The 286,569-nt window shown below is 41.3% G+C and overlaps 2 protein-coding genes and 3 long non-coding RNA genes across 6 annotated transcripts; 3 read left to right on the top strand and 2 right to left on the bottom strand.

Annotated features, from left to right (window-relative positions):
* Positions 1–41,931: 41,931 nt before the first annotated feature.
* Positions 41,932–52,845, bottom strand: LYRM9 (LYR motif containing 9). Its single transcript, XM_036408586.2, has 4 exons — positions 52,776–52,845; positions 46,555–46,698; positions 44,569–44,661; positions 41,932–43,468 (listed from the first exon to the last, which is right to left on the bottom strand). The coding sequence occupies exons 2-4, from the start codon at positions 46,678–46,680 to the stop codon at positions 43,451–43,453; spliced, it is 237 nt and encodes a 78-aa protein (XP_036264479.1). The 5' UTR covers positions 46,681–46,698; positions 52,776–52,845; the 3' UTR covers positions 41,932–43,450.
* Positions 41,932–56,239, bottom strand: LOC118702559. The gene is made up of 3 exons (XR_004982761.1): positions 56,229–56,239; positions 50,643–50,644; positions 41,932–42,072 (listed from the first exon to the last, which is right to left on the bottom strand). It is a non-coding gene; the product is annotated as an uncharacterized LOC118702559 (long non-coding RNA).
* A 101,158-nt stretch (positions 56,240–157,397) lies between these two features.
* On the top strand, positions 157,398–280,563 carry NLK (nemo like kinase). 2 transcript variants are annotated; one of them, XR_004982753.2, is made up of 12 exons: positions 157,398–159,167; positions 219,275–219,404; positions 228,681–228,736; positions 252,181–252,287; positions 253,705–253,790; positions 257,762–257,971; positions 261,433–261,534; positions 270,804–270,890; positions 274,494–274,692; positions 275,571–275,664; positions 278,733–278,859; positions 280,002–280,563. XR_004982753.2 is itself a non-coding variant. In XM_036408546.2 (11 exons), the coding sequence occupies exons 1-11, from the start codon at positions 158,710–158,712 to the stop codon at positions 278,785–278,787; spliced, it is 1,584 nt and encodes a 527-aa protein (XP_036264439.1). In that variant the 5' UTR covers positions 157,398–158,709; the 3' UTR covers positions 278,788–280,563. The 2 variants fall into 2 exon arrangements, 1 of the variants encoding a protein (XP_036264439.1); XM_036408546.2 differs by having other exon boundaries at positions 278,733–280,563.
* Positions 162,861–165,616, top strand: LOC123651142. Its single transcript, XR_006739641.1, has 2 exons — positions 162,861–163,666; positions 163,905–165,616. It is a non-coding gene; the product is annotated as an uncharacterized LOC123651142 (long non-coding RNA).
* On the top strand, positions 228,743–251,553 carry LOC123651141. The gene is made up of 3 exons (XR_006739640.1): positions 228,743–228,874; positions 250,314–250,593; positions 251,350–251,553. It is a non-coding gene; the product is annotated as an uncharacterized LOC123651141 (long non-coding RNA).
* Positions 280,564–286,569: the final 6,006 nt, after the last annotated feature.

Raw genomic sequence — 286,569 nt, 5'->3', positions numbered from 1 at the left:
TGCAAGAGGCAGCTGATCGATGACTCTCTCATCAATGTTTCTAACTCTCTATCTCCCTTCCTCTCTGAATAAAATCAATAAAATATATATATTTTTTTAATAGGTTCTGGTCTTATTTTTTTTTATACTTGAATGGATTTGGAAGTGACTTCTAAAAATCAAAAGATATTAATTGGTTCCCATTGCTTTCAGTATAAAATTCCCTTTGCAATGCTGCTTCCTCTTCCACTAATATCCTCCCCCACCTCCCTGCAACTGTAGGTTGCAGTCCAGCTGGGCCTACCTCAGTAGAGCTCCTAGAGCCTCCGCATTCTCCTGTCACCTCCTTCCTCTGTCCCACCCCAGCCCAACTTATGGAGCTCGCTAACCCCCCATTCTGCATGCACGCCTCCCCAAACCAGTGAGGAAGGCACCATTTTCCCCACCCCTTAATGACAACAGGAACTGGGTCACTTCTCTCTCCCATTCCCAACACAGCACATGGTAGGCCCTCAAGGAGAACCCATATACTGTAGAGCTTATGAGTTTGGATTTGTTCAAAGCTCAGTTCCACTATTTTCCAGATATTGACCTTGTGTAAATAATTCAACCTTGAAAGAAAGAAAGAAAGAAAGAAAGAAAGAAAGAAAGAAAGAAGGAAGGAAGGAAGGAAGGAAGGAAGGAAGGAAGGAAGGAAGGAAGGGAAGGGAAGGGAAGAAAGAGAGAGAGAGAGAGAAAGAAAGAAAGAAAGAAAGAAAGAAAGAAAGAAAGAAAGAAAGAAAGAAAGAAAGAAAGAAAGAAAGGAAAATAAGATGTTGGCCAGGATGCTGCCCCAGTTCTAACCATTCTCCAGTCAAGGATTCCACATTCCCTTTCCATATATTTCCCCTAGAGATTCCCATCTCCTTGCGGGCCAGGACCGTGCCACGTCCCCTCCTTTTTCACACAGCATCAGGCTCAACGATGCACACAATAAACAGTGGTTGCATCCAATTCCAACAGGTACATCCAAAAAGCAACTAGATCAGACCTGACATCCAAGATATGACCTCCAGTGAGAAACCAGGGTCGGAGAGAGGAACTGTGAGTTGGTGGCGAAGGGTGGGGCAAGGAAAGCAGAGAGGAGATGAGCAGAAGGTGGAGGAGGCAGGGGAAAGCTCACCTGTTGGGAGCGCAGATATTGTTGTTGATATCTGGTTCCTTCGTCAAAAGTGACTTAGCATTGAACAGAAACTTCCGGAGATGAGCCATCTCTATGGTCTTGCAAGGCAGGTCACTTCTCTGGATTTGAACTCAGAGGTTCTTCACTGTGGCACTGAGGAAAGGGGAGGAGATGGTGACAGAAGGTTGATGAAGCGTTTATAGAACCGGGCCTTCTCGATAGGGTCAGTTTACTAAAGAATCATACAAAAGCTAACATAGGTCTTGAACAGCCACTTCAGCAATGCTGGCTTTGGGGATCCTGTGGAGATAGCCTTTAATTCTACAAAGCTACCTAACAAGCTAAAGGAAAAATGCTGGGCCATAGCTCAAAGGTCAGGGTACAGCCCCTGAGGGGCTCCTTTACAGGACCTGCTAGTCCCCTGACTTGAGCAAGAGTTATCGCTGATTGGCCCTGAAACCTGGGCGCCTTTGCCTGAGGCTGCAAGATCTTCTCCAGCAACTGTCAACTGTAAACTGGGTACTTGAGGAAGGCACTCAAGTTGTAGCCTCCTTTCTTTTAAGATGTGGCAGTTGTTGTCGATGCTACCTTTTCAAAAAATCATTTGGGAGGGAAATAATTATTTGTAAAAAATGCACTCAACTCTTAATATTTGAGATCAAGCATATTCTTTTAAAAAGACTAAAAGGAGACCTAAGTACCTGGCTGGTGTAGCTTAGCGGTTGAGCGTTAACCTATGAGCCAGGAGATCACGGTTCAATTCCCAGTCAGGGCACATGCCAGAGTCACAGGCTCCATCCCCAGTAAGGGGCGTGCAGGAGGCAGCTGATCAGTGATTCTCATTGATCTCTCTCTCTCTCTCTCTCTCTCTCTCTCTCTCTCTCTCTCTCTCTCTCTGAAATCAGTAAAAGTATATTTTAAAAATAAATAAGTAAAAGGAAATCTAAGTGGAGGCCCAGGTCTGGGCTGGGCTGCAGCCAGCATACCTCCTCACTGGAAAACCCTTTACAGTGGGAGGCAATGTGGTTCAGGTAAGCATTCCAGAGCCCCTACTGGTTACATGGCCTGGACCAAGTTATTTAACGCAGATTTACTTCTTCATCCATAATATAGGCTTAACAAATATCCATCTGAAAAGAATTTATTCAGGAGGAGAGAGGTGCATGTTATAAGAATTGGATAAGATACTCTATGTGGTTTTTGCTTTTTGTTTTTAATCTTAGATTACTTTCCACTCTCCAGTCTGAAATTTCCAAAAAGTGTGTGTTTTTCTTGAAATGTAGCAATCTCAGCAAATTTTTTGCAGGAAAAAGAAAAATCTGAGTAAGATGCCCTGTTCCAATGGCCAGGCCTCTTGTTGACATTTCTCAGGCTTTCCACCAGTTTATCTGTGCAGGCAGAAAATTCCCAAAGTTTTCTGAGCCTTTCCAAACAGGAAGACGCAAGCCCTCTCCAAACAGTGGCTTCCCCAGAAATGAAGACAACTCACCTCTCGGCTGTGGGGCCTCGACAGACAAGCCAACTGGGGAGGAGACCTCAGCCTCAAGATCTTCAGAACCGTCTATAGCCGAGGCTGGTTGAGAGGTTGTAAACCAGTGATGCTGAGTCTCCTGGGGCCAGAGAGCCTTAGTCCTCACCTCGTGGCAAAGCTATGATCACACTGGCAGCCAAGAGGTATTTATATCCCCCTGTGCTGCTCAGGGAACCGTTTTTGCATAAAGGTCCCTTTTTTTTTGTTTCCAAAGGGAGTTTCCCAGGCTGGGTGTGCAGTTAGCTCATTTATGACAAGGACTCCTGGCCGTGGGTGACCAGACTCTGCTGTGACATCACCCCGGGTGGTGGATGGTCAGTAAGTTCACCTCTTCCTGGTCCCAGGTCCAAGGCCGTTACGTGGCTCCTCAGCAGGTAGCAAGGATGATGAAGGGGTCATCTTGGGGCCAGGCTCAGTTGTTTCACTTTCAACATCTGGGGATTTTTTTTTTAATCTCAGGGGGTGGCTCTCTGGTTGATTCCTGTCCAGCCTTTCGGTTTTCCATTTGTGGCAGGAGTCCAGGAAGCTGGAAAGCAGTGACAGTATGGAACATGCTGGAAAATGCCCGATTACAGCAGGCCGGTGATGCTGGGTGGTGCCAGTGTTCCAAGCAGGTCCCGGAAATATTCAGCTTGAGGTTGTGGGAAGGGAAGAGGAGCCACTGGCACAGAGAGACCTCTCAGGTGGTGGGGTCACTGACATCTCACCCTGCAGCGCTCCATAAGCTATGGTAGAATTATTTTCTACAGAGAAAAAATTCCTTCGTGATCATAGACATGATCATATAATGTCTAATATGGAAACAATTTTTTCATTTATGTTTAAAAATTATATATTTTTATAATTTCATTTATTATAGTACTTCAAAGAAAATATTCCTATGTGTTATAAATTGTCCCATTAGAAAGGTAAAATAGCCCTAGCTGGTTTGGCTCAGTGGATAGAGCATCAGCCTCCAGACTGAATGGTCCCAGGTTTGATTCCTGTCAAGGGCATGTACCCAAGTTGCAGGCTCAATGCCCAGTAGGGGGCAATCAGAAGGCAGTCCATCTGTAATTCTCATCATTGAGGTTTCTCTCTCTCGCTCCCTCTCCCTTCCTCTCTGAAATCAATACAAATATACTTCAAGAAAAGTAAAATAACAACTACATTAGGGAAAAGTACAAAAATGGAAGGAAAACACACACACACCCTGGTTCTCACCATCCTAATGCATCTCGGCCATCAACCATTCATTTCCTTCCCATCTTTCCCAAATTCAATGCAGCATTATGATTAATTGAATTTGTTGAAGATGAAGTTACAAAAAAGGAGGCCGAAACCAGTTTGGCTCAGTGGATAGAGCGTCGGCCGGCGGACTCAAGGATCCCAGGTTCGATTCCGGTCAAGGGTATGTACATTGGTTGTGGGCACATCCTCAGTGAGGAGTGTGCAGGAGGCGGCTAATCGATGTTTCTCTCTCATCGATATTTCTGACTTTCTGTCCCTCTCCCTTCCTTTCTGTAAAAAATCAATAAAATATATATTTTAAAAAAGACATGTATAGAATCTTTGTAAATTGGATGAATGAATGAAAATAGTAGTCAACTGCAATGAGTTTCAACCTACCAAAGCCATCCTCTTTGAGACTTCAGCCAGTTTGTTCAAGAAAACCAATACTACAAGATCAAGTCCCTGGGCCTAAGGAGTGTAAAGCCTAAAGAAAGGGATGAGCAAGTATTGTACGTGGAGTGATGGAGGGATGGAGGGGCACCAAAGTAGCTGAATCTGCTTGCTCAGGGATGGTTCACAGGGTAGAGGACTCTAGAGCAGGGTTTTATGGGATGATTAAGAGTTCCCCGTTTCACTCTAACTCCTGTACCTGCTTTCACATACTTTGGCTATACCTGCAGCAAATTACATGTATTAACTCCTTCAACAACCCTATGAGGTGGGTACTATTACTTGCCTTTCATGGAATCCTCTAGAATCCCAGCTACTTGGCATCAGAACAACTGGTTGGTTTCACTTCAGAAAGTACAGTTATTCCATTATTTGATCTGTTAAACATGTGATTGCATGGGCAGTGAAATCCCAGGACATGCGTGCCCTGCCCTTCCCTTGAGGCTGGTGCATGGCTCACTCTCTTGGATGCTTCCACCCTGGGTGGAGAGGGCCGCTCCCAGATGCAGTCCCCGGGGCATCTTTATGTCCTCATACCTTGGCGGCTTACCTCCTCAAGGGGCCTCCCTTGCATGACCCACCCCGAAGAGTGTGATGCTTATAACCACTCAGCTACCTGTGTGTCCATTGCCTTCTTTGATTCCTCATACCCTGGGCAGGTGTGGAAATCCAGGCACCTGGAGACTCAGGTGAGTCTGTGGCACAGAAAGGCAGGAACCCAAATCTCTTGACTGGTTCTCTTCTGTGTCTCCCCTACCCACAGGGGTAGGGACCATGCTGTCCTTACCACCAATATCCCCAACACCTACTGATTGGCACAGAGTGGGCACTCACAAAAGAAGTGGCTGAATGGGATGATGAATGAACGAGGAGTGGTGTCAATCAAAGGGCGGCTGGGTTGCCTGTGTTGGTGGTGGTGGGAATGGTGGTGTCAGAACAGACCTGGGTTCAGCGACCTCAGTACTTGGGTTCTGGCTGGGAAAGAATTCAGAGCCAAGACCCAAAGAATAAGGGAACATCACAGTGGTTCTCAACTTTCCTAATGCCATGACCCTTTAATACAGTTCCTCATGTTATAGTGACCCTAACCATAAAATTATCTTCATTGCTACTTCATAACTGTAATTTTGCTGCTGTTATGAATCATAATGTAAATATCTGTGTTTTCTAACGGTCTTAGGTGACCATCAGTTCTCAACCTGTGGGCTGCTATAGAACCTAAGACCATTGGAAAACACAGATATTTACATTATGATTCATAACAGTAGTAAAATTACAGTTATGAAGTAGCAATGAAAACAATTTTATGATTGAGGGTCACCACATGAGGAACTGTATTAAAGGGTCGCGGCATTAGGAAAGTTGAGAACCACTGATTTAGAGAGTCACAGAGGTAAGAAGTGAGTGGTAGAAGGAATGGGCTCAAGAAACAAATCATAGAGACAAAACAAAGGCCTCTGGAGCTTAGAAGAGAGGAGGGTAAAGGTAATTCACCTGAGGCAGGTGGGTATGGAGGAGAGAGGAAGGGAGGAAAAAGGCAAGGGCCTGCTTCCGGGAGGGAGTCCTCTGTCCTAAGGGCTCAAGGGTAGAGATTTTAGGGAAGGCCTCACAGAATGAATCTCAATAGAATATTCACCAGTTTTGCAAGCGTGTCCTTTCTGAGTCCCTATCGTCACTTAACAGTTGACACCAGAGCAAGGGGTCCTTAGTCAGTGCAGCTGGTCCTGAGGTCAGCCATGGCATCACCTGTCTGGTTTTGCTACTTTTCTAGACCTGGAGCTGAAACGAAACTGGGGCCTAGATGTTATCTCTATGGAGGAAAGGTCAGGGGTCCAAGCCACATTCCCAGAGCTATGGAAGGTCTGGGCGTCCAAACCGCACAACCAGCAATATGCCAGGGGAGAAAAGGTCACCCAAGGGGTGAGGTCCTCATTTTCCCAGTCTTGCCTGTGGCCCGAGGCTTTCCACCATGGTGACCTTCTGCATCTGGCCAGTCGTCCTTGCCCTGCTAATGTCCATCTAACTGCCTCCCACACCTGGTGCAAGGCGAAGGCTTAATCATCATGTCCCTGTGATTCTAGGAAAGTTATGACCCTGAGTTTCAAAGCTAGCACATCACCTCAGGCCTCAGTGCTCTAACCCGTCATCCGCCTAATGGGACATTCTTTGCCCGCGGCAGGGTTTAGGTCAGCAGTCACTGTCCAATCGGAGCGCCAGTCTTTGAGTACATGGCTGGAATTCACCTGAAAGGTCATGGGTTCTTGGAATAGACTACTGAGTTGCTGTGGGACCTCAAAGAAGCCCCACTTTTTATTTTTTAAAATATATTTTATTGATTTTTTTACAGAGAGGAAGGGAGAGGGATAGAGAGTTAGAAACATCCATGAGAGAGAAACATCGATCAGCTGCCTCCTGCACACCCCCTACCAGGGATGTGCTCGCAACCAAGATACATGCCCTTGACCGGAATCAAACCTGGGACCTTTCAGTCCGCAGACCGACGCTCTATCCACTGAGCCAAACCGGTTAGGGTGAGCTCCACTTTTACATGACAAATGGTGGCCAAGATAAAGTGGGTCATGAGATATAAGAAAATGCTTTGAGTGGTGGTGTAAAAAGGCAGCCAAGTAAGACTTGTTGGTCCCTGCTTTGTCAAAGAATAATAATTTACCTTTTGACAAAAAGCAAGCAGGTAATATGAGCAAGAATGGTAATGTAAGTGTAAGCCTTCTGCAAACAGGCAGGGCTCTACCACATTTGCTTTTAAACCCCTACTTTTTCTCTCTTTGTAACACTGCATTCAGTTATTTTTTATTTAATTGGGATAAAACTCACATAACATAAAATTCATACATTTCACTATTTTATTTTATTTTATTTTTTATTTATTTTTTATTTTTTTTAATATATTTTATTGATTTTTTTACAGAGGAAGGGAGAGAGATAGAGAGTTAGAAACATTGGTGAGAGAGAAACATCAATCAGCTGCCTCTTGCACACCCCCTACTGGGGATGTGCCCGCAACCAAGGTACATGCCCTTGACTGGAATCAAACCTGGGACCCTTCAGTCTGCAGGCCGATACTCTATCCACTGAGCCAAATCAGTTTCAGCCATTTCACTATTTTAAAGTGTACTCGTCAGCGGTTTTTGATGTGCTCACTGTATTGTGTATCCTGTGACCACTGTCCCAATATTCTCTTCATTGATGAGCAGTGAGGAGGGGAGGGAAAATAACAAGGAGGGTTGTGACACACAGATAGGGTAAGAGGGCCACCCTGGACACTCAGCAGGCAGGCTCAGAGCCAGGACAAACAGGGGTCCTGGTGCCCCGCCAGAGCTCCATCTATCCTGTGGGTCCAGGGCTGGGCCCTCCTGGAGGTTGGCATGGTTTCCCTCTCTGCATGTCCCATGGCTATCTGAGCTCCACACTGCCTCACCCTTGACCCAACTCACCCTACAGGCCGCACTCCTGGGCTCCTTCTGAGGATGGGCACTGCAGATGGGTGCTGCCGGGCACCTGAGGGCAGAGTGGGAGCCGGGAGGCCACTGTAGAGACAGGCTTTCCACTCTTCATACAGCACAGCATGGGCTCCACACCAATACCAACCAGCGCTGGAGTTTCTCTGCCATTCTGGGGCTGATTTTCCCATCAAGTAAAGTTGATCTGTCCCCACACCAGCTTGAGGAGATGGTTCAGCTATTGTTGGACCCTTGGGAGTTAGCAACTTCGAAGCTCTTCCTTCCAAAACAATGATCAGAGAGGACACTTACTAACGAAAGTATTTAACACCATCAAACATTTAATCCATGCAATAGCCTGAGGTGAGAGTTATTACTGGTTCCATTTTATAGGTGGGGAAACTGAGGCTCAGCAAAGTTAAGTGGCTTGTCCAAGATTACACAGCCAGCGGTGGCAAAGCTAAAACCCTGGAGTCCCCTACCTTCCCCCTCCCACCCAGCCCCTGAGAAGGGCAGAACCTGGACACAGCCCCAGGCTCCTGCACCACTGCCACGACCTGTCTGGAGCCTTTTCTCCCCCGCCCTCCTGTAATAATAATTGGAGACGAGAATAATCATAGCTTGTGATGGAGCATTTGCTCAAAAACTATAGGCAGGTCCTGAGCTTTTATCATCCCAGTCAGTCCTCCTGCGAAGGTACTGTCATTACGCCAATTTCACAGGTAAAGTAACTGAGACACAAAAGGGGTGAGCCACCGGCCCTGTGTCCCTCAACTCAAAAGGGAAGGAGCTGAGGCTTGGCCCTGGCCTGAGACCAAGTTCCTCGCTGGGTTGCAGGAGACCCCTCACACACACGTCATGCACTCTGTGGGCATGCCCACTTCTGTATGCGGGCACATCCCAGGGGCAAGGTGAAGAAGGGGAAGGATGGGGGTGGAAAACCAAGGCCAAGGTAAGTGCTGAGCATGACCTGGGGTTATATGTCCTCCCCACTCTCCCCCAGAACCAGCCTCTGATGCCAGCAATGTGTGTGTGTGTGGGGGGGGGGGGGTGTGCAGGAAGGAGGAGACCCTGCTGTGTGCCACTGCTTCACGGAAGCCCCTGCGGAATTCTCTCGCCGGCTCTTTGAGGAAGCTGCTGTCATCTCCAACTACAGAGTGGGAACCTGTAGTTCAGAGAAGGAAGGCGACTTGCCACAATCACCCAGGGAGTTGGGAGCAGAGCTGGGAGTTGAACCCAGAACTGTCAGAGTCCAAAGGCAGGCTCTTTCTAGGTCATGTGTTTGTGGGGCGCCTGTCACACTTACAGCTGTATGCCCGTGGTTCACAGTGAGTGGGCGCTCAAACATGGACGGCACGGAGGATCGTGTGCTTCCTATGTGCACGGCACTTTACCCGACTGGAGACAGCCTTGCAGTGAACGAGCCGCTGTTCCGGTGGGAGGCAGTTAGACAGACATGAGGAGAGCAAGGACAATGGCAAGAGGCAGAAGGTGACCTTGGCGGAAAACCCCGTGTCTAGCAAAGGACAGTGATAGGGTGGGGCCTAGTTCCCAGGTGACCTTTCCTCCCCGAGGATATCACTGGTCATGCTGTTTGGACCCCCTGACCTTCCCTCCCAGAGATAACTTCTAGGCCTCAGGTGTATTTCAGCTCCAGGCCCAGAAAAGCAGCAGAACCAGACAAGCGACACCAAGGCTGACCTCAGGACCAGCCACATGGAAGGATGACCCCCTGCCCTGGTGCCCATCAATCAGCGGAGACCGAGACCCCGAAAGGACACCCCTGGAAAACTGCTGAATGTTCTATTTGAGATCTTCCCCTGGGGCCTCCCCTAAAACCTCCACCCTCCAACCCTTAGGAAGGAGGACCCAGCTCGCCCGCCTCTTTTTCTTCCCCACCCCCCGCCCCTCCCACTCCTCCCAAGCACTTCACCGTTACCTTTTTCACTTCTAAGCTCTCAGGGCCCTTCCTTTACCTCTGTAACTTGCTCCCTAAACTCATTTCTTCTAGGAATTACTTCTCCTACCTCTGTGATTTACCCAATAAATGTTTTCTTACACTTTGAGTCTTGACTCTGAATTCTTTCCTAGACAGAACTCAAGTACACAGGTTGCTGAACCCAGGTCCGGTCTGACCCTCTGGATCTAACATCCGGTGCTGGTCCCACGGCCTACAACATTTGGTGAGGGGGCGGGAGGGTAGATGGAACACTGAGGCTGAGAGAGGTGGCCACTTGCTCAAGAACCCAGGGATCACAATTGGACAGCCAGAAATGCAGACCTGCGTCCTCCCAGCTCTGAAGACAGGGAGCTGTGCCCGAGGGACACTGCACTGGCTCTAGAACTCAAAAATGCTCAGGTGTGTTGCCCAGATGCCAAGGGCACCAGGCCTGCAGGGGACGGAGGGTGGGGCTGTTCGAGAGGGCTTAGATCCTTCAGGCAAAAGGGGTGCTTGAAGGAGGGAAAAATTTAGACAGGGTGAGGGGACAGAGGAGGGTGGCTTAGGCCTATGGCAAAGCCTCAATTTCTATCACTTCTAAATGAGAGTGTCAGTGTCCCTTCTCGGCAGTGGAGATGCCATGTCTCTGGACCCAGGGAATTCCCACTCTCATCCAGGAAGCTCCAGCTCAGCAGCCCTGGCCCCTGGTGTCCCAACAGGAGTCACAAGACATCAGAGTGTGGTTGTCATGGTGAGCCACAAGGGTCTTGGGGAGGTCAGAGGGTCATGCTACCTGCCCTGGGGGTCATTGTACCTGAGGCAATCCAGAGGGGACTTGGGGGGTAGCACCTGGAAAAATCTTTTCCCCCCTTTGTAATAGTTGAAGTATTTGTTGATGTGATTACTGTCTGTGACCGTTCACTGATTTTCCACTTGTGGAAAATAATACAAGTTTATTTTAGAAATACATTTAAGTTATTTAGAGGAAAAAAAAGGAATTCAAGGGGAAAAAAATGTTTCAGCATTAGCAGTGTAGATGGTCTGCAGGTGTGAAAGAAATTAAGAAAGTGGGACATAAATAACCGCAAGGAAAGTATACCAGGGGACAGGTGAGTTTGGCTCTGTGTGTGTGTGTGTGTGTATGTGTGTGTCATGGCAAGTCACATGTCCAGCGCTCCTGTCAAACGAAGGTGCTGGGAAGAGGCTTTCTAAGCCCTGCCAGTTCTGGTAACCATCAGTGGATAGGTCTCAAACAGGCCCTGAGCCGCACATCTTTTCTTGACTGACCACTGGAGGGCGTGAGTCACACAAATTCCAGGCAGCTCAGTAGCCAAGGTCTCTCCGGTGTGTACTAATTTGAATGACATGGAAATGACAGAAGCAGAGGGATTTTTGCTGGAAATGCCCAGGTGGTCACCTGCAGTGGACAGACCCCGGGTGGCTTTGCTCGCTGAAACCCTAGAACATGACTCACACTGGCTGGCGCAAGCCTGGCACTTCATGGGCAAGGCTGGCACAGTGGGCCAGGACCTGACAGCTGGGGCTCTGGAGGATGTCCAGCCAAGAATTTTCTTGTCGACACATCCCAGAACATCCTCCCTTCTCTGTCTTTTGTGCTGCTTCCATCCGTTGTCACTCCCCATTTTATTCTGCACCCCAGCCCTAAGCAACCACTAACGGGTCTTTTATTTCTATGGATGTGCCTTTTCTAGACATCCTATCTAATAAAAGGCTAATATGCAAATAGGCTAAACTGCAGAACAACCGATAGCTATGACGTGTGCTGACCACCAGGGGGCATGTGCAGAACATGGAGAGTGTTGTTGGCTGCTGTGGGATGGTGGGGATGGTGGAGCAGGTGAGCGGGGGGCGCCAGACCAAGGCGGGGCACTAGTCGCTGTCATCAGGGTGAGCCTCTGGTGTATACTAAAAATTCTTTGCTCTCATGCACTGCGGTTCTGCCTAGCGCTCACATCTGCTGCCATTGGCCAGCCCCACTCACACCAGCTGCTAGTGTCCAGCGCTGGTCCAATCACTCAGTGTCATCAGCTGGTACAAGCAGCAGCTACCAGTCCTGATTGCCCCTGAGGGCTTCTCCACCTTTCCCTGCTCCTGAGGGGTGATTGGGGCAGCAGCTGCTTCTTGCACCCACTGATGGTGCCACTTACTGAATCGGGGAAGCCAGGGGGAGGAGCTGATGCAGGGGTGGGATCTGGTTAGGGAGTTGACGTTGGATATGTTAAGGTCTGTGGGACATGAAAGTGAACATGGATGAACGACCCCAGAATGAAAACATAGATGCATGGATGGATGGAGGACCCTCCCCCAACAAGGACATTTACAGCCCGGCAGCAGACAGCTCTGGCCAGCCACATCAGGGAAACCATGAAGCTGGAGTGTAACATTGAAAAGGGTCACAGCTGCTTATAACAGGCCAGGCCAGAGAGACACACAGACACGCGAGAACTGGGGGCAGGTTGTTTTCAACCATATTTTTCCAGAACCCAGGATCCAGCAACTGCTCCACCATGAGAGGCTGCTGCTGTTCCTACCAGGAAGCCTTCTTCTGAGCCTAGAGGAGGGCACGGTGGGCACTGCCTCTAGAACTGGGTCCTGCCATCCCCACCCTGCTGGGGACAGGGTGCATTCCTCAGCAGCCAGGCGAGGGGGGGTGGGTGATGAGGGATGGGAAAGTTTCAGTCCTCCTTCTCAGGAGACAAAAGGCTCTTCATGGTTTAATTAAAATGCCCATCAAAGGCCTCAGAAGATAGAGGTTAGTTGGGATGAAATAGAAATAGTTGGAGTAAACACATTACAATTTAATATCATTCCAGGGCGTACCTATGAGGTTCTACGGTAGTATCAGAGAGACAATCCATCACTAAATTCTCATCTCTTCTGCCATAGTGGGGGCATTTCTGGAGAAGTCCAGGCCCTGTTTCATGAGGACTGGAGCGCTCTCCCATCTGCCCCTTGTTTCTCAGTGAGCGGAGAACTATAGGGGATGAGAAAGTGTAGGCTATATGGTAGACATTTAATTAACGTGTGTGAGAGGGAAGAAGGAAGGAAGGAAGGAAGGAAGGAAGGAAGGAAGGAAGGAAGGAAGGAAGGAAGGAAGGAAGGAAGGAAGGAAGGGAGGGAGGGAGGGAGGGAGGAAAGATGGAAGGGAGGAAAGAAGGGAATAGAAAGGAAGGAAAGAAAAGGGGAAAGGAGGTTTAAAACTAGAATTTGCCTTATCTAAGGGTGAGCCAAAGGCTTGCATGAACAACGTTCCCTCCAGATAGCCCACGCCTCACTTTCTCTCCTCCTTGGAGCCTTTGTTCCTGTGTCACCTCCTCACGGAGGCCAGCCCTGCCTTCCCGATTTAAAGTTACAGGCCTTGCCCTCCCCTGACCCACCTGGTTCCCCTTAGCCTGCTCTATGCATCACACCAGAACTTAACTTCATATCCTATATAATCTACTTATTTGTGTATTGTCTGCTCCTCCCACATACCAGCATGCAGGCCCCATGAGAGCAGGAATTTTCGTCTTTGTTCATGGACATACACCCAGTGCATACACCTAATAATACAAAGCCTGCCTCAGTCTTTGTTAGGTGAATGATTGACACTCTCTGCCAGGATAGGACAGAAAATGAAGTATTTGTCCACTGCAATCCTTGGCTGGTGGAGTCCACCCGCCCCACCCACGTCCTTTTCCCGGGTGGAGCCCCCCCTGCAGACTCCAGGTCCTCAGGATCACACCGGAGTCAGAGAACGAAATACTCGTCCAGCGTTCACTCAAGCGCCAAGGCCCTCACCCCACGTCTGCTCCCTGGCTCCATGCCCGCGCACACGCTCCAGAAATGGTGAGAAACAGCAAGCACTCTTCTGCCCCGTCCTCCGAGCGTCCGTGTGGTGTATACAAAAGCCGCCTTCTTGTCCCTTGCACACGGCAGAGTGCCCGCCGGGGCGCACGTAGCCAGAGAGAAGGCCCCGGGGGTGCGGTCCAGGAAAGCTCTGGGCAGGAGTCATCTGCCTGGAAAACATTAGTCCGCAGTCTGGTGTCTGCGGAACCTGAGCCTGGGACACTCTTTCTGCTGGAGAAGTAAACAGTGTTGAGTCTCAAAATACCCAGGACTTTCCCTGGTGACCGCTGCTGCCAGCACTGGCTTACTTAGTCCTTCTTGGTGGAAAGCCTGTTTTCTTCCGGAAGCAAAAGTTGGACGGCGGCAATATGAAGACTAATGAAAACATTTTAAAATGCAAAGCCGGGCCCCCTTTTTTTTTTTTGAGGGTAGTTTCTTGGAAATCTTGTTCTTCCAGCAACCGTGGAAACATCTGGGCCTGGTGAGACATCCTTCTAAGGGTGATGGAAACAGAGACTTTCACAGACGGAGGGGTGAAACCTCCTTTCCCTCTGTCTCATTCCCCTGAGAGCTGATGCCTCCATACGATTCCGGCCCAGAGCATCTAGACGCCGCCCCTTTATCTCTTCCCTCCGGGGCATGCTCTAGACAGCCTCAGCTTCAAACACACCGAAGTGTCCAGATCCCTTCTAGAGTTCAGCGTGAAATGCAGTCTTCACCACAGCGTTCTGTTACAAAGAACAAAGCAGGTCTTCATGCACGAATATGCAATGACCTCTCATGTAGATTTTTAAGTATAAAAAGCGAGATAGAAAGTATCAGATGACTCGTGAAAAACCAATGGGACATGATACATCTATATATGCCTCCATGCATTAAATGTCTCAGAGGGAAATACAGGAAACTGGCACAGAGGTTGCCCCTGGAAAAGGGTGTGAAGAGAATCAAGGTTGTGAGTGAGACTTCATTCTTATACCATCCTCTTTGGTCTCGTTTGATTTATTTTACCCTGCGTACATTTTCTCCATTAAACATTAAGAAAGAACATAAGGAAGGAAGGAAGAAAGGAAGGGAGGGAGGGAGGGAGAGGAAAGAGGGGGAGAGGATTAGCAGGTGGGCATTGGTTCTTGAAAAGCGAGTGCAGGGTTCAGAGCTGTCCCAGAGCAGGAAGCAAGCTCAGGCCCACAGGGCTCCCACTGGCCACACCATGAAGCCGTGTCTGCCCGCCCCCCGTGCCCGGGTGCCCTCCTGCAGCTCTTCATCCACAGGTTGTGGTAGGAATGGGCTGTCTTGCTCGGGCCCACAGCCCGGCTGGAAACGCTGTGTGGTGTGCCAAGCTGGAGTTTCCAGCAGCTCCGCCAGGGCAGGCGTTCCAAGATTGTTGTGGGGGGAAAGTGGCCAGAGCAGGAGCAGGACGGCTGATGTGTGGAAGGGGCAGAAGGGGGAAATACAGTAAAGGCTGTCGAAGGGCCTCTTGGTCACTAGCAACGTGTGAAGGCAGAGAGGCAGGGTGGGGCAGTGGTTTGGGTTCTAGGCCCATTCTGGGATCACCTCCTGGCTTTTCCACTAGAGACCGTGAGCCGTTCAGGGCCAGCCTTTCCCGCTGTACAGTGACAGAACCCACCGCACAGGGTGAAATGAGTTCATGTATATAGTGTTTAATGCCTGGCACAAACACACACACAACCGATGTGACCTATGATGGCTCATCTCTTATTTGAAGTCTAATGGTACCCTGTACAGCAGGACGAGATTGTTGGCCTATTTTCCTTTGCTACACCAAAGTTTAGATGCAAAAACTTCGTAAGAGTCTCTGATACCAAGGGTTTGAGCCATTACATCAGCCTTTCCCAAACTCTATTCCAATGAACACTGTCTCATCACCAACATTTTAATAAATATCTCTTCAAAACAGGGTTTTGTGACCTAAATAAGTCTGAGAAACATTAAATTAAGTGAAATTCAACGGGTTATACAGGGCATGGCGAAAGTAGGGTTACAGTTGTTCGTATGGAAAAGAATACAATAATTCATAAATAATAGTATAAGAATAAACTGTGTTTCACTTACGAACAACTGTAACCCTACTTTTTGCCCAGCCCTGTATATGGCGCGATTTAGCGGAGTGGGTTAAAGTGCTGATGCACCCGTGACTCTAAAGCGCAGTGGTGTTTCCCCAGCCAATGGACCGTTAGACACGTGTTTGTCCCACGGCATACCTGTTAACCGAGAGGAACATCAGGGCTCCGTGGAAAATGGCTCTTGGAGATGCTATTTGACACTGGAGGGCAGGTGTGATTAGAAGGTAACAGAACTAGTCACCATCCCTTTTCATGTCAGTTCCATCTAAGAAAATGTCTTCAAATCAGAAAGTGTAGAACACACTTAGGCATGGCAGTGAGGAGGGAGATGAGGAGTTGTGAACAGAACATGAGCACTGGGGGAAGACTGAGATCTGAATTCAGGTCCTGACTCCGCTGCAAGGGCAGGTCATTTGTTCTCTCAGAACCTCAGTTTCCTCATCTCTAAGTTAGAAAAGTAACATTCACTTCATTTGGCTGTGGATATTTTTTCCATTGATTTTTTTTTTTTTTGAGAGAGAGAGAGAGAGAGAGAGAGAGAGAGAGAGAGAGAGAGAGAGAAAGAGAGGGAATGGATGAGAGAGGGAGAGAGAAAAAAAGAAATACCAATGTGAGAGAGACACGTCAATTGGTTGCTTCCAAAACATACCCAGACCGGGGCCAGGGATTGAACCTACAACTCAGTACATACTCTTGACTGAGAATTGAACCTACAACTGCTTATGCATGGGCCAACACTCTGACCACTGAACCACATGGGCCATGGCATCATTTGGCTGTCTTAATATTTAAATTTTAAAGTGACTTTGAAGTGCTTCCCACAGGAAAATTTTTCAGAGTTAGTTTCCTTTCTTTGTCAATTAGAACGTTTTCAATTGCAAATACAATAGCAGATAGCCAAACTTAACTTGGCTCAAGCAAGAAAGAAAATGTGCCAAAGTAAGTAAAAGTCCTGGGTTTTTACCAGTTTGTGATATCGTTATAGCATTTTCACCATCAGAGAACTTAATGCCCACCCCTGGGAAAATTCTAGACTGATTATTAAATAAATGCTCTATGAGTGTCTTGATCTCAAGGAACCAACCCGAATTCACCAAGAACAAGTCATCTGCAGATTGTCTTTTTTTACTTTTTCAAAAGAATTATTGCATCCGAGGATCACTGATTCTCAGACTCTGTGGGCAGACAACCCTGGCAACTATCAGAATTCTCAGAGGGAGTTTCCACAGAATCTCCTTGACTGGTAGGGATATTTTAAAACCTAGGGTGAATCATCATTGCATAGGGCTTGGACAAAAAGGGGAAAATCGTTTGAGAAGCACTATCATAGATGTGATAGGACCAGATATGAGAAAGGATATTTGACAAAACCTCTCAGGAAAGCTTTGGAGATAAGCTGGAGGCATGGGGGCTAGCTGATGATAACAGCTGCTGCTGCTGCTGGAAACACGATATAGTTCCGTGTAAAAGGCAGAGAACCTCGAATTTTCTATCGAAGCAGAACTTCACATTTTTTATTAAAGCGCAGGAGTTGTATGTATACTGCTTGGTGAATTTTTACATATATATGTCTACATGCCCACCACTCAAATCAAAATATAACGCTTCCAACTCCCTGAAAGCTTCTCTGTGTCCCTCTCTTGTCAACCCCCTGCTTTAGAAAAAGCTATTCTAATTAGCTTTGCCTGTTCCTGAATTTTCTGAATGAGACCTGATAGAGAACTTCACACGCTCTTTTGTTTCTGTCATTCTTAGCTCCTTGTTATACCTATGAGAGTCCCTGTATTGTTGAATGTAGCAGTAATTCATTCTTTTTCATTGCTGTGTAAATTGATTTGATGGGCATTTGGGTTTTGTGGGTATTTTGTTGATACCCTTTATTATAATAACAAAAAAATATTGCTAACATCCAATATAGTAGTAAAATATTGAACACGTTTCTTATGAGTTTGTGAACAAGACAAAAATGTCCAATATCACCACTTACATTCAACACTTTACCAGAGGTCCTAGCCAATGCAATAAATCAAGAAAAGAAATAGAAGAAGATTGGAAAGAGAGCAGTAAAACTATCATTTATTTTACAAATGACATATGTTAAAAAGCCAAATAACCCATTACTGGAATTATCAAAGTCATTAGCTACAAAGTCAAGATAAAACATCAATTTTATTTCTCTATATTAGCAACATTGAAAAACAAGATTTTAAAAATACCACTTACCAATAAGGGGTGTGTGTGTGTGTGTGTGTGTGTGTGTGTGTATGAAAGAGGAGGGAGAATGATAAAACAGATGTTATAAAATATTAAGATTTGGGGAATCTGAAAAGAACGGTACAGAGAATTCTTTGTACTAATTTTGCAACATTTTTTAAGGTTTGATTTTTTTTAATTTTAAATATGTTTTTATTAATTTCTGAGAAGAAGTGAGAGGGAGAGAGAAATAGAAATACCAATGATGAGAGAGAATTATTGGTTAGATATCTTTTGCATGCCTCCTGCTGGGGATTGAGCCCTGACTGGGAATTGAACCATGACCTTCTGGTTCATAGGTCAATGCTCAATCACTGAGCCACCCTGGCTGGATGAAAATAAAGTTTTTGAATAATATTGATAATAGCATTAAAATATCATATACTTAGGGATAATTCTATTAAAACATGCACAAGAGCTACAATAAAAGTATAAAACATTGCTGTAAACCTCAGTTTGTTCTTTTTATGCAGTGGTAGTATTCTCTTGTAGGAATCCGCTGCAATTTATTTATTTATTCTGTAGATAGACATTTGGCTTGTTTCCAGTGTTTGACTACCATGAATAAAGCTCCTATAAACATTCACACGTGAATTCATTTCTTTAGATTAATATAATTGTGGGGTCATATGGTTAGCTTTATAGAGACTTCCAAGCAAGTTTCCTAAAGTTGTAGCAAGACATACACCTCAGAAGGACAGGAACCTTGTGGTGGCCTGGGAGGAGGAGGGAGGTTTGGAGATGAATACAAGACTGAAGTTTTTAAATGGATGTTACATTGTTCATGTTAAGACTTAATAATTGACAAACAAAACTTCATATGTTTAAAATGTACAAAAGAATGACTAATGTTATGAGGACAGACTGAGAAGTCCTTCGAGTTGTTCATTAACAGAAGCATAAAAGGGGTTGAGAGCACCACTGGGAGCAAATGTCAGAAAAATGATACAGTACTTGTTAAAGACGTGGTGAGCTGCAGTTCCTCACGTAAAGCATCTCTATGGGAATTCTGTCTGTCATGATGCAAATGGATACTGTTCTGGGGAGAAGGTGATGCTTTCAACATATTCTCAGAAGGCTCCTGGAGGCAAGAGCATCAGGACCCCATCAGGCTGGCTACCGACCGCCCCCCCCCCCCCCACACCATTACCTCAAACCACCCTCTCCCATGGCATGTCCTTAGTATGCTGTGTCCAGCAGACATCTCCCCACCCCTGTGTGACCTTGGGCAAGTTACTAAGCCTCTCTGTTGCCAAAGTTATTTATAAATGAGGATAACAACTCCACCCACCTCATATAGCTCTTATGCACACTCAGTGAGTAAATGTATGGGAAGTGCTGAGAACAGAAGTTGGCACATAGAAAGTGCTACAAAAGCGGTGGTTGTTGTTATTAGTGTTTTTATTAGTGTAACTTCCTGGACCCCTGGGGGAACCTAGAGAATTTCTGCATGGGTGTCTGGTTCCCCTGTTAAGTGACACAGCCAAGGGATACCCACTTCTGAGAAGTGCTTTTTCTTGGTCAAAGTCAAGCCTTAGAGCCAAGAACAGAGAAAGGGAATTAACCAAAGAGCTGAATCACTTTTCTCACCCAGACAGAGAAAACCCCACGGCTGCCATGCTCAGAACCAAACCTGCGTCTCTGAAGTCACCAGATTAATAAAGTGGGTGATTTGGAGGGCTATCTTCCTGTCCTTTGACAGGACATTGGCCTCATGTCCCTCCCTATGGGACAGCCCTGTACCCTGCTTCCCAATACCAACCCCTTCCCCCTATTGGTCATAACACAGAATTCTAGAGAGAAGACCATGACTCATCATTCCTGCCCTTCTCCTGGCAACCAAGAAGGGTCATCCCAAGGGCTCATGACTATGAGGAACCCACTCCTGGCCAGTCCCGAGGAGAGGGCTGGAATCAGGAGATGGAATGTCTGCCTTTTATTTTTTTTTAATTTTTTTATTGATTATGATATCACATAATTGTCCTCATCTCCCCATTCCCATCCCAAACCCCTCCCCACATATGCCTCCACCCCCCTGTTGCCCACGGCCACTGGCTAGGCCCATATGCATGCACACAAGTCCTTTGGTTGATCTCTTCCCCTTACCCCCACCTTCCCCTACTTTCCCTCTGAGGTTTGAAAGTCTGATCACTGCTTCTCTTTCTCTAGGTCTATTTTTGTTCATCAGTTTATGTTGTTCATTATTTCCTCTAGATGTGTGAGATCATGTAATCCAAGAAATACCCTTGTAAGAACAGAAACTGAAACAAGCCATAATGGTTATGCTGAGAGGCAAATGAATCAGTCTGTAGTGAGTTCCTTTCTGGGCCAACAGTTCTTTTGAATCTCACTTTTAATGTCAAAGAGTTCCTTATGTGTACATGTCAGCCATGATATTTCAGATCTGATTGGTGGACAAATGATGGTGATGCAGGTCCGACCATCTAAGGTTTGGTCCTGGGCAGAATGTCTGCCTTTTAAATTTTATTTTTAATTAAAGTTGACATATAACATTACATCAGTTTCAGGTGTACCGCATAGTGATTACACATTTGCATACCTTATGAAGTGCTCACCATGATAATTCCTAACCATCTGACACCACACGTGGTTATTACGGTATTATTGGCTGTATGCCCTGTGCTGGACGTTACATCCCTGCGACTTATTCTACAACTGACTGTTTGTACTTCTTAGTCCTCTTCACCCTTTTCACCCATTCCCCCAGCCCCCTGGAATGCCTGCACCTAATTCTGTATCTACTCCCTCTTGAAATGTGTTGGTTATCAATCCAGAGACGTGGGGAGTCTCCCTAGGAATGGCCTACAGTAATGATAGGGGTCACTCTGACGCTAAATACTTGAACTTGCAATGCAGATGTTTGTAGCTGGTTGTAAAAGAACCAGATGAGAGAGGGCAAAAAAAGGGGATGGGGGGGATTGAGTTTCTTGTAAGGTGTATCAGAAAAACAACCGTTGAATACAAAGTCAACTATTGGACGTGGGCCAGTTTGTCTTGCTGGTTGGAAGCCCAGGGCCAGGATAGTGGCTCTTGGGGAGGGACTACTCTCACTACAGATGCCAGGCTTGGCTTCCTCCCACCATCTCAGGTAGTCCACACTCAACGTGGACATGCCAAAATGTGCACACCAGGTATTGAAAGCTCCTGCTCTGTCTGCCGAGTCCGTGCTGTTTTTTGTGTCTCCTTTGGCCAAGACGTTCCTGGCTGTTTCATTTTCTCTATTGACAGCATCACATGGGGTAACTACAGTATTGAGCAACCCATGGAAGAGGAGGACATGGGGATTTCTGGTAGTTTGTTCCAGCTGGCTTGTTTGCATTACTATACTACCTATATTGGTTGTGTATCTAAAACACATCTTTCTGGAAGTCAACTCATGATGAGCCACCACCTCGCCCCCTTGAACCAAAGTTAAAAATAAAAGCAACATAGGATCTGGCCTTGAGGCAGAAGTGAATTGAGTTGACTTCTCGCCTCGGAGGAAGAACCAGCATTGATTTGCACTTCCATGATTTCGTGGGAAGACCTAACCATTTTTGCCGCTGCCAAACAACAGTCGAAGACACCCCTGAGCAAGTTAACTCAAGCCTTACAGGAAGATCAACAAAATCTAATTCTCCAATAATGTCATGCCAGATGAATGTTTGCTCCTACAGACATAAACATAGTGGCTGCGGCTTCCCTTCTCCCTCTCCTTCTCCTCCTCCTTGTCTTTCTTCTTCAGATGATGGTGATGAAACTCACATGGACCACCATTTCTATGTTCGCCTTGGACACTAGGAAGCTCAGTTTTAAAATTCACACTGAAACTTTTAAATCCACATTCCTGGTAGAGTATGTCCTACTTTGCCATAACCACCTTCCAATACCATTTTTAAAAAATACATTTTATTGATTTTAGAGAGGAAGGGAGAGGGAGAGAGAGATAGAAACATCAGTGATAAGAGAGAATCATTGATTGGCTGCCTCCCACACACCCCGCACTGGGAATCAAAACCTGCATCCCAGACATGTGCCCTTGGCCGGAATTGAACTTGGGACCCTTCAGTCTGCAGGCCAATGCTTTATCTATTGAGCTAAACCAGCTAGGACATCCAGTACCATTTTTTAAAAATCTTCATTTTCAAATTATAATATATATATATATATATATATATATATATATATATAGAGAGAGAGAGAGAGAGAGAGAGAGAGAGAGAGATGATGTATATCCTGTTTCCCCGAAAATAAGAGTGTCTTATATTAATTTTTGCTCCCAAAGATGTGCTAGGTCTTATTTTCAGGGGATGATTCTTTTTATTTTTCCATGAAGAAGAATACACTACACATCTATTGTTAAATGAAAATAAAGGAAATTTATTACCTGTATATGGTACGGTAGTATGGTAGTTGTCAACACAAACCAGACAAACTGTGAATCCTACAGTATCAAGAATTTACTCATTTATTCAATGACAATCATGTCATCATCTTCTGGAACATCACCATAACAATCCAATTCCTGAATTTCCTGGTGAATTTCTTGTGACTTCCTCTTTCAGAATCAGTGGACCAAATCTCTCATGTTTAGCCTGGGGGGGGGGGCTTATTTTTGGGGGGATGCCTTATATTTCACTGTAAGTAGGTCTTATTTTAGGAGGATGTTTTATTTTCGGGGAAATACGGTATATATATGATATAATTAAGTAATTAATTAAACTGGACTTTGGGGGTAAACTCCTGGGCTACTTAAAATAGAACTGAAGGTGCCCGGCTATCTCAGTCGGTAGAGCATGAGACTCTTAAAATAGAACTGAGCACCTTAGTGAGGTGCTTGTTACTGCCTTTTCTCCGATGGAATTGGCTCTGGGTGGAATCTGGCTTTCTGATTTGAATCTGTTTTCTTGGAGCTGATTTGAATTGATTGTATCTTGAAGGGACAGTCACTTTTGACACTCTTGTCTGCATCACAGCCCGGGGGTGGAGGGGTGGGGGGCAGGCTGGGGCAGTGACTCAAACCCTTTTTTCTGCTCCACACAAAGCACTTTTTGTGGCTACACAGACCCACCCATGGTCTTCTCTCTCAGCCAAGCCTTGCAGCAGCTCTGCACACACATCTATGGAACTGAGGACAGAGTGAAGATAGGGAACATATAAAATGGAGTCACTGTAACCAAGCTGCTAAAATTAACATTACGAAAGTGGAAATATGAGGAAAGACTCCATTCTTGTTCCAACAAGCCTGGGAACTTAAACTTTTGTACTTTCCAGTCCTACGTCAATGCGTGCGCATACATATCTGATGCCTAGATATACACCTGGACCTCCAGGAACCTCTCTAACTACCCCTGGAGGACTCGCTTAGACATTCACCTGACACCCTTATCTAAGGTGACCAGACGTCCTGCTTTTGGCGGGACAGTCCCGATTTTTAACGATTTTTCCCACGTCCTGCGGCGTTTTAAAAAAGTCCCGATTTTTGGGAACAAATTGTTAAAAAGTGGGACGTCAAGTCACCTTATCCTTATCCAATCCAGCGAGGTGTGACTAGACCTTCTTCTGGACCACCTAGCAACCATTATCTTGATCACCCGTCATTGGACTGATAACCATCCTGGACCAATCCTAAGGCAAGAATAATCATTCTCAAGAAGGTACTTTTTTGCCTGGCCAGTGTGACTCAGTTGGTTGGGCATCATCCCAAGGGGTTGTGCAGGAGGCAGCTGGTTGATGTTTCATGCTCACATCAATGTTTTGGGGTTTTTCTCTCTCTCTCCCCGCTCCTGACTTCTCTCTAGAAAAATCAATTTAAAAAATATATGTATTTTTAAATGTACTTTTTTTCCTATAAGAACTTTTAACTTTTTGTTCTTCTTTGGAACACTTCTGGTTTTTCATCTATCTGTGTTTCCAGTTTGCAGACTCTACGTCCCTTGAGTAAATATCTATCACTTATTTCTAGCAAAGTCTCCAGACTTGTTTGTTTGTTTGTTTGTTTGTTTTTTGTTTGCTTGACATGTCCGGTATTGGGGTTCAGTTCAGTTGGTAGTGGGATTGGAGGTGGCGTTCAGAGCCGTGCCTCTTGCACACCCCCTACCGGACTCATTGGGGGAGAGCATAGACAGTTTGGCAGCAGGCGAAAATCGAGGGCACCTTTCTCTCAGAGGTGCTCGCAACAAGTACTGAAGGACCCTGAGTCTCAGGAGTCGCATAGGGCGGGGCTGACGGAAGCCAAGGCTGTAGGCTCCACCCTGAAACCCCGCCCCATCAGGAAAGCTGCCTGCGACAATGACTAAACCAAATAGATCACAAATGAAAGAAATGGAGGACAAAAAGCGACTGGATATAGAGTTCAAAACCACACTTATAAGGTTGTTCAAGAATCTCCTAGAAAAGTCCGATAAAATAAACAAGACCTATGAGGATATGAAAAGGGATCAACTAGAAATAATAAGGGATCAACAAGAAATAAAGAATACATTGTCTGAAATAAAAAATATTTTATGGAGTCCTAAAAACAGAATGGAAGATCGCAAGAATCAAGTCAAAGATTTGGAACATAAAGAGCCAGAAGACACTCCTCCGCAGACTCAAGAAGGCCAGAGAATCCAGAAAGTTGAAGATAATGTAAGAAACCTCTGGGACAACTTCAAGCGAACCAACATCAGAATTATGGGGGTCCCAGAAGATGAGAGAGAGCAAGATATCGAAAACATACTGAAAGAAATAGTGACAGAAAACTTTCCCCACCTGGTGAAAGAATTAGACTTACAAGTCCAGGAAGCGCACAGAACTCCAAACAAAAGGAATCCAAAGAGGACCACACCAAGACAAATCATAATTAAGATTCCAAGAGCAAAAGACAAAGAGAGAATATTAAAAGAAGCAAGAGCAAAGAAGGTAGTTACCTATAAAGGAGCACCTATACGATTGTCAGCTGATTTCTCAACAGAAACCATGCAGGCCAGACGGGAATGGCAAGAAATATTCAAGGTGATGAATAGCAAGAACCTACAGCCAAAGATAATCTATCCAGCAAAGCTATCACTCAGATTCGAAGGTCAGATAAAGAGCTTCACTAATAAAAAAAAGCTAAAGGAGTTCATCACCACCAAACCAGAATTATATGAATTGCTGAAGGGGGTTCTTTCAGAAGAGAAAGTAAATAAAGATAAAAATTATGAACAACAAATACGTAACTATCAACAAGTGAATCTAAAAACCAAGGAAACTAAAAAAAAAAATCTGAGGAACAATATTAACTGTTGAATATAATAGAATCAGAGGTATGGAAGGGGAGTGAACTGTTTATTCTTGGGGAAAAGGGGAGAGGGGGATGTGGGAAGAGACTGAACATAAACTGTGCACCTATGGATGAGGACAATGGGGGGTGGGGAAAGGGCAGAGGATGGGGTGAGAAGGGGGGGAAAGGAACATTTGTAATATGAACAATAAAAATTTATTTAAAAAAAAAAAAAAAAAAAAAGACTGGGAAAAAGAATCCCGGCACTTTGCTAAAATGCTTCCCTTCCAAATGCTTCTTCTTGAGGCATTAAAAATAACAATAACAACAACAAAACTTCTGGTGTGGCCTAAAGGGTTCAAATCAATTCCTTAACAAAGGAATTGTGTCCTTCAGTCAACAAAAAGCTACTGCCTGCTCTGTGCTTGGAGGAAGGCAGACAGAATGTATGTGACCTCGCTCCCCTATGCAAGGCAGATGTTGCTGGTGGTCCTGGGGCTCTTGCAAAGCATAGAGCAGCCCCATCAATCCATGGAGTCTGAACCTCAACCTCCCACAGGCATGTTCCCTGGGCACCTACTATGTGCAAGGATGGGAAAATAAACATGAACAAGTCCCAGCAGAACTTACAGTCTAAAAGGAGAGGCAGACATACAAACTGACTCCTAAAATAGCAGGAGAGGGATATGACCAAGGTGGTGCCTAGTGTAGTGTGAGTGCAGCATCCAGCCCCGCCCAGTCAGAAAGGTCTCCTGGGGCAGAGACTGAAACTGAGGATTGTGTGCATTGCAGTGAAGAAGTTAGGCACATGAGCTCTAGGGGCAGACAAGGTGGATTCAAATCCTGCCTCACCACTATCTAACCACATGACTTTGGGCTCTATGCTTAGCAGAAGTTTTTATTTTCTAATTTATAAAATAACTAGAGGCCCGGTGCACAAAATTCATGTACTTGGGGGGGGGGGGGGGGATCCTCAGCCCAGCCTGCACCCTCTTGCAGTCTCAGATAGGCCCCACCCACCCACTGCAGCAATGCCTGCCAGGTAGCCTGGGCTTCCCTCTTTGGGGCGATCAATCGCTGAGGCCTCTTTCCCTCCCCCCATTGATTGCCCCACAGAGGTGGCCTGGGCCTTCTATGCAGGGGTAATCATGGGGTGATGGTTGGAGGGGGGGGCGTGGGCGGGGGGCCCTGACTGGGGAACCAGCCTGCAACCTGGGCATGTACCCTGACTAAGAATCAAACCATGACCACCTGATTCATAGGTCAACACTCAAACACTGAACCATGCCAGCCAGATCATTTAACTTTTTTGAGTTTTAATTTTTTCATCCATAAAATGAGGTCATAATAATGACTTTGAGAGTGTTCTGAATGTTGAATAAAATGAGATGGCTTGCATAATTGTCGCTATTCGATAAAGGTTATTTTCCTTCCCTTAACCTGTCAGTCATGGCAATAGAGGAGACAACGAATTATGCGATTGCTATTGTTTCTATGCTTTGTTTCAATGGTTCAGCAGCTGTCTCAGGACCAGTTTCGAAGGAGTGTACAGAGTTGTGGCCTAGGATTACATCCAATGCCAGCATCATTGCATAATTTTCTGGTATATTAATAGAAATAAAATTAAAAAAAAACATTAAAAATTATTCTTCACCTCTCCCCTCCCTCAAAAAAAAAAGACTTACATAAAACCTATTCCAACTATTTGTTAGTATGGAAAATAGAATTGTCACATGTCATCAAAAAGTTATGTGGAAAGCTTTACCACTTTGCTTATGTTCAGAGGGTTTCTCTCCAGTGAATTCTTTCTTGTGTTTGTAAGGAACTGGGTGGGATCTCTCCACCACATTGTGTGCATTCAAAGGGTCTCTATCCAGTGAGATGTCTTTCAAGCTTCTGAAGATCACTGGGACACTTAAATGCTTCACTACGTCCTTTTTGCATCCACAGGCTTCTTCCCGGTGTGATTTATTTCCATGATCTGAAGATTTCTGAGACAACTGAAAGCTTTACCACATTTTTTTTTTTTTTTTTAATCTTCACAGGCTTTCTCTTCTGGTGAGTCCTTTCACATGTTTGAAAAGAATGATGATAACGATGGGCTTTTCCACATTGTTCTCACTGATAGAGTTTCTCCCCCGGTGTCATGCTTTCATGTATTTGAAGTAAAGTGGAGAACTAAAGGTTTTGCCATATTCCTGACATGAATTGGTTTTCTCTCCATTGTGCTTTATTCGGTGTTTTATAAAACATTGGAAATAACGGAAGGCTCTCCCGTATGTATTACATTTACATGGCTTTTCTCCATGACGTTCAGTTTGACCTCTGGTGTATGTATTATGGGGTGGATGGTTCATGAAGACCTTCCCAGGCCCACTGCCTTTCCATGGCTTTCTCCGGGAGAATTTTCTTGTTCGGGTTGAGATTTAGAATAAAATTAAAATTTTCTTCACACCAACTGCCCTCTTTCCTGTCACAGATTCTCTCTACCATTTGACTTCCTAGTTTTCTCCCCTGATTTTTGCATTGATCTTCAATGTCATAATTTTCCCAGTTGTTTGTGTGTGTGAGAGTGTGTGTGTGTGTGTGTGTGTGTGTGTGTGTGTGTGTTTGCCATTGACACGAGGCACCTGAAGATTTCCTGCATCACATCTCTATGGAGTTCCTTCTGGGAAGGATCCTGTAAAGCCACTCTTCCAGGGTGAAGTTCACAGCTACCTCCACAGGCCCAAAGAGCCCATTTCTAGGTTTCCTGGGTCTCCCTGTGTCCTTCCAAAACAGATGACAGCAGGAGAGAGGCTGTGACCCAGCCAGCAGGGCCACAAAGGGCAGGCAACCATCTCTAAGGCAGTCTCTCTCTTTGTGTTTCTTTTCCCTACTCACCTCTATGCCTGATGGCATGTGCTTCACATAGCTTCTGTTCACTCATGGCAAAGACATATATGTGAGCATGTCTAAATAACCAGGCACAAAGCAAACGGGCACACATGTTATCAAAGAAATTCTCCTCATGGATGTGCAGGTTGTCATTCTAGGATCACAGGGAGTTTGGAATAACAGCTGTGGAAGAGGATGGATGGACGCATAGGCCTCTGTCACGTGGGCCTGCAGTAGGCTCAGTGTTGAGGCTGTAAAATAATAGCTCAGTTGGCACCCAGGCAAAGCGCAGGACGTGTTAGGAGCTGGAAGGAACTGCTTTTCAAAATATGGTAGTTCTAGGTAAAAAAAAATCACAGATACTGTCCTGACACTGGGTGCTGATAAACTGGCTCATTGGGTGCCTTGATGTGCAGTATCTGCTGGCTTCCATGGTGAAATACTCTCACTATGGGAGCTTTCAGGCTCCCGATGATTGAATGGGAAGCTTGCAAAGTTCCTGAACATATAACCATTGGCCCGGGGGAGCCAGGGAGAGCTGGCTCCAGCTCATCACCGTGACATCTGCTATTGATTTTTTTTGTTTTGTTTTTTTAATATATTTTATTGATTTTTTTTTTACAGAGAGGAAGGGAGAGGGATAGAGAGTTAGAAATATCGATGAGAGAGAAGTATCGGTCAGCTGCCTCCTGCACACCCCCTACTGTGGATGTGCCCACAACCAAGGTACATGCCCTTGACTGGTATCGAAACTGGGACCCTTCAGTCCCCAGGCCAATGCTCTATCCAGTTAGCCAAACTAGCTGTGGTTGATGGGCCCAAGTTTGACTTGGCAATTAGCATAGTATTTTATCTGTAGTGCTTGTAAGGACCTTCAGAATGCTTCATGATAACTCAGGAGGAGGTAATCACACTGAAGGTGATTTTATGAATCCTGCCCGATCCTCGGGAGACTAAATTTATACTTTGAATTATTTCAATAGAAATAATTATTTTAATTAGACTCTCATATCACTGCACTTTTTTTGACTGGCTCTTGTGAAAATAGAATCACCAAAAATATATTAAATTATTACTAGTATATTGAATTGAATAGAATGCTAAAAATAATACAAAATAGATTATAAAGCAATAACAAACTCCTTCACAGATAACCTCTTCAGAAAAATAAACTACATATAATATATACACTTATATTACATATAAATTTTATGTAAGTTTTAAATAAATAAACATTTTGCATTATTTTACATGGTCAACTATTCAGACAATTTGTTCTGATGTTTTTATTTATTACTGAAAAGAAGTTCCACTGTATTTCCTTGTTGACCTAAAGTAATTTAGATGAAATGAATTATAGTATTTCAAAATGAGGGTTTGGCCCTAATTCCAAAAAAAAAAAAAAAAAAAAAAAAAAAGGCAAGTTTTAGGAAGAAGATCATGGTTTTATTTTTTAGCCTGCGGTCTCAGGATAAAGCATTTTCACTGTCAAATTCTTTTTATTTTTAAATCTTAAATTATCTCAGGATCCTTATAACATTATTAATAAGACCATAAGATTGAATGTAAGTGTTTGAATGTTATATAAATTCTAGTCTTTCACCCTAGCTTGTTTGGCTCAGTGGATAGAGCATTGTCCTGTGGAATGAAGGGCCTGGGTTCGATTCCGGCCAAGGGCACATGCCTGGGTTGTGGGCTCAATCCCCAATAGGGGGCTTGCAGGAGGCAACCAATCAATGATTCTCTCTCATCATTGATGTTTCTATCTCTCTCTCCCTCTCCCTTCCTCTCTAAAATCAATAAAGAAATATATATTTTTAAAAATTCTAGTCTTTCAAATATCTACCTACATTCCTCCAGCATGGCTATTATGGACCTGCCTCAGGGTCTTTGTACTTGCCATTCCCTCAGGCTGAAATGCTCTTCTTCCAAATAGCCTCACAGCTGACTCCTTTGTTCCATTCAGGTCTCTGCTCAAAGGTCACCTTAGTTAAGAGCCCTTCCTTGAAGACTCTGTTTGAAACGGCTCTCCCAGCTCTCTCTTGTGCTGCTGCTTTCCTCTGCTTTATTTCTTTTCATAACAGGCATCACAGTCCGACATAGTTTATATTAGTCAGACATTAGTTTATATCTCTATTGACTGTGTGCTCCTTCCCCCAACCACTAACATGGTCTGTTAAGCACCATGAGAGCAGGAATTTGTCCTATTCGTAATGTTTCCCTGAAGCCTAGAACAATTCCCGCACATTGTTGATGCCGAATAAAGATTCGTTGATCTTACTGAATAAAATCAAACAAGAAATCTTTACTGAGTGCCTATGAGGTACCAGGCACGATGCTAGGCCCTGGAGAAACAATGGAGAGAGAAACAGACATGGTCCCTGCCTCTACGGAGCTCAAAGATCCACAGAAAAGAACAACACTAACTAATGACAGAAATGGGGGGGATAATACAATAGCTTCTGGGCCTTGAAGAAGTACATGGTACTCGGGAGCTTATGACCTAGTCACGGGAAATCAGTCATGGAGGTGGCTGCAGGGTTCCCTCGAGGAAGGTTAATTGAGCAGAGAGCTAGGGATTGAAAGGGGAGAAAGGGTTTTCTAGGCATCTGGCACTTCATGTACAAAGACCCTGTGAGAGGAGGGAGGTTGGGCTGTTTGGGGAACTAAGAAGAGATGGGTGCACCTGGGGGTAGTGAGTCAGGCAGGCAGTGAGGCTGGGAGGCTAGCAAGGAGCTCACAGGCTGGTCAGGCGAGGCCAGTAGGAGGCTGCTCTCTGCTTTAAGGGTGAAGGGAAGTCACTGAAGGCTGACTCCACCTTTGTAGCCACCCAGTGTACAGGGAGCATCATGAACACGGAGTAAAAGGTGCTCACATGTTGAAAACACTCTTACGTGTTGCTAGTGGAAGTGTAAATTGATTCAACTTCTCTATGCCTCCCACCCCGCAATTCCCTTCTAGGATCTTATTCTACAGGTAGACTAATGACATTTGTACTGCAGGGTTGTTTATTACAGCAGAAGAAGGGGAACAAACCAGCTGTCTCTCAGTGGGAGATTACTGAAAAAAAGCGTGATGCCTCCATGCACTGGACTAAAATGAACCATTAAAAAAAAAATTAGAAGAAGAATGAAGCCTTTTATGCATTTTTTTAAAAAATCCAAGATATTTTATTAAGTTAAAAAAAAAATATCAAGGTTCACAGCAGTCTTTATAAATGACTATTGTTTGTGTGGGTTAGGAAAACAACAAACCAGACACAGGACGATAATCTGCACAGCTTTTCTATGTGTTGCACATCTCCGGAAGGAGACCTGAGAAACAGGTCATGTGGCTTTACCTCTGGAGAGGGAGTGGGCTGGAGAGAGATTTTGACAGAGTACTTTCTGAATTTTGAACCATGCAAATATCTCATCTGTCCCATAATGAAATAAATTTACATAACAAATATTCATTGGTTCAGTGAACTAATAAATTAGAAAATCAATTTGTTACACAAATGGCTTCTAGCCAGTTCTCCACTCCGTTAGCAGAAAAAAATTGAGGGAGTCCTGGCCCTGCCCTCCTCCCTAATTCCTGGCACAGTCCCCACGGGGATCCACCAGCAGAGGCCTTTGGAAAGACGGGTGGGATGAAAATATTTATTCAATTGGCATCATTTCCAGGAAAGGGCCTCCCTCTTTCACCCCCAAACCAGGCTTGTCTCCTGGCCACACAGTCTGGGCACTTTCCCAAGCTTTTTAAATTATGCTTCTTGCTGAAAGGCTGTACTGTTGGTCTCTGAAGTGGCAACTGGCCCCTAAGATGCAATCACTTCTCCACATTCCTCCACATTCTTTTTTTTTTTTTTTAATATATTTTATTGATTTTGTACAGAGAGGAAGAGAGAGGGATAGAGAGTTAGAAACATCGATGAGAGAGTGAGTCATCAATCAGCTGCCTCTTGCACACCCCCTACTGGGGATATGCCCACAACCAAGGTACATGCCCTTGACCAGAATCGAACCCAGAGCCCTTCAGTCCCCAAGCTGATGCTTTATCCATTGAACCAAACCGGTATTGGCATCCTCCACATTCTTATTACAAAGCCTGGTGTGCAATGCTCCCCTGTATAAAAATAAGCATCCAAAGGGACTTGCACTATCCGGAAGAGCAGCACCAGGTGGGTAAGGCCAGAATGTCTTGAGTGGCCCAACTGCAACAACCGAAGCGTTTGGGCAGTGAGCTCTGATTAAATTCCAGGGGGAAGGACAGTTGATAAGGCAGGTACAGGTCTCGGGCCGCTCGATGTCATCACCCCGACTTGATTAGGAGGATGAAAGGGAGACCAGCAGGCTCAGCTCCAGAAGGAGTTCCCTGTTTCTCTGTGTGGGGCAGGCAGTGTGCTCCAGGTGCTAATGAAGCCGAGCAGCTGAGCGCTGTCCTGGAGGCCCCTCTGGCAGGCCTGGGGCTTGGACCAGGCAAGTGGGGCTGGGAGGGGACAGATAAATTAAAGGAGCAACAGAAAAGAATGAGAACAAGGTGAGGAGAGGGGATCTTCACCTTGCGGTCTCTGTTTGTACCCTGTTTCCCTGAAAATAAGACAGTATCTTATATTAATTTTTGCTCCCAAAGATGCGCTAGGTCTTATTTTCAGGTGGTGATTTTTTTATTTTTCCATGAAGAAGAATACAGTACACATTTATTGTTAAACGAAAATAAAGGAAATTTATTACCTGTATACGGTACGGTAGTACGGTAGTTGTAAACACAAACCAGACAAACTGTGAATCCTACAGTATCAAGAATTTACTCATTTATTCAATGACAATCATGTCATCATCTTCTGGAACATCATCATAACAATCCAATTCCTGAATTTCCTGGTGAATTTCTTGTGACTCCATTTCTTTCAGAATCAGTGGACCAAATCTCTCATGTTTAGCAATAGCATTCTGACACAGAGCCTAGAGGGGCCTTATTTTTTGGGGATGCCTTATATTTCACTCAGAAGGAAACCTATAAGTAGGTCTTATTTTCGGAGGATGTCTTATTTTCGGGAAAACACGGTACTATAACACCATCATTTCTAAACAACCCTAAGGAGAAAGGATTACTTACTACCTTCCCCACCCCTCTGATTGGTCAGCTCAGTGGGGGCTGAACTTTGCCCTGTGCAGAAAATTCTTGCTGGCACCATCACTGATGTCATTTGAGGACTGTTGAGAATGTCTTTGCCAATCCAAATAAATCTGAAATGACCAACAAGAAAAGTAAAGGGAACAACAGCTAACTGGTTTCTGTCTACCTGGATCCAATGCTCAATTCACTTCTAGTCAACAAGGACCTATCCAATCCCTTTGTTTGCCCTCAACTGGATAATGAACAGCTCATTCCATGACTTCTAATTTCAACAATGAGCACTAGAGGGCTTGCCCCACAAGGTCCATCCGTTTCTGACCATTCCCACTAGGTTTCATCCCTGAGACCCTTTCTTCCCCTGTAGACTAGTATGAGAAGCTCTCCTGGTGTCTCTCTTAATGGAATTGAAAAGTGAATGAGATAATGATATCTGATAGATAGCGCTTTGAAAAAGTTGAAAATTTTACATCCAAATGTCAGGATTTCATTGTTGTTACTAACAGGAGTTGTTTCTTCTGTTCCCCATTAATTTTCCCCCTGTTTTTAGAAAAAAAGAAAATAATAATTGAGTCTCCCTTCTCAAGAGCCTGGGAATGCTGTTTTAATAGTTGTTTATTGGTAACCCCCACAGAAAGTCTTCTCTCACATCCTTGGGGGCTGGAGCTTCCTCTAGGCCCGTGGTCAGCAAACCAAGGCTCACCAGCCACATGCGGCTCTTTGGCCCCTTGAGTGCGGCTCTTCCACAAAACACCACGGCCTGGGCGAGTCTATTTTGAAGAAGTGGTGTTCGAAGAAGTTTAAATTTAAAAAAATTTGGCTCTCAACAGAAATTTCTATCTTTGCTCTGTTGATATTTGGCTCTGTTGACTAATGAGTTTGCCCACCACTGCTCTAGGGGATGGACAGCCTGCTCTGCTCTATAAAATGCCTTCTGGGGTCTGACTCAGTGGAAATGACAAAGTCGGGTAATTGGTCATCCTGATAAGGACACAGGACATCCTACAGCTGCAACTCTGCCTTGGGCTTCCCTGGCTCAGCCCTCTACTCCCACCTTTTCCTGACTCCATCCACAGCGGTCTGTGGGGGGTTTCAGTGCCCCCTCATCTCCATCAAGCTACTCCAAAGCCACCTTCTATAAGCATGTGGCCCATGAACAGCAATATGACTCCCGTGCAATGCAGCTCCACACCATCTCTTAGCTGCTCCCTGACAACTGGACTGCTGCTCCAAGCCCCCACGATACGAGGACAGTTGAGAATGCACAGCCACCACCTCACTTCAATTCAGCAAAACCTGACTCAATGTTGGGATCACACAGGCCCAGCATCAGTCCTGGGTCTACCATGAACTGTCTGTGAAGGTCTGGGCCAGTCCTTCACGTCTCTGATCCCCAGTAAATGGAAACAACAAAACCCCCTCCCATGGTTGCCGCCGGAATCCGAGCTATGTCCCCAGCACCTAGCTCCATGTTGAGCGCCCACTGAACACGTGCAGAAAGGGTGGCTATTGCATAAGCGCAAGAAGCGTCCTGGGGATGGTAGGAGTCTTAGGAAGAGATCAGCGTTACCTGTGGATGGAGGCCAAGAGAGGCTTTGCAAAGGAGCCTTGAAAGAGACTTGAAAGGGGGGTGAGGAGTTTGGCAGATGGACTGAGGAGAGGGCACACGGGCAGGGGAACAGCACGAACAAAGGCTGGGACTGGAGCCCAAAGCCTTGGGCCAACTTGGGCAGGAGCATGATGCAGCTGGAGAGACGGGGAGGGGGAGGGAGCCCTGGCAGAGGAGGCAGGAGCCAGGAAGGAGGTGAATCAGAAGGGCCAAGCCAGGTCATTGTTAAGTTGTAGGGGACATGGTTTGGCCCACAGTTTGCCAGATTCTTGTCAGCAAGGGTCATGTCAGAATAAATGAATCATAATAGCAACAGGATAATGAAAAACTCAGTATTGTATATTCACTAAAGCAGGTTAAAGTCTTAGGAGTAAATGCTATTCATCTTAAATCTAAACAATTCCATGTAGAACTAACACAGCCATGGGCACCTTTGCAGTGAGAGCCCTGAGAACTGGTAGTGGTGAGGGAAGAAGAACTGGGGCTTTGGAGCTAGACTGGGTTGGAATACCACACCTGCCGCTGTGTGACTCTGGGCAGCTTATTTGACCTCTCTGAGCCTCATTCCTCTCATCAATGGGAATCATAAGCCAGGGCCTTGTGAAGACTCAAGCAAATGAACTAGCACCTGGAAAGTGCTTGACACTGAACACAATAGGTGCTGAATGAAACTTCCCCACCGCTCAGCCACCTCCCCTAGAACTTTTCTGGCTTCCTGGTGATGAGATGATGAACTTGGAAACAGGGCACAGGGATGCTCTTCCTCTGGACTGGCCACATACGACCCCATCTCGAGCCTCTTCGTGCCTCAGTTTCCCTCACTAGACATTGCAGAAAGCAGCTCTTGCTGTGTCCTTCACACAAGGGCTGGGCAGTCCACAGCCACAGAGAAGGAAAATGTGAATGGAGTGGGACCACCTGGATGGGAAGGCCGTCTGGACAGTTCTGCCCTCCCCCCCCGCCAGGCAGCCCAGTCAATGCTGGCAGATAAGAGGGCTCCGCCAAGCAGCTCCAAAGAGGGATACCCCAGACGTCATCTTTAGGGTCTCCATCCCAAGTCCACTTCCTGTGTTTTCAAGGATGGTGTTTTATAAAAAATAAATCTTGTTAAGGGTATTCCTGAGAGGACAGGGCACCTGGGCTCTGTATCAGCCAAAGAACAGAAACTGTTCCGGGCATTTCAAGAAAGGACTTGCCCAGGAACGTGTGTTGGAAATCCTTCCGAAGGCTGGAGAAGAATAGGTCAGGGAAGCTGTCATTAACCTTCAGGGTCAGGAAGCTGCTCCTGCTGTCCAGGCCAGGGGCTGCAGGAAAGCATGCCCTGTGGTCATGGCTACCTGCATCTCAGGCCAGGAAATCATCGCCTGTCTCCTGAAGCACACACCGCCGCCTGTTGCTGCCACTGCCTCCCATGTGCCTCTGAAATCTCATACAAGGGCCTGCTGAGAGGCCAGCCCAGGACGGGCTTCTTAGGAAGAGGGGAAGGTAGACGGAACATGGAGAGTACATCTAGGACCAAGTCCTTAATGGTCAAAAGAGCGGGAGATCAGCCGAAACTGGTTTGGCTCAGTGGATAGAGCGTCGGTTTACAAAGTGAAAGGTCCCAGGTTCAATTCCAGTCAAGGGCATGTACATTGGTTGCGGGCGCATCCCCAGTAGGGGGTGTGCAGGAGGCAGCTGATCGATGATTCTCATTGATGTTTCTAGCTCTCTATCCCTCTCTCTTCAATAAAATATATTATAGAGAGAGAGAGAGAGAGAGAGAGAGAGAGAGAGAGAGAGAGAGAGAGAGAGAGAGAGATCAAATATAAATCTCCATCCTGGAGAGAGGGATGAAATAACATGGACTGGGAGGGAGGGCAATGGCATTAAAGGCACTGGCTTTGAATTCAATCCCAGCCCTACCACTCACCAGCTGTGTAACTTGGGCAAACGCGTTACCTCTATGGGCCTTACTTCCCTCGTCTGCAAAGTGGGGCTAATTATAGCACCTGCCTCTCGGAGAAAAAGTAAAGCACACAGAGCTGTACTGCCTGGCAGGTGATAAGCACTAAAAACAGTAACTCAAAAGTTATTCCAGAACACTCTCCCACCTTCTTCCTTCTTCTCAACACTCCCTGCCCTCATCCCGCCCCATTCTCCCCTTGATCTTTTGTTTTCCTGGACAAACCTAAAAAGATGGCATTTTCAAAAATCCCTGTCTACTAGTGTAGCCACGTTTCATCCTTCTTTGTTTTGTTCCTGAAGACAGAGAGGACGTCAGGAGACTACCCTCCCTTGACCACAGAGGAAACGAAGATCCAAAATCCTATTAATGAGGGGGGGGGGGGAGGGCATTTAATGAAATTCACTTCCGGGACAGTGTACAGTTCCAGGAGTTTTAACACATGCAGATGTAACCACTCCCACAACAGGATACAGAACAGCATCTTCTCCCCAAAAAGCTCCCCCAGGCTACCCTTTATAGTCACACCCTCCCCCACAGAGCTGTGTCTTTTTGAGACTGCCATGTAAATTGAATCATAACATAGGCAACTTTCATTATGTAGTTACATATATGTACCATATGTGTCTTTCTTTCCACATCATGCCTTTGAGATTTGCCCAAGCTGTCCATGTATTGGTAGTTCTTTTGATTGCTGAGTAGTATTCCATGTTTGGGACTTTGGAAGAGAATTATCAAGCATCTTTGGTGTTCTTTGTGAAGGTTGTCTCAAAATTATTGGTTCAAAGCAACAATGGTTTGAACCAATTGTCCTCCCTCCCAGTCCTTATCTGTGGGGGACTTGTCCCAAGATCCACTGGATGCTGGAAACTGCAGCTAGCACAGAACCCTAGATATACTGGGGTTTTTCCTCTACATACACACCTGTAATAAAGTTTGGTATATAAATCTGCACACTGAGAGACTGACAATGATAATAAAAATAGAACAATTATAACGATACACTGTAATAAGTTATGTGAATGTGGTCTCTCTCTCAAAATATCTTATTGGCCCTAACTGGTTTGGCTCAGTGGATAGAACATCAGCCTGAAGACTGAAAGGTCCCAGGTTTGATTCTGGTCAAGGGCATATACCTTGGTTGCAGGCACATCCCCAGTAGGAGTGTGTAGGAGGCGGCTGATTGATGTTTCTCTCTCACCAATGTTTCTAACTCTCTATCCTCCTCTTTTTCTCTCTATAAAAAATAAATTATATATATTATTGTGCTACACTTGCCCTTCTTGTGATGATAGATGATACAATGCCTTGAGCTTCTGCTCTTTTGCTTGAACTACGATCACCTGTCCTACTGTTCACAAGGTTACTCCCTTACATAGAAGTGTCAGGTTTGTCCCTGTCGTTGAACAAAGGCTGTTGGTTTTGTTTGCTCTGGATGCTCAGTAAGCCCCGCCCTCTAGAGGAGCAGGATGAACAGAGGGGCCGGTTCATTTGGGGAAGTGGGAAAGAAGTTTGGGTTGCAGCTCTTGGTAACCTTTGCTTTTGGGGGGATTCCTGAAGGAAGTGTGTGGGAGGCACCTGTGCAGCCCATCATGCAGTGACAGCGCGAGTTCTCACCTCCAAATCAGCTCCTGCGTGTAGCGATAAGAAGAGGATCCCCCACACACAACCTGTATTTTGCCAAGAAATAATCACCACCTCCCAACCTCCTCCATTATTGGAAAGCAATAAAAACTCCAACAAAAGAGAGACATCAGTTTGCCTGCTGTTATCACTCTTTCTTCTTCTTTTTTGTTTTGTTAATCCTCATCCACATATATTTTTCCATTGATTTTTAGAGAGAGTGGGAGAGGGAGAGACAGACAAACATCAATGTGAGAGAGACACATCAATTGGTTGCCTCTCGCATGTGCCCCAACTAGGGCTTGCAATCAAGATATGTGCCCTTGACCTGAACCAACCCATGACCAACGCTCTATCTACGCAGCCAAACCGGCTTGGAATTATTACTCATTCAGCAGAAGCTTAGAGCTGGTATCCTGAGAAGCAGACACAGCTGGCCCAGAGGATTCAGTGCATGGTCCCTATCCTTAGGGGGTTCACTCTCTGGCGAGGAGGCAATTACATAAAGAGCTGATTCCAGCACTCTCTCTTTGGTCTGTGGTATCTCAACCACACTGAACAGATGGGCAATCCTGAGCAAATGGTGCTGCTTCCTGCCTTTGCTGAAACTGCCTGCTGCCTAGAATCCCCCTGCACCCCCAACCTCACCCCAAGCCAGCAAAGCCCCCACCTATGCCTCTGTCTCTGACAGTGGGTTCCCCATCTGTAGCAGATTCCACTAGAAGCCTGGAGAAGCCTCTAGTTCAGGTTCTGCAATTTTATTTTCACCTGGGTGAATTGGGGCCAATTTGACCAGTAAAATAAGTTGCCCCCTTATCATGCCCTAGTTGAAAGGGGACAGGTTCTAATTGTAAAAAGTCTTTGGTTGGTTAGATACCCCTACCATTTGTACAGAAACTTTACTCCAAGGAAGAGGGAAACTTAGATGGGCAGGGTTAAGAACCGATAAGGTAGCCCCAGTATCTACAAGGGCCTTAGTAACTTCCCCTTTTATGATAATCTCAATTTCTCCTAAAGTATTAGTAAAGAGGAGAAAATACCCTCATAGTCCTATGTTTGCTTCTGTTTTCTCTTTGTAAATCACACTTCAGTTTGGGGGTTTTTCCTACAGTCTTTCTTATGGTGACCTGGCTTTTTACAGCAAAAGATTCCTCTATGGTTTCACCGTAGACCTTATTTAGTAATTCTGTTGCCTTGTTCTTGGAAACGAGTAAGGGTATTAATTGGAATTGGTCAGAATAGGCAGGATTACAGATAAATTTTTGTTAATCCATCAGGGTCCCAGATAAAGTCAGGAACAGTTGCCAGTTCCTCTCTAGAAATCCTATTCTCATTTTCCTTCAAGTCAGTGGCAGTAGAGAAGACGGAAGGAAGAGAGAGGAAAGAGCAAGTTCAGACAAGGAAGCTCAGAAAGGAAGAGGGGGAAATGGGGTGTAGGCATTTATTAGCTTCAGGATCGTTCAGGATAGTCTCTAAAATTTCTTATTAATTTCCACTTTTTGAATAATTTTTCTATGCTTCTCCTTAGAAGCTTCTAATTGCCAAATCAAGATATGCTTCCCATATAGTCATTCGGTTTAATTTTAGAGCTGGCATTTTTCGAATTTTTTGCATGCAAAATATTAATTTAGGTACCCAAAGACAACTGCATTTTGGCCATTTTTATGATGATATTTTCTAATGAAATCTTCCCATTTCTGTAAAGCACTTGCATGTAAAGACTTCCTATCAGGACTAATAAATGAGGGCTGGGGTTTGGGAGTTTCTGGACTTGGAAGCAAATTCCCCATGTTACATTTTTTTAAATGTTTATTTTTGGGTCTCTGTAGAGCAAATTTTCTAGGGATGTTATGGGGAGGGTCGAAGGGTGCTGCTTATGGGTTGAACTCTATGAGGCTCTCACCCTCGAATTACAATTCAACCCTTTTACGTGCCTCGGTTTCTCTCCCAGCTGTCTAAAACACCAGGAAGGGGTTGGGGGCCCTGGCAGTTCAAGCCTCATTGGGCCTCCTGGATGAGCCAATTAATTAATTACAATTGAGTTAGGACTTCCCTAATGAGCTCCTGCACGTCATGAAGAATGACCTCTGACAGACACCTCCACAAAGATTCTTAGTCACCTAAGAACACCTGAGAACCGGGCTGAAGGGAGGATGTGCCCCTTTAACTTTGGAGCTGAATGAGTTCAGCTCTCATTTATATGGCAAAGGTTGTTTTTTTTCTCAGACTCAGAAAGCAAATCCAATTAAAAAGCCAAAATCAAAACCAGCCACCCATTGTTTTCCTCCACTCTCGCCTTAGCCTGAGTTCAGTCAACCCTTAACCTTAGTTCCACCTTAAGGATTTAAAAATACAGCACAAATAAAATCAGGCCCTCTACCAAAAGCAAGGGAAGATCACGGGTCCAGGAGACAATTCACCCAAGTTCACCCATTGGGGAAGGGGGAGGAAAATTGGCAGGCTCAATGGACCTTTGCTAGATCCTAGCACCGGGTACAGGTCTGCAGGATGGTCCTGGGTGAGATTCTTTGGAATCCTGCCAACTACGTCAAGTAATTTTAACATTAAAAAAAACTTTCAAACTTATAAGGAATTTTTGTAAGTTTATTTGAGCCTAACTGTCGACAATGGCCAGGAAGCCGAATCTCAACATATTGGGATAATGCTAGAGAATGGTGGTTTTGACCTTGTTTTATTTATTATACTCAAAGAAAAAGACTTAAATGGGTTACATGAAATCATTGGTGATAGATTAGGGAGGTGGTTACATGAAATCCATTGGTGATAGATTTAGGGAGGTGGCAGAAAGCAAAGCGGGCAAACCTAGGGATTAGATAAAAAGTTAAATGATAGACACATGCTTCTTTTACACAGGTGGGTACAGGATAGTTAACATTCAACAATTAACAAGGTAACAATGACAACAAAGGGATTTGTGGTCTCCAGTCCTGGCACTCTAACCCATTGGTTATGCCCTGAAGGGTCCAGAAAAAGGGAAGTTACAAATTACCCTGACATTCCACTGATATGTTATCATAAATGCAAGAGAACGGACTGTCTTAGTTAAGGTAAAGACTGACCTTTGTCAGGGAAGATACCAGCCTAGGACATGACTCCCCACTGTAACTGCTTTTAGTTAAAGGGTTTTTTCTTTCTTTTTCTTTTCTTTTTATTTTTTGTTGTTGTTGTTAATCCCTTCCTGAGAATATTTTTCCATTAGTTTTTTAGGAGAGTGGAAGAGAGAAAGACAGAGAAACATCAATGTGAGAGTAATACATTGAATGGTTGCCTCCTACACACACCCAACCATGTCTCAGGCTGGGGAGAAGCCTGGTATGTGTCCTTGACCAGAATCGAACCTGGAACCCTGTGGTCCACAGGCTGATGCTCTATCCGCTGAGCCAAACTGGCAAGGGCAGTTAAAGTTTTAATTTCAGACCATCCTTTGTGGTTACTTTATGTCTTTGAGTGTGTAAGACCACCATTCAGGCCTTCTCTGAGCTTGTCAGATTAGCATGTGACCCCTTTTTATCTACAACATCTAGTATGAAAGTTAGCACACAATAAGGAACAACAAGTGGCAAGAAGACACCAAGTTTTCACAGTTTGATGTATTTACTTCATTGTCTGCTGATCAGTTGAATGCACATAGATGTAGCTCAGTCACTTTAAGCCATATGATTGCCAGGACATAAACACATGCTAGCTCACCCCTCTGGCTGAGTCCTCGGGGGTACCTAGTGTGGCTTCTGGTTGTTACACTTGCTCTGGCCAGTTCCCCTGATCCTTCCCTGTTGCTCTCCTCCTTCCTTATCCCTCCTTCCTCACTCCCTCCCGTTCTCCTTCCTTCCCTCTTTCTCTGATGCTGTCCTTTCCCTCCCAAATCTGTGCTGTTTGGTAGATTCAGACAGACCTGGCTTAGCGGCTTTGTGACCCTGAAAAGAGGCTCAACCTCTCTGAGCTTCCATCTCCCACTTGCAAAGCAGGGCTCCCTAATAGTTGTAGCTCGTAACTACGGGCTGGCCATGCAGCCAGCTCCCCATGCCAGGCTCTGGGTAGGCACTTGACATGCATTAGACCTCATTATTCCTCACCACAGCTCTCAAGGTACGTACGGCCATTACCCCATTGGACAGATGGGGAAAGTGAGGCTGAAAGAGGAGAAGTAAGTTATCCAAACACAATTTGAGCAGAACTGGGATGATGATCTGGGTCTGTCTTTCTCCACCAATTTCAGGCTCATGAAAATCCACATGACTGCTTGTCGGCTTCCCTCCTCCCCTCCTTCTGAGATGGTGGCAAAGGAGGGAGGGGACAGTCAAGACAGATGACAGGTTCACAGAAGCCTAAACACGTGGGCACTACTGGAGGTGCTTGGCATTCCTTCTTGTTCCATGCAGGCTGTCTTTCACCACCAGGACCCCGGGACTCTGTAAACTCCAAAGACCAGGGCATCTGCTTCTCGGGGCGGGAAGCGCAGTGCTTGGCATACTGTTGGGCTCAGTGCAACTGTGAAGGCTCAGGGGTCTGGGGGAAGGGGACAGTGGCGACAAGCAGGGACAGGACAAGCAAACCGGCCAAGGTGCTGTGGGCTAGAGATCCGTGGAGCCCTGTGGGAGCAGAGGAGGGAGCGGGGAGGCAGCTTCCTCAGAGGGTCATCTACTGGCACCGCCATGTACCACGTCCTGTGTTAGGCTCTGTGATTTCATCTTATTCAGTTCTCACAAGAGAGGAAACCAAGCTCAAAGTCAACGCCCTTGAAAAGCCGCTGAGCTGGGATTCAAATCCAGATCTGTCAGGCGCTGACACCCATGCCCTGCCCTCCATACAGGCCGCCCTCTGAGGGGACGCCCACTCGGATCTCAAAGAATGACATCCAGGATAAATGAATCACTTTCAGAGCAAAGTGACAAAACACATTCTCCCCAAATCTCCCATCATAATCGCCTGGAAAAGCAAATGTAAAGGTCACTGGGGACACAAACGGCCTGAGAAGAGCCATTTGAGCAAATGCCAGCTGCTCCCACGCCTGCGGAGAGTCCAGAACTCCTGCTGCTGGTTCCTTCCAGGAGACCTCTCGTCTTCAGGGTCTTCAGGGCGGCTTCACTCTGAGTCTCAGTTCTGCTTTTTATACTGCAAGACAGAGAGGTCATCAGAAGGGGGTGAGGAAAGCCAATGCGAGAGGGAGGGCCGGGGAAATGCTGAGACTGTGGTCAGGAGGCCTCAGAGGCCGCCCGCAGGGACTTCTTGAAGTGCTGGGACCCAGGCGCTTGAATCTAGTTGGTGCCTGGATCCCCCTTTCTTCTTTAGTGGAAAGGGAGTTGATGGGATTGGGAGGAAGGAAAAGAAAGACACTGGGGAACCAGAGTGAAAGACAGAGGCATGTCCATCGTTCTCTTTAAGATGAGTCTTGTTTGGAGGGAGGAAAAATCTCAGGTAGAGGCGGATCCTCAAAAGCCACCTAATCCAATCACTGAGTGTAAGAAAATGAATCCTGGGCCCAGTAACTGGAGATTCTGATTTAGGCAGACAGAGAAGTAGGGCATGTTTTAGTTCTCTAGGTTTTCTAACACCGAAGTGTAAGGACCAGCAAGCCAGTCTATGTTACTGACTCTCTTTCTCCACCAAAACAGACACTTGGATGTTTCCTCAATAACCCTGCCCAGTGGGCATCCCTGCAGAGACAGAGAGCTCACTGCCCACCCCCAAGACAGCTCTCTTCTCTTCGCAACACTTTGTCAGCTTTGTCATATTGCTTCCAGTAAGACTGTTCTCTTCCTTCTTCCTGCTGCCCCATCTCTCTCTCTTTCTCTTTCTCTTTCTCTTTCTCTCTTTCTCTTTCTCTTTCTCTTTCTCTTTCTCTTTCTCTTTCTCTTTCCCTTTCTCTTTCCCTTTCTCTCTCTCTCTCCCTCTCTCTCTCTTTCTTTCCCTCCCTCCCTCCCTCCCTTCCTCCCTCCTTCCCCTTTCTCCCTCTCTCCCCCTCTGTAAAAATCAAGGGGGAAAATATCCTCAGGTGAGAATTAACAAAAAAAAGAAATTTGTCTTTAGCGATTGAGGGTGTCCCCCTGTCCCTCAAACACAACAAGCTCACAAATACAATCAGAAGGGCATCTGCCATCACCTTTTGGCTCCTAGAGGTAGGGAGCAGCGACTGTTCTCAATGTGGAGCAGCAGCGACCCCTGCTGGCCATCGAGATTACAGCTCACAGTATAGATAGGAGCCAAGCACTTACTTTGTTCATGATCCAGTCAGCATCCTCAATGGCTCTTTTAATAATCTGCTGAATTCTCTCAGGATTGTCTTCATCTGAATGAACCCGGAAACTCTGGAAGTTTAAGCATTAAAAAAAAAAAATGGCAAAAGTCACAGGACCAGCAGCTTCAGGGCACCAGTCACAGGCCAGGCACACTATGGGCCCTTTATTCTCAGCATCTCTCTTTCTCTCCATAAAAAGTTATGATTCCACAGAGAGATGAGGAAACCTGCTGCTAAGCAATTGTCTCAGCATGGGAATTCTGGTCTATTCAACTGCATAGTACATACTCTTGCCAGCAGGGCAGTTGTGAAATGGAAGACTGGTCCCTAAGTTACCACCCAAATCAAGCTGGACCCAAAGGTATCAGGTGGGGGGAAGGGTGATGGAGGGCCTATGGGGAATTCCCATCACTGTCCTCCCGGGAAGCTGCTTTCACTAGGGGTGACTCTGCATGGCTTCCCAACTGGGAAGAACAGGGCTTCTCCGGCCCATGCTGCAGAGCCAAGCAGAGAGGGAAGGGGCCGTGGGCAGGGTGGTGAGGGACACCCCACCAAGCCCAGTGCAGAGCCCAGGCTGCTGTTTGTTTCTGTCCAGATGGTCACCCTTGAGGAACACCGTGAGATTCAGGTTCATTCCGGACACTCGGGCACTGGCACCTCCTCTGCCCTGTTCCTCTCGACCCCACACCCTCCTTGTCTTTAGGAGCATCTCGAGTGCTCACCTCTGGGAAGTCCTCCTTGTCTCCCTCAGACAACAAACTGTCCCCTTCTCCATGTTTCCACAGCCCTCTGCTGCTTCCTCTATCGTTCCAGTTTCCACATCATATTTGTATTAATTTTAGTTTTTAACTTATTATTTGGAAATCATTTCTAACCTATAGAAAAGCTGCAAGAATACTACAGAAGAATTGCCTTCAGAATCACCAGGCATTACCATTTTGCCACAGTTGCTTTACTGTTCTCTCTTCGTGTGTTTGCATTAAACTTTTGGAAGCACTTAAAAGTTGCAGACAAGCCCTTAACCCCTACACACATGGGGGGGGGGGGTGTTTCCTAACAACAAGGGCATTCTCTTAATAACAACAGTAATCAAATTCAGAAAATCTTAATATTTTTTTAAAAATATATTTTATTGATTTTTTACAGAGAGGAAGGGAGAGAGATAGAGAGTCAGAAACGTCGATGAGAGAGAAACATCGACCAGCCGCCTCCTACACACCCCACACCGGGGATATGCCCGCAACCAATGTACATGCCCTTGACCGGAATCGAACCTGGGACCTTTCAGTCTGCAGACCGACGCTCTACCACTGAGCCAAACCGGTTTCGGCAGAAAATCTTAATATTGACACAGTGCTAGTTTGTCTATCTAATTCTCAGCCCAAATTCCAACTTCATGGATTTCCCCCAACAATGTCCTTTATAAGAACTGTTTCTCTGGCCCAGGATCCTGCCTGGAATCAAGCATTGCATTTAGCATTGACACCTGTTCATTCCCCTTTAAACCAGAGCAGCTCTGGTCCTTCCTCTGTGTTTCACGCCGTTGATGTGTTTGACAAGAACAGGCCAGTTGTGTGGTAGACGGCCCCTCGGTGTGGGCTTTCCTGGTGTTTTCTCATGGTTAAAGCCAGGCGTGCTTTGTCGACAGAGACATCTGTCACAGTGAGGATGTGTCCCACACTGTTTTAATTATCCATGTGGCTGTCTATTTCAAGGCCTGGCACAGAGCTGGGGGGCTGGATGGCACATCCATCCTCTGTTTCCTCAACAAAAACCAAAGAGAAGGTCTGGGCTGCCCAGCATAGATACCCAATGGCTCTTACTAAACTGCAACCTCCCGTCCCCCCATCGCCTGAGAGAGACCATCTCTGCCCCTGTTCCTGCCCCCGCCCCCTGCCCCTCGGATAGGCCCTCTATTAGAGGAACCTCCCCCACCCCCAGGCCCAGCATACCCTGCTCCCACCTGCCTGACAGCGTGTCTGTAATGCTCCTGCATGCCCTTGGTGGGCAGCTGTCGGCAACAGCGCAGCAGGTACCGGTAGAGCTGCAGGGGCGTGTGGACCAGTTCTGCCCCCGGGAGCGGGGCCATCGGCGAGGCCGTCTGTCCCTGGAAAACACAGAGCATCACGTCTAAGGCATCAGGCCAATAGCCAGCCCTGGCCCTCAGGTCCCAGCGCCCTGTGAAGGAGGCTGGATAACAGCACAGAGGCCAGGTCGCCCCAATACCGCTCCCCTCCGAACCCAGACCCTGAGCTCCGGCTGTGCATTCGGTCTTGCAGGAGTCTCAGCCCAGAGCAGGCCGCAAGGAACAAAAGTGAGATGTTCATCTACTTTCTGAACACCAGCCTCAGGTTGAAGGTAAGGAGGTGCCGCTGACAGGCAGAGTAGGAGAGACAAGGAGGAAAATTGCACATTACAATTGCTGAGAAATCGTCTAACCTCAAGCAACAGAGGGCAGGATGAAAGGTTTGAGTGTTGCTACTCAAAGGGTAGCCAGAAGCATCGACATCACCTGAGAGCTTGTTAGAAATGCAGTCTCGGGCCCCACCCCAGACCTACTAGGCAGAACCTGCATTGTAACAAGATGTCCAGGAGATTCACATGCAGTTCAAGTTTGAGAAACAAGAAGCAGCTACATAAAAAGTTGTCATGATACACGTGTTTTCACTTTACTGTGTGTTAGGAATAGGATAATAATGAGCTCCTGCCCTGGCAGGGTGGCTCACTTGGTTGGAGGGTTGTCCCATACACCAAAAGGTGGCAGGTTCAATTCCCGGTCAGGGCACATATGAAAAGCAACTGGTCAATGTTACTCTTTCTCTCTCTCTCTCTCTCTCTCTCTCTCTCTCTCTCTCTCTCTCTCTCTCTCTCTCTCTCATCAATAAACATATCCTCAGGTGAGGATTAATAAATAAATAAAATAATAATGAGCTCTTATTCTGTCCTATTTGCTTTACATGTGATTAATGCAAGAATTTTTTTAAAATCAAGCACCAAAGAAAGAAAGAAAGAAAAGAAAAGAAAAGAAAAGAAAAGAAAAGAAAAGAAAAGAAAAGAAAAGAAAAGAAAGGAAGAATCAGCACAGAGAGGTCTGATAGGATAGAGCTGGGATTTGAACCCAGACAGGCTCCAGAGCCCACCTCCTCTTTTTATTAAACCTTTAAAGCTTCATTGATATGTAATTAACATACAATCAACATACTTAAAGTGCACACTTTGATAAGTTGTGACATATGTGTGAGTATACACCTAAGACACCATCATCAAAAGCAAAAGCGTGAACATCTCCATCAGCCTCACAGGTTTCCTGGGGCCTCTCTGTAATCCCTCCCTCCTGCCCTCGCCACGCCCCCATCCCAAAGCGACCTCTGCTTTCTGTCACTACAGATTAGCTTGCATTTTCCTGAGTTTTACATAAAAGGAATCATCCGTCATGTACTCCTTTGTGTCTGCAGGACCCATATTTTTAAGCTCTGTATAATCATGTCTCTCTCCCAAGAACCTGTAACTCTAATCTGGCCTCTTACTTTCTGAAGCAGGAAACTCACAAAGAGCACAGATTCCACCACACACACCCTCACCCCCAATGACAGAGTCTAGAACACATGTGTCAAACCCAAGGCCCGCGGGCCAAATCCGTCCCGCCAGGCCTTGCAATGTGGCCCGAACCGCGCTGTCATCACTGCACTCCGCTGCGTTTCCATCACAATGACAGTTTATGACTGTTCAGTAAACCATTCGGCCCGCGATTTAGGCTGGATTTTAGATTTTGGCCCCTTCTCTGATTGAGTTCGACACCCCTAGTCTAGAACATAAGGATTTGTTAAGCTTCCATTAAGGACCTCCCAGCCCATAACAGCACCCTCCTCTATGCTCGCTGCCCTGTAGGCTCCTGCCTGGACCTCTGCCTCAGCATCTGGCCTGTGCTCCTGCCTCCGCCTGTCATGGCCCCGTCTCCTCCTCACTCAGCCACAGGACCTTCTCCCAGGCCCCCCAAACCCACAACGGGGTCACCTCGTGGCCTTTGCACATGCAGCTGCCTGAGCGTGGAGCTCCCTGCCCCTCTCCGTGTGAGGAACTCATGTTTATCCTGTCGGGCCCAGCTCAATGTCACTTCTTCTGGGAAGCCCTTCCTGACTGTCCCTCCGGCGGGGGTGGGGGACTGAGGGGCGGGCAGTACCCTGTTTATGGAGCTGGTACAGTGCTTCCCACATTGCCAGGATTCATGCGCTGCCAGGCCTGGGCAGCCTGGCCCAGGCCCCAGTGCTTCGTGCCCTGTTTACTGAACTGGACTGAATGGAATCTGTTATCTCCTCTGTCCAGATTTCCCCTCTGTGACAGAGGAGCTCACTATGCTCCAAATGAAGGAGCTAAAAGACCAAGATTAAGCGACTGGCCTTGGTTTTAAATCTATCAGAGGTCCTGAAACGGAGAAAAGAAGCTCATTAAGTGGCTGGTTTCAGAGGCTCCTTCATTCCACTTCCAGCATCTCTTCCTGGCGACAATGAAGGTCTATCTCCACAGCCCAGTTTCCCATTGGCTCTCAGTGCTCAGGGCTCTTGCTCTGACACTGGGGTCGGTAGGTGGTTGTCTGCCCCCACCACCCGTCTGGTAACAGCCCCAGATGTGCGGCTGGTGACCCCAGGAGGCCAGGTCTCGGCCCATAAGGCCTGGGTGGAGCTCCACTCCAAGTCTGACCAATCAGAGGCCTGCATCCACGTGGTAGCAGGGGTTGGGTCACAGCTGGGCACCTGAAGTAAGCTGAGTGAACCTCAACACGTCTACAGGAGTGACTAGACCTGATGATGAGAGGACGCACCCTCTCTCAGGGAAGCCATCTTGCCTCCTCTTGAAGCCAGAGGCTGAAGCCAGAGGGCAGAGCTGAGAACCTGAGTAAAACCAAGTCTGAAGAATTCATCTGAGCCCTAAAACCATTCACCGGAAGGCAGTCCCACCCCTAGACTCTGCGATCATCCAAGTCAATCAATCCCTTTTGCCAAAGCAGCTTGAGTTTGTTTTGTCACTTGCAGCCAAAAGCGTTGAAATGGATCGAAAAAATCTTCATCTGGCAGATTCTACTTCCATGATGAGCTGTGATGGTTCCAGCTCTGAGGAAGAGTGCAAACAGGGCGGGGTTCCCCAAGGTCCTCACGCCCCCAATATCAGCCTCCCAGTCTCACTAGCCACACTTCCGTCCAACACGCTGAGGGGAACCCCACACAATGGGGGCAAAGACCTTCAAGTACCACCGGAGAGGACATGCCACTGGAGCCCCCACACTGATGGGCAGAGTCCACTGGCAGGCTTCCCCGAACTATATAAAGTGCTAATCAAATATTGTAAAATGCTAGTGGTGCAACAGATGGTCACCAGCTGCAGTCCTCAAAATTAACATTTGGAAAGAGCACAACTTAGTTGCATTACTTAAAAACTCAAGCAATACTTAGAAACCAACCCAGCAAGTATGGGCGGGAGGCTATTTTCAGCTCAATTATAATTCTTAGTCCTTCTCAGTAATAACTGGCAGAGAAGGCATGTGTGGGTCCACTCAGAAGAGTGAAACTAAAAATGTCTCAATTTAATCTGAAGTGTGGGTTTGCTGTGCCTGAAGGGGCAATGGACCTCGCGACCTCGTTGCTAAAACTGCAGTCAAACCCCGTGGCCACGGGAATGCTCACTTGGCACATCCTACTCCCTGGACTTGACCCCTCCACCTGGGCTCCCTGCCTCTGTGAAAACATCACCATCTTCCTAGGCAACCAAACCAAAGCCATCCCAGAGCCAGACTCCTCCTTCTCCCTCCACTCCTATGTCACCAGTCTCTAAATCCTACCAAATTCTACACCTAAATGCCCCTCAGGTCTGTCCCCTCCTATTTCCATTGTAAGAACCTTGGTGAAGGCTCGTATCTTAGCTCACAGGGACAACTCCAAGAGTTTCCTGTCTTCCAAGCTCTTCTTCACTCAACAGTCAGTGAATCTTTCCACATGCAACCCTCAGCATTTTACGTTCCTGCCTAAAACCCCTACCAGCCTCCTTAACCCCCATCACTCCTGACAACGTTCCCCAAAGTGTGGACAAACATAAAATTATTTTAAGCAGTATATGGACCGATGTCTTTTTATTGTAATGGTTTTATGTTTACTTTCATATGTGATGAGAAAAATCCCACAATTTCATAAATATTATGGCAAAGTGAGCCTGGGAGAGCTTTGTGGAGTTCCTTGATTCAGTTAGCTCTGCATACATCCAGGGGAAGAAGATGTATCTTTTTTTCTTTTAAATCAAACAAAAGATCAGGTGAAGTTTATTTAGCTCTTTCCCAGCTCGGAACTGAGTTCTGGTTAGTCATCCCGTACGTAGCCTTTCATGGATTAGAAAGTTATAAAAACACCTCAGGGAGTGTGGCTTGCCTTCCAGTAGGCTCTCAGTAAAAGGTGTTAACTGAATGAACAGAAAAACAGTCCAAAGCAGGCAGTCTTTCAAAACCAGAATATCAAAGCTGGAAGCCACCTTCTCCCATCCAGTATGAGAGAAATCTCTCACACATCCTTGGCAGCCCGAGCTGTCAGAAAGTCCTTTTGGTGCTGGGCTAAAATCTGCTCCGAAAAGTTCCACATATTAGTCTGACCTCTGCCCTTTGGGGCTAAAGTCTCTGGTGACCGACCCCCCAAGTCCAGGCTTTCGTTATTCAAAGTCAATTGCCCCAGCCATTCAGTAGTTTCTTTTCCAAGATAACCATCCTGCTGTAATCTCCCAGTGCTTCTCCAACTGGGACACACACACACACCCTCATTATTGATTCCACCCTCAAAACCACAGATTGCTTGTGTTCTGACCGGCTCTGTGGACACCGGTACCTGCTACAACATGGGTGAACCTTGAAAACATTACTCAGATGGCAATGTCACCTTTCTATTTGGGAGTTCAAGGAATGCAGCTTAGCATTCTCTGTTTTAGCTTACGTGGCCCTGGCATTCAGCTAGAAGGTTACCTTCATTTCCATGAACTATTCTTTTTTGCTTTCCGTGAACTATTCTTAAGTCTCCTTCCCTATCTTTACTAGCTCAGTCCAGAGTCACTGGGGTGTGCCACAGTCTCTGGGGTGCCTGATCCTGTCTGTTATCCAATTCAACTCAATTCAGCACAACAATAGCACAATCACATACCCAATACAAAGAGAGAGAGGGATGAAAGCCAGCAAGCTGTGTCAGTCACCCAGACACGGCCATTCAGAGCAGCTAATACGTGTGTGTGGCTCTGGACTCAGCCCTGGGACCAAAGATGAAAGGCCTGACATTTGCCGATGGATAAACAAAATGTGGTTTCTTCATACAATGGATTATTTTATAATTAAAAAGAAAATGAACTAATACATGCTACAGCATGGGTGAACCTTGAAACCATTATTCTAAGTGAAAGAAGCTAACACCAAATACTGGATGATTACATTTGTGCAAAATGTGCAGAATAGGCAACGCTACAGAGACACACAGTAGCTCCGTGCTTGCTAGGGCTGGCGGGAAGGGGCGGTTGGGGTGATGAGAGCTAAAAGAGGAGTTGCTTTGGGAGTGATGAAAATGTCCTAAAATCGACTCTGGTGATGGCCGATGTTCCAATCTGTGAATGCACTAGAGGACGGTTCAATCGTGCAGTTTAAATGGGTGAGTTGTATGCAATGTCAAAGCAAACAAAAGATTTCGTCTTAAGGGCTAAGGGGTCTCAGCCACAGGGCGGTTAATCAAAATGCGAAGGTCACTTCAGGTGAGCTCGCTCCCCGGGGCGCTCCAGGCAGGGGGGGCTGCGGAGGGGCCACATCCACGGGCAAACGGAGGCGCGCCAGACAATGAACATTTCCCCAGTGGGCCCGCGGCCAGGCTTCAGGGAGGCCTCTGGAGGCCCCGGGGCTCCCTGCAGGGGGACCCCTCGCCCCTCTCCGAGTCCTGGGCCTTCCCCGCGGCTCCGAGTCCCGCCCGCGAGGCCTGCTGCGGGCGCCCGGCCCTCTGGAGGCACCACGATGGGCAGGGAGGGGATCGGGGAGGCGCGAGTCACTGCAAGGTCTTCCCAGGCCACACAAAGCCGAGGGCACCCGAGGCCTCACATCCCCAGCCCGCCCTCCACCCCAGCGGCTCCGGCCCGACGCGCCCGCCCGGCCCCCTCCCTCCGCCCTCGCCGCGCGCTCACCCGCCTCCACTGGGAAACGTCTACCCCGGCCCGGGCGGACGCGGGCCACGACTGCGCCTGCGCCTCCGGATCTGAGCGGCCCCGCCCCCGCCTGGCCACCGCGTGCCGAGCGCCCTCTGTCGGCCGCGCGCGGAACTTGGGGTCTGTTTGTAAGGGAAACCCAACCTGCCCTGTCTCCTGGGTGCCCCTTCCCCAATCCGCCCCACTCAGTTGAAAAAGAAAGCCGTTCCATTAGCATCTTTTTTTTTTCTTTTTAATAAATTTTATTGATTTTTCCACAGAGAGGAAGGGAGGGGGACAGATAGCTAGAAGCATCGATGAGAGGGAAGCATCGGTCAGCTGCCTCCTGCACACCTCCTACTGAGGATGTGCCCGCAACCAAGGTACATGCCCTTGACCGGAATCGAACCTGGGACCTTTCCGTCTGCAGGCCGACGCTCTATCCACTGAGCCAAACCGGTTTCAGCCACTAGCGTCCTTTTTACGTCAAACATCCACACCTCCTTCTGGCTGCTGCCACCTCGGCTAGAAGCCCTGAAGGCAGACTTTCCCCCATGTTCCTGAACATGGGTTGATGCTAAAACACACCAGGGGCGTTCAAGGTCTGTGAAAAGGCTTCCTTAGAGAACTTTCCCAAACCACGCGGGCTGATGACAGGAATTATATTTGGATAGGAAATTGCGTTTTGAGTCATTCCATCAAATTACAGTCCCCTAACACCTGTCAAAGGAATAAATATGACAGTAATAGGCATGCTTCCTTGCAGACCCATCTATAATTATAATTGAGGAAAAGAATACAGAATTTAAGCTCAGAGCTGCTGCCAGTATCATTCTTTGAAAATGAAGTAATGCTGTTTTATTAAATAGGCTCTCCCTGCTCTCTACGGTTTAAAGCTAAAGTGCTTCTCTGAATTGATTTAAATACAAGTTTTATATCCTGAAAGAAAGAAAAAAGAAAAAAAAAAGATGAGTCTTTATCTTCAGACAAACCCCCTGTTCAATGAATGCTGCTGCTGATCTTCTCTCGGCTGATGTCTAAAAGGGAGTTGGGTTGTTGGTGGATAATATTGCTTCTGTTCACGTCTCTCTTCTCTGGGGCTTTTTAAACCCATTTGTAATGAAAAGGCTGATTTCCTCACACCGACAGACTCCATGTGTAGCTGATTTCACAGGACAACTTTTTTTTTCTTCTCTTTCTTTTTTCTTTTTTTCAAGGAAACATTGCTCCCTGGTGGCACCTGGGAATCTATTTTTCTCCTTTCAGGATAAAGAGAAGCTGGAAGGGGGAGGGGAGAGATATTTCTCAACAGTGGTGGTTTTCAGGTTTCTCTCTCTTTTGTTGTCCCCTAACTCCCTGTAGGGTTTTCTCTCCCTTTTTTGTTTTACCTCTTCACCTGACACACTCACCTCCCTCCAAACCAGGTGGGGGTTCCAGCCCTGATAATTGCCTCAATCATCCCATTTATTTTGAATAGATAGACTTGAACCAAATATATCTGAAAGACATGATTGAACCTTCTTAAAGAAGCCCTCTTACTTATATATGCATATTCAGGGGCATATCATTAGCGCAGATTCAATCAATAAATCATTAAGCTTTTAAAGCCCTTACTAGGAGCAATCTGCAGTATCACCATCATTTCCTGTTTTCAGCATTAGGATCACTTAATATTTTGAAGGGAAAAAATTTCACAGTTTGTCTTTGGCTCCATCTCCCTTCTGCTCCTTGATGGCTATGTTCCTGCATCAGAAACATTGTTCCAAGACAGCCATCATCAACCTTTTTCATTTCCTGGCACACAAACTAGTTGCTAAAATTCTGCGGCACACCGACAATGCGTTATATTTTTTGCTAGCCTGACAAAAAATTAGTTATAATTTTTATTGAACGCATAGGGAGACATTGGTTTGCAAAAGCACACAAGCTTCAATTGTACAGCTCAACAAAACTTCTGCACACTGCATTGTGCACCCATTGCCCTAACAAAGTCTCTTTCCATGCCCACTGTCACCCCCTTTGCCCACCTCCACCTCCCACCTGGCTATCACCACACTGTTGTCTGTGACCAAAATCAGCTGAACAGAATAGCAACAGAGGCATGGATACATGGAACAGACAGAGCTGTCAAAGGGGAGGAACACTGGGGGACTGAATGGAAGAAGGGGAAGGGATTAATTAAAAAAATATATATATAGGATATATATATATAGGTATATGCCCTAACTAGTTTGGCTCAGTAGATAGAGCGTCAGCCTGCGGACTCAAGGGTCCCAGGTTCGATTCTGGTCAAGGGAATGTACCTTGGTTTCAGGCTCATCCCTGATAGGGGTGTACAGGAGGCAGCTGATTGATGTTTCTCTCTCACCAGTGTTTCTTCTAACTCTCTATCTCTCTCCCTTCCTCTCTGTAAAAAAATCAATAAAATATATATTTTTTTAAATAGGTATAACTTTGAATTAATCATACCTAATGGCAATTATTGTGCTGGGTGTTGTCAATTTTTAATTTGACAGTGTAAGGGAAAAGAGGTCAGTGCCCCTGACTAAATAGGTATTACATGTTTTAAAAAGTCCTGGGGCACACTGGTTGAAAATCCGCTGTCCTAATACCCAGATCTCATAAAATATTCAAGATGCAAGCTGTTCCCTTAACCTCAAAAAGATTCCACTTTCAGAATCTATTTGTGCCTCTCTGTCTAAACACACAAGGTTTTACCTTTCTCAGAAATTCCTCGTAAACATCTAAACACCAAGAAAAAAAATAATAACCCAAAGTAAGATTGGCTTGAACAAAAATTTCCAATTTTTTCCAAGTCATAAGGAAAACTAGAGGTTTTTATTTTTTAAAAATATATATATTTTATTGAATTTTTACAGAGAGGAAGGGAGAGAGATAGAGAGTTAGAAACATGGATTAATTATCTACTAGGGATGTGCCCGCAACCAAGGTACATGCCTTTGACCGGAATCGAACCTGGGACCTTTCAGTCCGCAGGCTGAGGCTCTATCCACTGAGCCAAACCAGTTTCGGCAAACCTAGAGATTTTGAATAATCTGATTATAATACTTTGAACTTGGTATCAACCTTCCATTCTCCTGCTTCAGTAAAACTAAAGAATTCTTACCAGCCCACACATTCACTAAAATGACACCAGGCCCATGATGGAATGAAAACCCAACCATTCTTACTAGTTATTTCCCTCTACACTGAAATTTTAGCAGAAAAACACCCTCATGTCAGACAATCCAGGATATTTTCCAAAAAATGGAATTGGAAGACGTTTTACCTGAGATATTTGTCACCAGGTTGGCTGACCAGAGGATATGTTCTCATGGGGGAGTTTATCAACTTTTATAAAAAAGCACATCACCACATTCTCCTGATTTCTGACATCATGCCATTTAACCCGACATATGCAGGTTTGTAACCAACATTTGTAGGAAACAATACAAGTCCCAGTGCTTCTTCCAGTTTAAACCTGTGTTTAGAGTTCAAAGAGGAGTGATACATTTGCATCCTCTGATTTAATCAGGTTATTGTCTCAAAGGTTGACCATGTAAATAATTCAAATTAATTCACCGCTGTACAATAGGTTTAATAAGCATAATAAACACTTTAAAGAAAACACACAGGACCCTCAGCCTGCCCTTGCTCTCACTCCCATTATCTCAGATTTCCCTGGGAATGGAATGAGTGGTACCACGTTGTTCTCTTCTATTCAAGATATGCAAAGTTGCTATTTACCAGTTTGCAATTTGCATGTCTCAAATCCTGCCAGAACACAGGGTGAGGGGCTCGGGGTGTTTGGTGAAAGTGCCAAAAGGGGACACCAGAGTGGAAATGGAAAACCCAATGGACAGATCTACACCCCATGGGGCCTGCAAAGCATAACCCTCTCCCACTACTGAAGACTCATTTTTAAGAAAATGAAAATACTGGGTTTACAAGGTTGTGTGAAATCCTAGGTATCTAGTTTCTTGTTTCTTGAGTTGCTGGTTAAAGGAGGGGATGAGCAAGGATTTCAAGATTTTTATACAAAGGAATACAAAAGGGAAGAGGGTACAATTGTGACTATTTACAACATATTCTTTTTCTTTTTAATACATTTTTGTTGATTTCAGAGAGGAAAGGAGGAGAGAGAGAGAGAAACATCAATGATGAGAGAGAATCATTGATTGGCTGCTTCCTGCACACCCCCAACTAGAGATGGAGCCAGCAACCCAATCTGGGCATGTGCCCTCGAACCGGGCCTTTTACCCCGCAGGCCAAGGATCTAACCACTGAGCTAAACCAAGTAGGGCTACAACATATTCTTGGAGAGTAATTTATGGCCTGGGTTTTAGACTCCCTAGACCTCTTTCTTATATTGCTTTCTGCAGCTCCATAAATCTAAACATGCTGACTGATAAATATCATATTATATTTCTTGGTGTGTTCTGTAGTACTGTATTTACACTGACCACACATGAGATCACATTGGTGATCAGCTGTGTGAATGTGAGTCTCCAGTTTTCATCTCTTGAAAATATGCTCAATGTCTCATGATTTCAGATTATGAATAACATGCACACATACACACACAATTTTTTGTATAAATCACCTTTGAAACTGAATTTTTCCCATGAAAAGTATAAATGAGTGCAGGATGGTGACATTAACAAAAGAGTGAATGTGCTTGGCAACATTTTTATTTGCTGCATTTCGATAGCATTATTTCACTAAAGATCCACTTTAAAAATCACCTTGTTCATAAAGTGTAATTGTTTCCTCTGATTACATCTGCAGTCTTAAAGCCAAAGATTAAGAATTAATGTCACAGTTAATAGAAATGGAGACTGAACGAAATAATGAACTTTATTAAATGAGACTATTTGGAGGAAGAGAGAGACAGAGAGGTACAGAGGGAAAGGAAGTGGGGAGGGGAGGAAAGACAGAAGGGGAGTGGAGAGTGAGAAAAAGTAGAAGGAAGTTAGCCTTTTGGTGCTCCCCAGAGAAAGGCCTGATAAAGTTAAAGGAAGCAGCCCAGAACAAAAGGGCATCATTTCTTAAGGAAAACCATTATTCATTTTGGCCAGAAAATGAAGTGTCTGGTCAATCAAGTATGTAGTTAGTAGTCATGCATTGCTAGTAGTACCTTTACATATAAGTAGTACCTTTACATATAAGTAGTGTGTGTGTGTGTGTGTGTGTGTGTATATGTATATATGTATATATATGTATATATATATATATATATACTTTTATGTAAATGTAATATATATATATTAGAGGCCTGATGCACAAAATTCGTGCAAGGGGCTCAGCCTTGCAGCCTGGCTTCCTCCAAAAGGTCAGATTGTCGGATGGTTGTCTGGAAGGTGGTCCAGACAGTTGTTATGCTGTTTGATCTAATTAGCATATTAGCTCTTTATTATATATATATAGTCTTCCACTAGAGCCTCATGAGACGGATCAGCCTTGTATTTCATCAAGCATTCGCCGAGACTCCTCCAAGTGCAAAGCTCCATGCAAAGCCCTGAGCTGTAGCAGAGGCCCCTGAGCTCCCTTTCTCCCACGCCCACTCTCCTGCCCTTCTCCACTGATGCTGTCGCTGTCCTTCTTGAGCCCCCTCCTGGCTTCTCAGTGTTCGCTGACTAGATACCCTCAGCCCCTTATCACATCCTACAAGGCCCTGCGGGGTCTGGTCTCAGGCTTCACTCCATGACCCGGTCTCCTGCTGCAGCCAGTGTCCTTTCAGACCCTCCGAGGCCCCACGTTCCTTCCACCTGCCTGTCCTCTTGATTCCACTCTCAGATCTCTTCCTCAACATCCCTGATGCCCCGATGCCCACTCAACCATGGGGCAGATAGCTCCTCCTCCCAAATGGTAGCCTGTCTCTTTCTCCATCATCTATTTGGTAGGTGATGCTAAAAATACCCAGGAAGGGAATAGAGACAGGGAAAGGAAGGCGGCCCATAAAGAGAAGCTTTCCTATTCTGTCACCACCACCATGGGCAACTGAGCCTCATCCCGAGGGAAACCAATGCAGAACACATGCCTGCTATCCCACCCTAGGGTCATGAGAGCTGGGGTATTTACTGGTTGAGAGATGCTCTCTGGATGTGAGCCCCCTGGCACTGCTCCTGGCCTTCCATACTCTCGGGTAGAGATGCAGATGCTGGCAGTTGTAAATCTGCCAGATTTACACAGCAGGAGGCGGATCTATTAGTTACATATACATGTACATTTACATATAATACATACGTGTGTGTGTGTGTGTGTGTGTGTTGTCTTCCACTAGAGCCCCCAGAGAGCAGGGACTGAGTAGCCGTGTCTCTCCCAGTGCCTGTGCCTCACTTCCTCTGGTCCACCATTAAAATCACTCTCCCCGTTCACCTTGTGAATTACATAATTATGTAGCCACTATGCTGAACGCCTGAAAAGAATATATAATAATATTGAATGTCAACTAGAATTGAAAATTTTTAAAATTAATAATTAATTTTAAAAGTCACTCCCCCCTTACCAATACCCTCAACTCTCTCACCCTGTCTCACACACTCTGAGTGAATCTGCCATCCTCCCGCTCCAACCTGCTCCCAAGCAGATTAATGTTGAGGCAGTGACACAACACAGCTGATGGGTTTTACCTTAAATGTATTATTCAAGCTCAAAGGCATTCCGGATGCTGCCTGGGAAGACAGTGACTGTTTCTTTTAGAACTCCCATGACTCACCTCCACCCTCACTCTGAGCTGTGACCTCATTAAATGAGACACCCCAGTCAAGACCTTTCTCCTCTTCTCACCCCTTCTCCTCCTTCCTTCCTGTTCCACTGAGGAAAGTCTCCTAACACCTTTGAAAAACCAAAGCCTCTGCAGGGTGTCTGGCTTCCACCCCCTCTGCCTTCCTAAATCTTCGCTGCTGTCATTAGCCCCTCACTTTGCTTCCTTCATCTCTTCTCCTGGTCATTCTAAGCAACATATCAAATAGGTGTTGAGGCTACTCAAAGTGTAACTCATAGACCAATAGCAGCGGCCTTGCTTGGGAGCATGTTAGAAATGCAGAATCTCCCACCCTCACCCCCACCCCAGACCTGCAGGCTCCAAATCTACATTAAACAAGATACCCACGTGATTTCCGGGCACAATCTAGTTTGAGAATGCACGTTGTCTCTGCTCTATTGCTCCACTCTCCCCTACAGCCGCACTTTTATTCATTCAGCAAATGTTTATAGAACACCTACCAGGTACCAAGCAGTCTTTTAGGTTCTGGGGATAGATGGGGGGAAAAACAACAACAAATATGATCATTGTTGTGTGTGTGTGTGTGTGTGTGTGTGTGTGTGTGGCAGAGAACCATGAAGAAAGATGGCATGATCAGGTCATAAATAAGTGCTTTGCAGAGAAATCAGATACAGTCATGTGATAGTCACCGGGTGGCTACTTTAGGTCACACCAAAAAGGTGACATTTACACTGAGACCTAAATGACAGGAAGTCATCATCGGAGTTGTCTACACAGGCTGCCTCACTTTCTCACTCATCCACCCATTCACCTTCCCAGGATGCAGTTGGTTCCCATCTTAACAGCACTGAACCTGCTCGAACAAGTTTTCCAATGGCTTCCCCATTGCCAAAAGCAACTGTTCTGTCTCTGTCCTTAGCTTCCTCTACTCAGCACCCTTGGGTCATCTGACCACACCCTTCTTCTTGAACGTTGTTAAATTAATTTAATCACCTAATGAACCTTTTCCTTGCCTTGTATTGTTCAATGTCAGCTCTTACTAGGAAAAAAAAAAAAAATTAAAGACATTTCTGGGTAAGGGAAGAAATGGCAGAAAGATGAAGGGGGAGGTGACCAGAGAGATTAGTTTTCTTCAAGCATACACATGTAATTCCAACTCAGAAAAAAAAAATTATTTTATGATCATTAAAAATCCTTTGTTAGGTCAGGTGTGGCTGGAAATGAGGTAGATAATGCTTTGATCACCAGCTCACAAAGGAAAAAGCTGACTCATCATTCCTTCCAGACCTGCCTCCCTGAGTCCCATCTTAGCTCTCAGGGATTCTGGGTGCGAAGGAGAGTGGGCAGGGACTGTGAGGCTTCCCACGGGACCATCAGTCCTAAAGGAAAGTTAACATAGTGAGGGAAATAGGGGTGGGAAGGAGGAAAATCATTTGCTGGAAACTACAGAACCTCACCTAGAAGATGGATGGAAGTTGTTACTAGCCTGCTGACATATAGAAGACTAAATTCAGCCTAGGGAAGGTGGTTTAGGAATGCCAGTGTATAGTCTACCAAAGCATGGGTTCATAGACATAGAGGTATTCCATCTGTATATCACATTTACCACACATGGATTGTCCAAACACTTAACCTTTTCTTTGTTTAAAATATATTTGTATTGATTTTAGAGAGGAAGAGAGAGATAGAAACATCAATAATAAGAGGAAATCATTGATCAACTGCCTCCTGCACGCCCCCTTTTGAGGATTGAGCCCACAACCCAGGCATGTCCCCTTGACGTGAATTGAATCTGGGACCCTTCAGTCCACAGCCTATGCTCTATCCACTGAGCCAAACCAGTTAGGGCACTATTTCTTTTTAATTACCAAATACTGTTAAGCCGGTCAGGAGCCCACTGCCCCCGTGTTGCCCAATCGCTGCGTTCTGAAACTTGGTCCTGGGCCACAGCAGTGATGGAGCCTCACGTGCACACGTGTACCGTCACAGTCACCTGATGCCTTGACTTGGAGGCTCTCTGTCCCCTGGATTCAAGCTCCTTCACACTTGGCTCATTGTAGCCATGGGGATATGACCAAAGGCAAAGAAAACTCAGAGGTTTGGAGATGGTTACAACGCCATGCCCCTGCCTACCCCAATAGCAGAGGACAGTAATGAAATTAAAGATAATCTTTTGTGATGTGAGAAAATTATACAAAATTCACATTTCAGCATCCATAAATAAAATTTCTTTGGAACATAGTGATGGTCGTTCATGTACTTACTGCTCTAGTGCTGCAATAGCAGAATCGAGTAGTTGTGACAGAGACCACGTGTCCTGCAAAGCCTAAAATACGGACTCTCTGGCCTACAGAAAGCGGGGTGGACGTTTCAGCCTGGATTCTGGGTTCTGTGAGATGGAGCCCAACCGACCTTCACAGCATCCCCTCAGTGTCTTCCTTCACGTCCCGCCCACGGCCACGGTAAACATCTTCTTGTTTCTCGTTTAAATTGCATGCTGTCCCACCTCTGTGTTTTCTTCCAGCTGTTTCCCTCCTCTGGAAACCACACCCAATACTTTCAATTTGCTTTTAGGCCAATTTACCCCCACCTTTGAGCAGGCCTTCCCAAATCTCTCAGCTATAATTTCTTTCTCCACCCTCTTTTTTTTTTTTTTTTTTTTTTTTTTGCCATGATTCTTTCTGTACCGTCTCTCATGATACACTAGTTTCCTACTTTGCATTATAATTATTTCCCCACCAGACAGACTATACACTCCTTGAAGAATGCACTGGCTCATTACAAAATTAGCATTCTGAGAACCCTTATTTGCATCACACATAAGATCTCTTGTCTTCAGCAAAAAGGAGTATACTTATGACACATATAATTGGCACTTATCACACAAATCAATGATAATGGGAACAAGGGCAAGACAGTTAATTAAAACCTACAGCAAATCCCTCTAACATTCACGTTTGCCTCCCCTCCCGCTTTACCAATGTCATATGCACGGGCTTGTATTAAATTCCCTTTCTGCACACATTGTAGACGTGTAACTGCATTGAACACTGAGCAGTTAGTGGAAGCAGAAAAAATCAGAAGTGAACAACCCACCAACTGAAATCATCAGGCCTGCCAAAACCGGTTTGGCTCAGTGGATAGAGCATCGGCCTGTGGACTGAACTGAAAGGTCCCGAGTTCGATTCGGGTCAAGGGCATGTACCTTGGTTGCTGGCACATCCCCAGTAGGGGGTGTGCAAGAGGTAGCTGATCGATGATTCTCTCTCATCGATGTTTCTAACTCTCTATCCCTCTCTGTAAAAAAAATCAATAAAATATACTTTTTTAAAAATGAAATCATCAGGCCTTTAGTAATAGAAAACTTCCCAGGATTCTTTGCAGTGAGGTTATGAGCCTTTGACTTTCCACCTGCAGGTCTCCATAAAGAGTTGAATTTGTGTCCATGCCATTTGGAACTTAGATATGAAACAATAGTATTGTTTGTTTGTTTGTTTGTTTGTTAATCCTCATCCAAGAATATTTTTTCCATTGATTTTGAGGGAGAGTGGAAAAGACAGAGAGAAACATTGATGTGAGAGAAACACATCGATTGGTTGCCTCTTGCATGAGCCCCGACCAGGGCCTCAGTCTGGGGAGGAGCCTGCAACCAAGATACATGCCCTTGACTGGAATCAAACCCACGATCCTTTGGTCTCGACACTCTCTTCACTGAGCCAAGCCGGCGATGGCAGAACAATAATCTTTTAATTAAAAGAATAAGTGGATTTAATGTAAAATTGAAATAAAACAATCGAGTTCCCTGCACATATGTTTGACGAGGCAGGCCAACTATTCTATCACAAACATTAATTCAACAAGAAATGATAAGGAAGTAAAATAAACATGAAAAGTAGCCCTGCTTGCCAAAGCAACATATGCGTCTGGGATGATTCTCTGCACCCATGACTAGTGTAAACAAATATTGTGATAAACCTCCTCCTAATAGCCTCATTCTCACATGCTCTACAGAGGAAAAAATGTGATGCTAATTTAAGACGACGTATCCTCCTAAGCACATAAATAAAAAAATAGTTCAGAATCCTAAACACGACAAGACTCCCCTTTCCTGTCTAAATAAGTACGTTTAATTGTCAGACTGTGTTTCGGGCTGGAGAGAAGAAGGTAGTAAGATGCCACAGAGGCGACGTGGGGCTTGTACAATTGCTTTATCGTTAAGTGATGCAGAAATGCGATGCTAGGCGTGGAAGAAAGGCAACTATCTATACATCTGGGAAGGAATTTGCAGGGAACAGGGCAAATGCTAGAGGGGTCGGATCATGATTATAAAATGTCATTTAGAAGGATATTTACATTGTTAATTAAGCAATGGAGCTGATAACTGCTACTCTGTAAATTGTGCTAATTACCCCAGTGCCTTGAAAGGTTTTCTAATCAGCCAGATCAATAGGCTCCTGCTTTATGCTAATAACGCAGTGTCATACTCCTCCTGAAGTGCTTTGCTTACAGAAGTCTGAACCCCATACAGCTCTGCCCACTGTCCTGTGCTGGAGGCAGCCAGCATCCATCTGTCTGCCCACATCACAGTGGTGAGGCTGATGCCCGCTCACCCCCTAGGACCATAGCGAGGAAACGACAATCCCACCATGCACTGCGTCTTAATCAATTGTTCCAGGAGAGAGGATTGAGCCTTTGTGCTCTTTGAGATTTTTATATAGCTGCAGCCCTGTTTTTCTCCCACAATTAGTAAGATCACATGGTCCTGAGGGATCAGGGTTACGAAGGAAGACCTAGATTTAAGTTTTCCCTCTGCCGCTGGCTTTGACCTTGAAGCCTTGCCATTGACCTGGAAGCAGGACATGCCAATTGTTTGGATGAGCACGTGAGTAGTCCAAGTAAGAGAGTCAGTTCAGTTCAACTACTGGGTGGACATTTGGGGATTTTTTGTTTGGTTTGTTTCTCACTGAATTAAGTGGTTGTTAGTATGAACAGACTGGTCTTTTGAGCCAGAACTAAACTGCTATGTCTCCCAGCACATCGTCAGCATTTCCAGAGCCCCAGCATGACAGTAAGGGATCTGAAGTCTATACTAATAAAAGGGTAATATGCTACAATAATTAAATCAGTCGATCGGCCATCTTCCTGTTGTCCGACTTCCTTCCAGATAAAGCCATGGCTGAGGCAGAGGCGGTTAGGGGCAATCAGGCCAGCAGATAGGGCAGTTGGAGGCGAGATCAGGCCTGCAGGGGAGTGTAGTTGGGGGCAAGATCAGGCTGGCAGGGGATGGCTGTTAGGGGTGATTAGGCAGGCAGAGACAATTAGGAGCGATCAGGCAGACAGACAGGTGAGCGGTTAGGAGCCAGTAGTCCCAGATTTCGAGAGGGATGTCCAATTGGAGAGGGTGAAGGCTGGGCTGAGGGACCCCTCATCCATGCACAAATTTCGTGCACTGGGCCACGAGTTTGTAGTAAAAGGCAAAGACAGTCTAATGTAGAGTGCTCTCATGTGTTTGTTCACCTGGCTCTTGGTCATCTGCAACGGATGGGGAGAGTGTGCATGGAGACCCAGAAATAATTTTTTTACCTTGTTGCAACCTGTAGTTTCTAACTCCTTCCCCATCAAACCTCAAAAAAGCAAAAGTGGCCTGGTTTAAAGATTAACTTATTTGCTTCCCTCTGATTCCTTGGTAGATGGTATCCTAATGAATAGTCAAAACCCCAGTTGGATGGTAATGAGTTAAAAAAAAAAAATTAGCGAAAGGCTTGGGTAACTCGTGGATTGATAAATCAGTCCCCAAAGAACTCAAAGTTGAATACACATGAACTATGCCCAGCGGTAAGGAAAGGCTTGGAGGAGGAGAGTCAAGGTGAGAGAGACGCAGGCGCACAATTAAGGTTGGAAACAGCTGGGATCCATTTCTTCACTTGAGAAACAGAACTCCTTCTGTGTACCTCTGCATGGGGCTCCCGAGCTTTCATCGCTAGCTCCCCAGTCCCTGTGGGCAAAGCCTCTGAGTTCAAGGCCATCTCCTGTGCTGGGCTTTGGGATGGGGCCAATTTGTTGAGTTGTTTCAGTGCTTTGATGTGTAAACTAATCATCTGTCATTGTGCTCTAATTAAGCCTAAATGGTGCCATGGATTTGCTGTCATAGAGGCCAGGGCCATTCCTGGGTTGGGGGTGGGAGGGAGGAGAAGCTTCTCTCTGCTGAAAACAGCACTGCCTTGGGAGAACAGACATGAATATGAAAGGAGCTGGAAATCCTGTAGGTCCAAAGACCAGAGAAAATGTGACAAACCAGGAACCAAGGCCAGTCCGTGAGTCTGATTTCCTAGGTGATGTCGCCCTCAGCATGAGTGTCTAGACATAACAAGCGCAGGTCAACTGGGTAACTACAAGGTGACCTTACTGTTTGTCATGGTAACAGATCTCTCGGGGCCAGATGACCTGGCATCATCAAAATGTAACCCAGTTTCATAAGGTGAATGAGCTATTTCCAACTCTATACCCAAACCAGATGATCAAAAAATACAGGCAAGTCCATTTTCAGGACTCTAGAAAATGTCGATCCTTCCGATTATTTTGCCCCCAGATATTTACATTCTGACTCAAATGAAATGTTTCTAAAATTAGGGAGGGGAGAGTGGTTCTTTCTTATGAAGAAGGGCCAGAGGAAAGGGGGAGAGGATGGTAGTGGTGCAGTTGACTTTGTGACATGTATTTTGGGACTAGAGTCAACCTGGTCCCAGATCTGACTCTTCTCTGGCGCCAGTGTATCACCAGGGGGCAGGGGAGGAGATATTTAGGTCTTTCACTGCTCCAGCATTTTGTGAGACCTCAACATGGGCAATGCTGATTTATTTGTGCTGTTGCTCAATGTAATTGACAAATCCAACTCCATAGAGACTAAGTAATGGAATAATGAAAAAGCTTTTCTCTTCTGCCGTGTATTCACTCAGCTCTATTGACTGAGCATCTAAGTATAATAAGGCATGCTACAGGATCAAGGCTGTGCAAGATACATCCTCTGCCATGAAAGACCTCATGCCCTCAGAGGTAAAAATGAACACACATGATTTGACAATTGCAAATAATTCAGTAGTAAATGTACCTTGGGAAGTGGGGGGCCGGGGTGAGTGGAAGGGTAAAGCATATCATATTTGCAATTGTCAAATCATGCTGAGCCTCCCTCACTCTGATTCTGAAGAAATATCTCCAATGACATTGGCATCTCACCAGCAGCAACACAAGACCACATGTCAACTATGTTCGTATGATTGACTTCTCTCCCCATTTAGGTTAAACTCTCCCAGGACTGGGATGATGTTTTCCAAAGTTCTGGGTATCCCACTCAGCACATGGCACAGAGCCCAAAACTGGGAGCCCAGAGCAATGTAAAAAGAACTTGCACTTTGGACTAAAGCTAACAGAGGTTCAACTCCCGATCGACTGTGTGGGACCTTAATAAGTTTCTTGTCCCCCTCAGCCTCACTTTTCCCATCTATGAAAATAGGAATGACAGAACCCATCTGGAAGAACTGTTGTAGCTGTTGAATATGATCATGTTTGTAAAAGCACCTAGCAGGGTGCCTGGCACAAAGATAATTTCTTTTCCTTTTTAAAATAAACATTTGTTCAAAATGTCCTTAAGCTGTGCATGGGATATTATGTATTAGAAAGCGCAGTGCAAGCACTCTGCCCATTCACATTGACTACATGCTGAGGCATTCAGAGGATTCCAATAGAGTCTAAATTTAACTGACGTTAAGTGTCATGATCTTTACCAATGCTAAGCAAGGTAGGTGTGTGTGGAGTGTGTGAGAAGCAAATAGGAGGGAGTTCACTGCTCGATTCTGGATCTCATTTACAAAGTTGGCCATTTATTAAACCTTTAACATTTGCCGGACTGAACCTTCGAAGCAAAGATGGTTATCAGCAACTCAAGGTAAGAAAATAGATCATCCATTGCTGGTTGCCTCCTAGAGGCATTTCTCTGACAGAGAAAGGAGATATGACATAGCATTTGCAATCCACTGCCCTTGGGTTTTTGAACCCTCCAACACATAGTCCCTTTCCCCCTTGCCAATAAAAAACAAATACCAAAAACAAAACAGGCCTGTTCCTCCCCTGATCTTTCCCCTGTCGGTAAATGGTACCACCATCATCCATTACCAAAGCCACAAGCCCAGGAGTTATCCTTGATTCTCCTTTCCCCTCACCTCACATAGGTTCTTCAGTAAGTCCTGTTGATTGTATCCCCAATCTGTCTCTTACATCTACCCTCTTCTCTCCATCCCATCGCCAATGGAGTCCAAGCCACCATGATCTGTTGGGTAGCTTGGAGTCTCGCCACTCAGAGAATGGTCTGGGAACCAGCAGAATTCACAACATTCAAAAGCTTGTTGTTAATGCAGAGTCCCAGGCCCCGCCCCCAACCTAGGGAATCAGAACCTGCATTTTAATAGGATCCCAGAGGATTCATTTACACATTAAATTCTAAGAAGCGCCAAGAATACTGCAGAAGCTACCCAACTGGTCAACTTCTCATCCTGCCTAACTCTAACCCACTGGTCTGGGACCAATCTGCCAATTCCCTCACCACCCAGTGTAATTTTTTTCTTTTTACTTTTCCCTTCACATGGCACAGTATTGAGGTTCTAATATCTTACAGATTCCCTTTCCTACCTGAGCTGGTGAGGGAAGGTAGTTTAGGCCATTTCCCGGGGGAGCCCTTTTAAGGTGCTACATTTATGAAAGCGTTTCAGTTCTAAGTCCTCTTTTTAAGTGGCCCCAAGCCTTGCCTCCGTCCCAGCACAGTCATGAAGACTCCAGCCCATATCCCTTAGCGTTTGTATTCTAGAACCTTCCCTGACCTCACATCCACCCCAAGCAGCCAGAGTTCACTTGGCATCTTATCTCCCTGCTATGTCTTTAACTTTTCTCTTACTCTCAAACCCAAGAGTATTTGCCTTTCTAGCAAACTCAGATATATAGTCAGTTTCATTTACTTTTGTTTTTAAATGAAGGCATTTCGGTGTGTTTGTAGGAAGGAAGGGGAAGGGAACAGTCTCTGTGGTCCCCACTTACCCTGTTTCCATCTAGAGCCATCTTTTTTATTTTTATTTTATTTATTGGTTTTAGAGAGAGGGGAAGGCAGAGAGAGAAGAGATACAGAGAGGAAAAGAGGGAGATATACATCGACTTGCTGTTCCACACATTGATGCATTCATTGGTTGATTCTTTTATATGCCCTGACCTGGAATTGAACCTGCAACGTTGGTGTATCAGGAAGGTGCTCTAACCAACTGAGCTACCCGGCCAGAGCCAGAGTCATCTTTTAAAAACTGAGATCAGGTCCCGCCATTCCCTGTTTAAAACAGGTCAGTGGTTTCTCCTCATTTTAGGACAAAACCCCAAACCCTGAGTAGACAATCTGGTCCCTGTCCTACTCAGCTTTCCAGCTATCTGTGCCCAGATATGCAGCCATCTTTTCTGCATCTCCCAGGCCAATGGATTTCCAGCCTCGGGGCCTTTGCTTTATCTCTGGCCTCTGCCTGGATGGCTCTGCCCCCTCTTCACAACAGTGACTCCTTCTTTTCTTTGTGTCCCAGCTCAGATGTCCCCTCCTCAGAGAAGGCTCCCTACCCCTCCACCCACCATACTCAACAGTCCCCCCAAGTTCCTTTGATGGAGCTGCTCATCACAAACCCATAATGACCTTGTTTATTTCCACACTTACTTGTTTAGCGTCCATTGTCCTCTCTAGAATGGAGGCAGCTGGCAGGTGCTCAGATTTGAGAAATGAAGTTACTGAAAGGGTCATCATCCAGAGCTGCACTGTCCGAGAGGGCAGCCACTAGCCACATAGGGCTTCTGAGCACTTGAAATGTGGCCAGTCCAAACGGGGTGGTATGCTCCATGCAAAATACACGCTGAATTTCAAGGACTTAGTATGGGGGGGAGGGAGGGAGATAACGTAAAATACCTCAATAACAAATTTTATATTGATTACATGTTAAAATAATACTTTGGATTGTTGTGTTAAATAAAATGTATTTCTTAAAAACAGAGAAGTAAATGAAGTGTATGGCTTGTATTCTATTCCTACTGAACATCGCTGGTCTAAGAGAGAAGTCCCCGGGACCAGAAGCGATGGCAGGCATCACTGGAACTCACATCTTGGTTCTGTATGCCCTGGGAATGCTGGGTGTCTTGGGAAGCCCAGTGACTTAGGAAACAATTCATTCAGCACTGAGTGACATCTGAGCTCATTTCTCACTGTGTTGAGGGACCCGGCCCTCACGCTGGGGAAAAACAAACAGCCCCATCAGGTTTTGTTCTTAATGCTATTCCTAAGTGCTGACTGTACCCCCGCCGAGTCCAGCCTCAGGGGAAACAGTGGGGAACTGATTGACAGCCATTAAGAAAATGGAATTGGACGTCTCTGATGAGACATCAAGGCAGAGTCTTTATCAGGCAAGCATCAGACCTTGTCAGCTCTCCAGCTAGGCGAAGGCACTTGGCTGCTGGTGATTAGATGACAGTCAACTATCCTATTTAATATTCTAGGATTAGAATTGTAAAAAGGATCATTGTGTACTGCTTGCCATTCTTTAGCCACGTGGGCAAGTTAGTGAACCTCCACATTCCTCGATTTTCTCACATGTAAAATGGTGATAATAATTGCACCCACCAAAGTTGTGAAGATGAGTGAGCTTCAAGCAATGCAGTGAGATCCATGCCCAACACAGTGTTTGACAGAAGATTAATTGCTGTTACTGCTATTTATGTTTTTTTTAAACTTTTATCTTTTTAAATATATGTATACACTGAGTGGCCAGATTATTATGATCTCTGAATGCATAATAATCTGGCCACTCAGTGTGTATCTGTGTGTGTGTGTGTGTGTGTGTGTGTGTGTGTGTGTATGTGTGTGTGTATATGTATATACATATAGGTGGAGTCCAGCCAGCCAGGCCAGTGGGAGGGGACATGGGCAGTTGGTCAGCCTGCCTTCTGGTTGAACTCCTGGTTGAGGCAACAATTTGCATATTAGCCTTTATTATATAGAATATACACTGAGTGGCCAGATTATTATGCATTCAGAGATCATAATATCTGGCCACTCAGTGTATATTATTATTATTATTATTATTATTATTATTATTATTATTATTTCAGAGAAGAAGGGATAGAGAGAGAAAGAGAAACATCAGTTCTGAGAATCATTGATCGTCTGCCTCCTGCACACCCCTTACTGGGAACCATGCCTACAACCTGGGCATGTGCCATTGACCGGAATCAAACCCGGGACCCTTCAGTCTGGAGTCCCATGCTATATCCACTGAGCCAAACCGGCTAGGGCACTATGTGTGTTTAATATGCTAACGTTTATACACAGAGCCTTTTTCTAAGACACAAAGCCATGAGCTAAAATCAAGAGATGTGCTCCTATCACCCCAAACACCCAAGAGCCATTTCTGGAGATGAGTGATGAACCCATCCTGAAATAGTTTGCAAACGGGGATTTCACCTCAGAATCTTTTGCTGCTACAATGGACATTTATCATTTTGGTGGTCAAATATGCAGTTCTCTTTTAGTCATAACTCGATTTTTCTTTTGAGAAGAAAAGTTTCCCTCATTTTCTGAGGCTGGTAATTCCTAGCACCTCTGCCTCACTGAATCTAGCTCCTCTCTCTGTGTCTTGGTACAGATGGGGGCAAGGACAGGACCTGAGCTGCCCAGCTGGACAGATGTCCCCTTGAGCATTTCACCCAAGCAAGAAGGAGCAGGTTCCAGGTCTGTCTCTGTGGCCAAAGTGGGCTCGCCAGGGGCTGTCATGGTCCAGGCGGCAGAGTACTTTTTCCTCAACCATGTTCTTCCAATCCTTTCCTTTTTGTGAAACTTAGCGAAAGTCTGTTTCTGTTGTTTGCAACCAAAACCCCATCCATAAAATCCTTACTCCTCCATTTTCTTTCTCCCCTGCTCTTCGCACCGGTCTTCCCTCCAAATGAAACCAGAATATAGAGCAAACCAGGTGGCCTGAGGAATCGCACTCCGATAGGTTCTCTCTGTAGAGTTCAAGGGTCAGAGAATATTCCCTGTTTCATAAGCAGCCTATATGGCAAGGCCCCTCACCGGCAACCAGAGAGACAGTAGCTCACAGTGGAAAGGAAGCTACCCTGTTTCCCCGAAAATAAGACAGTGTCTTATATTAATTTTTGCTCCCCAAGATGCGCTAGGTCTTATTTTCAGGGGATGTCTTATGTTTTCCATGAAGAAGAATACGCTACACATCTATTGTTAAATGAAAATAAAGGAAATTTATTACCTGTATACGGTACGGTAGTACGGTAGTTGTCAACACAAACCAGACAAACTGTGAATCCTACAGTATCAAGAATTTACTCATTCATTCAATGACAATCATGTCATCATCTTCTGGAACATCATCATAACAATCCAATTCCTGAATTTCCTGGTGAATTTCTTGTAACTCCATTTCTTTAGAATCAGTGGACCAAATCTCTCATGTTTAGCAATAGCATTTCTGAGACAGAGCCTAGGGGGGCCTTATTTTCGGGGGATGCCTTATATTTCACTCAGAAGGAAACCTGTAAGTAGGTCTTATTTTCGGAGGATGTCTTATTTTCTGGGAAACACGGTATGTCGTGAGAGAGACCTGGATTCGAATCCTACCACTTTCTTTGTGACCACACGCAATTCCTTTCGCTGACCATTGGTTTCCTCATACACACATACACTCTCATGATGGTGAGGGCTGGTGAGTCTGAAATCTGCAGGGCAGGCTAGGAACACAGGCAGGAGTTACTCATGGTGAGTCTTGAGGCAGAATTTCTTTTCAGGGAAACCTTGGGGCTTGCTCTTCAGGCCTCAACTCACTGGATGTGGCCCACCCATATTATAAAGGGGGGGGGGGGGGGCCTTACCCTGTACGTAAAGTCAAACACTTGTAGATGTTAACTACATCTTCAAAATACTTTCATAGCTGCCGAAGCCGGTTTGGCTCAGTGGATAGAGTGTCAGCCTGTGGACTGAAGGGTCCCAGGTTCGATTCCAGTCAAGGGCATGCACCTTGGTTGCGGGCACATCCTCAGTGGGGTGTGTGCAGGAGGCGGCTGATCAATGTTTCTCTCTCATCGATGTTTCTAACTCTCTATCCCTCTCTCTTCCTCTCTGTAAAAAATCAATAAAATATATTTAAAAAATAAATTAAAAAAAATACTTTCATGGCAACAAGATCAACTATTTTCAACCGGTGTGTTGCAAGAGACCCTGGGGAGCCACACCAATTTTTAAAACATGCAATTCCTGCCTATTTACAGGGGCACTGACTTCTTTTCCCGTAGATTGTCAAATTTTAAAAAATGACAACGGCCAACACAACATAGACAGCTGGTGTGAATGAATCAGAATTACACCTATGTTTTTGGTCAAATCGGCAAAAAATATATCTTTTGCTGTGCTGCAGAATTTTAACGATTAGTTTGTGTGATGAAAAGTGTTGAAAATCGTTGCCCTAGAGTAGTGTTTGGTTAAATAACTAGCCAAGTTAACACATCAGAACTGTCACAGGGCCCTGGCCAGTGTGGTTCAGTGGATAGAGTGTCGGCCCTCTCACCAAAGGATCATAGATTCGATTCCTGGTCAAGGGCACATACTTGGGTTGCAGGTTCAATCCCTAGCCTCAGTCGGGGCACGTGCAGGAGGCAACTAACCAATATGTCTCTCTTGCATTGATATTTCTCTCTCTCTCTCTTCCTCTCCCCCTCCCTCTCTCTTTCTCTCTCACTCTGTCTCTCTATCTCCCCCTTCCTCTCCCCCTGCCTCCCTTCTATTCTCTCTAAAAATTAATGGGAAAAATATTCTCAGGTGAAGATTTAAGAAAGAAAAAAAAAACGATCACAGGGTTCATAATAGTGTTTTGTATCCTTGAGAAGTAAACAAACTAAATACTTATAAAGCACTGAGCACAGTGCCTGACATTTAGTAGGTAGTCAATAGATAGGTTTTATTATTAGAAGCAGGAAAGGATATTATCATTCATGCCATGTTCTGTACACCAGGCTCTATTCTAAACACTTCATAAATATTAGCTCTTTTAATTTAATCCCCAACAACCCTAGGAGTTAGGTAGTATTATTTATCTCAGGAACTGAAGGACCAGAGAGGACAGGGAAGTTGCCCAAGGTCACACAATTAGCACGTGATAAGGCAGGATGCCTTCCTGAATCAGGTTGCCTTTAAGTGGTCTCCCCAGCTTAGGTAACTCAACTACAGTTAAAATCCCGAGATAAAGTGTGCCCTGCCTTGTCACTTTAAGACTGCACCCAATCCCACAAACAGCCAGATTTAGCTGCTGACATGTTTTAGAAAAATATTTTAGGGTAGAAAAATCACACCCCATCACACTCCTCCCTCCCCTCTCACCCCTCCCCTCCACAGTAAATAGCCAACACCTTTCGGTCTAAGAATGGCTCCGCTGCCCACTTCATCGGGAGCATCACACAGCCCGGGAACCTTCCAAACAGAGACATATTGAGTCAGAAATAAAACCACTCGTTATAATTGTGCTTTTTCTGGAATGGATGACTAGCTAGTATCCTGATCAAAAAGTTGAAATCACATTTGCATTTAAATAAAGGCTTGTTAGGAAAGAGACGAGAATCGAAGGAGGCTCTAAGACTGTGCATGCTTCTCCCAGTCATTACTGGCAATGGCGGGCCACCAGCAGGTCTGAAGCTGCCAAATATTGGTCAAGTTCAGAACTCTAGGATGCCCAATGTGTCTATAAGGTATGCCAGGGCCCCCAATCCTACTTTCACCATGGCCATAAAGGGCATTCAAGCAGCACCCGCTCCCCCGTCCCTCCGCCCCCAATTTGTAGTTAGCTAGAATTCTCTCATGGTAGGATTTGGTTTTGTTTTGTTGTTTTGTTTTGTTTTGCTTTTCAAGAATGTGCTGGAAATTTAATATCCAGTCAAATAAATGCTATGATAAAGACCTTTAAAATCAAGGGCCAACGAGTTCTTAGCTATGGAATTCTGTGCTTTTATTTGGGCAGCAGACAATTCCAGGTGGCAGGTGTAGGATAGTAAATACATAGGGAGACATTCCCTCTTAGAATAAGGAAGTTCCCACACAGACTGACCATGGGCCATACTTGGGCACAACTGTGCAATGCAGGCCTCTCATCTCCGTAGAGCTTCATCTCTTCTGTCTCTTCTTGTCCCTCCCTGACATTAGGTTTTTCTATCCTCTCCAGAAATTGGGCTCTGAGGACCCTAAGCCTAGAGATTGAGGTTGTCTGGTTGGGTTAGCTGCTCCTCTCCATGTCAATTCCAAAAGCTACTCTCCACTTCTATACCCAGCAGCAGAGATTTATAATCCAGGCCGCATGACCCTAGCCTGAGAATTAATTTGGTGGTGCTTGAATGATACTGGTTACGCCCTGGGGTTTGGCTTCTCCTCTGTCTTTATCTGTCAATGTCAGTGTCAAATTAGGGAGAGAAATAAAATAGGACAAGCCAAGGGCAGCCTTTCTGGGAGTTGTGCCAGGCTGGCAAGATGAGGCAATGGGCTGGCAGGAGATCACCACTGGGTCAGATGACAGAGGGAGAGGTGTGTGCGGGGACAGATGTGGTTCTTTGAGTCCAGAGGACTGAGCGATGGTCAAAGGTCGGAGAGGCAAATCGGAGTCAGCCTTTAGAAAACTAACCTGGGCAGGACAGTTGTGATCGGAGCATGAAATCCAGGTTTGTCATGAGGAAAAAACATTCAAAATGCCACCACATTTCCCAGGCATGGGGAGAGAAGAGGAACGGGGTGCCTGGACAGGAATAGAACGCATTTCTCCGATTCACATCCGTGTCAACTCCTTCAGAGTCACGTGGCACCTGCAGAGACACTCTGACCGCACCTTCCGGTCATTTCCAGAGGGATTCTCAAGTGATGGCCTCTCAGATAATTGCTATGGTGACCGGAGACCCTCATTTCCCCTCCCCAGGCTACTTTCTGCAAGATTCCCTGTTGGAGCCGAAACCAGTTTGGCTCAGTGGATAGAGTGTCGGTCTGCAGACTGAAAGGTCCCAGGTTCAAATCCGGTCAAGGGCATGTGCATTGGTGGCAGGCACATCCCCAGTGGGGGATGTGCAAGAGGCAGCTGGTCGATGTTTCTCTCTCATCGATGTTTCTAGCTCTCTATCCCTCTCCCATCCTCTCTGTGAAAAATCAATAAAATATATTTTGGGGGGGGAAAAAAATTCCCTGTTGGAGCCTCCACTGCCCTCACAGCAGCAAGCACACGCTTCCAAAGCAGCAAACCCCACACGCCAGGCCCGTGCCCTGGGGTGAACACTGCTGTCCCCAGCACCTGCCATGTGCCCGGTCTCTGTAGTACCCTCTGCAAGGCTCGCCACCCCGCTGGACCTTCCCGCTGCAGGCCACACCTGCATGTCTGCATCTTTTAGTGGGAGGGTTTTTTCTGTTGGTGGGATCATGCTCTCCACACAGCAGGGTGGGCTGAAGAGTTAACGCCAGCAACGGCCCTCAAACAAAGGCTGCAGAGGGTTGATGTCAACATGCCAACTTCTTCCTCCCTGGGACATGAGAACTTGAAGATGCATGCTCTACGCCAGTGTTTTTCAACCTTTTTTGGGCAAAGGCACACTTGTTTCATGAAAAAAATCACGAGGCACACCACCATTAGAAAATGTTAAAAAATTTAACTCTGTGCCTATATTGACTATATATAAAGTAATTCTCTTGAATAGGAATCAAATAAACACAAAGAAAGTATTTTATAATTACTTTATTATGAAATATTAAGTAAACAAAATAGTGAAAAATTATAAAATTCTTGTCTTGTCTGCACCTACGGCACACCAGGCAACATCTGTGCCGCGGAACAGCGGTTGAAAAACGCTGCTCTACGCTGGTCCCCGGAGTTCCTCAGGAGAATTAAGTTCCAGTTTTCCACAGGGGTAACTCATTTAATGCATCTCTTATTGATTGCTTGCCCCTCCCTGTCCTACTTCCCTAGATCTCTATGGGCATTTTTCCTGGGTCCCTTCCCTGCACTTAAATACTGGACACAGGTTGTGCCTTTGGGTGAAGCCAGTGTAAGACACCTTCTAGCCTATCTCTCTCTCCTCCCACTGTTGACTCCTCGCATAGCAACCTGAGTGGCTTTGATAACATCCATCAGAGCAAATCACGGCCTTGCTCAAAACTTTCCAATGGCTTCTCCTTACATCTAGAATTAAAAGGCACGCCCTCGCTGGTTTGGCTCAGTGAATAGAGCATCGGTCTGCGGACTGAAAGTTCCAGGTTCGTTCTCTCTCTCTCTCTCTCTCTCTCTCTCTCTCTCTCTCTCTCTCTCTCTCTCTCCCCTTCCTCTCTGAAATCAATAAAATATATATATATATTTTTAAAGGCAAGACCAGCCCGTGTGGCTCAGTGGTTGAGTGTCAACCTAGGAACCAGGAGATGACAGTCAGGACACATGCTCAGGTTGCAGGCTCAATCCCCAGTAGAGGTGTGCAGGAGGCAGCCAATCAATGATTCTCTTTCATCATTGTTGTTTCTGTCTCTATCCCTCTTCCCTCCTCTCTGAAATAAAAAAAATAATAATTTTTTAAAATATATTATATATATATATATATTTTTTTTTTATTTTTTATTTTATTTTTTTACAGAGAAGAAGGAAGAGGGAGAGTTAGAAACATGGATGAGAGAGAAACATCGATCAACTGCCTCCTGCACACCCCCCACTGGGAATGTGCCCGCAACCAAGGTACATGCCCTTGATCAGAATCAAACATGGGACCTTTGAGTCTGCAGGCCAACGCTCTATCCACTGAGCTAAACTGGTTAGGGCCACAATTATTTATTAATTACAAAGTGAAAATGGTAACTTTATAGTAAAACACTCAAATAACCAAAGCTAGTATCACCAACACTGGAACAAACCAAACCAACGTCATGTGCCCACTGATACGAGGCACTGGGAAGGACACAATATCACTTCAGTGACATTTCTGCCAAAAAGAGAGCCTGAATCTAATCATGAGAAAGCACCAGAGAAGCCCAGATTTAGGTACATTATACCACAAAGCAGGCCTTTAATCTTCAAAAATGTCAAGGTAAAACCACAAAAGAAGGCTGAGGAACCATTCCAGATGAAAGAGGCATAATAATTTCATGCAGTGAGAAATTCTAAAGGAGTTATAGATCTGGAAAATATATCCATAAAAGACATTATTGTAATAATTGGAGGAAAGTTTGAATATGAATGATCAATTAGATGATACTTTTGTATCAATGTAAAATTTCTTGATTTTGATGACTGCTGAGGTTTTTAGGAAACATACACTGAAAAATTTAGGATAAAAGAGACATGATGTCTCCAATTGCTTGGTTTAAAAAAAATTTTTATTGATTTTTTAAAAAATTTTTTTAAGAGAGAGGAATATTGCTTTGTTTTTTCACTTATTTATGCATTCTTTGGTTGCTTCTTATATGTGTCCTGACCAGGAATTGAACCTGCAACCATGGGGTATCTACTAGTTAAATGATGCTCTAATCAACTGAGTTATCTGGCCAGGGATATCCATCATACTTTTCAATAATTTAGAAAAAAATAAAGAGAGAAAAAACAAGGGGCCACATGTGAACTACTGGTGCATCTGATCGAAGGTTATGTGGGAATTCCTTGCACTATTCTTGCAACGAATCGGTAAGCTTAAAATCACATCTAAACAAGATGTTATTCAAAAACTACAGCAAAGCAAATTAATAAACAGGTTAACATCTGTCTATATACATTTTCTAAATAAGGGGAATGTGAAGTATCTGTCCCTTTCCTGGTGCCCTTGCCAGAAAAGCAAAGGGCCAAGGCCAAATTTGTGAGAGACAAAGGAACAGGCACACCCTTTCTGCCCAGCTTAACATGCCTTTCTTGGTTTGAACCAGGAGATGAAAGAGGCACTCTTGTTGCAGCATATCTGGGCGAACAAGCAGAACACACCAGTGAAAGGATCATGGAGAGTTCCTGGTTAACCTAATATGACATTACAGAATTTTCTTAAGTCTAAAAAAACAAAAAATCCTGCAGCAAGGAAATGGCTGTGTTCAACCTGAAGTGAAAACATATATCAGAGCAGTTAAGGTCACAAGCGTTGAAGTTTGTTTATCTTGGGTTCAAACCCTGACTCCACCACTTACCAAAAGGATGACCCTGGGGAAGTCCAATTGATCTCTATGGAACTCATTTTACTCAGCCTTAAACCAAGCCTTTCAAGAGTATCCACCTCGTACTATAAATAAGAAATAAATAAGATAACGAATGACAAGTACTTATGACTATGCCTGGCATGTAGAAAGTGTTTTTTAAAAATGAAACTAAGCCGGGACCGGTTTGGCTCAATGGATAGAGCATCGGCTTGGGGACTGAGGGGCTCCGGGTTCGATTCCGGTCAAGGGCATGTACCTTGGTTGCGGGCATATCCCCGGTGGGGGGTGTGCAAGAGGCAGCTGATCGATGACTCTCTCATTGATGTTTCGAACTCTCTATCTCTCTCCCTTCCACTCTGTACAAAAATCAATAAAATATATATTAAAAAAAAATAAAAATAAATAATAAATAAATAAATAAAAATGAAACTAAACATTTAGACAATAATAATAATATAACCCTATGAATCAGATATGTTCAGAAAACTGTTTAGATGCTGAAGCGTTTCCAAAGAATAACTATAGTGCCTATTACATATTTATTCCATACTTGGCACTGCAATACTTGATTTTATTTAATTTTTACAACCACCCAGTGGGACAAATATTATTCCCATTTTACAGATGATAAAATAAGACCTAGAATGGTTATGCTGCTTGCTGAAACTCACCCAGCTAATAAGAGTTGAATCAAGAGAGTGAAGGCAACCCCGCTTGATTCAAGGATAAAGAGGCAAAAGGGTGATCACAGGCTGTCTCTGAGGTTGTCCTTTAGCTGGTTACCTGGAAAGTCCCAACCCTTTGGGGTTTTTTTGTGGGGTTTTTTTTTTTAATTTTGTTTTTCTTCTTTTTTTTAAAATATATTTTATTAATATTTTACAGGGAGGAAGGGAGAGAGATAGAGAGCTAGAAACGTCGATGAGAGAGAAACATCGACCAGCTGCCTCTTGCACACCCCCTACAGGGGATGTGCCCACAACCAATGTAACATGCCCTTGACCGGAATCAAACCTGGGACCTTTCAGTCCGCAGACTGACGCTCTACCACTGAGCCAAACCGGTTTTGGCAAAGTCCCAACCCTTTGTATGGGGATCAAATGAATCCCAGGGTCAAGGAAGTTTCAATTAAAGAAAGCCAACAAAAGCTATTGCCTAAGATAACTCAACCTGAGTCCTAGAAGCTTACACCACAACAGTGATGACTCAGAAATGGGTCTGGCTGTCATAGGAAACAGTACCCCTGGCACAAATAGAGCAGCTTTCAGCCCTGTGCACTGGCAGCCTCAGCATAAATGTTGATGGGCACCAGCAGTCATGCATCTTCTGTGGGTATCAGCAGGAAACACCTAGTGACCAGCTGGAGTCAGAGCAGGAATGTGGCGTTGGGGTGGAGGATGGGGGACAAGAGGACCAGCCCCAGGGACACATGTTAGCACCACTGCCAGGGACTGTCATCACGGTGGCAGAGGAATTAGCCAGAGGGTGGACTTCCTAGGGGAAGTGGAAGCAGAGTGAGACTCCTTGATAAGAGGACTATTTTTATTCTCTGGACTAAAGAGCCTGGAGGATTGATTATAGTTTACATGTCAGAGGAGAATTCTGATGCTCACATTATGTGAGCTAGCCAGACAGTAGACAATACCTAGAAAATGTATTTTCTTGTTTCTTACTTTATTGAAAGATTGGGGGGGGGGTTGTTTGTCTAATAACAACTTTCATTTAGATCTTTGCAAACAGGCTTGAATGAGAAATATCTTTATCTGTCTAGGAATATGCCAGACCTGGAAGGGGCTTTCTTGGGATGAGACTCACCCTACTGAACTTCAAAGGTAGTGACTCCTGCCTCCACTGTGAAGGGGAGAAGGGGAATTCCAGACTAAATTTTAAAACAGGATTTCGCTGCATTATAGGAAAGAAGGAGGAAAATGCTTACTAGCTTGGGCCCGGGCATCCTCATACCAGCTTCTTAACACACTTATTTTACATGCAGCCTTTCTTATGTACCTGAGTATCCCTATGACCCCCTCTCTAAGACCCAACCTTCCAGAAATTGCTTTGTGGTCCACAGGAAAGAGAGGAGCAGAGCTGGGGGAGAGAAGAGAAAACTGATAACTTGCATTTGCAAACAAGTCAAATATACATTGGAAACAAGGGCAGTCGGCGTATTGTGAAGAAGCCAAGGCGAGTGTGTCATTGAAGATCTATGAAATGATCATGACGGTGGATCAGAAGAATAAGATAGTAAGGATTATTTCTGTGGGTTTAGTTTTAATTGAATGTGTGACATGAATTGCTGATTTTGGAGAGGTTGGTGCCCTCAACACCTTTTGTGATTCTGCACAACCAAGGATCCGTTTTCAGGCTGGATTCTAGCGGAGAGTGACTCCTGGAGGGAATAAGGGCCTGCCATGTGGCTCCAGCCCCCTTCCCTGCCAGCAGGCTGCCTGCAGATGAAGCAGTAGAGAGTCCTTTGCTTGGGAGCAGAGCACTGCAAACCTCTTCACCCCAGCTAGGAAGATGCAAAGAGGAAAACAGCCTTCCACAGGTGGACTTAGTTCTTAAAATCTGAGCATTGAGCAAGTAAAGAACCATATTTTTGGCTTTAATGATGAAAGTCAGGAGGGAGAGGCAGGCTCAGGTCCTAGACGTAGGGGTGTCGAACTCAATCAGAGAAGGGGCCAAAATCTAAAATCCAGCCTAAATCGCGGGCAGAATGGTTTACTGAACAGTCATAAACTGTCATTGTGATGGAAACGCAGCGGAGTGCAGTGATGACAGCGCGGTGCGGGCCACATTGCAAGGCCTGGCGGGACGGATTTGGCCCGCGAGCCTTGTGTTTGACACATGTGTTAGAGCTTAAGGCAAAGCAGCAGGAACGCAGGGAGAAGCCCTCGCTGACCAGCAACAGCTGCCAAAGTCATTCCAGGCCACAAGGGCCACCACTCCTTCTGGATTGAATCACTCCCATGGGCTATACATGACCTCACAGTGAGGTTATCTGTGAGGTCATTTATAGCTGCAGGAATCACTGTGAGGTCATTTATAGCCCATGGATATGTGTCACACTCTCCACCTAGGTCTCATTTCAGAATGTACATCAACTCCACATCCAGACCTCACTTATCCTTAACAAAGCCTTTCATCACTTTCAGAAAGTCCCAGCTTGGGCTCTGGCTAGAGTGTGGTCCTGATATGCCAAGGCTTCAGGTTTGATCCCAGGTCAGAGCATATGCAGGGGACAATGAATGCATAAATAAGTGGAACAACAAATCCATCTCTCTCTCTCTCTCTCTCTCTCTCTCTCTCTCTCTCTCTCTCTCTCTCCCTTTTCTCTCTCTCTCTTTCAAATCAATAAAAAAAATTTTTTTAAGAACCTGCTTTTGAAGAAAAAAGCAAACAAACAAAGTCCCAGCTTAGAGAAACCTACTGTTATAAATAGGCACCCAGACCGAGGGAACCATGCTCATTAGAGTCAAGATGCTGGTGGTGAAGAGAGCAAAACTTTTACTGTCTAGCTTATAGAATATTGTTGTATAAGAATCTATATATATAGAAGCCTAAGCGACCATTACAACTGGTCAACCAGTCACTGTGTTGTGCACTGACCACCAGGGGAAAGATGCTCAATGCAGGAGCTGCCCCTTGGTGATCAGTGCACTCCCACCGCCAACCTCCTACAGCCGGCCAACCTCCTGCCATCCCTCCCCCCAGCTGGCTGGCCCCGATCACCAGCCAGGCCAAGGGAACCCACCCATGCACAAATTTGTGCACTGGGCCTTCAGTATTGTTCTATAATTTTGGTCAGCATGTGCTATATACAAATATACCACATTTTTCTTATGTTTACTTTGTCACTGGTTAGTGTGTGTAGTTAAAATCTTTCAGTTGCCAATGATAGAAACCCCAGTTTAAACTGGCTTACCCAGCTGAAACCGGTTTGGCTCAATGAATAGAGTGTCGGCCTGTGGACTGAAGGGTCTTGGGTTTGATTCTGGTTAGGGGCATGTACCTTGGTTGCGGGCACATCCTCAGTGGGGGGTGTGCAGAGGGCAGCTGATCGATGTTTCTCTCTCATTGATGTTTCTGGCTCTCTATCTCTCTCCCTTCCTCTCTGTAAAAAATCAATAAAATGTAAAAAATAAATAATATAAACTGGCTTACCCAATAAAGAAACTTTATTACCTCACGTATTCAACAAATATTTATTGGTAGCCTACTATGTGTCAGGCAACTAAAAAGTTTGGAGGAAGTAGTAGCTTCAGGCAAAGCCTGAACAAGCAGCTTAAACAGTTTCACCAATGACTTGATTTATCTGTCTCTTTGCTCTGCCTTCTACATGTTCATTCTTAAACGTCACATGATAGCTGTTCCACTCTCACTTCCATTCACCACAGCTCATCTTCCTCACATTATACTGTCAAGTAGGAAAGTCTCCCCAAATATCTCCCTCAGAACCTTAAGGACTTGGGCTCTGTGGTCATGTGCTTGTCCTTGACCAGTCAGACATGCTGAATGGCCCTAAACTGATGAAGACCCACCCTTGAAGCCACACCCACCATAACCACTTGGAGGAGAAAATAAGGATGCTGCTGACAAAGGGAGAGTGAATGAATGCTAGAGAAGCAATCAATAGTCATTATTGCATCCTATCGTTGTTCCAGCTACATGGAAAGTCCACATAGTGGTTGAGAGCACAGACTGGAGCCAAACTCCCTGAGTTAGAATCCTGGCATCACGATTATGAGCCGTGTGGCCTTGAGCGAGTTGCTTAACCTCTCCGTGCCTCAGTTTCCTCGTCTGTAAAGTAAGGATGATGATAGTACCTCCCTCATTGGATTGTGATGAGGATTAAGTGAGGTGGTATTTGTAAAACAGAACAGTGGCTGCCACTTAAGAAGCATTTATAAGCATACGTTAAATAAATGTGTTCAAAACCAGTAGAAGGAAACTGTGCATACAGTAAGGGGTCCAATAAAAGCTTACAGAGTGAATGGAGTGAGACAAAGCTGAGAGCAGGCCTGTCTACTGTCTAGACTCACGCTCCCCCCCCCCCCCCCCACAAGCCACTTCATCTCTCTGGACTGGTCCCCCCTGGCCTTCATCCATTGTTTAAGGGCTGTTTCCCAGGAAGCTGGCAACTGGGTAGAGATGTGTGTTTCCCCCTCCGCCCATGATTAACATGGCACTGCCCTAGAAGGCATCATTCAAGCATCATCTTTTCCTACAAACTGACAAATCCTTAGGGTGGATCCTGGTGGGGCCGTTAAGGCGCTTCTGGAATAAATGATCTATGCGTCTCACAATCATCTGGTTGGCAATTTAGGACTGGTTTATCCCCAGCCTGTGACTTTTCACGCTTCTCAAGCTGTATAAAAATGAACTGCAATCAGGCTGATCTATAGATAGACGGTTCCTGTTTCTGAGCATCCTGAATGAGGGTGGGTGTGTTTGTACATTTGCATAAAGCTGATGGATGTGGAAGGCGATGTGTGTGTGTGTGTGTGTGTGTGTGTGTGTGTGTGTAAAGAGGGGGTAGGGCATTCTCTCAGAAATGGCGCCAGAAAAGGTGAAAAGAGGGGAGGTGAAAATAGGGAAGAGTCACAGCTTTTCTAAATGAAAAGGAAGGAAGGAATAAATATAAGACAAAGGTTATTAATTCTTTCTCTGTGAGGAACAAATGAGATAGTTAAAAAAAACAAAACACACACACACACACACACACACACACACGCAACTGGCTAACAGGTGAACGTGAGGAACAGAGGAAGGAGTGTGTGAACCGACTTTCCTGTCTGCCTCCTCCCTGCCCTTTTCCTGTATATACATAAGCGGAAGATGTTCTCGGCTCTGTTTTCTATGTTCAGGGATGTTTAGATATGCAAATGAGCACAGCTTGTTAATGAGCTGAGGGTGATTACACTGCGGGAGCTGCCAGCCCTGGCAGAACAATAGGTAAAGGGAAGCCAGGTGTCTGCAGGGGGGTTGGGGGGAGGGGATTATTCTGAGCAACCCCCCCCCCTTCCCCACCCCTGCCTCAGTGCCATGGATCTGTCTGCAAAAACACAAAAAGTTGGGTCAAGTTCTTCCTGATGTTCCTTCTAGCTCCCAGATTCTAAATCAAATGAGTTAAGATGAGAAGTGGGAGACCAGCTAAGACTTGGGTCTTGCCAGGGAACTGCCCTAGAGGCTACGGAAGGTAACCAAGGCAGGAAGGGTGATGAGCAGCATGTGGGACATGCAGCCTCCTCAGGTGGCACGCATCACCTGGCAAGTGCAGTGGAATCGGGACCCGTGCAGGAGAAGTGGGACCCTGTGGGGTGGGCAGGTCACTTTGTAAGCATTTGATGGAAAGATGCTAATTGGAACTCTGCATGCTTTTCAGAAATCAGGGCAATGCTTTCCTGTGGGAAACAGGAAATAGAAGAGTCTGGCCTGGCGTTTTTTTTATTATTTTTTTTAATTTTAATATATTTTATTTATTTATTTGTTTGTTTGTTTGTTTATTTTTTACAGAGAGGAAGGGAGAGAGAGAGTCAGAAACATTGATGAGAGAGAAACATCTATCAGCTGCCTCCTGCACACTCCCCGCTGGGGATATGCCCACAACCAAGGTACATGCCCCTGACCAGAATCAAACCCTGGACCCTTCAGTCCTTAGGCCGACGCTCCATCCTCTGAGCCAAACTGGTTAGGGCTGGCCTGGTATTTTTAAAAGGGTGTGGATCCATCGTTGTACAGACCTGGGTCTGTTGAGCCAGTCTCACCCGCCCTGTTTTACCTATAAACCCTGTCCATCTAATCCTTCCCTGCTGATGAGATAGAGGACTTGGCCCGTCACACATCACTGTCCTGACAAGCACTGGAGGGTTACCTGGCAGAGGAGGCAATGACGAAAGAATCTCCTGAATACTTTTGTTTTGCTCAGGCGGAGGCCCGGCCTGGACATCCTGGGTTTGGAGAAGTGGTACAAACCCAGCCAGCTCCAGCAGGATCTGCAGTGCGCTTTCTGAATGGCTGTTCTGGGAGCCACAAAATAGGACACTGTCATTTCCTGTCAGCCTCCGGCTGTCTGTGACACCCACATAAAGAAGCATGGGCTTTCCTCCCAAAATGAGATTTCTCTGGCCGAACTTTTACAGATTCCAATGAAAGGCTTGACGCCGTCTCAAACAGCTCAAGTCTTTGTTAAGTCCCCTCAAATCCCCTCCATCTGCTGTGTGACTGAATGGCTCCGGGATGCGGACGTGTCCCTAACCTTCTATTAAGGGCACTCAACTTTGCACCATGTCACCACAGCACCACTCAACCCTGTCCATAAATATGGATGTTATGCTAACAGGACATCGCTAATTTAATGGCTGCACACATACACAAGAATGCTATGGAAAATGTAATTAGAGAGTTTAATAAATGGTAATTTGCTCCTTCCTCACTGCTGCCTCTGCCGGGGTTAGGATGGGTGAAATAGACTGGGGCCCTTCTGGAAAATGAAACGTAGGTAGCGGGTCTGCCCCAGCAACTTAATTTTGATTGTACTATTGGCCAGGATTGAAGTTAATGCTCATTTACCTATAGATCCTCTTCCCTAAAAATACTCCATGGGGACTATGAGTGAAGGAAACAATTAGATCTGAAATATTTATCCCTGAGACCAAATTTTAACTAGGGCAACAGAAACGAAGAGGCCAGGGCTCCAGAGACAAAGTGAAGGTGAGAATTAAAACAATTATCTGGATCATTCGGGAAGGGGAAAAATCATCCTTTTTTTTTTTTTTTTTTTTTTTTTTGCTTAAATGAGTGTCTGAATAAATTGTTCCCACCCTCCTTTTTGGTCTGATGGTGAAGAGCTGGCCAATAGATTCAATAACAAAGAGTGGAAATTGTGCCCTAACTGGTTTGGCTCAGTGGATAGAGCATTGACCTGCGGACTGAAGGGTCCCAGGTTCCTTTCCGGTCAAGGGCATGTACCAGTTGGGGGTGTGCAGGAGGCAGCTGACTGAGGTTTCTCTCTCATCGATGTTTCAAACTCTCTATCCCTCTCTCTTCCTCTCTGTAAAAAAAATCAATAAAATAAAATAGAATGGAAATTGTGATATGTGGAGAGAGAGGACAGGAGCCTTGGTTAAGCCTGGCCCCCTCCAGGGGGTGGCAGACAGAGGCTAGTCCAGTCAGAAACTGGGGGTTCCTTGGAGCTAGTGGCAAGAAAGTAAGCAAAACTGAAAATCACATAGAAAAACAAGGTCCAGCCGAGACCGGTTTGGCTCAATGGATAGAGCGTCAGCTTAGGGACTGAAGGGACCCGGGTTCGATTCTGATCAAGGGCATGTACCTTGGTTGCGGGCATATCCCCAGTAGGGGGTGTGCAAGAGGCAGCTGATCGATGACTCTCTCTCATCGATGTTTCTAACTCTCTATCTCTCTCCCTTCCTCTCTGTACAAAATCAATAAAATATATTTTAAAAAATAAATAAATAAAATAAAATAAACGTTTCTACTAAAATAAACATTGCTGCCTCTCAGTATTTGTTTACTTGCATAATATAAGCACAAACTTGCCTGAGTATGCGGGTGGGCGCTTCACACCAGTGCACTGGTGTGCACATGTCTTGTGGGTACTTTCCTCTGAAGAGAAGTGATCTTTCAGCCTTGAAGCCTTCACCTTGCTTCTCAGTTTGAAGAAATGCCTCCACAGCCTGATGCCTCTCCATCCATGAATTTCACGTTACGCACAGAAAAGCACTTCTTAAGATGCTCTCCCCGGCCTTGCTGTGTGCTTCAGCTTCGAAGCTGGACCTGGATCTTCACCATTTCTCATGTCACAGAGATATCTGTAGGCCCTGGGCCGCCAAAGGTTTTGGAACAGGGGAGGGGTGTGACCAGATTTATTAATCACATCTTTGAACCATGAGCTTTTGGGGCTTTATCAAAGGAGGAATAAACCCAGGGCCTGAATTTAATTCATCTTCAACATCACAGCTCTTTGATCTGCTACATTTGTTCATTAGGTGAGTGAGAATATTTGAGAAGAAGTTGAGTAGGTTTGAGGTGATGCCCGGGGGTCCTAGGACTCCGTGAAAGAGTGATGGGAAAGAGTTTGCATGTGTCCGTCTTCACTATGACATCCTTCGTGTCTGTGCTGGGTGCCTGGCTCATGGAGCATGATGGAAATAAGTGCAGAAGGAAGGGAGACAGAGAGGAAAAAGGGGAGGGAAGTAAAGGAAGAGAAAGGGAATTCTAAGTAATCTAGGCCACTAGGGAACCCAGCTTCAAGTCCTGATTCCACTACCTACTAATAGTTCTGCGACTTTGGAAAACTTTCTTTAATTTCTCTAATCTCCCGTTCCTCATTTTGAACTGAGAATAATACTAACTTCATATTGAGTCTTACACAACACAGATCATATAAAAATACCTAGAACAATATCTGATTAGGTGCTTTGTTCCCTAGTATGTTTGTTGAATGAAAAAAGAAGGAAGGAAAATTACGATTCTCATCATTGATGTTTATAACCCTTTCTCCCTTTCCTTTCCTCTCTCTGAAATCAGATATATATATATATATATATATATATATATATATATATATATATAAGTTAAACATAGAATTACTATATGATAGTCAAAAAGTATTGAAAATAGATACTCAAACAATCATATGTACACACGTGTTCATAGTAGCACTATTCATAATAGCCAGATGTCCATCAACAGATGAATGGACAAAGAAATTGTGGTATATTCATACAATGGAATATTATTTGGCCATAACAAGGAAAGAAGTACTGATATGTGCCACAACATAGATTAACCTCAAAAACATTATGCCAAGTGAAAGAAGTCAGACACAAAATATATATTGTATGATTCCAGTGATATGAAATCATATAAAATGAAATTGAATATCCAGAAGAGATACATCTATAGAGACAGAACAAAGACTGGCAGGAGGAGGTGGTGGGGAGAAACTGCCTAATGGGTAAGGAGCTTTATTTTGGCATAATGAAAATGCTTTGGAACTATTATAGATAGAGTTGTTGGTTGCACAACATTGTGAATGTACTAAATGCCACTGAATTGTTCACTTTTAAATGGCTAATTTTATGGTGTGTAAATTTTACCTCAATGAACTGTCTTAAATTATATTAATGAATGTAACTGTTTTAATACATACACATGATAAGTAAAATTCCAATCCCAGAGGGATATAAATGAAAATAAGTCTCCTTCATGCACCTTACCTTCAGTTATCCCTATAAACAATTACCAGAAGTTTTTATAAATTTGTTCAGTGTTTCAAGCATATACATATACATATACATATATATACATATATATTTATATTTTTTTTTATTTATTTTTTTTTAAAGAGAGGAAGGGAGAGGGATAGAGAGTTAAAAATATCAATGAGAGAGTAACATTGATCAGCTGCCTCCTGCACACCTCCTACTGGGGATGAGCCGGCAACCAAGGTACATACATGCTCTTGACCGGAATCAAAACTGGGACCTTTCAGTCCAAAGGCTGACGCTCTATCCACTGAGCCAAACCAGCTAGTGGGTATATATAATACCTTACCTTACTACACATACTATTCTATAGTGAAGAATGTTTGAAAAACACAATTTCATAGGCCTCAACTCAGATTTACTCCATTAGAATTTTCAAGGATGGCCCCAGGAATTTGTTTACAAAGCTACCTAGGAGTTATGAATGTTCAGATGGTTGGTGAGGCTAGGACTGGGCCAGCCTGCAGCTTCCCTGTGATTCCTGAGTGCCTAGGCCTCTTGTTCTGGTTGTTTGGTCTCCTGGGGTCTTCTCTCAGGCCTTTAGTTCTCCTCATATACTCCTTTGCGCTCACCAACTGCCAAAGACCACCAACTGCCAAGCACCACCTCCTGCCCCTCCAGGCTTCTCTCAGGATATTTCCAAGGGCCAGCATCTTAGAATATGGGTCTCTAGAACTCAATGGAATTCTCACCTTGACTTTACTGCTACCCATGGTTTCAAGACCAACTCACAAAAGAATGCTTTACAAACTAGAATGTTAATGTGTTTCAAAAATGTCTGCCATTCATTGAACCCCTATAGTGAAGCAGGTACCAGGTTTGTCTGTTTTACAATAGCTCCCTCAGGGTAGATTTTTATTAAACCCCATTTTACAGATAAGGAAGGCAACGGAAGCTTAGAGAGGCTAAGGAACTTGCAGGCTAATGAGTGGAGCCAGATGGACTCTGAAATCTATATTCTTTCCTTTATCCCATGCTATCCAAAACCCGTCAGTCATGATAGGAAGTGGGCCTTGCCAGGAACAGGAACAAGTAAGTCTATATCTGGGCCACCTCTTCCTGCTAATAAGATCCCTGGGAACTAAATTTAATCTGAAGATGAACATAGAATGAGAGTCAAGGGAACAGAGCATCTGGAGGCATCGTCCACAAAACCACAGCACACAAACCTTGACCCACAACACAACTCTCCTCTCTGGGAACCTGAGTATTGTCGTCTCCCCAACACAATGAACCCTCCCTTAGCAGAATGCCAAGTAAACCTTAGAAGGTTTCTGTTTTGACTGTGTTCTCTCAAGGTACTGACCAGCTTTAAAAGTTGGTACCCACAAACCTAGGTTCAAAGCCCACCTTCTCCATTTATAAGCCATGTGACTCAAACACCATTTCTGCTCCATCCTCCCAAGGGTTTCCATGCATAGTGAATGTATGTAAAAGTCACAGCCCACAGCCCAGTTATGGCTGGTTCCCCTTTCCCTCCTGCAGACACAGCTTTTTTCCAAATACGTTTCTTATGTCACACTCTCGTCCTGAGGGCTGTTTCCGGTCATGTTTCTGGGACTTGGGTAATTCTTAATCCTCTGCCTCCTGGCCCTCTCACCTCTTTGCCCTCAATCCAAACAGGCATATGATCAGGTGCTGGCCCAGGCACTGAATAGATATAAAAAGGTCATTGTCTTTGAAACTGGGAGCCTGGGTCTACTTGGGGGAGGATTTCTTCCTCTTACGGCTCACTAAGCAGGCTCTGGGAGTCACATGAGGACCCGTGACATGCCTGGGCCAGATGGCTTGCCATCTCGTGGCAGACTGGACAAGCTCCTTGGGACAAAGCAGTTGCCCACTGCCCGACTCCCAGGCAACTCTAGCAGGCTTACCTTGCTCTGCTTGACAGCCATATTTCTGCCAAAAGTTAGGTAGACTATAGCCCTAACTGGTTTGGCTCAGTGGATAGAGCGTCAGACTGCAGACTGATAGGTCCCAAGTTCAATTCCAGTCAAGGGCATGTACCTTGGTTGTGGGCACATCCCCATTAGGGGGTGTACAGGAGGCAACTGATGGATGTTTCCCTCTCATCGATGTTTCTAACTCTCTATCCCTCTCCCTTCCTCTCTGTAAAAATCAATAAAATATATTTAAACATATATATGTATATATTTTTAAAGTTAGGTAGACTATTAATTCATAAATCAAGCCCTCTTTTATTCATGATTATCATTAATTCAGGGGATCCTTATCCTTGGCTTATATTCAACAGGCTGTGTCTCCTTAAGCTGTGGGCACAACTGATACCCATTGAGTGTTTACATCACACTAGGTGGATTCTACTTGAGTTATTTCATTATGTCCTCACAACAATCTCAGGAAGTGGGTACTGTTTCTATCCCCAGTCCAAAAACAATAACAGTAACTAACATATAAATACAGCACTGTGTTGTAGGTGTCGTTCTCCTGATTTACTTTTATTAACTCATTCTGTCATTACTACAGTCCTATGGGGCAGATACTCCGGAGGTTGAACAAGTGGCCCAGGTCATGTGGCCAGCAAATGACAGACTACGATTCAAGTCTAGGCAGTCTGGCTCCCGAGGCTCCTGACTACTCCGCTATACTGCTTCCCATTTTCTCAAAGAGGGTCCTACACATAATGTCACCAGCCCACAGATACCATTACAAATCAATGGGGTGTAAGCCAGACAAGGCCTGGCTCAGCCACGCAGGTTCCTGGGGCGCTGAAGGACAGACCACACTGATTGATTTCTCAGCTGGGTCTTTAAATGTCAGCATGCGCGTGACCACCTCAGACCTTGGGCACAGGAATAAAATGCAGAAGGAAAGGGCATACTAATGCCTGGATGAAAGGGAGGCAGGGCAGCAGAAGAACAACAGCCCAGAGTATGCCTGCTTCCTGGCCAGCAGGGAGGGGCTCCCTGTTGGTAGTGAGGGGTGGGAGTGGGGTTGCACCCTTGACCTTGGGCTGCTGGGAAGCCATTTATGGCATGACACCAACCGGGAGAGCTGGGTCTTAACCTGATTTAGCTCCTCTATCAGTATTGATTGGTCACTGCTAGAAACTGCTCATTTAGGCCAGCCTGGCCACTTGAGCACAGCTCATCACCACATAGGCAGTGTGGAAGAGCAAAGACAGCTCACCCTTCTTCCCACCCCCAGAATTCACCGGGACCCACTCTTGTCACCAGGCCCTGCTGCATGACCCTCAGGGCCTGCCCCGTTCAGTCATTCACTGATCTGGGCGCTGAGGGGACACACACACATGGCAGAGATGAACCTACCTGATCCCATGCAGCCTAGAAGAGGAGACTGGCAGGGTGGGCAGGAAAGAGAAATAGACCTAAGATGAATTTCAAATATGTCAGACTAGGCAATAAAGAAAATAAAGTGAGGGCCTGCGAGAGAGACTTGTGGGGAGAGAAATGAGGAGGAGGCTGGTAGGCCAGGAGGGCCTCTCCCAGGAAGTGGTGTTTGAGCTGAATTCTGAGCGATAGGGAAAAGGGAGCCATCTGAGATCTGAGAAAAGAGTTCTCAAGGCAGGGGGAACAGCAAAGACAAGGCCTTGGAGCAGACACAGACATGCCCTCTGGACCAAGAGAAGCTAATGCTGTGAGCAGCAGAGAGATGGGTGGTGATGAGGGAGGCCACCAACCCCTGGCACTTTGTCCTGGTGGGATGGCTCTCCTTCAGTAAGCTGCCCTGGTTCACTATCAGGACTTGACATCAATGGACCTCTTTCTGCCCTTTCCACCTGTATCCGGTGATATGACTTGGAGTTGGCCCCTTGCCCCAGTCTGGGTAAAAGATTACAAAGAGGAGAAGACCCTTGTCCAACCATGCCTCAAAAAGAGATCCAATGTGGGAGGCTAAGGAAAGACCGCGTGAGACAAGGAACTTCCTGATCTCCAGGGACTGTCTCAGCCTACCATCCACCGCCTCTAGCCCTAAGCTCACATCACATCCCCCTGTCCACTCACTCACCCAGATCTGCCCTCGGCTCTGTCTCTGGGCCTCTGATCTGGCTGGTCCAGCACTGGCAATGACCTTGCCCCACATTTCCAGGAGGGAAATCCCTCTTGCCTCGAATAACCGATTCCAACTCATGCAGCCGTTCCTGACTCCCCATGACATTTAGTCCTCGGGCTGGGTTGTTGGGCTTTTTTGTTTGTTTGTGTTTTTATTTATATTTATATATATATATATATATATATATATATATATATATATATATATATATATATATATATATTTTTTTTTTTTTTTTTTTTTTTTTTTTTTACAGAGAAAAGGGAAAGGGATAGAGTTAGAAGCATCGATGAGAGAGAAACATCTATCAGCTGCCTCCTGCACACCTCCTATTGGGGATGTGCCCACAACCAAGGTACATGCCCTTGACTGGAATCGAACCTGGGACCTTTCAGTATGCAGGCCGACACTCTATCCACTAAGCCAAACCTGTTAGGGCATGTTTCTTTGTGTTTTTAAATGTTCCTCTAGCATTTGTTTGAAGATCTATTTGACCTTTCATTTCTCTTTGTCTTGTGTTATAGTTTTCTGCATACCTGTTTCTTCCATTGTACCACAAAGTCTGTGGCCAGTAGGAGTTCACATGTTGGCTCTGTCGTGTCCTGGCTTTGAGGCTTTTGGGAAGATGCTTAACCTTTCCAGATCTTAGCTTCCTTTGATTCCCACAGAAGCAGACCCTAAAACCAGGATTCAATATCGAAATGTACTGGGAGGTGACCCCAGAAAGTTCTGGGAGGCAAATGGGGAAGTGAGCCTGGGAAAGGAAGGAACCCCAATAGGGTGCATTATCAAGCAAGTTACCACACCGGGTAACTAGAGTTCAGTCCTTCTGGGAGACTCTGGTCGTCGATGTAGACTGAAGGTTCACATGTTGGCTGAAAATTGCAATTACCTGAGAGCCTGAAGATTCAGATTTAATTGGTCTGGGATGTGACCTGGGCATACAAATTTTTTTTATATTTCCCAGGGGATCTTAGATGTAGCAAAGTTTGAATCATTGGTGTAGAATGCACCTCAGAGCTAATCCCAGCCGGGCGGTGTAAAAACGGGGGTGCCTATCCACCAACTCTCCACCCATCATCGGCTAAAGATGTTTCCAGCTTATTCTATGAGGGGTTGCCTCCTGCATCCGCCCTGGCCGGTGTGGTTCAGTTGGTTGGAGCATCGCCCCATACATGTGACAGGTTCCGTTCCCAGTCAGGGCACATACCGTATTTTCCGGCGTATAAGACTACTTTTGAAATGAAGTCAACCGGAAAAAAAAAAAAAAAAGGAAAAAAAAATATATATATATCCGGAGGTCGTCTTATACGCCGAGTATATCCCGAAAAAACGTCTAGATATGCCGCTAAACGAATTTTCCAACTCGATCCCGCACCAATCACTGCAAGGCTGCTCGGACCGCCTCTCTAACTCAGCCAATCCAAGCAGGCTTTTTATGCATGCAAATTATACATGTTCTGTACCCGAAACTACACTGTGTTCTAGTAACAAGCCTGCTCAGATTGGCCAGAGTCGGAGAGGCGGTCTATTAAAAAAAGAACTGGTGTTGCCTCGGAAGTGGGGAGCAGTCTTACACAGCAAATATAGGCCTAAACCTATGTTTTATTATAACTGTAAAATTAGGGGGTCGTCTTATACACCGGAAAATACAGTACACAGGGAACATGCAGGAGGCAACCAATTGATCTTTCTATCTCTCTCTCTCTCTCTCTCTCTCTCTCTCTCTCTCTCTCTCTCTCATTCATAAATAAATAAATAAATAAATAAAAAGCTCAGGTCCCTTGACCAGAAAAAAAAACCCAAACTCACAGATGTGTGTAATAAGCAGTCTTGGGCATATAAGGGTGAAATTGAGCAGGATGATGATAGCATCGCTAATCCTTCATCTCTAAAATGGGGGTAAACAATTTGTGAATTTTTGTGAGGATTAGCAAATGTCTATTAAGTGCTGGGCGCTCAATAGGCACATCATAAATGTTGTTATAATGATCTTTGCTGAGCGTTATTGGCATACCCTTCAACACCCAGCCAGGGGCTCTGTAGTAGAGGATACCCAGGAAACATCAGTAACTCCCTGCACCTCCCCTCTGAGACAGCAATGCTGGGAACCTGGATCGATGGGGCTACCGAGACACATCATTCAATCCTGCAGTTCTGAGACTCTAAAACAGTGTCTCTCCTTAGCCGATCTGATATTTTTAACCTTGGTGACACACTGGATTCACCTGAGGATTTGACAAGAAAATATGTATGCCTGGGCCCCATCCCCAGGGAGTTCTGATTTAATTGGTCTGGGCTGAGGCCCGGGCATTCCAGGTTTGTAACAGCTCCTCTGGAGACTTTAATGTTGCAGATTTGGTGATTAACTAAGAGTGGAGGATTGGGTGGAGGGTTGGAAGATGAGCAGGGACAGGGGGATTGCATAATTTCCCTCTCTGTTCCATCCCAATTCTTTCCTCTGCATGTCCTAAGGATTTGGGGAGAATTCAGCGTCTCAGAAATAGGCAGGCCTGGGCCCTCGGTGGGCATGATCCCTGCTGTTCCCAGCTCATAGGGCAGCCACTCACCAACACAGGCACCTTCTCGCTCATCTGGACATACGTCCTCTCCCATATCCAGATAACATGGCCCTCACACCATCCCCACCCCCCGACCCCTTGCAGACCCTCCCTGTGTGTTTCCCACAACCCAGGTGCTAGGAGAGGTGTGGAGACACAAGAATGCCTCAGTCCTCACAGTCCCCACTCCTGAGAAGAAAATAACCACCAATGCTCACAAGTTCAAGGGTCGTATGGAAGTCTACATCCTTGCAGTGGTGCTCAAGGGGCAGCTCATTTCCTTATGGGGTGGGAGGAGAGTGCTTAGGACAGGTTTTCTGGAAGACCCATGCAGAGACCCTATCAGATAGGTAAGGGTTAATATCTCTATTTATTTTTTTTATTTTTTATTTATTTTTTTTTTTTTTTAAGAGAAAGGGAGAGGGATAGAGAGCTAGAAACATCAATGAGAGAGGAACATTGATCAGCTGCACACTCCCCACTGGGAATGCGCCCACAACCAAGGCATACGCCCTTGACCGGGATCAAACCTGGGACCCTTCAGTCCGCAGGCCGATGCTCTATCCACTGATCCAAACCGGCTAAGGCTAATATCTCTATTTAAAAACAAGGAATTTAAGTCACTGGGGAGAGGGATAGGATAAACCATCAGAGTCTTCATGATGTTTCTTCCAATCAGGGTGCTGGGCATGCTACACACATCATTAATAAAAGTGATAATAGTTTACATGCCCTGTGCACCTCCTATGTGCCAGCATCCTCCTCCTCCTTCTCCACCTCCTTCTCCTCCCCCTTCTCCTTTTTTAGCTTATTGATTTTTTTTTAGAGAGGGAGAGGGGGAGAGAGAGAGAAACATTGATCTGCCTCCTAAATGCCCTCTACAGCCTGCAATCCCGACATGTGCCCTCACCAGAAATCGAACCAGCAACCTCCCAGTGCACTGGACAACACCCAACCAACTGAGCTGACTGGCCAGGGCTCTTCTACTAGTAAGTGCTCATTTAATCCTCTCAACACTCCTATGAGGCTGGTACTACTGTTATCCCCATTTCACACCTGAAGAAACTGAAGCATGAGCTGAGAGATGAAGTGACTCGCCCAAGCTGGCACAGGGGTGGAGCAAGGACTGTAACCCAGGCTGTCTGGCTGCTGCACCTCATCCCTTAACCATCATATTGGAGACCTCCTGGCGGCCCATTTTGTTCTCACGATCCAAAGAAGGAGGTACCATTATCTTGCTCTTCATCAAAGACAATAAAGCTCAAGGAGGCCACCGTCACAGCAGGGTTCAGGCATGGTTATGAGTCCAGTCCCAGCCTGCCTGGTTCTGAAATCCTTCCTGGTCCTTGGCCCCAGCCAGCTCCCATGGCCCAGCACTCCCTCATGAGCAAACCCTGTGTGGGCAGGTCCTGGCTCTCTTACACGTTTCCTCTCCACTGAAAACCAAGCTCTTTATAAAGTGGACCCCGCCACCTGCCCTGCTGGGTCTTGGCCACAGCTAGGGCCTTCCTTTCCCCAAGCCCTCTGCAGGAACTCCCACATCCATCAAGATGGGCCCACTTGCAGTGGCTGGTGGGGCTCAGTTGGTTGAGCATCATCCCACGCACCGAAAGTTACTGGTTCAATTCCCAGTCAGGGCACATGCCCGGATTGTGGGCTTGATCTCCAGTAGAAGGCATGCTGATTAAATATATCTCCCTCACATTGATGTTTCTCTCTTTCTCTCTCTCTCCCCTTCCTTCCACCCTTTCTAAAAATAAATGGGAAAAAAATATCCTTCAGTGAGGATTAACAACAACAACAACAACAAATCAATAAATAATAATAAAAGATGGGCCCACTGGGCACAGAACTGACATCTCTAGCCCCACAAGGATGGCGCCGGTTGGTAGGCCCCAAGGGTGGCCCAATGTTCCTGCTGGGGTGTCTTGCCACATCCCATTGCCATCATATTTTTAACTAGGACTGTGTGGGCACCAGGAAGGATGGGTTTTGCTGGAGTGAGCACAGCCCAGCCTGTCTCAAGCACCCACCAGCTCCTTGGTACCCAACTGGGCAGATAAGCAGGACTCTCTCCCCTCTTACACTCTGAGCCTTGTCCCTTTGAGGATATCCAGGAAGGCTGCTCTGCACCCAGAGAAAACGCTGTTCCAATCTAAGGGCTTATAATGAACCAAATTATCCCGAATTAATTGGATGTCGTTAGCAGCATCAGGGAGGGGGTTGGGGAGCAGCAGCATCCACCAAGCCTGGGAAAGGGAGAGCGGAGGCAGGACAGCCCACAATGCAAAATGCTCTGCACAGCTTGTGTGAGAGAAGCATTCCTCACTGTCAGCTCTCGCCGAAACAGCCAAGGCACCCACTCTCGCCCCTGAGAGCACCTCTACCCTGAAACTCGACTCTCAGCCTTCGGCTTTGAACATTGTGCCGCCAGGTGCATCTGCCCTGGTTCACAGGAGCGGCAACACAGCCTTGATGATAAGAATGAGCCTGTAGCAGCCCCCCACTGCCCCACGGAGCTTCAGGGTCAAATTACAAAGGAATCGGGAGGCCCCATCTCTTTGGCCGTACATCCCACTTCCTGCCTTGATTGGACAGGCGAGGGCGGAGTCTCCAAGCTGAGAATCACATCTGGCTAGGTAATTGCAGGAAACAGAAGAGTGAGGCTCAGAATAGCGCCTGTGGTCTTCAGCCAGCGCCGGACAGAGATGGTGCAGAGGCAGGAGCACCTGCTAGAGGGATCTGAGCCCAGAGTCTGATCCTGGCTGATACAGACCAGCTCTCTGACCCTGGACAAGACACTCCTCTCTCTGGGCTTCAGTGTCTTCAACTGAGGGTGGTGGCATGAAGAGTTAATCTCAATGGTGGGTCACAGACATTGGGAAGAGGCAGGGGTCTTGCAGGCATTGCTAAGGTTTAGGAATCTTTGCATGTACTGTAAGCAGTCTGTTTGGTGGGGAAAGAATAGCTCTCACGCTCACATGAACTATGTTTTCCAAATGAACATAAAATCTATTAACAAAGCAGTCACTGAGTTCACAGGAATTTTTGTTATTATTATTTTTTTTAATGACACTTTTTTCATTTTTTGGTGGTAAATATGCACAACATAAAATTTACCATGAAATTTATATTCACATTCACTTTTTCATCTCTCCAAACTGGAACCCTGTACTTATAAAACACTAATTAGCCATTATTTCCCCTCTACCCAGTCCTGGAAACCACTAGTCATTATTTCCTTAATCAAAAGACACTAAAAAGGACTTGTATCACATGATCTAACGCATCTAGGGGAAATAATGAACAACATAAATTGATGAACAGAAACAGACCTGGAGACAGAGAAGCAGCGATCAGACTGTCAAACCTCAGAGGGAAGGTAGGGGAGGGTGGGGGCAGGGGGGAGAGATCAACCAAAGGACTTGTGTGCAAGCATATAAGCCTAACCAATGGTCATGGACAACAGGGGGAGAAGGGAGGGTATACGTGGAGAGGGGTTTGGGATGGGAATGGGGGATGAGGACAATTAAGTGATACCATAATCAATAAAGAAATTTTTTTTAAGTTAGAAAGAAAAAAAAAGGAACAGCTCAGCTCTGTGGAATAAGTTGATGTTGAGAAGAAGTCTACCTCCTGAGAAGGAAGACCTAGATGGGCAAAAGCCCAGCCTGAGCTGACATTTAGTGATTTTGTGTTTTCTAACGTTGGAAGGAATAAAATTAATCTGCTAAAATTTTTTTATGCCCTAGCTGGTTTGGCTCAGTGGATAGAGTATCAGCCTGCAAACTGAAAGGTCTCGAGTTCAGTTCCGCTCAGGGGCACATGCCCAAGTTAAGGACTTGATCCCCAGTAGGGGGCGGAGAACACGGATCAATGATCCTCTCTCATCGTCGATCTCTCTCTCTCTCTCTCTCTCTCTCTCTCTCTCTCTCTCTCTCTCTCTCTCTCTCTCTCTCTCTCTCCCCCTCCTCTGAAATCAATAAAAATATTTTTAAACATTTTTTTTTTACTAAAATTAGGATGAATTTACCTTTGAAAACTTTTCACATAGGATGGGAAGGCCGAGGTAGACTCTAGAAAGAGTTAGCAGAGCCATCAGAGCAGTGGTTTCCCCTGCAGGGCTGCAAAGGGCACAGAGGAGCCTGACCTAGAGCAGGTAATGTTCTAGTCAGCAAACTGCAGCTCACGAGCCACATGAGGCTCTTTGGCCCCTTGAGTGTGGCTCTTCCACAAAATACCACAGCCTGGGCGAGTCTATTTTGAAGAAGTGGCATTAGAAGAAGTTTAAGTTTAAAAAATTTGGCTCTCAAAAGAATTTTCAATCATTGTACTGTTGATATTTGGCTCTGTTGACTAATGAGTTTGCCAACCACTATTCTAGATCTTGACCTGCTGATGGTTATACGAGAGTGGACATGTGGAAAAATTCACTGGGATATTTGATTAAGATTTATGTACTTTGCTGCATGTATATGACATCCTGAGTAGCATCTTTTTACAAAGGAAGTGAACCATCAGTTCAAAAGGATACAAGTAACAACCTCAGACCAGCAAGAGCCGTATCTTTCCTCCCTCCATGTTGTTAAGTAAGTGTGGTCTTGCCTGTACAAACAGGGCAGGGTCCATTAGATCCTGAAATAACACCAGGCAATGGACCATTTCTTTGTTTGTTAAAGAAAACTATGGAGAGCACCTTCTTTGGTCCAGGCCCCCTGCAAGGTCCTAGAGTATCAGGGGAAGCCTCTGACCTTAGGAGCTACATGGACCATCGCTGTCTCACTGGTCCACCTACACCAGGCATGGGCGGGTTCTGTTTTATCTCACCTAAGGAGCTCTGGCTGCAACCTAAGCTTCTTTCCTCTTCTACTCTTTCAGCAGAGGTCATCTTAAAGACTCTCAGAGGACACATTGGCCAGATGATCATTAGTAGGAGTAATCCTCTTTGTCAGGCAAAACAATCTCCATTCCTTTGTAAACCTGTCCCTCTACAAACCCTGTGATCAAAGCACCTTGGTTTAACACTAGCATGGTGGTATTTCAAGCTCTCTGTTTATGTATCTTTGATCTGGAATTTCTTGAAAACAGGGAATTGCTATATTCATCTTTGTACTGATTATATTTAGTGAACACCAGATATGTGTCTGGCACATAGTATCACAAAGTTAATTGAATGCATAGGTGAATTTATAAGTGGATAGATGAATGGAAGAATAGTAAGCCCATAGAGGTAAAATGAGAGTCACACAGGAATGACTAGACTGTAAGTAACATTGTCCCAGACTTAGACCCACCCTTTCCCCTTGGCAGATAGCGGCCCACATCATAAAACTTCCTGTCTAGCCCTTTGAAGAGATGGGTTTGATTTACATCTGGCATCAGACAGCAAAAATATGGGCCTTCAAACTTTTATTACCTTTTTATTATTCCTGGTGACGCACAGAAATGCCATCCAAAACATTAGCAATTACTTTGAAGGGGCAAGTTCCAAAGGTTTGGAAAGGGGGTGTTTTCTAATTTAATAAGTCAGGTTGTTTCTGCCAGGCAGGCCCAGGGGCATGAGCAGGACCGGAGCTGATTTAAAAGCAGAATTGATCTTTCAAGCCTCATTTTCATTTCCATCAGCACACTATCAGACACCTTATGCCCGGACCAGTTCCTGTCCATGTATAATTTATACATTTGATTTCAATAGATTAATCTCTGTCTCATTCACACAGGGCGGAACAGGGAGAACTTCCTCTTTTATTTTCCACAGAGAGTGATCGGGTAAGAGCTCCATATATTTTATTCTGTTTCTGCCCAGAGAATTCTTTTTTTAAAGACTAATTTCAGACTCACTCTCATATTTATTAAGTCTTTAGGAACAGGTTGAATGGTAGACATGGGTGGTGGTTTCTATTTATACCGGACATGGGCTTAACCCCGGGCATAGCAGAGAAGAGACCAGCCTATCACCTCTTGATGGAAATGCCCATCCACTTTGGGGTAGAATTGGGATTTTGGGGAAAAGGCTGATGCCAGTGTCGGTGCCACCAACCTCTGGACCCCAGTGTAGCTCCCCATCCTTTGAGTTCCCAGGATCCTCCTCAAGTAGCTTAAGTAGGTCTCCTGTAAGAAGTGGAGAACACCAGAGAAACCTAACGAATTCCCACAGCACCAGGCTATGGTGTTCTTCCCTTTCTCCCTTTTTCTGACCTATTGCCTTCTGGGAGAATCCGATCCAATTCTGGAATTCCAAAGTTTCAAGAACTATCTTGGCAGTGTCTGAATCCTTCCCCAACCTCATGCCCAAAGCCTTTTACCAAGGAACCTGGTCTTCTCCGTGCATTAGCCATCTCACCCCTGGGAGTCAAGCCACACGCCTTCCTTCAGGAAGTTATTCCTAGCTGGGCGGTGTGGCAGGTTGTACTTTCTAAGGTGGTTGCAACAAGATCCCTCATCCCACGTGTTCTGAATGTGACACTGGAGACTTGCCCATTAAGAGGTACAGTCTACCTTTCCTCCATATGAAACGAGGCAGACTTGTGACTATAACCCAAGTGATAATTTTGCTTCCACCTGGTTCTCTGGGAACTCTCATTCTTGGAACAGCTGCCATGCTGTGAGGAATCACAGAGCACATGGAGAGGCAACATGTAGGTGCCTGGGTGACAGCCCCTGCAGAGAGCCTAGACAAAGGCCAGCATCGATGCCAGTCATGCAAGCGAGGAAGCCTTTGAAATGACTCTGACTCCAGCTACCATCTGACTGCAACTGCCCAAGGGACCCATAGTGAGAAACACCTACCCACCCAATTAATCTGCAAAACCATCAGAGTTAACAATAAAATGATTGTTGTTAGTTTTTGGCCACTATTTTTGGGAACAATTCATTATGCAGCAACAGATAACCGAAACAGGTATGGTTAGCAGAGCAAGTGAAGACAAAATTGGGCCTCTGGCAGCTTTTCACCTCCCCAGGTTAAAAGACACCCCACATTTACATAAAATCACATGCAAATGAGTGCTGGCAGCCTCCAATCCTTCTCTCAGCAAACATTTGGAAAGGAGGACAAGGTAGGGAAGAAAGAGAAACAATATTCATTGAATGCCTGCTGTATGCCAGGTAGGTGACTTGTTACTTATTATACAAGAAACTGATGTCTGGAGAAGTTATGTGGCTTGAGTAGGGTCACACTGCTAGGAAGTGTGCTGTTTGTAAAGTGAGGCCTGGCCCTAGCCGGTTTGGCTCAGTGGATAGAGCATCAGCCTGTGGACCGAAGGGTCCTGGGTTTGATCCATGTCAAGGGCACATACCTTGGTTGCAGGCTCCTCCCTGGCTCGGGCCCTTGTCGGGACTCATGCAGAAGGCAACCAATCCATGTGTTTCTCTCACATCGATATTTCTGTCTTTCTCTCTCTCTTTTTTTCTTAAGTTGTTTTTTAATGTACTTGTATTGATTTTATTTTTTTTATTTATTATTATTTTAAATATTTTATTGATTTTTTACAGAGAGGAAGGAAGAGGGATAGAGAGTTAGAAACATTAATGAGAGAGAATCATCGATCAGCCGCCTCCTGCACACCCCCTACTGGGGATGTGCCCGCAACCAAGGTACATGCCCTTGACCGGAATCAAACCTGACACCCTTCAGTCCGCAGACCAACGCTCTACCACTGAGCCAAACCGGTTTCGGCTCTCTCTCTTTTTTACACTCTCTAAAAATCAATGGAAAAATATCCTCAGGTGAGGATTAAACAATAAATAAATATCTAAACAAATAAACTGAGGCCTGCATAAGTAGCCTAAAACCTGGGAAACATGGGGAGGAAATACATGCTCAATAAAGATTAATTGAATGAATGAATGAATGAATGAATGAATGCACTCCACTTGACTTCTCTCTCTAGCCATTTTCTTTCCCAGTGGCAAAGAGGGTAGATTGAGCAGCCAATGGGGCAACCCACTCGGTTTGCTTTTCCCAGGAAGAGCAAGAGAAGGAAGAGAGTGGCTGTGAGCTGAACCTAGGATCCCACTGTGGCTGTCTCCTGAGATAGACAGGCCTTCCTGCCAGTGGGGAGTCACCATCCTACCCTCCCTCTCAGGTCAGAGTCTTAGGGCTTCTCCGAGGTGCAGCTCCCGGCCCAGATACCCAGATGTCCCTTTGGGCCCACCACAGCCCCATCCTGCTTGTGTGTGCAGTCTCTGGTGTCAGTTCCCGGGTCAGAATCAGTGTCATGGTGATGATGACTGAGAAGCAGCCAGGCAGGGCCAGAGGGCTTCTCTTTGTACCCTTGTTCTCTCCAAGCACAACCAGAATCAGAAATAGCTTTCTCCTTTGCTATGGGCATTTGAGGAGGGCTGCAGGTCCTGCAGCTGTAGTGCCGTCCCCTTGCTCTTTTTTCATTCGCCCTAGGAAATCAGACATTTTTCCAGGAAAGAGGGAGAAGAAGGCAAGCCTGCCTATGAACCTACACTGATCAGCCAGGCACCTACCACACCCCAAGCACTGTATGATATGCAGTGACCATCTCATTGAATCCTCATAACAATGCTATGGAGGCACATATGATTATCCCCATTTGACAGATGATAAAACTGAGGCTCAGAGAGGTTAAATAACTTTCCCAAAGTCACACAGTTACTGTGATTTGAGACTGGATTTCAAGCCCTGTCAAGCTTACATAGCTCTAAAGCCTGTGCTTTTTTCCTTCTTCCCGGGAATCAGAATCCTCTTACCCTGAAGCACGTGGATGTCAAGGGATTCTAGACTCTAAATGGCACAGGTTAGAGCCTACTGTCGATGTCTCTGGTCCTCTCACCCCCACCCCCACAACCCGCCACTGGTACACTGACTGCGGGTAACAAAGCCAAGTTGAAGCCAGGTTGGTTCAAGTTGCAGAAAATTAATTCTACAATTATGCCTCTTTTCTTCTCTCAGCTCAGCCATCCTGAAGGCACCAAGGTAACTACCTGCCTTCTGTGCGCATTCATTCCCTGGTCCCTTCTGTCAGCTGACATATATCTGTTCCTGCATCAGAACTTTTTAGAAAGACATTCATTGAGCTCCTGGTTTTGGCAGGTCATGTGCTAAGTGATTAACAGGCATTGTCTCGTTTATTCCTCACAAATACCCTGTGAGGTAGGTACTATTATTGACCCCATTTTACACATGTGAAAACTAAGGCTCAGAATGACTAAGAAACTTGCCTGGATTACACATCCAATGAATAGATGAGCCAGGACTTGAATGAGGTCTATCAAATCTAGAACTCAATCTGTTACTACCGCACCCTGTTGCTCCCTCTTGCTAAGCCCTGCCATGTTGCCTCACACTCCTTGCAGATTCATCTTCACACTGGTCCTGCCCTCTCTGTTGTTCAAGTCTGAGGTCATTTACCACTGGCATTCCCCACTACTACAGGCAGCCATCTACCTCTTAGCCACTTCTTTTACTTCACTTCCTTAAGTCTCTTGCACAATTCTGAGCAAAGCACCTTAAAATCCTTAGCCTAGTTTTAATATCAAGAGTTCTGCGTTCATTGACCAGTATTGTAAGAAGTACCATTGAGTAGCCCCACCAATAGCTGGATTCAAAATCCACCATCCTAGAACCAGGATCCAAGGACCCAGCCTGGTCATGTAAACTCAATATGCAAGGGAAGCACAGGCAGTGTTTCCCAAAGTATGTTCTATGGGACCCTTCCCCCAAGAGATGCCACACCTCCAAATGGTCCCATAGTCAAACAGGTTAGGGAAGCATTATCTGTTCTAATCCCTGCCTACAGGTTTACTACACTCCTGGGCAAATTGTAAGTTTGAAAAGTTTTTCAGTGAAGATACTCATTTCTCTTTATGTAACTCAGTGTTTCTTTAATTTATATAATCCCAGAACCCTTTCATCCTTTTTAGGTTCCATAGAATCGAGGTTCAGTGGAATAAGACTGAGAAATGCTGTTCTGGCATCTCCACCCTTGACGGAATCAGGCCAGGCTCACCTGCAGCTCACCAGCCTGCCCACAATCACCACCCACACTCCAGAGACAGGGTCAACAAGGCCAGCAGCACATGGCCTGGGCCGGTGGAGTAGAGTTCACACTCTCACGATTAGTGGGGCCTCCTGACCCACTTCTGTGATGACCCCTGGAGCCAGTTGCCAGCCCAGCCCAACCCACAGCTGACCAACCTTGACTCAATTCCTCACCTTCAGGCACCTCCTGCCTCCCCAGCTACTGGTCAAAACAGCCCTTGCAATTTGCACATCTGCTCCCTGCCAGAGAGGGCATGCTGGAGAGAGTCTGGACAACAAATCTCTCTGCAGAGGAAGCATTCCCCACGGCAGCACTTGAACAGAGCCTTGTGCTGAGGAATTGGCCTCTGTTTGAGCAGAGGCATCCGACAGCTTGCAAGGTGCAGACACAAACAGCTCCCAAGCACAAAACGCCTTCACAAATGTATGGCGTGTGAAAGAACCACCTGTCTCTCCACCACCCCACCCACCAGGTGACACCCACAGCAGCCACCGCTGCCTCCACCCGCAGCTGCCAAAGTCATGTGAATGCTCCCAGCATAACTGGTACATTCTGTCCAGTCAATGCCCAGGACAAGATTTCAAGAAACAGTAACAACAGCTAGAGTCCCAGGGCAGGGTGGGGTGAGGATGTTGGGTGTGTGAAATCAATACACTCATCTATACTTTCTCATGAAATTTGTTCAAGCCAGGAATCCTCTTTTTTAAAGGGCCTGGATTGGTAATGCCCATGACTCTGAACCCTGTGTGGATACATGCATCTAAATCAAAGACCAGCCCAAAGCTTTGTTGAATGGGTCCATATGTGTGTCTGTTTTGATGACGGGTACACATAGGTTCGTGCGACTGGGAGAAGGGAGTAAAAAAACATAGGAAGAAACCAAAATGATAGGGTTCTGTTAGACAGCACTGCCTAAAAAGATATGTATTTCCCATGACTGATAATTAATCTCAGCATCAATAACTGGCTCACTTCGACCCACCCCATCAGAGGTCCCCCCGCCAAGAAATTTATAGCCCCTCTCCTGGAATACTACTATAAGCACAGAACCATCACAATAACTAGAGGTCAAAGCAATTAACCATTTCCCCAGGCGGAAGTCCCAGACTCTTATTACCTTGATAATTTACTCTGTAAAGTGTCAGGCACCTTGGCTCAGAGTCACTTTCCAAATCTATTTAAAAGTCCCCAAATTCTGCTGAGTAAAAAAAAAAAACAAAAAAACAAAAAAAACCCCAACACAATAAGATCTTCAACACCTCATTGTTTGGTGCAACACCTCATTGTTTGGTGCTAAATATCACCCTGATACTTATTTAAAAGCCTATAATTATAACACAAGTTGGTTTTCCTTTCAACCTTCCATTTCCTGGGGTAAGGAGACAGAATTAATGCTTTCATTGTTTTTAGTGAGTCTTTGGAGCAGTGGACCAAAAATCGTATCCCTTGGTGTCATCCTTCTCTACCACGTCTTCCTATTTCTGCAGAGATCTTGGAGCCCTCAGGCCTAGCCTCCCTGGTTCTCATTGAAAAGTTGTGGAGATTCTGAACTTTCAGGAAAAATAACAAGAGATGAGAATGCCAAGGCCAAAAGGAGCCAAAATTATATCACAGTCTATCCAGTTATGAATCTATGATCTCATCGTCTTCTCTGACCTCTCCTCCTCCCTCCCAACCACACTTCCTCCTGTTTTCTGTGCAGCGAATGGTTCCACCATCCTCCACCAGCTGAAGTCACAAGGAGGGGGTCACCCATTCTCTCACCACTATCCTCATGCCATACCCAACCAGCCCCCTAAGTTCTGTCAGGGCCACTCTTCTCCAGCCCCACCTCTGCCACCTTTCTTTCCTCTGGCTTAAAAACAGGCTCCTACAGATGCAGCGCAATGGCATTGTGTATATTTATGCTGTTTGTGAAGCACTGTAATATTAAGTGTACAAAAAAGTTCAGAAAAAAATTTACATGCTAAAAATTAAATATCAATAAAACCAGGGCCCTAAGTGGCCATGTCTTTCTTCCTTCTATTTATTCTCCAGACTACAGCCAGAATGATCTTTCAGAAAAAAAAAAAAACAAAAAAGGATCATGTCACTGACCTGCTTAAAACCCCTCAGAAACTGTGTTCTTTGGGATAGAATTCTAAGCCCAACCTTGGTATTTAATGCCCTTCATGTTGGCACCTCAGGCCAGTTTTTCAGCTTTTCTCACCACTCCCTCTCTTACCAAATATTAACCTACTTGTATCTGAACACACCCATGCCCTTTTATGTCTCTAGCTTCTGCATGTCCACATTCTGGGATAATTTTCCATCTTGCTCCTGGCTGAGACCTATTCAATCCCCAAGACTCTACTTATGTATACCTTCCTCTGGAAATTGTTCTGGAAAGGTAAGAAGCCCATCTTCCCTCCCTACACTCCCCAAGTGTTCAGATAAAATCATGCTGTTATCATTATCTTAGCCTTATCCTTCTGGTATGTGACAGAAAGTGATACAGACCCTTGAGCAACTCCGGACCCAGAAAACCTTCATTCTCCCTTTCCTCCTTCTTAACAGAGCCCCAATCTGTTCTGATATCCACTCTGCGACAAGCAGCTCCGCACCTCAGGGAAAGTTGACCACAGCCCCTGACAAGGAATGCACCTGATTGGTTCAAAGATAATTCTACTTCCCTCCACAATGCTTGGCTCAAGAATGTCATGTGATCCTGTTCTGGCCAATGAGATACGATGTTTCTTGAGAGAAATACCAGAGAGATAGACGGTAGGATGAGGTGGCCTCCCTTCTTCCACATCAGGAATTATAACTATTTATTTTTATTTATTTGTTTGTTTGTTTTTAATTGTGTGTGTGTGTGTGTGTGTGTGTGTGAGAGAGAGAGAGAGAGAGAGAGAGAGAGAGAGAGAGAGAGAGAGGATGCCTTTGGCAGTCAGGTGAATTCTATGGAAAACTTCTTAGAATGATATTTATACATACAAATAGTGATCATGTAACAATTATTAAAATATTAAAACATATTTATGCCCTACAGGTTTGGCTCAGTGGATAGAGGTTGGCCTGTGGACTGAAGGGTCCCAGATTTTATTTCAGTCAAGGGCACATGCCTGAGTTTCAGGCTTGGTCCCAGGTGGAGCGGGGTGGGGTGGGGGGTGGGGGGAGTGATGGTGTAGGTGGGGGAGTGGGGGGGACGCATGCAGGAGGCAGCCAATCAATGATTCTATCTCATCATTGATGTTTCTATCTCTCACTCCCTCTCTCTTTTTCTCTAAAAGCAATAAAAAAATTTTTTTAAAACAACATATTTATGCTATCGTATAATGTATGTAAAACTTTATTAATACATTCAATATCAAGATCTAGTGGCAGTCTAAAACTACTATAATTTAAAAGTGGGGTTTTACAATATAGTCACAATTATAATGTTATGTAAAAATACTTGTGATATCCATTGTTGGCAAAACAGCACACTACTGCTTTAGTTTGTTGCCTGCATTCATAATGGAGGAAATACTGAGTTTCAGTGAGAGATTAGTGATGTAATTCTTTTTCCCATTCAGGTTCATGACTCCCTGAGTTTGTCCATGGAACCAAAGAACCCCTATGCTGGCTATGCTGTTTGGAGCCACCGCAGCCATCTTTGCTAGCAATGTAAGGGTTGGTAAAGCAGAGAAATGGAAAAGAAACCTGGATCCTTGATGCTGGTTTGATACAATGTAGTAAAATAATTAGAAAACTGAGCCTCCATCTAAACCAACCAATCCCATTGCCCAGGGACTTTAGTTATGAAAAGTAATAAAATTATCGGGTATAGTAATAATTAATGTCGTTTTTTTAACATTCGTTTAAAATCTTGCTTGGAGTTGACTTGTATTGACATAACCTTCAAACACGTGGTATCTACAGAACGTGTGAAGTGCAATTAACAAGTTTTGCTTGAAAAAGTTTGTGTTTGGTTTGGTTTTTGTTGCAAAACTAGGGCTAAGAAGATGGCGGATGAAGAGCATATTCGGCACTGCATGCTTTACGAGTTCCAATTAGGAAGAAAAGCAAGTGAGGTTGCAAAAAACATCTGTAGTGCTCTTGGTCAAGATGCAGTTAGCGCCAGAAAATGCCAGCGTTGGTTTGAGAAATTTCGCGAGGGAAATTTTTCGTTAGATGACACGAGTGGTCGAGGCCGTGTGTCCAATTTTGATCAAGAAGCTCTTCAAGCTCTTTTGGTGCAAAATCCTCAAATTACCCAACAAGAGCTTGCAACAACTTTAAATTATTCACAGAAAACAATTTCCAATCAATTGCGTGCACTTGGCAAAGTCCAAAAGTTTGGAAAATGGGTTCCTCATGAGTTGACCGACAACAACCGTAATCAAAGAGTCACAATTTGCAGTTCGCTCCTCTCTCGTCAAAACCGTTTGCCGTTTTTAGAGCAAATTGTTACTGGAGATGTATAATGGGTGCTGTATGTTAATTTGAAAAGGCGGCCTCGATGGTTGGACAAAAATGAGGCTCCGCAGCCCACGCCAAAACCTGACTTGCATGCGAAAAAAGTGATGTTGTGTGTTTGGTGGAATTTTAAAGGAATTCTTCATTATGAACTTTTACCATCTAACCAAACCATTACAAGTGCAGTGTATAGTGCTCAATTGGAAAGGTTAGCCCAAACTTTCAGAGAAAAAGAACCCGCGATGATTAATCGGAAGGGCGTAATTCTTCACCACGATAACCACGACCGCATACTACAAGAATCACTGCTGAAAAACTGCGCCAGTTGGAATGGGAAGTTCTCCCTCAACCTGCATATTCTCCTGATATTGCCCCTTCCAATTACCATTTGTTTCGTTCTTTGCAAAACTTTCTTCTTGGAAAAAAATTTAATAATGAAGAATGCCTCAAAAATGCATTGACTGATTTTTTTTGCATCAAAATCACAAGAATTTTACAACAGAGGGATTAAAATGCTTCCTGAGCATTGGGCACAAGTAGTAGAAAACAACGGCAACTATATTGTTGATTAAATTTTGTTGTATTGTTTAAATAAATTCGATTTAAAAAAGTATTAGAAAACGACATTAATTATTACTAGACCTAATACTTGTTGTTTGAGACCATTGGACCCAGGATGTCTGTCACTTCAGCTAATTCACAGTGAAGGAAGGATGTTTAACTCTATGTCAGAGTCAGTGCTACAGGATAGCACAAATAGGGCATCTACACTGAGTCTCTCTCCCGACTAAAGGCAATTTGAACTGCCCCTGCTGTGCTCCCAGTGCAGGAGAATACCAATCTTAGAGAGCATGGATGCACTGAGCCCTGGTCCAGAGAGGCCAGAGGAGCACCTGGCCCATAACCCTGTTTTGCAAAGCAAATTGGATGGAGGGGAAGCCTTGCCCCGGGACCAATTGATGAAAACTCTTTTCTTAACCACTGTACTTGGAGTGCACCTAGAAGAAACGAAGACTTTGAATTTAAAAGCTGACACTCCCATTACCCACAGCATGGGGAAAGAACACTGGGGCACATCAAAGAGCAGTTCTACTCAAACTGTACACCTCAGAAAAGAAATCAAACTTGAGGATGCATCCGAAATACCTTGAACATGCATCTAAAACATTGGAAACAGACTGCAGAGCCCTATACCTGAAGTTCTGATTCATTAGGTTGCCAGTAGTCCCTGAAATTTGCATTTTTTAAATGTTTGGTGTTATGCTGAGGCTACTGGTCTTTGGGACACTTTGAGAAGCACTGGCCCAGAGAATCCACAACAGCCTGGAATTACGCCCTCAGCCACATGGTTATTGATATCACATAGGAAAACAGAATTGGCCTAAAAGTTTGTCAAGTATTAATTAGTATGCTGAGCAATTCATTTAGTTCTCTCTCTTTTTTTAATCTTTATTGTTGAAAGTATTACATATGTCCTCTTTTCTCCCAATTGACCTCTTCTAGCTTTCCCTCCCCGCCCTCCCCAGGCCTTCACCATCCTATTGTGTCCATGGGTTATTCTCTTTACCTAATGTGGTTTGAGCTGGGAGTGTGGTTTGTCACTATCTCTGTCAGTAGATATTAGAGCTGGCTGTATTGTACTGGCTCACAGAGCCGATTGTTAAAGTTTCAGGAATTTTGCAAGCTGGTTAGTAATACAGTCATTAATAAAAATTAAATTACATATATTTATCCTATATAATAAAAGGCTAATATGCAAATTGTCCCCTCAACAGGGAGTCTGACCGGGAATTCAACTGGGAGTTTGACGAGGAGGCAGGGCCAGCTGGCCAACTTCCTGCAGCCATTCTTGCCAGCTGGATCCCACCTGAACACAAATTTGTGCACTGGGCCTCTAGTAGTGAAATCAATTACAATAAAAACAAAGATAGTAAAGACACAAAACTCATCACTTTCTAATTATTTTACTACATTGTATCATCCTTTATGCTCTTGAGGTTATTTATGTCGATTGTGTCTGCATGGCAGAAGTTCCATTTGCCATGTTGTGTTATTAGTCATTTCCTTTGAGTTCCACATTCAGTGACTTAAAACTGGTAAACTAATCAGTCTTGGTGGAAGTATTTATAATACACCAATATTTCCATGGAAAATGTTAATTATGCAGATTCAATTTAAACCTATGTTGTGCCTACAACTATTACATTGTGGCTACCAGCAAAAATAAGGAAATATACTTTCAGCAGTTAAATACTACTGCCTGCTTCAGCAAAGAAGTCACTGTGTCACTGATGAACAAATAACATGCTAATATACATCTTTGTTGTTTCACTTTGTCTTACTCCTTAATGTATATAAAAATATCAACTGACACTCACATTGGAATTATACTCATTCATTTAGTGACAAGAGTGCCTTCTTTGATGAATGGGATAATAAGCATTTATTCATAGTCTGATCCTGTCAGATCATGGTTGAATTGCAACTGTAGTTTGGCTGTGGACATAAGAGTTCAACAAAGGTCAATGAGAGCCTTGTGAGAATCAATTGGCTATGTGGAATTTACAATGAAGCATTGTGTCTTTTATTATTTGTAAGTTGTGTACTACATATTCTTTCTACAAATAAAATTGTATAATAAATATATAAATTACATTCAATTTATAATAAACACTTTTTTTTTCTGGAGAGGTCATTTTTAAACATTTACCAACACATCTTTATACCCCAAGTGGGGTGATTATCAGTGTTATGATTCTATTACCCAAAGTGAGCAAAACAGGACGAGCAGCTCCCTTGCAGAATTCTGTCCTACCAGGCTTATGTTCTTTGAATGTACTGCCTATAACATTAGTATCTTTCACACTTGTTGAAATTGTCCTGGGTGGGGACACTGGGTCTTTCATCCTCCTATGTATAGCCTAGGCGGGGAGATGCTGTAGGGACTTGGTTGGAATGCACGGGACTTGGTCTGTAAGAAGGACTCTCTGAAAGGTCGGGGCCTCTGAGGGGACCTTGTGGAAGGCAGCAGCCCTTACCTTGACTTTTCCAAGCACATCCAGATCCCCGGGGTGTTTTGCTAGAATCTCTATGTTTAGTCATTAAAGACCTGATCTGGTAGAAGCATATACTTTCTCAAGGATACTTGCCCTGCTGATTGTATCTAGAAGTTAATTTAAATTCAAGCTGTTGTTACAATAAAAAGCCAATGAGGCAGGCAAACAGGACTGCTTTTACTACTGAAGTAAAAGAGCCCCTTAGCCCTCTCTTTCACAAAAAAAACTGTGTCAGAATAATCTGTTCATCAGTTGCTCAGGGTCTGCTGCTCAGCCCCAGCAAGATGCCCTGAAAGTGACAAAACTTGCAGAACCAGGGCCACACCCAGCCTCCCACTTTCTTTTCCTACAAGTTTACCAGGATACAAAAAGCAGAACGCTCCCTGGAGAGTTTCTCCATAAGAAGAGGATCAGAAAAGGACCTCCCTCCCTCATCGGAGGACCAGGGCAGTGGGCAGCATGCTAAGGGGCAGTCCAGAGGCAGGCTGTGACACAGACAGAGAGCATTATGGGTAGTGATGACTGTGTGAGCAACACAAAGCCTTGAGCTGGGGGGACAGGGGACAGAAGACCTTTTGAGCCGAAACCGGTTTGGCTCAGTGGTAGAGCGTCGGCCTGCGGACTGAAAGGTCCCGGGTTCGATTCCAGTCGAGGGCATGTACCTTGGTTGCGGGCACATCCCCGGTGGGGGTTGTGCAAGAGGCAGCTGGTCGATGTTTCTCTCTCATCGACGTTTCTAACTCTCTATCTCTCTCCCTTCCTCTCTGTAAAAAATCAATAAAATATATTTAAAAAAAAAAAAAAAAGATCTTTTGAGAGCAGTGAAGATGATGTCAGACTGGATTTATTCACAAACACCCTCGAGGACTCCCAAATAGGAGAGGCTCCGTCCTGCAGTTACTCAGGTGGGACTACCCTTTCGGTTTAACAACTTACAACATCCCATTTGTACCTCATTTGTCAAGCTTCATTCTGCAGATGAGAAAGCCCATCTCATTTGGGAGATGACTCAACCAAAGAGGTCACATGATGAGTTGAGTCCAGTGCTGTAAAAATGTCCCTGACTGTTCCCATCCAGTCTCTGCTCTAGCAAGATTGCTCCCTTAAATAGGCAAGGAAAGCATCAGCCCCTTGCATGGAAACCACAGAGGCAGCTGGCACGTCTGTGAATCAGCATTTGAGCATCTCCCAGGCCACTTACAGATCCCAGGGAGGAGAGAGCACAGGGTGAGGGTGTTCCAGAAGGACTACGCCCCCAGCTTTCCCACTATGGTCAGGCTGTCCCCACTTTGGCTCATTATCTACCAGCTTCACTTGTTTCCATCTGACACCCCAGTACAGTTCCTACAGGCAGGGAACTTGACATAATGGGCTGTAGGGCCAAAGTGGGTTCAAAAATTGATGCTGCCCCTTACTAGCCATGACAAAAATTTGTTCAATGCCTTATATAAATTAGGATCTTTTTAAGGGTAAGTGAATGAAACAAACTCAAACCGAATTAGCCATAAAGAGAATTTATTGGCTCAGCAACTGAACTATCACGGAACAGATCTTGTTCTCCTCCTCCTCCTCCTCCTCCTCCTCCTCCTCCTCCTATTATGTCTCTTCTTAATTATACCTACACAATCTTAGGATGCACTTTGTTTGGACAAATCAGATATCAGATCACATATTGTTCCCTTGAACCAATTCTTGTGGTTAGGCAAACACAGAGCCCTGATTGGCCATGCTTGAGTTACATGCTCCTCCTCTAGCGTGGGTAATGAGGCCTGGCCTGGAGCATATGAACTACACATTCTGTAGGAGTAGAGGTTCCCAAGGAGAAATAAAGGGACAGTTCCTGAAAGGGCATTGAAGTCGGTAGCCAAAAAGAAATCAAATGCCTGCTACACCTACTATCTGCTGGGCACTGGCTCATGATTTTCATCAAGTTCTCACAACTTACCCTTTCAGAACTGCAGTTTCTTCCTTTTAAAATGAGAATAATGATCCTTAAGAAGAAGAATAGCTACCACTTATTTAGTACTTACTGTGCCAGGCAATGGGGCTAAGTGCTTTGTGTGTTCCAACTCATTTAATATTTATGTCATAGGATTATTGTTGGGCATAAATTAAAATAAATGACATAAAAGGTCCCAGGCATAGTACCCTCTACATAATAGGTGATGAATGTTGAAGTGTATTTTTTAACAGTCATTCATCTACTATAGTATTAGGTATCTAACAGGTACTTATTTTAAAAGTTGAATTAATAAATGAAAGTGTGAAGTATTTTTGCATTTAGTTATTTATACTCTACCTAATTGCACAAATGACTTGATATAGCATACAAAGTATACATTCAGCAATATAGATAGAAAATATAATCATTCCTGGCCAGGTGGTTCAGTTGGTGGGAGTGTCATCCATTCCCAGTCAAGGCACAGACTCTAGTTTCAGGTTGTTCCCCAGTTGAGGCAGGTACAGGAGGCAACCAATCAATGTTTCTCTCTCTCATGGAAGTTACTCTCCCTCTCTCCCTTTCTCTTTCTCTTTTTAAAAAAGCAATAAACATATTCTCAGGTGAGGATAAAAATAATACTAAAATCAGAATATATAAATTAAAATAGAATAACAAGGTAGGTGAAAAAAAAATAAAATGCATTTATGGAGAGAATGGAATTTGTTTGTGAATTTAGCTCTGAACTTCCTGGCAATCAAAGAGAAAAGGAAAACCCCTTTAATTGCAATTCTACAGTTCAAGAGTGTGGGGAGGGGGTAAATATCATTCCTCAGGGAAAATAATTTAACACATTGGCTTTTCAGAGTTATTTGGAGGATATGGAGCTGGTAATGGAACAGCTACTGATAGATCCTGTTTGGGGACAGAACTGCAGCATCTGTAGCACAGAAAGTAATTCGCAAGACAGCACTTCATCTTGGTGGGAAAAACACCTAAGGTACTTTTTAAAAAATATATATTTTATTGATTTTTTTTTTTACAGAAAGGAAGGGAGAGGGATAGAGAGTTAGAAATATCAATGAGAGAGAAGCATCAATCAGCTGCCACCTGCATACCTCCTACTGGGGATGTGCCCGCAACTAAGGTACATGCCCTTAACAGGAATCAAACCTGGGACCTTTCATTCTGCAGGCTGATGCTCTATCCACTGAGCCACACCGGTTAGGGCCTGAGGTACTTTTGATAACAGAATGAGGTGCCACTTTTAGCCTCTGTTCAGAACTCAACCCCAGAAACACAAGGCCTCCCTTCGGAGGGACTTCCCTCTGACGGAGTCCCAGTTCAAAAGGGAGGTAAGAGCCTTATCTCCAGCAAGAGGCCTGAGCTCCCTCCTTAAGAAGAGGCTCAAGAGATGCTCTCTCCGAGGCTCAAGGAGGAGAAACCCATGGGGTTCTCACCTAGTCTCTCCCCTAGGCAGGACACCTCTTCTTGGTGCCACGGCCCCAGCCTACAGCCGGGAAAGGGTTAATTGCAGTGACCCAAATCTGCAGTCCCAGTTTCAGCAGGCTGAAAATTACTTCTTAATCCTGGCTTTCAAGGCTTGCCTGGGGAACCATCTGCCGCACCCTCCCCCGCCTCGGGCAACGGGATTACCCCCACCTGCCCCGCCTAACTTGCTTTTGTGGGGCCTAATTCAGTCCCTGCCCATCCAGATAATAATAATTTGGAAGATGACAATCTCATGTGTGGGGTGGGAAGAAAGCCTCCATTTTAAAACAACAAAAATCAGGGTCTTCCAGCCCAGATTAAATAGAATGCAATTTGAAAGGCCAGAATCCACAAGCCATTTGCAGGTCTAAGATAATCGGACCTCCCAGCCTCAGTGACTCGATGCCATCTGCTGCAGGCTTCTGGGGCTGAGCAATATGGGGCTTGGGTTTTGCCTGGGCTCCAATACCTGGGTGCCAGACGGTTGGTTATAAAAGTGGGTGATGTACCCAGGATTCTCAGTAGACAGTGGAGGACAGAGATAAATCAACAAAGAGGATCCAGTATGAAGTATGATGTTTGCTGTGAAAAGTATGATGTTCTCTGGGAGCAGTAAGAAAGCACCAACCCTAAACCCGGGTTGGGTAGGGGAATTGGCTTAGCCTTAAAGACTAGGAGTTCACCAGAGGGACAAGGTGAGACAGGACATTCCCAAGAAAGGGGAATTGCACAGACAGCGGTCTGAGAGGGGATATTGCTTCTGAGGAGGGTACAGGGAGAGTGGTTCACACACACCTGGCTGGTGGAAGTACCAGTGGTTTGGGTACCACCTCGAAGAAGGACAATCTGCAATAATTTTTAAAAATATATTTTATTGGTTTTTTACAGAGAGGAAGGGAGAGGGATAGAGAGCCAGAAACACTGATGAGAGAGAAACATCAATCAGCTGCCTCCTGCACACCCCAGACCTGGATGTGCCAGGGATGTGCCCACAACCAAGGTATATGCCCTTGACCGGAATTGAACCCAGGACCCCTGAGTCCGCAGGCTGATGCTCTATCCACTGAGCCAAAACGGCCAGGGCTGCAATAATTTTTGAAGTTACAAACACACATACCCTTCCACACAGAAATTCCACTTTCAAGAACTTATCTTACAAATATACACCCACGTGTGCAAAGTGGCGTATTTACAAGGTATTCAATCCAGCACTGTTTGTAATGGTAAAAGGTTCAGAATGGATTAAACGTCCACCAACAGGAGCCTGGTTGAATGAATATCCTGGTTGATAGAACATCCATACAAAGAGTACTCTGCAGTGGAAAAAGAATCGTTCTAGTGCTTTATGCTCTGGTATGAAATGATCTGCAAGAGTATTGTTAGGAGATAAAAAAAAGTAAAGACTATCAACCAAATGCAATGTGTGGACCTTGCTTGAATTTTTATTTGAACAGAGTAGCATCTGTTGAGAGAGAGAGAGAGAGAGAGAGAGAGAGAGAGAGAGAGAGAGAGAGAGAGAGAGAGAGAGAGAGAGAGACCATATTATCAGGGAATCTGAAAGCGGACTAGACATTTTATTGTGGGGTTTGTTTTTTTTACATGTGATAGATGTTGCAGTTATGCTCTTTGAAGTCATTTTTTAGAGATATTTTGAAATACTTGTAGATGAAATTATATGATGTCTGGGTTTGCTTTAAAATTATCAGGGGAAGAGGCAGGATTGGGGTGTAGAAAAAATAAGACTAACCCTGTGCAGCTGATGGTTGAAGTGGGCTGATGGCTACAGGAGAGTTCATACTATATTCCCTACTTTTGTGTATGTGTGAAAATTGTCCTATAATGAAAAGGTTTTAAAAAGCAAGAGGCAAAAGAGTATATTTAATATGCTGCCCCTTAAAATAAAAAAAAAGCAGAACCTCACCAAAAAAAATATGTATTTGTTGAATGAATGAATGCCCTCTTGGAATTTATCATGGTAATGTGGAGTTAAGAGATAAAATGTATTAAATAATATATTTTAAATAATATTTTAAATTAAAAGATGTAATAGATTAAGCTCCACACAAAGAGCATTCTTATGCACAACAGCTGACACTAATGGCAAGGCCAGGGCTCAACCCATGACTATTGGATCCACAGCCCACGTTCTTTCCACTCTTAAAGTTAAACACCAAGTCGAGTTGAAGAGGGACTTGCCATAGAGGAAACGGCCCCCAGGTTGAATATAGGAATAGAGTCAGTGGGTCTTAGATGTTGTGACCTCCTGGGCCTTTATTATGGGTGATCTGCTCTGCTAAGAAACGCACGGATGCTCTTCTTTTTTTTTTTTTTTTAATATATTTTATTGATTTTTTACAGAGAGGAGGAGAGAGGGATAGAGAGCTAGAAACGTCGATGAGAGAGAAACATCGACCAGCTGCCTCTTGCACACCCCCTACCGAGGATGTGCCCGCAACCAAGGTACATGCCCTTGACCGGAATCGAACCCGGGACCCTTCAGTCCGCAGACCGACGCTCTACCACTGAGCCAAACCGGTTTCGGCCGGATGCTCTTCTTCAGTTCTCAGATTTTCACTGGTCTTATCTCCCCCATGAAGGGCCATTGAAAGTCAAGTGGATGGAAGATGTAGTCTTATATGTAGGACCAGGACCAAATCTTCCTCTCGGCAAGAAGAGATCCTTCCCAGAGCTGCTCATGGGCATCTGGGTCAGCAAAGAACCCTGCCTGAAAGTTAGGAGGTTCAAGACCCAGGGCTGGGAGTCAAGAGGTCTTGGACTCTATTAACAAACCAGGGAGCCTAAAGTTTTATATATATATATATATATATATATATATATATATATATATATATATATATATATATATTTTTTTTTTTTATTTTTTTTTTTTTTTTTTTTACCTCACTGGGTTTCAGTTTCCTCATCTATAAAGTGGGAATAAAAACGTTTGCCTTACACTAGCCAGTTTGGCTCAGTGGATAGAGCATTGGCCTGTGGACCAAAGGGTCCCAGGTTTGATTCTGGTCAAGGGCACATACCTTAGTTGCAGACTTCTCCCCCGCCAGGCTTGTGCAGGAGGCAACCAATCGATGTGTTTCTCTGTCTTTCCCTCTCTCTCCTATTTCCTAAAAATCAATGGAAAAAATATCCTCAGATGAGGATTAACAAACAAACAAAAAATGCTTTCCTTAGCTACCTCTCCAGGTTCATGTGAATAGTTAATGAAAAGAGATACATGAAATGACATCTTCCAACTCAGACTATTAGGATCTTTGCAATCCACCTTACTTATATAGAAAATATATTTGGCTTACTTTTCTCCAACTCTATGATGGCTTCCTAGACAAAATGTGGTCAAAGGGAAGTTGAAAATGCAGACCTTGCATTAGCCAGCCAGAGTTGTCACCTTGAAGTTTCCTCAACTGTCCTTTCCTCTGTTAAGGGGATTACAACACACCCACAGGATCATACGCCCCATAAATACACCAAAGCAAAACCCATCTATTTCCAAAGTTTGTCCTTGGCAAGAGCTGCAGCTGTCTTAATGTGGCTAAATGAAGTGGAGGAAAATCAGAAAAATGCAAATGAGATTCTTATTTTAGGCAAATCAATCTCAGCAATGCTCATATCAGATCAAGCTTATCTTTAGGATGATAATTAGGATAATGGATTAATGCAAAGCTTATTTTTGCCCTGTCTGTTCTCAACCCTTGAGATCCTTCAAATAAAAATTAAAATAAAGTCGAAACTGGTTTGGCTCAGTGGATAGAGCGTCGTCCTGCGGACCAAGGATCATGGGTTCGATTCCCGTCAAGGGCATGTACCGTGGTTGCGGGCACATCCCCAGTAGTGGGTGTGCAAGAGGAATCGAATCTGGGCCCTTTCGGTCTGCAGGCCAACGCTCTATCCTCCCTCCGAGTCCAAAAATGTGTGGTTATGGAAAAACCCAGATTCTTAGAAAATGAATAAATGACTGAGACTAAAGACTCAGAATACTGCCCTATTTCAAATTCCAGTTCTAAAACTTACTAGGTCCATGACTTGGAGAATCAGAACAGGGCATGCAAAGCACTCATCACAGCCTGGCACACAGTAGGACTAAGCAAACAGGGAGATCATCTTAACCTGGGGGTATCTCAGTTTTCTCATCTGTAAAATGGAGCTAATAATATCTAGGACTTTGAGAATTAAATAAGAGAATATGTATGGAGTCTAATCTGGCATAGAGCAAGTGGTTAATCATTAGTATGAAGTTATAATTATACATGGTAATTTCAAATTTCTAAAAGACAAAAACACACATGTAGTTGATTGTAAGTGAGGCTGGGGATTGACTCCCAGCCCTGGGTCTCAATGTGTGCATACATAAGGTACATATAAACATGCATTTACACACTTCCCCAGGCATGTCACTGAGAAACCAGCACATTCTTAAGTCAAAATTGGACACATTCCACATACTCCTCAGTCCAGCAAAATGCCCAAGACAGTGACTATTATCTCCATTTTAGGACTTGAAGGGATTTAGCAACATCTAGCTTATACGAGGATCCCAACTAATCCAATGTCCAGCCTACCCTTTTCCTTAGCCTTCCTGACAATTTGTGTCCATTCTCCCCCTCCCATACAAATTCTCCTTCAAGCTAAGGAATTATGGATTCTCCTCCCTGCCTCCCCACCCCCACCTCCCATTCCTCTCCCCCACCCACCCACCCCCACCCCACTCCAAAAACACAGAAACATAGCCTGATCATGGGAAAGAGATGCCTGAGAAGAGGCGAGAGGAAAAAGAAAGAAGAGGAAGATGGAGGAGGGTGAGATAAAAAGACTTGTGCTGTCTTCATTACTGAGGTGGAGTGTTCTCCTCAAGGCCATGAGCCAGCACCCACCACTCTGCCCCACCCTCTAGCCTAGTGTCTGCCCACGCTTCCCTGCCCTGTTCCCTCAGGGGCTGCAGGACCCCAAGTGATCCCTCCACCGCTGGGGCCCTGTGCAGGCTCTGGGCTCTGAGGACCCTGAAGAGCCTGCGGGGCCTCTCTGCCACCCTAATGCCGGCTCCACGCATGGCCTGCCTGCCTCCGGCTGTGACAAGGCAGCAGAGCACATGGAATTCCAGGAGGGAGCCGGCCTCCAGAGAGCTACTCTCTGCTGGCTCCTGCAGTATTTTCTCCTTGGCCAGCCACAGAGCCTTTGGATGGGTCATATGTTCACCAACGTGCCACTGATGGGGTTGATTTTCACCCTGAGGGAATGCTGAAGCTGTCAATGAAAGCAAAAGTGAAGGTGCTGGAGAGGATGGTAATCAGTAGGAGAATCAGAACAGGGCGTGCAAAGCACTCATCACAGCCTGGCACACAGTAGGACTAAGCAAACAGGAGGCCCATCCTCCCCTGCAGGACCTCTGCCTGCCAAAGCTGCATTTCACTTCCTCTCATACATTCAGGCTGCTCTCCATCACGCATGGAAATTTGGCTTCATTGATATGAAGGGGCTAATTACTACAAGAGACATAATTATCGTACAAGACAGGAAATGGATTTATAGACGCTGTCAGTGGGAGGGGAAGCCGCCCCGGCTGCGCAGGCTGCTCAGCTCCCCTCGGAGGGAGCAGACTAGGCTTCCTGCCCTGGGAGGTCTGCTTTTCCAGAGAAAAGTGCTCCTAGCGAGGCCCACGTACTGCCGATTACTGGAAAGCAAACCCGGTTTTCCCTCCGAATTTGTTCCACAATTGCTGGTATGTTCCCACAGGATTCCTCGACATAATAAAAATCATGCTCATAGCGCCAGTCTTAAAGGAAGCACTTAAAGAGGAAAATGACAGGAAATGATAGCACTTAAAACTAACAAAAGGCAGAGATGCTGTGTAGTACAGGAAACGGCTGCCTGCTTTCCTCTGGGGCGAGATGAACCCTGAGGAAGAGCTATAGGACCAGTGGGTTGCCTGATAAATATTTCGTTTTAGAGTCTCTTATTGTTTAGTGGTTTGTTTGTTTTTTTCAGTATAAAATAATTTATACACACACACACACAAGCATTAATGGGACGGTCCATCCTTGCTGATAATCAGATAGCCAAACTAATGTGACTAATATTTATGTAGCACACTCTACATTTAAGCACTGCACTTTGCATATATTACTTGCTCATTTTCACAACATCCCCATCTCTAAACTTACAGCTAAGGAACTGAGACATAGCAAGGTCAACCAAGGCACCCAAATTCATACAGCTTACTGCCAGAGCAAGAGTTTGCATTCAGCCTGTTTGAGTTCAGAGCCTGAATTCTCAACAACAGTGATAAATTCCCACAAATTAACCTCTGGGATCCAGCATTCAACTTCTGATCTCCTATCTCTAGGACATCATCTCAAATATAGAATAAGTTCAATGCACATACATCTTTGCAGAATTACGTGGTTATAAAAGGGAAAAATTGGAAACTAAATGAGCAACAATAGGGGAATAGTTAAATAAAGTATGGTACATCTATAAAATGGAGTATTACTCAACCACTAAAACTGATATCCATAAAAATTTTATAATAATATAGAAAATGTGTGGGGTTTTTTAATTGATTTTTTACAGAGAGGAAGGGAGAGAGATAGAGAGTTAGAAACATTGATCAGCTGCCTCCTGCACCTCCCACTGGGGATGTGCCCGCAACCAAGGTGCCCTTGACCAGGATCGAATCTGGGACTTTTCAGTCCGCAGGCCAACACTCTATCCACTGAGCCAAACCGGTTTTGGAAAAAATGTTTTCATATTTTGTGGAATAAAGAATAGCAAGATGCAAAAATTTTATGTGCATCACAATTGCTACGAAAAAGACATATGCAAAAAAAGACAATTGGAAGAAAACATACAAGTACTAGCTGGTTTGGCTCAGTAGAAAGAGCATTGGCCTGTGGACTGAAGGGTCCTGATTCAATTCCAGTCAAGGGTCCATGCCTGGGTTGCAGGTTCAGTCTGTATGGGAGGCAGTTGATTTATGGTTCTCTCTCATCATTGATGTTTCTATCTCTCTTTCCCTCTCCCTTCCTCTCTGAAATTAATAAAAATATATTTTTTAAATATTGTAAAACTTAGAAAGAAAAAAACATACCAAAATTTTAAGGGTTTTTTAAAAAGCATAAATGTGACTGTAAGAAATAATATTGTTGTATTCTTTTTTAAATATATATATATATATATATATATATATATATATATATTTCAGAAAGTAAGGCATGGAGAGAGAGAAACATCAATGATGAGAGAGAATCATTGATTGGCTGCCTCCTGCATGCTTCCTACTGGGGATTGAGCCCTCAACCTGGGCATGAGCTCTTGAGTGGAATCAAACCCAGGACCCTTCAGTCCATAGGCCAATGATCTATCCACTGAGCCAAACCAGCTAGGGCTATTGTTTGTATTCTTTTTTTTTTTTTAATATATTTTTATTGATCAGCTGCCTCTTGCACACCCCCCACTGGGGATGTGCCCGCAACCAAGGTACATGTCCTTGACTGGAATCGAACCCGGGATCTTTCAGTTCACAGGCCAACACTCTATCCACTGAGCCAAACCGGTTTTGGCAATTGTTTGTATTCTTAAGAGTCTTTCCTAGGCCATACCCATAATTGTAAGATTGTTTTGATGAAGTCTTGCTTATCTTTCCTCACAGATGTCTGTTTAAAAGAACCACCATCATCATAATTTATTATTCCCATAACTCTTAACTTTCCACACAATAGGCTGCCCTTAAGCAGAAGATATTGATGCCAAAGCTGTCTCCTTTGTCCCGGCTGATGACATCAGGTGCAGAGTAAGGGACATTTTTAAGACTGAGGGGGCGGGGGTGGGGGGTTGGGTGGGGGGGAGAGATTCCTAAGTGGGCAGAGCTGCAGGTAACTATGAGTCTCCTCCAAACTCAAACAGATCATTGGTTTACTCATTGATGCAGTCAATACATTTTTGCTGGATGCCTGCTATGTGTCAGGCACCATGCTAGGATCTAGGAATACGGAAATAAAAAACATGTCAAGGAGTTTAAGTTACACTGGCTCAAGGAGCACCTCTGCTGATCTCTTAAAAAAATGGGAGGATGCCGAAACCGGTTTGGCTCAGTGGATAGAACATCAGCCTGCGGGCTGAAAGGTCCCGGGTTTGATTCTGGTCAAGGGCATGTACCTTGGTTGTGGGCACATCCCCAGTAGGGGGCGTGCAAGAGGCAACTAATCGATGCTTTTCTCTCATCGATGTTTCTAACTCTCTATCCCTCTCACTTGCTCTCTGTAAAAAATCAATAAAAAAATATATTTTTTTTAAAAAAAGAAAAGAAAAGAAAATGGGAGGAAGCTAAGGCCAACACAAATAACTAAGATTGTAGCAAATCATTGGCCGGATAAATGGCTAAAAACCAACTCACCCAGTCCTAGCTTATTTGGCTCAGTGGATAGAGTAGGGGTGTCGAACTCAATCAGAGAAGGGGCCAAAATCTAAAATCCAGCCTAAATCGCGGGCCGAATGGTTTACTGAACAGTCATAAACTGTCATTGTGATGGAAATGCAGCAGAGTGCAGTGATGACAGCGCGGTGCGGGCCACATGGCAAGGCCTGGCGGGACGGATTTGGCCCGCGGGCCTTGTGTTTGACACATGTGGTATAGAGCATCAGTCTTTGGACTAAAAGGTCCCAGGATCAATTCCAGTCAAGGGCACATGCCCAGGTTGTGGGCTTGATCCCCAGTAGGGGGTGTGAAGGAGACAGCTGATCAATAATTCTCATCATTGGTATTTCTATCTCTCTCTTCCTCTCTGAAATCAATAAAAATATCTCTCTATATAGAAGCCTAAGTGACCATTCAACTGTTTGTCCAGCAGCTGTGATGTGCCCTGACCCCTGATGAATCTCAGAGGGCAGATGCTCAAAGCACAGGCATGGAAACATAGAACAGATTGATGAATCTCAGAGGGAAAGGGGAAGGAGGGAGAGGAAAGGAAGGAGGGGGAAGGAGGGAGAGGGGAAGGGTAAGAAGAGATTAATCAAAGATCTCATGCATACTAGAGGCCAGGTGCACAGATTCCTGCACCAGTGGGGTCCCTTGACTTGGCCTGTGGGGATGGAGCCAAAACCAGCAATCTGACATGCCCTGAGGGGTCTCAGATTGGGAGAGGATGCAGGCCAGTCCGAAGAACCCTACAGGTGCACAAATTCGTGCACTGGGCCTCTGATGTATATATATTTTAAAAAGTCACCCAGCACTTTATATTTACTCCTTTTTTGATAGAAGGAGGAGAGCTGGGGAATATAAATTCTACTTGATGGTCTGGGATGGCAGGCTCTTTGTAATAACAACCAGTTCTGTCAGTAGTTTATGCTGCCTACAGTAGGACACTAGCATGAATGGTTTGTCTTCCATGGGCCAGGCTTGTGTCTAGGTACTCACAGATTGGGATGACTTATGCCCTGGTCTTCCTAAAACAGATGCTTGTGGCCCACCCAAGGTGATTGATAGGCATGGTCTTTCTAGAAACATCATGATGCTTCTGCATTTGTAATCCATATCCCCCCCTACTACTCATGGGTTTTCTACCTCTGCTTCACCACTTACTAGCCATGTTACCTTGGGCAAGTTGCCTTTTCTATAATTCAGAGTCCTCAGGATTATAGCTGTGGGATAATAAAGGAGTTATTGATCAGCTGTCTCCTTCACACCCCCTACTGGGGATCAAGCCCACAACCTGGGCATGTGCCCTTGACTGAAACCACAGCATCATTTGAAGAAAGCTCAACCTGCTTATGGGTCCCACGGCTTTTTCTCCAAGTCTCTGAATAAGATCTCCAGGGAAGGGCTCAGATCTGTACATTTAATGAGCATCCCAAATGACCTCATGGTAAATGTTCAATAAGTGGTAATTTTATCTTGTTTTATTATTTTTAAGTGGTAATTTTATAGAGTTATAACTTATATTATCAATATTTGCAGTCAGTTTAACAGTGATGTCACCACTTCTTTCAAGAACAATGAGAACAATGTTTTACATCTGGATAATTAAAGGGCCATTCTTGGATTTTTCTTAAAGCAGCAGCCTTCCCCAAAGGTGAATTAAGGTCTCCTAAATCAAGATGCAGAAAATGACGATCCATAAATTGTAAATGAGCATTTTTTTATGCTTCAATCTACTAATATTTCAAAAACTTTAGGGCCTGTTCATATACAGGCAACCTAATCATGTCATATACTCTGTAGGGACTTGCATATAATATTCTGTCCTCAGAATTATGTTAAATTCTCATATGCATCTTTAATACATGTTTAATTTTCTAAATGAAGCAGACTCAGAAACATGACCCTTGAAAACCTTGGGAAGTAGTCAGATATGTTCTTATTACTTGCTTTATGCATCCTTCTAAATCTACACCCAACTGTGATCAATCACTTCTATCCTTTATAATTATATTTTCTGTAATCTTTTCTACAAATATGTTGGCATCATTTCGAAGCATCACTTCTTTTCTACTATTACCATGGAATTTCATTGTTAGAATGATTTTTTTTCTTCTCAGTGTAAAAATACTGACATTAATGAGATCTGTATATACCCTCTCGGGTTTTGCTGCCATGTGAATTCTCTGGAGAACCGTGAGTCATAACTTCTAAATAAGAACCTTTGCCAATTTTTGCTCATTGACTCCTTGGAATAAGTTATCTCTAAGAGTTTCTTTATGTCAAAGTTTTCAGCTCTATCTGAATGCTTATCCCGTGTTCAGTAAAATACAAGGCTTTTTCATATGAATTCTGATGTGTCAACTTCCTTTTGAGGTGGCCTTTTATTCCTTTTTTAAAATATATTTAAAAATATATTTTTACTTATTTAAAAAAATACATTTATTTTTAAATATATTTTTATTGATTTCAGATAGGAAGAGAGAGATAGAAACATCAGTGATGAGAGGGAATCATTGATTGGCTGCCTCCTACACTTGCCCTTGACCGGAATCAATCCTAGGACACTTTGGTTCACAGGCAGATGCTCTATTCACTTAGCCAAACCAGCTAGAAATTAATACATTTATTTTTTAGGGAGAGGCTCACCTCACTGCCTCCACACACTGCTTTGGAAGGCACTGCTGGTTCTACCATCCACCCAGACCCCAGCCGACCTTCAACATGGGCCCCTAACAGGAATAATGCAATATCAACTATTCACCTGCATTCTGCTAAAAGCTTTCCCTGCAATATCCCATTTCCTCTTAAAAATAATTCTTCAAAGTGACTATTATTATAATCACTATTTAAAATGTTTGGTTCAGATATTTTAAATAACTTGTTCAAAGTCATGCAGGCAGTAAGTAGCAGAGCCTAATCCTTGGGACTCTAATGAAAGTGCTTCTCATTCTTTATGCTGCTGCCCCAATTTCCTCTCACTTTTTACCCCATCACTTGTGCCGTGCTGTGAGCCCCGACTTTGCCCTATGAAAATTCCACCATCTTTAACACTTTTAGCCCAAGCTTGGCACCAGAGCTTAGCTAGCCCAGCTGGACTTGCATCCACAGAGAAGCCTTATTCTCCAGCCTCTATGTTCCTCCACACCCATTCTCCGAGAGATGAGATCATCATGGAATTAACTTTCTGCTGCTTAGGTCACTCTTCTGCAATGCCAGTGCCCTCCACACATTCCAGTCTCCCATTTATAATCATCACCAGGAATGGGTCCCTGGAGAAGCCCCAAGGAAGAAGGAAACTAAATTAAAAGTCCAGATAGTAAAGATGTATTATGTTTCTATATAACAAATTATCCCACAGTTTAGCAGTTTAAAACAAAAACACTTATTATCTCACAGTTTCTAAGGGTCAGTAATCTGAATGTGGTTTCAATGGGTGCCTTTGGTTCAAGTTCTCTCATGAGGTTTTCGTCACACTATTGGCCATGGGTGCGGTCTCATCTGAAAGCTCAAATGGAGATGAGGGATCCAATTCCAAGCTCACTCACATAGTTGTTGGCAGGTTTCAGTTCTTTTATTTCTTTTATTTTTTTTAATATATATATTTTATTGATTTTTTTTTTTTTTTACAGAGAGGAAGGGAGAGAGATAGAGAGTTAGAAACATCCATGAGAGTCATCGATCAGCTGCCTCTTGCACGCCCTCTACTGGGGATGTGCCCACAACCAAGGTACATGCCCTTGACTGGAATCGAACCCGTGACCCTTCACAGGCTGACACTCCATCCACTGAGCCAAACCGGTTTTGGCTAGGTTTCAGTTCTTCATGAGCTGTTGGACTAAGAACCTTACTTATTTACCATGACACCTTGGCTTCTCCATAGGGCTGCTCACATGGCAGCTTGCTTCCCCCAGCACAACTGATCTGAGAGAGAGAGAGTACACCCAAGGTATAAGCCACAATGTCTTTTAAAAAATATATTTTTATTGATTTCAGAGAGGAAGGGAGAGGGAGAGAGAAATGGAAACATTATCACTGGTGAGAGAGAATCATTGATCAGCTGCCTCCTGCACACCCAACACTGGAGATTGAGCCTGAAACCTGGCAAGTGCCCTGACCAAGAATTGAACCATAATTTCCTAGTTCATAGGTCAATACTCAACCACTGAGCCACGCTGGCTGGGCTAACCTACAACCTAATTAGTCTTTAAAGTCTAATTTCAGAAATTCTAGTCTATCATTAATGCTGTATTCTATTTTTTATAAATGAGTCACTAGTCACTCAGAGAGAGAATTACACAAGGGTATGAATATCAGAAGATGGTGATCATTGAAGCCATCTTAGAGATATACTGGACAGATTTAGTAGGATTCATTCCTTACTGCCACTAACCCTTGTAAAACCATATACTTGTTGTTCTTCTTTTTATGAAGCTTAATTTTTTATCAGACAATAGCTTTTACCACCTCTCTTGCTTGACTTTTGGAGTCCTCTACCAACAGGATAGTACAATACTTGACATCTCTCGTTTGCTTAGCCCCTTCTAAATGCTGGATCAGACACTTCACAAAACTTGAAAGATACAGAAACTGAGGCTTAGAGAGGTAAAGAAACTTGCCCAAGATCACACAGCTCATTAAAAGCAGAAGCATGATCCACTGCCAAAACCATCTGACTCCAGAACCTTGTTCATGAAGCAGTGAAGCAGTGAGTCTGAATGCATGATTCATAGACCACCAGCACCAGATCAGCCCAGCCCTGTGAACCATAATCTTTGGGGATGAGGAGGGAATAATAGTAGGAGAACTGTGCAGTGCTCCATTGGTGGGAAGGTAGCAAAAGGGTCAGAAAAGACCTGTGCATAATCAGTTTCCAGCCAGGTAGGTATTATCTGAAGCAGATTGTCTGGAGATGCAGGCCTGCCCTTGAGACTACAAAAGGTCAAAGTAAAGATGCTGAAGGCCATCTTTAAATTTCAACAAAAGAGCAGGGCTGAAAGCAAGAGACAAAACCAATGGGCCAGGAACTCAAGAGATAATTCATTAGTCAGAAGCAGAACCAGGTAGGGGGCCTAGACGAAGACTGATAGCAGAAAGGGGCTTCTTATTTGCCATGCTGGTGTGGTCCATGAGTGGGTCAGCTTAGTCTAAAGGTTTTTTGTTCATTGTTGCACACACAAGAGGAATGCTGTTCTGGCCCATCATTTCCCCTCTGTCACCTTCCATGACTCTAACTCAGATTTGCTGAGATTCGCAGAGCTGCCAGAGGAGCGAGCCCAGCTGTCTGGTATGTGTAGTTAAAAATAATCTTTAGAGGTTTCTAAGCTGGCTTTTGAATATCTGTGGCTCTAAACTGATGGGTTATCTTCATGCTTCAACACAACAGTGCATTGTTGCCCTGGCTGCTATCTGCCATGTTTCACCATACTATCCCTATCACCTGCTGGCCCCAGCCCAACCAATCTGTCCCCTCCAGTGGCTATAACCTGTGCTTTGATCTACTGCAGTGTTTCCCAAACTTCTCCCATGATGAGAATCACCTGGTGGAGTTGTTAAAATACAGATTCCTGAATCCCAACTAAGAAGTGCTAAACTAGAATTTTTGGGAACATATAGGTAAAATTGTATACTTAACTAGTGCTCTAAACTTATATTTCTAGGTGAAGTATACACTTTTACCTATATGTTCCCAAAAATTCTAGTTTAGTACTTCTTAGTTGGGATTCAGGAATCTGTATTTTAACAACTCCACCAGGTGATTCTCATCATGAGAGGAGTTTGGGAAACACTGCTCTACTGGGTTCTGAGTCTTCAACTGTTTACCAAAAGATAGCCTGAAAAACAGCTTGAAATTAGACAATAACAAGGGGACTTCATCACAGCTTCTTATTTTATATATTCCTTTTTCTCAGGAATTCTCTGCTTCAGCTGCCTCAGGGGGCAGATACAACAAAGTGACAGAAATGAAAACACTGAACCACATTAAAATGCTCTCCCAGCAACTGCAAAATCCTGAGCCTGTGGAGAATAAGCTAACGGAAAGTCCAGCTGTCCCTCTGCTAGTGACAGGGAGTGTAGGCTCAGACTCATGGCTTTGGGCTTAAGCCCAGGAGTCTAATGATATGATAATGATAATAATGATAACTATTATAATAATAACTAACTTTTATTGAGTACTCTCTATGTGCCATACATAGTACTATGCATTGTGTGTATCTATATCTCTAAGGGTAAAATCTCATTTAATTCTTACAACAGTCCTGTGAGGTAGCTAATACCATTACCCCCCCCCCCCATTTTACAGATGAGAAAACTGAGGCACAGAGTTTCAATAACTTGAAGAGAAACCCAACTCAACCTAGTTCTTTGATTAGGTAGGTATTCTGCTCCTGGTTCAGCTCCTCCCCTTAACATCACCCACTTCACACAGACCACAATCAATAGAGCCTACAACATGGATTGAACCATGACCCTCAAGGTAGCTTGTGAGTCTTCAGGGCCCTGCAGTAGTGGGGAGAATGAGCAAGTGATGTGGCCAGGATAATAATAACCATGATAAGAACCTCCAAACCTGTGGTTCTGAATTCCCACAGTAAAATCCTAGGTTGCCCCAACTTCTTCCTCCTGCTGAAGCCTTCCTCTTCCTCCCTTTCCCATCCCCACTCCTGCCCCAGCCCCAGCCCCAGCCAGCCCAGGAGGGTTCCTAAAAGGCTCTTTACCTCAGAGATGTGAGGGCTTCTGCAGAGGACACGCCTGAGCTCCAAGAGCAGGAGCAGGGGCAAGCAGCTCCAAGTTGGTCATTCTTTGTCTTTCACTGAATTGGTCGGTATTTTGAGCACCATCTAAAAACAATAATAATTTGCATTTCCAAAGTGATTTTTGCTTTCATTATTCCAAGAGGAATATGTCCATTTTACAGATGAAGAAGCTGTGGCTCGAGAGGGTAAAGGGTGGCCTGACGGTACCCAACTGATTGTGAAGAGTCCAGGATCAGAAGCTGGTCTCCCCCCCTTGGGCCTGGCACCCTTGTTAGCTGCTGTCACTGATGGTTCCCCAGTAAGACTGATCCCCAGTCTCTCAGTGGAAGGCAAGGAAGCTCAGGTTCAGAATACAGAGAGTTTCCCAAATGTCAACATTTTAGCTTTAACAAATCTATTTGAAAACACATTTCTCCAAAATAATTTATTCCTAAACAGTTAAAGCAAGGAGGGAAAGGCAGTTGTCAAAAAAAATGAATTGAACAGACTGGATAACAGACAGGTTAAAGGGAATAATTAGAGGCTTTTTTTTTTTTTCCTTTGTTATTCAACAGCTTCTTTTTCAGGCCTGTCAATCACTGTTTATCACACTTGAAGCAAAACAATGATTTTTTTCTCCCCTCTATGAGGCCAGAAGAACCTAGTGGGGCGATGATAGTCACTGATACCAGCGTAACAGTTTGGAGCTAGGGCAGCTTAAAAGTGTTCACAGCAGCATGGAAACCAGGAGGCCTGTGTCGATGAGAAGGTCCCATGCTAGTGTGGCTCAGTGGGTGAGCATTGACCTATAAACTAGGAGGTCAGGGTTCGATTCCCGGTCAGGGCATATGTCTGGGTTGTGGCCTAGATCCCCAGTGTGGGGCATGAAAGAGGCAGCCGATCAATGATTCTCTCAACATTAGTGTTTCTATTTCTCTCCCTCTCCCTTCTTCTCTAAAATCAATTAAAAAAATATTTTTTACAAAGGAATACACTTGGCAGAAGGGAGAGTATTTTGCAAGCTCCTGCTATGGGCTGACATTCTTTATTTAAACTTCTCAACAACCTTGCCAGGTAGACACTCATCCCCATTTCACAGATGAGAATGCTGAGGCTCAGATATGTTAAACAGTATGCACAGAAAATAAAACGCACAAAGCTAAATGCAAGACAATGCAATGCTAAATAGAACTGCATCCTGGTTCCAGAAGAAATGTTTGTTTACACAACTAAGATGAGTATCAAGATTCCAATAGCAGGCAAGTCCTTGTCCTACTGGGACCGTGGGGACTGAGGCAAAACCTGGCTCTAGATAAAGCGTGAGGCATAGAAAGAGCAATTACTCAACTCAGGGACCAGGAGGCTATAAGTAGCTGCACTGGTTGGTGGTACAGACACATTCCAAATCCCACCAAATGAAATCCTGGGCCTTTGGCTGGAGCTCAGTCATGACTCACCTTGGAAAAACTGGGCCTGATAAAAGAATAGGGTGGAGTTAACAGGGAGGATAATCTGGCTCAGGAGGCACAGAGAAGACTTCCTAGAGCAGGGGTTATTGAGTTGAATGGTAGCCATGTAAGTGCCAGTGGGGGAGAGAAGAGAATTCCCTGCAGAGAAGATAAGCAAAGACACACATGCTGGCAACATCAGAAAGTGGGGAGAAAACAGTTGGATGTAACTTGAGTGTTAAATTTGAAGCAAGAGGAGGTCACTAATAAGACAATAGATGATAATAGCTAGCTTTTTTTGAATGCTTACCACATGCCAGATACTTCTAAGAGCTTTACATATAATGTTCATTTCTTTCACAAATATTTATTGAGCATTGCAGGGCTGGCTATAGAATGTGCAGGGCTCAAAACAGTGTGAAAATGGGGGAGCCCCTGCTCAAAAGCAAGAAAAAGCTTATCTTCCTCTGCATTCTCTCTCTCCATCAGTTTTCATACGTTTTATTTGCTATTTAATGCTTCATTTCTGGAGCACAGAGATACTGCAGGGCAAGTATAGTTAAAGGTGTCCAATGCCCCATCCTGCACCTTGGACCATGGGCATCTATACCCTTGCTGTGACCCTCCCCATGCCTATGTGGAAGGCACCTCTGGGCATAGGTTGGCAGTGGTTGCTGGGTAGAGGAAGAAGAGCAGGTAGGCAAGAAACGATCCCAGAGAGGTGGGGCATGGCAGAGGCAGAATCATATGTGAACTGGGGCTCCAAACCCCCAGAGCATGCTCCATTGTTCCATTAGACTACACTGATGAAACACAGATTCAAAGATAAAAGTATTAAGAATTTCAGGATGGTAATCACAGAGCATTAAACTCCAAGTAAGGGCCCCTTTTCTGAGAATGGGCCCTATGCAACTACACTGATTGCACACCCATGAAACCATGAGTACCACCATGTTAAGTTCTATTAATATTTTTCCCCCTAAATATATTTTTATTGATTTCACAGAGGAAGGGAGAGGGAGAGATAAATCAGCGTTTTTCAACCGCTGAGATGTTGCCTGGTGTGCCGTAGGTGCAGACAAGACAAGAATTTTATAATTTTTCACTATTTTGTTTACTTAATATTTCATAATAAAGTAATTATAAAATACTTTCTTTGTGTTTATTTGATTCCTATTCAAGAGAATTACTTTATATGTAGTCAATATAGGCACAGAGTTAAATTTTTTAACATTTTCTAATGGTGGTGTGCCTCGTGATTTTTTTCATGAAACAAGTGTGCCGTTGCCCAAAAAAGGTTGAAAAACACTGAGATAAATAGAACATCAATGGTAAGAGAGAATCATTGATTGGCTACCTCCTGCACACGCCACACTGGGATCAAGCCTGCAACTTGAGCATGTGTCCTGCCCAGAAATCAAACCATGACCTCATGGTTAATAGGTCAACACTCAGCCATGCCACCCGGGCATAGTACTATTCTTGAATATGGGATAAGGTAGTGAACAAAACAAAAAGGATAAAAATCCTGCTGTCTTGCAGCTTACATTCAAGTAGGGGGAACTAAATAAATGAGGGAAATAGTATATGGTATGTTCAGTGGCAATAAGTACAATGGAGAACAATGATTCAGGAAGAAGGCATAATGGTGTTAGGGAAGGTGCCATTTTTAAAAGGGAGGTCAGGAATAAGTTCATTGAGAAGGTGATTTTTGAGCAGAGATTTGAAGGATGTAAGAGAGTAAGCCAAAAGCATAGGAAGGAGAAGACTGTTCCAAGCAGAGAAAACAGCAAATGCAAAGGCCTTAAAGCAAGAGTGCTTTTGGCTTGTTCAAGGAGGTCAGTGTGGTTAGAATGGGGCAAGTGAGAGGAGGCTGGGAGAAAATGAGGTCAGAGAAGAAGCAAGAGGTGCAGGCTAAGCAGGGCCTTGTAGGTCATTGTAAGGACTTTGGCTTTGGCTCTGTGTATGATGGAAATCTTCAGAGGATTTTGAATAGAGAAGTGATATGATCTGATATATTATTAAAGGATCACACAGTCTGCTGTGTGAAGAAGGGATGACTGAGTTGAGTCTTAAATTTTAAGTGGTAGCAATGCAAGTGAAAGTGGAGGATAAGGACAGGCAAGACAGCATGACCTGGAGGCTATTACAGTAATCCAGGTGTGTGATGGTGTCCTGGACCAGAATGGTAGCAGTGGAGGGTATAAGAAATGATCTGATTCTGTATATATTTTGAAAGGAGAGTCAACACATTTCCTCACAAACTAGATATGGAATATGAGAGAAAATATACTGTAATAATTTTGACTAGTGCAATTGGAAAGATGTTGCCATTAATGAAAATGGGGAAATATGTGGGTGAAATTGGTTTTAGGAGAAAATTGGGAGTTAGGCTTTAGACAGGTTAAGTTAGAGATGCCTATTAAACTTCTAAGTAAAGATATCAAGTAGACAGTTGTATGTGAATCTGGAGTTTGAGGATGATGAATGGACTGGAGATATAAAGATGGGATAAGTTAGCGTATAAATGGCATTTTAAAATTATGAGATTAGATGAGATTTCCAAGGGACTTGTGCATATAAAGAGAGACAAGGTTGGAAGATAGCTCACAGGTATTCCAATATAAGAGTCTAGGGAGATAAGAATGAACCAGCAAAGGATATTGAAAAAGGGCAGCCAATGGAATAAGAAGAAAACCAGGACAGTGCAGAGTTCCCAGAGCCAAGTGAAAAACTTTCCAGGAGGAGAGTTTTGATCCTCAATGTTAAATGCAGGTGATCAGTTATGAGAAATGAGAGCTGACCTTTGAACTTATCAACATAGAGTTAATTGGTGACTTCAATAAGAGTAGATTCAGTGTTGTAGTTGGGGTGTGGGTGTGAAATCCTGATTAGAGTGAGTATAGAAGAAAATGGGAATTAACCAATTCCTTTTTTAAAAAATCAGTAAATAAAATGTAAAAATTATATATTTGTCCTCTTATTCCTTGCAGGGGTGGGGAACATCTGGCCTGTGGGTCATATAAGGCCTATAAAATTATTTGGTCTGGCCCTGTCAAGGTATTAGGGGTGAGTTAATTAAATATTTGACCAAATATAGTGGCTAATTTTTAAGATGATAATTTTGTATGGCACTCAAAGGATGTTATAAATATCCAAATGGCCCTTGGCAGAAAAAAGGTTCTCCACCTCTGTGGGCTTTGAGTAACCAAATAGTTAATGAGGAGACATTTCTTCAGCTAGCACATAAGCAAGAAATTATGGAATGTCGTCATTTTGCAGCCCTGATGAATGAATGAATCCTGATGAAAAGACATGTACTCCTGAATAAAAAGGCATCTAAACATAATTAAGCCTCTAGATATATCAATTTACAAAAACCACAGGGAGAGAGAAACCCACTTAGCAACACCACAAGGAGGCAATCAGAAAAATCTAGTCTATGGAAAACTCTATAGGAAAAATGGCTGGTTTCCTCAACAAAAAAATTGAAAAAAATTTTTTAAAAGAGATGAAGGGAACTAACTGCTGTGACTTGGTGGTTAAACATCGACCTATGAACCAGGCGGTCAAGGTTCAATTCCCGGTCAGGGTTCTTGTCTGGGTTTCAGTCCCCAGATGTGGGGAGGCAGTTGATCAATGATTCAGGCACATTCACCCTGATTTAGGAATACCCCCACCACACCCCTATTTGGGGTGCATAAATTCACTAAGTAAGACTTTAAGATGGTCTCATTCAGACACTGCTTCTGCCTATAGCTTTTCGGTGTAGACTTGCTGGGGGTGTCAGCACCAAGTGCATGGACAGCTCCTTCCCCAGGACTCCTCTCATTCCAGAACCTGGCTTTAGCCAGTGGTTCTCATCTGGCTTTTCCTGCTTTTCTTGCCAGAGTTTTAAGCATTCAAGTCAGACTCCATAGATTCGGTGTTTAATAGTACCAGAAAGTGCCCGCATCCAAAACAAACGAGATTAAATAACGTTTTTAAAAACCTGCTCAGATAAATAAGCTTTCTAAACCTGTATTATTGTCTTCAACTTTTTAGGGAATGTTGCATTGTTATCTATTGAGATTGAATTCTGACATAAAGTCAGAATGTTTTGCAAACAGTATAACTTTTTAAAGTTTTTAAGTGAGTTCCTACTGGGTTAAAATGAATGTCTTTTATAACTGACTTCTCTCTTGCTTTGTTTTCAAAGTTTTGGAAGAATGCCTGTGTAGCTGATTCAACTTCTCACAAATATTGAGGGCTTAAGGGCACATTTCAAGAGACTTCATCTTGTAAAATCATGTTGAAAGTATATAGCTTAAATTCTTTTTTCTCTGTCTTCTCCCCCAGAGACATTCAGGAGAAGAAGAATAATTGTTGCCATAGGGAATAGTTTTTATTTGGTTTAAGGGAACTGAATCATACATATATTAACAAAGAGAGCAGATTTTGAAGTTTTATTACATAAAGCCAAACCGTCAGAAGCTGCATATTCTCTTCAGATTCTCCTTAAGTTGAAGTCTTTCACCTCTTCACTCTGGTCTTAGAGTGCCCGGTGGAAGAGTCCTGATTAAAACTTCCTAAGAGTACTCAGCTGACGCCACTTCTGGAAAGTGAGCCAGTATTTACTACATAATTGCCATCCACCCACATCTTAGTCAGATGCTTTACACATGCTCTCTCAACATGTTCTTACAGCAACCCTAGGTATTAATATTCCCATTTCACAGATGTGGGAGCTGAGGCTTGAGGAGAGATCAAAACTTACTCAAGACCAATCAATACAAATGGCAGAGATAAGATTCAAACTCAGCTTAACATTAATACCAGACTATGCTAGCTATCTGTGACTTTGGGGACTCCAAAAAGGAAAGAAGTATAATAGGGACTGTCTGTTGAGTACAGGGTTGCTGGTTGCAGGATGAATGTGGGAGAGTTGGGGATATCCTCCATATCGGTGACCCAGTGCCTCTCCAAAGTCCTTCTTAGAAGCACGGGCTGGTATGCTGACATAGCTGCATCAGAATCGCCTGGTGGATGTATGGACAATGTAAATAGTTGGACCCCATTCCCAAAGATTCGGAATGTGTGGAATATAGACCAGGAATCTGATTTTTTAAAAGATTTCTAGAGAACTCGGGGTACACAGACAAATTTGGGAAGCACTGCTCTTGGCAACCTTTATAAGTCTCAGACTTCCTCCCTCTGCCTTTAGTCATGAAACAATCCTCAGGGATTCAGAGATAAGGCACAGCTCTATAGGAAGAACAATAGTCCCCATGCCAGTGATCACACAGCTCCTAGAGACTGGCTGGGATAGCGGTTTTCAACCAGAAGGCATGAGCCAGGGACATATTCCCAGCCCCAACACACTCACTCCTATCCAAGGAGCCTAGAAATGAACTAATCGGAAGTAAGAAATAACTGTTTCCCTGGGATTAATGCTAACCTCTTCTGCATTATTACAGAGCAGCCACCACATTCTCCACCACCTGGTTTATCTTCCAGGAGGACTTCTAATTTATCTCCAAGGGACTCCCCATCTATTTCCCCCATTACAACTTAAGGGGGTTTGCATTTGAAGGTTTTCTTCGAACTTTTCTGGTGAGGGGACTGATGATTCCTCCTTTCCGTGCTGAGTGTTCTGGGACACATTGGCTGCTGCCTGCACACTGAGGGAGGTCTGAGCTCAAATGACCTTGAGTATAAAAGCACATCACGTGCTGTGTGAGTAGTGAAGACTATGACAAACTATTTAAAGGAAGATGCTGCTTCTCAATTCCAGCCACTCCTTGTCATACAGAAATGCAGGCTCAATATTACCAGGACTTCTGACTTTTTTTTTTTTTAAGGCCAGAAATCAGGTTTCCTAAATGTTGATCCAGCCCTGACCAGTTTGGCTCAATGGATAGAGCGTCGGCCTGTGGATTGAAGGGTTCCAGGGCATGTACCTTGGTTGTGGGCACAACCCCAGTAGCAAGTGTGCAGGAGTCACCTGATCAGATGTTTCTCTCTCATCGATGTTTCTTATTCTCTATCCCTCTCCCTTCCTTTCTGTAAAAAAATCAATAAAATATGTATTTTAAAAATGTTGATCCAGATTAAAATGTAGCCATAGCTGGTTTGGCTCAGTGGATAGAGCACCAGCCTATGGACTGAAAGGTCCTGAGTTCAATTCTGGTCAAGGGCACATGCCCAGGTTGTGGGTTTGATCCCTAGTAGAGGATGTGCAGGAGGCAGCTGATCAATAATTCTTATCATTGATGTTTCTCTCTCTCTCTCTCTCTCTCTCTCTCTCTCTCTCTCTCTCTCTCTCTCTCTCTCCCCCTCCCTCCCCCAAAATCCATAAAAATTTATTTATTTATTTATTTATTTATTTATTTATTTATTTATTTTAATGTAAAAATACCATGTGGGCCAAACAATAAATTTCTGTGGGTCACATCTAGCCAGTTTACAAACCAAACTCAGCAGAAAGCAATGCCTTCTCTGGTTGGCTTGAGAACAAGCTACCACACCTGGCCATGTCTACCAAAGGGCCCAGTTCCATTTGGAAGCTGCGATTCTAAAGCACTGGTCACCCCCATGCTGTATTGATGTGGTTACCTGTCAGGAGGAATCTCTCCGTGTGACCTTGGGTTTTAGGGAGATAAAATGAGGGAGAAGGCCTGGGACAGAGCCAGTTCTTACTATCACCAAACATGCTCTGGTAAAATGTTCTAAAGCATCTTATGACATGCTAACAGACTTAAAATTCCACTGTTAAAAACCACTCATATCTTAAATGGTGTATGATATGGCCAACTCAATGCTGCCAGAATCTCAACAGTAATACTGCTTCCTTTTCCTCTTGTATATATTCCAAACCTCCCTCGGAAGAGCTTTACTTCCGTTGACAAACACTTACTTTCACAATTGGAACAATTTGAAGTTGGCATCACACTCTGCTTATCTTGCCAACCCACATTTCCAAGTGAGTATAGGGTCTTTGACCATTTCTAAAGAAGATTCAAACTACATCTTTACTCTCAACCACCACAAAAGTGATTGTGGAGTCATTCACTTTCCTTCACTTTACAAAACCCATTAGTCATTTTTTTTTTTCCTGTTGCACAGTAGTGAATTGGGGGTGGGCTCAGTCATTGCCTTGTGACTCCCACTTCCACCAGTGCTGTCCTTTCCCACGCTCTGGTGGGTGAGAACTCTGGTGGATAAATGCCTTTCCTGATAAAGAAAGCCTCAACTAGGTGGGAGGTTCTGAACAAAAATAGTCGCAAACACCTGGCTAAAGGAGAAGTATCCAAGGAAGTCTTGTGGAATCTTCCTCCTTTTCAAATCAGCTAGACTCAGGATTCACCAATGAAAGGCACGGTTCCTCTGATACAAGGGTCTATGTGTCTCAAGTTCCCAGCCACAATCAGTGGCCCCCTCGAAGTATATGAGAGTTCTCACAAGAATGAGGAAGGAGGAAAAAGATTTTCAGAATCACCGGTAAGGCTCACCCAAAACACTCATGCTTATCCTCTCCACCTACCCTAACCCTCTGGTCTATCAGAGCTGGCAGTGTGCAAAGAAACAACAAAGAATTCTACTAATGTTTGGATAAGTTGAGTTTGAGTTATCTATTAGACATAAGTAATATTCATTATAATTGGTAGTTATTTATAGTTATTTAATATTATAATATTCATTTGTCTGTTTCTTTATTAACTGCTGTCACAGTTAACAGTAAACAGTAGATAGTGAACTATATGAAGGCAAGAACCAAATCTTTCTTATGGTATTCATTGTTGCATCTCCAACAGCTAACACAATGCTTGGCACTTGGTTGACTTATCATTAAATATTTTAAAATAAATGAATCTAAATACAATTTAGGTCTAGTTAGACTTTCCTATATACTTGGTTTATACACTGGCAGCATCGCCCCGGCAAAGGGAGCCCAGCATCTACTCCTTGGCCTCGAAGGGAGGGGAGAGTTCTCTGGCCAGAGAACTGGGAACTTCCGAACCACAGCCGTGCAGAGGGAGGGAAGGGTCTTGTGGGGCCACAAACTCAGAGTCTGCACCAACAGCTGGGTGGCAGGGGCCTCTGGGAAGTGAGCCCAGAGTCTCCACAGCCAAGCGGGTGAGGGAAGGGGCCTCTGGGGCTCCGAGCTCAGTGTCCCGGCAGCAGGGGAGGAACCAGAAAAATTGATATTGGTCCAAGGGGGTGACTCCTAAGGCAAGGCTCCCATGGCAGCTGATGTTCACCATGCCAGGTGAGGAAGCCAGACCTGAAAGCCCAAGCCCCTGAGTATCTGAGCTGCAGGACATTGTGGGCCAGGGCCCTGAGGAGACCCCAAGACAAGCATCTTCCCAGAGGCTGTGCAGAAGGAAGGGATGAATTTCTGGCTAGAGGCAAGGGTGAAATGCTGGTGTCTTTGCAGGTCAAGACCAGGCTGAGCTCCCCCACTCCCCCAACCCCATGCACTAATTTCGTGCACCAGGCCTCTAGTCATTTAATAAATCATGAAATGCCTATCACCCCATTTTTTTACTCTCTCTTTACCTTTCTATCCATGCAATCTCTGCCACAAAATGGTACAGCTTTAATAAATGCTAAGAAAAAAAATAAAGATCTGCTTCTTTTAAAAAACAATGGCTAATATTCATTGAGTGCAAACTATGTGCCAGATGCCATGTAGAATGCTTTATATCATCTCATCTCATACTCACAACAAATGTATCAGCATAAAGCCTGAATCATCTTTTTTTTCCTTTGAGTATTAGGGTCACATACTTTGGAATATGATCTTGTCCACATAGCCAAGAGAACAGTTGCGATGGGTACATTAATTTACTTAAGTGAATATATATCAATATCATTAAAAAAAAAAAAAAGATGCTGACTTGTGCCAGCATAAATAAAGCCTTGGAGAATTGCACTTGGGCAAATGAGTACCTTCAGGTTTAAAAAAAAATCTGTCAGGCCGAAACCAGTTTGGCTCAGTGGATAGAGCGTCAGCCTATGGAATGAAAGGTCCCAGGTTCAATTCTGGTCAAGAGCAGGTACCTTGGTTGTGGACACATCCCCAGTAGGGGGTGTGCAAGAGGCAGTTGATGGATGATTCTCTCTCAATGTTTCTAAATCCCTCTGTCTTCCTTTCTGTAAAAAATCAATAAAATATATTTAAAAAAACAAAAAACAAAAAGGAGTGGGCTCTTTAAAAGAAAAAAATCTTTCAGTCAGTTAATAAATATTTACTGAGCCCCACTATATATAGTTATTGGTGGGGGTGAAACACAAGGTATAGGATATGGACGTGGCTGGGAGAGTTGGATGACCCTCTACATCTGAGTATGATTTGTAAAGACTTTTAAATAGCACCCTCCTAAAAATTTCTAATAGTCAACCCACAGAGCAGAGCCTCTAAAAGAGGTTGCTATTCTAAGGTGACGGTGCCTTGCTGAGAAATGCAGGAAGCTATGTCCAAAGGGCACAGACAATCCCCTTCCACCCTATGCTTGGTGACTTAGTCTCAAAGAGTACAGTTGGAAGGAAGGGGTGTGGGTAGGAACTTTACAATGGAGAAATCTGGCAAATACTACTCCACATGACTAAAGTCAACATCAATGTTGATATGTCATCGTGATAGTATGTGCCCTTGATATGATATTATGAGAATGGAACTTTACCTCTCTGGCCTTCTACCAAAAACCCATAGCCCTAGTCTATCCATGAGAAAAATGTCAGGCAAAGATAAATTGAGGGACATTCTAAAAGTTCCTTACCAGTACCCCCTCAAAACCTCAAGAATAAGAGAAGGTAAACTGTCATGAAGAACAAGAGAAGTCTGAGAAACTATCCAGAGAAAGCTAAGGAAACATGACACCTAAGTATTTTCTTTCAGTGGTAATTCTTCTGTGGCTCAAGGGCTTAAACTCTTTACTGAAAGGTACTATAGTGTAGCATTTAAGAGTAAGAGATATAGCTGTAGTTGGTTTGGCTCAATGGATAGAACGTCAGCCTGTGGACTGAAGGGTCCTGGGTTCAATTTCAGTCAAGGGCACATGCCAGGATTGCAGGATCAATCCCCAGTAAGGGGGCATGCAGGAGGCAACCAATTGGTATGTTTCTCTCACATTGATATTTCTCTCTGTCTTTTCTTCTCTTTTCCACTCTCTCTAAAAATCAATAGAAAAATATCGTAGGGTGAAGATTAAAAAAGTAAAATAAAACTACAAGTAGAATACATACTACCATGATGTCTTTATGGTTATTTTTATTCAAAACATGGAACAGCTTCTATATGGATCATTTTATAAGTTTAGTAAAAGGGGTACTGGAATTAGAGGACATGTGTCTCTGCAATGAAGTGTGAGTGAGTGTGTGTGTGTGAGTGAGTGAGTGAGTGAGTGAGTGTGTGTGTGTGTGTGTAAAGAAAGAAAGGATCACTGATTTTTCCATTAGACATTCAAAAACATTTCATGAGGCCTTCAAAAACATTCTCATGCTGGGCATAGTGTTTGGTTCTGGAAATACAGGCTGAAGAAGACATGGACTCAGCTCTCAAGAGGCCTTCAATATAGACCAGAGACAAGGCCATGATTCTAAACGGAAAGCTGTAGAGAATGCTATGGGTACATGACAACTGATATGAGTTTTGAAGGATAAAACTGAGGTGGTAAAAAGCAAGAAAGGTGAGGGTAGGAGGGGCTCCGTGGGAGGGCCCTCTAGGAAAGAGAGCAGAATGTGTGAAGGTCTATCAATTTGAGGAAAAGGCCAACTTGCTCAATATGGCTGTGGGGCTGAGGGATGTCGGGGATGGACTGGATGGAATGCATATGAACATACACATAAAATAACTCCAGAATATTTAAAGGGCAATTTCATTGCCTAAATTCTAGCTGATGTCCTTTCTTCTCCCTAAAGTTTTCAGCACACTCCGATCCACAAAGATCTTATCAGTCCAGTTTACTGAGGAAGAATCCTGTGATATTTTGTGACATCTCTTGTTCATTTTCACTTAATTTCCATTCCTTTACCTTGAAGGCAGATTCTAAATATATTTACTGACCCAGCTGTCACGGCTCAGTGGTTGAGCATAGACCTATGAACCAGGAGGTCACAATTTGATTCCCCGTCAGGGCACGTGACTGGGTTTTGGGCTTGATCCCCGGTGTGGGGCCTGCAGGAAGCAGCTGAGCAATGATTCTCTCTCATCATTGATGTTACTATCTCTCTCTACTGCTCCCTTCCTTTCTGAAATCAATAAAAATATATTTTTAAATAAGTAATAAACAAATGTTTTATTTATTAGATACTGGGATATAAAATAAACTATATGAAATATAAAATAAACAAAATGAAAACCCTGTCCTCACAGAGTTTATTGTTTCAGTAGAGGGATACAGATAATAAATAAATAAATAAATAAATAAATAAATAAATAAATAAAAGAATGAATAAGTAAATAAATGTGTAGTTTGTTAAATGGAAATAGGAATGCTTTGGAGGAAAATAAATAAGGTTGAGAGAATAAGTATGTCTATTGTAGTACTTACTAAGTTGTGTATTAATTACCTGTGCCTAGATTAGGGGTATCGAACTCAATCAGAGAAGGGGCCAAAATCTAAAATCCAGCCTAAATCGCGGGCCGAATGGTTTACCGAACAGTCATAAACTGTCATTGTGATGGAAACGCAGCAGAGTGCAGTGATGACAGCGCGGTGCGGGCCACATTGCAAGGCCTGGCGGGACGGATTTGGCCCGCGGGCCTTGTGTTTGACACATGTGGCCTAGATTATTTTTCAAGGCCATAATTTGATTTTATTAATTCATATAGCTTACTGGTCCTATGCCTAGAACCGAGCATCTATATATATAAAAGCCTAAGCAACCTTTAGGACAGAACAATTGGAATGACCAGGACAACAGGAACGACTGGTCGACCACTCACTATATTGTGCACTGACACTGCCAACCTCCTGCGGCCCCTCCCCTCAGCTGGCCAGCCCCCCAGTAGGCCTTAATTGCCGGCCAGGCCAAGGCACCCCACCAATGTGTGAATTCATGCACTGGGCCTCTAATGTATTTAATAAAAACAGAAGAGCCTGACCCTGTTGACCCTGAGATGAGACTTCCTTGTTTAAATCAAATCTCTGACTCTTACCAGCATGACCTTGGATAAGGTACTTAGTTCTCTGTGCATGGCTTTCCTCATCTTAAAAAAAGAAGACAAAGATAGTACCTTCCTCATAGGGTTGTTGCAATGATTAAATGAGATAATATATTAAAGCACTTAAAATAATACCTTTGCATAGCCCTTAATAAATGATAACTTATTATTAAAAATTGTGATCTGAATATATTCTAATAGTATGGACGTTAGGGCAGTTAAAATAATGTATTGTCATTTGAAAAATCTGTTTATGCTAAGAGAGATCTTCAGATGAACCATCTTCTGAATTTACACCAGCATATCATTGCAGCCCAAATGTGGTCTGAGAGGTTTACCCAGAATATACGGACGTGAGCAGCTGACACAGGCCCTGGCTATCCTTTTGTGAATCTCAGACCCCACCTTGCATCCAGCAGCTCAGCAGAGCTGCCTAGTTGCTAGGTTTGGGAACGTGGTGTTAAAAATACAATTGTCCAGTTTGTTTGATGATAATATGTTCCGACAGTATTTAGCCTACAGGCCATGTACATTTCCATCATCTCTTCTCAGTGAAGAGATTGCCTGGAGCTATGTCATGTGTCTAGAAATATTGTCTTCTCAATTGTCAACAAAGTAAAAGAAGAGTCATCTCTTAAATTTGTCCGGGATACTGTAGTTGGCAAAGCACTCTCCTTCCCATTATCATTCAATCCACAAGCAGACACTCCATAGAGATAAGAAAGGGTGATCATTTCCCCTTAGCAGCTATGGAAACAGAGGCTTACAAAGTTAAGCCTCAGCCAAGTTGGCTGACCCATTCTTCTAGCTCCTGATTCTGTCTCTATGCCCTACACCAGGCTTCCCACAAATCCTGGGGTCCCCCAAACATTCAACATGTTGATATGGGCCCTTTCCCTCGGTGTTTATCCATCACTGTATCTTTTTTTTTAAATTCATCCAATACATACTCCTGTTTAGAGCCACAAAGTTCACAACTTGGTTGTTTCAGGTCAGGTGAGTGAGGCTCCCCTCAGTCCACTAGAGCGTCATAGGGCCTTCTGCATCCAGTCCCTTGTGGTTCTATCCCTGGGGCCGGCACTCCCTGGTTGGAGGATGGAAGTTGAAAGTCTGAAGTGACTCCAAAAAGGTTCATAGTTGCCATAAATGTAACAGTGATAGACAATATGTTACCATGGCACAAATCTAGGCAAACTGAGGTTCTCCTGGAAAATATACTCTCCTATTTCTCAGGCCAGCAACATTTTTTTTAAATTAGTAGTGTGTGGTAGATTTAGATAATTTTGCTAACTTATTTTACCAAATAAGAATTATAATTGGGGTCGAAACCGGTTTGGCTCAGTGGTAGAGAGTCTGTCTGCGGACTGAAAGGTCCCAGGTTCGATTCCGATCAGGGGCATGTACATTGGTTGCGGGCACATCCCCGGTAGGGGGTGTGCAAGAGGCAGCTGGTCGATGTTTTTCTCTCATCGATGTTTCTAGCTCTCTATCTCTCTCCCTACCTCTCTATAAAAAAATCAATAAAATATATTAAAAAAATAAAACAAATGTAATTTAAAAAAATTATAATTGGGGGGGCAATGGTAAGATATGTGCACATATAATAATTTAACTTAAAAAATAAATTTAAAAAAGAATAATAATTAGTAGTCATCATAAATAATAATATAGAAACATTTTCACACCGAAAAGGTAAGAGCGGTAGAATCTCAAAATAAGGAACAGTGTATAGTGTACATTTAGCAGAACTAAGAAATCTTTTTTTTTTTTTAAAGAAATTATTCTTATGTTTCTTATTCTATAGAGGTGTGTGTGAAACACTTCTCAGGCACTTGCTCTGAGGCTGGCATCTGGAATCACTGCTCTGGGACTTATAACATTATTTTGCCCTAGAACTCCTGCTGTGTTCAGAAATGGAGAATTCCAGGCCTAAGAAAGCATGTGTATGGACTTACAATAAAATTTGTCTGTACTTCTGAATTGGAGCCAAGACTTGTGAATTGTTCTTTCTGGATATACTATTAAAAGCAGTGAACATGATATAATTAGGTATCATTTGGAACAGTGCATTTGTTTTGTAGTGGTTAGGACAACATGTTAATCCTAGGAATAATTATGGAATCTGCAGTCAGCAGAGGGAAGCACCTGATTGGATGTCACATGTTACTACAACATAATATGCTCAAGACCTGTACACTAAAAAGTACAAAAAATTGCTCAGGGAAATTAAAGCCTAAGTAAGTGGAGAGGTTTATTGTGTTCCTGGATTGGAAAGCTCAATGTTAGTAAGGCTGACCTTTGAATAACGTGGTTTAAACTGCACAGATATTTATGCCTGGATTTTTTTCCGTAAATACAGTCAGCCCTTTCATATCACAGATTTTACAACCCCAGATCAACCAACCACAGATCAAAAACATTTTTTGCATCCTTAACTTCAGTTTCCCAACCATGAATCAAAAATACTGTTTTCAATCTGTGGTTGGTTGAAACTGCTGATATGAAGGGCCAACTGTCGTTACATTTAGGGGGAGTCAAAAAATATAAGCAGATTTCAGCTGCATGGGTGTTGGCACATTTACGTCCAGTGATGTTCATAGGTCAACTGTAGATATCCACACAAAAACCTGTGCACACATATTTATAGCAGCTTCATTTACAATTGCTAAAATCTGGAAATAACCCAATGTCCATCAACTGGCAAATGGATACATAATTTGTGATTCATCTCTACAATGAAATACTCAGCAGTAAAAAGAAAATACCTATTGACACATGAAACACCATGGGTGAATCTCAAACACACTTTGAGTGGGAGAAACCTTATATATGAGACCATACTGTAGAATTCCATTGATATGAAATTTAAAAACAGGCAAGCAAATAAGTGGTTCCTTGCCTCAGGACTGAGAAGGATTGACTGGAAAAAGACAAAGATAGAAACAGTCTCTATCTCCTTTGGAGTAGTGATTACACGGGCGTGTATGTTTGTCAAAACTCAAAAAACTTAAAGTACTTGTTGGCTGAACAGTACAGTCCAATAAAGGTTATTTTGAAAGTAAAACTAAAATTTTGAATTGATTTTTTTGAATTAACTTTTTAAAAAAAAAATAAATTCCTAACTGTGCCTTTGTGCTAGCTATCATGCATATAAAGGATTGCACTGATGCAGTCTCAAGTTGTTGGAGATATGAGCACTGCATTTGGAAATAATGGCCTGCCTAGATAGGTATATAGAAGTGAAGTAGCTAACCAAATAGAAGCAGGCCATTGGTTGGAAATGTGATTTTTATTATTAGAGTGCTACTTACAATCTGAATATATAAGCAGCAGCAGGTTTTGAAGGCAGAAGACAAAGGTAACGTCATAGGGATGACTTGTGGAGAAGAAAAAGAGATAAGGCTAGGGGACTTCCTTCCAGGGCAGTGGGAAAGTCATTAGAGGCTCTCATCTCTTCAATCTTGGAAGAATTCCTGAATCAGCAATATTGAAGAGTAAGGAAGAAAGGGGTTCAGAATGGTTCACAGTGGGCATCCCTCAGCCAAAGTAAAAAGAAAGAAACATTGTGTAAATGGATGGACCCACTTATAGGTACATGTGCAGGAGGCATGGATGGGAACACGTTGAAACCTTCTTTGTAAAAGCTAGAAAATGTAAGCAAGTTAAATGGGAAATGATTTAATAAATAAATCATTTATTTATGGCCCTATCGGTGTGGCTCAATGGTTGAGCATCAACCTATGTACCAGGAGGTCATGGTTGGATTCTGGTCAGGGCTTTAACGTGTTCCCATCCATGTCTCCCTCTGCACAGAACACAAATGGTTTTCATTGAAGGGTCATGACATCTCTGGAGCCGTGTCCTGGAGCAGGAATTTATCAATGTTTCCAGAGCCACCAAGAATTTCCAGTCAGGCACTTACATTGACGCAATGATTCTGGCTCTTTAGATCTCCCACCAGCCTCTTCTCCATCTCTCCACCCCACTCCCACAAGCCCATGCTCTGAGACCATGCCCATCCAGCAGCCTCCTGCTGCTGATTTAGTTTCCCATGGAGGCTTGCCTAGCAGGAGAAAATGTGCAGAGGGGAGGAGGCAAGTATTACAATCTAGTTGTTGGTTGTATTTGTCACTGAGAGGCAGGCAATCGAGTGGCCTGCTTCTTGTTTCCAGGCCTTTATTATGAGGCCCCTTATCCTCCTGTTGCAAGTTTTTTTGTGTGTATTGGAATCTACTAGGAAGCTTTTACAAATCCTAATGTCCCAAGTCGTACCCCATGTCAATCAAATGGGGTGTGGCACCAGGCAGGCAATGGTCAGCTGCCACCGGCTTGGGAGACCCTATTGTGTATCTCTTCCCAACTCCATCTTCAGTAAAATTAACTGTGGTGGAAGTTTTTGTACCACTGAAATAGGCCATACATGAGGGGTGTGTGTGTGTGTGTGTGTGTGTGTGTGTGTGTGTGTGTTTCTTTCTAAAGAGCCAGTTATTAAGCACTTACCAGCACACCTCTGAAGCCAGGAGTCCAGGGTTTTCCCCGGTGATTACAATGTACAGCAAGATTTGGGATCCAGTTTCAGTTTCTGCCTACAAGGTGCTCAGTGCGGTCTTGGAGAACTTGATGGCACCTGCTCACTCTAGGAATGGGTATTTTAGCCTGCAGCTTTCTTTCTAACCCGGGGCCACTGTCTCTGAAAACTTTCAGAGAGGGGCAACCTTCATTCTGTTCTGGAAGCTGAACTCTGTAATTTGGTGTGTTGGGGTTGGATTGCTGGAAATTTTGTACAGGGCTTATTAGGGCCCTTTTAGTGAAAAAGTGTCTTGCTTGTCACATTTGGAATCCAAGCTGAAAGTAGTTCCGCAGGACATTTCCCGTATAACATGATGAAATGTCCCTTATTTTATTGTATGTTCAATACATGTGTTATGTTTTCATTTATTGACTTAAGAAGTCAGAGTAATCAAGGGCATCTGCAAATGTTAAGAATAATGCTTTTATTATATTTTAAAACACATTTTAAAAAATTAACTTTAAGATAAAATGTTTATCACTGATTCACCTGGGAAGGGGGAAAGTGTGGCACATTGCCTGACTCTCAAGGACGTGAGTCAGGGTTAAGATTTGGTCTTGGGTTCGGAGCTGAAAGGCAGAGAGGGGTTAGGCGAGGCCAAAGTCTCAGATAGTTCTGCAAAGGGAACACTCAGGCTGTGCTATTGTGATGGATAGAGGCCCAGCTGTGAGGGGAAGAAGACCCAGGGCCTCAGCAGAAGGCCTGGACAGCACGTGAACTTGGATTTGCCTGGCCTTCCCCAGTCCCCAGCTTGTTACCGTATTCCATCTCTATCTTAGTTCTCTTGACTCCTGACATTGTATTGCCCCCAAACTGATTCTTCCACTGTCCTGTCTGGCTTCCCTTATTATGCATCCCTGTAGCTGATTATGGACATGCCCTTTGTCCCACAACACTGCCAAATGCTCAAAGGTCTGCAGCCTTACACTGTTTTGTTTTCAATATATATATTATTGATTTCAGAGAGGAAGGGAGAGGGAGAAAGAGATAGAGACATCAATGATGAGAGAGAGTCATTGATCAGCGGCCTTCTGCAAGCCCCCTACTAGGGATCGAGCCCACAACCCAGGCATGAGCCCTTAGCCGAAATCAAACTGGGACCTTTCAGTCCACAGGCTGACGCTCTATGCACTGAGCCAAACCACCTAGGGCCTTACTCACACTGTTTGATCAAGCTTCCAGCTTTACTTTGGCACTAACTGCTATGTTATGCCTGTCACAAGGCTGATAGGGAGCCTGAAGAGGCCCTGGAAAATAAATGAGGAAAAATAGGAGAAGCAATTTATAATTTATTAAGAGTTAGGTATCACATTTCATTCCCCCTCCCCGCCCCCAACACACACACACACACACACACACACACACACACACACACACAGACACACACCTTTCCAAATAGAAGGCCATTGGAAATGGAAACACCAGAAAAAAATTTGATCAGAAAATCACACATTTAAGACACTATCTGCATTAACTGGCTACTCTGTGTCAGACACTATGCCCAGAATTTCATATATTAACTAGAGGCCAGATGCAAGAAATTCATGCAAGAGTAGGCCTCTGCAGCCACAGTGGCTGCCTTCCTCACAGCCGCGGCTGCCGCCCTGGCTTTGTCCAAAATGCCATCTGGAAGAACATCTGGACCGCTGTTCGGTCGATTGACATATTACACTTTTATTATTATAGATATGTGACCTTATTTAATCCTATCAATATCCCTTCAAAGTAGATATACTTTCTACTTCAAAATAGGTATGACTATCCCATTTCACAGATGAAGAAATGAAAGCTCAAAAGTGTTAAGTGCACAAAATCATGTCTTAGAAAAATTTTCATAGCATCACATTTCAGTTGAAGACTTTGAATGTCTAAGTCAGTAGTCAGCAAACTCATTAGTCAACACAGCTAAATATCAAACAATAGAATGATTGAAATTTCTTTTGAGATCCAAATTTTTTAAAACTTAAACTTCTTCTAATACCAGTTCTTCAAAATAGACTTGCCCAGGCCGTGGTATTTTGTGGAAGATCCACACTCACAGGGCCAAAGAGCCACCTGTGGCTCGTCAGCCACAGTTTGCCGACCACGGTGTCTTATGAAAGACCGGAGGTGGTCCTGCCTGCCTGGCACTGAGGATTTGGTTTAAAAATGTTGAAAAGGCCAAAAACCGGTTTGGCTCAGTGGATAATAGAGCGTCGGCCTATGGACTGAAAGGTCCCGGGTTCAATTCCAGTCAAGGGCATGTACCTTGGTTGCGGGCATATCCCCAGTAGGAGGTGTGCAAGAGGCAGCTGATTGATGCTTCTTTCTCATCGATGTTTCTAACTCTCTATCCCTCTCTCTTCCTCTCTGTAAAATATTTTTTTAAAAATTAAAAATGTTGAAAAGGTGAGACTCACTAGTATGTAATACTTTAAACAATAAAGAATTTAGCCAAAGCCGGTTTGGCTCAGTGGAAGAGCGTAGGTCTGCAGACTGAAAGGTCCCGGGTTCGATTCGGTCAGGGGCATGTACCTTGGTTGCGGGCACATCCCCAGTAGGGGGTGTGCAAGAGGCAGCTGGTCGATGTTTCTCTCTCATCCACGTTTCTAGCTCTCTATCTCTCTCCCTTTCTCTCTGTTAAAAATCAATAAAATATATTTTAAAAAAAAGAATTAAATTTTTTTAAAAAATGTTGAAAAGGTATCAGAGATCAGTGAGGAAGTCCCCTGGGCTGTGAGGATTGAAAGTGGAAGAATTTCCTGCCCACTCTTCCCTGTACTCCATAGCATCACTCCCTTGGCCATGCCCTCCAGCTGTGTGTATACAGTGTGAAGCTGGCCGCTCCATAGCTAGGTGAGGTTCAAGTTACTTTGCCTTTCTGAGTCTGTTTCTTCACTTGCAAAATGGAATGCAGTGATGATTTATCCCTTAAGATAGCATTCATCAAGTGCCCAGCGCCACTGAATAGGTTTCTCCCTTGGTTGTCCTTTAATGCTTATGGTCTGGCTAAGTTCTGCAAGGTCTCCACAGGCAACTCAAGATGGAGCCAGTTCTTGGAAAAAAGGCAAGATCACCCCCGCTTCCTGCACAGTCTATTCCTGCTTATGCATTCTGATGTCCTGCTTGCTTTTTTAGGCTCTAAGTGCTATCCTGCTGACTCACTTCCGACTTCTCCTTCATCATGCTCAGCTCCTGAAAATGGAACAGAATGGAAAGGGCCGGATATTGTGCGGTCTGGCGATGTGGTTAAAAGGAATTGGGTGGCTGTCAGGCCAGCCCAAGTGGATGGAATGCTGGGGACATGAACGGAGCAAAATGCCCAAAGTGTTTCTCCCATCTGACACATAGGACATTCTGCCTGGACTGTAATACTAATAATAACCACTCCACTCACTGCCACAGATGAGGAGCCAGGCAGGCCCTGGGCTGTGTGCTTTCCATGACTGTCTATTTGAATCATCACAATAACTGGAAAAGTCAGGGATTCTCTCTATTTTATGGACAAGGAAATTAGACTATGGCAGGTGAAGGAACATTCCCAAGGTCACACAGCTAGAAAGGGGCAGAACAGGGATTCAAGCCCATGATCTAGATCTATACTGTCTAATACGGTAGCCACTAGCCACATGAAGCTAATGAGCACTTGAAATATGACTAGTGTAACTGAGGAAATTGAATTTTTAATTCAATTGAGATGTGTTGTAAATGCAAATATATGTCAGATTTCAAAGACCTAGTATCAAAATATAGATAAATGTTTATATTGATTACATGTTTAAAATGATAATATTTTGGATATATTGGGTTATATAAAATATATTAAAATAATTATATCTGTTTCTTTTTATTTTTCATGTGACTATTAAAATTTCATAGTGACTCTCATTATATTTCTATCATATATAGAGTGTCCCAAAAAAATGTATACACACTTTAACAGTTGTAGATTATATTATATTTTGAAAATAAAATGTATTTTCCTAAACACTCTCTTCAAAGAGTGTATACATTTTGGGGGGACATTCTATATATATTTAGACAGAGCTAATCTGAACCATGAACATTAAATGGTCATCGGGCCAGTGATTTATCAATTGATAATTTGATAAATTAAATTTTGATAATTTTTGGGAACATGAATCCCCAATTTATGTATTTTTACTTATTTATAAATTATATGCTTGTACATTACTCTGCATATTATGTATATTATAAAACGCTGATAAAATGGACATTTTAAAAAGATGAAATTAAAAATAAGTAGAATTCATTGTATTCATTTCCTCCTAGAGCCTAATAGCTTACTTTGTCAACTTGGAGTATGTTCATAACATTTTGGAAACTCCTGCACTACACTTAGAGCTCTTAGAGGGCAGAGATTCTAATTCACATATGCCCTCCCACATTATTGAACGTAGCACCAAACCTACATACACTTCATGGTCAAAAAATGTTTGTGTCAAGAATCAAAAGCTCTTAATATGCAATAATTTTTTGGTGGATTGGATTATTTCTTTATTTCACATGTATTAAGCACTTTCTAGGTGCTCGATACTATAATAGGTGCTGAAAAGTAAGTTTAAGAAGTCCTGGCTCATGTTGATCAGTTGTTACAGCATTGGCCTGCACACCAAAGGGTGTCAGGTTTGGTTCCCAGTCAAGTATCTGGGTTTCAGTTCTCTCTCTGCCCCTGGTTGAGGAGCATGTGGGAGGCAACACATCAATGTTTCTCTCTCTCTCTCTCTCTCTCTCTCTCTCTCTCTCTCTCTCTCTCTCCCTTCTTCTTCTTCTTCTTCTTCTTCTCCTCCCCCTCCTCCTCCTCCTCCTCCTCCTCCTCCTCCTCCTCCTCTCCTCCTCCTCCTCCTCCTCCTCTTCTTCTTCTTCTTCTTCTTCTTCTTCTTCTTCTTCTTCTTCCACTCTCTCTGAAAAAGCAATAGAAAAAATATCCTCAGGTGAGGATTAAAAAAAAAAAAAAGTTTAAGAAAATTCAGCCCCTTTGACCAGTGCTTCTCAAACTTGAGTATGTGTAAGAATCACCTCCAGGGCTTGTTAGACAGATTCCTGCCTGAACGTCCCGTCCACGAGATTCGGATTCAGTGGGCCTGGGATAGAACTTGAGACACTGCATTTCTAAGACGCTTCTATGAAACTACCCTGAGGAAGAGACTGATATGCATTGAAATTGGAAATGCATCCCAAATATTATGTGAGGATGGGGCTAGGGAAAGAGAATGAACATATATTAAACTTTTACTGTTTGCAAAGAACTTTTAAATATATAACCAACCTCATTTAACCCTCACCACAACTTGGTAAGGCATATATTATCTTCATGTTCAGTTGAGGCAACTGAGATGCAGGTTAGTTAAGTTACCTAAGTCATAGAGCTAGTTAGTAAATAGCAGAGCTTAGATTGGTACCTACTTCTCTACACTGAAAAACTCATGAAAATATGTAGTGTGTTTTCATGTTTTAGACACTGCCTTGGGAACCAGGCATGCAACACTGAATGGGACAGACAAGCTCTCTGTCTTGGTCAAACTCAGTAAACAATTAAAATACAGAGTTTTCAGTGCTATGAGGGAGGCAGTGCAATGGAGCTTTATAACAGAGACACAACTCTACAACAGGGTTGGGAAAGCTTTCCAGAAAAAAAAAAAAGAAGAAGAAAAAAGTAAAATTTACAGGAAGAATTGCATGGTAAGTTAAAAAGTGAAGGGTGAGTGAGGAGTGTTTTGAACTGAAAATATTCATAAAGGCTTGGAGAGACTGAAAGAAGTTTAGAATATCTGAAGAGGGTGGATATGAGAGATAAGGCCCTTGAAGAAGACGAGAACCAGCTAGTGCTGGGTCATTTAGACCAGCGTTTTTCAACCGCTGTTCCGCGGCACACTGTTGCCTGGTGTGCCGTAGGTGCAGACAAGACAAGAATTTTATAATTTTTCACTATTTTGTTTACTTAATATTTCATAATAAAGTAATTATAAAATACTTTCTTTGTGTTTATTTGATTCCTATTCAAGAGAATTACTTTATATATAGTCAATATAGGCACAGAGTTAAATTTTTTAACATTTTCTAATGGTGGTGTGCCTCGTGATTTTTTTCATGAAACAAGTGTGCCTTTGCCCAAAAAAGGTTGAAAAACACTGATTTAGACTTACTGACTTTAATCAAGAGTAGGAGCATGGTTAGACTTGATTTTTTAAAAGATTGCTATCCTCTCAGTGGAGGATGGATTGGAAAAGAGCTAGCCTGTAAACAGGGAGATGCGCTGAAGAATTTGGTAATACTCTGGCATCTGGGAATGGGAAGGTGGTTAGAAGAGGTTCAAGGTATTGAAAACTTTATGCTTAATTAGAAGGGGAGGAGTGGGTAGGCAAGAGAAATCAGAGATGATCTCCAGGGTTCTGAGTGCACATTTTTAGTAAAAGAAGGTACTATAAGCTTATTATTTCATTTTTTTTAAAAAAGAAAGAAATTCAGGTAAGTGAAGTTATGTGAAAGTAAAAGAAAGATGATGTTTTAGTAAGATTTCAATGGCTAGAATTTATTGACTTAGAAAAGATGGGAGAAAAATGTAATCTTTATGGTTAAGTTTATTATTTTTATTGTTTTAAATTTGCATTTGTATGATAGGCTTACTGTCCATTGAGAGTTGAGTTGTGAATGCTGGACATAACACCTCTTTTTGCCAAGATCAAAATTGGCCATGAAGGACCAGCCCACAGGTATGAACTGTCAGTATACTGGGTTTCTGCTGCGACAGTTTGTTGAGTAACCTTGAACCTTAAATATTTGGAGCCCCCCACTTCTCTTTTGCTCCCCGTAGTTTTTCACACCTTATGCCTTTAAAAGGGATAGTAAAGGGCTCCTATCAATGGACCAGCGAAGACTTGGACTCCGCCTTCTTCTTCTAGGTCCCGCCCCCTTTCTTTTAAGTCACACCCCCTTCACTGATCCCGCCTCCTAAAAAAGTCGTCGCTGATATGACAGCGAATTCTCCACAACCCTGACCTATAGGAAATCTTAAAGGTGGGACCGCGATCAATCTTCATGTCCATTTGTTAAATCAAGTGTCTATCTGGCACCAGTCCCAGCCCACTTCATCTCCAAGCCAAGGATTGGTTGCTCTGTTCTCGGTCCCCGGCTGACGATTGGTTCTTTCATTCCACCCTCTCTTCCAGCTTTGCAGGCGGGATTAGCACGCAGCTTCCTGCTCCTGCCAAAAAAAATAAAAAAGAAGAAAAAGAAAAGAGGAGAGAGGCGAAAGAAAAATGTCAGAGAGATCTTTGGGTTTTCATTCGCCGTTAGCCTTGTCGGTCAGGCCAAGCTCTGCCTCTCGATTGGCTTTTCTATCTGCCCATCCCAGAGAGGGGCGGGATTTCCCCAGGAGACCCACATCTCGTTGCCACTGGCCGAGCAGTGCGCCTGTCTGAAGCTCCGGCCCCAGGATTGGGAGCGGAAGCGGACAGGTGGGCGTGGATTGGCTAGGGAAGCCGGTCAGTGTGAGACGGGGGCGGGGCCTCGGCGGCTGGTTGCGCGTGTCCGCCGCTGGCTCCGCTCTATCCGGCTTTGCTAGGGGAGGTGAGTCTGGCCGCGGCTGCACCGGCGGCTGAGGAGGCGGCGGCGGCTGAGGAGACTACGGCCGCGGCGGCGACTGAGGAGGAGGAGGAGAAAGCGGCCGCAGGGACTGAAGCCGGGTGGGGGGGAGGGGGGGAGACGGAGCAGCCTTGAGCCCAGCGGGGGCCGTCGCGCGGGGGGACCCACCCGCTCTCCCCCCCAACCCTCCTCGCAGAAGCGCCGGCGGCGGCGGCGGCGGCGGCGGCGGGGGGTAGGAATCTGCCGGCTTCCGACTGCACCCCGCCCGCCTCCCGGGGAGGCTGCTGTTCTTTGGCCCCCGGGACCCTCACCTCATCCCCGGGGCGGTTCCCTCTGCCTGGGCGTCCGAGGGCTGCCCACCTCTCTTTCATTCCAGCCTGCATCTCCGTGCCTCCACTTTGCTCCCCTTTCTCCTCGCGGTCCTGCCTGCCTGCCTGCCTGCCGCCGCCTCGGCTCACTCTCTCCTGCTCCTTCCCTGGCTCTTTTCTGTTCGGGAAAGTTTAGTCTCTGTCTCTCTTTCCCCCCACAGCCAGGTCAGCCTGACTGAGAGTCGGGGGAGATGTAGGGAGGCCTGAGAGTTCGCGGGGGGGAGGCTGGTTTCCCTGAAAATTTCCCCCCATCTTTTATATTTTTTTGGCGGGGGGGTGGTTGGAAAAATTTTTAATTGTGTTATTTTATTTCATTTTATTTTATTTTATTTTTGAGGAGGAGGTAGGTGTTTAGAAAAGGATGTGGGGATGGAAGGGGTAGAGGAGTCAACTCCCTTACAAGATTCCCAGGGCGGCGCGTTACCTGGTCCTTTGCGCGTGCGGGGTTCAGGGGGTCGGGAGGCTGGGCCTGTATTCCCACATTCGAAGTTGGAGCCTCCCCCGAAGTAAGGATGGAGTTCTAGTACCCACTTGTGGCAGGAAACCTGGGGGGCGCGGGGGGGTTCCTTTTTCTTTTTCCTTTTCTTTTTCTTTTTCTTCTTTTCATTTTTTTGGCAATCCACACCCTTCCACACACACCCCAAAACCAAACACCAAGATCCTCTCTAACTTGTCTGGATTGACGGATGAAGAAGACGTAAAGCCAGTGGCGCTCCATGGTGGTTTTGGAGGTGGCGTGAGTGGTTTCGCTTCATTTTTTTTTTTTTTTCTCCAATGGCCAAATGACAGCTTGACCTAGTTTGCTTTCCAGTCAAAGGGCATTTTTATTTTTTAATTTTTTTATTTTGTGAATGTCTCTTTGTGGCGCGAGAGCCAACGCAAAAATGATGGCGGCTTACAATGGCGGTACATCTGCGGCGGCAGCAGGTCACCACCACCACCATCACCACCACCTTCCCCACCTCCCTCCTCCTCACCTTCACCACCACCACCACCCTCAGCACCATCTCCACCCGGGGTCGGCGGCGGCTGTGCACCCCGTCCAGCAGCATACCTCCTCGGCGGCTGCGGCAGCCGCAGCAGCGGCCGCGGCTGCTGCCATGTTGAACCCTGGGCAGCAGCAGCCATATTTCCCATCACCGGCCCCCGGCCAGGCTCCTGGACCGGCTGCAGCGGCCCCAGCTCAGGTACAGGCCGCCGCCGCCGCCACAGTGAAGGCGCACCATCATCAGCACTCGCATCACCCCCAACAGCAGCTGGACATCGAGCCGGATCGACCTATTGGATATGGAGCCTTTGGTGTTGTCTGGTGAGTATCAAGAGGAAAACACAACTTCTCATGGTTTCTTCTCGTGGTTGTGACTCGGGCGCGTCACCTCCTAACGGTTTTCTCCATGCTGACCAAAGGGGAGCGAGACACCCTCACTTCACAGGGTAAACAGGAAGACAGGGTGTCACTTGAATGGTAAAGAGGCCTAATGCATAGGTCATCCAAGCTTATACATTTTTTTTTTTTTTTAATCCTCACCTGAGGATATCGTTCCAGTTGATCTTTTAGAGAGAGTGGAAGAGAGAGGGAAAGACAGAAACATCGATGTGAGAGAAACACATCGATTGGTTGCCTCCTGCAGGCGGGCCCAGGGCCCAGGACCAGGAGGAGCCTGCAGCCAAGGGTTGTGCCCAAGGTTCGAACTCGGGATCCTTTGGTCCATAGGCCAGTGCTGTATCCACTGAGCCAACCGGCTAGGGCTAAGGTTATGCTTTTGAGTCATGTCAAATTTTGGTGGAGAATCTTCTGAGGAGTAACACACGTAAGTTTGCTGTCTACCGACCTTTTAGTTTAGAATCTAACCAAGCCACAAAGTGTGGGATCAATAGATGAAGGTGTGAAACTTTTTTTGCTGCAAAAACCTTGGGCATCTCTCCTGTTTGATTTAAGAGTGAATCAGCCAAAACCAGTTTGGCTCAGTGGATAGAGCGTCAGTCTGTGGACTGAAAGGTCCAGGGTTTGATTCCCGTCAAGGGCATGTATCTTGGTTGCCGAAATATCCCCAGTAGGGAGTGTGCAAGAGGCAGCTGATCGATGATTTGTCTCATCGATGTTTCTAACTCTCTATCCCTCTCTCTTCCTCTTTGTAAAAAATCAATAAAATATATTTATTTTAAAAAGTAAGAGTGAATCAGTTGCAGCAAATGTCACAACAGACCCAAACTCTATTCCCTTTAATTGTTTTACCATTGCGATATACCTTGCAAAACTACTTTGCTGTCCTTCCCGTCTTTTCAGCCTTTTCAGCCCTTCGTTTGAGATCTTGATCACCAGGAAGAAGATAGGGCTCATATTTGAACCAGTTAAGTCACTTCTTGCGTGGTTTATTTTAAACTGTAAGGCTACAGTTGGGAAGTATTTCGCTTCAGCCTTTTGATAAGAATGCATTAAATATAGCATCACACATGAGTACCACAAATGAGGTCAGTAGAGGGTAGCTATACTGTGGCCCACATTTGGTGTAATGTTTTAATGTCATTTAGTGCCTCTGAATTTGCTCTTGTAACTTGGTTGGTTGCTGTAGTAGGAAGTAGACTTTTTAAACTTACAAAACTGCTCTGCTTTTGCTAGTGCTAAGGTATTTCTCTAAGTCCAAGGGTTTCTTAAATGCAACATTGTGTCTGATCTCAGGAAGATTGGTAGTTTATAATATAATGTATTTATCATTATAGGGTTCTATTTGTATCCAAACTAGAGTGAACTGAGTTTTTCCACCAAGGATTCAGTGTTGTGGTGTGGATAGATGAATTGATGTTTTGAGTGCTTTCAAAAATATATTCTTGTTAAATGTCTAGAAAAGCCCCCATCACCACAGGAAAATGAACGAACTCTTTGGAACTAGCCTGGTACATGTCACCTTTCGTCATTGTTTTTCAGGCTCTAATTGATGAATATCATTTTTGCATTGTATCTGGCCATCTTTATATATATTTAAGATTTTATAATGTAGGCTGCCGGAGTGATCTGATCTGTTTGTGTTCTTTTTTGTTTTTGTTTTAAACTAGTAGTGTTTTCCCAGCTAAGTCTCCCAGGAGATTGCAGCGGTAATGCTCCCTTCTCTGAGGTGTGTGGGATTCCTGGTGGCAGAGTCTATGTAGCCAGTAATGGTGCCTCTTTGGTGGTTCTGCTCAGGGACCTGCCTGTTCCTGCCTTCCTCTCTTCTCTTCCATATCCTATCCTCAGGGATTGCACTGTGAACACCCTTCCATTTCTTGCCTGACCCTTGAGGATTTCAAAGCTTGATTTGGGGCCCGCAAAGGGGGAGGGAAAGGGAGGCAGGAAAAAAGTTGTTCCTTGCTTTAAATTTTGTCATTGATTTACTGAGAATTTGTGTGGATTTTCTTAGCCATGGATACTCTTTCTTTTTAGTGCTTTGCGTACAACACTAAGAACTAGAGATACTGAAAGGGAAATGGGTTGTACTTCCTATACTATAAAGGTGTTATTTGCATTTCTACCAAATGGTGATGTTACCTGTAGAAATTTTAACTTCAAGTTGGTGCTAAGGGAGAAGTTTTTATTTTTAAAGGAGAGGGAGGTGAGGAATTGGAGTGCTGAAACATCACCACAGTGAACATTCTGATAATAGGTATTCTGAATTAGTGGTATATTAAAATCCCAATATGTTTGATTTGAATTCATTCTAGATTGTTTCCATTCATTGACCCCTTCTGTATACTTTTTTCTATATGCTTGAAGTGCCTCCTCCTGTGCACTGTCTTCTGTTGTAGTACATCGGTTGTTTTGTATTTGCTTGTCTCACTGACTACATTTATAAGCCCCTTAGGGTTAAGGACTGTGGTCTACAAAAATACATTTTTTTCCTAGCCGGTTTGGCTCAGTGGTAAGAGCATAGGCCTGCGTCCCGAAGGGTCACGGGTTCAATTCCAGGTCAAGGGCACGATCTTTGGCTGCAGGATCAATTCCCCAGGGAAGGGCGTGTATTGGAGGCAACCAGTCTATGATGTTTCTCTCTTATCTATGTTCCTCTCTCCTCCCTCCCTTACACTCTTCTCTAAAATCAATAGTAAAATATCCTTGGGAGAGGATTAAAAAAAAAAAAAAAAAAAGACCTACGTTTTTTCTCCCCAGCACTTCGCACAGTGCTGTGGCATCTTTGCTGCTTGGTTACTTGATCTGCTCAAAATTTCTACAGGTAACCTTCTTTGTTCTTTAGCCAAGTTTTTCTAGTTATTATATTGAGTGTTTTTATCAGCTGTTACAGGTGAAATACAATTTGGTATGGAAAAAAAGAAGAGTTCCAGGTGTGTGTTTTAGTATGCAAATGCTTTTCTATTTTTATATTTCCATATTGTTGACTTGCTGGCTGAATTGCTTATTATAGTATTTGGAATTTAACTGCTATGTGACCTAAGATTGTTAAAATCAGAGATCTGAACACCAAACTAGAGTGAAGTGCACTCATATTCGGAAAGCCAAGCTAAAAATATTGATAAGGTGTTATACTTTTCAACTATAACTGAACCAGAATTTTCCTTTAGAAAGGATCCAATAAAAACAACTTTTTAAAAATGAATACAATGTAAAATAAAATATTCTCCCAATGATATATCATTTGATTCATAGCACCATACACCTACTTGGATATTATAAGATTCAAATATATTTAATGCATTTTTCAAGTATTTTTCTTCTGACATGGCATATCTGCTTTCATGATATTTTTTTTCTGGACATGCACCCAGTTGGTACTAAGTGGTGGCTAAAAATGCTGCATGCAATATTTTTTTCCCATTTCTTAATCAAGGGCACTTTCTTCATTGATTCTAGAGACAGAAAGGAAGGGAGAGGAGGAAGAGAGAGAGAGAAAGAGAGGGGGAGGGAGAGGGAAAGAGAGAAAGAGAGGGAGAGAGAGGGAGAGGGAGAAAGAGAGGGAGAGACAGAGATTGAGAGGGAGAGGGAGAGGGAGGAAGGGGGGAGAGAGAGAGAGAGAGAGAGAGAGAGAGAGAGAGAGAGAGAGAGAGAGGTCAATGTGAGAGTGGAACATTGATCATTTGCCTCCTGTATGTGCCCTGGCCAGAGGTTGAACCCCCAGCCTGGGTATATTTCCTGACCAGTGACCCTTGGGGTCACGGGATGGCGCTGAGCAACACCAGCCAGGGAGACTGTTGTATGTAATTTTGAGGGATATTGTTCCTCCATGTAGACAAGGAGAGATTTTTTACAGAAGTGATGTAGCATTTTACCATTCAGATTTATCACTGAATAGTTTAGTCTGCCAGGCTTGATTCTCTTTCTGCTAAATTTAACTAGTGGAATAACTTACCAGTATTGGACGGTCGTGTAAAAGTAATGAATTACCTATTAGCTTGCTGGTTAAGATGGTGCTTTGACAGTTCAGTTGAGGTTTCATTAACAACTGTCTGCTGTGCTTTCTCTCTAAGTCAGGGTCCCAGTTTACCTGGCAATATGATCATGGGGTAGCATGAGATACATTCATTGCCTATGATAGAATATTGCTCATGGGTTATCAAAGCATCATATATAATTTGACCTTTATCAGATGCCAAGGCTTCCATATACTAGTATATGGTCATTTTCATAATGTAATGCAAAACCTAAACACAAAACAGTGCACAAAAAGAAACCTGAGCCTGTGGGTGAGGCTGTCTGAATTGAATACCTTTTTGTCTGTAGTTCATTGTTGCCAGAAGAAAGTATGTTGTGCATAGAGAGATATGACAACTCTGGGACAAAGAGTATTACAGTTTACAGTATAGATTTCAGGGTCTTATGAGGTGTATACTTTTTTTTAAAAAATATATTTTATTGATTTTGTACAGAGAGGAAGGGAGATAGATAGATAGAGAGTTAGAAACATCGATGAGAGAGAGTCATCGATCAGCTGCCTCTTGCACACCCCCTACTGGGGATATGCCCGCAACCAAGGTACATACCCTTGACCAGAATCGAACCTGGGACCCTTCAGTCCCCAAGCCAACGCTCTATCCATTGAGCCAAACCGGTTTCGGCGAGGTGTATACTTTTGACAGTTGGAGGAAGTTAACTACATGAGGGAGGTTTGAGAACTGCTAAATCCAGGCAGTTTTATTATTGGCAGCCTGAACTATTAGAGATTGAACTAATGGCACATATTGCCATTTTGATAAAAGTGAGTCTGGGAAAAGTTGTTGTTTTGTTTTTTTACTTATCTGGTTAATTGAAAGCTGGAATTCATTTGGTCTGGTGCCTTTGTACTCCAAGTAAAGTTGGAGAACTTTGAATTTTATTCTCATACCTTTTGCGGGTTGCTGTTATTTAAGTCTTTCAAAACTTAAGCATCACTGTATTTATGTTTAGTTACTAGCTATGTGATATTGATAAATTATTTAATCTCTCTCTTGCTCATCCACAGAGTGAGGATAAAAATAGCATCTATCTCATAGGATTAAATGAGGCAATCCTTGTAAACCAATGAATACATTGTCTACCATACAGTAAGCACTCAAAAAATAATAGCTTTTTAAAGTGATAAATATTGTTGATAGAAATCAAACTGTTATATTAATGTGCATATAAGAGGTTTCATATATGGTCAGATTTACCAGGTGAAATCAACATGCAGGCTATTTTTGAAGGCATGACTTTAAATATCATAGTGTCCACTTAGTTGTGCTATATGCTAACAAATACATAAAAATGTACATACTTGGTAGTATTCTAGTCATATTATCTCACTGTTTTATTGTAGAAAGTATTATTACTTTATATCCTGGGAAGGAAATAAATATTTTCTTTTCAGAATATAACATGAAGAACATCCTTAGCATCATCAAAGTTCAACTTTACTGGAAATTCATTTTACTTGTGTTTGGAAGAAAAAGCATGAATTGCTAAATAAAATTCCAAGGTGGGGAAATACGTGTGATTTAATGAAAAATTATTCAGTGTAAATCCTTATGCAATGCAAAGATGGTTTAGCTTGCTCATCTTGTGAAATTTAGAGGCATCATTTTTTTTCCCCCTGATGTTTTCTGTGCTCCTCTTACTCCTCAAATAGCAAACTGTAATTTGGAAAAATGGGAAATGCTTTTGGAATAAGTTTGGGGGGAAACCCTGGAATTAGTTGCATCAGAAAGATGTAAGCTAAAGTATAGTAAAGTGTATTTTACTATTAACTTTGTTTTACAGGTTAAGAGTCTGTAGTATTGAAGTTTCTCCATTAGCCAAGATTAACAGCCACAGCTGGATTCTTGGGGTGTGGGGACAGGGAGGGTCTGCTTTGTGAAAAGAGCTTTGAAGAAGCAGAGTCTGCACCATAAAAGGAAATGGTTGCTCTTCTAGACATAACAAAGCATTTGTGTGAAACTAGAAATGTGGAAATCTATATTGTTAATTTTAACTACAAAAAGTGTACTTTTAGAAACTGCAGGTTCCTGGTCATAAAGTAAAGAAAGCAAAGAGAGTGAGAGAATAAAAGTAACAAAATCTGATACTGAGTTGGTTTCTTGGTGATAGAAACTCCATAGCCTGTAACATTGGAAGTTGTTTTGTACTTAGGATGTACTTTTAGAAATTAGGTTCATGGTCATAAAGTAGAGAAAGCAGAATTAGAGAATAAATAAAAGTAACACAATCTGATGATACTGAGATGATTTTTTGATGATGAAAACTCCATAGCCTGTGATATTGGAAGTCATTTTCTACCTACTAGTAGGCTCTTGATAAGATTATCCAAATTATTTTAGGGGGGGGGAACAAAAGAAACTTGTTTTATTCTTGGGGAGACGTTTTATGTTATACTATTGAATATCAACTTAGAAGAAAAGAGACAAATATTTTTATTTTAAAAAGACATTTCAGAAAGAATTTCCTCTTCAAGCTAAAACAATAGCCCTCAAAATTACATGCAACTTTTTAAGCTATCAATTAGTAACACTGGTGTATGTCCTGGGAAAAAAATAAAAAATGAGGGCAGATAGAGTTCTCTTTCATATGCTATGCTAGAAGAAGAATATATGTAAAATGCATTAATATATGTTTAAATCTAAGTTTTGAGAGTTTATCCTCAAAACAGACAACTGTAGAAATCATGTTCCTTGATATAAAAGACCATTCTCTAATAGAGTACTGAAATATTTCATTATATTCATAACTTGAAGCATTATATTTTAGAATTGTGTGGCTATTCTTGGTGGTTTTTACTATTTTGTTGATGTCTTAGTAGTTCAAGAATCTGCTGTTTATATACTTTATGTTTCCTTAATATGCTGATTTGACTTCTTTAATGGAAATTGCCGAGACCTAAGAAACCTTTCTGCCGAAACCGGTTTGGCTCAATAGATAGAGCATCAGTCTGAGGACTGAAAGGTCCCAGGTTCAATTCCAGTCAGGGGCATGTACATTGGTTGCGGGCACATCCCCTGTAGAGGGTGTGCAGGAGGCAGCTGGTCGATGTTTATCACTCATCGATGTTTCTAGCTCTCTGTCCTTCTCCCTTCTTCTCTGTGGAAAATTAATAAAATATATTTTAAAAAAAGAAACCTTTCCATTTGTTATCCAACCAAACAGAAAGAAGCCATGGGGTAGAAGCTCTTTCATATTAAGATTATATTTGAGTTTTACTTATAATTGCTTGTACATTTAGAGTACTTCAGTGAATTGTTTGTTGATTGTGTCTTCTAAGGTAGATCAACAATGATTTCCTAAATAATATAATATAGCTTGTCAGTTTGATCCTGTTGTTGCTTGGGGGTAACATAGAGAATGCCTGAGGCAACAGTTGTAATAGTGTCAATGAGCATGTGACATGTCATCATAGACCTAGTCTGTGGTTCTAAGGTACCCTAGTCGAGAGACATCAGAAAAAATTCTGGCATTCTGGCATTATGAAAAGATGACTTCTAAGGAAACTATATTGAGTTGAGTTCTAACAGTTCATTGTAATGGAGTGAGTAGAGGGATGTCTGCTATTGATCATGGTTGGTGCTCTTTACCTAAACCCAGTTTCATTATCTGTGCTCTTAATTAGTTTGGCTAATTGAATCATATCCGCTGTAAGACAAAAGATTTGACACTGTTGAAATTCACTAGTCAGTGTATTTTTATTGTCAACCTGCTATGGACCAGTACAATTGTAGGCACTAATGAGGATATTTACTTCTATATAGAATTTTGCAAATCTCTAGCAATCTTCTCTGTTGTCTTATGTTTTTGGTATTGGGATATATATGTTTAGTTTTGAAGTTGCCCTAAAGGAGCTTACAATAAAGTAAGCAGTAGGAAAAATAATACATCCCTGCTTTCAGGGGATCTAGAAGGAGAGTTGAAATTCAACTTGAAGCCATTAAATAAAAACTTAAAGATATATGTTATTTTCACTTGTTCTTACAATACTCATTTATTATGTGTTGACTATTCCCCAAGCTGGATGATAGAGATTTAAAGGAGATTATACATTTGGGGAGAAAGATTTGTAAATGGAGAATTATAATTCATTGCCATTATTGCAACAAAAGAGATATTCCCTGGATATTATGGGAACAAAGAGGAGGGATTTCTGTGGGAGGTATGGATGCTTCTTAGAAGCGGTAATAACCTCAAATGAATTTTAAGAATAAGGGAATCAAATAATGGGCAGGGCATTCTTGGTGGAGTTGCTGAAATACAGAGTGTGTTGCAGGAGTGATAGAAGATAAGGGCAGAGATGCAAGCTAGGGCTAGATTCTGAGGAGGTTGGAGTGTGCTGCTGAGGAGCTGCGATGCTCTTGGTATTTGGGAGACGAGTCTATTTTACGCTTTTTATGAATTAAGCACATACATATATACCAGCACTACAAAAACTAATATATAGCATATCTATACTATTAAAATTTCATGGGAGAATGATTAAAGGGAAAATGTTTAAAAATGCTCCTTGGGTGAGGGTTGAGGGAAGAAGAAAAAAAATGCTCCTTGGTTAGGGAATGATAATGAAAAAAATGTGAAACTGGGAATGATAACCTGTGAAAGTTTTTGAATAGGAGAATAAGTGGTTCAAATTGATTTTTTAAAAAGATATTTAAATATAATAATAGATGGAGCTTTAGGGAATGTACTCAGTTGTAAATGGAAGAAACTTTTGGAGGCAAAAATTAAAGGATGGGCAGATAGGAAAATGTGTTCACAGTGATTGACAGAAGACAGTTATGAAGATGGGAGTGATTTTTGGTGCAAATAAAGAAGCCAGAAAATGAAGGTGGAGAAAAGGCCATTGAATTTAGCAAATAGATCATTGATGGCCAAATCCCAAGTTTTTAAAAAAATATTTTTTTGTTGATTTCAGAGAGGAAGAGAGAGATAGAAACATCCATGTTGAGAGAGAACCATTGATTGGCTGCCTCCTGCATGCCCCACACTGGGGACCAAGTCTGCAACCGAGGCATGTGCCCTGATCAGAATGGAACCTTGACCTTTTGTTTCATAGGTGGTTGCTCAACCACTGAACCACACTGGCTGGGCCAAATCCCAAGTTTTTATTTCTAGTTTAATAAACCAGAGAACTTGGTGTTTATCATGTTCAAGTTGCCATTTCCTTGGAAATAATTTTTTTTTTTTTTTTTTTTTTTAATGACAGGGTAATAAAATACTAACCTGAACTTGTTAGGAGACTTGGTTTTGGTCCCTGCCTTATTGCCAACAACCCCATGACCTTGATAAAGTTATTTAAAATTTTTGAGTCTTGGTTTCCTCGTTTATAAAATCCGGTGTTTCCTAAATTTCTATAATAAAAATGCATTAATATTTGTAAAGCATTGTGGCATTATTTGTGGGCAAATAGAGTGACCACAAGACAACTTCAAGACTACCAATGTTGAATACCTTCTGAAGTTATTTAAAGGAACAAAGAGATAAATGTAACCCCGTTCCCAGTGCGACCAGCACAGTTCTAGAGTCTCTTTGGCCTTTGTTGGGTTGTGTACTCATTTCTGAACCAATTACTGTCGCTGGAGATAAGATTACTATTGGAGCAGTCAGGTTCACTCCTGGACCTGGAGATAGAGTACATTATAAGTGGCAGGGATGAATTCCAGCAATGGATGTTGGGAAGATGGTCATTACCTGACCAAGAACACATTCATCTAACTTATGTCAGACTCAGAAGAACCTGATCAGGTGCATTTACAAAGCAAAGTGTAAGGCATATTCTCTGTGGAGAATTTTGTCTTGTTTGTCCTGAATTATTTGGAGTATTTACCTTTTCTTTTCTAAAGACTCATTTTCTTAAAGTAGTAGAGGGTAAAATTGGTATCTGATCCTTGCCATGTTTGCTTTCCTCTCCAGGTAGATCAGATATCCTCCATTGATTTCTTTTCTTTCCTCTCTCAGTGTTGTGGTTTTGTTATCTAGATGAAGTTCTCAGTCTTGTTTTCAGTTTAAGTAGTATAGAGCTCAGTAGTGTCAGACAGCAAACTCTTTACAGGGGGAGTGGACACACAGAAACTTTTTGTTTATCTGTTCCTTGACCTAAAATTCTTTCTCTGAGCCACAAAGAAAAGGTGAAGAGAGACATTTGAACAAAAAAGATAAAATTAGTCATTTGACCCAGATTGCAGCTTTTTTCCTGTCTGTGTGGATGAAAACCATCCCAATTTACATAAGCAGGTGATTTTTCTTACATGCTAATTTTCTTAACGTACCATGGCAGAGAGCTGCAGATTTGCAAATTGTGTAAATTGAAATAAACCAGGTGACTTTATTTCACATTATTATCTTACCGGGACTCAAGTACCCAAAGGGTGCAATTATCGGGTGATTGTCTCATTGCACATTTTAAGTTAACAGGCAGCCTAGTGCAAAGTTTTAACTCCCACCTTCTTCCTCATTTCCTTGTCTTTTAAATTTTTTAAAAAAAAGGAAAATATTGATTTCTATATTTACTTCAGTAGGCTAGAAATTTAGTAATGCAGATGTGGGGAAATTTGAGCTTTATTAAAAGTAATCCAGAATCCATAAAAGTTGGCAAATAATGTGGATACTGTGCAGAAAAAGGAAAATAATGCATACTTGGCTTGAGTTTGAATTGCCTAAGAATTCAGTGAGGACCTTCAGCCATATTTAATTGGTTTGCTTCCTCTGTGTTCCTTTTCTCAGGTTCTGCATGGTATAGTAATTGGGTTATTATAAAGTTAACTGATGTGTCCTAAAGCCAGTGTTCAGAATTAATATTGATGCATATTCTTTTAAATACCGGTGTGACTTAGTGATTGAACACGGACCTCTGATCCTGGTGAGGGCACAAGCCGGGGTGGGCTGGATCCCTGTGGTGGATGTACAGGGGGCAGCCAATCAGTGGTTCTCTCTCATCATTGATGTTTCTATCTCTCCCCCTCCCTTCCTCTTTGAAATCAATAAGAATATATATTTTAAAAAGAAATTATCTTTTAAAATAAATACCAAATAAATTAATTGCAACATAGCTTAAAATATCATTTCAATAAAATAGAAATTTTAGAAAGGTACAACAGTTGGTTTTTAGTGGCCTTTTCCCAGATTCATGAATACAAATAATGTTAACCAATAAATCATTAAAACATTCCAATATTAAACAGTAATTAATGCTATTTAGTTTCTTAGGTTATATTATTTATCTATTGGTATATATGGAGATTAAATTATGCCCCCTATAGCTTTGAGGTAATGACTTAGAAATGAATGGTAAATTTTAAAAGTGTGGCCAGTTTTTTTAACCTAGTATTTATTTTTAGTTTCAAGAAAAGTAGTTTAGAAGAACTTTGAGGGCAAAAAGTAATTCAAGAATGACCTGAGGAAGATGGCATTTTAAGTTCAAAAGACAGTATGTTTTAGTAGATTAGAGCCTGTATTCTGATAACAGATTGCCTGGATTTAAATCTTGCTTCTGACACTTATTAGCTATTGTAGGCTAATTATTTAATCTGTCTGTCTCATAGAGATAGTAATAGTATATCTGTCTCCTAGGGTTGCTGTGAGGATTAAATGAATCAATACATTATATGTAAAGTCTTAGAACTATACCTGGCACTATGTTATAGTAGGCTATCAAAATTATTATTACCAGTTTCATAGAGGTAAAAAAATATAGTGCCTCCTTAAAAGCTTACTAATATAGGGCAAATAAACAACAGCTTTGTATGACAGGTATCAGGTATGTGACTGTGTCCAAGATTTTTTTTTTCCTTCTGATTAACGCAACTGTCTTTGAAAAGTTCATTCAAATTCTAGGATGCTTTCCTAATGTAAAATTTCCTTTAGAATATTAAAGGAGAGTTTTTTTCCTCTTTAACTTCCTCCTCCCATTTCATTATCAAACTAATAATATGTTTAGTGTAGGAAACTTGAAAAATACAGAAAAGCTGTTTGCCGTTTGTATTCTACAACTCAGCCACTGATAATATTTGCTGTATTTTCTTCCAATATTTTTTACCTGCAATCTGGGTGTGTGTGTGTGTGTGTGTGTAATATTAGAGTTGTGATCATGATTATATTGTACATACACAGTTTAGTATCCTATGTGTTTCACTAAAATGACAAAGATGGATTTTGGCCCTTCCCCCCAACCCCCTAGGGCTATTTTTTCATTTTCACAAGCCTAGATCTTTATCTGAAAGGAATTGGAGAGTTGGAAGATACTTTAGAATGCATCTAGTATAACTGCCTCTTTTTATAAATGGGAAAATTGAGACCCAGAGGAGCTAAGAGATTTGTTCAAGGTCACACAGCTGATTAGAAGCTGAGCCAGAACCTTCGCTGTTCTGCTGCTTTACCTGTAATACCTGTCCAACTTAATGCCATTGAAAATGCAGGAAGTATTTTTATAAAAGCAAACAAAACAAAACAAAAAACAACTATAAATGAAACCAGGATCAGTGCTAGAATATTTAAATAGCAACCAACAGAGCCTTTTAAATATTCTTTTTGTGTGACAGTGACTAATGTTTCTGAGAAAAGTTTAATGTCATGAGTTACAAGGCTTTTGGTGGAAAACAACTGTCTTTTCACATTACAAATAATTGTGTTTTGCATCTGCTTTGAGGAGGATGTGCCCTTTCCCCTTTTATTTTTTGAAAAATTTTTAAACCTCAGAAAATTTGAAAGATACATGATAAATGCATAAACCATTCTTTTAGATTAACAGTTTGTGACTTTTTGCTTTATCTACTTGAGGCTACTTCTACAGCTTGCTGAAATTACTTTCGATTAAATTTAGATTTACAGTGTTAAGAAATTTATGGTCACTGCATCAACTCAGTGTTCCATGTAATAAGTTTTGTAAGCTCTCCAACTAGAGAAGGAACTGGAAGTTTTCAAGCTTGTGACTTTTGGAATGCTATTTATTCTCTTAATACTTAAAACAAAATTCAGTGTGAATCTTGAGTGTAACTAAAACATATACGATTCAAAACTAGGCTTGAAGCATAATAGAAATATTTCATTCTGCAAAGTTTCTTTTTTTTTCTTGTGGCATTTATTTCAGGTTGGGAGTTAAAGGGGCATTTTCAAAATAAGAACCTAAGATCTGTTTTCATAATTTTGTGATATTCATTATTGAGGCTAAATTTTAAGTTACTGTATGTGTTGTTGCTGTTTTAAGTAAATTAACCTAATACAGCCACATGAGCTGATGATGCAGTATTTGTGTCACCCAATTCATTGCTCTGTATTTTTCAGTACCAAATAATTCCTTTGTTAAGCTCATTTTCAGTCAATGAGCCATTGTTTCCCCCAAAGGGTAATGATTATTTCTATACATAGCACAAATCCCTAAGAAATAGATTTTAAAGTCTAAAATATCATTGTTTGGAAGTGGGTGAAATTGTCACTCTGTATATCAAACCACAATTGTATGTGTGAAAAGGGAAGCTGCTATATTTGCTCCCTAGCCTACAATATGAGATGTTATGCTTATTATACATACCAACTGACAGCAGGTCTTTAAAAGTGAAGTCTTTTAGTTTATTTGGAAAAATGGCTTGTTTTATTGAGTCCGCTCAGCTATTACATTACATAGTTTAATAACCAAAATCTAGAATGGGTAGTGGAGTTCAAATTGCAATGGCTTGTGACAAGTAAGGAAATATTTAAGCAGCAGATATTGTTTACTTCACTCAGTTGGTAATCAGTATCTGCAAATAAATCACTGACTTCATAAAGTATCTCAGCAGGAAAGACATTAAAATAGGGACACTGATGTTTAACTGGTGTAGATGCTAAAAATCTAGTTACTAACACATAGGAGCTTATCTCTGTAGCTGGGCAAACTTTAAATAACAAATGTTTTTAAAATATATTTTTATTGATTTCAGAGAGGAAGGGAGAGAGAGAGAAATATCAGTGATGAGAGATCCATTCATCAGCTGTCTCCTGCATGCCCCCTACTGGGGATCAAGCCCACAACCCAGGTCCTTGACCAGAATCAAACCCGGGACCCTTCAGTCCCCAGGCCGATGCTCTATCCATTGAGCCAAACCAGCTAGGGCTAAATAACTAATTTTTATACTTTGATTTTTTCCCCCTCTTAAAGTAGATCTGTTTGACTCTTTTCCTCTCAACACAAATAAAAGCAAATGTTTATAACCACTTATGACACATTCTCTCCCCACTGAACCACTAAAAATGACGAGAGCTTTAAAGGTGTGGTCATGTCTCACTTGTGTCTCCAGAACCTAATGTGGTCCTTGATAAGAAATTACGAAGTGTTTGTTGTTGAATTGGAAGTTGCTAATGCTAAGTTTGTACGAGATAGTGATACTGTCAAAGAAGAGTACTAACCTTGGGTCTTGCCTTTATGTAGACCCCTATTTCTTCATGCAAGGGAGTAATTTTTATGAGAAAACATTTAGAGTGATATTAAGTAACTCGATGGTAGTGTTTTGTTTTTTGTTTTTTTTTTAAGAGTCAAGAGCCCTAATCTAAAAATAGTCTACAGTAACCAACTGTTCCCAAAAATAGTTCTTTATTTTGCTATTGCTTTCTATACTATACATTAAGTTAACAATGCTGTCAAACTGTTTAGAAAAAAATATATTCTTGATTCAGTCAATACTGTGATCTCATGTTAGAAAAATAGAAACTATGTCTAAAGTCTCATCAATATTAAAACATACTAAAGCACTCAGTGAGACTGGCACAGAAAACAATTACTAGGTGTACCAGTTAATAGTGCATATTTTTTTTTCAATAGATGGAGTTACACATATGATTATATGTGATTTGATATGTGTGCTGTTGTGTTGACAGCAAGCTTCAAAACTTCATATGTCAAATTTGCAGGAGGTGTTAACATCATAGATATTTTTACACTTAAAAATGTCGAATTTTGTGCCAAAAAAAGAGCATTTGTGGGAAGTTTTAATTCATTACTTTATTTTGAAAAAAAAGTTATTGTATACTTCAGGAAGCTTATGGTGAACATGCTCCATCTCAAGATACTTGTGATCGCTGGTTTAAACACTTTAAAAGTGATGATTTTGATGTGAAAGACAAAGAGCATCCAGGTTAACCAAGAAAGTTTGAAGACCAACAATTACAAGCATTATTGGATGAAGATGCGTGTCGAACTCAAAAACAACTTACAGAAAGATTAAACAATTTCCAATAATTTACAAGCAATGGTAAATATTGAAAATGGGCGCCACATCAACTGAATGAAAGACAAATGGAAAGCTGAAAAGTCATCAGTAAAGTGATGCTTCAACGGCACGAAAGAAAGTTTTTTTGCATCAGATTGTGACTGGCGATGAAAAGTGGATTTATTTTGAGAATCCCAAAGGCACAAAATCATGGGTTGACCCAGGTCAACCATCAACATCAACTGCAAGGTCAGATCGCTTCAGAAAGAAGACAGTGCTCTGTGTTTGATGAGATTAGGAAGGTGTGGTGTATTATGAACTTCTAAAACCAGGTGAAAAGAAACCATTAATACTGATCGCTACCAACAACTAATAATCCATTTAAACCACACTTTGATGTGCCAGAATGTGCCAGAAGACACAGCAAAGTATTTAATAATTTTGCTTCATGATGACACATCATCACTTCAAAACCAGTTAAAGACACATTAAAAGATCTTGTCTGGGAAGTATTAACATACCTGCCATGTTCACCAGACCTTGCTCCTTCAGATTACCACTTGTTCTGATCATTGGCACATGCACTTTCTGAGCAGCACTTACATTCAAAGAAGTGGAAAATTGGATCTCTGAATGATTTGCCTCAAAACAAGAAAAGTTCTATGTGGAAGGTATCCACAAATTACCTGAAAGGTAGGGAAAATGTATAGCTAGTGATGGACATTACTTTGAATAAAGCACTTTTTGATGTTTCTCTTGAAATTATCGTGTTTTCTTTGATTACAGAATCCTCCATTATTTTTTTTTAAAATAGGAATTGTGGGACTTTCCTTTTTTTTTTTTTTAATAAATTTTATTTATTTTTTATATTTCATTGATTTTTTACAGAGAGAAAGAGAGAGGGACAGATAGTTAGAAACATCGATGAGAGAGAATCATCGATCAGCTGCCTCTTGCACACCCCCTACTGGAGATGTGCCCGCAACCAAGGTACATGCCCTTGACCGGAATTGAACCCGGGACCTTTCAGTCCACAGGCCAACGCTCTATCCACTGAGCCAAACTGGTTTCGGCGATATATCCACCATTATTAACGGGTACACCTAGTACATTCAATTCTAAGCTCCTTCTTCTGTTCTATAAACTTAATGAATAAATGCAGACAAATATGTGCTGGAGATCCTTTTTAAAATTAATGAGGAAAGAATGCCTTATTTAAGTAGTTTGCTGATATATGATTAAAATAAAAAGGCCCTAGTTTGTAGGGCTTGCCAATTTATGTAATGGCCAATTTCAGGCTACCAACATCATCAAATCACTAAATTCTGAATTGCAAAAAGAAACACAGTAGCTCACCATTATAAAGTATTTTCACCATTCATGTAAAGTAGACATTAACCCTGAGGTTATAAATCTTAATAAAATAGTTAGGAAGTGGCAATTTTAAAAAAATTTATCTTTACTATTGAAAGTACACTAGACATTTGTACACTGGAAAGGCTCCCTCAGCCCAACCTGTGCCCTCCCACAGTCTAGGACCCCTCAGAGGATGTCCGCCTGCCAGCTGCTTAGGGGAGTGGGCCTAAGCCAGCAGGCAGATATCCCCCGAAGGATCTTTAGTGCTGCTGTAGAGGTGGGAGAGGCTCCCACCACCACAGCTGCGATTGCCAGCCATGAGCCTGGTTTCTGAGAGCACACTGACCACCAGGGGGCAGCTCCTGCATTGAGCGTCTGCCCTCTGGTGGTCAATGGGCATCATAGAGACTGGTCATTCCGCCATTAGGTTAATGTGCATATTAGCCTTTTGTTATATAGGATTATAGATGTCCTTTTTCCCCCCCAGGGAAATAATTTTTGAGTATTTATTATTTTTTGTTTTAAATATTATTTATTTCATTGTAATATGTAATTTAATTTTTAATAATGGCTGTATTTCACAGTCAGCTTTCATAATTCCAGAAAATAGAATAGTCTGACCCAGTTGGTGTGTCTCAGTGGGTGATAGTAAACCCATTCACCAAGAGGTTACTAGTTCAATTCCCAGTCAGGGCACATCTCTGGAGGTGCAGCAGTCAGCTAATAGATGTTTCTCTCTCATCAATGTTTCTATCTATCTCTCTCCCTTCCTCTCTCTCTAAAAATCAATAAAAACTTAAAAACTTTTTTTTTCCCCCTAAGAAAAGAAAAAAATTGTAACAGTCTCTTTGGAACCAACTCCAGCAAATACATCAATGGGATATTTAGCTAGTGGTAGGGAGAGATCATGTTCATCTACAGAAATGAAGTCAAACAGAAAATACAAAAAACTGGGGGGAAATATCGTCAATGTATATGAAAGACATTTAAATGTGTATTTTCTACCAAACACACATCTTAAATTTCTATGCAGGCAAACCTGATGTTCTTAATTTGAAGTCAGGACAATAAATCTTCCCCCCCCCCCCCCCCCCCCGATGATAATAGTTATCTATATGTTCTTCTTTTCTGTTTTGTTTTGTTTTTACGTTTAAATCTTTAAAACACTTGGACTTCATTTCTGTACATGATGAACATGATCTAACTTTGTCTCTCCCCACCACTAGCTAAATATCCCAACAAAGATACAAAATAAACCAATGGTGTGCTTGCTTGAGTTGCCCATTAAAAACAAATTGTTGATGTGAGACACGTTGATTTGTTGTTCCATTTATTTATGCATTTATTCTTTGATTCTTGCATGTGCCCTGACTGGAGATTGAACCTGCAACCTTCGAATGTCAGGACAGCACTCTAACCAACTTAGCTACTTGGCCAAGGCTTTTGACTATTTTTAAATTTGGTTGTCTTTTTTGTTGTTGTCTTTTTAAAAAAAATATATTTTATTGATTTTTTACAGAGAGGAAGGGAGAGAGAGAGAGAACTAGAAACGTCGATGAGAGAGAAACATCGACCAGCTGCCTCTTGCACACCCCCTACTGGGGATGTGCCCGCAACCAACGTACATGCCCCTGACCAGAATCGAACCTGGGACCTTTCAGTCCGCAGGTCGACACTCTACCACTGAGCCAAACCAGTTTCGGCTGTTTTTCAGTCTTTTATGTATTCTATATACCAGTCCCCTATCAGGTATATAATTTGCAAATATATTTTCCCATTCTCTGACTTGTTCTTTTACTTTTTAAAACGATAAATATATTTTATTGTTTTTTTACAGAGAGGAAGGGTGAGGGATAGAGAGCTAGAAACATTGATGAAAGAGAAACATCAACCAGCTGCCTCCTGAACACCCCCTACTGGGATGAGCCCACAACCAATGTACATGCCCTTGACCAGAATCGAACCTGGGACCATTCAGTCCGCAGGCCGACGCTCTATCCACTGAGCCAATCCAGTTTCAACTGTTTTTTCACTTTCTTGATGGTGTCTTTCGAGGCCTAAAAGATTTTTATTTTGATAAAGTTCAATTTGTCTGTTTGGTTTTTTGTTGCTTGTGCTTCTAGGACCATGAAGGTTAATATCAATATTTCCTTCTAAGAGTTTTATCAGTTTAGCTCCTCTATGATGCATTTTGAATTAATTTCTTTGCATTTGGATATTTAGTTGTCCCATCACAATTTGTTAAAAAAACAAAAAACAAAAAAAACTACTATTATCTCCCACTTTTTTGTGTGTGTGTGTATATATGTGTGTTTTTCAGGGTTCTCCCCCCCCCCCCCATTTTTTTAATTAAGGTATTACATGTGTACATATCTTCCCATATTATCTTCCACTTGAATGGCCTTGGCACTTGTTGAAAATTAATTGATTGTAAATGTAAAAGTTTATTTCTGAATTCTCTATTCTATTCCATTGATTTACATATCTCTCCTTATGTCTATACCACGGAGGGAGGGAGGGAGGGAGGAAAATATTATTGATCAGGTGCTCCTGCATCCGCCGACTGGGGATCGAGCCTGCAATCCAAGCATTTGCCCTCACCAGGAATCCAACCTCCTGGTTCATAGGTCCATGCTCAACCACTGAGCCATGCTGGTCAGGCCAGGGCATTCCCTTTAAATTTCTCTACTAAGTTTTTATGGTGTTTATGATAGTTTCAAAGATATTTGTACAAGTTTCACCACTTTGTTTACCTTGACAAATAAAAGTAATTCTTTTCTATTAAAAACAAACAAACAAATTTTCTCTTACTTAAACTTTAATAAGTCTGTGGGGGTTTTTTTAGTTTAAGTTTGGGGAATTTTGTTATAGGGAATACTCAGATTTCAATACTTAACACCTCCTATAATTTAAAAGCTGCATCCTCACATAATTAATTCTTAGCAAAATGCTATGGAGCCATGGTCTATAAGAGACAGTAGACGCTAAATAACCTTAGGAACAGTTAGTTTTACAGAGACTTCGCCAGTGATTCAAATTGAGAGTTGAAGATTAAAGTATTAGGTCTAGTAATAATTAATGTCGTTTTCTAATACTTTTTAAATCGAATTTATTTAAACAATACAACAAAATTTAATCAACAATATAGTTGCCGTTGTTTTCTACTACTTGTGCCCAACGCTCAGGAAGCATTTTAATCCCTCTGTTGTAAAATTCTTGTGATTTTGATGCAAAAAAATCGGTCAATGCATTTTTGAGGCATTCTTCATTATTAAATTTTTTTCCAAGAAGAAAGTTTTGCAAAGAATGAAACAAATGGTAATCGGAAGGGGCAATATCAGGAGAATATGCAGGTTGAGGGAGAACTTCCCATTCCAACTGGCGCAGTTTTTCAGCAGTGATTCTTGCAGTATGAGGTCGTGCGTTATCGTGGTGAAGAATTACGCCCTTCCGATTAATCGGCGCGGGTTCTTTTTCTCTTAAAGCTTGGGCTAACCTTTCCAGTTGGGCACTATACACTGCACTTGTAATGGTTTGGTTAGATGGTAAAAGTTCATAATGAAGAATTCCTTTAAAATTCCACCAAACACACAACATCACTTTTTTCGCATGCAAGTCAGGTTTTGGCGTGGGCTGCGGAGCCTCATTTTTGTCCAACCATTGAGGCCGCCTTTTCAAATTAACATACAGCACCCATTTTTCATCTCTGGTAACAATTTGCTCTAAAAACGGCAAACGGTTTTGACGAGAGAGGAGCGAACTGCAAATTGTGACTCTTTGATTACGGTTGTTGTCGGTCAACTCATGAGGAACCCATTTTCCAAACTTTTGGACTTTGCCAAGTGCACGCAATTGATTGGAAATTGTTTTCTGTGAATAATTTAAAGTTGTCGCAAGCTCTTGTTGGGTAATTTGAGGATTTTGCACCAAAAGAGCTTGAAGAGCTTCTTGATCAAAATTGCACACACGGCCTCGACCACTCTTGTCATCTAACGAAAAATTTCCCTCGCGAAATTTCTCAAACCAACGCTGGCATTTTCTGGCGCTAACTGCATCTTGACCAAGAGCACTACAGATGTTTTTTGCAGCCTCACTTGCTTTTCTTCCTAATTGGAACTCGTAAAGCATGCAGTGCCGAATATGCTCTTCATCCGCCATCTTCTTAGCCCTAGTTTTGCAACAAAAACCAAACCAAACACAAACTTTTTCAAGCAAAACTTGTTAATTGCACTTCACACGTTCTGTAGATACCATGTGTTTGAAGGTTATGTCAATACAAGTCAACGCCAAGCAAGATTTTAAACGAATGTTTAAAAACGACATTAATTATTACTAGACCTGATACTAGGTTTTACCATTTGCAGGTGCAGTGTTTTACCATTCTGTGATTCTATGAAGTGCTTTTAAAAGGAGAACATAATGTTATAATTAGAAGGAAATTGAAAAAAGACATTTGTAAAAAATGATTTTGAATGATACCAGAGATGATTTTTCTGTCGTCTGGGTTATGATTCAACAGTGCTAGTGACGAAAGTAGCACCAGCTAATTTGTGTGATATTTCAGTATCACTTGAGTTCCTAACTTGAATTTGAGAGTTATATAAGTTATCACATGGTGGGGGAGGGGGAAACAGGACGGTGTCTGTACTTCATGGAGATGTCAAATAGGTCTATTCTTCCTCAAAACTAGAAATGAAGCTTATTTTCTTAGAAGCTTTAATTTGTGATTGCAGAGGTAGAAGAGATGCAAAGATCATTTTATCCAGTACATTGAGTTAATACTCTAATAATTAATGATTCGTTCTTTCAGTATTATTATACAAAAGGAATATATTCGATTTCTCAAATTATTATAAAATTAATTTTGTAGAAAAATAATGCCTTATAATTTAGTGGGGAAGATTTGAGAAGTGATGCCTGTTGAAATTCATAATGAAATTCATAATAGAATAGGTTACTGAAGCATGTGCACAAAAGAGAAAGAGGGAGATATATTATTGATGGGGCAGGCTATTGGCATTTTTTCTTACGATCCTGGAGTGCTGGCTCCATAGTCTTCATTTAGTGGCTTGCCCTTTAGGCCAAAAGAGTTCTGTATCTAATACTAACTTTTTGCCCATTTCATTACATTTAGTTATCTTTCACTGCATGTTAAAACCATTATTAATCTTTCTTTAACATTTACAAAATCTCTGAGGATGACTGGGGATTCTTAAAGTGAGTTTACGAATTTTTTTTTAAATCCTAACTTTTTAAAATCAAAACTTGGCACCTGACTGGTGTGGCTCATTGACTGGTTGACTGTCGACTCAGGAACCTGGAGATTGAGGTTTGTTTCCCAGTCAGGGCACATGTCCTAGTTACTGACTTGATCCCCAGAAGGGGGGGTGCAGGAGGCAGCCGATTAATGATGTTTCTCTCTCATCGATCTTTCTCTCTCTAACCCTCTCCCTTCCTCTCTCTCTAAAATCAGTAAAAACTTATTTTTAAAAATTACTAAATATTTTCTAAAAGTCAAAACTTGGAATTGTACAATGTTTTAGGTAAGCATTTTAAAATTTACTAAAATGTTAGTAAAAGACATTGTGGTGTCTGGATAATGATGAGAAGTTTAATATTAAAGCCATGTGTGTTGTATAATTAACTATGAGCTTGATACTTTTCATAAAGATTATTGATTTATGACATACTGACAACTGTTTTATCTTTAAGACAATAATCAAGTCACTCCTTTTTTTTCCTGTTTGTTGCATTTTCAGTTTGGTAACATAACTGAAACCATTTATTTCCAAATAAACATCATAGTGAGGAATAGTAATGTCTGATGATAGCATATTTCCATTATAAAACCTGCAAGAAGAAAAATAATTTAAATTGAAAATCATTTATATATCTGTACCATTTTTCCTCCCGTCTACTCATTTTCTCATTTTATTTCTCAGGGTTTGGGTTTTAAAAACAAATCATTTTATTGTATCTTTCTCATTGAACTTTGTTCTTTAAAAAGTATTTGTTAAAATACTCTCCTGAAAGGGGAGATAATTTTATGGTTTGAAAGTCATTTTATGTTTTTTCTGTATTTGTTTATATAAAAAAGTTCTTACTTTCTCCAGAGATGTTGTTTGTAGAGTCAAATATATGGAAGATTCATCCCCTCACCCTTATAAAAGTTTAATTAGACATATGGAACATATTATTCCTCTCTCTTCTGGAGTTTTAATAACAAATAGGGGGTTAGCAGAAAGGCATCATAACAAAATGAGAAACCCGGAGAAGTGCATTTAGATGTTAATAAATAATTAAATTGGATGGACCGAGAAGAGTGTTTATTTACCTGTTGAAAAACTGCAACCCTGAGAAAAGTTAACGCAAAGTGATACTTTCTGAAAACCTGACCAAAGTAACAGGTGAGTTCTTTTAAATAGTTTAAATAACTGATTTCAATTAAGTAGTTGGGTTAATGTCCAGATTAAAATGTCAGAATAATTTTCTGAACCTAAATATAGGACCCTGCACCATTTTTATTGGTAACCTGGATAATAATATAGATGGCTTTGTCAAATTTCCAAATCAATAGGAGTTAGGAAAGTTGGCTATCATGGTAGCTGACAAATATTCAGACAGAACACTATAAGAATGGTAGGCAGAAATTGACAAGCAGAAATTTAGTAGGGCTAAATGTAGAGGTCTGAATTTAGAGTCATCTTTAAGTTAGCAAACATTTATTGAAGACCTGTGTACTTGGCTTTGAGCAGTGAGGGTACAGTTGGAACAAAATTAATATAATGTTAAATAGGAGAGCAGACATTAAATCTCTTGAGATAATGTATCTAGATTCACATTCTGCTACTTGTCTGTCTGACTGTAGGCAAGTTGCTTTAGTTCTTTGTGCCTGTTTCCTCTTCTGTAAAATAGGGATTATAAGTACCTATCTCAGGTTCTTGTGAGAATTAAATGAGATAAAACATGCAAAATACATAGTACCGTTTTGACCATAGTAAACACTCAATAAATTTTAGCTGTTTTTATTGTTATCTATTATTAACACTTACCATCGTTGTTTTATGGAGGAAAACAATGATTATGGTAACTAATCTAATTTGTGAGGCTAAAAAAGCATCCCTGACCTTGAAGAAGCTAGTACTTGACTCTTTGTAAACATATTACAGTTAAGATATACATACAGCTGAAACCGGTTTGGCTCAGTGGATAGAGCGTCGGTCTGCGGACTGAAGGGTCCCAGGTTCAATTCCAGTCAAGGCATGTACATTGGTTGCGGGCACATTCCCGGTGGGGGGTGTGCAGGAGGCAGCTGGTCGATGTTTCTCTCTCATCGACGTTTCTAGCTCTCTCTCTCTCCCTTCCTCTCTGTAAAAAATCAATAATATATATATATATATCATATATATGTATATATGATATATATTGTATATGATATACATACATACAGATAGGCACAGGATGCTTACTGTGGAAAGACATAGTGAGATACCCATGCCCTCTCTCAGTTTGTAGTTTCAAGGGAATGCTTTAAAAAAAAAATTAAATTCTTTATTGTTTAAAGTATTATATTACATAGGTCTCCTTCCCCCCCCATTGATCTCTCCCAGCCCCTCCCACCCCTCAGCACATGCCTGTACTCCCCTACTGTCTGTCCATTGGTTATGCTTATATGCATGTATGCAAGTCCTTTGTTCTCTCTTTTTTAAAAAATATATTTTATTGATTTTTTACAGAGGGGAAGAGAGAGGAATAGAGAGTTATAAACATCGATGAGAGAAAATCATGGATCAGCTGCCTCTTGCACACCCCCCACTGGGGATATGCCTGCAACCAAGGTACACGCCCTTGACCGGAATCGAACCTGGGACCCTTCAGTCCGCAGACCGACTCTCTACTACTGAGCCAAACCGGCTTCGGCCTTTGTTTGATCTCTTACCTCCCCCCGCCTCAACTCCTACCCTCCCCTGCCTTTCCTCTGAGGTTTGATTATCTGTTTGATTTTGATGATTCTAAGTTTCTGGACCTATTTTTGTTTTGTTTTATTTGAATCCTCATTCGAGGATATTTTTCCATTGATTTTCAGAGAGAGTGGAAGGGAGAGGGAGAGAGAGCGAGAGAACCAACCAATGTGAGAGAGACATCAATTGGTTGCCTCCCACATGCTCCCAACCAAGGCCAAGAGCCTGCAACCGTGGTACGTGCCCTTGACCAGAATCAAACCTGGGACCCTTCAGTCCACAGACCGACTCTCTATCCACTGAGCCAAACCGGCTAGGGCTCCCGATCTATTTTTGTTAATCAGTTTATGTTGTTCATTATATTTCACAAATGAGTGAGATCATGCTGTAAAAAAATCAAGGGAACGTGTCCTAACCAGTGTGGCTCAGTGGATAGAAAGTCGGCCTTTCAGACTCAAGGGGCCCAGGTTTGATTCCAGTCAAGGACATGTACCTTGGTTGCGGGCACATACCCAGCAGGGGGTGTGCAGGAGGCAGCTGATCGACATTTCTCTCTCATCGATGTTTCTAACTCTCTATCCCTCTCGCTTTCTCTCTGTAAAAAAAAAAAAAAAGTAAATAAAAATCAACTATATATATATTTATATATATATATATATATTTTTTTTTTTTAATCAAGGGAACACTTTTTAACAGCATTATATTGTGAAAGGTAACCCCTATAGTTATACAGTGTGTTTGTTTGTTTGTTTTAGTAAGCCAAATTAGGAGAGTGACATCTGAGTTAAATTTTTGTTGTGAAAGGTCAAAGGATGTGGGGGGCGGGGAGGACAGCTGAGATAGAGGAAAGTTCTTGTGTAAAGTCATGGGGACATGGAAGACCATGGTATGATTGAGAACTTAGAATTAGTTCATTATGACTAGTGTGAAAGATAAGAATAAGATGTGATTTCTGAGAGATGAGGATAAGAGGACCTTGTTTGCTATTTTTATTCCTTCAGATTTTATCTGAATCTAGGAAGCTATTAAATGAGTTAAACAGACGATTAAAATGATCAGGTTTATTTTTGTAAGATGCTCAGGCAGTGCTGAAGAGAGTGATTTGCAGGAATAACAAATCTAAAAACGGAGAAGGCAACTATAAGTTAATGCTACTGCTAGTGTGGACCACAAATTTCATTATGGGCCGCAGTGTGAAGAAAGTACCTTTCCTCATACTTGCTTGAGGCTCATCCTTAGACATTGAAAAACTTCTATGGCAGTTTTACATAGTTCATGGTTTATAACCTTTGCTGGACTTCTGTGTTCTTCAGCAAGTCTTACACTTGTTTCAAGCCAGTTCTTTAATCCTCTGCCCACGACAGCTATTTCAAACCTCTACCACACTCCTCACTCAAGTTCCTATTCCACCTCTTTCTCACTTTCCACAGATGACTTCATCCTCTATTTCAGAAGTGTGAGGGGTAGGGGGGGAAAGCCAAATAATGCAGGAACTAGATAACTTCCTGTTTCATCCACAGACAAAGATATTTGTCAATATTATGTATCTTTCCTTCATTTTTCTGTCTCTGGATCCTATTCTAGTTTTTCCTGGGTCTTTGTTCTATTATCTTCTCTCAGGTTTTCAATCTCTACTTCCCTTTAGTACCTTTCTCCATATCCTGTACACTTGTTCAAGGCTCACCCCCAAATTTAATCTTTATCATCATCTAGATCAGTGTTTCCCAACCTTCTCTCATGATGAGAATCACCTGGTGGAGTTGTTAAAACACAGATTCCTGAATCCCAACTAAGAAGTGCTAAACTAGAATTTTTGGGAACATATAGGTAAAATTGTATACTTAACTAGTGCTCTAAGACAGATTTTATATACAGAGCACTAAGTTAGGTATGCAATTTTACCTATATGTTCTCAAAAATTCTAGTTTAGCACTTCTTAGTTGGGATTCAGGAATCTGTGTTTTAACAACTCCACCAGGTGATTCTCATCATGAGAGAAGGTTGGGAAACACTGATCTAGATTACCAGCCTAGCTTCTTTCCTTCTTTTCTTAGCCAAGATCCTTGAAAGTTTAGTCTTCTGTTACTATCTCTACAACTTCACTTCTCATTTACTCCCAATCCACTGTAGTATGTTTGCTCCTTTCTTAACACATACCATACAGCTCAAAATCTCTGACAAATAAATGACCAGTGAACCGTTATTAACCTAGCAGCTACCAAATCCAATTGGCATAATTTGTTCGGTACTTATGGTTTTTGTTGCCTGTATCAATAATTTGATCCTTTTTTGTTGAATAGTATTTCATTTATATATCACAACTTTCTTATCTATTCACCTATTGATGGACATTTGGGCTTCCGGTTTGAGTAAATAACCTAGGAGTAAATACTGTGTCAAATGATAAGTATATGTTTAACTTTATAAGAAATTGCCAAACTGTTTCCCAAAGTGATTGCAACTTTGCATTTTCAACCGGCAATATATGAGAGTTCCATTTGCTCAACCTGCTCATGAGCACTTGCTGTTGTCCCTGCTAGCTCCCTACCCCTACATTTTAGCAATTTGTTTTAATATATGTTTCAGAAAGGGAGAGGGAGAGAGAAATAGAAACATCAGTGATGAGAGAGAATCGTTGATTGGCGGCCTCCTGCACGCCCTCAACTGGGGATCAAGCCCACAACCTGGGCATGTGCCCTTGACCGTAATGGAACCCGGGACCCTTCAGTACATGGGCCAATGCTCTATCCACTAAGCCAAACCAGTTAGGGCTAGCATTTAAGTAGATACCTAGTTCAGTCTCATTGTGGTTTTGCATTTTCCTAATGGTTAATGAGATTGAGCATCTATCTTGTCATGTGCTTGTTTATTTGCCATCTCTTTTTCTTTTTGGTAAAGTCAACAAAGTGAGTATAAGTATAAGGAAGGAAATAAAGATCAGGGCATAAATAAATAAAATATAATCTAAAAAGACAATATAAAAGATCAGTGAAACCAACAGCCGGTTTTTTTTAAAGATTAAACAAGGTTGATAAGCCTTTAACCAGGCTCATTAAGAAAAAAAAAAAAAGGAGGGGGCGGGGGTCCCAAATAAAATCAGAAATGAAAGAGAAGTATCAACTGACACCACAGAAATACAAAAGATTGTAAGAAAATATTACAAACAACTCCATGCCAACAAATTGGGCAATCTGGAAGAAATGGATAAATTCCTGGAACCATACAATATTCCAAGAATGAATCTAGAAGAAACAGAAAATTTGAATAGACTAATCACAGCCAATGAAATGGAACTAGGGGGAAAAAGATGCCCAACAAACAAAAGTTCTGGACCAGGTGGCTTTATATGTGAATTTTACTAAACATTTAAAAAAGAACTAACACCTGTCCTTTTTTAACTATTCCGAAAAATTCAAGAGGAGGGAAGACTCCCAGCCTATTTTACAAGGCCAGCATTATCCTATTTCTAAAATCAGATAAAGACAGTACAAAGAAAAAATATTATAGGCCAATCCTCAATGAACATAGATGCAGAAATCCTCAACAAAATATTCGCTAACCAAATTCAGCACTGCACCAGTCTGGCTTGTCCTCCTATGGGAGTGCACTGACCACTAGGGGACGGCTCCTGCATTAAGCATCTGCCCCTGGTGGTCAGTATGTGTCATAGTCAGTGGTTATTCTATTTAGTCGATTTGCATATTAGCCTTTTATTATATAGGATAGCCAAGATATGAAAGCAGCCCATGTACCCATCAATAGAAGAGTAGGTAAACAAGTGGTGGCACATACATACAATAGAATATGACTTGGCCATAAAAAAAAAATCTTATCATTTGTGACAGCATGGGTAGACCTAGAGGTTATTATGCTAAGTGATATAAGTCAGAGGAAGAAATACCGTATGAATCTAAAGGACAAAATAAATGAGCAAACAAAATAGAAACAGACTCATGGATATAGAGAATAGACTGATGGTTGCCAGAGGAGAGGGGACTTGGGATGTTGGGTAATAAAGGTGAAGGGGTTAATAAGTACAGATTGATAGTTACAGAATAGTCAGGGGGATGTAGAACATAAAATATAGTCAATAAGTAATAGCTATGTATGGTGCCACATAGATACTAGAAATATCTGAGGGAACACTGGAAAGTATGTGACTGTCTAACCACTATACAGTGGTGCCTCGCACAGCGAACGCTGCACACAACGAACTTCATTTCATGATTCACACAACGAAGTCGCCCGAGCTTCCACGACCGCTTTGCCTGAGCTTCCACGACTGCTTCGCCCGAGCTTCCACGATCGCTGCCGATGTATTGCATCCTTCCGCGCAGGCACTGCAGGCAGTCATTAGTCACTGCGCTTAACTTAAGCACGTATCTCGGCAATCGTTCTTCATTACGAATTAAATCACGCACGTATCACGGCAGTCGTCCTTTTAAGTTAAACTCAATATTTTTTTTTATATCATGGCTTCTAAAAAAAGCAGGAAGGTGATTTCTGTTGAAATGAAACAGGAAATACTAATTAGAAGGAGTGAATGTGGGGTAAAACAGTGTGACCTCGTCAAAGAGTTTGGCCTTAGCAAGACCACCATTTTCACCATTTTGACAAATAAGGATGCAATCAAATCAGCCAAAGTAGCCAAAGGAGTATCAAAACTATTTCATGAAAAACATAGGTCTTCAATCCACGAGGAAATGGAGAGGCTATTAGCGATTTGGATTAAGGACAGGCAGGTGAAAGGTGACGTAACAACCCAAGATATTATCTGTCACAAAGCCAAGAGAATTTATGACGATCTAAAGAAAAACGTCCCTGGAAGTAGCAGCAATCAAGATAATGAAGAAGAATTCAAAGCCAGCAAGGGGTGGTTTTTTAGATTTAAGAAAAGGCGTTACTATGCATGGTGAGGCTGGCAGTGCTGACAAGAAAGAAGCAGAAAAGTTCTCTATTAACTTTCAAAAATGTATTAAGGATGAAGGATACTGCCCACAACAAGTGTTCAATGCCGATGAAACAGGTCTTTTCTGGAAAAGAATGCCGAGCAGAACCTTCATTACAAAAGAGGAGAAGAAATTGCCAGGACACAAAGCCATGAAGGACAGACTTACCCTTATGTTTTCGTCTAATGCCAGCGGAGACCTCAAGATCAAACCTCTATTGGTTTATCACTCTGAAAATCCAAGAATTTTCAAGAAAAATAACATTATTAAGTCCAAACTGCCCGTCCATTGGAAGTCCAATCAAAAAGCCTGGGTGACCCAAGTTATCTTCAACGAATGGATTCTGGAAACCTTTGCTCCTGCCGTGAAGAAGTTCTTGCTGGAAAAAGAACTGCCGCTCAAAGCCCTTCTGATAGTACTTGACAATGCCCCTTCTCACCCAAAAGACCTAGAGGAAATATTGCAGGAAAATTATCCTTTTATCAAGGTGCAGTATTTGCCACCAAACACCACATCCATTCTTCAGCCAATGGATCAGCAAGTTATTGCGAACTTTAAAAAACTCTACACTAGAGCCCTCTTTAATAAGGTGTTTGAAGAATGCGAGTTTGGTGGAAACAATATGACTGTCCGAAAGTTTTGGAAGGAGAAATTTGATGTCCTTATGGCAATACGACTTATACAGAAGGCCTGGGAAGAAGTGTCACAAAGGACCCTCATTTCTGCTTGGAAGATGCTTGTGCCTTCGTGGACCCAGGAAGAAGCAGTAGTTGATGACACAGAAGTGGTGAAGGACATCATCACAGTGGCCCAAAGGTTGGAATTAGAAGTAGAGGAAGAGGATGTAGAGGAGCTTATTGAGGAACACGAAGAAGAGCTGACAACTGAAGAGCTCCAAGCACTTCTGGTCCAGCAACAGGACAATGCTCAAAGGGAAGCGTCATCTGATAACAAGGAGCAACAATCAAACAATCAACCAATCCCAACTGCTGACATCAAGAACATCCTGGTCAAATGGAAAGCAGTTCAGGAGTTTACCAATGCCCACTATCCGGATTCAGCTGAAGCAAACAGGATCAACGATCTTTACTCCGATACTCTTGTCCGTTATTTCCGGCAGATGTTGGAGAAAAGAGAAAAACAAACGACTTTGGACAGGTTTTTCATGAAACCATCGGCCAAAAAGCAGAAAATGGATGAAGATGTGCAAGATTCAGTAGACTCTACTTAGTCTGTCTTAAAATTATGTTTTTAGATGTATCTAAATAAAAATAATAACAAAAAATTTATCTTTTTTTATGTCATCTTAGCATATTTTATGCTACAGAACGAATTATTTTTTTTAACATGTATTGTTATGGGAAAACGCGTTTCACATAACGAACTTTTCGCATAACAAACTTGCTCCTGGAACGAATTAAGTTCGTTGTGTGAGGCACCACTGTACACCTAAAACTAATGCAAAATATTAAATGTAAACTGTAATTGAAAAATAAAATTTTAAATTAAAAAAAGTTTTTTTGTTGTTTTCCTCTTACCCAAGTGGCAAGTTTGATCCTCCTCCCACTGTGTCTGGGGATAAAAGGGGCTCAGGATGTTTTCTTTCTTAGCAAGAGCGTATCCCTTTTTTGAACCTTAGTTCATTTACATTTCTTTGAATTCTCAAACTTCATTTATTCAACCAACAAACAAACTATGATATTGTTTATTCAACCTTTTATAGTTAAGGAAAAGTACCTTGGTAATGTCTACATCCTTATTGGAAATGGTTAAATGGCTTCCAGTTTTCTTTGTTCAGTGTTTTGGTATGCCTTTCAGCTTCTCAGCTTCTGTTTTATAATCCTTTTACTCTTTTACTGCTATTATCCTTTTACTGTCAACATTTCTGTGTGCTTATATTTTATGTCTCTGATAAACAACATATACTTAAATTTTGTATCTAGTCTGGCAATTGCTTACATGAGTACTACTCTTTGGATTTATCTATATTATCTTTTGTTATATTTTCTTTATATCTTGCCTTACATGTTTCTTATCTTTACTTGCTTTTTAATTGCTTGAGATGTCTCACCCCTTACTCTAATTTGTACGTTTCACACATGAGTTTGGTTCTTTCAGTTGCCCTAGGAATTTTAACACTCATATTTAAAGTCCATATGGTATTGCTGTATATTGTCTATTTTCAAATCTGCCAGGTCAGTTTTAATACTCTCCTATTTCTGCATTATACTTTTCTATTTTTTTTTCTTCAAACATATAAAAAATACTTACTTTATACTGTGCATCTGATAATTCTGTTTTCTGCAGCTTTGCGGTTTAATTCTATAGTTTGCAAATTATTGGCTTTACTCATGTGTTTCTTGTGAGCTCAGGGTTTTTGGAACTTTATTTGTTGTGGTGTGTTTGTGTGTGTTAACCCTTACCCGAGGATATTTTTTCCATTGCTTTTTCAGAGACTGTGGAAGGGAGATGAGGGAGGAAGAAAGAGAGTGAGAGAAACATCAATATGAGAGAGACACATCAACTGGTTGCTTCCCACAAGGAGCAAACCTGCAAATCAGGTACATGTCCTTCACCAGGAATTGAACCTGCAACCCTTCAGTATGTGGGTTGATGCTCTAATCCCTGAGTGACACTGACAAGGGAATTTGTTGTAATTTTTTGAGGCTATGAAACAGATTTTTTAAAAATAATATTTTATTAATTTTCCACAGAGAGGAAGGGAGAGGGACAGAGAACTAGAAATATCCATGAGAGAGAAACATCGACCAGCTGCCTCCCGCACACACCCCACCAGGGATGTGCCTGCAACCAGTGTACATGCCCTTGACTAGAATCGAACCCGGGACCCTTCAGTCTGCAGACCGATGCTCTATCCACTGAGCCAAACCAGTTTCGGCTGAAACACATTTTTTTTCCAGAGTAATTTGAGTGTCTAAGAGTATCACCAACTTTTAAGTACATTTTTTACCATAGTTTTCCAGGCCACATACTAGTTTGAATTCCACCCCTGCATGGGTGCAGATTTATGGTTAAGAATTTGCAGTGAAAACATGTTCCTGTTTAATTGTCTACAGGGAACCAAAGCCAATAAAGACCCTTCTTCCTATCGTCTCTCTCTGCAGAATGATTTTTTTCCTATTTTGTCATTAAGAATGCAGCCATTTGGAGAGTTTTGGCATATTTATACAAGTGTTGTTAATCCTATCTGTCTCCATGGTATGGCCAGAGATAGTCTCTTGTTATTTCAGCAAGTAGCCCATGAAAGCCTAGACCTTTGTCCCCTAAAAATTGGCCGGTAACTACAAGGAAAACTCCGGTTGTAGTGTTCCTTATTCTTGTGAATTTATGTTTTCTTCTTGTTTCTGGCCTCAGGTGTTTTTTTTGCTTCCCTCTCCCAACCCTTCAAGGTTAGTTCCTGCACCTCAGTCCTGCAATTGAGACCAAAACTTCCCCACACCAGTATCCTAAGCCTCTTGCAGGTCCCAGACAGGGACGGAACTGAACATTTGGGCTGTGTACAGTGTTGAAGGAACGATTGTCCTCAGCTTTGTTGAAAGCTTTTCCCTTGATAGTATTATTGGAGAAGTAAAGGAATTCACTAAGATATATTTTACCCATCATTTTTAAGTACATTCTTCAACCTGATTTCCTCTTACTCTATAATACACGGTGTATCTTTTTGGGAGTTACATTTGGTGTTTTAGAAGTGTGACAAGATATAGTATAAGTAGAAAAGTAAAGTCTATATTTAGTCCTAGCTCCAAGCTTGGAATGTCCTTCCCTTACTTCCATACTACTCCACCCACTTCACTCTAGGTGATTATCCCCTTCTGGTTCAACTTCCACTTCATCTATCTAAGCCCCCAGATAGAATGAACTAATTTATCTCTTACATTTGTTTCCATACTGATATATACGTATATCTTACAGAGAGGTATTTCAGCTCATGGAAGGGTAGATGGTACTGTGCTGTCATTGGGAAACAGATGTAGTAAGGCCATGTAGGTATATTTGAGGAATAACTATGGCAGTGGAATAGCATATATGTAGAGGAGAAGGAAGCTAAAGCTAGAAACAGATTGAGTGTTAGCATTTTTGTTTTCAAACTTTTTGAACAAGAAAGTGTATTTGTTTGCATTAGATAAATATATTAATAATTAGGCAGATGGTTAGAGTGGATGATCTCTAAGATTCCTTTTAGTATTATGAGTTTATAACCCATGATGAGATTGGGCGTTGGACATGTCACCTTTGTGGTGTCAGCTCAAGAGATTTAGTCATTGGTCAAAGTTTTTGGCTTAATAAAATGAATGAGGTCACCAAGGAAGAAGACTTAGAGTATGCCCATATTAAGGAAGTGGTTCCCTCTTCCTTTTTTCCCCTCTTAGAATTGAATTTGAAGGAATCTAGGCGGTTTTGGGTTTAGAGGTTACTGAGATTTACTGGTTGCATCCATGTGGTTCAGCATGATATTCTGTCCTATTTCCTGTTCATTAGTAATTGGATCTAGAGGCTTGTTCACATTCGTGTTTGGTGTGTGTGTGTGTGTGTGTGTGTGTGTTTCATGTGTAGGCATGATTACTTCACTAGGCAGTGGTGTGTACTTAATCAGGTGGCATATATATTGAATTGCCTTTCCTTTTGTGATATTAGTAAACATTATTGATTAATACCTAGAGCCATTGGTTCTTTAAGGTTTGTAAAATGGTGATAGTCTCATTCTACCATTCCCTCTTCTTAGCTGCAATGCTTCTTTAAAGTGAAACTTCACCTTTGATTACATTTGGTATGTATATTTATATAGGAAAGGTAGGATAAATCCATGACTTATTCTCTTGATCCATTTAAAAAATAATAAATTGGTTCATCAACATCTTCTACCAGTGACAAGTTATATTATTAACATGAATTTAAACATATATGATATTTTTATTTCATTGCAATTACAGTCAAACGTCATTTCTTGAATGTCTCCCATCTCAGAAAAAAAATGTCTCGATAGTCAACCAAAAGTTCAACCTGACAATCCTTTCATGCTGATACCTCAACATGGCAAAAAAAATCTCTCTTAGGCAACAAACAAAGCAGAGAATGCTTTTGTTGCTGGCGACAATTAGCACAATTTTAAAACATAAAGAGGCCATCCAGCATGCCGAGGATGTGTAAGTGCTCACAAAACAGCAATCAGAGGCAATTGAATTGGTAGAAAAACTGTTGTTGATTGGATAAACTGATTTTGAGGTAAGTTCTATAAGATTTTCAGATAAATTCACCCAGTTGGTAACATATCTTTATTTTCTTAATTGTGTCTTTTGAAGATCAGAATATCTTCACTTCAATGACTTCAATTTTTCAGGGGTTTTTTTTTTTATGTGGATCATGAGTATTTTTATGATTCTATAACTCTTTGCTTTGTTATTTTAGGCTCACCTTCCAGCCAATTTCCCTCCTCTGCTGGCCTGGTCACCCCTAACTGCCCTCCCCTGAAGGCTTGATCGCCTCCCTTGCAGGCCTGGTTTCTCTCAACTGCCCTCTCCTCCTGGCCATCTTGTGGTGGCCATCTTGTGTCCACATAGCGGCAGGATCTTTGACCTTAGGGGTGCAGCAATCTTGTGTGTTGGAGTGATGGTCAATTTGCATATTACTCTTTTATTAGATAGGATAGAGCAGCGTTTTTCAACCGCTGTTCCGCGGCATACTAGTGTGCCGCGAGATGTTGCCTGGTGTGCCGTAGGTGCAGACAAGACAAGAATTTTATAATTTTTCACTATATTGTTTACTTAAAATTTCATAATAAAGTAATTATAAAATACTTTCTTTGTGTTTATTTGATTCCTATTCAAGAGAATTACTTTATATATAGTCAATATAGGCACAGAGTTAAATTTTTTAACATTTTCTAATGGTGGTGTGCCTCGTGATTTTTTTCATGAAACAAGTGTGCCTTTGCCCAAAAAAGGTTGAAAAACACTGGGATAGAGGCCTAGTGCACGGGTGGGGGCCAGCTGGTTTGCCCTGAAGGGTGTCCCAGATCAGGGTAGGGGTTCACTTGGGGCATGGGGCAGCCTGGGCGAGGGGCCTGTGTGTCCCGGCCAGCGGGACAACAACGGGGGCATGCAGGAACCACCTAAAAGAATGAAACAAACAAGGAACGCGAAAGAATGAAGGCAAGACAAGGTTCTGATCAAGCCTCAAATTTTATTCTCTGAAATGGCTGTATTTATACAGCAGAGACAAAGCGGGGCAGGGCCACCCATTCAGAGGGGTCCCTGGCAGTGTCCATGGGGGAGGATCAGGAAGGGGAAGTTGCAAAGATGTTAACATTCCAAGGTGCAACATTCCAAGGCTGGGCTATCTAGGGGGGAGGATCAGGAAGGGGAAGAGGCAGGAAGACAGGAAGATGCTAAGACCCAGGTTAATCTTATCTTCTGGCCAAGCCCTCAGGGCACCGCATAACTTCTGCTAGAAGGAACTTAATTCTATTTCCCTAAGACTGAGTTGCTTGCCTCAACTCTGCTGGCTCCCAACACCTGTGGTGGTTTGCAAGCCAGCCATGCCCCCTGGCGACCAAAGCGGAGGCCCTGATATCTGGAATTTATTTACCTTCTACAATTGAAACTTTGTAGCCTGGAGTGGAGCCAAGCCTCCTACTCGCTCCTTGCTCCTTGCTCCTTGCTCCTTGCTCCTTGCTCCTTGCTCCTTGCTCCTTGCTCCTTGCTCCTTGCTCCTTGCTCCGTGGCCGGCAGCCATTTCTATTGGGACTTATGTACCTTCTATAATTGAAACTTTGTAGCCTTAAGCAGAGGCCTGGGCCTGCCAGGGTGCGCAGAATGCTTTGCTTCCTCCGTTGTCAGGGGCAACCCTAGCTGCTCTCTCTAGCTCTGTGCCTGCTGCCATTTCTGTTTGGATTTGTTTACTTTCTATAATTGAAACTTTGTAGCCTTGAGTGGAGGCCTAGGCTGGCAAGAGCAGGGGGGAAACTTGGCTTCTTACGTTGCCTGGGAAACCCAAGCCTCCCTCCTGCTCTTGTGTCTGTAGCCATCTTGGTTGGGTTTATTTGCATACTCGCTCTGATTGGCTGGTGGGTGTAGCGGAGTGATGGTTAATTTGCATATTACTCTTTTATTAGGTAGTATTATTCCTGTGTTCTTCATTTCTTTGTTTAGATCCAGGTTTTTGCCTGGCATTGTCCTTCAGTTTATGGACCTCCTTTATCACATCTCATGGTGCAAGTCTGCTGGTAATGAATTCTTTCAGTTTTTGCATATCTGAAAATGCCTTTATCTTCAGTTTTGAAAGTTATTTTTGTTTGATATGGAATTCTAGGGTGACAACTTTCTTCATTTGAGTACTTTAAGGATATTGCTCTGTTTTCTAGATTTCATTGTTTTCTATGAGAAATCTGCTATAACCTTATCTTTGTCCTTCTATATGTAATGTGACTATTCTCTGCTTTTAAGATTTTTCTTTTCATTGATAGTTTTAAGCAATTTTTTTTCATTTTGAGATAATTGATATATAGCATTGTATAAGTTTAAAGTATACAGTTTAATAACGACATATACATTGTGAAATGATTACCTTATTAACACTCATCTCATATATAAGGGTAGATACAAAAATAAAGAACAAAGGAAAATGATTTACTCTTTTAGCAGCTTTCAAATATACCATATAGCTATGTTAACAATACATCACACTGTCAGTACTTATAACTGAAAATTTGTACCTTTGAAAACTTGCATTCAATTCCCCACCCTATTCCCCACCTGGCTTTAAGCAATTTGATTATATGTTTTGATATAATTTTCTTCATGTTTCTTCTTCATTGAACTTCTTGGATATGTGGGTTTATGGTTTATTTATATAGTGGAATGCTGTGCTATCCATAAAATGAGTGAATTAGATCTAGATGGATCAACATGAATAAATTTTTTTAAAATATATTTTTATTGATTTTTTTACAAAGAGGAAGGGAGAGAGATAGCTAGAAACGTCAATGAGAGAGAAACACCGACCAGCTGCCTCTTGCACACCCCCCACCGGGGATGTGCCCGCAACCAACGTACATGCCTCTGACCGGAATCGAACCTGGGACCCTTCAGTCCGCAAACCGATGCTCTACCACTGAGCCAAACCAGTTTTGGCAACATGAATGTATTTTAAAAACAAGGTTGATCTTAGAGGAAAGCAAATTATATGGAAAAGTTTAGACCCGTGTGATGCCACTTGTGTAAATTTTTAAAAAGTCATATGTTTATATGGATACAGTAATAAGTATCAAAAAATTTTAAGTATGAATATCAAGGATTCACACTAGAGTCAGCATAATAGTTACACAGGGAGAAGCAGTCTGTTGATGGACAAGCAGTCTATTGATTCATAGATAGCATTTAATGTTTTAATAGAAGGTATCTGAAGCAGATGTGGCAAACATTTTATCTAGGTAGTTAAGTACTGGAATATCTCATTATTTACAGAAATATATATTATCAATGATTTGAACAAATGTCAATATAGTTCTTAAAGCTTCTGTGGCTTTGTTTTATTAAAACAACAAATCCCGCAAATGTGATACATGCGGTAAGTTACATTTCAGTAATCTGAACCAAAATAATCAAATAAATTATTCTTATAGCTGTAGCACCTATTTCCTAATAGTCGCCTTTAAAAAATATAACAGTAACTAAAATTATCATAGTACTCTGTAAAATGAGACTGTTCTGTGGGGCCATTCCTTTTCCTGTAGGAAGATTCTATTGATTTTATTTTAAGGTACCCCAGAAAACACATGGCAGGTTCTATGGCATTTAATCCAAGTAAAACAGATCATACTGGGTATTGTCTCTCTCCTCGCTCCCTTCCTGCAAAGTAATGTGCTTATTAAATATCCTAACATATAAGAAGCCAGGGGACGTCAGGACCGAAACAACTTAATGGATGACCAAACAGTAGGCTGTATGGGGCGCCAAGGCCAGCAGGGGGGTTAGTGAGGGATGACCAAACCACTGAACAGCAGACTGCATGGGGCAACCAGACCGGCAGGCAGGGGTGGTTAGGGGCAATCAGCAGGGGGAGTGGGCAGTTAGGAGTCATCAGGAAGGCAGGCAGGTGTGCAGTTAGGAGCCAGTGGTCCCGGATTGTGAGAGGATGTCCAGGATTGGGGAAGGTGTAGGCTGGGCTGAGGGGACCCCTCCCTATGCATGAATTTCATGCACTGGGTTTCTAGTCTTCCAAAATAAAAAGCCTTTGTCATGCTGGCATTGAATTTTCTTTTTCTTTTGACAACTAGCCTATTTTTTATGTCCTGAATGCCATCTTATCATCTTTTGAAATGTTGACAGGTAGGTACCCCTTATTGAACAAGAAAAACCTAGAAATCATTAAACTAACAATATACAAGTGTCCTTAAATGTGCTGCCAAAAGCAAAAACTCTTTGGATTGATGACATGCAACACCTGCACAGTGGCTTTTCTTTCCCATTTTTAAAGTAAAATGTCCCCCTGTCAGGACCAACTTTTCTTTGGTCTCGTGCTTCCAGTCATAATGCATTAAGATTGATGTGTTGCCCAGCTGGCATGGATAGTGGTTGAGCATCAACCTATGAACCAAGATGTCACAGTTCACTTCATGTCAGTGCACGTCCCCGGGTTGCGGGCTTGACGTCAACTCCAGTGTAGGGAATGCAGGAGACAGCTCATCATTGATGTTTCCATCTCTCTCTATTTCTCCCTTTTTCTCTGAAATCAATACAAAATATATATATTTTTAAAAAGGTTGGTATGTTGCTTATAGCTTTAAAAGGGTGGTTGGGGGCCGAAACCGGTTTAGCTCAGTGGTTGAGCATCGGTCTGCGGACTGAGGGGTCCCAGGTTCGATTCCGGTCAAGGGCATGTACATTGTTGCGGGCACATCCCCAGTGGGGGGTGTGCAGGAGGCAGCTGGTCAATGTTTCTCTCTCATTGACATTTCTATCTCTCTATCTCTCTCCCTCCTCTCTGTAAAATATCAATAATATATATATATTTTTTTTTTTTTTTAAAAAGGGTGGTTGGGGGAGGAGAGGGAGAATGCAGGGTTAGGGATTTGGAAGGCTTGTCAGGATTTCTGTCTTAGGATAAGAATGTAGATTACTGAAATGTAAAATTAGCAGTTTCAGAAATCTTGTGGATATACATATTTCCTTACAACAAATAAAAACAAACCTAGAACATTTACAGTACTTAGTATGTGGTAGTCTTTCCATTGGTATTACTTACTTTTATCTTTAGAGGAAGTTGTAATTTGCATGGGAATTTTCTCATTCCCATTAACTATGTACACATTTGGAACAGTATTTGAGAATTTCTCTTTCCCTTATTAAGGATATTTTATCCTTAAGTCAGTGAACAATCATATATAATAAAAGCTTAATATGCTAAGTGTCTGCTCATCCAACTGGCCGTTCAACCAATCAAAGAGTAATATGCTAATGATATGCTAAGGCCGCTCAACTGCTCACTTGATGTGCACTGACTACCAGGGGGGCAGACCCCTTGACCTGTAGGTTAGCTTGCTGCTGGAGCCCAGCTGATCGGGACTGAGCAAGATGGGCCTGATATGCCCTGGAGCCCTGCCGTGGTTCCTCCTTGGCTGGCCAACCTCCCACATCCCTTCCCAACTTCGATCATGTACCATTGGGGTCCCTCAACCTGGCCTACACCCTCTCACAATCTGGGACTCCTTGGGGGATGTCAGAGAGCTGGTTTCAGCCTGATGGCAGAATGACTGGTCACTATGACACATACTTACCACCAGAGGGGCAGATGCTCAATGCAGGAGCTGGCCTCTGGTGGTCAGTGCACTCCACAGGGGGAGCACCGCTCAGCATAGGCTCACAGCTGGTGACCACAGCGACAGTGGTGGGAGCTTCTCCCATCTCCAAGGCAGCACTAAGGGTGGGGGAGCAGGACTAAGCTGTCAATCGGAGATCCCCTGAGAGGACCCCCCCCCCTCAAGTGCATGAATTTCGTGCACTGGGCCTCTAGTATTTTTTTAAACTCCTTGTTTTCTAACCAGACTTACATTAGTAGAGCCCTTCCTTTCAACAAATACCTACTGTGTAACAATTGGCATAGAGATAAAGGTGAAACAAAACAGACTGCACTGTCTTATATACTGTAGAAACAGCTAAGTAATGAAATGGTTTGGCTTTTGTTATATTTTTTTAAGTTTTCCTAAACCAGATTTCTGAGAAATGCTCTCTCTCAACTAACAAATAATAATTGGCCCCTAAGGCAGGTGGGGGTGGTGGGGGAGGGGATAGGAGGGAACATATATTAATGAAACAAAGAGTTTTCGTTTGTTTGAAATATTCTTGTGACTAGATGCTGGGGAAATATACAATGGGTTTCTTAAATATAATTTTGGCTCTGAAATACATACATACTTAATGAAACCAAAATAGAGTGCTTATGAAGTAAGCTGATGTATATATAATAGCATTCCCAAAAGTAGAGTTTTTGTGGGTAGTCGCCATTAACTCTCCCTTCATGTCCTCACTGTGTACTCCCCTTAATTTACTCTATAGGCATACCAAAAAGAAGAATTCTGTGAAAAATAATTGTAGTCAAAGGGATCTTTAGAAAAGTATAGATAGATTTGTAATTGCTGCTTCATAGAACTTGAGTTCAGAGAGGTCAACCTGGTATTATTTGCCTTGGCCAGGGTGGCTCAGTTGGGTGGAGAGTCATCCCTGTACACTGAAAGGTCTCCGGTTCTATTCCTGGTCAGGGCACATATACTCAGGTTGTGAGTTGGGGGGAGTGCATACTGGAGGCAACCAATCATTATTTCTCTCGCTCCTTCTTTCCCTTCCTCTCTCTATAAAATCTTTTTTTTTTTTTTTTTAAAGAACACATACTGTAGTGTACAACAGACTTTAATCAATCCCAGTTCTGCCACTTATTTCCTATGACCCAAGACAAATTTGTTAACTTCTCTATGCATCCATTTTCCTTTTTGAAAAATGAAGGTAACAATCATGCCCATGAAATTGCACATCAAAGGCTCTCACTATTCATTTATTTCATTTATTCAGCTAATTTATTGATGTTGTACTAGACTCTTTAATGGTTTCTGCTAGGGTTAATAATTGATGAACATTGTGTCAGGCTTTATTCAGCTGTTAGACTGCCTAAGTCAGCATATGGTCTACATTACTGCACATTAGAATTACAGCCTAACGTCTCTAAAAAGAGAATGACAAGAAAGATCACAAAACAAAAATGGCTATTGTTCACTAACAATGATAGCAGAAAGAAGCTGTAATATTTTTACTAGAATATGATAGATTCACAAGTTTGCCAGTAGCAGTGATATTCTTATGAAATTCTTATGTGAACAAGTAAAATGATTTGTTTTTATTTGTGTGAGGTGAAATTAAGCTCTCTGAAAAAGCTATAATTTTTCACAACTTCCTAGGGTTTGCTACATAGGAAATGGTTAGAATCTTTTTTCAGATTTCTGGACAAAAACATCATCAAAACCAAAGTAGTTTCAAAACTAAGAGGTTTGAAAATTGATGTCCAATTGTTTCTGTCTATACTAGGAACCTAAAAGCAAGAACATATTTTAGTAATGCCACCTTTTTTCTTTTGCACCTTTGAAATGACCATGGATATATGCATTTGTAAATAGTGCATTGTTAACCCAGCTATCATCACTTGTCCTTTGTTGACTGGCTCCAACACTTTCATACCAGAAAGGAAGGGAGTTCATCCTGATAGTGTATAATATAAGGCCAGTAATGAAAAGATTAAATATCTGAAGAGGATTGTTTTAAACACTGCCATCTCCTGTGAGTTTGTTGAAGGAGCACATTACAGTGTTTGTGATCTGTCAGGTGAAGAGAAGGAGAGACGAAAGCTAATATTTCTATACAAGTGAAAAATGAGCGCCTAGTAAAGGTTGGTCTAAGAGTTGGATCTTACAGAAATTCAGCTCAGACTCTAGCAAGAAGACTTGTTGGCTCATATGACCAGACCTCAAGATGGATAGAAGTAAAACTAGTCTTAGGTATTTTTGAAATGTAAGACTTAGATATTATTAGGATTTTTGTCTCCTTTATCTTTCTCTGCAAATTGTGATTGCTTTCTCCATGGCAAAGGCAGCTCTCAGTACACACCCTAATAGCTCTTTAACCAAAGAATGGGAACTTCTCCCAGCTCCGATTTTTTAATTTCCTAAGAAGTCTTTTTGGATAGTGAGAGTTGTGATCTGCTTATTAGAATAATATGAGAAAGAACATTGGGAATGCACAAATAATATCCCTTGGGAATTTCATGTGGAAATTTTTGCTGTGTGTGCTAGGAAAGAAGAGACTGAGTTTTACTTATGGTGCTGTTAAATGACACACCATATTACCTGCCTCTCTGTCCTATCCTCCTGTTTTATCTCCCTCTCTCTCTTAAGCAGTATAGCAGCCCTCCAACTAGGAGAGTAGTCAACTTGACAGTGGCCTGGACCCTAGGGAAGACTGCTGACCATTGTTCATGGCATTATATCTGATTCATTCTATTAGATTAGTAGCTTCTACATGGGATGGAAATTATTTTACTCCCTTCTGCCCTCCTCTTAGCCCCTCCTCCCCTGCCTCCCCACTGTAAGTCACACAGTTGTGAAAGAAATTAAGAGCTTTTTGGAAAAGAAGCATCTCTCACTTAGAGAGTAAAGGATACTCCTTCTCAGGATTGTAGTATAATTATATCCTCCAATCTTTAGGGGTTTTATTATAAAGAAAGCGGCCAGTGAAATTCACTTCTTGATCAGAATAGTATAAAGTGTCACATAATTCCAAATTTTCTGTAGTTAAAATAATAGAGTTGAAATGATTATCCCATTAAGCATCCCCTTTCCCACCTGCTTCCCTGGGTTGCATCAATCCTTAAAGTTGCATTTAAAAATTACATCAATAGTACAGCCACTATAAGTATTCCAGGATTTCCTGAAATAGCTGGCTCAAATAGAAAAATCATCCTTCCCTAAGTATGTTCTTGTCCTTTTCTCTTGGTTGTGTAGTCTGTTGCAATTATCTTAAAACCATAAAATTAAAATGGAGAATTTAACTTTTCCAAAATTTCCCATGTGTTTCTCCAAGTCTCTCTCATGAATGAAGTATAATTGCACATTCATGTTGGTACCTTACTTATTACATAACGATACTAAAAAATGGTTAGAACAAGCATTCTTTTATAGGTTAAGAATATACTTTTTTTAAAATAAATTGAAAATGCATGGTAGCTACTTAACTGATTTTAGAATAATCTGGTTTAAACAAGCATTCTGGACTTCATACCAACTCACTAAAAAATAGGAATTAATTTTGAAGAGGATTTCAGAATGCCTAAGTCCTTGATCTACTATATAAAGTTTTAATTACACATAAAAAAGCAAGTACAATATAGTTTACTTCTAGCCTTGCTTAAATAATTAAGCCTAGAAAATGTAGTCTGACCACTATCTTGCAGAATTATTATTGTGACACATTTGGTATATGCTTGAGTTATTTTAATTAAATGTTCCTATATTATTTAAAATCTTCCTACAGTATGACCTCAGATCTCTAGACCTAAGGGTTATATAAACAAAGGAGCATTGAGAAAAGAGAAAATGTCTGTCAAAGATTGCATTTGGGCTGAGAAGTTATATTCTTTAATGTTTTTCTGGTTTCTTTATTAATAGTGCTTATAATTCTTATATAGTTAAATTTTAAACTTTTATGACTTTTGCTCCTTATACTTGGAAATGTCTTGCCCATTTGAAGAGTATATAAATATTCACTTCAGGAATTTTATTTTCTCTGGTGATTTTATGGCTTTATTTTCTACTTTCAAGTGTTCAATCTATCTGTTTGTTTGTTTGTTTTGGCATAAAATATATTGTAAAGATACAACTCCCCCTCCAATTAATTAGTTGTTCCAGCACCATTTATTGCATAATATATTCTTTCCCTATTGATTTGAAATGTGCTTATCATTCTCTAAAATCTTATATCTAACTAGAGGCCTGATGCACGAAAATTTGTGCAAGAGTAGGCCTTCTTTCCTCTGGCTTCCCTACGGCACCCAGGACCCAGGCTGCTTCCCTCTTTGACAGGAAGGATGTCTGGTCTAATTAGCATATTATTCTTTTATTACCCTGTTTCAGAATTTTCTACTTTTTAATATGTATCTGTTCTAATACCATGCATGCTATAATATTGCAATTTTTATAGCTTTTTAACTCATAGCTTGTTATATTTTATATGTGGAAATCAAAATATCTTCTTAGCCGAAACCGGTTTGGCTCAGTGGATAGAGCACTGGCCTGTGGACTGAAAGGTCCCGGGTTTGATTCCGGTCAAGGGCATGTACCTTGGTTGCGGGCACATCCCCAGTAGGGGGTGTGCAAGAGGCAGCTCATCGATGTTTCTAACTCTCTATCCCTCTCTCTTCCTCTCTGAAAAATCAATAAAATATATTTTAAAAGTTTTTAAAATCTTATTTGATAATTTTCTTCTCTATCAATATTTATTCTTTCAATTAGAACCTGTTTCAATTATCCATTGCTACATAACAACCACTCCAAACTTAGTGGCTTAAAACACAATTATTTTATTTTTTCATAATCTGTGTATCAGATAGTCAAGCAGGCTTGACTGGGCTTGCTCCACATAATACTGACAGAGGTCATTTGGTGGTATTTACCTGTGAGCTGGTCTAATTTGAAGGGTCCATGTAGTCTTCACTCACATATCAGGCAACTTTAGAGGGATCACTTGGAAGCTGGAATCATCTCTGCTTCTCCATATGGTCCTGGGGCCTCTCCGTGTGATCTTTAGAGTAGAATAGTTGGACTTCTTCCATGATGACTTGGGACTTTGTGAGCAGTTGTCCTAAGACAAGAAGTAGAAGCTGCCAGTGTCTGAAGACCTGGGTCCCAAAACTGGTGCATTGTTTGTTACTTTCGCCATATTCTGTTGGTCAGAATCATAAAATCCCTAAGGAGGCATTGTGGAGAGGACCTAGACCCAACTCTCAACGGTAAGAGGGTATGGGTTAGTGTCCAAGAATGTATGGCCATCTTTAATCTGTCACAGAATTATTTTATTAGATTTTCTCTAAAATCTGATTTGAGTACTCATTGTAATTTTGTGAAATTTATAGATGAATCAGTAATTTATATTCTAATTATATTTTCCCAATTAAGTATGGCTATATAATGCCACCTCAAAACTTCAGGCTTGTCATGAATCTGAGTCTGGTGAGGAGGGCTCAGTGGGATAGCTAGTTTCTGTCCATTTGATGTCAGCCTGGACAGCTCCAAGGCTGAAGGCTAGAATCCTCTGAAGGCTTTCTTATATAAATGGTACCTAAGCTGAGATGCAAACAGCTGGAGCTCAGCAGCCATCTCTATCACTATGTGGTCACTTCAGCATGGCGGCTGCAGGATAGCCTCATTTCTTACAGGGTAGCTCCATTCCAAAGGTCGAGAGAGAAATTTTTATTTGACTGGTTTATGTTTGGGAGAATTACAGCATTTGAATAACATTGTTAGTCACAGCCATCCCCCAGATTCAAGGGAAATAAAGAAATTAGGGCCTATTTCTCCATGGGAGGATTGGTGGGATTTTAAAGAGCATGTGGGCCTGGCAGTATTATTGTGGGCATTTTTGAAAAATAAAGTTTGCCACACTCTTCTCTTTCAGCATTGTGGTTTAGTTTGTTTTTCAAGTTAATTTTTGTGTTTTTCAGTAAAATTTTACATTTATCAATATATTACCTATCTTTCCTCATCCTTTATTAAATTCATTCTTATGATCTTAGCTCATTGAGGATCTATTTTCCATATATTCTTTTTAATTTTTGGTATGATTTTGACATTTAAAAAGGCTTTGATTTTGCAAAGCTGAATAGTAAAGCATTTCAAATGGTATATAAATTTATTCTACCTTCATATGTGCTATGCTAATTCTTTAGAGAGTTTTTAAACTGCATGCTTAAGAATAGTCATTTGAGCCCTAGACGGTTTGGCTCAGTGGATAGAGCATCAGCCTGCAGACTGGAAGGTCCCAGGTTTGATTCTGGTCAAGGACACATGGCCAGATTTCTGGCTCAATCTCCAGTAGGGGGCGTGCAGGAGGCAGCCGATCAATGATCCTCTCTCGTCGTTGATAATTCTCTTCCTCTCTCTTCCTCTGAAATCAATAAAATCTAACTTAATAATAGAGTAATATGCAAATTAACCATCACTCCGCTACACAAGCCACGCCAATCAGCATGAGTATGCAAATTTACCCAAAGTGAGGGAGGAGTGAAGACTGAAAGACAGCATAGAAGGAAGAGGGAGGGAAAGTGGAAAGCAAGGTGGCTTGTGGCTGCTGGAGAGAAAGCACTGGCAGCGTGGATAGGGTGGGGAGGGGTGGGGTAGGGTGGGGCGGGGAGGAGAGGGGCGGGGCGGGGGTTGCTTACCAGAACAAGGCTCTCAAGGTGAGATTCAGGATCCATGTGGAAGGAATTTGCAGTAGGAGGTAACAGTCTTGAAATCTTTTTGCATAGAATCCTGTAGGTTTAGGGAAGCCATGCTTTTCACTGGGATGGTGTTTTGGATATAAGTAGCAAAAGAAAGAAACTATTTAAGAACAGACTGATGTCCTAATTCTAAACCCATTTTATGGTTTTCTTATGGCCACCTCCTGTGAACTCTTACTACAAATTATTGCACCATTGGATCCAGCTTTTTAAAATAAATATATTTTTATTGATTTCAGAGAAGAAGGGAGAAACATCAATGATGAGAATCATTGATTGGCTGCCTCCTGCACACCCCCTATTGGACACCAGTCAGGACACCAGGGGATGTGTCCTGACTGGGAATCGAACTATGATCTCATGGTTCAGACGTTGATGCTCAACCACTGAGCAGCATCGCCTGTGCTGGATCCCACTTTAATTCCACCTGACTTAGTAGCCTTCCATTCTTCAGGTGGTTTTATTAGATGCTCCTCTCCTCAGTAAAATGCCAGGCAGACTATTTTTCTGTATTCAACCCTTTTTTATGATGCCTTTGATTGCTGCCATGAATCTTCACCTTGGTTCTAGGTTTTCTGTCTTAGCTGAAGGGAAAGGAAATAGGGACCTCCTTTCATCCAACACTGTTTCAAATTTGTAGCTCAAAGGAGAATTGTGATGCACACCTGAAATTGTAGCTGCGGTGTAACAGGTGGCTTCTCCAACATAGCTAATGTGCTGTGGCTGAAGCAAATGCATCCCTCTTTACCTGAGATTTTATAGTTTTTCATTTTATAATTTATATATCCTATATAATAAAAGGCTGATATACAAAGTGTCCCCGCGGGAGTTCTACTGGGAGACCAGGAGTTTGTATGACGTGCGCTGACCACCAGGGAGCGGCGTGGAACATGGTGGGCGAGCAGCGGCTGCGCTGCACCGAGGGAAGAAGGCAGGGAAGCAGGAATCTGATCGGCCCTGTTGGCCGGCCAGGCCTAGGGGCCCTACCCGTGCACAAATATCATGCACTGGGCCTATAGTTATATTAATATTTACATATATTTAAAGTGGCAATATAAACATTTCAAGTTGTTGTTTTATCCAAAATTGGTATGATTTAGATCTAAGCCTTGGATGGTATTTTCATCTTCTTCCCTCCAGCTAACTGTGAGAAAATATGCATTACTCTTCAGAGGGTTGCAGGTGTCATTTGCTGGTGAAAAATGGATTTGGAGAAAAGTAAAGTCTCAGTCATCAGATACACCCCTGCCATGTGTTTGGGGAGCCAGATCCTTCCCTTATCCCTTGTTAAGTGAGCAATGAAGATCTAGTGATTTATTCATAGATTCGCCATAGAAGAAAGACCTTGTTATCTCTTAATAGCAACATTTGAGCCCATGCGCATTTCCCCAGGAGGGTGGGAGGTAAACATTGTTAGCTAATTGTGATCACCCGCTCATTTAGAGCCATTTTGCTCCCTGCATCCTGCCAGCAGGCTTCCATGCCCAGAGCCAAGGCTGCATGCAGCTCTGTGATAGAACACCAACATATGAAAAAAATTATTGTTTGCAAAGTTTGATGTTCTTGTTATGGGTAATTTTTATTTCATTTCCTTTATTCTATTTGCCACAATTTAAAAAAAATCAAGGGTAGAGTAAATTACAGTATTTGCCATTGCATTTCCCCCAAAAAACCTGTTTTCTAAAACTTACCCTGCATTTGCTGGGACCGGTTTGGCTCAGTGGATAGAGCCTGTGGACTGAAGGGTCCCGGGTTCGATTACGGGCAAGGGCATGTACCTTGGTTGCGGACACTTCCCCAGTGGGGGTTGTGCAGGAGGCAGCTGAACAATGATTCTCTCTCATCGATGTTTCTAACTCTCTATCCCTCTCTCTCCCTCTCTGTGAAAAATCAATAAAACATATATTAAAAAAATAAAAATAAATAAAACTTACGCTGCATTTAAAGTGTGTGTATTGGGTTTAAGCACCCATATGAAATACATAAAGTAATGATTTGTGTACCTCATTGTGCCTATTTTATTGAAACGATACCTCAAACAAAAATTCTGAAATTTTTTTAGTTTTTAGAAGATTTTTGTATTCAGAACTTAGTATCTGCAACTAAATTCTGTTATATAGTGTGCTTTATTTGTATGAACAAAGTGGTGTTTTTTTATACATTATCATTTTAAATCATTTCAGTTCATATAATGAATATACATAAAGTATTTATCCCAAAACTTCCTTTTAAAATTGGTATGAGTTATATGTCATGCTTCTGTACATGTCTTGCAATTTTTGTTAAAAACTGGATATATTTAATAATATATTGCAGTGATTTTCAACCAATGTTCTGAAGAAGCACCCTGGTGTGCCACAAGAATTTTTAAAGCATGCAATAACTGACTGTTTAGTTAGGGGCAGTGACCTTTCTTCCCTTAGTTTGTCAAATAAAAAAGATGACAATAGCTAATACAACATTAGCTGTCCAGTATGAATGAATCAGAATTATACCTAACTTTTTTTTTTTTTTTTTTTATCAAATCAGAAAAATATACAATACAGTTTTGGGTGCTGCAGAATTTTAGTAATTAGTTTATGTCTGCCAAGGAGGAGGTTGAAAATCGCAGATATATTATAACAACTCCATCTGATTTCCTTCCTAGCCCCTCTCCCATCCCTGAAGGTTGTCATTATTGCTATTATTTTGTATGTTTGCTTATATTTAATTAACTTGACTGGGCTTAATGTTGAGAATCTCTCTCCCCTGTGAGGTGCAGTCACTGAAGTCTCTGCTCAGTTGTTTGTTTGTTTTTTAATTATTTTTTATTTTTATCCTGGCCTTCTTGAGGTCCTCCTTGTGTCTATATAGCTTAGTGGTCAGCCAGTGATTGGTTAAAGGTTGTTCTCAAATACCTAGAGCCAGTAAGGCTTCTATCTACCCTTTGTAGATTCATCTGTGAGTGTGTTAGGAAGCTCATTAGTTTTCAAGAATGGCCCAGCTTTTATTTTCTGCTGAGCCTCTCAGTACTTTTCTTCATGTGTGGGAAGCCTCCCATTCAGCCTTGGTATGTGGAGAGCTTAGGCCCTCTTCTTTGGTCAGCTTTGAGCATATATGCAGCCTCCATTTAGCCAGGGATGTATGTAATTTACCTAGCCCCCATGGCGCTCATTTCCAGGACCTCCTTATTAAATATCTTAATTTCTATTACTCTACCCTCTTCCCAGCTGGGTCAGTCGCCTCCGGCTAGGAGAGCTACAGGCTTTCTTTGTTCTTTTCCAGTCGAATTTAATACTTTTACTCTCAATGCCACTGGGTTTGTAGTTTTTGCCCTTCACTTCAAATCACATCAGCAGCCCCTGACAGTAAAGCTGGTTTTCCTGACCAGACCAGCCCAGGTAAACAATTGCAATGTGCTTGGTTTGGGTCTGGAAAGTAGGTAAGGAGCGGTCCCAAGCAATAACGCCACTGACTCCCCCTGTTCTTACCCCAAATTTCACAATTTTTCATAAACAAATACTTTAAATGTTTTCAGGACTGAAATGGTTGTTTTTGACACTTTTGTCGAGTTTTGTAGTTGTTTTGGGAGGAGATTTGCTGACCTCTTCACTTTACCACAGCTGGAAGTCTTGCCTCCTGTTTTGTATTTGCAATATTTTTGGTTTTGGTTACTTTTAAAAGGCTAGCTAATTAAAAACCTGAAGCACATCTATATAATGTAGCTGCTTCAGCATTTTGCTTCACAATGGAAGAAGCTAGGAGATTGTGATGAGATTAGGAGTGGGTCTGTAATTCTGCTGACAGCACTCTCCTGTGGAATGCTTCTTAATAACATATTCTTGTGTAATGATGAAGAAAACATTTATTTTTTTTCAAAGCAAGCAAATTCCTTTGGAATTCTACCAAAACATAAGAAAAACATTATGTATCCTCCTCTTTACAGAATGAACCAGTGGCACAAGAAAAGATGTGGCAAAATCCATTGGACTAGAATAGATATATATCTTTACGGGGGGGAAAAGAAAGAAAAGAAACTTCCTCTTTAAATATTAAGTCATTATACAGATTGTTATATAAAGTGCTTTTTTTATGTTCAACTTTAACTGGGAAGTTTGTCTTTACTTTTTTAGTTATATAATAACAAACATACAGTAATATCCAGTGATTTATCATCACAAAGTTTATAATTTATAGCCACTATCCATGTGAGAAATACAGCATACCAGTACCCAGAAATTCACTTTGTTCCCCTCATTTTTATCTCTCATCACCCCCAAGATAATCACTATCCTAACATTTATGGTAGTTGTGTACTTCCTTTCTTTTAATAGTTTCTCTCTCCTACACATGCATCACTAAACATTAGAGTTTAACTTTGCTTATATTTTAATATTATAGAAATAAAATCTTACAATATCTATTCATTTGTGATTTCTTTTGTTCAAAATTGTATTTGTGAGATTCATCTCTGGTATTTCTTGTAGTGATAGTTCATTTTAATTGCTGTAAAGTATCCCATTATATGAATGAATCACAACTTGTTTATCTATTCTATTTATAAATATTTGAGTTGTTTCTTGTTTCAAGGCTATTACAAATATTGCTACCTTGAACACTCCTGTTTATGTTTTAGTGTATAGGTGTGCACATTCTTTTTGAGGTATATATCTAGGAGTCAAATTGCTAGGTCACAGTGTTTACATTATTCATTTTAATATATAAAACCAACCTGTTTTTCAAAGTGATTGTACCAATTTACATTCCTACTAGCAGTCTATAAGAATTTCCATTGCATTACACCTTCACCAAACAAGCAAACATTTGGTATGGTCAAATTTATAAATATTAGTCACTTTGGTGGTTGTATAATATGTTCTTATTGTGATTTTTATTTTTATTTCCCAAATGGCTAATCAGGTTAAGATCCTTTTCATATGTTTGGTGGCCATTTGGATTATCTTTTGTTTGTAAAATGCCTATTCAAATCCTTTTTTAAAATTGATTTGTAGAAGTTCTGTATCTGGATAAAAGCCCTTTGTTCCCTATGTGTGTGCTACAAGCATTTTCTATGTGACTTGCATTTTTACTCTTTAAAAAAAACAAACACATTTTTATTGAGCTCAGAAAGGAAGGTAGAGGGAAAGAGAGAAATATCAATTATGAGAGAGAATCATTGATTTTTTTACAGAGAGGAAGAGAGAGGGAGTTAGAAACATCGATGAGAGAGAATCATCGATCAGCTGCCTCCTGCACAACCCCTACTGGGGATGTGTCCGCAACCAAGGTACATGCCCTTGACCAGAATCGAACCTGGGACCTTTCAGTCTGCAGGCCGACGCTCTATCCACTGAGCCAAACCAGCTCCGGCAGAAAAAGTTATTTTTAATTACCATAGAAAATGTTTTATCGTACAGTATTTTAATAGTTAAGCTAATGTTTATTAAAATATTTTAGGAAGTAAAGATTTACTGAGAAAGTAAATAATGGTAGTGGACATAAAAACTTCCTAAACTTGGCAGAGTAGGCTGTGTCATGTTCCTTCTCTCACATGAGAACATGTTAGAACAGTGTGAAAAGAATAGTGTGGCAACTTTTCTGCAGGTTAGTCAGACTCCTCACAGAGATATTTGACGGTGACTGAGGAGAAAGAGTCTCTATAACTTCTATGGCTTCCCAGGGTCCGCAGTAAGGATGGAACTAATTAATTAGTTTGTGGTCTAAAGAATAATAAAATATTCACAAGACCATAGTAGTTAGTGTAAAATGACTTTCACCAATGTTTTAACTTAATGATTATTAATTAGTGGGGAGTTGAGGAGGTCTTAAAAGTTGGACTTTACTCACTAGTCATAAGTATTTGAAAATAAATATGACAGCCTGATATTACCTTACTCCTTTTTTAATAAATATATTTTTATTGATTTCAGAGAGAAGAGGGAGAGATAGAGAGATGGAAACATCAATGATGAGAGAGAATCATTGATCAGTTGCCTCCTGCACACCCTACTGGGGATTAAGCCCACAACCCGGGCATGTACCCTTGACTGGAATCGAACCCGGGACCCTTTAGACTGCAGGCTGATACTTGATCCACTGAGCCAAACCAGGTATAGCCTTACTCCTTTATCAGCACCTCTAGGTGTCTCAGTAGAGATCAGAATGGCCCAGTACTTAGCCTAGTACTATATCACCTGCTGGGATCATTGCTATTTCTATTTACTTAAACACATCATTAGAGAATGTTTAAGTTCATATTTAACTCTTTCAGTTAAATGAGGATGTTTTTTCTTCTTATCAGTACTGTTAGGTTATGAGGAAAAAGAATGAACTATTTCACTGCTTTGGTTTCGGTACTATATAAGGTCTTTTTTTCTTATAATTTCAGATGAACAAATTTGGGGGTCATTTTATAAGTATCTTTCTTTAAAAATGAAAAGAATCTCTTGCTTGACCAGCATGCGTCAGTGGTTAAGCGTTGATCTATGAACCAGGAGATCATAATTCGATTCCTGGGCAGGGCATATGCCCAGGTCGTTGGCTAGATCCCCAGTGGGGAGCATGCAGGAGACAGCCAATCAATTATTTCTTCTCTCTCATTGATGTTTCTACCTCTCTCTATTCCTCTTCCTTCCTCTCTTCAATCAATAAAAAAATATTTTTTTAAAAAAAGAATCACTTACACTAAGTGGCCAGGTTATTATGATCTCTGAACGCATAATAATCTGATCACTCAGTGTACTTATGTATAAGGAAAACTTGCAAATCTTGATATGTCAAGGGACCAGGAGTTAGTGGCCCCAGCCTCTGGTTAGTAAGTCCTCTGCTGCTTTCTAACTATCCACAATGCAGTTCTTATACATGGAAAAACCTTATTTTAAAATCTCAACTCTTTGGTCAGTATACACTGAGTGGCCAGATTATTATGCGTTCAGAGATCATAATAATCTGGCCACTCAGTATATGTGTAGAGCTAATTCAGCAAATACCAAATTTGTATAAACATTTAAAAAATCAGAAACCCCCAACCAATGGAAGAAACTAAATATAAAAGATAATAATTTTTTAATGTATTTTTGCATGGACATGGGGATGCTTAGATTTGTTCTCCTAAATAATATGCAGCTCTGTAAATTATAACAATAGTATACACAAACTATAGCCTGTTAAAATTCTGATTAAAAAGATATAAAAATAAATTACTTATTCCCTAATCTATAATATCCTTGAACATAAAACAAATACTAAATTACAAATAAAATACGTTTTTTAGACTTTGCTGTCAGAAATTTTGCCTCATAATTTGCTATTTCCTCAGATTTAATCTAAATTCAAGTAAATATAATTTTTAAGGAAATAAATTTTAAAATGAACGCTAAAGCAATCTGAATATTTAGAGTCTAGGTAGGTTCTATTGAAATATGTACTGTATTAGTACAGTTGACAGTAATTGTACCATGTGTACCAGTTAATAATGTTGATTTTTTTCTTTTCACTAGATGGAGTTACACATATGTTGATAGATAGATAGATAGATAGATAGATAGATAATTTGTATGTGTGCTATTTTGTTGTATTGACAGCAAGCTTCAAAACTTCATATGTCAAACTTTTTGAAGATGTTAATATCATAGATGTTCTTATGCTTAAAAATGTCAAATTTTGTGCCAAAAAAAGAGCATTTGAGGGAAGTTTTAATTCATTATTTTGAAGAAAAGTGCTGCTGAAAGTTATTGTATACTTCGGGAAGCTTATGGTGAATATGCTCCATCTCAAGATACTTATGAACGCTAGTTTAAACACTTTAAAAGTGATGATTTCTATGTGAAAGACAAAGAATGTCCAGGTCAACCGAAAAAGTTTGAAGACCAACAGTTACAAGCATTATTGGGTGAAGATGTGTGTCATACTCAAAAACAACTTGAAGAAAGATTAAACGTTGCTCAGCAAACCATTTCCAATCATTTACAAGCAATGGGAAAGATTTTAAAGGAAGGAAAATGGGTGCCACATCAACTGAACGAAAGACAAATGGAAAGCTGAAAAGTTGTCAGTAAAGTGATGCTTCAACGGCACGAAAGAAAGTCTTTTTTGCATAGAATTGTGACTGGCGATGAAAAGTGGATTTATTTTGAGAATCCCAAAGGCACAAAATCATGGGTTGACCCAGGTCAACCATCAACATTGACTGCAAGGCCAAATCGCTTCAGAAAGAAGACAATGCTCTGTGTTTGGTGGGATCAGGAAGGTGTGGTGTATTATGAGCTTCTAAAACCAGGTGAAACCATTAATACTGATCACTACCAACAACAGATGAATTTGACCAGAATGGACCAGAAGACATGGCAAAGTAGAATAATTTTGCTTCATGATAACGCACCATCACACACTTCATAACCAGTTAAAGACACGTTAAAAGATCTTGCCTGGGAAGTATAAACTTACCCGCCGTATTCACCAGAGCTTGCTCCTTCAGATTACCAATTGTTCCCATCGATGGCACTTGCATTTCATGAGCAGCTAGGAAGGAGTGGAAAATTGTGTCTCTGTATAGTTTGCCTCAAAACAAGAAAAGTTCTATGGGGAAGGTATCCACAAATTATCTGAAAGATGGGAGAAATGCATAGCTAGCAACGGACATTACTTTGAATAACGCACTTTTTGATGTTTCTCTTGAAATTATCTTGTTTTCTTTGATTACAAAATCAACATTATTAGCCGGCATACATGGTGTGTTTAGCAAAAAAATAGAAGATTACTGATTACAAGTTTATGTGAATAGAATTAGAAGAACCTGATTTCTTAATCCAAGTGGAAGCATTCGCATTATAATTTATTTATTTGCAATATAAGTTATTTATTTGCTTTGAATATAGTTAAAAACCTTATCTTGGAGATTCTTACTAAATAGTTATACTAATTTCAAGTTGTAACATTCTAGTTCAGCAATTTTCAACCTTTTTTTTTAATCTCATGGCACATAAATTAATTGCTAAAATTCTGAGGTGCACCAAAAAATAAATTTTTGCCCATCTGACAACAAGAATTATTATAATTTTGATTCATTTACACTAAATGGCTACTGTGTTTTGTCTGTTGACATTTTTTTATTTGACAATCTAAGGCAAAGGAGGCCATTGCTCTTGACCAAATAGTCATGTATTGCATGTTTTAAAAATTCTTGAAGCTCACCAGTTAAAAATCACAGATCTAGTGTCTGGGAGAGTATCCCCATAATAAGTTTTATTTTGTTTCATTCCAACCCTTCTGCTTGTCAGTAACTTAAGCAGATTTGTGGCAATGGTCACAATTTTCTAGAAACAACAATAAAAATGGCCACACCAGATCTAAAAAGCTTCCTGATCTCAGTATTGTACTCCTTTGACTGACTCTGTATCTCTCTGAAGAATGGCTTGTGGATTTTTGCTGCTTAAAAAACAGTTGAACTTGTATATTAGGTGCAGAAAAGGATTGATGCACTCTGAGCAGATGTAAGGAAGGATTCTTTTTCCACAACCCTTAAAACTTTATTTTTAATTTAGTGTTTGTAGAATCACACATTAATTTAAAACTTAGAAAGTAAATATTGTTAGTATAACTTGAATGCCCATGAAGGTAATCAGTTAAGATGACAGATACACTGTTTTATTTAGGGCATCTAGTATTTAGTAGAGAAAGTAAGTGACTGGTAAGTAAGTTGTTGTTTGAAGACTTTTTTTTTTTTTGCTTTTTTTTTTTCTTTTTTCTTTTCTGAAATGAAGGAATTTGCCCTAAATGTTGTTCCTTATCTCTACCGCTGGAACTTCTAGCAAGTGCAGTTGGAATAATCAGGGTATTTCAGCAGCAGAGAAACTAAGCACAGGAAGCCTCTCAGTAACAAAGAAAATAAAAGAATTCCTGTGTAATAGGCTTCCACACTTATCTGAGTTCTGTGGTACTATTTGTGCTGAATTAAGGCATCTGCTACCTCAAGTTAACAGAGAACAAACTCAACATGGCGTGAAATTACTGCACAGCCATTCACATTCATTAGGGTTATATTGTTACCAGCCACAGGCATGACTGACTTTTGCATGAATAATAAAATAAAGGCTGCTTTGTGAATTTTACCTTAAAACAACAAGGCACAGCACTAACCTTGTAAGAGCAAATATTTTTGTGCGGATATTAAAATTATTAAAGTACCAATTAGCAGTCATAGTAATAATTGATTTAGGCAAAAATCATCAATGGGTACTAAAAGCAGTAGGTCAAATTGGATCAGAAAAAAGAATATTTACACAGTTAAAAGGGGGGAAAATAGTAACTTTGCAGTGGAGAAACCTGACAGACACTTCATTCAAGTAATCAAAGTTAATCACCAGTAATGGGGAAAATTGGTATGATGTGTCTCCTAATGTGATGCACTGAGAAGACACCACTTCTGTATTATCCCTGTTAAATATGCATAACTTGTACTAACCATGAGAAAAATACCAGACAGACCCAAGTTAAGGAACAATTTACAAAATATTGGCTTATACTCTTCAAAAATGGCAATATCATGAAAGACAAAGAAGTGCTAAGTAATCGGTCTTAGACTAAAGAAGATTCAAGAGACATTGGCAATTAAATGCAATGCGTGATCCAAAAATTTCCTTCCTTGCCATTTCATTGACATTTTTTCTCTTCTGGCTTCTACCTACAGAGATATATTTAAACGGGGGGAAAAATGTTTTTAATTGTCTGATTTAAATAGATTCAGTTTCCTTCCTATTTTACTTTTGTAGTTTATATGGATTTTAAACAATGTTTTGGATCTTGGTTGTCTTTTTTTATTTAAATTTTTTATTGTTGACACTATTGCAGATGTCCCCCATTCCCTCCCCCTTTGCCTACCTCCACCAAGTCCCTCCCCCCCATCTTGGCCCTTAACACACTATTGTCTGTGTCCATGGGCTATGCATATCTGTTCTTTAGCTAATCCTTTATTCAGTATCCCCAACCCCTTTCCCCTCTGACATTTATCAGTCTGTTTCCATATATCCATGCCTCTGGTTCTGTTTTGTTCATCAGTTTATGTGGTTCATTTGGTATTTGTGAGATCATTTGGTATTTGTCTTTCTCGGATGGGCATATTTCACTTAGCATAATAATCTCTAGGTCCATTCAGTTGTATAAGTTCTTTATATATTTTGAAGATGAACCCTTTATCAGACTGGCGAATATGTTCTCCCATACATTGGGTTCCATTTCATTTTGTTTGGTTGGTATTTTTAAAATTAAATTATGATCTGTGTACATATACCATTGCGCCCCCCCCCCCCCCCCCCCCGCTTCCCATACATGCTCTCCCTCCCCAGAGTTTTGTGTCCATTGGTTATACTTATATAGATGTATACAAGTTCTTCGGTTGATCTCTTATCTACCCCAGATCTCCCTCCCCTCCCCGCTGTAATTTGAACTCATAATCTTGGACTAATTAGCACAGTGCTCTAAACAATTAAGCTACCTGACCCAGGGGCTGTCATTTTTAAATGACACAAATCCAGAGTGATAGCCAAAGCATTGGATCACTGAAACTAGAACTGAAAGGTAATGGTAGCTGGAAATGATTAGCAAAATAAACCTGATAGAAATCTATAATAATAAAAGCATAATGTGCTAGTAGACCACACATCCTTCCAGACAAAACCAGGGCTGTGAGGGAAGCCCTGGTCCTGGGTGCCTGTCGGCAGCCTGGGGAAGGCAGGCCTACTCTAGCACGAATTTCGTGCATCAGGCCTCTAGTGAATTATACAAGGACAAACGTTCACAGATGATGGGTGGAACGGAAGTAAAAGCTTTGTGTTAATTTATGGAAAATCAATTTGCCAAATGGTCACTTGGCCATATTTACCAAATTTATTGATTAAAAAGAGAAAACACAACTATTTGTATCAATTATGTTCAGTCAGAAAAATGGAAACTACACAGTATTTTATTTTAAACATAGGGAAGGAAATACAGGGAATTGGTTTTACATGTGTTAGAAGGCTAAATGAGTAAAAAGGGGACTCTGAGTTATTAAAGAGATAGTATTTATAGGAAGCAGCTATCACAGCAAGAGCTGAGAAATAAAAGGCTTTCTCATAATCTAGAAGCTACAGCCATAAACTGGCACTTAGTCTTCTGATGAGAGGACACTGTTCAACTACTGGTGGTACTGAAATTTTGAAATCCTTATTACTAAAAGCTGTTCATTTATATGAGAAACTAAGAGATATGTTAAATAAATGTGATGACATCTGAATGAACATCTCTCCCATATTGAATTTGGTTCTGAAAATACAGCATATAAAACTAATTTGACCTCAATTATGTTAATGTTCTATACCTTTTTCCTTCCATCTTTAAAATGGCTTTGCCACTAATAGTCCTCCCATTACAGATGTATTACTAAGTAACATCTCAGAAAGAGTGACTGTTTATAAAAATTTGGACAGGAATAAAAATAAAGGAACAAGTGGCACTCTCCCTCCAGGAAGCACGCCCATGCCATTTCCTTTCCCCACAAGCACATTATCTCCTAAACTTCAAGAGCCCCGCAAGGCTTGCAACCAGGGGAGCAGTGGACAATGGCAGCTCTGTCTAATCTGCTGAACCTGTCGAACCTGTCTCCAAGGGCCCTCTTTCTCTGACTTCCCAGTGAGCCAAAGCAGCCCAGTCTACGCTCTTCTGTTGCTTCTGCTATGCCCTTCCGGTTTCACTGTCCTAAGTGTGTTTTTGCTGCGGTCAATAAATTCTCTCTTGCTTTTCTAAAAATAAATAAAGGAAAAAGCGTGGCGAATGAATTGTGTTGGCTAAACATTCCCTTTGATTATAGGTGTGTACTTTTTTAAAATCTTCTTTCTAACTGGCACCTTACGCATTATAAAGTGGATTTAATGTTCAGTTTTTAAGATACAGATATTTGTCATGCTCCAAAACATTAAAGAACAAGGCTTGGAATTGATGTTTTTGTCTTTTTTCCCCCTCTCCTCCAAATATTGCTTCTTTAGGTCAGTAACAGATCCAAGAGATGGAAAGAGAGTAGCACTCAAAAAGATGCCCAACGTCTTCCAGAATCTGGTCTCTTGCAAAAGGGTCTTCCGGGAATTGAAGATGTTGTGTTTTTTTAAACATGATAATGTAAGTGAAATTGGTGTTTGGGATGAACTGTTTCCTAAGCATGCTTAATTATATTAGTAAAAAACAAAAGAGAGTTAAAAAGAAATATGCAAGTTATTAAATGGGTTTGGAAACCTGAGACAAGTTAGATCCTTTTTGTGAACAATTAACTTACTTAAATTCTAAGACTCATTGATTGACAGATAAGTATTAATTGTTATAAAGAAATGTTAATATTTAACTGAGGGACAATATTAATAAGTAGAGAATAATATGTAGTCTGGGTGATTTAAATGAAAATAATTGGTTCCTGATTTTAAATGCTTTATATTTATCCTTCATAACTAATCAGAGATTAAGTTCAAGATGTAGGGAAGCAGAGTCACCTCTTAAAAGACAGCAATCTCTTAAAGTAACATAGGTTAGCTTTTTTGTGGCTGTGTTTAAATTTGTTAAGTCTCAACGGCAACTAGAATTATTTTGTTTTGAAAGATAGCTTCATCACATCTAATACTAAATTAAAAGTTTGATTCATGTGAAATTTACCTGGGGGGTATTAGCACTAGACTCTTAGTTTGCAGTTTCATTGAAAAGAAAAACTGCCTTATATTCTGCATTTGGTACTCAATCTATAGTATTTTAATTGATGAATTAAAATCTTTGTCAGAAAATAGTAATAATTTCTTGTTGGCACAGGAACTTTTAGAACTTTTGCCAAAGTATGATTCTCTCTTAAAGAGAGAAATTTCTGTATGTTTAAAGTATTTGGTAAAACTAGAAATATCAAACTTACTTGAAGCTCCTTGGCTTGACATATTTTGTTGATTGATTACCGCCCCCCCCCCCCTTGAAATCTTCCTTGATCTTTTTTTCTTAGTTATTGCTATCTTTTAGTCAATTGGAACTGCTTAGCAATGTGTTTGTTTCAGTAACTTTAAAAATATCACTTATTTCTGTTTTATGACTGGTTCCTCAAATTTTGAACGTGATTTAGAATGATATCTGATGCTTGCTTAGTTTTTGCCTGAGTATCACCCTAGCATCAAAGAGTACAAACCTTATGTACATTTTCAGTCACTCAAGAAAGATATTCGTAGTGAGGAAATATTTTGAAGGTGGCATCAGAAATTTACTTATTAGGGGTTTTAATGGTTTATTATATTCAGCTCTATCTTTTATAAAGGAGGGATGAAAAGAACATATATATATGAGAGGGATGGTGTAATAGACTACTGCTGGTATTTTTCCTCATGTTTTATTCCTATAGAGTAACTAATTAAGTCACATAGATAGTTTTAGAATGAGTTGTGTAAGAAAAGAAACAGAATTCTTGAAAATCACACTTATTAAAACACAACAACCACTGTCTCAAGCTCCTAATAAGCTCTGTCATAAGAGAGTGCTTATGACTTCTGTAGGAATATTCAAAAGTGAAGCAGAGGGTTGGAAATGAAGATGGCAGGGCACTACTGTTTTACACATAATAAATTTGTTATGCTCTGCAATCTATCTCCAGAAGCATCTCAGGGCCAGCATACCTGCTATGTGTGGAATGTCAAAAAGGCAACTGGTTTTTTATATAGTTAAGGTAACAGATTTATTAATTGTGTCCTGTTTATAGAGTGCAGTGCTAGTGGTGTGGAGGATACAAAAAAAATTTTAGGTGTTTAATAACACTTGTTATCATGTCTCAGGGGTTATGCTAGATGTTTTACATACATTAATTCATTTAATCCTTAGAATTTTTTTGTCACATAAGTCTTGTCATCCTTACTTTACAGAGGAGTAAGCCAAAGCTTAGAATTAAGTAACTTGTCTAAGGTGAAGGTAACAGGATGGGAATCTAAATCTGTTGTGCTTCAGAGCTCTTGTTCACTAATTTGGTAAACTTTTATTGTACACATACTACATTCCTAAACTACATTAGCTTCTAGGGGTTCTACCTAAAAGGAGTTTAATAATGTGATAAGTACTGTGATAATGGTGCTATGGTAGGGCTGCCTGCATGTTTAAACATTAATACAGAACAGTTTGTGTCCTATTCATACCACACAGCTGGGAAACCAAACCTACAATTATTTTAGAATCACCAGTGAACCTTAAAAATGCAGAGATTCATGGGTCTCATCCACACCACCTAAATTGGAATCTCCGGGGTTGACTCCCAGTAGTACCTAAGCTTCTCAGGTGAATATTAAGGAGAATGGACAAATTGTTGTGTGGACTTAGAGGCTTAAAGATACTTTAAATATGGAGAAGGTAAACCTTAAGATAAGTCTTTTGAGATTAAGATTTGATTAATAGAAGAAGAAAGAGATGTCATGATGGAAATGACATTTAGAAAGATTAACTGTCGTAGGAAGGTTGGATTTTAATTTGGATGTTTTTGTATGTCAAAGAATAGCTATTATACAAAGCCCTAAGAGGCTTTGTATTTCCTTTTGATCAGAGCCTACAAAGTCACTATATCAATTCATTGACTTCAGTTGATCTGAGATACACACATAAACACACAATCTTTCATTTTTCCAATGTACAGGTTGTTTTTCATCTGAAAGGATATGTTTACCTTGATATAGTAGTAACTTAGGCAAACAGTAATGGGTTTAACTTTGCAAAGATTGATGGTGTTTAGGCTTATCTCTAGTGTCTAGTCAGAATTTGATCTATTATAAAATCTGGCAAAATTTCTTCACTTTAGCCCAGCTGGCGTGACTCAGTAGTTGAGCATCAACCTATGCACTGGGACGTCATAGTTCAGTTCCTGGTCAGGGCACATGCCGGGTTGCAGGCTCAATCTCCAGTACTGGGGGCATAAAGGAGGCAGTGATTGTCTCATTATTGATGTTTCTATTTCTCTCTTCCTCTCTGAAATCAATTATAATATTTATTTAGTAATTAGAATATGTATATTCTTCACTTTATCCATCCATGCTCTTGTGCATGCTTGTACACACACACTCAGTTATCATATCATCAAAGAAAAAAGATTTTCCTTTTTTTTTTTTTTCAATCTTGTACTCTTGAGAATCTGATGAAAGTTATGGATCCTTTCTAGGAAAAATGTACACACACACAATTTCATGTCGTTTTAGGCTTTTACTTGTTCTCTGAAGCCCGTTCAGAGTCCCCTCACACCCATTGATTCCTGCAAAGAATCCCTGTAATACAAGTTTGGGCTTTTTTTAATTTAATTTTATTTTTTGTCCTTGGATAATACCACCAAACACACAGTAGGCAGTCTATTTGAAGAGTAAGTGAATGAATGAAAATTACAGAAAAAGATAAATCTCTGGGTCTAGAATGATAACTTCAGTGATTTCTCTCTTGGAGATACTTTTTCCCAGTCTTTTCGTTCTGGAGTACTCTTGAGAATAATAAAGGATGCAAAGAGGAGATAGTGGAGACAAAGTAGGTTCATTCGTTTTCCTTTGTATAGTCTAACTCAGTGGTCAGCAAATTGCAGCTCGAGAGCCACATGCGGCACTTTGGCACCTTGAGTGTGACTCTTCCACAAAATACCACATGTGGGCGTGCACGTACAGTGTGATTGAAACTTCATGGCCCATGCATAGAAGTCGGTTTTCGGCTCTCAAAAGAAATTTTAATCGTTGTACTGTTGATATGGCTCTGTTGACTAATGCGTTTGTCAACCACTAGTCTAATCTAACTCAAACAAAGCCTCTTCGGGTCCATAAGTAGGATATGTTCCTGTGTGTCATTGTTTGTTATGCTGTAGGTGGAAATGTATGCCCCTCAGTTCCAGAAAATTTCCTCCATTTTCTGTCTCTCTTGAATTCTGATTAAGCCCAGCATCTGTTAAATCCAGAGAGAACAGGATTTATCCTCTGATTTTCTTCTCTCTTATTGTCTTTTTCTATTTTTTGAGAGATTTTTATCTTCCAGCTCTTTTCTGAAATTGTTTTTTAAATACTATTATTTTAATTCTCAACTCTTATTATTTGTTCAATCTTTCATTGTGGTGTCTTTTCAAGGATAGTTGAGCTCAACAACACCATCAATCAACTTGGATATAACTGACACCTATAGACTGCCTCCACAGCTGCAGAATACACATTTTCCTGAAGCTCACATGGAACAGTTGCCAAGATAGACCACATTCTTAGTCATAGAAATTATACACTGTCTACTGTCAGACCAAAATAAAATTAACTGGAAAATTCAATTTTATATAGATGTATATTCCCCCAAAACTGATCTATAGATTCATTGGGTTCCATTCACAGTCTCAAAGGGATTTTTACTGGTGAAACTTGACAAGCTAACTCTAAAATCTATATGGAAGCACAAGAACCAAGAATAGCTCATAGGGGAACAGACACAGGGTAGACAAAAGGACCAGTGAACAAAATAGAAAAATAAGTTGTGTTATATTCAAAGGATTACTACAGCAAGGAGAAGGAATGCCCTACAGCTGCACACATTAATTTGAAAAACAAATCTCAGAAACATTGAGTGAAAAAGCAAGCCACAAAAGAATAAACACAGTATGATTCCATTTATATAAAACTCAGAAACATGCAAAACCAATACAAACGTAATAAAATTACAAAGCAAAGCCAGAGAGTGATTAAGATAGCTGTGTGTCCTCTCCCAGGGAGGGGCACACCTACCCAATGACCCAGCAGTTCTACCCCTTGGTATATGCAAGACAAATGATTACATATACCCACCAAATGACCTATACATGAATGTTCATAGCCGTTTTATTCATAATACCTAGAAATTGGGAAACATCGCAGATGTTTGTCAGCAGTATCCTGGATAAGTACATTGTGTTGTATTCCATTCATATAATGATGTACTCTACATTAATAAAAAGGATGAACCACCAATCCACATCAACATGGATGTGTGGTTAATTGGCATGCTTTCCCCAAAATGAGCTGGATATTCAATGTCATCCAAACCGTGAATCTCACAGGTATACCAGTAAGTGAAAGAAGCTATATACATAAGACTCTGTGATTCAACTTATATAAAGTTCAGGAATAAACAAAACAAATCTGTGGTGGTAGAAATGAGAATAGTGGGTAACCTCTGAGAGGAATGATTTTGACAGGATAGAGGCAAAGAGGCCTTCTGGGTTGATGAAATGCTTAAATTCTTGATCTGGATTTTAACCATGGAATAAAAATGTGTCCTATTACACATTCGGGGGGCGGGGGGGGGGGGGATTGAATTACTGTTCACTTAGGATTTGTATACTTTACTATATCTTACAACTTTATAAAAATAATAGTAATAATATAGTTTCTACCTTAAAGAACTTAAAATCTATTGGGGGGGAGGGATGGAGAAAATGAGGAAGAGGTAGCTCTTTTGCTAAACATGGGATTTAACTCAATTGTATGAACAGCTAAGCGTGTAGTTTTTTTGTTAATCCTCACCTGAGAATATTTTTTCCATTGCTTTTCAGAAATTGGGGGGTGGGAGGGTAGCAGGGGGTGATGAGAGAGAGAAACATTTATGTGAGAGACACATTTATTGGTTGCCTGCTGCACATGCCCCAACTGGGGGCAGAGAGCAAAACCATAACCCAGGTACATACCCTTTATCAGGAATTGAACCTGAGATCCTTTTATACGCTGGCCTCTGCTCTAACCAGGGAGCGACACCAGCCAGAGCAAAATTTCTAGTCTTTATATTTAGGATTGAGATTATTCACAATTGTTTTATTGATAAGGGGCTAACTAGAAAAAGAAAAAGAAAAAAAAAACTAAGCTATCTACTCATTAAGTAACCAATTTCTATAACTCTCCTATCATCACAGAGGTTAAAATTCTAAACAGCGGCTATCATAATGAGCTTTTGTCCAGTTCATAAGCGATTTGAAAAATGTGCTGAAACACTGTTTGGTAATGATCATTATTTAAGCTTTCATTTGTGTGGGTTTTTGTTTTTTTTTAATTAAAAAAAGTATGCCTACTTTTTTTTGTATTTGAGATCCTTTGAAGGGTTGTTGATACTTTAACTCTTAAGCATCCTCCTCTATTTACAAAATAAGGTTAATCTCACATGTCTATTTAAATAAGGAGTCAGGCATGAAGTCTGGAGTTTGAAAATTTGCTACTGTTCTAATTTACTTCTCACTTCTGAGATTCCTGGATAATTTCTCCTGGCCTTAGTTCTGTGCCACCTTAAAACACTGTGGCATACCATTCTCTGATAACATTTTTAGGTAGAAAGAACAGGAATAAAAAACAACAGGCAGTTAAAAAAATCCATCCAGAGTTTAAAATATTGCACCTTTGAAGCTAACAATCACAGCTAAATGCTTGAGTGCAAATGTCTAACCCTGTCTTATATGGCTTTTCTACAAAAAGCCTCATCAAATTTGGAGTAAAAAAGCCTCATTCTTCTCTATCAAGGTTTAAATGTATGGTTGTCACTTTCTTCTAGATAACCTCTAATTATAGCAGATAGATTTGAAGTATGAAATAGCTTCATCTAATGGACGCCGTCACTCATGGCATTCTGTTTTCCCGCAAGACAGGATGTATGTTGTTCAGATACAGAGTTTAGAGTCCAAAAGATGTCAAGTAAAACACTAATTTCTAACTGCCTTCCTCAGGCATCAGATATTCATGTTAAAATTTGTTCTATCACATAATGAGAAATGAATTTACATGTATTTTTGGCACACTAATTATAGATTTTTTAAATATAGAAATGAAATCTTTTATATGATAAAAAATTATTCTTTAAAGAAACTGGAAAATCTGTTACTTTTTCTAAGTATAAACATTTTAATTCAGAAAGGAAAACTAGATATTTTTTATAATAAACATCTAAACTATTTTAAAACGTTTATGTTTAAAGTAGGTGAAGGTTTTTCATTATAGAAGGTTTTAGTTTAAAATTTTAAAGTGACAAATGCTTGGCTGAAAAAAGAATAACCTTTAAAATGAATAAGGTTTTTTTCCACATGTAAATTGCAAGAGAAAAAGAAAGGGAGATGGAAGAGAAATCTGTAGATTAAAAGAAATAAATCAACCAGAACATGTAAATCTTATTTAGCTCCTGATTTAGACTAACAAACTTAAAAAAAAAATTTGGGGGGGAAATTGAGCACTGCATATTTGGTGGTATTAAGAAACATGCATGTGTATATAGTACATTGGTCATTTCTTTTTTTTCTTTTTTTTTTTTAAAATATATTTTATTGATTTTTGTACAGAGAGGAAGGGAGATAGAGAGTTAGAAACATCGATGAGTCATCGATCAGCTGCCTCTTGCACACCCCCTACTGGGGATATGCCCGCAACCAAGGCACATGCCCTTGACCGGAATCGAACCCGGGACCCTTCAGTCCCCAAGCCGACGCTCTATCCATTGAGCCAAATCGATCTTGGCGGTCATTTCTTTTTTAAATATATGTTTTATTGATTTTTTTTACAGAGAAGAAGGGAGAGAGATAGAGAGCTAGAAACATCGATGAGAGAGAGTCATCGACCAGCTGCCTCTTGCACACCCCCTATTGGGGATATGACCGCAACCAAGGTACATGCCCTTGACCGGAATCGAACCCGGGACCTTTCAGTCCGCAGACCGACGCTCTACCACTGAGCCAAACCGGTTTCGGCTGTTCTTATTCTTAATAAACTGGTATTAATTCAGTTCAAAAATAAAATATTAAATTTTTATATTTGATAATTATGTTTTTTAAGTTTTTTATCTTTTAAAGATACTGACCAATGTATGGCTAAAATAAACCTAGTATTTATATATTCAAAATTATATAAGGAGAGTGGAGGATATAGATGAAACAAGAATGGTCATGTATAGATCACAACCAAGCTTACTTATATGAGTATTTATATAATTACATGAGTTTTCTTTTTTTATATATATATTTTATTGATTTTTTTACAGAGAGAAGGAGGGATAGAGAGTTAGAAACATCGATGAGAGAGAAACATCAATCAGCTGCCTCCTGCACAACCCCTACTGGGGATGTGCCCACAACCAAGGTACATGCCCTTGACCGGAATTGAACCTAGAACCTCTCAGTCTGCAGGCCGATGCTCTATCGACTGAGCCAAACTGGTTTCAGCTACATGAGTATTCTTTATGCTCTTCTGCCCATTTTACGTATTTAAAATGATCCATAATTTTAAAAATGTTTTCTTAATAAACTAAGCTCAAAATCAGAAAATTTGAATTTGTACTGCCACAGAATTTACTTCCTGTTAAATAACTTCTTCCCTGTCCTTTGAGCCTGGTATTTTTCACTAGCAAGGTAGGTTTAGATTCTTGAATGTGACATCATAATTGGGACTTAAAAAAGTAGCTAGTAGGGGAAGTAAGCCTACTTGTTATGTTTCAATGGCATACTACATTGATAGCTTTTATAAAGGGCTTGAATTTCAAATGGCATAAAGTGTATTTTTCCCACCTGAGTGACTTTTTTGGGGGACTTGGGATAAAATTCAAAATGCTTAACATAATTAAATAAATTTTATGTGATTATCACCTGCCTTTCTCTTCTGTTTTATCCCAATCTGTTTTTCTCCCACCCACTATATTCCATAAGCACTGGCATTTCTGCTTCTAGAATCTCTTGGTTCTTTCTTGCATCAATGACTTGCATTTGCCTGACCAACTTCTACTCAGCCTTCCACTCAGAGTAGTATTACCACAGGGAAGTTTTTTCTCCACACTCCTCTTTACTTTTTCCCTGCACAATAATAAATGTCATAATTATATATTTGTGTAACTGTTTAATGCCTTCCTCTTCCCCAGTCATGAGAGTAGGAATATTAGTTTTGTTCTTATAGCCTGAGAGCCCGCCATAGTGCCTGTCAGGTAGAACACACTTATTGAAACATTTTTTTTCTTTTTCTTTTTAAATTGAATTTATTGGGGTGACATTGGTTAATAAAATTATGTAGGTTTCAATTATACGTGAAACATTTTTTTTAACAGAAGAATAAAGGAATAAATGGTAGGTATGGCTCCTTATGCTCTTAGAGCAATACTGATTATTAAAAGTAGAACATTTCTTTCTAACACGATCCTATTCAGGGGTTCTGGTAGCATTTAGTATAACCCAATTGCCTCATTTGGTATAGATAGAATTATCCTTTAAGCAGTAAATTTATAAACTCATCTTAATGTTCAAGACTGTGTTTCTTGACTGATAAATTTAATCTCAGTGGGCAATTGTAACTAAACCTTAAATCATTAACATGTTAACAGTATTTACTTGCATTTATGTCATATGTTGTTTCCTTTATAGTTCTCTAAATTTTTTTTTTTTTTCCCTTTTCTTAGGTACTCTCTGCCCTTGACATACTCCAACCTCCACACATTGACTATTTTGAAGAAATGTATCCTAACCAGGGAATGTGAAAGAAGGGGACACATTTTTTTTTTATTAATTTGTTCTTCTAGCACCATTTTGGGGTTCTTGCCTTGAAGGGTATTAAATCTCATCCTTGCAGAAGTGGTTGAGTACCTGGAATCAGGTAATTTTGAAATCCCAAGTATCTGGCAGAGCTTAGTATTATCTATAATATATATCCTGAGTAATGATACCACAAAACAGGACTTCTGGGCAGAAATTTTACTTAATCTGCACACATCCTTTAGATGGGTTATTACCATCCCCATTTTGCAGATGAAACCAGTGAGGCAGCTAAGCTGATTGGAACTCAATAAGGTGCTCTTGTGACTATACAATAACTGCCTGTCAGTCAAGAGGATAATATTGTCCTGTTTCCTACCACTTGGAGTAAGGTAAAAATTAAAGATCTAGTAATGTAATTTAAATGTCCCAAGTTCCTTGGAATAATGGCAGTGGTGATGGTGATGGTAACAGACAAGACTTACGTGAGTTTTTATCAAATGCAAGGCACAACTCTTAAGTTCTTTAGAGAAATGTGTTTATTTAATCCCTATAACAGCCATCTGGGGAAGGTATTGTAAACATTCCCATTTTACAGAAGAGGAAATTGAGGCACAAAAGATTAAAAGAAAAAAAGACCAATTTCACAGAGTGAGTAAATGTTGGGGATAATTCCAAGCATTAGTTCTTCTAAGTATGTAGTTCAGTCCTTACATACATGATTCTTTCAGGATAGAGGCTTTAACATTCTCCTATCACTGCTACAGTTAATTTGTAAAAATAGTATATTGGGTATCATGGATAATAATAAACTGTAAAATAATGCCTGGTAATAGTTCCTGGGCCTATGCATAGAAAATATTAAGACAAGTTAGGCCATCTGACATTCCTAGGCAAAAATCATCATTTACCATTCTGTATTTAACTTGGTAAGCTTTAAGTAAAAGACAGGAAGTCCTAAATCATTAATTTAGTGAGTTCATGATAGTACTGTTTATTCACTCAAGGCTTTTTATTAACAGTAGGCCTGTGTCTCAGAATGGAAATCAATATAAAAGCAAGATGCTTTTTCTGATTGAGCAGTGAGCTAAACTAAAATCTCATTCTTACTTAAGAGGCAGGTAATTCCATACTAGACAATTATCTTCGATATTTTTCTTAATAATTTGGAACAATTAAGAGCCTCCCAAGGGGAAAGGGAACAGTTAAAGTACTAGGGAATTGGGAAACCATGTGAGGTGATAGAATTATCACTGATCAACATTGGGATATTTTGATCTAATAAACCAAAATGCTATAATCCTTGGTGATATTTTAACCCATGAATCTCTTATGGAATTAATCCCTTTGCAAAGGGTTAATTCCGTGAACTTGGGGTACTCCAGCCCTGCACATTCCAAAGAAGGATCCGGCCCTTCACAAACTCTTGGCTGGTAAGAGTGTCTTTGAATACCTGAGGTCTTGAGCCATGCCAGGTGGTTCTGACACCCCTCTCGCCTCCCCCCCCCCCTTTTTTTTTAAGTTCAAAATTAACTTAAAGATAGAAGAATTGAGAAAGTTCTCTCCTGACTATATGTCGTTAGTAGCCACTGAGGAAAAAGCATTAATTCCTTTGCCTTAATGGGAAGGGAATCACATACTAGGAGACACCCCTATGAGTATGTACTACTAACTACCTCTTTGGAAATAAAGTTGCTGATAGCAAACCTTGAAATAAGAAGAAATCCTCTTTAGTAAATAAGAGTTTTACTCTATTTTAGGCTGTGTCCACAAAATCACCCTTGGGTTCAATGAAAGGACTCGGAGGACCCAGGAAAGCTGTTTTACTCATGGTTAGAGATTAAAATCAGCAAAAGAAAAAGGTGTATAAGCAGAGTTCAGGAGAAACCAGGCACGAAGTTCTAGTTGTTCTCTCCTGTTGGAATTTGGCAAATAGAGCTTAATTCTCTCAGCAACAATGTATGACAGCACAGGCAACCTCGTCAACTAGGAAGGCTCACATGAGCCTTGGGGTCCAGGGTTCTAATTAGACATTGGTGAGTAAGCATAGAGCACCCAAGGAACTGATCTTAGCTACTCAGTCTCCAGCCCTCCACCTTCTCCCTACCCAGAGTTTAAACAAATACAACTTGAACCAAGGCTCCAAGCAAACAAAAATAGGTGTATACCATGAATCACATTGTTAGCCTAACTGTGGTGAGGCCAAAGCCCCAGGCATACTGAGATACTCTTAGGAGGCAGGATTTGCAGGGCTGCGAAGGTTATTTCCCAGGAGCCAATCCTAAAAACTTTGGAAAGGTATAGGATTTTGGTAGCCCAGATCTGCTTTGTTAACCCTTTACTGAAAATAGACTTTCATGTGGAGAAAGAATGTTTTCATATAAGATAATTGGTGAATGTGGGTATATTTAAAAAATGCCAGATATATTTAGATTCTCTTCACTGAACACTCAGCTATTCATTATATATACATATATGTGTGTGTGTGTGTGTGTGTGTGTGTGTGTATGTATATATATATATGTATGTGTATATATATATTTCCTATCTTTTTAAAAATATATTTTATTGATTTTTTACAGAGAAGAAGGGAGAGGGACAGGGAGTCTAAACTTCAGTATTCTTGTTTTCTCTCGTATAATATTTTGCTGTATGTAGAATGATGCACAGAAAATAAAAGTGTTTTCCAGTGGTGGTGCCATTTGGAAAACACCAAATCCTTTAACATAAAAAGGAATTAAACCTATAGTTGCCACGTGAGTATAAAGACTTTTTAGGAAGGCATGATTTAGCTTGGAGTACAGGGTACTAAAAATTGGTTTTTAAATGGAAACGTAAGATATGCCTTAGTTACATATATGATCTGTCTTTGCTGATTCTTTTAATATCCTAAAAAATTTTCTATATCCTATGCTTTTCAGTATAAATATACTATAGCCAAAGGAAAAAAATTCTCTGTAATTTCCATCTGAAAAATATGACAACATAATACATTAAGTACGAAAATATTGAAGATTTAAAAGGATCTTAAGTTACTATTTTACTTCAACTTAATATATTATTTATCTGTGTTAGCAGCTCCCTCTGTAGTATCACAGTAATATGACATGCATTACATGTGGTTTTAGTTGACTGTGTGTATTTTTTAATTGGACGATTACTGTCTTTGCAGATTTTAGGATGAGTAATGTCTTGTTTGGTTTTCTTCTAAAATATATATCTTTTTATTGATTTCAGAGAGGAAGGGAGAGGGAGAGAGATAGAAATATCATGATGAGACAAAATCATTGATTGGCTGCTTCCTGCACGCCTGCAGTGAAGAGGGTAAGAATTAAGCCCGAAACCTGGGCATGTGCCCTGACGGGGAATTGAACTGTGATCTCCTGGTTCATAGGTTGACACTCAACCACTGAGCCATGCTAGCCAGGCAGAATAGGTAATGTTTTGAGTTTCAAATGTGTATTCATGGAATTGTTCTTTGAGAAAACTTTTAAGATCTGTTTGGGGCTCTGTCATTTTAGGTAAATTCTGAGTATATTGCTTTGCATCTAGTGAATGTTGTAATACTTAGTTAATAAAGGAATCAGTTGATAGCAAAAAATATATATATTTGTCATTTAAAGGGAAAGAGGTAATCATTTTGTTTGTTTTTTTGTATTTTATATGTTTTTAAATTTTGATTTCAGAGAGAGGAAAGAAGAGGGGGAGAAAGATAGAAACATTGATGATGAGAGAGAATCAATTTGCTGCCTCCTGTACTGAAGATTGAGCCTGAAACCCAGGCATGTGCCCTGACCAGGAATCAAACCATGATCTCCTGGTTCATGGGTTGACCCTCGGTCACTGAGCAACACTGGCCGGGCAAAAGAAATAATATTCCACTGTATATATGTACCACATCATTACATTTTTTTCTCTAATATGAGAAAATTGGGGTGTTATATTGCATATGCAACTTTTAAACCATAAGATGTCTTTAAAGCTAATTGAATAATTACTACTATTTTAGAAATATCTGAAGTCTCTGGGCATTTTGATAATCATTGTGTACAATAGAGATATCATATAAGTATCATGCAGTTAATATATATCTTTTTCTGAAACTGTAATAAAGTGATTACATTTTGCCCACCACAATTCTAGCTTGAGTTTTGAAAGACTATGCATCTTTAAATAATTCCTTAAGCAACTTTTAAAAAGACAGTGTCTAGATTATAACTGCTTACAAATCTACCTGCAAGGCACAATAGATTTAACAGAAGTCAGGTATGGAAAGAGCAACACATTCTACCACAACCTCTAAATCATATAGCTTTTGTTTTGTTTTTTTCTTATTTTTTAAATCTAATATATCAACCTAGAAAATATATTCTTTAATAATTAAGAAAGATTATGTATTTTTCTGAGCTGAACTGTTAGCTTGCTAAAGCATTGCATTATTCATTTTACCACTTTGAGTTTCTTTTTGGAAGTCTGTATGAAAACAGTTTGGCACTTAATTACTGGGAGCCTACTGAAATTTAATCCAAGAGAAACCAGTGCTAATTGTTGATTGGGAAACATTATTTATCCTACTTCAGTCAGGATTCTGGACTCTATACAAAAACAAGCTCCTTTCCAGAAAGTACTGGATGCCAACTGGATTAGAAATAAAAATCTGCCTTGCTTTGGGAAAAGCTTTAAAAAAAAATAAAAGTTTTAATTGATTTCAGAGAGGAAGAGAGAAATATCAATAATGAGAGGGAATCGTTGATTGGCTGCCTCTGCGCACCCCCTACTGATAATCAAGCCCACAACTCTGGCATGTGCCCTTGATCAGAACTGAACTCAGAACCCTTTAGTCCACAGGCCGACGCTATAGCCACAGCCAAACCAGCTAGGGTGGGAAAAGCTTATTTTTAACTTAATCTTAGTATTTTATGGAGACGAATATAGGTCGTTCAGGTCTTCTATGCTAGGAGCAATTACAACCTAAAACCAATGGAAGTGAGAAACCTAATAGAAGTGACCATGTGTCGCAGTTTGCCAAGACTCATGGATTTTACCTGATGTCCTGAGATAATAGGTTCTTCCTTTCACTTTCAGAAGTGCCCCTGTTTGGATAATAGGTTTGGCTTGTGCAGGCAACGTTTAAACTGGAATCTCTCCTTATAAAGGCAGCGAGGGGAACTTACATGGCCATCAGTTAGAGTCCTTGGTAGGCAGTCATATAGTTTTTGGGTCTCCAGCTATAGTAGTTTAATTGATAGTATTATACAATATTTTATAGCAACATTTTATAATTTAAAGAATACCCAGTATATGATTCTCTGGTGCTATGAAACAGCTCTAGGAGCCAGTGAAGAGTGTGGGGGGGAAATGGGTGTATATACATATATAAGTATACTCCTTCTGCAACAACAGTACCAGAAATCTGCATCCCAGGAGCTCTGATGATTGCCATATTATTAGAATGTCTGTCTTCATTTATTCCATATGTATCAGCATCAACTATATTCCTAAAACCAGGAACTTCTTTTTTATTTTGCTTACAGTTGTATTCCCAGTCCTTAGAAAAATGTCTGACATATAGGAAGTGCTAAATAAGTACTGTATTTGTAAAATTAATGAATAAGGTAGTCTCTGCCTTCCAGATTTGTAATCTAGTGGGGGATACAATCATAAATAACTAGAGGCCTGATGCAAGGGGCTTGGCCCGGGAAACCCTAACTGCCTCAGCCCTCACAGCCCTGGCTTCATCTGGAAGGTCGTCCAGATGGTCGTTCTGCTGTTCAGTCGAATTAGCATATTAGCTCTTTACTATATAGGGTAATCATCATTTAGGTTGAAGAGTATAACAATAGAAAAGATCTTAATGTGCCTTTAGGGTTGGGATCTACTAGATTAAAGGACTAGAGTGATTATCTGCCTGTATGTTGGAAGGATTTTAAATATGTAAATATAAGCCAGTTGTGTATGCCATCTTGCTGAGATTGGGATTGTTGTGATAAGAGATTGTGGAATTAATTTTATGGGATGTCTTTTTTTTAAAGGAGAGATCTTAAAGGATTAGCCCTGAAACCAACCATAGCCTGGAAAAAGGTAGGAGAGAAGGTTGCAGCTCTTTATATGGAGACCAAGTTCTCCATAATCATGTTCACACTCTTCATCCATCATAAATGCTTTTTTGACAACCAAATTAACTATGATTGATCTACACATTTTTTAAGGCCTCAAGACCTAATTTATCTTCTGTTTAAGCTTTAAGAAACTCAGACTATATCATATTTTAATCAAAGTTCTAACTTTATTTTAATTCTGACATATCAGTAGTGGAAAGGGAAGCATTTAAAATGAGGTATCAAAAGTTGAAGACTGGAAGAAGTGGAGGGACCGATTAAAAAAAGAGAGAGAGCCCAGCCATCGTGGCTCATTGATTGACCATTGACTTATGAAAAGGAGGTCATGGTTCAATTCCTGCTTGGGGTAAATACCCCAGTTGTGGGCTCCATCCCCAGTGTGAGGCGGGCAGGAGGCAGCCAATTAATGATTCTCTCTCGTCATTGATTGTTTCTATCTCTCCCTCTTCATCTCTGAAATCAATAAAAATATGTTTTAAAAAAAGAAAAAAGAGAATTCATGGACATGGACAACAGTGTGGTTATTTCAGGGAGAGGGATGGGTGGAGGTGGAAGAGAGCATAGAGGGGATAAATGGTGATGGATAAAACAAAAGTTTAAGGCCATATGTCAGAGCCTTGACCTAATCACCCAAACCCTGTGCTTCATTCATTCTTTGAATGATGAGTTTTTTAACTTGTAGTAGATTCAAGGTCATGCATTTAAACTGAAGCATATGCAACACAATTTTAATTAATTTATGTCCAATCCCATTCATTTAGTTTCTTTTCCAGAGTGAGCTTGAGCTAGGAATCAAGAATGTGAAATCAGCTCCCATACACTTCCCATAGTGCGAGCATTTCACTAAACTAAGTGTGATGCTGGTGTTGAGAGAGGTACTTTAACACAAGCCCTCCGTTTCTCATGGGGTTCCATCATGTGGTAAAGAAAACAGCACTCTGTTCCAATACCAGAGAACACAGAATTGTTGAATTTAGTGGGAGGCTGATAATCTTGGTCCCCAACATAGTGTCTTCCCAGTTGATTTTTTTTGTGATACTTGATGTTTGTTTTATGCCATAACTTCAGAACTTTGCCCTCAGGGAAGATGTACCAGCAGATAGTGTAAAGTACAACAGTCATTGCTGTTCCTTTTTTTTTTTTTTTTTTTTTTTTAATATATTGTATTGATTTTTACCAAGAGGAGGAAAAAGGGATAGAGTTAGAAACATCGATGAGAGAGAAAGATTGACTAGCTGCCTCCTGCATGCGCCCTACTGGGGATCAAACCTACAATCAGGGTACATGCCCCTTGACTGGAATCGAACCTGGGACCCTTAAATCTGCGGGCCAGTGCTCTATCCGCTGAGCCAAACCGATGGGGGCCATCGTTGTTATTCTTAAGTTCATGATTCAGTGGATAGTTGATAATTTTCAAATAATTATAATACCAGGTAAATCAGTTTTACAATAGAGATATTAACCAGTTTTTCTTAAGTAGAAAAACTCTTCTCTCCTCTCCCCTTAAACAGGAGTTTGGGAGACTGATCTGGACTTATAATTTTCATAGAATAAGGTATTTTAATAGTCCTTCCTATATCAATCCATAGAGATCAATTACCTATAATTAGAATAAATATATATATATATTTTTTAATATATTGATTTTTTTACAGAGAGGAAGGGAGAGAGATAGAGAGCTAGAAACGTTGATGAGAGAGAAACATCGACCAGGTGCCTCTTGCATACCCCCTACCGGGGATGTGCCCGCAACCAATGTACATGCATGCCCAGGAATCGAACCCGGGACCTTTCAGTCCGCAGACCGACGCTCTACCGCTGAGCCAAACCTGTTTCGGCAGAATAAATATATTTTCATATATATATATATATATATATATATATATATATATATATATATATATATATATATTGTTGGTTTAAGAAAGGAAGAGAGGGAGAGGAGAGAGAGAGAAACATCAATGATGAGAGGATCATGGATTGGCTGCCTCCCGCATGCCCCTACTAGGGATCAAGCCTGCATCCCAAGCATGTGTCCAGACCAGTAATCAAACTGTGACCTTCTGGTTCATAGATCGACACTTAACCACTGAGTCACACCAGCTGGGCAAATAAATATAATTTCAATATTGTTGTATTCTTAATTTTCCACAAAATTTTAGGTAGCATATGATTTCTCTTGGTGGGTCTATGAATAGAACATTCATTCCATAAATGTTACAAAGTGGGGACTATGAACAAATGAATAAGGCACTATGGCAGATCTTATATCTTTTTTCTTTCAGCTTTTTTTGTGAGATAATTGAAATATAACATCCGTAATATCTAGACAGAGAAAGCAGATCCTTTAAAATGGACCACTTTAAAAACCTTCAACAAAAATTGATTTCACTGGTGGTAGGTAGCACTGGGTAGGTAAGGTAAGGAAGTATCGATAGCTTGGCATATTGAGAGGTTTGTCCTTCAGACTGCTGTTTGTGGTTGTTTATACCATTGATATTAATGTAATCTCTTGATTTTAATGACACCATTTTTGCAGCTTTATAGTAGAACAGAATGGAGTAAATTGCTCTCAAATTATGTTGGGCAGAAGGACATTTGAAACTATATTGTCTGGACACAGAATTAAGTTTTTCACCAATAAGAAAGGGTGAGTGGGTATAATTTAAGGGCTCATTGTCTATTAGTGAAAGCGTTAAGATTTGTTGTATTGGCAAAAAGAAGCATGATGAGGTTTATATGACATGTTCATTCTTTATCCTTTAAATGGATTAAGAGGTGATTGGAGAATTTGCCTCTTTTTATGAATTAAGAAAATTAGAGAAGTAAAATGTTTTTAAACTAGGTAGAGGCTCTTTCAGATAGCTTTTTTATTGATTCTCAGAAAAAAACTAGTGACTATTTCAGTCATTTCATTTGGTTTCTGTTCCTTCCTTGGGTTTGCATATATGTGCATTTACTTTGGATGGCTATGGCGGTAGGGCATTAGTAGTCACCAGGCTCTCCCATCTACATTTGACAGACACAGAGCTTGCCTTTGCTTTCTCTGTGGTATTTTGAGAAGAAGTGAGGTTTGAAATAACATCATTTTCTCTAGAATGCTCTTTCTAATTTATTACATGTGTGTTTATAGCCTTAGTGACAAGGATTCAGCCAACAATCTCCTGGGCTATGTCAGGGTATATGGGATGATAGCTTTCCAGTTTTCTGGTGATAGAATTGGGTTTGTTTTTGTTTTTTGTTTGTTTGTTTTTTTAAATCAGTTTTAAATTTCAAATTAAAGGTAGTTTCAATTTTTTAATTTTTACCTTGGAAAGAAAAGGGAATTTGCCTTTGCCTGAGAAAGAGATTGTTGTATTCAAACATTTTAACAATGTGACCTTTCATTCCATTGATTTCTATAGAAAAGCACAGGCATGCTTCAGAAAAGGTCAGTGATTCTAATTGAAGCACACATGGATTTTTTTCCTAGTTGCAAAGGCGCCCATGGTTTTTGTTGCAAAGAAGATGATGAGATTTAGTGCTAACCATTTGTTACAAGAGAAAACAATTCTCTCTTGATGCATTGCTGTTTTTCTTTCACATGGAAAGCATTGTTTGAAATCAGCAACATCCATAAACCACATTTTCATTATCCATGCTATTTAACGCCCTCATTTTTATTTCAGAGGCAGTTGTATATCTGAGATTTTGGTTGAAATTTCCCTTCTCAGTGGACCAGATTTTTGGAACAAAACAAACAAACAAACAAAAAATGTGAGGGAAGAGATACTCTTTCGTCTCAAATATTTATAGTTGTGAGATTTTCTTCTTTTGAATAGAAATGGCAGTATTTTAGAATTAATGTTTGTTTTTGGGGGGGTAAGTATGTTTTAACTGCCATTCTTGGACTTTTCATATAAGAGAATTCATAGCTTGGGGAGACAGAGTTAAGGATCCGCTTACTACAGCTTACTGTGTCCTTTTGAAAAAATCACCTGCCTCATATTTATTCAAACATGTATCACAGGAAGATGAAGACTTTAAAAATATATATATAGTAAAACTGTTTACCTACAAGATTTCTTTTTCATAATCGGGCTTAGTGTTGGTTTCTGTCCAATATTTAATGAAAGAGTGAATCAGTTTTCATTATCTGAAGCATTAAAAATGTGTTTTCAAAACTTCCCATATTTATTCTATAGGCTCTTTATTTTCTTCTCAGCTAAATCAGTTAAATACCCTGTTTTGCTATATGAAAGTTTTAGCACATTAATAGTTTTTCATACAACATCAGTTGTTCAATGCACATGGAACATTAAATGTGTTGAGACTTCGGTTTCATTGAGCAGGCAGAATAGCCTGCTTTAGTTCTAAACTTCAGGTGGTGAGCTTTTGAACCTGATAGGTAGTATTTTTAAATAAGACCCTATCATAAATTGTCACACGTGTACACAACTTGAGCTTTCCAGGATGACTTACCTAGCAGTGCTTTCTTATTATAAAGTACCTTATCATCAATAGTAAGCATTTATTCCTAATCCTATATAATAAAGCCCAGCCACCATAATGGCAGAATGACCACTTTACCAATCACTATGAGGTACACTGACCACCTCTTGGTCCCTCCCTTGCGGAGGCAGCAGGACTGACAATCAGGCAGAATGGCTGACCTCTTGGTCCTTCTCCTCGGCCGTCAGACTCTGATTGCCCGATGGTGATGGGGACCAGTGCAGTGGGTGGCCGGTGATGTGGGCACCAGGCCAAGGCCCCCATCCCGCCACTGATCGCCACACACACACACAAAGCAACCCACGGTGGGGACTGGGGCAGGGCCACTGACCACTGACCTCTTGGTTCCTCCCCCTGGCCCACAGGCTCCAATCACCCGATGGCAAACTGGGTACCCAGGTGGGTGGGGCAGGGCCAGCTACTGGCAGCCTAGGAAGATGGCCCTGATCACAGCTAGGCCTAGGGACCTTACCCACACACAAATTTCGTGCACCAGGCATCTAGAAGTTGGCCTGGAGACTGAAGGGTCCCAGGTTCAATATCTGGTCAGGGCACATGCCCAGGTTGCAGGCTCGATCTCCAGTGGGCGCCGTGCAGGAGGCAGCTGATGAATGATTCTCATCATTGATGTTTCTCTCCCGCTTCCTTCCAATTTGAAATCAATAAAAATATATTAAAACACAGTATAAGATGTGAACTCTTAATGAGGAATGGGTTATTATATAGAGAGGATTTGTAAAAACAAAACAAGAAAATACCAAGATATAAACTGTTACTGAGGAATGAGTTGGTAACCTCAACACTTCATATTCCCTTACTTGGTTTCCTCTTCCCAAAAAATATATTTAATATACAACTTAGCCCCTCCAAGTTTTTTTCATTACCTTTACCAAACCTTTTTTTTTTTTTAAATATATATATATATATTTTATTGATTTTTTTTTTTTTTTTTAAACAGAAGAAGGGAGAAGGATAGAGAGTTAGAAACATTGATGAGAGAGAAACATCGATCAGCTGCCTTCCGCGCATCCCCTTTTGGGGATGTGTCCGCAACCTTGACCAGAATTGAACTTGGGAGTCCTCAGTCCTCAGGCCAACACTCTGAGCCAAACCAACTGGATCTGAACCTTACTTATTAAAAGGATATTCATAATTTCCTCCTTAAGCCTGCCATCCCAAGAACCGCTCCCCTTTCAAGCCCCATAGTAGCAATAACATCCCCTAGTAGTGGTCCCTTCCTGGTGGCATGAAGATTACTTAGGGTTTAGACTAGAGTATTAGCAGATCCTGAGGTTGTTTTAAGTCCAACTCACAGTTGGCATTTTTCTCACTATGCTTTGAAGGGTGTCACTATACATAGCTGGAGCAACTGATTCACACCAGGTCTTTGAAACACCTGTGCTCCAGGTGAGGCCAAAAGATTCTAAAAGCTTGAATCTAATCTTTTCACCTCTCCATTGAAAATAAATATATTTCTAAAACTTCCCAGCTGGTGGGAATGAAACGCTGTCAGACCTCCCAATTATCAGAGGGTAATATTGAATAACAACAAAGCCTCACCTGATTTGAGCTGCTGAAAAGACTCATAACCCCATTATCATTCTCCTGAACTGCTTAACCTTCTGGTTAACCTTCCGATTATTAGCCTCTTGACATGTTTAATTCAGGCGTGAGAGTTTAAGAACACTCGTAGGAGTATTTATTTGATCTTTTTGTTATATCCCACTGTTCTGACTTTATTTTTTGAGGTTGGTAGACACCAGGAAGCATGTGTTACGTGGAGACCCAGAGTTTCAGAAGCTACTAAATATATTAGACCTGCCTTAATTGGAGGATATTTGGAAACAGTGGGGCTTTTAGCCACTTCGTAGGCCAGCTGAGTCTCCTGCTACCAACTCAATTTATTTGAGAGCAGTACTTCAGGGAACTTAATGGACCTACAGCGCACTAGCCCAAACCTGTATTTTAGCAAGAGTACAATTTATTTATGCAGTACTTATTATGTCAGTTTTCTGAATACTGTATGAATGTCTGTATTAAATATTAAGAACACTGAATTATACAGTTGGTGATGGGTTTAATAATTATGTGTTTAATTGATAGCATTTTCCTATCATTGTTACATCAATTAAGAGTTCGCAAGAGAGCCAGATGGTAGAAAACAGGATTGGGGCAAAGTGGCATTTTTCCAAAGGAAGTATGTCATAAATGAGCCAAGCAAAGTTTTGTTTTGCATATGTGTATTTTTGTTGTTTTGAAAATATAAAATAAGATTCAGTTATGGAATATCAATCTGATAGCTTATTTTTACCACCCTGGGCTCAAGACTTAAGATTACTAGCAGCCCTTTACCAAAACCAGGGAACCCCAATGTGGAGGTTTATAGAGATCCCACAGAGATTAATTGCTCCCTTGAGTTTCTGGTCTGTCCAAGACAACCCTAGGTCTCTCTCAAAAATAATATGCACTTTGAAAGTTGAAAACTTTCATTCATCTAAGAAAAGGTTTCTTTGTCCTCATGAAGGAATGTGACTATCATGGACATACTGTTATTTGGTGCTAATAAACCACATGAGATCCCATTAGTAAGTGAATAAAATTGTCCTCTTCACAAGTGATACCCTTTTGAGATTGCCTGATCTTTCCCTTTAAGATCAGGGACTTAAAAGAGATTTTTAAATTAGTTACCTGTTTTGTGTTTCTTTTTGCTTACATTATTTTAGCTTTTTCCTGGGAGGAAGGGGGGGCGGGTGTTGGGAAGAAATAAAAATAGTTTCAAAGAAAAAACAAAAGGGGGGGGGGAAATATATATATATATATATATATATATATATATATATTTTTTTTTTTTTTTTTTTTTTTTTTTTTTAAGAATAGTTTGGGTAAGGCATGAACTTGGATATCAGGGAGTCCTGAGTTCAACTGTGAATCCCCTCTCGCCACCCCCAAACTAGATTTTCTTACCTTGAAAAAGTTATTTGATACTCTTCCCTGAGCCTCAGTCTCCCCGGTGATAAATAGTGATAGTATTTTTCCTCAAAGAACTGTTGCAAGGAATAAATGAATTAATGTATGTAGGACTTTGGCACAGTGCCTATCATTTTGATGTTTCATAAACTCAGTACCCTTCCTCCCTCCCGTAACAATGATGATAGCAGCTATCGTGGAAGCCTGTTCACCATATGCGTGGTATTTGTATGTGATTCACATATATCTAAACCCTGGCATTCACTTGCTAATATTATCAAGCTAGTAAGTGGCAGAGTCGAGATTCTAACCTAGTGTGTGATTCCAAAACCTACACTCCCCTGCCTTTCACTACCTAAATCCATGTAACTCCTCATTGTAAAAATCAGCCTCCTCGCCTTCTCTTCTGTAGTAGAATTATCTCATTCACCTTTTTCTGAGATTTAATTAATCTTTTGAAAGACAGGTTAGGAACAGAGCCTGGGCTCTGCCGCCATTTCTGCAGAATACTAGTTGTGGTCTTTGGCTAGTTCCTTCGCCTCTCTAAACCTCTTCACTAGTTTGCATAGTGGCAATCATAATAGGATTTACTTCTTAGAGTAGTTAGGAGTAGATGAAGCTAAACACATTTAAAGCTGGGTTGCCTAACAGAAAACTCAGTGAATGCCAGCTATTTTTCTTTTTGGTCAAGCTTCCATGGCCAGGTACATTGAAATCTTTTTGCTTGTTTTCTGTATTTGATTCTTACATATCAATCTCAGTCTTTTCTAACCTTTTGAACGCTGCCTTGCATTCATCCATCTCTTTCCGGTATTGTCATTGAGTTAGCATGCTCCCCACACCCACTTGGTGCCCAGTCAGTATTTATTGATGCTAATGATGATGAGTTAACAAAGATGCAGTTGGCACCAGTCCTACAGCCTCTGAGACTGCTTGAGTAATCATGACTTTCTAAAAACAGAAAAGGACTCAATCATCTTACTTATAATTGAAGGTCAGAATTTGGTGTCAGCGTTTGTTTCTCTGGTGATGGTGAAGTTTTTGTGCAGAATTACCTTTGACAGCTGGATTAGTCAGGCTTTGCGGCAGAGGCTGATGATCATGATTCTTAGATTACTTCCTGAAATAGATGCATCACCATAGAGGTGGGCTGAACAGATATTGATCACAGTACAGATTTGATTAAATTGGAGAAAGAGGTCGGGGGAAGCTTACCAGTAAGTTGTAGTTTGCTGCTGGGTTCTAGGTTCGTTTCCTACCTGTATTTCTGGCCCATAATTCTCTTTTGCATCAAAGAAAATTGTACAAAACTGTACAGGTATACTAAACACCCCTCTGGGTTCTCTGCCTTTCTTTTCTGTCTAATATATTCCCATCATTTCTCCTCAGAAGAGTCCTTATTTTTGCTTTTTTTCCTGTTTCAAACCCTGTCCTCCGTGAACACATTTTCTTCCTCAGTGACCTCTGTAGGAGTCTAGCAGGATGTCCTGCATATCGTATTTGGGCGTTAGGCACCAACTCTGGTGAGCATTATTTTACAGTGAATATTGGTGTGCCTTATTTTAAAGAATGTAATGTTATCGAAGTTGGATTTATAACTCATTAATGGTGATGTGCTTCCATAATTTTAGTATCCTCATTCTCAGAATAAAAGAAGGAAAGAAATAGAAAAAAATTTTAATAAAAGAGAAAAACTTTGTGCAAAGAAAAATATTATAATCAAAAGTAAAATTAATACTCCATCTTTGGCAGATTTCCTTTAGTAGAAAGTAGAAATTGCTATTACTTACCATATATAATGATTCCCAGATTCATATTTTCAATTTAGACATCCCACAAAAGACTTGTCCTGTATTTTCAGCAATCTCTAGTTAAGACTTTCTTTTATTTTTGTCCTGTATTTTCAGCAATCTCTAGTTAAGACTTTCTTTTATTTTTGTTTTTCATGTCAAGAGCTACTAGCCCAACCCTATAGTCCACACAAAAAGTTAGCTGAGAGGGTCCCTGTGATTATATATGTATATACACTAATTTTAAAAGTTCTCATCCATTAAAACAGTAGAAAATATGAACCTAGTTCAAGTAAGTATATATACTGGAAATGTTTATTGAATTTATTTTAGCTTTGAAATTTGACTAAAGGGTAAAAGGAATAAGACTTAAAGGAAGTAAATGCTTAGAAGGTGGAAAGAGGTAAAGTGAGGGTAAGGTAGGAAAACTTTTCTTAATCTTTGTATTTTTTTTTTTCTTCCCCTTCCCCCACCCCAACCAATCTTTGTATTTTTTAGTTGATGGCAAAAGAAGTATTATTTAGGCTGTCATTCTGACTTCTTTCACCCCAGACTAGATCTGTTACATGGGAATAGTCCCAAATTGTTAAGAGGATTAAATGAGATAATGAGGTGATCTAGCCCTAGCCAGTGTGGCTCACTTGGTTGGGTGTCATCCTCTGCACCGAAAGGTTCGATTCCTGGTCAGAATGGATGCGGGAGGCAACCAATCAATCTCTCTCTCTCTCTCTCTCTTTCTCTCCCTTCTACATTCTCTGAAAATCAGTGGGAAAAATATCCTCAGGTGAGGATTAAATAAATAAAACTCAAAATTAGAACAATTAATTCTTTCAAATAACCTGCCACTTCAGAGAATTCCTTGATATAATTTATATAAAGTGCTTGGAAAGTGCCTAGCACATAGTGAGATCTCAGTAAATGTTAATTGCTTTTTTAATTTATCATGTTGTTTTTAATTTAAGGTGAACCATTTTAGAAAACCAAATGTAAGTATGTATGTGTTTTTATAAATAAAAGTAAAGTGCTCATTAGAACATACATATATTTTAGAAATTCAATAGGAGTTGAAGAAATCATTATTGTTTCTTAAAATGTTTTACTAAAGGATTAAATCTATTTACTGGAAGTTAGCAATTCTAATAACTTAGAGATTTGTCTCTTTAAAGTAACATGTCTTGGTTGTGCTTCTTTTTAAATTTTATTTCTGGTGGCAACTCTAACATATTCAAATCAAAAGCAATACCCAAGGGGCTATATGAGATTAACAACCGTAACATTGTAATCTTTTTTTAATTTTTTATTTATTCCGTTGAGAGAGAGAACAAAACATCAATTTATTGTTCTACTTATTTATTCCTTGATTGCTTGATTCTTATATGTGCTCTGACAGGGGTTCAAACCCGTAACCTGTTATATTGAGACGATGCTCTAACCAACTGAGCTAACTGGCCAGGGCACACTGTTGTAGTCTCTCAATGGCTGTATTGTAATTGCTTGTTTAATTTTCATCTCCCTTGTTAGGCTATAAACTCAGTGAGGGCAATGATACTCTTGTACACCACTGCATTCCCAGTGCCTAGAACAGTGTCTACTATTCAGGGTATTTGTTGAAGAATGAACAGTGACTTCCCATGTGAAAACACATGACAAAGGAGAAATGCTGAAAGCTGCCTCATGTAATGAAATATTGAACTTTTGATTCTTTTCCTTGAAACCTGGTTTTTGTAACATGAAAGTAATGTCAGCCTCATGAATTTCATTTTCTCTTTTAATAGTAAGTGAGGCAAAATTTCATGGAAAGGGTCAGACCTCAAAATCTTTACAACCTAGGTTTGAATCCAAGATCTGTGTCAGCAGCTTAACCTCTCCCAACAGTGGAGAATTACAAATTAGGTATTATGTTAGGATTAGTCACATAGTAGCTTCAACAAAAAGTTAGCTTCCTTTTTCCTTTTCTTCTCATAGTACATAATTAAAAGTAATTCAGCTTCTCTTCATTTCAAAGTAATCTTTATACTGTTATGTTATTTGGTTTTAAAAAATAAAAAAATGGGACTAGTAGGCCAGCTTCTATGGGAAACAACTAAAGTAGCAGTCAGGAAACCTAAGGTAGTCCTGGCATGCATGCATGCATGCATTTATTTATTTATTTATTTATTTATTTAAATTTGTTTTTAATTTCAGAAAGGAAAGGGGGGAGAGAGCAATCAGTGATGAGAGAAAATTATTAATCAGCTGCCTCCTGCATTCCCCCACTGGGGACCCAGCTTGAAATCCAGGCATGTGCCCTGACTTGGAATCCAACCATGACCTCCTGGTTCATCGGTCAATGCTCAACCACTGAGCCACACTGGCCAGGCAGTTTTTTACAGACTGGGAATGTGACCTTGGGTAAACCATCCAACTCTACCCTAAGTTTGTTGTTTTTTATTAAGTGATATTCCCTAGTAATTAATAATATTTGAGAAAGCAGCAAAAGGACTATTTTCTATCCCCTTATAAAGAAGCTTCTAAAATGTCAATATTACCCAGAAAAAATAACTATTAAAACAACACAGAAACACTGTTTTTCTTAGGCACCTAAGGTATCAGAGCTGCAATGCCCCCACCCGTACATTACTAGTATAATTGTTCATTTGCATTCACTTTTCTGAAGCAAATTAGTACATTTTGAAATCCATATTTCATGGAGCTACTTAACTAATTGCTGCAATCAGCAGCAAATTATTATAGTAGGGCTGCTAAATCGCTCTGAGGTTGGCATACCATGCACAGTGTGTTTTTTATGGTCATTTTTTTAATGATGAGTTTTAATAGGGAAAAATTGTTAATTTGTTAATATTCTCCTGAAAGCCTAACTTGGGTCCTCTGTTTTTTCTTTGCCCAATGGTAACTTAAAAGGCCATGGCAAAGTCACTGACCCAGCCGGTGCACCAGCTGCCGAGGGGCTGTCCTATTTAGAAGGACAGAAAGAGAGAAAGAGCACCCTGTTTTTCCTCTTGTTTGGAGACCCTCATTAAATTACTCAGAAACAATAATCAGATAGCTGCTGTTCAAGTTAATGGCACCTCTGAGTCCCTGTCAAGAGGGCTTTATTTAATGTGCAACAGACCTGGAGTGATGCAGGTGCCTTTTCAGGCCCTCATTTAATTTAAGCTGCTTTTGTTGGCATGGCAACTAGTTGAGACATCTGGGAGACATTATGCTGGGGATTGAGACTTCAGAGGATTTCTGCTAGAGCAAAGCAGAAACCTTATTATAAAGTGATATGTGTGGCTTCTAAATTTCTGCACCTACATTGTTAAGTCTTCACATTCAGGAATTGTATTTTCCAGAGAAATAAATTTGTAAAAGGTCAGCCTGGTTGTTGACTTGTTTTCTATGAAGAAAAAACTGGTTTGCTTGAGGAGTGAAAAATATATTTCCAACTAAAGCTTGTCGAAACATAATCTCTGCTGAGTGGCTATTTTAATCAGTTTGTAAAAATTACACATTTGAAATATTTTCAGACTGTTCTATTTAGTAAGGGGAAAGCATATCTGTACAAAGATAAACCTAATGGTAAGGTAGCCTGGCCTGAATGGCTCAGAGGTTGAGAATCAACCTACAACCAGGAAGTCACGGTTCAATTCCCAGTCAGGGCACATGCCGTGGTGTGGGCTCAGTCCCCAGCTGGAGGCGTGCAGGAGGCAACCAATCAATGATTTTCATCATTGGTGTTTCTATCTCTTCCTTTCCCTTCCTCTCTGAAATTAATAAAAATACAAATTAAAAAAAGACAATTATTTTTAAAATGGTAAAGATAGGCAGGGCCTCTTTGTGGTTTTGCCATAGACTTTCTGGTTAAAATAAGAGTTTGTTACACATATAATTCCTGGATTTTAAAAAATGGAAATAAATAAATAATAAAATAAAAATTTCAAAACAAACAAAAAGTTTAATAACTGACCCCCATTCTTCTCTAACCCAGTCTGGCATCTCAAAAAGCAGAGATATGAAAGTAGCACTCTTAAACTCTCCTTTCTTAAATATTATAACAGGAAATTGAATGAAAGGTTTTAAGTTCACTGATCCTGAGCACAGAGACATGGAGATCTAGTCATTTGTGTTTAGCAGAGGGAATACCTCCTGGTTTATATTTTGGGAAATTAAAATTAAAATTTTTTGTGAGAAATTAAGCACATAGGTATGTGGTTTTAATGTAGAAGAATTGACTTATCATGCTCTATATTTTAAACACTTCACTTTTCAATTTTTTGATATTTGGTAATACTTGTGTTAGGTTGAACCATATTTTTGTTGGTCAAAATGGTCCCATATTGTCCATTCAAATCCAGTAGGTCAGCAACACCCTGATCAGGAAATAATATTTTGTAAAAAATGGCAAATAAAATGTATTTTTTTTTCTGAAATGAATAATTACTTTTTAAATATCTGTTAAGAATAGGACCATGCCAACCAGACAGAGTTTTCTTTTTCCTCTTTCTTTGAGAATATAGTCACTGTCAGAAGAAAGCATATGACATTATTTTGTACTTATTCTCTGTTTTTGGTTCATGTATCACTTTATTTCTTTTATAAATCAAAACAAGATTTTTCCAGGACCAGCACTATGAATTCAAACTGATAACTTGAAAATTAAGGAGTTTTGTCTCTGCTGCTTGCATGCATACCAAATGTGTCTACTGACAGTAAAGATTCTGGCATCATAAGTTGGCTGCCAGTTTTGTGGATATGGGAGACAGAATAGAATAGAATCTGCTCTTCACTTCAATGCAATAAATTTTCAATCCTGGCAGGAACAAAAAATTGTCAATTAACCCAGCAGACATGACTGACATCCCACAGTGCTTCGTACTCTACTCTGTTTAGGATTCCCCCCCTGAATAAAACCTCAAGTGACAATACAATACAGTGGTGGCAGTTGTGAAGTGTTTCTGGTTTGGTTTTGTTGCTTTGTTTTTTCCTTGGGTAATATTTCTTTGTCATTGTCCCTTGAGATTCCTGGAACCAACTCAAGAATATTGGTACCTGATTAAAGCTTAATGGTACCAAGAGAAGATTTTTCCTGACGCTATCCTATGATTACAATTCTAGTGGGAAATTTTTTTCACTACAGGGTTAATATTCTTAATTTGTAAAGCACTCTTACAAATAAAAATTATCACCCCAGTAGAAAATTGAGCAAAGGACAAGAATAATTTTCTCTCTCTCTCTCTCTCTCTCTCTCTCCTTCTCTCTCTCTCTCTCTCTCTCTCTCTCTCACACACACACACACACACACACTCTTTTCCTTTTTTTCTCATGCATATGTGGCCAATAAACATGTAATCAGTTTTTAACGTGAAAACATGGTTGATAAAACATATTCTTGCTGCCAGTCCTTCCTGCAGAGCCCATAAAATGTCAGTAAAGGATTAAAAATTGCAAGAGGCAGAAGCCTGTGCCAGCAATAGTGAGAACCCAACAACAGGTTGGTTCTTGTTATAGAATATCAGAACAGCTCAGAAATTGGAAACATCTGGTATCTCAGAAAGTAGAGATGCAGGTAGGCCTAAATTCAGGATTGGTTGCAAGCCTCTGTAAAGTAATAAGTTTAAATCTTAGAGTGGCTAGAACCTAGTAGGTGCTCAGTAGTGCATTCACTCAATAGATTCAGGCATTGTTTCTGATAGATATGAATGAAATAGATAGAGAGAGAGAAACATCAATGATGAGAGAGAAACATCGATCGCTGCCTCCTGCACACCTACTGAGGATGTGCCCACAACCAAGGTACATACCCTTGACTGTTATCGAACCCGGGACCCTTCAGTCTACAGGCCGACACTCCACTGAGCCAAACTGGTTAGGGCTGGTTTATGTTTTTCCTATATTTTTATCATTGTTTTTGAGTGTATTTCTACTTTAAAAAATTTTTTTTGAAAAGTTAGCCATATTATGCAGCAGCTTCATATATCTCATATTTACCGTGTCTTTTGATTGCACCATTTTCTCCTGTGCTTGATTTAATCTTGTGTTGTTTTATTCATCATGGCCCCTAAACATACAAAATCTACTGCTAATGTTGCTAGTAACAGACTATGTTGAGTGATTGACTTGGAAATGAAATTAAAAGTGATTCAGGACTTTTCCACAAAGATGGAAAATCAGATGGTTATTGGTCAGTCAAGCATGCCCCATTCCACCATAGGTATGATCTTGAAGAACAAAGTGATGGAAGCTGTTGAAGGATCTGCTTCATTGAAGGCATCAAGACCAAAAAAAATTTGAGAAGAGCCTATATCAAACATGGAGAAACTTCTAGTGACCTACATTGATGACCAAGCACAGAAGCATGTCCTTATAACCCCCATAGCAATCATGGCCAAAGCAAAAGGCTGGACTTGACTACAATATTGAATTTACTGCTAACTCTGGGTGGTTTAAATGATCAAAGAATTGTTATTCATTACATCATGTGAAAGTGATTGGTGCATCTGCAAATGCTGATGTGAAGAATTTTTGAAAATTCTAGATAAGTGATTGAGGAGGAAGATTACTTGGTTGCAGGCACAGCCCCAGTTGGGGCTGTGCAGGAGGCAGCTGATTGATGATTCTCTCTCATCGATGTTTCTAACTCTCTATCCCGCTCTTCCTCTCTCTAAAAAGTCAATTAAATATATATTTTTAAAAGAAAAAAAATTTAAGTTTATAAAGTAAAAAAGTTATAATAAGCTACAGTTACTTTATTATTGAAGAAAGAAAAATATTTTTTGGCAAATTTAGTATAGCTTTAGTGTCCACTACTCTCCCAGAGCAATTTCCAGCCCTACAGGCTTCATGCATGGTAAATGTCCTATGCAGATGTACTTTTTTTTTTTTTTTACACCATATTTTTACTGTACCCTTTCTCTGTTTAAATACACAAATACCATTGTGTGGCAGTTGCCAACAGTATTCAGTACATGCTGTAAAGGTTTGTAGCCTAGGAGCAGTAGGCTATACCATCTAGGTTTGTGTAAGTACCCTCTGTGATGCTCACACAATGACAAAATCACTTAATGATGCCTTTCTTAGAACATATTCCCATCAATAACGGATGCATTATTTTACATAAATCATAAAACTCAAAGTGAGTTCTCGACTGCAGGCAGACTGAGACATGAATCTGTCCTATTCTATTGTAGATATACCAAAAGACTCACCTTTGCAAGAGTTCTGAATTCCACATCTTCATTGTTCCACAGGCTCCCGCCTTGGATTATCTGCTGTGTGTTCATTGAGCAAAACCCTGAGAATATAGCAGAATATAAAGCATGGGAAGCTTAAATTTTAATAAGGAAGACATAAATATATTAAAAAGTTAAATAAGAGAATTTAAGATTGCATGACAACTTCAATTTGAAATAACCATTTTACACATTTTTAGGAGTACTGTACTTAGAAATGACAGTTGAGCCGGGACCGGTTTGGCTCAATGGATAGAGCGTCGGCTTGGGGACTGAAGGGTCCCGGGTTCGATTCCGGTCAAGGGCATGTACCTTGGTTGTGGGCATATCCCCAGTGGGGGGGGTGCAAGAGGCAGCTGATCGATGACTCTCTCTCATTGATGTTTCTAGCTATCTGTCTCCCTTCCTCTCTGTACAAAAAATCAATAAAATATATTTAAAAAAATAAAAATGACAGTTGATAAGTAGGTCATCATCTTTTCCATTGGTGACGTGGTAGCCTAGGGTGAGACTACCAACTCTCTCATTTGAAATAGATTCTAAGTCTGGTCTCCACACTCTTCCTGGCCTGGCTGTAATTTAAAATGTTTACCCTTATTTTTCCTCTTTATAACGATGATTATAGGGAAGTCACTTGGTGGTTGTGCTAACTTTTAAACAGTAAATTCTTAAAGTTTTGCAATGTCTTATCTTCTGAGGGCCGGGTTCTCACTTCTATTATGTTGTCCAGAAACTTTCTTTTCCTAAGCTTTTACTAGCCTTAAAAATAGAAGTTATTTTGACCTGGAGCCCACTTTGAGGGAATTGGGGGCTGAATTCTCTGAACTCTCCTTAACTTAATGCCTCAAGATATGTTGTCACAGAATTGATGCAGAGTGACCTACATAAAATTATCGTGTCTCCTCAACCACTCAGCTCAGATCATGTCAAAGTTTTTCTTTATCAGATTTTGCGAGGTAAGATTTTCTTTATCAAGAAAAAGATAGTGTCACTGTGTAAATGAAATGTTTTACTTTTCATTTGACCTTTAATCTGACCTTCCAATGTTTTCTTTTTTCCTAAATACTTTTTTTCTTTTGACCAAGGTCTAGTTAATAATCTCTATACTTGATGTTAAATAAGAGGCTTTTAAGGATAGCCAAATGGTTCTTATTTTTAGTGATGAAATAGAGTGCCCTGTCTAATTTATTAGGCAGTTGAGTAGGTCAGTCTATACAGGTGAATAAGCAGGATGGTTTGCTAAGCAGCAGTGGTTTAGTACGAAATGACTATTAGTAAATTGAGAAATCACTATGTGTTCCCTATGGATGTCATCCTTTCTTTAAGCCAGTTTTAGGTCGTCCTGATCAGAGTGTTGGCTGAATCCAACTCTAGGAAAACAAAATGATTATTAAAGTGAAAGCATGGAGGAGACTGATAGAAACAGCCAACTAAATTATTCTCAGTTCTGGTTTATTAAAGAGCAAGGACTTGATAGAGAAGCGGTTTGGGCTAACAGTGATGGAGTTTTCTCTGGCCATGAGGTGCGTGCTTCAGAATTTTTGCTATTATAAATTGAGAACAGTTTAAAGCTGAAACAGCTTTTTGACCTAAAAAATACTCCCCCACTTCCCACTGCCAAGATTCATGGAATTAAGACATTCTTTATAAGATTGAAAAGCATCAGCCAAAACATACGCACAATATTAAAACTAAAAAGCCCACCTTCTATAGTTGTGTGTTGCTATTCAGCAGAGGGTGGAGAGGGGAGATATTGGAATTTTTTTATTCTTGTACAAAATGTGATTTGCTATATTTTATTCAAAAGACAAGCCTTAAAGTTATGACCTTTTTCTGGCAGTGCTAAAACTCCCTGTCTTTTAAAGTGTAGTTTATTACCCTCTGGATTCTCAGGGGTGGAGATACTACCAACAAACCTGGGCAAGTTTCTAAATGTTGTTGCTTCAGTGAGTATCCTGGGAAAGTCCTGAGAAGGGCTCCCTGTCGGTTGATGGGAAGTATTTTGTTGGAGCATGCTCAGAATCACAGGTTTGGGGTCATCAATAGGAGAACTCCAATAGCCATACTTAGAGTAACTTAAGGATAATTGTCAGCAGCATTTGGGCCAGAAAAGCTTATCTATACACAAACCTAAATAATCTTTTGAATTGTAGGTATTATCTCTAGATTATGTAAACTTTTTATGACTATTTTACTGTAGCAAAATTATATTTTTTTGAGCTAAGACTAAATCAAGCTTTTTAATCATGATCACTCCGCAGTTAGTTAGGGAACCATTTAAAATCCTGTATTCTCTGTTTCTATGGTTTTCCCAGATTAGTGGTTGAATAAAAGGAATTAAATATCTGCACTTAAATCTGCTTATTATTTCAGGTTTGAAATATCTCCATTCAGCTGGCATTTTACATCGAGACATTAAGCCAGGGAATCTCCTTGTGAACAGCAACTGTGTTCTAAAGGTAGTTTTTCCGTTTATTTAAATATCTGAGAAAAACAGAATGTCAAGGCAGATTTAAGAAAAATACGTTTTTTAGAAAGAAATCCTTATTATTATTTTCATCACTTAACCAAAAATTAAAGAACCCAGTTTTCTCTAGTGATATCTCTAGTCATGGCTATTGTAACTAATTTGTAGTATTGCCTCGGTTTCTTCATGATACTTTGCATATGTTTTGGAAAACCTGAAATTGGAATTACAGTGGAACTAAAATATTATAATAGAGAAGGTGATTTCTTTTCAGATTATTCCATTATTAAAGGAAGTATATATCGGAGGAAATACCGAAAGACCAGTAAGATTCTATTTATATGAAAATGAAGTATGACTTTTTTAAGAAAACTGTGTTTTTACACAGCTAACATTTTTATATGCTGTTAGAGGTAGCAAAATAGGAAAGTGGAAACATTTAAAAGTGAAAACACTAAGCTAGAAAGGAGTCAAGTGTTTATCTGTTAATACATATACAGTATTCTCTTCTGAAGGAGAATTGCTTATGGGATTAATTATAGTTAGCCCAGAATTTTCATGTTAATTAACATTTTTACTTTTCCTCTAATACCACTTCCTCCCCATTGTCTTTGTTAGTGACTCACAAATAGCAAAAACCACATATGTGCATTTCCCCATCACTAATAAAGATACATTTTAGCAGAACTCCTAAAAAGTGAGAGATCCACCATATTTTCCCCCATCATAGGAATTACAGATAAAGGTCTTCCTGGGGCTGTGTCATCTCTGTGTGAGAAAATTAAAATTCCACTTATGAGTAATGACAGTATTTATGGTGCTTCACCTACAATAGATGTAAAATCTTAACGTTTTAACTGACATATATGAAAAAGAAAAATTTTTAAAGTGTTTTCTACTTTATTTTTTTTTAATATATTTTATTGATTTTTTACAGAGAGGAAGGGAGAGAGATAGAGAGCTAGAAACGTCGATGAGAGAGAAACATCGACCAGCTGCCTCTTGCACACCCCCTACCGGGGATGTGCCCACAACCAATGTACATGCCCTTGACCGGAATCGAACCTGGACCTTTCAGTCCGCAGACCGATGCTCTACCACTGAGCCAAACCGGTTTCGGCAAAATGTTTTCTACTTTAATCAACAGGGGGGAGGAGACAGGTGAAAAAAGTGAAGGGTACTAAGAGGTACAGATTTCCAAGTTAAAAATAAAAGTAATCCAGACTATCATTATTGCTTAGCTTGTTTGTAGATAAACTAAATATTAAAGCCAAATATATGTGAATTTCACTTTTTATTTTAAGTGCTGTCTTTCCACTGTATGCCAGTTTTCTTTAAAAACTGGTGCGTTATGCTGCTTTTGAATAAAAATTTTCTCTTCATACAGTTTCAAGAACTTTGTTCCTGTTTTGACCCTAGAAAGCTAAAAATCTATTTTTCATATTTTATCTGAAAACAGCTAAAGTTGTAGTTTGGTCTTTTGTTTCCACAAAGAAATTAATTATCCCCAAAATTCCTTGAAGTAAATATTCCATCATAGGTCATTGGGTTCATTCCCCTGCTACCTATCCCCATTCAAAAACTAAAAGTATGTATAAACCTTATAGTCAGGAATTCTTTGTTCTATTCAGACCAAGTCAGTTTTATGACAACTTAGCCAGTTTCTTATTTCAGTTTCTGTTGGGAGAACTTCACAAAGCATTTTGTGTTTTAGCTGTCATGCTTGATGCCATTAACTGCTTGAGGTCTATTTTCCAAATTGTCTGTTATGGTAACCTCTGGCTACATGAATAAGTAACTAAAGGAAAATGTCATTTATGCATAAACAACACAAATTGAAATTTTTCTCTGCTCCCTTGACTTGTCTCTGTGGCCTACTTTTAAAAACCATAGTAGAATGAAGGCTCTCTCTTCTCAAATGTAAAATTCATCAAAAATATTATGGTAAAATATTTTTTATTTTTAAAACAATTTTTAATTGATTTTTTTAGAGAAAGAGGAAGGGAGAGGAAGAGAGAAAATGATGTGAGAGCGAAACATTGATTGGCTGCCTCTTGCACGCCCTCTACTGGGAATCGAGCCTGAAACTTGGGCATGTGCTCTGACCAGACATTGAACCTGCAACCTTTCAGGGCACAGGACCATGCCCAGCCAAATGAGCCACACTGGCCAGGGCATGATAAGACATTTATTTTAAATTAAATTAGTATCTTCTCATTATGATTTATTTTGTTTCCTGTTAAGCACAAAATGGGTAATTTTGCTTGAAATCTCAAATATCTTTTTGGTTATCTGATCATATAAACTTTTTACTTTGATGTAGCTTGTATTCCAGATAAATTGCCAAAAATGATTCCATATCAGGCTGATGTTTTGTTTTGTTTAAAAACATTCTTACTGATTTTTTTACAGAGAGGGGGAGAGAGAGAGAATGATAAACATTAATGTGAGTGTGAAACACCAATCATCTGTCTCCCCACGCTCCCCAGTGGGGGAGCAAGCCTGAAACCCGGACATGTGCCCTGACCAGGAATCGAACTGGCCACCTCTCAGTGCACAGGAAAATGCCCAATCAACTGAGCCACACTGGCTAGGGTGCCAGACTGATATTTTTACCAAAGGACTTGCTTTATAACAGAAAACACTTCTTGTTGGGTGGGTGGTGGGGTGTTTGTTTTTTAAATGTGAGTACAAAAAAGATATAGGAGAGTGGAAATATGTTCTTTGCTTCTGTTTTGTTTTTTAAAATATGATAAAAATTCATGGCCAACCAATAGAGTTTTTAAAATTCTGTGTTATTGAACACTAGCCTATATAGTATTTGAATATCCCCATATACAAATACAAATTCATTTGATGGGACCAGACATAATAAATTGAAGACAGAAAGAGAGAATTGCCAAAAATTAGGTGTAAAATTTGTTTCCATTGAAGTAATGGTATTTTATTTTTTTCAAATAAAATCATATGCAAGGACCTCAACTTAGAAAACAGACAACTTAGAAAAAGTGTTATTTTGTCATTTAAAATATTGACTCATAAAGTTAATAAGTGGAGCACTGGAGCTTAGATGGCCATTACTCTCTTATCCTCAATGCTCCCATTGTTTGTTTTGGTTGCCCAGTATCAAGAAAATCTTAATTTCTAAAAGTAAGCAGAAGTTGCTGGCACTGCAACTATTTACTAACAGCTCACCTTGCAATCTCAGCATACTTTTTAGTTGAAAAGAAAAACCAAAAAAGATTTATTTTTAGGTCTGCATATTTATTAACCAGTCTTTCTCATTTACTGTTGTGTCTCCAGGTTCTAGGATACTGCCTAAAACATACAGGCACTCAATTAAATATTTATGGCATGAAGAAACGAATGAATCTAGTAGAACTGGTATTATATAGTTTACTACTTTTTTATATGCTCACACATTTGAGTATGCATTAGTCTTTTAAATAGATACACGTGAAGTTTAAGTACAGTGGTTATGGAACTCCTAAAATACCTCCTGCGAACTATATTTAGCAGGATTCAATTTGAAACCTATATAAGCTTTAAAGAAATTTTACTACATATATTCCATAATGATAGTGAACAGAGCTCAGGAAGTCTTCAGGTTATACTTTTTAAATAATGTCTTCCTCCATAAGCCAGCCTTGAAAATAGATAACTTAGCTTCTGTATTATAATAAATTAGAAAAACTCACTCAGCTAGGGTTTTTTTGTTGTTTTCAACTGAAAACATTAAAGGTGAGAAGCCTACTTTTAAGAGACATCATTTTATATAAAAATATGGAAATTTGAGAGTTTTCTTTCCTCTTTTCCAAATTATATATTGACACAAATATTCTCTATCTATATAACTGAAAACTTTCAAAGTTCAAAGATCTATCAAGATTTTGGCTTTTTGTTGTCTTGTTTTGCTTTACCATTTGTCTGTTTGACAATATCTTGAAAATCTTTTCTATTTAGATTTGTGATTTTGGATTGGCCAGAGTGGAAGAATTAGATGAATCTCGTCATATGACTCAGGAAGTTGTTACTCAGTATTACCGGGCTCCGGAAATCCTGATGGGCAGCCGTCACTACAGCAATGCTATTGACATCTGGTCTGTCGGATGTATCTTTGCAGAACTACTAGGACGAAGAATACTGTTTCAGGCACAGAGTCCCATTCAGCAAGTATGATATCACTTTAGGCTTCAGAAACTTCCAATTCTAATAACAGACTTAAAAGAAAAACTATCTTGCATATATGCCTTGGGCTTATTCATTGTACTGTCTAAATTGCTTTTAGAATATTCAGGTTCCCTTACAATTCAGAAAGTTACGAAGTTGCAGATTACAGAGAGAATCATTTTATAACTTTCGGGCCTGTTGGGGGGGGTTCACTTTATTACATGCTCGGGCCGAGCAGCAGCCTGCTGTAACAATTTGCACAGCTATAATCTTCAGTTGTCGGAGGGCCTCTGTTCCTTTGGCTGACTAGGTCTGACTTGAAAATGTATTTGGTAGCTTAATGTACTTACACTTTATGCTTAGAACATAAGTTTTGAGTGCTGGCTTCTTTAAATCTAAACATTTAGACACATTTCTAACCTTTATTATTGGGCTAAAATATTTCTGTATGGCAGAAAACATCAGGAGCTGATTAAAATGTAGCTTTGGGGCACCATAATGCTTTCATTGTCTGCCTTTATAGCTAATTCATTACTACACATATTTTCTTGGGATAATTTTTAATTATTTTTTGTTCATAAATTTTAACAGTATTATTTGTTTGAGAATAATGTAACAATGATGAGCTTAGGCTGTGAATCAAATTGGTGGGTTCAGATCTTAGCTCTGCTACCTAACTATTAAATCTTGGCCAAGTTAAACTGTTCTGAGGATTGTTATACAGATTAAATGAAATAGTAAAGCTGAAAATAAGGCCTGGCATATAGTAAGCACTCAAGAAACATAATGGTGGTGGTATACCAGGATGCCAGGATTGTGTCAGTAAATAAGACAAAGTTAGTTCCTGCCTTTGTGAAACTTTTTCATGATACAGAAATTAAGTAAGTATACAAATAAATAATCCCAAGTAATGATAAATTCTTTGAAGAAAAAGTAAACCAGCCCTAGCCAGTTTGGCTCAGTGGATAAAGCATTGGCTGGTGGACCAAAGGGTCCTGGGTTCAATTCTGGTCAAGGGCACATACCTTGGTTGCAGGCTCCTCCTCCGCCCTGGCCCTGGCCCTGGTCGGGATGTGTGCAGGAGGCAACCAATCGATGTTTTTCTCACATCTTGTTTCTCTGTCTTTCCCTCTCTCCTACACTCTAAAAGATCAATGGGAAAATATTTTCAGGTGAGGATTGAAAAAAAAAAAATTAAACCAGGTTGAGATAGAAAATGCCGATGGAGCAGAGCAGCACTAAGGAATTCTCTGAGGAAATAACATTGAGAGTGACCCAAGTGAAATGAGAGAAGCACGGTCTGGGAAAGAGTCTTCCAGGAAAAGGGACACCAGCATAATAGAGCTTCTGAGGCAGGAGCAGGTGTGGCATGTTGGGGGCATCCTCAAGGAAGAGCACGTAGGCGCTGAGGTCGGAGAAGCCTGGCCGCGGCAACCTGATGAGGCTTTGGGTTTTTCTTCTCTGCAAAGTGTGATGGGAAACGATGTGAAGGTTTTGAGCAAGGGTGTGTTAAAATTTGATCACCCTGACTACTGTGGATCTTTGTAAATAATTCATGTACTTGACCAAAAATGGAATCTTTTTTTTTTTATTCTCTTTCTACAAAGAGTCGTTAACTGATACATTAGAAACTGCATATGCTATGATCAACATTTAAATTTATTTCTCTACACATATTCAAAGTCAATTTTTTAAGGTTTACATCTTAAAAATTGATCCTAGTAACAGAAAACTTATATATAATTTAATGTTGATTACTATTGACAGTATCAATATTTTTGGAAAGTAAAGTTTAATAGACTTCCCTGAAAGACTATCATTATATTTGGACATGAGGAGCTGCCATACAAAAAAGCTTAAGTAATATGATAAACAAGGAACTTGCCAGGTCATGGGCTGCTTCTGAAAAGAATATTTAAAGAAAAGTGTGAGGCAACTGGGATGGGATGCAAATTATCTCCTTTTCTAGAGAAATGCATAGGTCTTGAGTTTGCCAGTGTGGCATAGCCACTGAAGGAGAATTCTCATTTATCTATCTATCATTAGTGTATTTTTTTTTTTTTTAATATATTTTATTGATTTTGTACAGAGAGGAAGGGAGAGAGAGAGAGAGTTAGAAACATCGATGAGAGAGAGTCATCGATCAGCTGCCTCTTGCACACCCCCTACTGGGGATATGCCCGCAACCAAGGTATATGCCCTTGACCGGAATCGAACCCGGGGCCCTTCAGTCCCCAAGCCGACGCTCTATCCATTGAGCCAAACCGGTCTCGGCCATTAGTGTATTTTTGAGTGAAATATCAAGGTCTAAAGTGGAAAAAGATTCTAATTTCTAAATGGAAGTAGTTATTTTCTGTAGCATTTTCTTTGCATTTTTTGAGAAATAAATAGCCTAGGTTTTGTAATATCAGCAACTTCATAAAAATATTTCTCATCCATGGATCTGACCCATTTTAGACAATTTTCTGAATGGATCCATTTGTTTTCATGAACCAGTCATTTCCTTCTGCCTTTAAGGGTAGTTGTCAGAGGTCCAAAAGTACCACCAACATACTTTTCCCAAAAAGCTTTGCATAGAGATCTTTACTTGTGTACGCAGATACCTCCGTTATCCCGGAGGGCAGGGATACTGATGGTACCCCCCAGGTCAGGTGCGTGCAGAAGGAAATGGTGCTTTATATTTGACAAATCTGGCACCAGGAAAAGAAGTATTCTCTAGGGAAGAATTTTCCATTTTGGAGGAATTGGAATGAAATGTTATTGCTAATTAGGCTGTGAGATTAGAACAGTTGTAGCACTACAGAAAATTGTGAAGGTGCTTTGGTACATACAAAGGCTTGTTTGTGAGAAGACCGTTTTTATTGGTCTCTTTTATTGTGCCCAGTTAACTAAATGAGGCCTTATTCGACATCATAGTTAGATTCTAAGTACCACAGTTTCCTGTCAGTGTAAGAGATTTCTAGCATAATGAGAATATAAAGGGGTGCATAGCTGCCTCAAACATTGATGGCTTAGCTTTAATTTCAGGTGTGAATGTTCTAAGTATTTACTAAATCTCAGCTGCCTGATCTGTGGATTAGCTCCTTGATGAGCCTGAGTCCATGTGAAGCATCAGAATCTATTCATTAACGTTTGAAAATAATAGTGATTAGCCATCAGCCAAAGAGCAGTTCATAGATCCTGTGCAAGGATCATAGCTGCTGTGGTATCAAGACACAGGGGTAGAAGCACACTCCTAAATGACTACAGCTGCAGAAGGCTATGTTTGCCAAAACATGTTTTCTATAAACCTATCATATAGGTCCCTAATATTTTTATAGGGGTTTTTAATAGTCCAAAAAGTAAAAATAGGAGCTCCTATTGGGTAATTTGTCTTAGGTTTATTTCCCCAAATTTCATCCTCATCACTAATAAAAAGTTGTTTTCATGAGCTTACTACCCATGTATTTCGTGTTTCCTTATAGTTGGATTTGATCACGGATCTCTTGGGCACACCATCACTGGAAGCAATGAGGACGGCTTGTGAAGGCGCTAAGGCACACATACTCAGGGGTCCTCATAAACAGGTAAAAGGAGAAGGAAGGGATCTGAATTTGGTAACCCTCTCTTTGAGCAGGATTTTCCTTCCAACAGAATAATGAAGTTAGATTTTTTTAATTTATTTTTTTTTAATCCTCACCCGAGGATATTTTTTCCATTGTTTTTTTTTTTTTTTTTTTTTTTTTTTAGAGAGAGAGAGGGGATAAGAGGGAGAGGACGGGGAGAGAGCAAGAGAGAGAAACATTGACATCAATAGGTTGCCTCCCACTTGTGCCCCAAGAAGGGCGAGGGGAGAACCAAACCTATAACCGAGGTACATGCCCTTTGGCTGAGAATCAAAATCGTGATACTTCGGTCCACAGATTGATATTCTCTAGCCACTGAGCCAAACCTGTCAGGGCTGAAGTGAGAATTTTTAAACAAAAACATTACGTGTAGCCCTGCCTGAGGTGCCTCAGTTAGTTAGGTGTCATCCCATGTGCCGAAAGGTTGGTGGGCCGAGAGCGGTTTGGCTCAATGGATAGAGGGTCGGCTTGGGGACTGAAGGGTCCCGGGTTCGATTCCAGTCAAGGGCATGTACCTTGGTTGTGGGCATATCTCCAGTAGGGGGTGTGCAAGAGGCAGCTGATCGATGTCTTTCTCTCATCGATGTTTCTAACTCTCTACCTCTCTCCCTTCCTCTCTGTACAAAATCAATAAAATATATTTAAAAAAAAAAAAAAGAAAGAAAGGTTGGTGGTTCGATTCCAAGTCAGGGCACATGCCCAGATTTTGGGCTAGATCTCACGTAGGGGGCTGCAGGAGGCAGCTGATCAGTGTTCCACTCACATCAATTTTTCTCTCTCCTCTTCTCCCTTTCTCTCTCTCTAAAATACATTTTTTAAAAACCACCATATCACTTGTAAGTTTTATTTATCCTGTATATCATTTGTTTGTAAGTAAGAAAATGTTAGATGCAATAAAATACAGTAATTTCTAATGCTATAGGAGAAAGAAAGTATTTTTGTAGTGCCCTTGCTAATAAATGATCCCTGGTATTTTTGTGTTTTGGTTTTTTGATGTGTCTGGTAAAAGTTAGTAAGGGTGGAGCTTTAACCTCAGTGCCATAACCTAATACTTATATATCAGAATGTCCTTTCCAAATACTGAACCAAAATACCTCGTATTTCTTAATGCAGCTGTGAATGTGAAGCTGTGTCTATTGCACTCTTGCCACTAACTCACAAGCAGATGCACAGACACAAAGGCAATGAGTAAAACCAGCCCAAACCAGTAAATAGGGTTGTAGATGCTGGTATTTTATATAGCCCCTGCCTGGTGCGTTCTCCCTCACCTGTCCCTCTGGGAGCACAAGAGCACACCTCCTTCCCCCTCCCATGTCCCTTCCCCAGGTGCATTACCTTTCCCTCTCCCTCTCCTAAGCTCCAAGGGCCCTTCTTTTGCCTCTGAAGCCTGCTTTCTGAGCCTGCACAGCCCAGCTGGCTCACTGCTACTGCCTCTGTAACTCTCTAAGTAAACTATGACATAATTTGAGGCCCTAATTTCTTTAGAAGAGAACAGTAAGTCTTAACCCACAGGAAGGTTCCATATTATTAGAAGGAACTAAAAAGATCTATTATGTTTTATATATTAGCCAATATCAGGAATATTAAACTATTTTATTAGTACCTCATGGTAAATGTGTCCTTGGAAATAGCAAAATAGTTTTCCTGTTTTACTGACCTCTTTTGGTCAGATTTTAACTATTGCTAGTGGTTGCCAGTTAATTCATCCTGTGTATCAGAGTTACTAAACAGCAACCAAGAGAACCAGACTTCCTAAGGAATTTCCCGCCTGCTTCCTGAACAGCTCAAAAATATAACTTACTGCACCAAAAGTCACTGCACTCCTTTGAGAATTCCTGACAAATAAGTCCTTTTTTGTATTACTGATTTTAAAAATCTGTTAGTTGTAAAAACCTAGAACTTTAAATTAAATAAAAAAAATAGTGAATGTCATTATTATCTAAAACAAAGGGTTGAAAAAAGGAAAATGTAACTTGTTAAATAGTTTAAGAGTTTTAGCAGAATTCTTTCTTACACATTTTTACATGAATTGGCTTCATAACAGTAATGCCTCTTAGAGTTTGACATTTTGCTTATCACTAAGTTTAGTGATGGCATTAAGAGAGCACCATGGTGCTGAAACCGGTTTGGCTCAGTGGATAGAGCGTTGGCCTGCAGGCTGAAAAGTCCCAGGTTCGATTCCGGTCAAGGGCATGTATCTTGGTTGCGGGCACATCCCCAATGAGGGGTGTGCAAGAGGCAGCTGATCGATGATTCTCTCTCATCGATGTTTCTAACTCTATCCCTCTCTCTTCCTCTCTGTAAAAAAAAAATATATATATCAATATATGAGAGAGAGCGCACCATGGTAAAAGTTGGGGATGGCTCTGGCTAGTCTTGAGATGAAAATATTTTCATTTAGAAGTGAAGACTGGTGGAGTAAAAACTACGGAAACCATTTCTGCTCAAAAGTCAGATATGCTTTTCACAGATCTTTAGAGGACTTTTAACCAGTGCTGGGAAGGGCCTTACTGGCTCATGTAACTGAAAAGTCTTGAGCTACAGCTGACTTCAGTCCCTGCTGGATTCAGGTAGTCAAGTGATGTTCCAAACCAGGAATCTGACTCTCTTCTCTTCTCTGTTTTTCTGTGTGCTGGCTTCATTTTCAGACAGTCTTTCCCTCATATGTTTGTAAAAATGGACCCAATAGTCCTGGCCTATGTTCTACTAGCATATCAGTCATTTGGGAAAGAGCTTTTCCAAATAGACCCAGAAATAATATTTGGAAATTCTCTGATTTAGTTATAAATTGTTTGATTATAAGTAATAGAAAATCTTGTTTACAGTAGTTCAAAGAAATAATTCATTTTTTTCCTCATCAATTTCAGTGGTAGGCAGTCTAGATCTGATACAGCAGCTCAATTATGTCATCGAGGATCTAGTTTTTTCCTTTCTTTCTCCTCTGCCATCTTTAGAATGTTGACTTCATACTGTCTCACTTATCGCCGCGGATCACAAAATAGCTGTAGCTTATCCAGAAATCATATCCACTTTCAGAGCAAGTAAAAGAAGGAAAGAGGGAGGACTAGCAGTCTCTGTCCCTTTTGTCAGGAAAGCAAAGTTTTCCAAGAAGCCTGCCTAACGAACTTTTGCTTATATGTCATTTTCCAGAACTGTGTGATATGTGCCCTCCCAGATGCAAGACAGGCTTAAAAAATGAGAATTTTCTATCTCATATAATGAAGGTAAATAAGGGAGAAGAGGATTGGGGTATGTGTTGGATTAGCCATTCCATGTCCCTTACATTTTTTATTTTTTAGACCATGTACTTATCCTGGAGCCAGTGATGATGCTCAGGCAAATATATCATTTGGTTGTCCAGGCCTGGGTCACGTGCCATCCTTGGAGTTGGGAGATTGAAATCCAGGCCACCCAAACCACTTGAGAGTGAGAAGAGAATAGTTCCCTAAAGGTCAGGGAATGCTGGGTAGACAAAAACACTGCACGGTGTTGTATGTTTTGTTTTTTAAATACATTTTTTATTAATTTTAGAGAGGGAGATAGAAACATCAATGATGAGAGAATCATTGATCGGCTGCCTCATGCTCACCCCCTACTGGGGATCGATCCTGGAATGAAGTATGTGCCCTTGACTGGAACTGAACCCAGGACCCTTTAGTCCACAAGTCGATGCTCTACCCACTGACCCAGACCAGCTAGGGCTGTACAGTGTGTTTTATTTATTGTCACTTTTCTACAACTCAGAATCTTGGATGAAGAGAATCTTAGCTTCCACAGCCTACATCAGTATCTGGTAAGGTAGATATTTGTTGAGGCACTGACCTGTGGGTAGAACTGAAAAGTCTAATTTAATTTAATCCTTTTGTTCATCATTAATAAGGTTTTCTTTTTTTCTCAGATTGTTCCCAGCTAATTGTGTCAGAAATAGATATATTTTCACTGAAGTTAAAATGATCCTGTCTTACCTTACATTTGCTAGAATCAGAGTATGTTAGAGAGTTCATTCAGTTCAAACTTACTATTTTTCAGTTTGGAGTTTCTTCTCTATAACCCCAAAGTGCTTACTGGCATGCGCTGCGCATTGTGCATCCTCAGTTAACATTGCTGACTGACAATAACAGCTTCTTTGCTGCCGGGTGAAAACTAACAGGGACATCTAACAGGACTCACACAGCCACGCTGACTTGATTCCAGGGACCAGCACTCTGCAGTTGGCTTATGATGACTGTGGTTTATCCATTTAGGGCCTCTCACCCAGTTCCAGAAGCCCATCCTTGCTTCATTTCACTGTCAATCAGTCATTAGTAGAGCACTTTTTATAACTCTTCCTGTCCCCACTCACTGGCACCTACTCACTCCTGCATTGCTAGGTGACTTATAAACTTGCAAAACAAACAGAAAATGGACTGATATATTTTAAAAGGGGAGAAAAGTAATAAGTGTAAATGTTAGGGAAATTAGCATAAACTTTTTTCCCAATGAGATAGGGCATATTTGTAAGCATTCTATTTTTTCTCTTATTCAAGTAATTCCAGTACTTGATGAAAAATATAAACTTGTCTGGTTCTATAACGTGGGCCAAATTGGTTTCAGCCATAATGGCTAGTGAGTTGGAGGGAGGTAAATTGAATTAGAAATGCAGCATCTCAACCTCTGGTGTGGCTCAGTTGGTTGAGCAAGGTTACCTGTTCAATTCCTGGTCAGGGCACACACCCAGATTGGAGTGCATAAAGAAGGCAACTGATCAGTGTTTCTCTCTTACATCGGTGTTTTTCTCTCTGTTTCCTCCTGCCTTTCTCTTTCTCTCTAAAATCAATAAAAACGTTTTTAAGAACAGAAATGCAGCATCTCTAACTTTATATTTTTCCTGTGGAGCCAGTGCTAAGAGCTAAATTATTAGTGTTTTTCTTACTGGAGAAGTATTGGGATGACTGAACTGACTGTTCTTTCTCTCTGTCTCTTCTTTTATTGATTTTTCACAGAGAGGAAGAGAGAGGGATAGTCAGAAACATGGATGAGAAACATCCATCAGCTTCCTCCTGCACATTCCCCACTGGGGATGTACCCGCACCTAAGACACATGCCCCTGACGGGAATGGAACCCAGGACCCTTCAGTCAGCATGCTGACGCTCTATTCACTGAGCCAAACCGGTTTCGGCTCTGTGCCTTTTTTTTTTTTTTTTTTTTTAGTGATTAGACTGACTCTCTCTCTCTCTCTCTCTCTCTCTCTCTCTCTCTCTCTCTCTCTCTCTCTCTCTCTCTCTCTCTCTCTCAATGTATTTTATTGACTTCAGAAAGGAAGAGAGAGAGAAACATCAATGCTGAGAGAGAACCATTGATCGGCTGCCTTCTGCATGCCACACACTGCAGATCAAGCCCACAATCTAGGCATGTGAACTGGCCGGGAATCTGAACCTCCTGGTTCAGAAGTCAACACTCAACCACTGAGCCATGTGGCCAGGCTCTGTGCCTCTTTTCAATATGAATATAAACCCAAAAAAGGAGAAGGCATATAATATGACTGTTCTAGGCTGAAATTAAATGTAGCCTTATTTTTAGTGTATTTGTTGGAATATACTTTTGTGAAGAAAAATAGTTTGAGGTGTGAGGGTTGTTTAAATTTCAGGTAACCTTAACATCTTCTCATTGACTGTTCATAAACCCCACGTCTCATATCCAGGTAAACTCAAATCTTATAAATTTTGCCTTCTCGCCGAAACCGGTTTGGCTCAGTGGTTAGAGTTTCGGCCTGCAGACTGAAAGGTCCCGGGTTCGATTCCGGTCAAGGGCATGTTCCTCGGTTGGGGGCACATTCCCAGTAAGGGGATGTGCAAAGAGGCAGCTGATCGATGACTCTCTCTTCGATGTTTCTAACTCTCTATTCCTCTCTTCCTCTCTGTAAAAAATCAATAAAATATATTTTAAAAATAAATAAATTTTGCCTTCTAATTTCTTCTCTATCCTCCAATTAGTGGCTTCTGACCTACTTGGTTATGTTTTTCTTGCCCATCAGAGAAATGTTACTCATCTTAGTTGTCCTAACACCTAGCCCGGGACCTGGGATTTGGTGAATGTTAGATGTAGCAGTGATTTCGGTAGGCAGGTCTGTGCTGGTGCAGCCTAATAGATGAGAAAGCCAAGGTCCAGTGACTTACCCACATCTAGTGATAGCAGAGTTAGAATTAGAACCCACTATTCCCTTCCCTGAACTATAACATACCTCTTCCACAAAAATAGTATGAACCGAAACCAATTTGGCTCAGCGGTAGAGCGTCTGTCTGCGGACTGAAAGGTCCCAGGTTCGATTCCAGTCAAGGGCATGTATCGGGTCTAGTAATAATTAATGTCGTTTTTTAACATTCGTTTAAAATCTTGCTTGGCGTTGACTTGTATTGACATAACCTTCAAACACGTGTCTACAGAACATGTGAAGTGCAATTAACAAGTTTTGCTTGAAAAAGTTTGTGTTTGGTTTGGTTTTTGTTGCAAAACTAGGGCTAAGAAGGTGGCGGATGAAGAGCATATTTGGCACTGCATGCTTTACGAGTTCCAATTAGGAAGAAAAGCAAGTGAGGCTGCAAAAAACATCTGTAGTGCTCTTGGTCAAGATGCAGTTAGCGCCAGAAAATGCCAGCGTTGGTTTGAGAAATTTCGCGAGGGAAATTTTTCGTTAGATGACAAGAGTGGTTGAGGCCGTGTGTCCAATTTTGATCAAGAAGCTCTTCAAGCTCTTTTGGTGCAGAATCCTCAAATTACCCAACAAGAGCTTGCGACAACTTTAAATTGTTCACAAAAAACAATTTCCAATCAATTGCATGCACTTGGCAAAGTCCAAAAGTTTGGAAAATGGGTTCCTCATGAGTTGACTGACAACAACCGTAATCAGAGAGTCACAATTTGCAGTTCGCTCCTCTCTCGTCAAAACCGTTTGCCGTTTTTAGAGCAAATTGTTACCGGAGATGAAAAATGGGTGCTGTATGTTAATTTGAAAAGGCGGCCTCAATGGTTGGACAAAAATGAGGCTCCGCAGCCCACGCCAAAACCTGACTTGCATGCGAAAAAAGTGATGTTGTGTGTTTGGTGGAATTTTAAAGGAATTCTTCATTATGAACTTTTACCATCTAACCAAACCATTACAAGTGCAGTGTATAGTGCTCAATTGGAAAGGTTAGCCCAAGCTTTAAGAGAAAAAGAACCCGTGCTGATTAATCGGAAGGGCGTAAGTCTTCACCACGATAATGCACGACCGCATACTGCAAGAATCACTGCTGAAAAACTGCGCCAGTGGAATGGGTAGTTCTCCCTCAACCTGCATATTCTCCTGATATTGCCCCTTCCGATTACCATTTGTTTCGTTCTTTGCAAAACTTTCTTCTTGGAAAAAAATTTAATAATGAAGAATGCCTCAAAAATGCATTGACCGAATTTTTTGCATCAAAATAACAAGAATTTTACAACAGAGGGATTAAAATGCTTCCTGAGTGTTGGGCACAAGTAGTAGAAAACAACGGCAACTATATTGTTGATTAAATTTTGTTGTATTGTTTAAATTCGATTTTAAAAAGTATTAGGAAACGACATTAATTATTACTAGACCTAATACGTTGGTTGCGGGCACATCCCCAAACAGCTGGTCGATGTTTCTCTCTCATCGGCGTTTCTAGTTCTCTATCTCCCTTCCTCTCTGTAAAAAATCAATAAAATATATATTTTTTTTAAATAGCATGAGGTGTAGATTCATTTGAGGACTGAAAAGGAAAGAGTTGCAGATGGTGAGATAATCAGAATTATTGTAGTAAGAATTGGCTGGAATTTGGCTGCCAACTTGCACAGCCAGTGAAGAAGAGGACAGCTATTCACAGTCAAACCAAGAATCCAAATCTTTTAGGAATATCAAGTTACTTAATTTCACACAATAAAAAAATTATTAGGGAAAAATACATATAAATTAAGTTGTAAGTTAAAACTCTTCCTTAATACTCTCCACTCCATCCCCCTTATCTTGACTAATACAGATAATTTCAGAGTTACATAGACGTACATAATTTTTAACAATACTTCTCTACCTACAAACATGTAAATGCACCAAGGGATAATAAATTGGTCTGGAAATACGTGAAAATCAACTATCTGTGTGTTCCGTGTACATAATACTTTTTATCTGTGGTAGTCCTATCAAGTCTCACACTAAAGTAAACTGAAGAGATCATTTAGTCCAACCTTCTCGTTTAATACTTAAGAATACTGAGATTCAGACATGTTGATTTATCTAATTCGTTAGTGAACTAGAACCCCCATCTCCCCTTATTGCTATGACTCGTTGATCCTGAAGAAAACTTCTCTGTAAGTTGAATAATTACCTTCTGATGGTTCCAGGGTGTCTTGTTCTTGTTGGATTTTCCTGTGTGGCTTTGTTGGAAGGAGATAGACATGTAAATCTTGTAACAAGACTCTGGGGCTGTGATTGAGATCTGACGAGAACTTTTAATGTTGTTTGTGTGACAGAAAGAGCAGTGATGCTCTGTCCCCAACTCTCCAAGCTGTGAAATAGGAGCTTTACAAGCTCTGTGGCTTTTCAGGTCCTAAAAGCCAGCTCCCTGCATCAATGCAAGGAGGTTACATCTTGGCATCTGGACATGCATGCTACTTACAAAAGACAGTTATTGAATGAGAAATCAGGGGGTAAAGGCAAAATAGGTGCACCCAGTGCAAACATTGGTGCACGTTCTGAGAAAATTCTTTTCACATCTCCTTTAGGACTAGTGTTTTAGCAGCTTTATGGTAATGTTGCCATAAGACATAGTTCACATGCTTACTTTTTGCACAGTTTACATGCTTAAGTTTGTATGTGGCCAAGGTATTAAATCCTTTTTTCTCTCACTCCTAGGCGTCTCTTCTCTTCCTGCTGAGGCATTTACAGTATAAGGCTAATACTAAAGCATTTGCAGTATAAGGCTAACAGGAGCTCCATAGTTACAAAGCTAGCTTTCATTTTCCTAGGCTCGTTTGTGCTCTAACCTCCAGTGGGTAATCATGCAATATAAAATACGCTACTGGGAGTCAGTGACAGTTGTTTTTGAAGACTGGTTACAGGGGAGTACTCCTTCTCTTTGAGTTGTTACTTATGTGCATACATTTTTTGAGCTGGGTACTTACCTTGCCATAAATTAGCTATACTGCATATCTACTTAAACTCCTTTACATATTTGAATTCTTTATTTTTTCACAGCCATCTCTTCCTGTACTTTATACCCTGTCTAGTCAGGCTACACATGAAGCTGTTCATCTCCTTTGCAGGATGTTGGTCTTTGATCCAGTAAGTAGTCTTTGTTTTTATACTTTGTAATGAATTAAAAATACATGTGTTCTAAGAAAAACATCAGAACTGGACAGTGTAAATAATGACTTTGCAAAAGATAACCTTTAGTCCCCTGTTTCACATGTATCATGCTCACTCATCATACAGAAGTTTGATTATTAGCACCTGAGAGCTGAGGGGGAAGAGAGATGAAGAATTGTACCAGTTTTATTTATCTCTATTTGTAAAAGGAGTTTGGCAGCAACTTAAATCAGGAAGAAAAAGATTTTAACATTGTTTGAAAAAATCTGTCCATTTTATTGCATAAGAAGTTGCTGCGATGGTAGCTTTTCCAAATGCCATTTTTGGACTTGACTCTTTGGAACAAAATTTAGCTCATTTATCCATTAACCCAAAGAATATTTATTATTCATATCTGTACCATAACTGTTGTCAAAGAAGACTCAAAAATGAAAGCATTTGGAAAAGAAAATTTTACTTGCTAAGAATACAAGAAAGTCACCAAATACAAAAAACACAGATATTTAAAGGGGGGGAATGCCCACAAAATTAATAGTTACTACGTTTACATTGGTCTGTTTGTGATGAGAAAACAGCAGCTGTCTCACATGAAAATCAAATCCACAGAAGTCAGAACTATCTTGACATCAGCATAACAAAGAATAGGGATAAAAATGTTTTGTTAAGAGTCCAGGTTTGTGAGAAACAGTAAAGGTTTCATTATTTGGGGACCAAAACCAATCAGTGACCAAGTTATTTTTGTTACATCTCAGGGTGCATAGTGGATTTTTATTTGTTTGTTTTCCTTTTGTTTGTTTGTTACTTTGTGAGGTGCTTAGTAATACAGAAGCAGGACAAAGTGGCCATTCTCAATTCCACAGTCCCTCCTTGTGGTCAAGTTCCTGCCATTAAAGACCGTTCCAACATAACTTGCTCAGTGAGCTAGTGATTTAGTATCATTAGTTTGGTATTTTGTTTTATTTGGCAAGTCTATCTACATAGCTAACAGAAGACGTTGATTAATATATAAAGAACCTTTGTATGGTTAACAAAACTAGAGCCACATAAACTTCTAGCTTCAGAGGTAATTTCTGTCTGTCCTTCAAAGGGTATAAAGGCCCTGGGGTTAAAATTTCCTTACATGCATCAGAAATATCTTGTGTTCTTTATTAGTTCTGTTGAGATTAGTAACCAAAACCATGTGATCCATCTGTGCTAGGTTTTGCTGCGGTACTTATGTCTGTAAGGTATCCTCTTTCTCAGAGAGCCCATGTTTATTAAGGCTCCTGACCTGCCCAAACTCAGACTTTACAACCTTAAGGCTGAAGGGTCCAAAGCTGTAGAGCAGATACCACACATATTATCCTGGGAGGCCTGTTAGACATCAGTTCTATGTGAAAGGTAGTCCTTATTCCTCAATAGTGGGATTGTCACACCTAAATAAATGAAACTTTTTTAAAATTTATTTTTTTTATGATTTCAGAAAGGGAGAGTGAGAGAGAGATAGAAGCATCAATGATGAGAGAATCATCATTCAGCTGCCTCCTGCACAGCCCCTGTTGGGGATTGAGCCAGCAACTTGGGCATGTACCCTTGACTGGAATCGAACCTGGACCCCTTCAGTCTGCAAGCCAATACTTTATCCACTGAGCCAAACCAGCTACGGCAGTAAATGAAATTTTTTATATCATATTTACAATTAATTATCTTTATAAGAGGAAAGTAAGAGTTATCTGGTAAAGAGAACCGACTCTTTTTTTTTTTTCTTTTTAATATATTTTATTAACTTTTTACAGAGAGGAAGGCAGAGGGATAGAGTTAGAAACATCGATGAGAGAGAATCATCGCTCAGCTGCCTCTTGCACACCCCCTACTGGGGATGTGCCCGCAACCAAGGTACATGCCCTTGACCAGAATCGAACCCGGGACCCTTCAGTCCCCAAGCCAACACTCTATCCATTGAGCCAAACCGGTCCCGGCCTCTTTTTTTAAAATATATTTTTATTGCTTTTGGAGAGGAAGGGAGAGAGAGAAACATCAGTGATGAGAGAGAAGCATGGATCGGCTGCCTCCTGCACACTCCACACTGGGGATCAAGCCTGAAACCCAGGCATGTGCTCTGACTGGGAATCAAAGCAGCAGCATCCTGGTTCATAGGTCAACGCTCAACCACTGAGCCATGCCAGCTGGGTCTGACAGTAGACCTTTATTCCAGTGCAACCTCCAGGAGTAGCTGGATTTATTTAGTAAAAAAGAGAAAGTTTACTTGCTAAAAGGACCAGTGAATCCATTCAGCTGGGTCACCAAGTACAAAACAGGAGCAAAGCCAGAGCCAAGATTGTCAAATCTACATTTGTCTGCTCATGGTGGAGAGACAGCACCTTTCACTTGCGATTATCCTGTCCTGGAAGGGCATGACATGCCTTTTAGCAGCAGCACAGCAAAAAAAAAAAAAATAAGAGATTAAAATGTTTTGGGGGAATCTGGGTTTATGGGAAATAGTTAACATTTCTTTATTTGAGGGGACCAGAACTAGTCAGAATGACCTGGGATTTTTTGTTTGTTTTTTATGGGTTTTTTTGTTGTTGTTGTTTGGTTGGAGTGCAAAATGGCTTTCTTTTTCTTTTCTTTTTTTCTTTCTTAATCATAGTATGTGAAGTGCTTGATCATCTTGCATGTAGGGCAGAGTGTCAGTATTTATTCTATTCTCTGCTCTTGAGCCTGTCCTTAAATCCTTTAGGATTCACTTTCTGTCACTTGGTAGTATTTATATGTCCACTGAGCTCAAAGGAAGGATTTTTTTTAATGGAGAAATTAAAAGTGTATGGTTTATCAACCTGAAACTAGTATGTTACGTATTCTGATCTGAGGTGTCAGGAAACAGCAGGCTGCTGATATTCAGAGTGAGCTGGAGAGTAAAACATGGCATTCAGGCCGTTACCTGCTGCCTAACTCCAGCAGCTTCAGATACCCTAGGTTGATTTGGCATTCCAAGAGAATTAAATTTTCAAGCAGCTTTGTAAAATTGCCACCTTGATCACATCGCTTCTAGATGCTGAGACATGTTTAGAAAATATAACTGCTATTTAAAATGTAAACTTCCGCCCTCGCTGATTTGGCTCAGTGGACAGAGTGTCAGCCTGTGGACTAGGGTCCCAGGTTCATTTCTGCAGGGGCACATGCCAGGCTGCAGCTCGATCCCTCATGTAGGGCGTGAAGAAGGCAGCTGATCAATGATTCTCTCTCATCATTGATGTTTCTATGTCTCCCTCTCCTTTCCTCTCTGAAATCAATAAAAATTTATTTAAAAAATAAAATTTAAAATTCTCCCCTCCAAAGCATTACATATTTAAATGTCATGATATTTGTAATTTTGGGCACTACATACATTTATTTTGAGGTAGCAATTCTTTGGGATCTCAGCAGAAAGTCACTCATACTCCCTCTGACTGCTGCATTGCCCACTCTGACTTCAGTTATCCCTCTTTACACAGGATGTACCGTAAAGTATAAGCAGTTACTGTGCCTTGAGAAAGATCCTGTGTGGACAGTCGTGTTTATCTGTAGTGTTGATGTGCTGGTCTCTAAATTTGATTTCAGTCCAAAAGAATATCCGCTAAGGATGCCTTAGCCCACCCCTACCTAGATGAAGGGCGACTGCGGTATCACACGTGTATGTGTAAATGTTGCTTTTCCACCTCTACCGGGAGAGTTTATACCAATGACTTCGAGCCTGTCACCAACCCCAAATTTGATGACACTTTTGAGAAGAACCTCAGTTCTGTTCGACAGGTTAAAGGTGAGTGTCATTTTTGGCCTTCGGCCTGGCAGGATTGCTAGTAACGTTTTCTTAGCGTGGCCCTGAAGAGCTGCCATCTCCTAGGTCTGTTACAGCCTCGCGTACAGCGCTCCATTCGGAGCGTGTACCGTGAGAGCTGTGGGTGTGATAAAAACGCCCACTTAGTACTGCATCCAGGGCAAGAACAGGCAGAGGAATAAACATTGTGTTCTTGTTTTCAAAGCTAACTTACTTGATGAGTATGACTCAATATAGTTAATATGTATTCATTGAGTGTAATTAATTGAATACATCTTGGATGTATAACATGCAAAGTTTTAAACAAGATAAATATCCACCAAGGAATCATTCTATGGATGATGACAAGAGAAGGAAATTTCCGCTAGTCGACTCGTTATATTTCCTGACACCACCTCCTGTTGGGATGGGGTCGGGGTTTATACATCCAAAATTCTGAATGATTTGAGTGTCTGCTGTTGGGCATTTTAGAGAGAGTAGTTCCCGAAGAAACCAGCCCAAAACTTTACCTAACCTTCAAGGTGTTTTAGGGATTTTCAATAAGGTGGCAATTACCAGCAATTTACAAGAGTTCACGCCAAACCCTGTGGAGTCAGCTCTCAAATTTATAGACCATTTTACTCCTCCCACAGATGGGATGTCCACCCAGCGGAAGGTGCTTTGTGGGCTTTGCCTGTGTTTAGTAGCACCTGTCATTTGGTTTCAGGGAAGTTCTGCTGGAGTCAGCCTGACAGATGACGTGTGTCTGATTTAACTAAACAAGTAGGAAACGCTGTTCTGACGCTGGCTAGTGTTAGCTGAGAACCCGCTGCTCCCAGACCTGCAAATTGGCATGCCTTGTGTGTTTGTTTTCTCCACAGAAATTATTCACCAGTTCATTCTGGAACAGCAGAAAGGAAACAGAGTGCCTCTCTGCATCAACCCTCAGTCTGCTGCTTTTAAGAGCTTTATTAGGTAACTATGTGGATGTATTTCTAATTTCCCTTATTAGTAGTAGGAGGCCATTGTGATTTTTGTTATTCAGCTTATTTCTGTTTTTGTTTCTATTCAATAACAGATAAAAAGCCCAACAGAAAGTTTCTGTTATGAACTTTGGCTTTCGTCAAAAGCACATTAAAATGTTACATTAGTTTTCATACTGATGTCAACTCACTGTGGTTGCTTTGGTACTTTTGCCCCCAAATGACCACTGTGCTGCCTGGTCATGTACATGGGGATCTCCTGCAGCAACAGTGTGGCGGCCACTGTCCTGGAGTTGGACATAGTCACCAGGATTCCCACTGTTATCCCCAGCACCTTCGGAATAAGAGCAGCAAGAACACTTGTTTTTATAGGTGGACTGAGGGTGTGTCCAGCCGGCTTGTTGGTTCAAGAGCTGGAAACCTGCTTTGGAACCTAGAAGCCTCATTCTCTTTGCCCTTGCCTTCTCATTCTCTCTTTCCCTGACTGCTTGTACCAGTCAAGGCCCAGTCATGAGAAATAAACCACACCCCATAAAATTAAGTAACAAGAAGCATTAACCAGGGAAAGAGTGAACAAGGAAGAAATGAAGACCTTAGAGGAGGTCCCTTCACCCAAGGCTAATATTTGGAGGTGATATAGCTGCCCCACACACACCCATGAGGGTGGAAAAGAAACTCCAAACCCGGGGGCGCAGAACTCATCCATCAGAGAGACCTGTTGGGTTGCAGAGCAACTTGCCTCAATGTTTGGGTAGACCAAAGCTGGGCCTTTCATGTTTAAAAAAAAACAACCATAAATAAAACAAAATAAAAGAGCACACCAGAACCGGAAAGGGCAGCTGCTTCCTAATGCCACAGCCGTGTGGTGCCTCTCCAGCGCCCTCTGTCGACACAGGCTAGCATCAAGCAGGTGGCAAAGGGGGAACGTGAACAGCATCTGGCTCCCGAATCACAAAGCAGCACCAAGAAGGGTGGGGGTTTGGATCTGAGAGGCAACGCTCCATCTCCTTTCTTCCTCACCTGTCTTTCTCCCTCTTCTTTTTCCCTCTTCTCTCTGATTCTCTTTCCCGTCCACTCATTTCTGTTTTAATTGGTCTTAACATGGTATTAAAGTTGGTTTAATTTATTGAACCAAATTTGTTTAGAATTATTTTTTGTTTACAATTATGTTGTTAGAAAGAATTAAGTTGCATTTTTACTTCTCTGTTGTTTAAAATTACTTTGTTTTAGATTTTTTTTTTTTTCCTCCTAAGAGTCAGTGACCCAGTACCTTTCCAGATGCAAGTTATTCATTATTCTGGGCCCCAGAGAAGCAAAGTGGTTTCACACAATCCCTAGATTATATTTATAATCTAGTGGGAAACATTAGACAGGCATATGAAATAACTGATAAAACAAATCAATAGGTAACAAATACTAAATGGTTATCTATTACTACTTAGGTAGTACTTGATAAAGCATATGAGGCTCATTCAAAATAGGACCCCACTTCAGTGGATGTGTCTCTCTCACTTCCATGTTTCTCTCTCTGTCTCTTCCCTTCCCTTTCACTCCCTCCAAAAATCATTGGGAAAAAATATCCTCAGGCGAAAATTAACAAAAGAAAAAAGCCCTATCCAGTTGCTTAGTGGTTAGAGCATCGGCCCATGGACTAACGGGTCATGGGTTTGATTCTGGTCAAGGGCCTGTGCCTCAGTTGCAGGCTCCATTCAGGTCAGGGTATGTCCCAGAGACAACAATCAATGTGTGTCTCTCTCTCTGTTTCTTCCCTTCCCTTCCACTCTCTAAAATTCAATGTTAATACTCAGATGAGGATTAATAACAACCATTAAAAAAAAAAAGGTTCCCACTTAAAAGTCACTATATTTTGAGAGGCTACTTTCAAATGAATAATTCTGCACCATTTAAGGTTATTTTTCTTTTTTCTTTTTTTAATATATTTTATTGATTTTGTACAAAGAGGAAGGGAGAGAGATAGAGAGTTAGAAACATCGATGAGAGATAGACATCGATCAGCTGCCTCTTGCACGCCCCCTACTGGGGATATGCCCGCAACCAAGGCACATGCCCTTGACTGGAATTGAACCCAGGACCTTTCAGTCTGCAGGCCAATGCTCTATCCACTGAGCCAAACCGGTTTCGGCAAAGGTTACTTTTCTAATTGATTATAAGCATTATTATTTATAACTAGAGGCTCAGTGCACAAAATTCATACACGGTTAGGGTCCCTAGGCCAGACTGGCAATCAGAGCCATTTGGGACCTTCCAGCTGCCAGCCAGAGTCTTCCTTCATTCCGTGCCACCCCCTGGTGGTCAGAACACAACATAGTGAGTGATCGAACTCCTGAGGGGACACTTTGCATATTAGCCTTTTATATAAACAGATAACTACCATTTACTTTATATTATGAAGTAGGCACTGTGGAAAGCACTTTATATACATTATCTCATTTATTCATCACAATAGCATTATTCCTGCCCTAGCTGGTTTGGCTCAGTGAATAGAGCTTTGGCCCACAGACTGAAGTGTCCCGGGTTGATTCCAATCAAGGTGTGTACCTTGGTTGCAGGCTCAGTCCTTGGCTCTGGTTCGGGTGCATGCAGGAGGCAACCAGTTGATGTGTCTCTTTCACATCGATCTTCCTCTCTGTGTGTCTCTTCCCCCTCCCTTCCACTCTCTCTCTAAATGGGGAAAAAAATTGTTGGGTGAGGATTAACAACAAAAAATCCTTGGGTGAGGATTAACAACAACAAAAAATAAAATCACATTATCCCTCTCCAAGAGGAAAGATGAAGGAATCTGCTCTGTGTCACACAACTAGTAAATGACATTTTCCAAGGCCATGTATTAGCCACTGTGCCATATCGCCTCCCTAAACATACATATCCTTAAGCAAACAATTTGGAACAGATGCAATTTAGAGAAGTTAAAGAAACCAGTCAAATCCACAACTGGACTTTACAGGTGTGGTCTTTTTAAGGCGGCGAAGGAAACAGGCAACAGTGAATCACCCTTTGTGGTGCTACAATTGTTTTCACCGTGTCTCCTTTTTTTCCCAGTTCCACTGTTGCCCAGCCATCCGAGATGCCGCCATCTCCTCTGGTGTGGGAGTGACGGTGGAAGATAATGTACTACTGAAGATGCAATGTAGCTTTCCACTGGAGTCTGGGATTTGCCATTCTGGAGGTTAATCATGCTTGTACTGTAATTTTACTAATGAAGTTTTAAATTAACAACCACTACTTGTATGATATGAATAATAATTAGAAATGTTACTAGACTTTTAATCTTGTAAAGTGGTTGTGCTTTTAGAAGAAAAATATTTTACCCAGAGTTGCACTGTTTTATGAATTTAGTGCAGCTGTTATGGCTCACCTCAGAACAAAAGAGAATTGAACCAAATTTGGAAGTTTGGGGTTTTGTGTTTTTGTTTTGTTTTGTTTTTTGTTTCTTTTTTAATGAAGTGGGATTGTTCACACATGCACATGTGCACACACACACACACACACACACACACAGGACAGTCATACATTTTGATATTTGAGCCATTCCTGAAAATTATGGGTTTTCTAAAATGAAAACATCTAGAAACCTTGCCTGCGACCAATCATGGAGCCACGTGAGCTGATCGTGGCCGCACCTGGGGGAGGGGGTGGGGCATGCCACCTAATGATCAAGCCCTATAATTAGCTTCTCATTAGAGCCGTGACGGTGATGTGTGCTGTCTAAAATCCAATGTTGTGGGTAGAAAGAATGAGTTTGTGACTAGGAGAGACTAAACTTCTGTTTTCCTTACCCAGTATAAATATATATATATATATATATATTTAATCTATTTTTATTAGAAGTTTTTCTGCTCTTTCTTACATAAAAGAAACCCCCAAGCATGCATCTTTCATGAGTGTAAATAATTCATTTCTGGGCTAATTTCAAAAGAATCCCAACATTGCTGTATAGAGAGAGAACTAGCTTGCACATTTTAGGTCTGTGAAATTTTGTGAGACTTTTCCTGCACTGGACAATAAAAAATAAAATAAAATAAAAGACAAAAACAAATTTTAAAGAAATTTAAAGCCACAAAAAAAAAAAGGCACATAGGGAATTATGTCAAATGTGTTTGTGTCCTTAGGCAAAGCTGTGGGAGTCTTGAAATGTCACAGTAGTAAATAACTTATTACTTTTTGACAAATTCTTTTTTCTGTTGGAACACTGAATTCTTCTGTGCATATGTATATATGAACACAAATTGAAGGCCTCTACCTCCTGGAGTTATACAACTTGGCTTGTTTACCTCCACATGCTGATGATGACTATTTTTTTTTTTTAAGTTCAATGTGGAGACTTGAAACTTGAATGTCCCTTCCAACTTTTATATTAAAAATAAAAAGAGAAGAAAACTGAAGATCGTTTTTCACCTGTACAAGGAATATTAATGGATCGTCTTAAAATTGGTCTAAAAAAAACCTTGGTGTGTGTTATGGACAATTAACTGTTAAAGTTATTGTAAGTTATCTGTATTTAGCAGAGTATTTTCATCTTGAGTGATCTGAGCTGGATTTGAAGACTATTAATAAGTTATGTTTGGAAGTTTTAACTTCAATGAAGTAATTATTTGCTGTGAAAGAAACAAACATTGAATTACTAAACAAAGATGGTGCAATATCTTTGTTTCTTTTTTTTATGAGGCTCCTGAGAATCAACCCAACTGAAGCATTTCAATTCACTTGAATGAGAAACGTGTTTAGTATCAAAAGAGCCCAAGAAGACACTGGTGTGAAAGGTACAATCTCAGAGGTTGGTCAATTACTGTGGCACACGTATTGGTCACTTTGTACAATGTAGATTTGAAGTACAGTGGTGAAAACATTAAATGTGACATTTGAAAAAAAACGTGTCATCTGTTTATTTCAGTTCCTCTTTTTTGTTTTCTCTTCAGTAAGCTTCCTTATTGAATTTGATACCCTTGGGTGAGAATTTTTTTTAAAAAGATGTGAAATTTGCATGAATTTTTAAATTAAGGTAGCTTTTGGGGGGCCGTTTCCTGCTGTGCTCTAGTAACATCCAGACCATCATGTTAGTAGATGGACACTTTTCAGGTCTTCTTTCCAGTATTTGACTCTACCTTTTTTTTTTTTTTAATCCTCAGCTAAGGATGTTTTTCACATTGACTTTTAGAGAGAGTCGAAGAGGGAGGGAGGGGGAGAGAAAGAGGATCATCGATGTGAGAGACACATCAATTGGATGCCTCCTGCAAGCTCCCCAACTGGGGCCTGGGATGGAGCCTGACCTGGGAAAGAACCAGAACCCTTGGGTGCACAGGTGACGCTGTAACCACTCAGCACACTGGCCAGGGCTCCGCCTTTCTCAAGCAGCCTTTCCTTGGCTTCTGTTACACTGCTTTTCTCCTCTTGGGAGCCACAACACTCCCTTACACTTCTGCTTAATGGTCACATGTCTGTTCCCTGGGCTAGGGGTCAGTCCAGGGTTCTATTCCTACTCTAAAACCGAGTTCTTGACTTAGGTACTTGGTAGAATCACCTGGAGAAGTTTCAAAAAGCCCAGAGCCTGGGCTGCATCCCAGACCAAATTAGGTCAGACTCTGGAGGCAGGGTCAGGCTTCAGTCTGTGTTGTCAGCTTTGTTTTGTGCGGCCGGGCCGGGTCTGAGATCCATGTTAGTCCCCATGTCCATCCCTCATGGTGTCCTTTCCTGCCTCCCCCAATCACCATTCTGCTTCACAAAGGAAAGACATGCTTCTCACACCTTACATGTTACTATGGTGCAGCGTCCCTGCCTGCAAAAACATTTTGGGTTGCCAGGTAAACGGACAAATGGAAATAGTTTCTGTTTATGAAGACCTCACCTCTTTCATCTCAGTAGTGTCAGATAATACACTGATCCTGAGAGAGAACCCTTTGAAAGTAAAGCAAGGAGCATTAGGAGGAAGTATTGAGACTGGCAGTATTTTATTTCGCTCAGGAAACGAATTCATGGTACAGCTCTGACTTAAGATTCAAAGAGTTTTGTGGTGTGTGGGTGTGGGTTGGGTGTGGGTGTGTGGGGGTGTTAACAGAAATTTATAAGAATGAAGCCAGACTTTTTTCAACAGAAGATAAATCAGTTTTGACTGCTTGGTTTGCCAATGAAGATTTTTTTATTAGTTTATATGGTAAACATTTTTCCATAATTAGAATTAGGTGGAATCTGCAGCTACAAAGTTCTGATAAAAGCATATTTAAAGGGATATATTTAAAAATTATTAAAAAGTTATTGGCAAAAATGAGAACTTGGAACCTTTGTGCATTGCTAATGGCATGTAAAATGGTGCAGCCACTGTGGAAAAGTGTGGTGGTCCCTCAAAAAAATGAGAATTACCCTTTGGCCCAGCAATTTCATTTCGGGATCTATACATAAAAGAATTGAAAGCAAGGACTCATCTAGATATCTGTGCACCAATGTTCATAGTAGCATTATTCACAGTAACCAAAGATGGAAACAACCCAAATGTCGATTGATGGATGAATAAACAAAATATACATACATACAATGGATTGTTATTCTGGCTTAAAAAGGAAGGAAATGCTGATATATGGATGAAACTTAAAATAAGGCAGACACAAAAACCAAATCTTGCATGATTCTACTTATATGAGGTACTTAAAATAGCCAAATCCATAGGTAGAAAGTAATGAAGAGTATAATAGTGGTTTCCAGGGGTGGGGACGGGTGGGAGTGTTTATGAGTACCAAATTTCATTTGGGGGAGATGAAAAAGTTCTGGAGATGGATGGTGGTAATAGAGCCCAACAATGTGAGTGTACTTAATGCCTCTCAACTATACACTTAAAATGGTAAGTGTATGTATATTTTACCACGATTTAAATAGATAAAGCTGTACTGTCCCAGAATTGGAAAGATGTATCAATACATAATCAATATAAACATTTCAGGACATAAAATGAATTGATTGTAAATATAAGGGTTTATTTCTGGACTCTATTCCACTGATCTGTGCCACTTACTACACTGTCTTGATTACTGTAGTTTTGCAGTAAGTTTTGAAGTCAGGAAATGTAAGTACTCCAACTTTGTTCTTTTTCAAGGTTATTTTGGCTCTTCTTAGTGCCTTGCATTTATTTCCACATGAATTTTAGAGACTTTCCGCAAAAAGGTCAGCTGAGATTTTGATAGGGACTGCATTGACTCTGTAGATAAATTTGGGGAATATTGCCATTTTTACAATATTAAATCTTTTACTCTATGAACATGGGTGTCTCCATTTAATTTAGCTCTTCTAACGTTTTGTAGTTTTCAGGTAAAAGTCTTGAACTTTCTTAAGTCTATTCCCAAGTAATAATTTTTTATGGAATTGTTTTTTTAATTTCATTTTCATATTGTTTGTTGCTAATATATAAAAATACAATCGATTTTTGCACATTGATATTTATTCTACAACCTGGCTGAATTCTTTGATTAGTTCTAAGTTTTTTTTTAATATATTCCTTTTAGGATTTTGTAATGAAGTTTAATATCTCTAGAAAACATTGTAATCTAAAAATTATATATAAAGCTTATCTGTATTTTTTTTTCCTAAGGGAAAAAGGAATAATTAAAATGTTTCTGTTTCATTAAAAAACAAAAAGACATTAATGATGGCATTTATTAAGAAAATAATTCTTTGTTTATTGAGGGCAATTAGGCTTGGCCAAAAACTCTTTATTGTAAAAGACATCAAACCTGTTGAAAAGTAGAAAGAAATAGTATAGTGAAAATCCATATACCCTTCCCCTAGATTCACCGTTTAAACAATTGCCAAATTGCTTTATTTATATACAAATATGTATATATATATTTATGTATGTAAATGTGTACTTTTTAATTTTTTATGAAACTTTACCCCCAAAGTATCTACTAAAACAAAGACATTATTCTACATAAGCTACAGCCCCATTATCATACCTAAGAAATTTAACAACTGCTGTTACCTAATATACAGGACATACTCAAATTTCTCCAATTAACAAAAATTACATTTATAGCTGTTTATTTTCCATTCAGGATATAGCCATATTGTGTCTTGCATTTGGTTATCATGTCTTATTAGCATCCTTTAATCCAAGAGAATCTGCCTTTTCTTTCTTTTTTTTTCTTTACTCCTCACCCAAAGATATGTTTTTATTGCTTTAGGGAGAGGAAGGGAAAGAGAAACATCAATGTCAGGGAGATACATCCATCAGTTGTCTCCCATAAGTGCCCAAAATGGGGATCAAACCCACAACCTGGATATGTGCCCTGACCCAGAATCAAACCCATAGCCTTTTGGTGAATGGGCAGTGCTCCAACCAACTGAGCCGCAGGCCAGGCTGCCTTTCCTTTCATGGCATGTGGCACTTTTGAAGGTGCAAGACCAGCTGTCATGCAGTATGTCCTTCAACGATTTGGGTTTTTCTGATTGTTTTCTCATGGTTAGTCAGGTTGAAAACTGTTAACGGTGGTGATGTGGTATACTTCCCAGCCTATCAGTTTAAGGGGTATAAATGTTTGTCCCAGTTTTGGTCATACTGAATGTGGTCATTTGATCAAGGCTGTGATTGCCTTGATCCATTGTAATTAATGTAATTTCCTTTTGTTATTAACATATAATCAATGGAGAGATATTTTGAGACCACATCTTACTCCTCCACAAACTTTTATCCAGTGCCATCCATCGATGATATTTGCCCCAATTATTTATTACATTAGTGGTTGGGAATTGGTGATTTCCTAATAATTCTATCATTCCTTCTACACTGGTATTTTCTCTTCCACCCTAAACAGATTCATCAATATTGAAGGATTCATCACACTTTTTGGGTATGTGAACATACCTTCCATGAAGGTTCTGAAACTGCCCCGGAGGATTCTGTGGGAAAGCTCATGGACCACTGACATCTTCCTCCCTGGCACAAGACTAGACTACAGTCCCAGGCCCCTAGTGGTAAAATGTGGGCACGTGTCTAACTTGTCTCCAATGGAAAGTGATTGGAAGGGATGTGTGCCTTAGGATGTTGAATGCACTCCCTCTATGCTTTCTTTTCACTTACTAATTAAACTCATGGCCTTGACCATGAAGATGACAATGCCTTAAAGCAGGGGTCAGTAAACTATCACCACAGGTCAAATCAGACCTGATGCCTGATTTTAAATAAAGTTTTATTGCAACATGGCCATGTTTACTCATGTACATATTGTCTATAGCTGCTTTCATACATTAAATAGCAGCATTGAGTAGTTGGGGCAAAGATTGGCCCACAAAGTCTAAAATATTTATTGTCTGGCCATTTATAGTACAAGTTTGCAAACCCCTGCTCTAGTATACAGTAGGCACTCCTTAAGTGAGCGATAGCTGTTAACTCTTCCATTAAATGGGTCCCTTCCACCACCAAATGTATTGATATTTGAGGCACATCTATCTTGGAAAAAAGCCTGACCTCAATACCTCCAGTTCTTTCCCCCTTAAAAAAAAAGTGATAGCCGGGACTGGTTTGGCTCAGTGGATGGAGCGTCGGCTTGGGGACTGAAGGGACCCGGGTTCGATTCTGGTCAGGGGCATGTGCCTTGGTTGCGGGCATATCCTCAGTAGGGGGTGTGCAGGAGGCGGCTGATCGATGACTCTCTCTCATCAATGTTTCTAACTCTCTATCTCCCTCCCTTCCTCTCTGTATAAAATCAATAAAAAATATATTTAAAAAAAAAAAAAAAAAAAAAAATGATATATATATATATATATATATATATATATATATATATATATATATTATTGATTTTTTTAAAGAGAGGAAGGGAAAGGGATAGTTAGAAACATCGATCAGCTGCCTCCTGCACACTCTCCACTGGGGATGTGCCCACAACCAAGGTATATGCCCTTGACCGGAATCAAACCTGGGACCCTTCAGTCTGCAGGCCGACACTCTATCCACTAAGCCAAACCAGTTTTGGCCAGTTCTTTCCTTTTTTAGCTGCTAAACTGGAAACGCATGATCCTAGTTCCAATATCTCACTTCCACTTCCCTCCCTACCAGTCCACAATGGGGCCAGATGAATATTCCTAAAACACTATTGTAATCCCAAATTGCCTTGCTCAAGATCACCCACTGTCTCCCTACTGCCCTGATAACAAGTCAGCATTTAGCTTTCCAGACCCAGTAACTAAACCCTTCTACTCTCCTCCTCTCTGACAACCAGGGTTAGAACTAGGGTGAGGTGACTGAGGCTTAGGTGGGCACCAAAATAACACAGTAATCAGGATAAATAGTATTTTTTTAAATATATTTTTATTGATTTCAGGGAGGAAGGGGGAGAGAGAAAGAAACATCAGTGATGAGAGAGATTCATTGATGGGCCCGGCCACCTCTTGCACATCCCCTACTGGGGACCTAGCCCAAAGCCTGGGCATGTGCCTTTGGCTGGAATTGAACCTGGTACCCTTCAGTCCGCAGGCAGACACTATCCACTGAGCCAAACTGGCTAGGGTAAGATAATTACTATTTTAATGCAATATTTTTTAAAATAAAAATTCAGAAAGATCTATGAACAATAAAATATCCAAATGTTAAACTAAATCTTTCCAGGATTAACGCCCACCTGCTCTGTCTCTCCCCCCAAGTTCACAGGTTCTCTGACATGAAAAAGAGGTAATCACTCAAGACAGCTGGGCAGCCGTCCTCTGCCTCAGCGAAACCACAGATCTCCGGAGAGTTCGTTCTGACTCTCCCCACACAGAGGGGGCTGACAGAGTCTAAGCTTTTGCTAATGAATATATAATGTTTTGGCTTTGAGGTGTGAAGCCATCTGCTGACTCTAGAGTCTGGGCGGCTTTCCAGGTCTTATCATCTTCCATTAGGAGCAGAACCTCCTGA

This window comes from Pipistrellus kuhlii, unplaced genomic scaffold (genome assembly GCF_014108245.1).
Source record: "Pipistrellus kuhlii isolate mPipKuh1 unplaced genomic scaffold, mPipKuh1.p scaffold_m20_p_39, whole genome shotgun sequence".
Lineage (NCBI taxonomy): Eukaryota > Metazoa > Chordata > Mammalia > Chiroptera > Vespertilionidae > Pipistrellus > Pipistrellus kuhlii.
This window is presented reverse-complemented; position numbering and strand designations above follow the sequence as displayed.

Bases quoted from the DNA above. Each gene is read 5' to 3' on its own strand.
- LYRM9 (XM_036408586.2), bottom strand. From the start codon at position 46,680: ATGGCCCCGCTCCCGGGGGCAGAACTGGTCCACACGCCCCTGCAGCTC. The intron at 44,662-46,554 runs GTGGGAGCAGGG...TTAAACTTCCAG, and splicing joins ACAGACACGCTGTCAGGCAG to AGTTTCCGGGTTCATTCAGA.
- NLK (XM_036408546.2), top strand. From the start codon at position 158,710: ATGTCTCTTTGTGGCGCGAGAGCCAACGCAAAAATGATGGCGGCTTAC. The intron at 219,405-228,680 runs GTAAGTGAAATT...CCCTTTTCTTAG, and splicing joins GTTTTTTTAAACATGATAAT to GTACTCTCTGCCCTTGACAT. The intron at 257,972-261,432 runs GTATGATATCAC...GTTTCCTTATAG, and splicing joins CACAGAGTCCCATTCAGCAA to TTGGATTTGATCACGGATCT.